Raw genomic sequence first — 271,283 nt, 5'->3', positions numbered from 1 at the left:
GCTTTGGGGAGTGGATGTAGGAGCAGTGGAGGCTCCGAACCACTATAAAAGCCTGTGTTTGCGATTGGTTGTCTTCATTGCTTTATTCTTGCTTTAGCTCTTATATTTGTGTGTTTTACTTTTAGATAGTCAAAAAGTTTTTAAAACACCCAATTCACCCCCCTCTTGGGTGACCATCTCTGGGCAACAAGTGGTATCAGAGCGGGTGCTCTGTGTATTTCTTGAAAGACCTAACCGTCTTAGCCAAAGATCTAGATGGCAACACCCTTTAACAATGTTCCTGCCGAGGGGCAAGCAACCAATAGACCTCCACTCTTCAATGGGACAAATTATACCTATTGGAAGACTAGAATGAGAATCTTCATTCAAGCACAAGACTATGCCTGGTGGAGGGTTATAGTCAAGGGACCACAAGAACCATCACACATGGTTAATGGCATTCGAGTTCCCAAACCTGAAGAGGATTGGGATGAGAATGATGATAGGATGGCTCAACTCAATTCTAGAGCCATGAACTCATTATTTTGTTCTTTAGATGCAAATGAGTTTAATAGAGTCTCCACATGTAGTTCCGCTAAGGAAATATGGGATAGGCTTGAAGTTATCCACGAGGGTACAAATCAAGTCAAGAAGTCCAAAGTGAACATTCTAGTTCACAAATATGAGTTGTTTAAGATGGAACCCAATGAAACCATCACATGCATGTTTACACGCTTTACCGATATAATTAATGGTCTAAAAAGTTTGGGTAAATCTTATACTAACCCGGAACTTGTGAGTAAAATTCTCAGGTCTTTGCCAAAAGCATGGGAAGCAAAGGTCACGGTGATCGTAGAAGCCAAAGACCTCAACACCTTGGGGCTAGAACAACTTTTGGGCTCATTAATGACGCATGAGCTCACGATGAAGCAACATGAAGATGATTTGCCAAAGAAGAAGACAATTGCACTCAAGGCTACTTCGAGTGTGTGTGAAGAAGAAAGTAGTGAGAGTGAGGAAGAAAGTGAGGACGAGGACTTGGGTTTGATAGTTAGGAAGTTTAAAAAATTCATGAGGAAAAAGAAACCCTTCCCTAGGAAAAAGTTTGGAGGGAGAAATGATTGGGAAAAGGAAAAAGAAAAAGAAAGAGACCCAATCATATGCTATGATTGCAAGAGACCGGGACACATTCGTTCCGAATGCCCTCAACAAAAGAAGTACTTTGGAAAGAAGAAGAAGAAGGCATTGAAGGCAATATGGGATGATAGTGACACATCATCCTCCGAGGAAGAGAAGGAAGAGACCGCCAATTTATGCTTCATGGCGTTCGAAGACGACGAGGTATGTCAAAACCCAACTATAAATTTTACTTTAGAAGAATTGTATGAAGCTTTTCAAGAACTTATGGGTGATTGTAGTATGTTAGGAGCAAAGAATAAAGAATTAAAAGTCTCCAATCAAAAACTGAAGGAAGATATTGAGAACCTATTAATTGAAAAAGAGAGCATTAAAAATATTAACACTATTGACCTAGAAATCAAAAATTCAAAACTTAGCATTAAAAATGAAAAGGCAAAAACACTAATTAAGGAATTAAATCTAAAAATAAAATTCCTACTCAATAATAATACCTCACTTGCACAAAATGTTGAATCTCTTAAACAGGATAAGGAAGAACTAGTTAAAGAAAATTTGAATCTTAAGAACGAGGTACATAAGTACAAACCAATTGTTGAAAAATTTACACAAAGTTCTGAAAAACTAAATCTTATTCTTTCAAATCAAAGAGTTGTTTTCAATAAAGCCGGATTAGGATATAAAACTAACAAACAACAAAAGTATCTAAAGAATTTCTTCATAAAAGCACAAGATGTAAAAACTGAAAAACCTACATGCTTTCATTGTGGAAAGAATGGACATAAAGCCTACTCTTGTATTCAAAGAAAGATCCAAACTAACAAGAGTACATTTTTGAAAGCCAAAAACATAACTAAAGTATGGGTGCCTAAGGGAACCAACCACACTAACCACGAAGGACCCAAGAAAACTTGGGTACCTAAGAGCTTCACATGATCATTTTGCAGGTATGCCTTGCAGCCGGAAATAAAAAGAGAATGTGGTATCTTGATAGCGGTTGCTCAAGGCATATGACCGGTGACAAGAGTCTCTTCGTCACCTTGGAATCAAAAGAAGGAGGAGTAGTCACATTTGGAGACAATGCTAAAGGCCGAATCATTGGTGTTGGTAAAATCTCCATATCACCCTCCTCATTTATTGATAATGTATTGTTAGTTAATGGACTAAAACATAATTTATTAAGTATAAGTCAATTTTGTGACAAGGGATTTAAAGTATCATTTGAATCATCACTATGCATAATTAGTAGTCCAATTGATAATGAGATCATACTCACAGGACATAGGCATGGAAATGTTTACATGGTAGATCTTGATGATCTCACCATGAAGGATGGTCAATGTCTTGTAGCCATGAATCCCAAAGTCAATGAGACTAGTTGGTTATGGCATCGTAGGTTAGGGCATGCTAGCATGGATTTAATCTCTAAATTAATTACAAAGGATCTAGTCAAAGGACTACCAAAAATAGACTTTGAAAAGAATAAAATTTGTGCTGCATGTCAATTAGGGAAACAAACAAGAAGTTCTTTCAAGTCTAAGAACATAGTCTCAACATCAAAACCCTTAGAACTAATTCACATGGATTTGTTTGGACCCACTAGAACTGCTAGTCTAGGGGGTAAGAAATTTGGTCTTGTAATCGTTGATGATTTTTCACGTTTTACATGGGTTTCATTTCTTGCACACAAAGATGAGTCCTTTCCCGCTTTTATCAATTTTCATAATAGGGTTTCAAATGAACTCAATCTTAAACTAAAAGCAATTAGGAGTGATCATGGTACCGAGTTTGAAAATCAATATTTTGAAAAATTTTGTGAAGAAAATGGTATCAATCACAACTTCTCGGCACCTAGGACACCCCAACAAAATGGGGTGGTAGAAAGGAAGAATCGCACACTAGCAGATATGGCTCGTACCATGTTGTGCGAATCAGATCTACCAAAGTATTTTTGGGCTGAAGCAATAAATACTTCATGTCATATTTTGAATCGTGCTTTAGTTAGATCCATCTTGAAGAAAACACCTTATGAGCTAATAAAAGGTAAGAAACCAAATATAAGCTATTTTCATGTTTTCGGTTGTCGATGCTTTATTTTAAATAATGGAAAGGACAATCTAAGCAAATTTAGTGCTAAATCAGATGAGGGGATCTTCTTAGGTTATTCCTCATCTAGTAGAGCATACAGGGTATTCAACAAGAGAACTCTCGTTGTTGAAGAATCCATTCATGTTGTTTTTGATGAAGCTAATGGAGATTCTTCTAGAAAAGAAGAAGATGGTGATGCAGGTATACTTGAAGACCGAATGAAGGAATTCTCCATTCAAGACAAACAACATGAGGATGAGATCAAAGAAGATACAAATCAGCAAGGTGAAGAAGATCAACCTCCATCAAGAAATCAAGATCTTCCTAAAGAATGGAGGTATGCACATGGTCATCCAAAGGATCTAATCCTTGGTGATCCTTCACAAGGTATAAGAACTAGATCCTCTCTAAGAAATACTAGTAATTATCTTGCTTTCGTTTCTCAAATAGAGCCTAAATCACTAGAAGAAGCTGAAAAAGATGACAATTGGATGAATGCTATGCAAGAGGAATTAAATCAATTTGAAAGAAATGAAGTTTGGACTCTAATGAAAAGACCCCCTAATGTTTCAATTATAGGCACCAAATGGGTATATAGAAATAAACTAGATGAAGATGGGATAGTAATAAGAAACAAAGCTAGGCTAGTGGCCAAAGGATATAATCAGGAGGAAGGAATAGATTTTGATGAAACTTTTGCTCCTGTTGCTAGATTAGAAGCTATTAGATTACTTTTGGCATATGCATGCTTCATGGATTTTAAACTTTATCAAATGGATGTAAAAAGTGCATTTCTAAATGGTTATATAATGGAGGAAGTTTATGCAGGACAACCTCCAGGTTTTGAAAATCACTTACATCCAGATTATGTGTATAAATTGCATAAAGCATTGTATGGACTTAAGCAAGCTCCTAGGGCATGGTATGAAAGGTTAAGTAATTTCCTAATTGAAAACAAATTTAAGAGAGGAAATGTAGACAAAACCCTCTTTATCAAAAGAAAAGGAAATGACTTATTGCTTGTGCAAATTTATGTGGATGATATAATTTTTGGTGCTACTAATGATAATCTTTGTCAAGAGTTTGCCAAGCTTATGCAGGGAGAATTTGAAATGAGCATGATGGGTGAGCTCAACTTCTTCCTTGGGCTACAAATAAAACAATCAGAGGAAGGCATCTTCATCAGTCAATCCAAATACATCAAGGAAATGTTGGAAAAATTCAAGATGAAGGATGCAAAGGAAATCAGCACACCCATGAGCTCAAGTTGCAAGCTTGACAAAGATGAAAAAGGTAAAAGTATAGACTGCAAATTGTACAGAGGTATGATAGGCTCTTTACTTTACCTTACTGCTAGTAGACCAGATATATTATTCAGTGTTTGTATGTGTGCTAGATACCAAGCATGTCCTAAGGAATCACACTTGCAAGCTGTTAAGAGAATTTTTAGATATCTAGTAGGGACATCTAATGTAGGCTTATGGTATTCTAAACAATCTGACATAAATTTAATTGCTTATTCCGATGCTGATTTTGCCGGGTGCAAACTCGACAGAAAAAGCACAAGTGGCACATGTCAATTCTTGGGTGCTAATTTGGTTTCTTGGTTTAGCAAGAAACAAAATTCAGTTGCCTTGTCCACAGTTGAGGCTGAGTACATAGCAGCTGGAAGCTGTTGTGCCCAAGTTCTTTGGATTAAGCAACAACTTGAAGACTTCGGTATCAAAATGGATAATATACCAATTAAGTGTGATAATACAAGTGCAATTAATTTAACAAAAAATCCTGTTCAATACTCTAAGTCAAAGCATATAGAGATTAGGCATCATTTTATTAGGGATCATGTGCTGAAAAATGATGTGATGATTGAATATGTATGCACTGAAAATCAATTGGCCGATATCTTTACAAAGCCCCTTTGTAAAGATAGATTCAACTTCTTAAGGAATGCTTTGAGCTTGTATGATCCTAGTAAATGAATTGAACTTGTATTGCATTGCTTTGCTACTCAAACTAGTAATCCACCTCAAAGTAAACATAAGTGAAAACATGAATTCATCTAAGCTAAATGACGAACTGTTTGACTTTCCGGAGGATGGTTACCCTCCCTTGGACTCTTCATGGAGATATTTTCAGAGCCTATTTCATAGGTATTCGAAATTTGGTCAAACATTCCTCATTTCAATATTAATAATTAAAAAATCATTATCAAATTATTATAGGATGTATTATTAAGGGGGAGGATCACAAACAAATTCACTCTGAGTTTATCAAAAGAGATCATGTTGATTAGGGTGATTAAACAAAAATTGGGAAAAGATAGAGTTCAGTCTGAAATTTTTTCAGTGCCGGAGACGTCTCTGGCAAATCGCAGAGACGTCCCCCCAGGCGAGACGTCTCGCCTTAGTCGCGGAGACGTCTCGGAGACCGAACTAGGGTTTTTAAAATAAGTGAAACAGCTCGAGCCGACCCGAGCTATCTTCTCTCATTCCCGACCAAAACCAAAAACCCTAGCCTCCGCTTGTTCTCCATCACAAACCCTAGCCTCCTTCTCCACATTTCCTTAGGATTTCCACTCAATGGCACCCAAAAGAGCTAGGACGACCCGTGGAAGGCGACCTAGGGCAGCGGCCGACGGTGAGGAACGGAGGGAAGAACCTTCCGCGCCGTCTCCTCCGGTTGCTCCGCCAACCACAACCATCTCCTGTGCAAATCGCACAGTCACGACCGGTAGGTATATAGATTTTTCATTTTTAGATAATGAGGGGTTCTCTATTGGAGAGAGACTCCGAGCCCAAGGGTGGGAGCACCTTTATACCCTTAATACCTCGACCTACCCCGGCCTAGTTAGAGAACTTTTTAGCAATATGGCCTTAGGGGACCTAGGGTACACTGCATATGTCCGGGGGACATTAGTAGAAGTCAATGAAGATGTCCTATCCACTGTCTTGCAAATCCCTAAGGACGGTGAGGCTCCAACCTCACATCCCCAAAGGGAGTCAGCCCTAAATTTACTTTTAGGACGAGAGGACTGCGGCCCTCTTGATGTTGTCAACTCCCAAGACCTAAACGCCGAAATGAGATTACTTTTAAGTATTGTCAACCGGGTCTTGTTTCCCAAAACCGGTCGCTTCGATTTTGTTTCGGAGCGAGATTTAGTTATAATGCACCATATCCTACTAGGAATTCCTCTAAACCTCCCTAGACTCATGCTAAACCACATTGCCCTATGTCATAGGTATTCTAGGTTTAGTTTACCCTATGGCATGATCTTTACCTTAGTTTTCAAACACTTTAAGGTTCACATTCCCGAAAATGAACCTGCAAAGCCCTTGAGAAACACCGACTACTATAATGAGGGCACAATGAGAAGAATGGAGTTTCATAAGATAGATGGATCTTGGGTCAAGGTTCCAAAAAGAAAAGCACAAACCCTAGATCCTGAGATCCCACATCACGAGTCTGACCATCACTCTCCTCCACCTAGCCACATGGATATCCCTGATATACCCTCCAGCTCAGCTGGACCTTCCACATCCATGCCACCACCTCCTCCAGTCAGTGGGCCTTCCTTCCTATCAGAGGATCAGATGCGCACCTTAGCATCTGTCATTTGCCAGCAGATGAGGGAGGAGATGAGATCCATGATCTCCACTGAGTTGGCCCCCATCAGAGCTTCACATGAAGGGCTTCTACAAGAGCTGAAGGAAGTTAGAGCTCAAATTGAAGCTACAACGCAAGAAATGATTGGTGTGGGTGCCACCCAAACCTGCAAGTCAATTGAGCTCAAGGACAGCTTGAAGACCATTTCCAAGAGTCTCAAAGAGTTGACAAGCCCAGGAGGCAATGTGGGCACTCTAGTTGCCCAACTTAGAGGGAGGATTGAAATGGCAACTGAAGAATTTGAAGCACTTGTGGCAGCCTTCCACAAGTCACAGGGAGATCAATTTAAGACCCTAATGGATTCAATCAATGCTTTTATAGATGCAGCTTGTAGGATTTATGAGCAACGTCGCCGATAAGGGACGTTTTGTAAACATCTAGGGATCTTCTTTTTGTAAATCCTAGGCTATTTTGAAACACTTTTTGTATTAGAAATCAATACTTGTAATGATTTCTTCTTTTGACTATGTACTGACTTCAAAGGTTTACAATGACATATGAATGACATACAATTTCTTTTGAAACCCTGTGTACATTTCTAACTCTGTGTATGTGATTGTGTATGTGATTTTGTGATGTGCCATAAAAATCTTATCACATACCTTGAGTGTTCAAATTTGATACAAAGAAACAATGCATATAAAACAGAGGGAGCACATCTTGTGATAACTATACTAAACAAAAAGATGAGTCTGAAATGAATTCCAAAACAAAGGGGGAGTGATATGAATGACTGAATTCATTAATAGAAATGACTTGGACAGGGGGAGCACAACTTGAATATTCTTAAGTGGTTCATGGAAATATGCTGAATCTTACTAGGAAGTATGCTTTAAGCACCTACAGATAATTTGTCCCCTTCATTGTTGATGACAAAAAGGGGGAGTAGAACCCATAGAACCAATATGGATAAGGGGAGTAGAACCAATATGGATACATTGGAATGCAAAATACAAAATTCATGCTTAAAAGTTGAATTAGAAGAGATAAAATTGAAGAATATTGGCTTTAAGATAATTGCCCTTCTAGAAAAGAAAGGGGGAGTCAAAAAGAACTTAGCTTTCAATTATCTTTAGCATCAATATTTCATTTCACATTGTATCTAGTTCTAATCAAAACATTATACCTGTACATCTGAGCAAATACTGTGTATATGTTTAAATTTCGAATTTTGCATATACTCAGTGTTTTGTCATCATCAAAAAGGGGGAGATTGTTGACCCCCTAATGGATTTTGATGAATACAAAACACTAGAGTATAATTCCATTTATCTTAACAATTTAATTGAGAAATTCATGTGTTTTATTAAGAATATTGTTAAGAAATGTCTAGGCAAGTTCCCATAATTTTTATGAATTTATTGAAGAATTTTTTGAGATGAAAGAAAAAGTTCAGGGACAGCCGAGACGTCTCCTGATAGTCTCAGAGACGTCTCTGGCACAAACAGGAAGAACTGGGACGTCTGGAGACGTCCCCGGCACCTGTCGAGTCGTCCCCGCGATAGCGGAGTCGACTCTCTCAGTAGCGGAGTCGACTCTCTCAGTGGCGGCAGAAAGGCAGTTTTCAAGAGACATGCGCGAGACGTCCCCACCATACGCGGAGTCGTCCCCGCAAGTAAAAAGCAGATCTCCGGAGTCGTCCCCTAGATAGCGGAGATGGCTCTCTCAGGGTTTTCCAGAGAATGATTTTTTCGGTGATAAGGCAGCGGAGACGTCCCCTGAAAGAGCGGAGTCGACTCTCTCAGGGAATTCCAGAAGACATGTTTTTCTGAGATAAAGAAGCGGAGTCGTCCCCGAAAGAGCGGAGTCGACTCTCTCAGGGAATTCCAGAAGACATGTTTTTCTAAGATAAAGAAGCGGAGTCGTCCCCGAGGGAGCGGAGTCGACTCTCTCAGGGAATTCCAGAAGACATGTTTTTCTGAGATAAAGAAGCGGAGTCGTCCCCGAGGGAGCGGAGTCGTCCCCATTCAAAAAGTGCAAACAAGCCGAGACATCCCCATAAAGTGCAGAGACGACCCTCTCAGCAAATCAGAAAGGCAAGGATTCAAACGGTACAATTCCAGAATCGTCCCCGTAAAGAGCCGAGTCGTCCCCAGACAACGTAAAAAGTAAAATCTTGTAGCCGAGACGTCTCTCGTTGAAGCGGAGACGTCCCCGGAACGCCTGGGACGCGACTGACAACTTTTCAGGTTTGGTTTGAATTTCAAATCTCCTTCACTTTATCTCTAACGGCTATATTTGCTTTTTGGGCTATAAAAGGGACCTCTTAAGTGCTTCTAAACAACTCTTCACCAACCCAAAGCAAAATCATTCAAGAGAGAAGAAAGAAAAAGAGGTTCAAGGGAGTTAGTGCATTCAAGTGAAGAAATCAAGTGCTTTCAAGCTTCCCAAGTGATTTCAAGCTCAACTACTCTCTTCCGCTCGTGCATTCAAAGCTCACACTCAAACCTACGCGATCCACATCGGAAGAATCACCATTTCCCACGCTTCCAACGGCAAAAGGATTCTTCCGGGTTCTATTGTTTATCATTGTCATATTTGCTTATTTAGAGCTTTCCAATTGTTTGTAAAACTCTTTTAACATTGTGCTTGTTCCAGTCAAGGGACTTGGAACAAGGGAAAGGCGTCCCAAGCCTAGGTTAAATTGGGGGTTTTAGGGTTTGTTGTGAGCCCGGTGTAAAACAACGAGTTGGGTAGTGAACTCGCAAAACTACCGTACTGTAATCGTGGATTATAGTGGAAATTCCCAAAGATGCTTTGGGGAGTGGATGTAGGAGCAGTGGAGGCTCCGAACCACTATAAAAGCCTGTGTTTGCGATTGGTTGTCTTCATTGCTTTATTCTTGCTTTAGCTCTTATATTTGTGTGTTTTACTTTTAGATAGTCAAAAAGTTTTTAAAACACCCAATTCACCCCCCTCTTGGGTGACCATCTCTGGGCAACAGTAAGGGAGAGTTGCTTAGAGCACTTCGAGATTTGTTATTTTCTAATTTTGTTGCGTATATTCGTACTCGTTATAAAATGCCCGTCTTAAACTAAGTAAATAAATAGATGCACGAATTTTGGAAGGTACCGCATGGGTACACCGCAAGGGTAGATAGAAATATTTTATTTTATTTTTAGTACAGCAGCGACTCACATATTACGGATGTGGATGCGACTAACAAGGTTAAAAATCAAAAAACTACATAAAAGGTTCCCGCACAGATGTACTGTCTAACCAGACAAATTTACTAGAGTGGTGGAGTAGTAGGCTGTAAAGGGGGCAACCCAGCCATGGAAATATTTTGTTTGGTGCCTAGTGGAAGACAAGAGGACATTCCTTGGGTAGGGGCACATTCGCTTGCAAGGGAGCATAATGTGGGGCTGCCATGGTTGGTGCCAACTGGTGGCATGGTTGAGCAGTGAGTCTCTTATCTTTCCACCTATATATGGACTACTTAACCGACCAGGAGCAAGGAGAGGTGATTGTTGGGCAGGATTGCAAACCTAGGGCAAGGAGCTCAACTAAATAAAGGAAAAGGATGTTGTTTTGGGGCTTTTTGATTAGTGCATGAGATAGAGCAAAACTTTTAAAACCTGAATTATTCATCGAACCGGAAAAGATACATGGATTAACCATTAGATATTGTTGGTTTTGTTAAATTAAAGAGGTTTTTGACCACAAAAATTGTGGAGCAATGTTAACACCATGAAAGACTGTTTGAGGAAACTAGATAGCATCATATTAAAGTCCATATTACTTGCTAGCAACAAAATGTTAATTAGAAGTTTTTTTAAAATATTTATTAAATTTATCATTAAGTTATAGATCTAACATTATATATTATAATAACACACCTTGGGAGTTCAAAAGTTAGAAGAGCTTCTCTGATGCTTCTGGCATTTGATTATTTATCAAACATTATGGACCAAACACATCCTTATCTATTATCAATCCAAATCGAGATAAGTAGAGCCCACTCAAATCTTGTAAGATATCTCACCCAACTCAAATTTTTGAGCTTCATCTCGAGCTTTGTATGTTTGGATGACTCCAAGAAATGCAAATTTTATATTTTGTAAAGGAGATATCCGACCGTTACATTTGTAACGTCTAGTAGGCAATAACTATGAAATATACCCAAAATGTTGTTTGCTTCTCATGCTTATTGAAACCATGTGAATAGTAGTATATCACACAAAAGCAAGCTAGGTGGTAAGCATGTGAAAATTAACATGGAGTAGGTTCACAAACATTGATAAATGCAAGATAACAGCTCAATGCTTGAATTATATGGTCCTATATATCCTTAAGGGATGCATAAAATGCAATGCAATTCATGTCAATATCATCTTCCATTAGAATTATATGTGTGTTTATAGTAGTAAAGAAATCTTGGCAAGTTGCTCTAAAATAAATACAGTCCAGCTAACAGCCATGAAGCAAGATTTTGGAGGTGCATAAGAAAATTATTCAATAAAAAAAAATTGTCCTTCTTCATTTTTGACTCATGCAATAAATTAGTCATGTTTAAAAAGAATGTTATGTTCATAGTTTTTTTTTTTTTTAATACATAGCATTGGATTAGGTAGACTATCAAGAAAGATGTATACTAGCATCATATACATCAACTAATTAATTGGAAATATAAATAATATAGCACAATAAACAACTTCATCTAGATCATTATGATAACTTAAATTTTGTTCAAGATAAATTCAAGGTGTCAAATATTCATGATTGATGCTTGATTTAAATTGTGAACAAACACATGATCCATTATACTTTAAAACCTATATTTCTCCACCAGACTTTACATCTGCTTCGCAAGTGCATAATAACATCATCATTTAACTTGCACAAAAGTAATCAATGTACATATGATGATATATTGAAGTTTATTTTATTTCATGATGATCCGTTATTGCTTTCACCCTCCTTTTCCAAGTTATATTTTAAAACCTATATTTCTCTCCTTCATACTCCAGCATATGCTTCACAAGTGTATAATATCATCAACATTTAAATTACACAAATTAACCCATGCATATATAATGATATATTGACATTTATTTTATTTCATGATATATACCTGGATTTAGTTTTGAACTTTTCCTCAGGCTAGTACATCAAATATTTTTCTAATCATCTTTTTTATACCTCCTTAGCAAGCAAACATTTCTTCACTTCACCGTGCCAATTTGTCAAAATGCTAACACAGCTTATATTTCAGAATTAGTCATGCAATTATTCTTATTAAACAATCATTATCCTATCATACTTAATTATTAATATATTGTAACACAATCAGCAAAACATCTCCAAATACATGATTGGTTTTGTTTTTAGCCATCTTAACCCATCTTAAAAACTTTGGTCATTTTAGCATTCCTCCAATACCACATTGACATGAAAAGTTGAATCCACTCTTTATTAATTAATTTTTATTTTTAGTTGACTATAAATGAGAGAGAATTTAAAATTTTTATTTGTTCATTTTTTGGAATGAACATGGTTTTATTTAATGCATGCAAAGATGGAAGTTGCAATGAAATGCTTGTAGTATTATTGTTAAACCATAAATTGATGAGTGGAAATTTTTTTTGCAAAAAGTCCTAGATCGCAATATCATATATTTTGGTGAGTTCTATCATGATGAGTCTCCACTTTAGACTTGCTTTCTATATGTATGTTTTCTATTTTATGTTGATTGTCTAAAAAATTATGAAGAGAAAAAAATAAAAAAAATCCAGTTGAATATAGAAAAATCTGCTTCTTTATTGTTGTGTTTTCTTACCATCTAAATAGCTAGAAAACTCAGTTCTTCCTATAATTTGAGTTCTCCAAAGTCTTTCCCCAGCAGCCAAATATGCCTTAAATACATACAACAAGGGGCTATTATGCTATGGCAATAGCTTTTAAATTTTAAAGGATGTTATGAATGCGAAGAGACAAGTCATGTATGGCTCATCTCTAAATTTACTTGAATGATTTCCAAATTATTCCCCCAAAAAATTAACATTATATCCTTTTTTCATAAAACAAATAATATATAAAATTATTATATCTCTATGTCCAATGATAGCCAGTTATAGCAAAGAGTATGTGCATCCCAAAGATCTATTTTACTACACAGTTTAGTATTACAAATGGGATTTAATATGCTATATATAGAGATATATCTTTTTTGCTAGAAGGGCCGTAGGTAATAAGCTATAAAATCAGAGTTTGGGTTGTATCTTTTAAAGAATGATCCTTTTTTTTTATCCGTAATATGCATCGTTGGATCACACAATAGATGCTATGAATCTATGCATGTAGATGAAATAGAGAGTTTGTAGTGCTTTGAGAGCTGTGCTCTAAAAAATCAATCATTCTTTCATACAATCGTGTGAAAGATATAATCCGAACCCTTCGACCAGATTCTATTTGAGATCACGTTATTCACCTACAAAATGGTTGCAATTAGCTCCATGTTACTTTTTAAGGAAAAAAAATTACTTGCCACCCCACTGTTCACATCTCTACACACAAGTAGCTCCTTGTTACTCAAGAAAGGTTAAAAAAAACGATAAATTACTTTTTCATCCAAGACCCCACTGTAACAGGAAGTCCTGGTTAACCCAAAAAAAAATTTCCGGTCCACCGCTTCATAGATCTTTAATTTAAACAGCGCCCCAGCTTTATTGACGACTTCTGGGTTGGAGTAGCGGAGAGGTTCGAGATCGAGAGAGAGAGATCTGAGAACAAGGGATGGTCAATCCCAGGGCCGCCTCCTCTTTTTCTTCTCCTTCTCCACTTCTCCGATTTCGAATCCACACCTCTTCCTCGATCTCTCGCTGCGTTGCGCTCCTCCTCGCCTTCTCCGCTGTCCTCTTTTTCTTCTCCCACAGACAAATCGCTGAGGTCGACCGCAATCCCCTCTCCTTAGAGGAGTCTTTCTCGGTACTCTTTCCGTCTCCCTAAATCTCTCGGTAAAAAGGGGAAATTTTTTCTTTCCGCGAGTGTTTATGACTGTTGGAAAGAAGAATTCGAGTTAAAAATAGTTTTTTTTTTTTTTCCATTCATCGCCGAATTTCTGGTGAAAATTTGATGGCATGCCAGACCGTACTTATATTTCCTAATTTTGTTTTGATATGCGTATTATGATTCGGTGGGTGTGACTGCCCATGCGGGTTCTGTGGAGGTTTCATTTGTTTAGTGCTTAATCTGAATGGTGCGTTCATCAGTAGTGGAAGTTGGATTGGGTTTGTTGAAAATCAAGGTTCCAAGTTTATATTTCCTCGCTGTGGACTGGTGCTGAGTAGAATGAATTTACGTGAATTAATGCGAATCGACGCATAGCTGTATGTTCATGTTGGAAATCATTATCATGTTACTCATCGGATTATTGTCTGATGATCTATGAGCTGATATTTTTAAACTGGCAGTGACATAATGACATAGCTCTCCAATTGAAGTTTTCTATTCTTTTACTTACTATTTTTTCTAAAGCTTTCCCTCCCTCATCATTTGGAGAGTTAAATGCATTCCTTGAAACTACTGTTGCATGCAATCTTAACATTCAATTTTGCCGTGACATTTCCAGTTCTTATCTTTTTATCTCTTTTTATCTTGTGATAGTTTCTACTGCTTTTGTCACTTGCTTCCTAGATTTTGTCAAATAATGATTTTCATAGCAGATGGTACAAGTTTTAATTATACTTCGTTCGATGGTATATTGCTATCTATACTTCATTATGACATGTCTTAGTTTTTTTTTCTTCCTACAGAGTTTGGCCATTGTATCTGAATTGTGGTTATTGAATGGTGTTCATTTCTATCTACAGGTGTCAGAAGAGCAGCTATGGGGTTCTTCTTTTGGTCATGGCTATTATCCTTGTGTGAAGCCCACCTCTAGATATGCAGGTCTTGTTCTTTTGGCCTTTTCTATTATGTTGTTTTGGATGTATAATCATGCTCTGAATTGTGCACTGCCTTTTCATGCCCTTGCAAGAGTTAGGTTGACAGATTGTGATATCCTTTCTCTTCCGAGTGATAACCGATAAGATGCAAACGAAATTAATTTTGTTTTCATGCAAGGAAATTAAAGTAGGGGAGATGACTAGCGCCATACTTGTTTATTGACTTCTCAATACCCAAATCCTAACATGTTTGTCTTTCTGAATAATTAATTATCTGTTTAAGGTGTCAAATATGTTTGATCTTGCTCTAACACACTACTCTTAAATCATCAGCTTCCGAGAACTGGGATCGCTACTTAACTGTTAGAAGTAATGGAGGACTAAACCAAATGCGCACTGGTGTAAGTTGATATTATTATGTGTTTATTCTCCTTATGGGTGATATCTTCCTTTTTCACCTTTACCACTGACACATGCATGCTTCATCCACACTTCAAAGCCAGTGAACTTCTTAGAAGTTCTCTTGTTAATTTATCGAATAATCTTTTAATGATGACTTTGAAATTGAATGTACAAAGCCAGTCTGACATTGAAACAGTTTGGATGATCAAACATTAAAAACTAAAAAAACATTCATGCGGAAATATATACACATGCTATTTGCAGCTTATCATGAGGGAAAGGTTGCGAAATAAATTTACTCCAAGCTAAAATCTCACATTTTCTCAATGTTAGTAATGCAGTGACCTGATGTGCTCAGAATGTTGATGAAGATGACTGCCATTTAAAGAGAGAGGAGGGAAAAAAGAAAGAAAACCTGAGAGCACCTTATATTGCTCAATTATTCATTGGTTCTATCATAAACTAACTTTTTTGCTGACCTGAAAAATATAGCTTATGGATTCTTGGAAATAGTGTATTATAGAATATGAAGTATGTGGTCAGATTTTATATATTGATGGATTTTATTGCTTGTGAACTTTCAGTTCTATTGGTTTTCAAAATTGAGCTAATCATCCAATGATTATGATTTACAAAAGAAGCATGATTAACATGAACTTTGAATACTTTTTATTCTTCTTAATGATATCACACTTAAAATTTTTAGTTTTTCCAGAAGAATTTCGATATTAAACTGTTTTACAGAAATAGTTTGAATCAATTTGTAGTGTGGCAGCTGCCTTCTCTTTGATGTGGGTTTTCTATATGACCCATGATGCAACCATATAAGTGCTACTAGCTGTCTCTTTATAAAATGGTGCTACAAATTTTGGGTTCCTCCAGAGATACTTGTATAAAGCTGTTTTAGAAAGTAGTTTTTATCAATTGGTGATGTTGAATGCTGGTCTTCTAAATGGGACATGATACAACTTTATTAGTGCTACTGGCTCTCTTTCTTTATGAGAAATAGATCTAGGGATTTCATGTACAAAATTTTTGCTTTATGAGATTAATGGTTTTGGTTAGGTTTTTTCTCTTTACGCATTTGGAATTTTTTCTTTTATTGCTTTTATTCAGACAGTCGTGATCATTCTTCTCTTCCCTTATTAGTGGTAGTGAGCTGTAGTTCTTGGTTATTGCATCTGAATATTTTATCTTTCATTTGGCAAAAAAGAGGAAAGAAAAACTGCTTGATGCCCAAACATCATGTTGAAAACTTGTGCATTATCATCTCATAATTGATATTGATGTGCCATTTTAAATATTAACTGTTCTTCCTAAGTAAGTTAATTCTTGTATAGCTTGTTGAGCCTGATAACTGTTTTTCTGCTTGCAGATATCTGACATGGTAGCTGTGGCTCGTTTAATGAATGCAACACTAGTAATTCCTTGGTTAGACAAGAAATCCTTTTGGCAAGACTCCAGGTTTGCAGTCATATGAAGTTTGGATCTGATATCGGAAAATTACATATTTGCTGATCACTTGTATCTTTACATTGTGGATCTTTGTATAGCACTTTTTCAGACATTTTCGATGAGCTTCATTTTATCAAATCTCTACAAGGAGATGTAAGAATTGTGAAAGAGCTACCCAAGGAGTTGGAGTCAGCTCCAAGGGCCCGCAAGCACTTCACTTCCTGGTCTGGTGTGAGTTATTATGAGGAGATGGCACGACTATGGAAGGATTATCAGGTAGCTATATGATTTATACTTTGTTCAAGTACATATTTGATGAGTTGTTGATCTGGGTTCCCTGGGAGGTTGATAGTGAACTTACCAAATAATGATAAGTTGATATTTTACAGTTTTACCATGTGGAATGAAAATGATTTCCATCTCACTGTAAATTTCATTATTACTTGAAATTTTTAGCGGAGCTGTTAAGCAGTAGCTACAGATAATTAACTAGAACTGGATACTTGTACTTGTTTTTTGCCTTCAAAAGCACAATTAGCAAACACCAAGTATTGAATTTGATTTTCTGCTTTTGGTTCAGTACCAGCTGCTTGCTGAGGGCTTTAAACCAATGAAGTTATATCTATCCTATCTACTATTATATACCTTCAGGGAACCACAAACAAGCCTTTCAGACTTATTCTCCTGAGCTGATGAAACCAAGAGGAGAAGGATCAAAAAACCTTGGCTAAATGCTAATTCATGCATAGGGAACTGAGTGGGGGCTGTTTGCATAAGATGTCAAAACCAAGGGGACAAAAATTCCTTGGCTCATGTTGCTGGCTCCGTTATCCTTTGCTGTCTTACAGGCTCGGTTTAATCAGGCTTTTGGGCACTTCATGTCTTCCAGTCTTGCTTTTGGCCCCTTGTTTTTTAAAATGACTTTCACAGTTCCCATGCTGCGGAGAAGCAGTTCAGCAAATTCAGTGGGAGAGGAAGACTCTTTTTCCTTCATAGAAGTAAAGTCACCCACATTTTTATTTATGAGCGGGGTTAGGGTGCGCATCCCAGTGGCCTGGAAACCCAATACAGGAACAATTAGCGTACGAACAAGGATGAAATGCAGGAAAGCTGGCTGGTGCTAGAGGTCGCTGCTCAGCCTCCTCGAGAAGTGGAACCTGTATCTTATTCAAGTCAACCATGGTCATTGAGAGTGGTCAGTGCACTGCTGGATTTTTTTGGGGTCTGTTTAATGGAATATGTTATCTAAGAGAAAAAAGTTACAGACTCACATGCTACTAAGGTAGTAATTGAGGGCAAGTAAATAGTTGATCAAATTATGCATATGGTAAAAAGGTTCATCTAAAAATCTGAGGATGGAAAAACACTTGCAACTTCCACAAAATGCTTCATTTTGTGACTCCACCGACCTTTTGGGTGATTCTTTACATGTTATTTCTGTTTTGTCTATTTTTTCTCTCATTGATCCAGTTTTCCTCACCCTAGATTGCCCACCATTTGACATCCTAAGATCCCAACAACGATCTCTCTCAGCTCAAAGGACCTTATGCAATCTGCATAGTAAGTGTCTATTGGATCCGTTCCTATTGCTTGGAGGTGCAAAAATTCCCTTGATCTTATTCTACGTCTAATTGCAATCTCATAGTGAATGAATAGGTTCTGAACCATTTTACTATCCTTCGCCCAAATGTCTCATCTATCATCTTTACTCTCTTTCCATTGTTATGACATGCAAGAATTTCTCCTGGGACCACAAGCCACATAGAGACCTGGAATATCCAAGAAATTTTCATGTTGGAGAACAGTGGTTGGACCTTATAACATGTCCCACCATCAATCAAGAGGTATTTGATGACTTAAGCAAGAAGCTTGCATTTGCCTCAGCCTTTTAATTCTGGCATCTCTTAATTTGCTTGTCAAAAGAAAGGCATAGCATTGAATATGATTTAGCATGTACTCCATGCTTGTGGTTTCCTCATTTCATAGATGCCTCCTGATAGTGGTTTAGCATACCGCCTTTACCCATTTTCTCAAAACATCTCTGTGTTTAGGTCATTCTACTAAAAGCAATTAAGAAAAGGATTTGAGAAATGTTCTTCTTACACTTTTCAGTTTTCTTTTGCTAGGTATTTTCATTTCTCATTCTTATTTGACATAAGGTTTGGGTCCTCACGCTTACCGCTTGTAACTGCTCAATAAAGGAATCATATTCATCTTGCTTGTACAACATTTTTCTGGTGATAACTTTATTAAAATGTAGCTGGGTGTTGTGACCCTTTCAATATCTTTTTTTTTTCTTGTTGTTAAAAGGTACATATTTTAAAAGAATATTCCTGTCTAGATCTAGCTGTATGGGATACATGATTACATTATAACAAAGCAAGGAGAATCATTATGATGTGTTTCGTTGACATAGAGAAAGAAGCCTGTCATCTCATCCCTGGACCCCTCTGTATTAGGGTTAAGCTTATACCTATGTGTCTACATGCATCACCAACATTCATGCTTTAGTAGCAGTGCTCTTGATTATGAGTTGTAGTACCAACTTATAAATCCTGTCTCTCGCTACCTTTTTTTTTTTTTTTTGAAAAATGTGATCACCATCTCATTGCTGTTCCAAGTACATATTTTCAGTGATATTTAACTTTTTGTCAGATATTTCTTTGAGAACTTTCACTTAACTAGTGGTAAACATGATATTACCAAAACAATTGTTTACATCAATCTTAGGGCAATGGTGCTTCATGGGGGAGCGAGTTCCTTGATAATGCTAAAATCTGGTATCATGCTAAAAAAAATTTCATACTGACCAAAGCTTCGCACCAGCTCTGATTAGACTGGAAAGCATTTCCAAGGACATGCTGATCCAACTATGGTGCACCTTACACTTTGGATGTACCTTTTGCTTCTGCTGCTGCTTATGACCTGGTCATGCTTGTGTACAATGTACACTTTGTACCTATAAATGAGTGTTGCGTATAATTCAACTTGGTGAGATTTGGCTTCAGATTGTTAGATACCTGAAAGTTATAATTGCCATCATTCCTCGCAGGTAATTCATGTTCCCAAGTCAGATTCAAGGCTAGCTAACAATGGCCTTCCTATTGATATTCAAAAGTTGCGGTGCCGTGCACTATATCATGCACTTCATTTTGCAGTTTCAATTGAGAGCCTTGGAAAGGTCTGAGCTACCACCTTATCACTTTGGTCTAATAGTTGAGAAACATATTGTTCTGATATAGTGCATTTAAGATATATCCTGGGGCATCTTGTAAATTAGGTTCTGAGCATACATCACGCTGACACTACAGAAGCTAGTGGAGCGGTTGCAGTCCCATGGCCGATATATTGCTCTTCATCTGCGTTATGAGAAGGATATGCTGTCATTCACTGGTTGTACTTATGGCCTGAGTGACTTGGAAGCTGAAGAGCTGAGAATTATGAGGTATGAACTGTTACCATAGATTTTTTTTTTTCATCGTAAATGCAATTAATTACTTGTTGTCAATTTTGTTGTAGGGAGAATACAAACCACTGGAAATTGAAGAAGATAAACTCAACAGAACAGAGAATCGGGGGCTATTGCCCTGTAACTCCCAAGGAGGTGGGGATATTTCTGCAAGCTTTGGGATATCCTCCATCCACCTGGATTTACATTGCTGCCGGTGAAATCTATGGTGGTGATACTTACCTCGCAGATTTGAGATCTCGCTTCCCAAACTTGGTCTTCAAGGTTCTCTCAATGAACCTGTAACTTGTGTGATTTGCCTTCTGTAGATAAGCACATCAGGTCAGTCTACTAACATAAAGCTTTTCTTTTTGCAGGAGACACTGGCGACAACAGAAGAGTTGCAGAATTTTGCTAGTCATGCTTCACAGACTGCAGCTCTAGACTACATTATATCAGTTGAAAGTGATGTGTTTGTACCCTCATATACAGGCAACATGGCGAGAGCCGTTGAAGGGCATCGCAGATTTCTAGGGCACCGCAAGACAATCAGCCCAGACAGGTAATTGTTTAGCATAGTCAATTTACATAGTCTAGAACATCCTTGCTCCGATATTCAGATGCTCCAATGTTGGTCTCTTGGTTAGCATGTTAGCTGCTGCATCATGACTTATATGGTTGAGCCTTGAATTTGGGAACTTGATTAAGAATCTGCTAGCATTCTGCCGAGTTTCTGCTCTCCAACCTCATAGAAATAGTGTTTTTGTTCAAGTTGCACAATGATATCATCATGATACCAGAACTTGTTGGAGGCCACTTTTCTATTATCATAGACATTTTGTCAGTTTTTCTTTCTTGTAATATAGCTGAGGGATCACCATGGGTATTCATTCACAAGACATATTAATTGCCATAGTATTTACTTGCAAAATTCACTTACCTTTATGATGTTCGAACTTGTTGATGTCTTTTAAACATTTTTACAAGATCCTCTGCCTTAAGTGATGCATATGTAGTAGTATAGCTATCAATAAACTAGGATATTCAAGAGCTGAATTAATTGCCATATTAGTAAGTGACACAATGTTCTACCTCAGTTTCTGGCCTCTTAAGTCTTAACGTCATATGAGATGATCCTCATACTTGAAGGAGGAATAATGATCTTGAATGATGCACATGGAGATGTTCTATATTTCTTTTCCACATACTTGTCAAAAGCCAGCCATGGTTCTCATGATCCAGCTTTTATAAACAACTAATCTGGGTCTTAGAAAAGGAAGTTTGGATGATTGTTTTGCGGTGTCCTCATAAATGGTTTTTAAGATAAGCCTGCAGAACATAAAAAAGGCATAACTTATATATGAAATATCTTTTTTTTGCCTTTTATCCTTGTTATTTTCTCACGGTTAGTTGTATTATTGCTAATCTTGCTACAACTAAATAGTGTTTTGTTGTTTAATCCTATAATATTAATATTTGTCTTCATCACACCTTAAATTTTGGCTTGAATTGTCCTCCAGAACTTTAAATTGCTTCTGGATCGGGGTTTGTTTTATATAGGCTCTTGGTAGATCATTCTATTTGGGGGGTTCAAATTGGTGGCTAAGAAGACTTCAACAGAGCAGTTGTAGTGGATGAGTTCACAAAATTAAGGGGATAATGTTGATCGCTCTGATGTGACGACTGGTTTTCAGTCCTAGCCTGTGATCACTTGGGAATTGTTGGCAGTATTATAGTTGATGAATCTTTTGTTTTTTCTGAAGTAAAAAGATATCCTGTTAATTCAATTTAATCCTATTATCAGTTTCTCTATCAAAATTTCTTAAATTTCTTTTCCACTCCCACCTGTTTGTAGGAGAGGATTGGTGGAACTTTTTGATAAGATAGAAAGAGGAGAGCTGAAGGAAGGTCGAAAATTATCATCACTTGTTACTGAAATGCACAAATTCAGGTATTTCTGTTTATGTGGCACCATTCATCTTCCTACAAATTGTATTTAGTTTATGAGAGGACCGCTCATGCACGATCATAATTCATAGTTAGATAAGAAGGAATTTTTTTTCTGTTTAATTAATTTACAGACAAGGGGCTCCAAGGAAAAGGTATGGTTCTCTGTCCGGAAGTAAAGGCCGAGCTCGGCTTAGGACTGAAGAATCCTTCTATGAGAACCCATTTCCTGAATGCATCTGCCTCTCTGGAAAGAATTCGCATGTGTATAGGTATGTTCTACACTCATTCCATATTTGTATGCCTAAAGCGAGGAATAATCATCAGATATTACAGGCAACAGTAAAAAGCGAAGGTCTTACACTAAGGATCTGTTTGGTTGCTGAGGAAATGAAAGAAAAGTAAGTCCATGGAAGAAAACAAATATGAGAAAATTTAGAATTATCTTATGTTTGGTTGAACTGAGAAAATTGTGAAAAAGTTGAAAGAGAAGCCAGAAAATGGTTAAGTTGTTTCAAATGATTTGGTTATTATTTTCTCTTAGAGTCACTATTTTTTCGTGGAGAAAAAAATTTAGGCTCGTTGGAGAGAATTTTGGCTTGAAAAAATTCGCTTTGTTTCTCTCCCCCTTTTTTTTTTTTGGGGGGGGGGGGGGGGGGGGTGGGGGTGAGAGAGGGTGGAGAGACCAAACAATGGAAAAGAAGATCCCTGCCTAACCAACTTTCATTTCTTTCACTTTGTCAGCAGCCAGAGAGAGCCTAATTATCTAATCATTGGAGTTACTTTTCCTAGTTTTTTATAGTTGATTGTTTTGGGATGTGTCATTGCATTAGTAGGAGATCCTAAACATTGTAGATAATGCAACCTGAATTGATCTTATTGGCGTTTAAATTTTGGCTATTGAGATAGGTAATTAATATGATATGTAAGTTTTCAATTTTACTAGGATAGTGTAAGGAACAGTATGAGAAAGTGAAACTCAAACCAGACAGGGATTAATAGGGATTTTTGTGATTGCTTTTCATTTGGCTCTTTGGCTTCTGTCCTCTGGAGTGAGATGCAGCTTCCTGTAAAAAAAAAAATGCCATTTTCTCCCTTTGTCTAGACTCTTTCCATGCCTATGGGAATTTTGAAAGGATTAATCCTTGGTTTTATGATTCTAAACCATAACCGATGGTCTCTTTTCCCATTCATCTTGCCTAAATTTTGCATTGGCAAAGAATTTGGACCGATTTCTAGATGAGATGCAAAACTGATGGTCATAGAATCAGCTAATCCTTCCACAAAGCCTTCTCAGTAAGCTCTACAAATTACCTCACGTTTGATGGAAAAAGACTTGGATGATGATGATGTTAAAACTCTCCTTATACTCTCCTTGGCAATGACATTTGCAAGACTGAGTCTGAAAGGCTGTTAGCTGATCTTCTTGCATTTGTATCTTAAACATAATGTGCCAAATAAAAAGGACAAGAACTCGAAGCTTTCAAGCTTCAAATTCCTACCAATTTGCCATTTCTGTTAATAGTGCCATCACCGGCATACATTGAAGAATACCATCTTCACCATAATGCTGGCAATTTTATACTATGCATTGCCTATGACTGTCAAATTCTTCAGGATTGTCCATGTGATTGCTCTATGCCACATATGCCATAGCAGACAGATCCATGTTTACATGCAAAAGTGACATTGAACACTCGTTTGATAACCATATAATTGTGGCTTTGGTTTATCCCTCCTTTTAGTTCTGTTCCCTAATCAGTTAATGACCTGATATGTCTTCTTTCACTCATCTTATGCATTTGCTGATTTTCAGGTAACTCTTGGGGTTGGTGTAAAGATCGGTGGTGCAGTTTCTATATTCTGGGGTTCCAAGATAAAGTTCCGTCTCCCTTCTATTTCCATTCTAGAGCTCCAAGATGGCTTATACATGATTTTTTTTTCTGGAGGGCAAAATGCCCATGCTGTATTATTTTTGTTTTCATTAATGTTTAGCCAGGTTCATTTTTTCAGCATAGCTTATTTCTACAGATCAATTTTGGAGTTTTTTCAGGATTATTTGTATGTTTATTCTTGTTATGAACTTAAGACATTTTGTGCTGGATCTGTTTCTCGTAAGTGTTGAAAATGGCTGTGAAGAAGTGCAGGAACAATCCTGCCTAACTGAGATCAACCTGAACTTGGGATTGCAAATCCAATAAACTGGTATCGAATTGAGGATACAGCAAATCTTTGGTAATCAGATCCATTTTCTGCATTGCTCCCAAGATCAGTGCTTGGTTCCCTTTCTGAGTGTTGTTATCCAAAATTATATGATACATTTCCAAGCGGACTAATCACTTCCATTATTCTTCTTTTTTTTTTTTTATTGGTTGTACCCAAAGTCTGCCCATACCGACGTACCGGTGGGTGTCGGTACCGAACCGGTACCATTAGTTTAAAAAAAAATTGGAACCGGTATGGGCCAGTACAGATTGGTACCAGTTTTTTAACACCGAATCGGATCGGTCAGAGCCAGTATCGATTTGATACGGGCTGAACCAGCTGATGCAGGATGGTTCAGCATGCTATGGTTGTACCTAATGATTACTAGTATCATGTAATAGAGTCTCATAATGTTGTGATAGTGCTGCATAATATTCATTAATTATTAAGAAAACCTGTACATGATATTTCTTGATAATTACATAGGTGACTAAACAAAGTACAGGAAACATCAGGGTATGGTTAGCTGGAAAATGAGGGGAGGATTTTATTGTGAGAAGTAAGGGCTCGTTTGGTACTCCTTTTTTTTTTTTTTGGCTTTTCCCCCTCAACCCAAGAAAAGAAACAAACTCAACAGAACAATATGTTTTGTTTTTGAAATTGTTTGTAAAATCTTTAGCAGCAAAGATCTATTGATTTCAAAACGAGTTAAAATGGAATCATGGAATAGCAATCTGCAAATGCTGTCTTCAACATTAATCTCCACGCGGTATTTCACTAATCTATAGAGGGACAAACACATAGATTTTCCAAATGCTTGGATGGGGTAAACTAGAAGAATGCACCATTAGGGTTTCCAAATTTGAAGGAATTTTGGATTTTGCATTTCAGTCCTCGATTTTAGCTTTCCTTTTTCCAAAGATTTCCTACAACTAAATAGACCTTTAAAAGCAAATAAATTACATAAAACAATGGCCAATCGTACAAGTACAAAACATTTAGTTGTACTGATATTTGGAAGCTGAAAGACTAATAAACTGCTTCACCCAGAAATCTGACCAAAATAGGATCCAGAGCATGCAACTCTCCTGTAGCATCTTCGAAGCTTAAAAAAGATTTGAGGGATCATTTAGTTGCCTGTTCCATGTTGGGATCTTTTGCTCAGGCTGTTCAATGGGTAACATGCGATTGCAATCCACATGTAAGGTACTAGTACTTTAAAAATGGCGGGCTGCATCTCAGGAAAATACCAAATAAGATAAATTCATTAAATTTCAGATGAATGAGGTAATATGAGTATTATATAATTCTGTTTCGAATATGTTATTAGTTATAATATTTTTATTATTCAAACATATTGCTAGAATAAAAATGTTAGTATAATTATTATGATAATATTATATTTATATTATTATACTGGAGACTTATTACTAATACTATGAGATACTATTATATTACTTTTAAATATAAAATTGTTACAGAAGAGTAACGTACTGTTATAATATTGATGTTGATACTATTATATTAATTATTAAAAAAGAGTATAGTATATGTACTTTAATTATATATTTATATATTATATGATGCATATTATATTATGTAGATAATCATTATCATTATATTATGATTAATATTATAATATTGATGATGTAATTATTATTTAGTAATATTTATTTTATCAATATGAATATTTATATATTTATAACTATATATTATATTATATTATATGCTACCGGTTTTGTTTTATTTCCTGTAGATTGACTTGGACTTATCCAAACACATGGATTGAACTAATCAATCTTGACAGTTCCTAGGAATGGATTTTTCACGAATGGGAAGACCATTCTAGTTTCCGTTCCTGACTGAAACATGACCTGTTTTCTAAAGGTTGGACAATTGGCTTGTAGAATGTTCGAATCCTTCACTGATTTACTTTGAACAGTTTTAATTGTAGTATACAGATTCAAATTGATAAAGGCTTGGGGTTCTGAAACTAAATCCAATTAGATGAATTCCTTTTCAGATCAACATTTAAGAAACATTCTGCGCTCTAGATATATCAATTAAAGCACAAACTCCTTTTTTTTGTGAATTTATTTGTAACTGAGCTATCTTTTACTTGCTGAACTTTACCGAGCTATTCCTATTGTTAAGCTGGAAAGACTACGGAAGATCATGAAACCATCATGCCTGTGGTGTTTCAATGGCAGGCATCTAGCTAGTGCCGTTTGTTAGGGATGGTTGGTTGTGTTGGGGTTGAAATTTGGCCTGAGGATGACCACGCTGGAAGAAACCGACCGGGATGAAGAAAGAGGGCCATCTCCTGCGCTCCGGGTACCTGCACAAAGGTTTGGCCAGGGATTTCGGCGAAGGCCCTCCGATGGCTAAGTTAGAGTTGATACAACATTTTCTAGAAAAAAGTCCCCAAGTGTTTTTGATATGGCTTACTTATAGTCCTCACAAGGGTGTCCAGGTGGCTGAGGTATGGTCCATCCTCATCATGGAAGGAGATGGCCTTGGCCAGGTAGCGTGTGGCCAAGGCCAGGGCCGCTTGAGGCACACGGCTTGGGCAATCCTTGTGCATATCATGATGTTAGCCGGTGTGGCAGGATATAGCTCTTGGCATGTGTGCCAGGGTATGGCTCTTGGTAGCAAGCATGGCTGGGATGTTCGGCCACATGTGCGGGAGTGGGCGCGCACGCGGGTTCGACTACAAGATAGATCGAGCAGGCTTGGAGGTCACAGCATGTGCTTGGCAAGGTCGGCTCGGCCTTCCACGGAGGCTGAGGTCGGCCTGGCCTCTGGTCGAGGTCGTCTCGGCCTTCGGCGGGGTTCGAGGTCGGCCTGGCTCTCAGTGGGACTGAGGTCTGGCCTGCTCGGCTCTGAGGTCTGCTCGGCAGCAATTGGGTGGTTCCACGCTAGAGCAAGAAGATCCATTTTACCTCCCATCAGGTTGCATGTCAGGTTCCAAAATATCATCTATGTAAAGGCACACATCTCAATTGTTTCTTCATGCAGGTGGACTCGAAGGGTTTGGTGGCTCTGACCAAGTTTTGTTGCCTGAATTTGCTAAATAGAAGCTTGTGTTGATGTGAGATGAAGATACATGTCGCCGTTTTGTCCAACCCCACCAATTTGTTGCTCCTTCCAAACTAATATGTTGTCTATTTCTGATGAACAATGGATCGACACACCGGCGCACAGGCACTCCATGTACTCTGGTAAAAACTCCTCCTACCAAACTTGAGTATACTATCTCAGATTTATGGATGGATATATCAGTTACCTGCATATTTGGGAAGTAATGAAACTCTGCCAAGCCCTGTAAAGTCACTGCTTTTGAACCAAAAGAAATTATCACAAGGGTTCACCACATCAAAGTTAAGTGCTAGCATTTCTTTAAGATAAATATAATTGTTCATAATGGATGCTGAATTTCTGTGATTGGTATGATCTCAATTTTGACAAATATAAGAACTTCAAACCATGCAATTTTAGATTACGCGAAAAGAATCTGCAATCTGTTTCAAGTCCTTGTAGTGCCTCTTCCATTGAAGACCTGAAAAAAGAGAGAGCTTCATGAGCTCTAAACCCTTAACTTTGTTTTCCTACAAGGTAGGCCAGTCTGAAAATGATGGAAGATTGTATTACCACTTGCAGTTACATTGAACAAGTAGAGCCGGTTTCCAGCAGCAGTTGCTGTGATGAGTACATGGGGAGGTTCCAGTTCATACTGATAATATGTTCTTCCTGAATGCTCTGCTACTTCCATGCTTAGAACTTTCCCTTCTACATTCTCGCCAATAACTTCTGGCCCAAACGCATCGATCACCGTCTCAGGTGGTCCAATTAGTTCAATTCTGGCATTTCCTTCGATATCTAAAATGCAATAAATTTCAAGAATGAGTTACATTGTCGTCGGAATGCATTCTTCAAGTTCTTCCTAAAAGGGAAAGGTAAAAGAAAAGAACCCTAGGGGACTTGGAACTGGCATTCACTTGAGAATTCCCAGTACAAGGTCTGACAAACTGAAGCAACCTATTGGTTTTTGTTATGTGTTTAATTTGCTCAAATTATGAATATCTGTTTGAGGTTAGCGCAAGCAACCATGATTATTAAATGGGTCATATCATTTCATCAAGTTCTTACAGTGTTCTGATCTTGCCAACAAACTATGGATCAATTAATTAGTATTGGTCGGTATTGCTCTATATCAGAGCCCCTCACTTAGTAAGTCATTAAACTGCCACAACAGCAGCAGTCCACCCTAGCTTCTCCAATCTAAGTTTGCTCTATCTGCTGCACTTCACAATCTCATTTAATGATTAGAGATATTCATTTGGAGAACATGGTCCTTACTGTTCGGTTTTAGCAAAATAGTTAGGGCTTGGATTTTTTTTTAATTATTATTACTTCCCAGCAAAGGAGAGCTAAGATTAAGGAAAAGATAGGCTTGGTGTATCACATAAATTGATTTGCTATCCAAGTTTTAACTTAAACCACACTAGCTGATTATCAGAGCTAATATTGTTTATAAAGCAGAGAGAACAGGAGAAGAGGCAGTAGTATTCAAGGTTCACCACCTGCAAATCTCAGAACAGGAGCTACAACAACAAACAAGCGACCTTCTTGCGAGCTTGCAAATCTTAAATCAATCTCTGTACCACCAAGATCTGCAATTGATACAGGAACCTAAGGCAAAGCAATATATTAAATTCTGATATGTAGAAGAAAGTGAGGAGGCAAAAGTTGCCTCTGCGCACCAAAATCCTAGTAGCTGTGCACTTCATGAATTATTCATTAGTATGATCGATTGCACACACAATTGACTGGTAAAGAGAAGATTTTACCTCTTCCCAGCCATCGGGAACTTTGAAGGTGTATGGGATTATTGGGCTCCACCCCACTCCATGTCCTCCAGACTTGTCATCCGGTCTCTGGTATGTCCTCCAACCTGTCTGAGCAATTTCTTTCCTTGTGAAGAGTCATCCATTGATTGAAGAGAAAAAGAGACATAGTTGAAGAATACTGATGCAGATGACTGCACACCATTAGACTTTGATATCATGTTTAAAGAGAGAAGAAACCACAGTTGTTATCTAACATTGGGTATTTGGTGTTGCTATAATTTTTCATAAAAAACATTAAATTAGGTTTTTTTTTTTTTTTTTTTTTTTTTTTTTTTTTTTTTGTGGGGAGAAAAACAGTAGCAGAGCTACCACTCTAATTCTCTCCATATCATTTTATGATTTTTCCCATTTTTGAGCTTTAATTTAACAACTAATACATGGCAGCTAAACAGATCTAAAATTCTCAGGTGTCTAAATTCAATAAATTTGAATGTAAAAGAAGAATAAAATCATGAATTTATACTAAAGACTGCCAAAGACATCTTTCAACTCGATTAGAGCATATAACAAACATTGTTATGAAGAAGAAAAAGAAAAGGTACAACAAAAAACCAACCTTTTTCATCAGGCTCAGATAAGCCAGGAATCCTCCCAGGCAAGAGACCCTGCTTCACTGCCATCCCATCTCTTGGAAAACCAAACACCATTCCAGAAACCAAAGACAACCCAGAAACCAATGCACACCTCCTCCCTAAGAACTCAGCAGGCCCCTCCCTGTCTTCTTCCCCTATCGGGCCACACCCTCTTGTTGCTGCTGCATAGAACCTACTTCTCCCACCACCCTTCTCATGAAGAAATCTCCTCTCACGGATTTGAGCCTTGTGCAGTTGCCTCAAGGACAAGCAGCAGCTGGTGAAGAGGGTGGTGCCCATCTCTCTCTCTCTCTCTCTCTCTCTCTCTCTCTCTCTGTGCTTTTGCGTTTTCTCAAGAATGAACTGGTGGAGTAGTAAGAGTTCTCTCCGACTGATTTTTCTGAATTCAAGTTGTTGGTTTCTTGCTGATTGGTTGCTGCTCTGGCTCTTCTTCCTTCTCTGCTTTCTTTTACTTTTTTTTTAAATTTTCTCTCTGCTTTTTTTAAGGCCACTGAATCAACGGGTGGCATGGATTGAAGACGTGGGGTCCAGGTACACTATTCCACGGGGATAGAATAAGGTAGGTGATTTCCACCGTCTATGGTACAAGCTTATGAGTAGTATCATATGCAGATGCCCCTACGGGACCTAAACTTTTATTCTGATGCTCTCTTCTCCCATTCACATTTTGTATGAAATTGAGCAATTTTTTAATTAATTAGATGGAATTTATTTCTCTTCTAGTATTTGGAAGTCATGCATGAGAATGCATGCACCTGCATAACTAAAATTTCCATGCATTTGCTTATGTAGGACAATTGGCAGTTGAAGCATGACCTTAGTTAATGAACTTGGCTTCAAGATAACATAATTCTTCATGTCATTTTCCACATGCTGCAGTTCCCTACATGATACGATTAATGAATAAGACTTAAGAATTATCGATATGCCGGTCTGGACAAGCAGAGGACCGCCTGAAAATTCAAAGAAATACCATTTTACGACTTGGCCGCTGCAATTATAGACATAGAATTCAGCTTGGAATTAGAATTTAATTGCAGGTGTTCCAGGTCTGAAGCGACATGAACAATGCAAAATTCAGCCTGCCAACCAACTCCTTTGCCTTCCTAGTCAAAACATTGGAAGTCCAGCAAGCATTTTTCGCATCGGATTTCCTTTTCGTCTATTCATCTACTACTAAATATGAATTTTAAGATACATCCCTAGAGTTCCACTAGTCCATGAGGCCTAATTCTGTCTTAAACTCTATGCTATTATATATGCTTCTACATTTCCTTCTCTTTTGTGACTCTGCAATCAACTCTCCCTTAATTACTTGCCAAGCAGGCTAAGCTAAGCTTGTTGGCATCCCTCTTCAGTCTATGATTCAAGTCTTGGTGGAGGTATGTCCCTATACCTTTTCCTTGGTTTCAGATCAGGAGATCCAATTTTTCCAGTGAGTAGCTGCCTATGTATTTGCTAAATAACTTGTAATTTAGTAGGACATGAATCACACAAGTACCTCATGACATCTCTAGCTCAATCCTGAACAGGAGATGGAAAAAAGAATAAAAATTCTCAGTCCCCAGGCAAGGCATGTGCATCCCACATGTGAAATAATGGTCTGATATTAAAGAGAATGGGAAACTTCGTACATATAAGTGGTTCATGGATATCTAGTTTAGACTTTTTAATGGCTCTTGGTAGGGTTTTTATCATGGACCAACTCCAAGTTGGCCAGCCCACAAGGTGGAGACAAGTGGACCGAATTTTTATTAACGAGTGCCTTGTGCACCTAAAATACCTTCGTACAATATTTTGACTATATATATTCCAAACATAATTGACATTTTTCTAATGCATGCATTTGGCAGTCACCGGGTCATCATTTATCTTGAAAGGAACATAGAATGATAACTCAAATCATTTATTTTTAATGGAGGCCTTAAAAGTATGTTATTTTCTCTTTCTTTTTTTCTTTTTTCTTTTTTTCTTGATGGAAAGTAGAGGAAGTGAGAAACTTCCCTCAATTTATTATAAATATATAGAATATAGTCTACAGAGTTGATTCATAAGAGGAGATGGGAGAAAAGGTACATTAGGTGATCTTTTTATAGATAGCTTTTTTTCTTTCAAAATAATAAATATTTACGTAAGATAGTTGCGTATTTATAATGTGAGTGTTTTTTTTTTTTTGATGAAGAGGGAGGCAAAGCCACCCGGGCCTTTATTAGAAAAGTGGAGTCTACAAAACAACATGTTTTTTATTCTGACGGAAATGACTATAACTCGAGCAATCTCTACTACAACCTGTTCACGTTGATAGACTTCGGACTTCTCTAATTCTCACAACACTGAACTCGGCAAAGTAGTTAAGGATACTTTCTCCCATAGTAGCAAATAAAACAAGAGTGCTAAAACACTCCACGATTCATTATATTTAATATTACATTATATTATTCTAGTTAAAACATGCCATTGTACTGCTTTGCCTGAAGCTTGCTGAAGCCTCTCCCACATATTCCAGATCTTCTTAGGCTCAAGAAGGGCTTTTGGATGTTATAGGCCACATTTCCCCTTGGATTTTGATGATTGTAAACTACTAGCTCTCGTTTTATACTTTTACTCCCTTTCATATTCAAAGAAGAGTCCGTTGTACGTAGATAGATTAAAGAGCTCATTAGATTCTGAAAAGGATCAGTTTGGGATCTATGTCTTCCGGAACAGTGCTTGGATGAGGGTGCTCGGGAAGGGAAAGAGCGATGCTTCTTGCACTCTCTAAGTAACTCTCATAGTTTTGAGCAACACTAATTGACTTGAAGCTCTCAGTGCTTGCTCTTGCTGCCTCCAAATTCCCTGCCTTATCTTCCTTTGCAGCAATACCATTCTCTACCAACAAGTCACGCGATGCAAGGGCTAGCTCTTCCTTCATCAGATGATACTTGAACACCCGCTTTCGAAAAGTCCAATCCCCTGTCACCCAATCAAATTGATACAGGGGGAGGAATCGATGACCATACATTGCGATGAACTCGAGTGAAGCAAGGACGAATGCAAACTCTTCTTTGGACATGTAGTATGGGAGGCTAATTCTAGTCCATCCAGGTTTCAATCCACTGTACCCCTGTCCAATACGACAACTAGCATTACTATTTGCAACAAATGTCAAGAGAACCATCTTAGCTATAATCAGCATCACATATGAATAAGTAGGCAAGAAGACTAGGATTAATACCTTCAGGATAGCTGATCGAATGTGAAGAGAAAGTGTCTCATCCACTTCAAGGAGATAGTGGCCATAGGGACCAGCACAAGCACACCCACCACGAGCCTGGATGCCAAAGAGGTCATTAAGTAGCTTGGCAACGAAGCGCCCATGGAGGGGCTTGCCTTTCTTGCTCTCTCCCTCTGCCCACCTAAAAGCTTCTCTGATTGCTCCATTACCAGCTCTAGGACCATATGCCTCATTGGCTGAGGAATTCATGGGAGTGTACACGAGGAAGGAGAAGATAGGGAGTCGGTTGACTTGTTTGTTGCCTAGTACTACAATGTTCTTGTTGGGGAGGAGCCTTCTGAGTGCTGTCTCAGCATAAACTCGCTCTTGGAGATCGATGAAGTCATGACCTATGTACTCTTTCACCCAGAAGGCCAGTGCAGCTCTAACCTTTTGGATGATGGGTGGAGTTCCATTGTCTTCCCGCTCCTCGATATGATCATAGTATAGTGTATCCTACATTAAAATTTTTGCGTCGTCTTAGATGCCAATCCTAGAATCAAGTAAATCTCACCATGAAGTCATCTTAATAATTACCTTCTCATCGAAGCCATTGACATAAGCTACAGTACCACCTCCACAACTTGAAGGTGGGGAAGACCTCAGCTGATAGAGGTCTTTGTTCATCAGAAGGATGCCAGGAGTTCCAGGGCCCCCAACAAACTTATGTGGACTGAGGAAGACCGCATCATATCCTTCTATATCTCCAGATCGCATATCAATTTCCACGTATGGGCCACTGCATAATGAAACATAAGGCCATAAGAGCACCATCATGATGCTAAATCCTTGAACATGTACATGAAGGCCAAGACAAAGTCACAGCTGATGGAGTAGTCCTGGGAGGGGTGGACTTGGGAGAAACCTAACCACAGGTTAAGGATGGTTCAGTTTAGGTCTCTGGATGTTTTTGTTTAATATTAGAGCTTTTGAAGTCATAGAAGTCATAGAAGTTGCTGATGAACCTTATTTGCAGGTGGGCATTTCTTAAAGCTAATAAGTGATCTTTATCAACATAGGAATTCCGGGCAAGGAGTTACCTGCTTGTGGATATTAAAGAAGAACTTATATTTCTTTACGAGACAAAAAAACTGAGGAAAAAGAAAAAAAAAATGCGGGAAGCAAGCAAGCGACATCTCAAGTTGAAGGTAGAAGAAAGGACAACGATGCATTTAGATATTGAGGCTAGCCAAAAATGTATCGATCACAAGGTCAAACCATAATTTTTAATGGACTCCAAGTCTCCTATTCAGGTCCCTAGCTGTCAGCTGATTTGGAATCACGTCTGATACATTCTTAACAAAATAAATTACATCACTTGCTTGATTGAGTATTAGAAAAAGGTATTTGCTGCTAAACTAAAATATAGAGCAAATGATTTGACCAAGTTGAGTGTCAAACCCACCTTGGTCACCCTACATCTTTATTTTTCTTTTCTTCTTAGCCTCTTAGGTGCATGATGCTTTGAATTTTTGAAAACGAGAGCTGCCCAAACCATGACAGAAAACAGTAACAGGCATGACATGAACGCAGCTGAGCACTGTTCTATCAAGGACCCAATCCGGTTCCAATCTCAGCCCATACAATGAGATTGGAAAAAATAGAGGCTACGTCTTACCTTGCAGCAAAGTCGAAGCATGCAAAGGCGCCATGCTGGTGGAGAAGGCGAGCCAAAGCCCGAGTATCGGTAAGGATTCCGGTGACATTGCTGCCGGCCGAGAACGAGCCCAGCAGGGGACGGTTTGCATACTTCGGGGACATGAGCTCAATCTTCAAGGCCTCCATGTCGAGAAGGCCCCTGTCATCCATGCCTATCTCCACCACCTCCGCAAGGCTTTGACGCCATGAGAGGAGGTTGGAGTGATGCTCATATGGCCCTACAAAGACAACCCATCTTTCCTCATCCCTCAGGCAGTTCAGCACCCTCTCTCGCATGATCGAAGGCACTGCAATGCCTATCACCTCTTGGAGGCGCTTGATGGCCGCAGAGGAGCCCGAGCCACAAAATATGAGTGCCTCGTTGGGTCCTCCTCCCATGCATCGCTTAATGTACTCCGCCGCTTTGTGAACCATCCTTGTGGTCTTGCTCCCCACAAAGCTATCATCCGTGTGCGTGTTCCCTATAGGCAGATCAATCCAGATTCATTTCTTCCATCCAATTCAGAAGACAAACTATGAAGTAATAACTAAAATTTACATAATAAATTCTTGTCGAAGACTTCGAAAACTTTAGATGCTTCAAGTTTTTTCTTTGAAAGAAATAGCTTGATGCTTTTAACAAAGAGAGGGGAGGAGTAACTCAAAGAAAGAAGCTAAGGAGGCTAGTAGACTACCATAGACAGGGAGGACTTCTTGGATGATGTAGTTCTCAATGTATTGCAAACACCTCCCTGATGCTGTGTGATCGGCATACGTGAGAAGGCGCTTTCCAAATGGGGTGTTGAACTCCAGGCCTCCTCCGATCAGCTGAGACCGCAGCCATGCGGCCCTCTGTTCTGCTTCTTTGCTTCTCTCCGACTTCGTCCTTAGTAAACCAAATAGCACAGAGTTGTTGTTAGGCAAGTAATCACCGATGTTTGCCGAGCCATGAGCTTGATCGATTTCCATGCTTCTACGAAGGGAAGGAGTGTGTGTGTGTGTGTGTGTGTGTGTCTGAGGAATGATGCTTGTGCTACGCTTGCCGTCAATTTAAAGCTTCATGATAAAATAAATGCAGAGCAATAAATTTCTGAATTCAACTCTACAAGAAATCTAACATTTGCGGTCTGCAAGAGGGCATTGCGACTTGGCCAAAGTACTGTTATTCGCTGAATGTTCAAAGAAAGAACACCAAGGAAAGAACATCCCTCCCACTAGGAAAATAAAATTGTCTAGAGGTATGTAAGCCTGGACTCAGCCTGGGATCAATGGTCAAAACAATTGCATAAGGGGAAAAGCAAATTTCACGAGTTTGATGTTTTCCTGATGGCTAAGGTTTTCTACCAGAGTTCAAGCCACTAGATAGACCGATTACAAGGTTGATGAGTTATTTATTTATTTATTTATTTGCTTCTTATCCATATTCATCTATCTTAATCTTTGCCTGCCTTGCTTGTATGCATTGATTTGCTGAAAAGAACTTTCGTCTTTAAATCGTGGGTCTTCCTTTTTCCCTGCTCTTCTGACCTCAATCTTCTTTGGGGACATCAAGCATGCCAACGTCGCTAAAAAGAAAACCCTCACTTATTCAAATTAAATAGATTATTACGAGGTTGTAATCTGGCTTCTGCACTGACTATTTAGGACATGCTGTAGATATTCCATCAAAAGTAGGAGAAATTCAATGGAAAATCTGACGAGCATTTTTTGACACATAACTACCAGGAATAATTGGCCATGCTTAAATATCGCTTTTGACGGAAATCTACATTTGAATAATTATGAGGCCATTTTTCACAGCATTACCGGTTGTGTCATGCTTGAACCAGTTACTGTTTGAAGGAAAGGAAAGGGATTAAGAAAACGAAGAAAAGAATGTTGACTCTGACATTTTCCTGCAATGTGAAGCTACCTTAGATTTCTCCGGATGCCGGCAAATTTCAGCTGTCATTTTTTTATGCAATCCAAACGCTATTTCAGCAACCCAGATGGTTAGAATAATTCAACGAGAATTAATGTTGTTTTAGACTGCGAGGGCATGCATCACCTGGTTTGCTTGGTTCAATTGTCTTTGGGCTTGTGACCTGGCATCGCAGAGTTCATGGTATTGCATTTTTATGGTTGGGGTGCTGAGTCCAAGGTCTTATGTAATCTATGGACCCTACTGTCGCATTGAATCCTTAAGAATTTTAAGTAACTGGTGTTCGGTAGTCAGATATATTGGTCTGCTCTCATGAATTGCTCGCACCCACCATTTGAACAAAATTCGAAATAAAGAGCATAGAAGACCGTTAACGATCCTTGAGGAAATTTCAGAGTTCTACTACTCCCAATGCAAACCGTTATGGATGTTGACCAAAATAGTTGGATTTTTCCAAGTCTGAAGTTCTTATGTCGGTCTTTTTTATTTTGCCGCATCTTGTTTACTTACACGTTTCAACCTAGTCGGTGTGGTTTGAAAAAAAAGTAACATTTGGAGACGGACGGGCCTAAACCATTCAGTTCTATTTCAACAAGTCAAGTCATAGCAGTGTTAGGTTAGCAGTTAATTCTTTTCTGGAGATGATGTTTTAGGTCAGAATTGCCGGTGGACATTTTATTGATCTTAAATGGTAATATTAATTGAATTTTATTATTATTATTATTATTATTATTATTATTATTATTTTGTAAAAAAACTAGATGTGATATCTCGACTTCGCATGGAGGAAGGACCCCTCTGAAATTATCGATGCATTTTTATTTTTCTAGTTTTCCCAAAATGCCATTCATATAGAAGATAAAACTTGAACTCCCTCCTTAAAGCTGTTGTTGTTAAAAAGCTACATCAAATGCACTTTTCCTAGTATTGCAGGTTTTAGCCAACAACAAGCATTGTGGTTAAGATTTTGGCTTTGCCAGAGAATGTGATCAACAATTAATTGGTAGTGGTTGGGTGGTTGGGCTTGAGTGCAATCATTGTTGGCAATAACTATTTCATCAATATACTCGACCCTTGATAATGTAAGAAGAAGCATGTAGGAGACAAGCATGTGCATGCTATCACACCTTAAATCTGGAACATAATACGGACGTGCTACCATAAGATGTTGCTCATAATAACACAAAACTAATAATATATATATATATATAAATTATACAATAGTAAAATTGGTTTAATATTTTTCTATTTATTAAATAAAGATATGAAAGTGCAGGGCGTCTAAATTCAGAATTTAAATATTTTAAAGCTACATAATCCATAATTTTATGGTCATAAGCTAAATTTATTATTAGCATGTTACTATGCTTCGAGCTTATTATCTCGACCTTCACTTGGCCTATCCCTCCCTGCTTCTAGCAGCTTTATTTATCAGAAAAAAATAAAGAGAAGAATGAGCTTCGCAGCTCCATAAGTAACCATGCACCACAGGATTAAGTATATAGAAAGTAAATTTTTTATTGTACAATAAAGTATTTTGTAGACATAGTAACGAACCATGTCGTAACAATCTAATCATGTAAGGTTAAAACTGGATCGGATACTAATATATTCATATCTATATTTGTTTTCTTTGATGAATACAGATACAGATATGGATGTTAGTTTAATGCAAAAATTCATATCTATATTTGTTTTAAACGAATATGGATACAAATCAGATACCGAAACTATGGGTATAAATACAGGTGTAAATTGGATAATTAAACTTTAGAGTAAATTACAAAAATCTTTCTGAGATTAGGAATAAATTATACTTACACCTAATAGTATGAAAAACCTACGCTTACCCCTTGAGGTTTATTTTTATTCAATATTTTAACCCATAACTTAACAGAATATTAATCAAACCATTAACTTTTAATAGAACCCAAATATCACGTCAGAAAAAATTTAAAAAATAACCAAAATAACCTCACAAAAATCACTCTGAGGTATATGTTTATTATACTTACACCCAAGATTTTGTAAAAACCTACAACACCCATTTAAATTGACAGTGTTAGTAAAATCGTTTATCTATTATAAAAAGTTAAAATTATCTCTATAAGAAAAATAAGGCTCATATTTTACTTTTATGACTCTCGGAACTCTTCGAAGTATTGCATCTTCAAGAGTCTCCTTCTCTTCGAGATTAAGTGTCTAGGGGTTCTTTCCCACTTTGTCACCCCACCACGAGCGTCCCTTCCCGACGAGCAATCAACAAAAAGCTTTCAATTGATATCCGATGGCGAGCATCTTTTTCGAACAACATCCGTCCTTGATCAGGTTTTGTTCTTGCTTTTTCGTCCACCACATCATTGAGATTGAAGATACCGGTGTATTATTAGCTGATTTTGAGTTTTACTTTTCCAATCCTATAGACATGATTCCTTAACATTATCGTTGTGAACGAGGATTTTTTTATCTATATATGGAGCTATAATAGCTTTAGAAGCCTATCATTTAAAGGATCCAAATCAGTACATGCGTGAGAACTCTTCTTTTTAGAGGGTACATCAGTTGCGATTCCATAGTCTAGCTTGGACCATAAACATGCTGGCTCAAGCGATAAAACTCTTGATGTTAGTTTTCTGCAGCAGAAAATTTTAGGGGCATCCTCTTGCTTGGAAGATTTAGATTTCTTTTTCTTTGGCACATGGCACTTTTTTGATAATTCATCAAGATCAAGCTCAGACCTATGGCACTTCACTTCTCCTCTTTGGGTGGATGTTATATAACTTAAGGCTAGTTTGGTCATTTTTTTAATTTTTTTCTGATGTGGCATTTAGGTCCTATTAAAGTTAATAGTTTGGCTAACATTCTGTTAAATTATGGGTTAAAGTGTTGGATAAAAACAAACCTCAGGAGGATAAGCATAGATTTTTCAAACTATTAGATGCAAGTATAATTTATCCCTAATCTTAGAAGACTTTTTGTAATTTACTCATAACTTAGGAGTAATTTTGACTTTTTATATGATAAAATGGATTCAGTGACGCCGTTTATTTAACTAGGTGTAAGTGTAGTTTTACAAACTAATGGTAACGTAAACCTTACGAGGGTTTTTGTAATTTACTCTAAACTTTATGACCATAGAATCAAAAATAGTACTAAGTAAATGGTAAATCAAGTTAGTAGCATATTAATATGGTAATTTATTTTTTCTTAAAAGTTTATGAGTACTATATAAAATTAAATAAGATTATAAATAAAATCGGATATGGATAGAGATCAAATAGTTGTCTATCCAGATCCATATCCATTTTTCTTTGACGGATATGGATGTGGATATAGATACTAGTCAGATGCTCAAATTTCTATCCATATTCGGATAGTTTTAGATGTGAAAATAGATCTAGACAGATATTATCTGATCCACTTTCCCCCTTACAATCATGCATATACAAATTATACAGGTTCGTAAAGTTGAATTCGAGTAAAGTCTAAAATATTTGTAGTCATTATAAATTTAGTATCTAGCCACATTATCAATTAAAATGGTGCTAAGAGTTTTTTCGTACTACGGTCACTATAACCCATGACAGGACTGTTTTTGTAATCAATAAGATATCATAGTTTGTAATCGTTATCAAATTTAACTCGTTAGTAGTAGGTCACTTTCGTTAGATGCTAGTTTTAGGATGTCAATTAGCCCCCATTCTAAGAGGCAGTCATATCTATCTGAGAGCTCGTAAGATATTTTATATTTTTTATAAATCATACCTGTATAAATAGGCTGAAAACATGCTAAATAGCTTCATAAAAATTTAAAAAGCACAATCATGTCATATATATCATTTTCATAGTAACATGCAATTTTTTATAATTTATAGATCATAATTCATGTATAAATCGTTCACAGTAAAGCACAATGTTATTTGATATAAAACATGAATTATTCGTAATATAGATCCTAAACTTTAAGAGAATGCAATGCTAGTTATATCAGTATAATTTATATTTTCATACTTTATATAAATTAAAATTAACCAATAATTTAAAAATTAGTAAAATTTGAGCCATGGTCACTTACCTCGGTTAGCCTATAGATTACTCAGTTTAGATGGGCAAATCGGCTACATTTATCCAAAACCATTTAAGAAGATATATAAATTTACATTCAACTATTTAAAAAAATAAAAAAATAAAAAACTCTAGGAGACCGAATGGAGTTGATCGGGCTTCATACCTAAAATAAAGAAAAGAGGTAGGAAAGATCAGGAAGGCTATTGCATTAGAGTTGATCGAGGACTATCTATAGTGGTCTACTAGGGTACATAGAGAACAAAACAAACAAGAGATGGGATCTATTATTTTATTTTATTTTTTACTATATATTATTATTTTTATTTTCTCTCTCCTCTCTTTTTTCTATTTATTTATTTTTTTTCTTATCTCTCTCCCTTCCTCTATCTCTTTCTTTCTTTTGTTTTTTTTTCCTTCTTTCCGGCAAAATAGGGGCGTGAAACCACCCCTCTCTAGAACAGGGAAGTGGGGAAAAAAGAGCACGATGGCGCAACGGGGTTGTGCCCGAGAAGGGCGCCGGTTATGGGAGCCCGGCAATGGGAAACAACTACCAAAGAAGACGGTGAGGTAGAAGAAAAGAAAAAAGAACGATTAGCAACACAGTGTGTCACTTGGATTCGTTGGCCTCTCGGTATACATAAGTGGCTTGGAAGGATATGAGGTTCTAAGTACTGGAATATAGGACGTGGGTGTCGAATATCAAAGTTCCTAAAGTATCCAACATATTAAACCTAAAAAACTTAGACACGAAGGCAGTTATATTATTTTAATTATTTATATGTATACTATACTGGAAATCTATGTGCAGTAATATGAGGTTATTTATGAGGGCTTCAAAACAGTCGTTGGCCATAATTGCACTAACGGGCCCATCCTAGTTACAAGTGACTTGGTTCAGGGCCCAGAACATCTTTATTTTGTTACGCCCATTGGAATGGTCAGCAGAGGCTGCAGAGCCCACCACCCTCACTCTTTCTTTTCTCTCCTCGATTCCCATTCAACCTGAAACACTAGACCGTGGGCGAGGAGGCAGCAAATTTACTTCAATGCGCATGCTTTTCGCCATCAAGAAGGAATTGAGAGTTCAAAGCATGGGATTTGCTGTCATGGTCTTAGGAGGACGCGACGGAGGTAGAGAGGAAGTAGGTCTCCTCCTCCTCCTAAGTTCTCCTCCTCCTCCTCATCATCTCTCTATCTCTATCTCTATCTCTATCTCTATCTCGAACTGCAAAGCAAGCAAATTCTCAATACACCCACAATTTTGTCACAACTAGATATATTTTTAGAATTACAACAGATTCTCCAATGCTTCACAAAGCAAATGATATATATTTTTGTTTCCTTCAAAAGATCTTTTTCATGAGGACTGCAAGGGGATCTAATCCTACACCCTAACCTACCCTGCCGAGACCTGATCGAGCCTAGCACTTGTAGAACTAGGATGCCAAAAAATAGGAGCTTGAAAGGAAGGCCGATTACCCTTTTTCTTGTACTCTTTACTTTCTTTTTATTTGGTAGGTTGTATCCGCATTAGAACTATATGAAATGCCGTTGTTAATAAGAGGCTGATGCCCTTCGGCATCAAATCCATGCAAACTAAAATATTATAGTTCTTCGAGAAGATTTAATTGCTCCGTTTTCCCTGCTCACAGTGTCAAGACTACTTGGTCCTACCCACTTCTAATGATCTTTGGATACATGCATTCGTCAGTTCACAGTGATATTAATAATGATTAAGCTTGACCTCTTATCCGGGTTTGAGCTTTTCTTCCCACCAGATACGTCTTATAAGTTTGCAATTCAAAGTTTTTTTTTTTTTTGGTTGAAGAAATGCAATTCAAAGTAGATGCCATATGATCTCCAAGATTTCCTTGTTCTTAATTGTTGACCACGAAAAAACGTTTTTGATGCCGCAGATTTCCAAAGAGCGGAATAAGAAGGGTACCAAATTCCCCTTCGATTAAATGACACAAGTTATGTCAAGATGCCAACTAGAAGAAACAATTCAACTAGCTTCAATGGCTGAAAGGAATGCATCCTCTTAAAAGTTTGATGCTGACCTGCCTACAATTTTGCATTTGATTAGTTACAGCCTGCAAGTCTAGGACCTTTTTCCCGATTTAACATAACATAGATTAAAAATAAAATTTAATGTTAAAATTACTTGAATTACTAAAATGAATACATTTTGAAAGTTTGATACTAGTTTATGAACTGTCTAGATTTTTATGTTCGAGGACCTTATTTAGTAACTACAACTTCAGAGTTTAGGATTCTTTTTTTTAAAAAAAAAATAAAGTAAAACATTATAAAAAAAAATAAAATAGAAGGTCCAAATGTGTAAAATTTGGAGAGAAAAGCTCCCAAAGATTTTTTTTTTTTTTTTAACTTTATATTTGAGGATCGAACATTTATCATACAATACTGATGCTCTGCTATTAAGCTATAAGGGAACTTTAAAACCTGTTTAAGGGAAAGTCAAGGAAGGGGTGGGCGTGGAGCATGGAGAATCTAGCACTCTCTCTCTCTCTCTCTAACAAACTGATAAGGCCTCTCCCAGTTTAGTTTGGGTCCCTCTAAATTATGCCTTGAGATTCCAAAAATAATGCTTGCATGGTGAACTATAAATGATTGGAAGGCCCTCATAGAATTTCTTTTAAGAAGAAAAATAAATATCATTACTTTTATCGGAAAAGATTTTTTAGTTTTGCTCTATAATTTGGATTGTGTTGCCTATGGAGAGGGTGAAGTTGATCTTGCATGTCAAATACTATCAAAAATGTTATGTATCTCAAACTAGGATCAAATAAAATTAGTTCTATCTTGGGCTGTGCAAGCGAACAAATCGTGAGACTAACCTAAGTTAGTTATTTTGGTTCTATTTAGGTCGGATTTTTTGATATTCGGTCTGAGATTTAGAAATTAAGTTTAAGAATTGGAAGAAATAGTTCGGTTTGAATTTAACTTTTAAAAAAACCAACTTATACCTAACCAATCCATATATCTATGTGTGTATGGTTTAGGGTTGGTTCAATCACAAATTTCAGCGGTTCAAGCATTCTATAGCTCTAGTTGTTGCCCCCAGTTTCTTTAATGTCTTCGTGCTTTCCTCCCATTCTACTATATGGGATAGCCTTTTGCCCACTCTCCTATACGGGGCCGAGTCTCGAATCTTGATTCACCCACTCTCCCTTTCCTTCCTCCTCCTCCAATGCTCTCTCACATGAAATCCCTCTTCCATCCTCTTCTCTCTTAGGTGAAATCCCTCTCCCATCCTCCTCTTCTATTTTTATCCTCTCGTCTACTCTTCTTTGCTCGTAGAACCATGGATCCATGGAACCATAGACCCACATGCTCCACCATCCTTTTTCGCCACCCCCATCATCTCCGCCCCTGACTCCTCCCTAGCTACTAGACAACTGCTGCCACCACCAATGGCTTGATTATCAGTGGCAATTGAAGCTTCCACCTCCATGCCTATTTCTTTCCTTCTCTTCACCATCAACCTCCAAGTCCTTATGGACTACGAGCACCATAGAGAAATTAGGATCACCGATCCCACCGATCCAACGGCTTAAAGTCCAGATTAGATAGCCACCTATGCCTAGGCCTTGCACCAATGCTTCTGCTTCAATTCGAGAACATGAAATTGTCTTCGCCCCTACTTTCATTTGATCTCATTAGGGGCCTCTCTCTATTTCGCCGACGCCCCCGCTTCAGTCTAGAACTTATTATTAGGCCTTATTTGTGGGAAGCATTTTAGGCCAATTCTATTCGACCCAATAAATCAAGCCGAACCGAACCAAATTTTTCAGATTGGTTTGAGCTGATTTTCACTTAACATTCGTTTGGTTTCAATTTTTGTTTTAGCAAACTGTTTCGATTTGGTTCAATTTCAAAAATAACCCTAAACTGACCCAGCTCGAACTGTGCACACTCCTAATTTTTAACAGTTAGAGGCTTAGAATTTGTTGGCATGATTTTTACTTAGAAATAGAATGAGATTGGTAAAATGAATATCATACGTAAAGCAAAATATTCTATAACCATGTAAAATGTTCATGTCGCACTGAGCCAATGAAACATGGATCTTCCTCTGGATGGTCAGAGTGAAATTACGGCTCGAGCATATAGTTGTCACCTTCTTTATAGAGCTTGTGGTGGAGAGAGGTTTCTTTTCTTTTATTAGGAGGAAGCAGGAGCACATCTGGTGCTATTGAAACAAAAATCTTTTATAGTTTTTAAATAAAATATTTTTTCAAAAAAATAAATATTTAGTACTATCAATTGAGAAATGCTTAAAAAAACTAAATGAGAAAAAAAAGAAGCTGCTTCTCGCCTTCTATGAGATAGCTAGCTCCATAATATATAATTATTAAACATTAATACACTCAAACATATTTCTATTTAAAAACTTAATTAAAAAATGATTTCTAAAAATCTTTAAGAATCGCACTTTCTCTTGCCTCGTTAGCCAGTCAATCAGCTGTACAGTTACCTCCCAGAGAAGAGGAAGAAATGAAAATAAACAAATAAAATAAAATGAGAATAAGGGGAGTAGACAGCATCCAAATCACAGCATTAGAGCAAAATATAAACCTTTTTGCCCTTCAGTGCTTTCTAATTCCATGATCTCCTAACTTCTAGTAGTCCTTGAAAACCCATATTCATAGCTTGCAACCACTTTCACACCTCAGAAGGCCACAGAAAGAGTTCCTTTGTCACACCATACAACAGAGTTCTATAAGAACTGCATATCTTCTTATTCTTCTTCTTCTTCTTCTTCTTCTTCTTTGATGAAGAGGGAGGCTTTCCCGGCCTTTATTAGAAAAATGGAGTTTACAGAAACTATTTATGAGGGATTCTATTAGACCTTGATATCATTCATTTGCAGAGACACATTGCATGCAGAGGCAGAGCATTGCAATGCAATACAACCACTGCACGAGCATCAGTTAAAAGCTGAACATACTTGCCTGATTTCTCCTTCAGTCCCTGTCAGCACACCAATCTTTCCCATTTTCACTATCGACCTAACGAAGTCGGATTCAAAGGATGGCCCGACGATCGAATTCATGGAGTCGAGGTAAGAGTCGATGATCGCCTTCGTCCGGGCATTGTTGTAGAGGTTAGCATCAGATTCTATGACTCCGAACCCCGATTGGATGTTGCTTAGTATCTGCATGTCGAAAACTTTTTCGCTCCCTCGGTCGAGTGGTAATCGAGCATTGGTGCCTCCTCCTTTGGGACACTGGGACTGGAGCTCGGGAAGGAACCGAGGATTTATGGTTGGATCTGATCCACCACCAGGAACAAAATTATAGAGCCGTTTTTCTATGAAGAAGCATGCTGTTGTTCCAATTGTATGCGCCCCTGGAATGCATTTACCAACCTATTTAGTGATGCAACTGAACAAGTAGGATCATCAACTGAAGATAGATTGCATGCTGATGCGAAATTCGATCGACTGCTACGGCAAACTACTTATCATTTGTTCATGAAAGGTAGAGTTACCACTGAGGACCACTAGATCTTTTTCTGAAAGGCCCTTCTGTGCGAATTTTGCTCTGAGCGCTGCTATTGTATCATTGACATCAGGCATGTTTGCTGCATCAGTTTCGTTAGAAACTCGACCATCTCTTCGGCCTGTGGGGACTTTATAATTTGGTCCTTGACTCTGCACCAAATGCTCGGATTATTTCCATGAAGGCAGGGAAAACTCTGTAGATCAGTTAGTGAAAAAACTAGTTATTTTAGTTTCATGGTGCAGATCATTTACCAGAACAACAGAATCGCGAGCTGCGAGGGCTACAATGTCTGCACAGGAGACGACGCCCGGGCATGCAGTTTCCAACTGGGCTTTCGCTCGGTCTATCACATCGAGGCCTCGCAGCCCGGCGTGGCTCTGCGCCTGCTTCTCCGGGCGTTTAGCATCTGTCTTCTCGATCAGTATTGATGCATCGCAACCCTTCATGCAGCAATTCACAGGCTCATGTTATTTACTTCGTAAGATAAACTAATGCAGATAAAGGGGAGGGAAAGAGAGAGGGAGACTTGAACAATGCAGTCATGGTAGTGGAGCCTGAGGAGAGCTGCAGGTACAGTGGGGTCAGAGGAGGCAGCCGCCCTCACAACTGAGCGGACAATGGACTCAGCATTTGGGCATGAATTGGAGTAAAAGCCTACTTGAAGCTTCGCGAGGGAGAGACATTGGAGAGAGGAGAGCAGAGCCATGAGCAAGGCAGTGTGCCACGGCATGACTCTAGATGGTGAAGAAGTGGCCATGAGAGAGGCGGATGAAGAGCTTGGCTAGAGACACAGGAGGAATGATGGCTCCTAGGAGCTCTCATAAAACTTATAGGCCCTGGGGAATTGGAATGGAGAAATTGGCTGGACAAAATCGGCAATGTGTCACATTATGCATGAGGTTAGATTGAGTACAGGGCAAGCGTCAAAAAGCGAAACAGAAGAGTTGGTGGCATGCGTCTCTTCTTCATTTTGTTCATGGGCACATATGGGTTAAAGAGAGACTCCATTGAATTTTAGCAAAAAGGCAAAAGAACAAAAAAATGGAGTTCATTAGGGCTTCTCATAAAGTTACAGTACAAGAACCTGTTCCTAAAAGCTAGCCCCAGATCAGCTGGGAAGTCTTTTAAGTTTTAACCCCTACATGGCACAATTCACCTATTAAATGGTCATGTCATGATTCACCGACAAGCCTACAACCTCTTTAGCTTCTCTGAAATTATGTTTGGACCAGCTATTCATTGTAGGAGCCTATCGCCTTTCAACATTTTAGCTAAACTTTGGCACTTCACCGTTTTAATGGTTGGAATGTTTGTTGGAATTATTTCCTAAAACAACCTTGTAGGCTAGTTGCTCTAATCTTTAGGGCTGCTCCTTATACAATTTGATCCAACCAGGATTCGGAGGATCGTAAGACACTTAGGCAAGATCTAGGCCATGACTAGCACGAGAGTTGGGGTAGCATCTTCTTTCGCATGAGAGAAAGATTCATCTTCCTTCGCATGAATCCACCATGGGACCACGCGCTAATATATCTTAAAGCGCTCCGAACTCCATTCCGTGCATGTGGATAAATGATAGAGTTCCGAGTGCTCAGAGATCTATGTAGTGCGTGACCTAATGGTAGATTCGTATGAATAAAGATAAAAATAGGAGCCCTTTCCCTCACGCAACATCTAATACCATTTATTGCTAAAAATACGTACTACTCTTTTTAACCTTCTAACAGACGCTAGCAATGTATTCCTGGGACCATCCATCTGGTATCAATTGCCATTACTTCCATGGGCCAAGGCTGGTAGGTATGTCTGAGCTGGGATCAAGATAAGACCACATCTTTCCTGAAACTTCATGTAGAGAAATGCTCATTACGGTGCTCAAATAAAGCTCCATATACTATATTGCATGAAGTGATTGGCGTGATTTCCCAGGTTGGCGAGGTACACAATGAGGTTATGGTGGGATGTACCAATCCCAATGTTGGGCCTTGAAGGCCTTTGTTGTCGGTCCATTTATTAAGCATCGGGCTCGTTGTTTCAGTTTGGTTGCCATGGGCCAGAGACTGGACCCACTTAATTAGAGTCCTAGTTGCTCTTCGGTTGGTGGGATGGAAGGTGGAACGGGATGTGATGATGTCTTCTATTTGCTCTAAGGGATGAGAGTTGGGTGAGAGCTGGTCTTGGAAATTGCAAGCACATGTAACAAAATATGATGCAACAAAATATGATGTCATGTATTTATAGCTCTTGGTTCCTGGATGAAGTTGTTTGGAAGTCACCATCAGGGGACTGCAGGTGCAACAAAAGAGCAACTCTCTATGGCTATAATATCTAGTAGAATGTATACACAAGGGCAAAACATTGGCCATCAATAAAAGATCATATAGTGCTCGCATCCTGACTTGGAGTGACCTATAATTGTAAGCTGATTAAAGTGGGTTTACCTAATGGGTTATCATATTTCTTTTTGCTTTCTTATATGGATGGAAAATATGACATGAACAATTAAGTGAGAGTCAGAGGAGTTGGTGGGATAGAAGAGTGATTGAAGAGGCTGCTAATCTTGCAAAGTAGAGATTCGAAGTACAAGGTATTGGGAAAAGCTTACTCCTGCACAAAATCCTCAAACATGTCATCTTGTTTTTCCCCCGTCCAGGGATGGGACATAACTAATGCATCCATTATGAGCCAGTTACACATCTCGTTATGAGGTAAACTAACAAGATAATTAATTTTAATGTTGACTAAAGGCAATTTTGCCCCCAAAAAGAGTACAAATCAGGCAGAAGCGGTTTGTACCACTCTAATTAGGTCAGATCCAAAACAAAGAGTACAATATCATATATTCCACAGTAACAAATCAGGCAGCCATCTGGAAAGAAGCAAAGGAGGTGTACACTGGGACAAGAGCAACTCCAACCAGACAAATAATGGGCCCCGGCTAACGGGTAGCGCATCGGTGAAATGCTTTGGGCCAGGCCGGGTTGCCGACAAATGGCCCAAATACCACATCTGGGTCATAAGTAGGCCCAAGTTCTTCTGGTATGGAACGGGCCCTCTCTGCTCTCGTTTCAGGTTGTACCTTTCATACTGCTGCGTCTGGCCCGTCCTCTAGGTACCTTTGGAAGGCAGGGAGTGTGACAACGTACACCCTTCCTCGGTCCTTCTCATCAGTTGCAGGGTTTGGTGGCCCGAAGTTGACTTGGCTTCGCCAAAAGGCCTCATCTCCAAAGCCCGGCTCGCGAGGCGAATTCACACAAGCGGCAATCATCTGAGCAGAGAATGGAGAAGGGAAATATACGGAGTTCCCTGACGAATGAGAAACCGTTTGGCAAACTTAGAAAAGTATAGTTTACGCTCTGTTGCGACGACAACCATTAGATCGCACAACAGTTACTTCTATATCTATAGAGATGAACAGAGGACAAATATTGGAGTACTTTGAGATCCGTGCAAAATGCAGTTCATATCATGATCCAAGCTTAGAGAGAACCTATAAATTATGACATGAAAAATATGTAAATAAGATTTAAATAACAATATTTCTAAGACCCCTCTTCATGATTACAGCCTTATTGATTCTTAGAACTTTGGGGTTTTGGAATATGAAATTGGTGACATTTTATGCTGCAGCTTGGGAGAGAGCTTAGATTCTGCCCGTGCTGCACCAGTGCTTGTTTAACGTGAGTTGGAGTTGGCCACGTGGAAAGACCACACGATTACTTGGTGGCCAAGAACCAGGAGCCGGGGAGAGTCAAAGTTCGGTGGAAACCTAAGAACGTGTCGTCCACCTGGCAGGCACAAAGACGACCGGGTTAAGAAGTCAGTCAAGTGCTTTGAACCCAATTATGCTCGGATGGAACATTTCCATTTGGCAAGTCCTCCAAAAACCAACACCATTAGTAAAAATATGGAGAGACGATACCAAATTAATACTCCAAAAAATATGGCAAACTGCATAGAGATTAGCGCCATCCAAATTAAAAGATTAAAAAAAATTAAGAGATAGGTAATTGGTTGAATTAGATTTCCATAGAGTCTCCAATTTGCATAAAATAGGTCCAAATTTGTTATGCATACATATTGGATCGTAACGTTGAAGGTGGTCTTAAACAAAAATACTGAATAAACGAAGATCCACAAAGTCATAGTAAATAATTAGAAAAACATCGTATTATTATGATTGTGCTAGGTTCTTTGAAAGCTCGAATTTAGAATTGTAATTTAGTTAAGCTCGAGCCAACTTTGATTTGATGCCAATGAACAGGTCTTCACAGATAGCTTATTCAGCACAAACTTAAGATTTTTCAAAATTTTAATTTCTATGGAAGAGGATAATTATTTTTTATTTAATATAATGATATTTTATTTTATATAAAAATAAAAATAATAGTAAATAAATTTTAAAAATAATTTTATATAAAAATAATAAATATAATAATATATATTTATATTTATATTTATATTTATATTTATATTTCTTAATCGAACCGAGCTCGGGTGAGCTAAGATGGGTGTGCTAGCTCTGTTTGTTGGTTAATCAATTGAACCAAATCTCAAAGTTACACATGAGCTAGCTCACTAATAGCTCTCCTGCAAGGCAACCTTATTGCAAATTCTAATACTATATTTGGAAGTAAAATAGTGCACCAAAGGGAGAGTTTCTCAGGGATAAGTGGCATGCAGAAATCTTTTTGCGAATTAAACCACAGACATATAATTTTTTTATCAAATCATAAATAAACAAGGATAAAAAAATTCTTATTTTATTTCTTTAACAGCTAAAGTAGCAGTAGCAATAATAGAAATAACACTTCGCCATCCATATCCTTTAGCCTCATCCAATCCTTTGGCGTTTCTTGCACGGGTCTTGTACTCCTACGGATTCCTTGTGGACTTCGTAAGAAGTTTAAAGAGATCCGTTCTCTCTCGAATTCCACAGCACAAACGGCAGTCTTTGCCCCGGTGGAGGTTTTTTTTTATCAAAGAAATCATTAAATGTTATCAGCATCAGCCCTTTTCTCTTCTCGTTTTTTTCTCTGAATATATGAACACTTTGTTCGGAAGTAAAGCAGGTGCAGGTGTTTTTTATTTTTTTTGGATGGAAGGCAGCTGCAAGTGTTGAGAATAAGTGCTATGCCTGCCAAATATTTTTCAGAAAGCAGGAATAATGGAAGGGATAGTTATTCCTATTAATCCTGCTTATGCCAGTCATAACTGTTCCAGGGAGGCAGCCAAAATTTATTTTGGTATAATGCTCTTCGTTACTCCTTTCTTTTGGACAAAAACGCTCTCAGCCTGGAGTAATTCCTGTATTCGGCCCATACTAAATCAGGAAGTGGAACAACCATTTCAATTCCATTTTTTATTCCTGGATCAACTGAACGCATTTAGTGAAGTTGCCCCTGTTTTTGTTTAGTCAATGCATTGACCTACTTAATTCTTTCCATAGAAAGGATAGTCATTAGATCATTTCCGGATTGTAAACTGACTTCCATTTAAACTTACTAATCCACATAGTTCTGTCCTGCGGCTCCAAAAGATAATTGAAATCCAGAATTTTAATGGCAATCAGTAATATTAAGGGATCGAAGGGAAAGAATTCTTCCTTTCCTTTTGAGAAAGAGAGAGGGGATACCACCAACATCTCATTGAGATAATGAACAAAGGAATTAGTAACTGAATAGATCGATGAATAAAGATATTTCGATGCAAACAACCAAGCAATTATGTGTCCAAGAAATCCATGTGACAAACACAAAAGCTCGTCTGCTAAGAACCAAACAAGTAATTAAACAGTATGGAATCAGCGGAGGCCGGGTCGAGAGTGGAATGGGAAGTAAGGTGCCGTCGAGGCGGCCTGATCGAGGTTGCTTTTCTTCTTCCTCCCTTGATGCTTCTCTTTGTTGACCTCCTCCTCTTGCTTCTTCCTCTCCTTGCTCTCCTCCTTTACCTTTGGGTTGGAGAAGTGTTCATCCCCTTCTTTCGATGATGGTTTCATGGGGAAAACTTTGGCCAAGACTGGTAGACACGAAAAGCTGAAGGCCATCTCTACTACTCTCTTCTTTCTCAGCTAACCCTGCTCTAAGGCTGTGCTCTGTTCTATCTCAGAGAAGCTAAACCCTGCTCTATGGCTGTGCTCTGTTCTATCTCAGAGAAGCTGGCCTAGAAAGCCTTTTATAGGTGATGCACTAAATATCTCACCCGATAGTTTTCCGAAACCCTAGAAATGCCCTTGGTCTGATGGTGAACAAATTGGAATCCTGGTCAAAGCGCGCAAGCGTTTGTGTTTTTTTTTTTTTGATACAACAGTGCCACATACTGATCAGCCAAGAAAGTTAAAAAAATAAAAAACAAAAACAAAAATTTGTCACGGAGACGAGGCAGCCTCGTGGTTCTTCCAAAGAATCCCACCCGAATGCTGAGCAATGAAGGGGTCGACTTAGTTGATAATCCTGTTCGTCTTCCGATAGGTATAAGCAACCCGGAATATGCCATAACTTTTTGTCCATCACCGATTCTATGTTGAATCTTGATCCACTCAATCACCGTAGCAAAATCTCTTTCAAATTGGATATTGTCCGCTCTCAAGTTCTTTTAGGAAGATGGATGGAACATTATCTTAATTTCTTGGGGGCTAAGCATCAGATGAGCTGAGAATGGTCAAAGACACATGCTTACCACAAGAAGCTATAGTGACAGAGGAAATAGGGGCAGCAGCAGGAGGGGCACCAAGTCTGGAGGAACCCGTCAGGACAGTGATAGCTGAGGTTGGATTCACTGGATCTTTTGTTTGACCTCGTGTTCAGCTCAGCAAGTCCTGCACCTCTTACCCAAGACTTGGCTATGGACGTTGCCCACCAGCCAACCAAAACAGAGGGGATTCATCTGGATCAAAGGAGCAAACCTCTTTTTTACTTGTTTTCTGGTGGAACTCATGCTCGACCTATTTGCCAATCTCAGAACAGAGTGGATTTCGTAGATTTATTTGGACAGGTATAAAGGAACAAGCAGCGCATGAAAATAAATATTATAAAGCTACATAGAAATGTTATGCTAAAAATAAATGATGACATGTAGAGATGGGCACTGGGCCGGGCCGCCCACGGCCCGGCACGGCACGGCACGAAGCGGGCCGTGCCAGAATGTAGAGATGGGCACTGGGCCGGGCCGCCCACGGCTCGGCACGGCACGGCACGAAGCGGGCCGTGCCTGGCACGGCCCGCCAGCTACAGTGCCGGGCCGTGCCTGGCACGGCCCCTTTGATAGGGCCGTGCTGGGCTAGAGGTTCCTGGCCAGCGGGCCGTGCCAGGCACGGCCCGCTTCGGGCCGGGGCCGGCACGGCCCGGTCTAGGCCCGCGGGCCAAGCACGGCACGGCCCGCGGGCCAGCACGGCACGGCCCATAAGGGCCTGGGCCGGGCTGGCACGCGAGCCTGGCACGGTCCGGGCCTGGGCCCGGCTCGGCCCGATAAAATTTTTTTAATAAATTAATAAATATTGAACACTAAGAAATCTTGATTTATGAATATAAAGCCACCTTAATGGTGGGGGGTTTGGCATAGACCCCTACCAGTTTATTAATTTAAATCAAAATGGTACATGAAGGGAGGTTTGGACCTTGGTCTGACCTCTAGATTCTAGAATACAATAAGAAACTAAGAAAGGGCCGAGGTTTGGACCTTGGTCTGACCTCCAGAATACAATAAAAATGTACAATTATAAAAAATTAAGAAATCTTACTAATCATCAGTGATTCAGTGAATCAGTATTCACTCTTCAGTCTTCAGTCTTCAGTTTTCAGTCTTCAGTCTTCAGTTTTCAGTCTTCAGTCTTCAGTCTTCAGTAGTGTTTGTATCATCATCATCAGAGGATGTTGTATTATGTCCACCTTTATCTTGAAGTCTTGCCTCAGCATCCAGCCAATCCTTGAAGCAGAGAAGCATCTCCACCGTTTCGCCCGTCATCCTACTTCTCTTTTCGTCAAGAACACGCCGACCTGCACTAAAAGCGGATTCCGATGCTACCGTGGACATCGGCACAGCTAAAATATCGCGTGCAATTGCAGACATAACAGGATATTGATTTCTAACACTCTTCCACCAAGATAATACATCTAGATTCTCTATTTGATTTTCATCATATGCAGACTGAAGATCATTTCGTAAATAAAATTCTAGTTCACTACTTAAAGATGAAGAAGATGAAGAGGAACTTGAAGCATGTGTGTGTCTTCTCTGTGCAATGAATGAAAAAATAGATGACGAACGAGAACTACTAGAAGGAGGAATAGAGGTTTGTATTTGTGTTCTAGATCCACGAATTTTTTCATCATATATAGCATAAATATCATAAAGAAGTTGTCTTACCTCATCTTTAGCAGATTCAGCATCTTGATTCATATTTTCAGCGTATGCATCAAGTAAAATTAGCACGCCATTTAATTTAACTCTAGGATCAAATACAGCAGCTAAGTTATGCATAGGACATATCCTGTCCCAATACTCATTCCATTTAGATTCCATTAGGTGAATAATAGGCATTAAAACATCATCATATCTATGTTCTGCAAATTTTTGACTAATTATATATGCTTGTTGTAAAAATGAACATGAAGTAGGGTAATAAATACCAGAAAGAACATTGGTAGCATTATAAAAACTAAGCAAAAAATCTTCCAAAATTTTTCCTTTATTCCAATCAGTTTCAGTCAATGTAAATCCTAATCCACGATCATTAATATATGTACTTAATAAATTTTTATATGGGTATGCATCATGTATCATGCTATATGTGGAGTTCCAACGAGTAATTACATCAAGTTTAAATTTTTTAAAACGTTTACCATGATTTATGCATAATTCCTTAAATTCTTGAAGTCTTGATCTAGAAGCATGAATAAAAGAAACTGCATTTCTAATTTTTGAAATCACATCTTGAATCATGCCCATGCCAGCTTGAACAGAAAGATTTAAGATATGACATGCACATCTAATATGCAGTAAATTTCCATCTAATATGGGATGCAATGAGTCTTTTAATAATACAACAGCAGAATTATTATTAGATGCATTATCAAAAGTAATAGACATAATTTTATCATTAATATTATATGAACATGCAGTTTGATAAATTATATTTGAAATTTGTTGCCCAGAATGTGGAAAATCAAAAGCACGAAAAGCAAGAATACGTTTATTTAATTGCCAATCATTATCAATATAATGAGCAGTAATGGCAATAAAATAATTACTACCTACAGATGCTGACCAAATATCAGAAGTTAATGAAATTTTTACATTTAAAGTAGAAAGTGTTTCAATTAAATTTTGTTTCATTGCTAAAAAATTGGTCATAGCTACTCTTCTAAATGTACGCCTACTAGTTCTTTTGTAAGCAGGTTGTAGGTTTAATTGAACATATTCTTCAAAATTAAAAGATTCACATAAACTAAAAGGTAATTCATCCTTAACTATCCATTTTACAAGTGCTTTTCTTTGATTTTCATGATTATATGCAAAATTACCTACAAGTAATCCCCTTGTATATTAAGGCTACTTTGAGTTTGAGCATGAGAATCATGCATCCTATGACTCTCTTGATGTCTTTTTAAATGCCCTGTTCCCCCACTACTACTACAACTATAAAGTTTGGCACATTTTTTACATTTAGCTTTCCAGACTCCCTCAACCATAACTCTATCAAATTCATTCCATACAGTACTAGTCCTCTTACGAGAAGAGGTTTGACCTTCACTCGGTTCACCAGTTCTAGAGGAACTAGGAACAGGGGGTTGGGGATTAGTTTCTTCTCCCTCAGAAACAGGAATGCCAAACTGACTTTCCTCAAAAGATGACATATCTATGATTAATTCAAAAAATAAAAACTAACCGCAAGGAGGAATTGAGTAGAGGGTCGGAGGGCAGAGGCAGAGCCGAGATTCCGAGCTTCCTCTTGTGCTCTCAACAGAAGCGACCTTCTCTTCTCAACAGGAACCTCCTCTTGTGTAGCACTTGAACAAACTAAAAATTAAATTGCTAGAAGAGCACTTTAGAGGAGAGAAATAATAGCAGTAGAGAAGGAGAGAATGAGAGGTTTGGTGTGGTGAGAATGAGGGAGGAATGGGCTATTTATAGAAGCCCAAATTTTTTTTCCCAAAATACCCCTCCATTCAGCCGTTATTGGACTGTTGGGAGGGGTAAAATCGACTTTTTTCCGAAAATAGCCGTTGGAAACGGCTATTTTCCCTCCCCCTCTCCAGACGGGCCGTGCCAGGCACGGCCCGTCTGGAGCCGTTACGGGCCGTGCCAGGCACGGCCCGTTTAGAGACGTTGCGGGCCGTGCCTGGCACGGCCCGTTTGCGCCCGTTACGGGCCGTGCCTGGCACGGCCCGTGCTGTGCCGTGCCCGGCCCGGCCCACCAATAGAGGGGCCGGGGGCCGGGCCGGGCTGGCCTTCCGTGCCTCACGGGCCGTGCCAGGCACGGCCCGCTTAGAATTTGGGCCCGGGGGGCCTGGGCCGGGCCGGCCCGGCACGGCCCGTTGCCCAACTCTAATGACATGTAGCTTTTCTTTTACTATTCTAAATGATTCCCTTTTGGATGATTGATTGTCCCAGTTCATAAAATATTGACAGATTGGTCCCCCCAATATTGAATGGACATAAGTATTGCTATGGAACTTCGAATCAATTTCAACCTGATGCAACAAACTTTGCTGATGCTATCCTTTTATATTTTGTCTGAATTTATTTGGTAGGTGTTATGACCCACCAACTAAAACATAGAATGTCACTCCAGTTGTACATTGCGGGACAAAGGAACAGCTAGACTCTATGTATGATATCATTTAGCATTGTATTCATATGTTTGAAAGAGTACTGAAAAAATTAATTGCACCGTTCTTGCTGTTCTTTGGAATCTTGTCTCCTCAATTAAAGCCATTTTGCGACCCATGAAGAAATAAAGTGTTTTTTCTTTTTTTACAACAATGGGCGACTTACATCATTTTAGTGTGAATACATCGAAAAAAAAACACATCTTAAGGTGCATGGGCAAAAGAGATTTTTTTTTTTAATTTGGATCAGTGGGATGCCACCCAACCCACCTCGAGATGAGCAATGGGGTCTTGAGATGCATGGGTACATCTTTAAGCACTCCTTGCACATATTAAGGTGAGATGGGCGGCATTCATGAATAGTAGAAACTCCCCAATAATCTCTTTGTTTTTTTTTTTAAGAGGGGAAATGGAGGAAGTGAGATACTTCCCCCAAACTTTAAAAAAAATATTTTAGAGAGAACTAGTCACTTAGAAACTCCCTATTCTCACTGGCCAATAAAACAACATTAGTCCTTTCAGATCCTGGAGATTAAGATGTGTGCCGTAGCACCATAACCAATTGTTAAGTTTGGCATACATTTTCAGCTACTAACATAAAATTTCTCTGCACTAGTTAAAATTACTCCCCCTTCCCTTCGAAATAAGATTAATCATGGTTAGGCACGTGAAGTGCATTGATTGGCCAAAAGATAATGTTGTTTGCCTAGTTAAATGGATAAACTGCCATTAACCTCTATTTCACCACATACTAGATAAAAAAGAAATTTTTAGTTAGAGCAGGTCCAATGCTAGACTGCTGAGCTGGTGGACCAATTCAACCACGAACCAACACCCATGAACACACCTATATAGCTCCCTCTTTTCTTTTTGTTTTTATTTGTGCGAGTTGGTTTGTGGTTAGATTGGTCCACCGCTAAGCTGGTTGGACTTAATCTAACCAATAATTTCTTCAGAAGCAGGCTCATAGTTTGATGGTCAACATACACGTGTTTGACGAAATGCTGACTTTTCCTGTGCAATTCTGGTGACCTAGTTTTCTTAGGGAATAAGCATCAAAGGAGGCAAACTACAATGACGATTACCGAGAAAGCCAGGTGGCGACGATAGGAAGAAAACAACAAGTTTAGGAAATTTGGCTGTAGGTGCCTCACCACCAGGCACCAGCCAATAAAAGATGAGAGGAATTCACCTCGGTTACGTCTGTCTTGGATTTAGATGGGAAGAGCAATCTTTTCTACAGATTAGCTACCTTTTGCTCCACAAGTTGGCAGCTCTCTCCTCAGCGCTTGCTTTGCAATGGTGGCATTCCGACTATTATTCTGTTAAAATAAATAAAAAGAAACGTATTTGGGATTGGAGTTCTTATAGTAAGGTAATATGTTATGCTCCAAATCTGGAATGTAATATGGCCATGCTACCTCAGGGGACGTCAAAAATACAGTTCACAAATGTTAAAATATTTGTCATTTAGGCATGTCATAGGTCAAAATACTGCTCACAAATGTTAATACTAAAGTCACCTGATACCTATATAGGATCATAATCGATCAAGTATCATGGTTCATAGTTCTTATGCCAACCTTGTATCTCATGGTAGGGTCTTAATTCATATACCAACTTTATACTCGCTGGCAAGCTATATGGAGCAAGCTCCCGATATAGATCTACCCCACTTTTAGGGGGTTATACATAACTATCTAAGAGCCTCTATAAGAATTTATATTTTATTTAAAAATATACATAAATAAATAGGTTACAAATATTAAGTAACAATATAGAGTCCATAGTTCATAAACAAACTATTTTGAATAAAGCAAATCATGGAACAATTCTTTGCACAATAAAGCATAATTTTTATAAGACATATGCTCAATCCTGCATTTAAGAAAAAAATAAAATCATCAATGTCAAACATCATATTTGTTATAAAGTCACAAGAAATTAAAAAACCAGTAATTCAAAACTTAATAAGAATAAAAATTATTTACAAGTTCAAAAATTAGTAAGAAGTGTGAGAATTACTTACAAATTCAAAACTAACAAAGAATGTAAGGATTACTTACTTTCTTATCTTGGAACATCAAAATTTGATTAAGCGAATCAACGAAACTTATTCAAAGCCATTCAAAGTCCAATCACTTAGTATTCAATAATTTTAATGGTGGTAAAATTTCAAGAGAGAGACAAAGGGCATGATTGGTCAGACGACGGTGTCCGATGGCCCCAAGTATGCCAGATTTAAGTGACTCTACCGGTAGATTATGAAGTAGGAACTCTATGAGGAAAAAGATTGTACAACATGAATCGTCAATGATCGATTTTCAGGATGCTTAATAAAGATCAAGGTGGAGGAAGCACAGGGCCAAATAGATAACAGTGTCCTGACCGAATCACAAATAATAGATAGGCTAAAGTATAGATGGCTCAATAGAATTGATGATGATGAAGTCTAGTGATTTCCCGCGAGGGCTACAGTCTGGTCAATATGCTGCACAGCTATTAAGGCAGTTTAGAATTCCATTATCGAGGGTCATCCAGAGGTCCACAAAAGAGGATGGGACCCTCCACTAAGGGAGGTGATATTTGGCTTAAATTTCGATAATTTCTCAACGGAATCCAGCCGAGGATGGTTTCACAGAGAAGGGGGAAGACCATGAAAGGAAATAGAAAAGGTGGAAATGCTTCATACCTCATCTTCTGTGAGGTTGGGTCGGCGGGGTTCGCTAGATACCACTGTAATTGATTGATTTTTAATATGCCAACACTGCTTTTTCGAGAGCAACATTAAAAAAAAATGTCGTTGCTCTTTTCTTTATAACCTTTCCCTTGATTTTATCTGGTAAGCAGTATGACTCATCAGCAGAACCTGATGTCACCGGAGTTTACCATTGCTAACAATTGGATCCCATGTATAAGATTTCTTAAACAAAATTGCCATAGAAAAAATAACAATCGAAACTAACCCTTCTTCTGTTTATATGATTTTACTATATGTGCATGATTGAAGCCATCGGATTGACCGAATGAGATTTTGTGTGACATATCAAAATTTAAGATGATAACTGATCTAACTTTGACAGTCTTCCCTAAGATTCTTCCCTAAGATTCTTTTAAGAGGTTGGGTTTTAAGCTGACTCCCTAAGCCACGTCCTCTGCGTCCATTGAGAATAGCAGTGAAGTGAACGAGAGAAACCACGTCCTCTGCGTCCACCGGCTCCACCCTCCCCCTCTTGCCACCCGGCGTTCTTCATCCCTGGCATCGCCATGAGAAGTCATTAACAAGAAAGATTTTCCAATTCCATGATTTCATGGATCATATAATCCTTTTCACTCCAAGTTAAACAAAACTGTAGTCAATAAACTCTGCTTCAGTTACAATCTTGCACCATTTCTTTCAAAGAAGATCATTCTTCTCAAGAAACATCTAATAAACAAGTGATTCAGATTTGCATAACTCCCCCCCTTTGGGTGCTAATTAAAAGACTATGATCCCCAGGCAGCAACAAGTCATCCTGATTACCAACAGCAAGTGCGTAGCTTCTCTTCAATTAGCGTCGAATCAACGGAGGCCTGGTCGAGAGTGGAACGGAAAGTACGGGGTCATCGAGGCGGCCATGTCCAGGTTGCTCTTCTTCTTCTGCTGCTGCTTGTTCACCTCCTCCTCTTTCTTCTTCTTCTTCTTCTTCTTCTTATTCTCTTCCTTTAGCTTTGGGTTGGAGGAGGGCTCGTCCTCCTCTTTTGATGATGCTTTTGTGGGGAAGACATGGCCAAGGACTGGCATGCAAGGAAAGCTAAGTTTCATCTCTGTTCTTGCTGCAATCTCTGAACCAACTAGTTCTATTGTTTCAATTTGATTTGGTAGCTGGAAGCCTGGCTGATAGTCTTATATACCAGGTAAGCAAACAATTAGATCATGTAGTTGCAGAAAATCACCAGTATGTCCTCGCTCCTTTTCATCAAAGACCGTGGACTTAGGTGACAGAGTGTTACACCGACTGCATGCATTAACAATTTAAGGATTGCTCCATTGTATTATAGAACAGCTAAATATTAAAAAGAGATTAGATATATGTCATCATCAACAGCCATAACTATTGTAATCTTGAGCTCGCTGCTGAATTATTTTAAGTGTTCACTTTTTTGGGGAGAAGGATTAAAAATGCATATTTTGTTCTAGAAAAAATACATAGAGAAAGACGGAAATGTTTGAGGAAAAACTTGGGTTCTGTTTGGTAGTTTTTCCATATTTTGTGTTTTGTTTTCTTACAAAATGGAAAAGCTCAAAGAAATTTGATGCGAGAGACAACATATGAACAAGACTCTGGCCATTCTGCACTTTTAATTTTGTTTTTTTTAAAAGCAATAAAGTCTTATTGTCGAACACTCTGAAAATTTTATAAATAATTTGAAAAATTAGAAAGTTTCGTGGGTTATGTTTATTCAATTTTATTAAACTTTTTGAATTTTAAAAATAAAAACATAAAACAAAAACAATATCTCAAATATATTTATTTAATTATTAATATTTATCATTTTTATTATTATTGTCTCAGATCTAGATCTCTTCCAAAATAAAGAGGGATGCCAATCCATAACAGTTTTTTTTTTTTGCCGGAGAATAAAGCCATGATTATTTTTTGTTAAAATTCTTTTAGTTTAAAAATACTTGGTTCTAACAGCTAAGTGTGATACCACACTGAAGATGTTTTATAGCTACAATGTTTTCATTGAAACCATGGTAAGAAAAATAGGAGCAAAAGACTACCTTTAGTTGGGTTAGGTGATATTTGCAAAAAAGAGGGGCAATTTCAAAGTGCCAAGCTTCCTTGCATGCCAAGCCTCAGAGAAGAGGGAAATGGTCAAAGGCAGATGCCAACATCGTTGGAACTTCAAAGTGCGTCGGCTAGCGGAAGGTAGAACCCACCAGATTTATAAGATAAAGTTAATTAATTTTCTAAGTCTATCCATCATCGGGGTTTCCTAGGAAATGAAGTGCTCCAACTAGGGGTGGCAATCAAGTCGAGTCAAACTAAATACTAGTTAGGTCGGATACAAGTTAAATAAAAAATCTATCCATCCGAATATGAATTGTTTATTAAATGGATAATCTAGATCCAAGCTTGACTATTTTATTAAACAGGTAACCTAATTCGATCTACAGAAGATTAAATCGAGTTAAATGAGTCAAAAGGTTAAGCGTTGCAAGTCCTAAATCCAACCTTAGATGTTCCATAGGGCTTGGCTTAAGCTTGAAAATTTCTTCTATATTATGATCCAAGCACAAACAGCCCATAACTCAAATGAGCTCGTTTGTTGCTCTATATTGCCGTATGAGGTAAATCAAGCATGCATTTTAGTCACCACGAACTCACTTTAGTACTTAATTAAAGTCAAGCAAGCATAGTAGGATTTCATGTATCCGAAAAAACCAAAAAGCATAGTCGGATTTCTTGTTTTAAATTTGAATCTTGCTTGTTCTATCTCATTATGATCTCTTTTAAACAAAAATGAACATGTAAAGGAACTACTTTGGCATTGGATTTGGACCACCCTTTCTACAATTGTCTCCAATTATCAGAGATTTTGCTTACACTAGCAAACCTGGAGGGTACCAGAAGAATAGCTCAGCAACATATAACAGTCAAAAGAATCAACAAGTAATTTATATAATTTGACAACAATCATCATTTTGCTGAATGAAAATGCAAGAAGACATAACTTTTTGATTATTGATGTAGCCTGATCATCCAATCAACCATAGACTGACATATAGTACCGAATGAAATCTATTTTAGTCAGACTCGTATGCCTAGGCTAATTTAAATTACAATAACAGAAAGTTATCTCTCCATCTAACTTAGCTCTCCATTTAACTGCTCTAAAGTCTGAATGTGATGGGACAAAAAATTTTGGTCTACATAAAGAGACTCAAAGTAGGAGATACAAAACACATAATATATATATATACTCTCCGTTAGGGATCGAAATTAGATTGGATCAGATTAAATAAGGTTCGAATTAAAAATTCATCAATCTAAATCTACTATATTTATTAAACTAGTTAAAATTTTAATCCGAATTCGACATATTTATTAAATAGTTAATCTGACCCGATATATATATCCGACTCATATAACTTATTTATTAAACAGTTTAAATAAATTAGACGAATTTTAAATAGATTAAACTGATTTAAACTGATTAAGCAAGTTAAGCAGATCGGATTAGATAGTTAAAAAATAAATTAAATAGATTTTAAATAAATTAAATAGATCGGATCATAACCAACCCAAATCAAATAGGTTAACGAGTTAAAAGTTTATATTTAACGAGTTAAATAAATTTAGATAAGTTGACCTAAATCGTCCAATCTAAACCTATTTAGAATAAGTCATTCACAGCTCAGATAATAAATTACCACCCCTACTCTCTACCATCTCTTTCTAAATTTTATCTTTCTTCTCCGCTACTGTTCTCCAGAACCTTTTGTTCTCATTTAACTATAGGAAGCCCTTCTATTTCTCTTTCTAAATTTTATCTTTCTTCTCCAATACTGTTCTCCAAAACCTTTTGCTCTCATTTAACTATGTTTTCCAAAGCCTTTTGCTCTCATTTAACTATAGGAAGCCCTCCGGTCAGATCAGCTCCGACAACCTTCGAGGTTTTTTTTTTTTTTTTTTAACCTACGCGCAGATAACGGGTGCAGATTGAAACTTCTTTTTCTCGCACAGGTCCCACCAGCAACCTACCTTCTGGATCGGATTTTCAGCAGCAACAAATGTTTATTTATTTTAATCAATTGTATTAACTTAGGAATTTCATAATTCTTATTTAATAATTTCCACAGCAGTACTTAAGAAATCCATCGACTCAAAATTTCTCAGGCCTCATATAGAGCAAGGGCCGCTCCAAGCTGCAGCCCAGTAGGAAATAGAGCGTTCCACAAAGCCAGAAGTGGGCCGAAACGTCACCAATCATGCCTGTAAGCGTATTAGCTATCTCATTGATGGAGGCTAAGATTACACTTCTGGTCGAAACGAGCAAATACACCTTATGATGTTTCCGTACATGAATTCCACCTGTACTCACTTATCTTCGATACGTTCATGTGTGATGACCTTGGCTCAATAAATTACATACTACTTTCTGTAATCAGATTATTGGATGGAGATTTCTTCTTCTCTAAGCAATCCAAATCACTTCAAACGCCGCTATATTTCATATCAAAAGAGCCTAAAAGCTGAGGTAGAAAATGAGAAAAGAAAACATATCCGGCTTCTTTAATCTCCAGAAGAAGCTTACATCATGCAAGAAACAAAAGACAAGCCCATCACAGACAAAGGGTATGTCACAATTCACAAAAATCTTTTCAACTAGCAGAGAGGATAAGGACTGGGCTCATCTCACAGCCGAACTCAGTTGCCTTATTTTATTAGAACACAAAGTTTAAGATCGATGGGGCATATGACATGCTTTATAGCAATAAGCTTTTCTCTAATCCTCCATGCGGATGATGCACCGAAGACCTTCCCCCTTAAGCATGTACTCGAAGGCCTTGTTGATTTCAGAAAAAGGCACACTGTGGGTGATGAACTTCTCCACTTCTAGCTCCTGCACCATTAGTGCAACATGTATCAGGACAAATATACTTGGATCGAATCTAAGAACAAATTATGATGCTTTGTTAGCTAATCCTACAAACTCTTCTTATCTAATCAATCAGGAGTAAAGCTTTAGCCATCAGCACACAACAAGCAAGAGAAGAACCTGATCACTTTTATTAAGGAAGAGAAATTAGAATACGCTGTTTACCTTGTTCATATACTTCTCAACGACTGAAGGAAGGTCAGAGCGCGGTTTATAGTTCCCAAAGAAGGTTCCCTTAAGAGTCCTTTCATTGAGGAGGTTCATTGGGTGGGTTTTGAACTCGGCGTCCTTGTGAGGCACCCCAACCAGTACAGCAACACCCCAACCCTGAGGCAGATAAGATTTTCAGATTGCTATCTTATAATTAATAGTTTGAACTGCGAGTTTGTAAAGGGAGCAAGAAATTACATCATGAACACATTCAAATGCAGATATCATGGCTTTTATGTTGCCAGTGCATTCGACGCTTCGATCAACGCCACCATTAGTCATCTCAGCAATCACCTGAAAAGTATTCAATCTTTCTACTTAATACATCATGTACATTGTTTGAGACATCACAAGCAGTTGAACTGCTTCCAAATATTATAATTTAACTTCTACAATACATCAGGTGCCATGGAATGAAAGAAGTCCTATATCAGCACACAAGAAGTATTATCATGTCCAAAAACAAACCTACCTCTTGGACTGGTTTCTTATAATCCATTGGATTCAAAAACTCTGTGCAACCGAACTTTTTTGCTGGTACAACAAAAACAAAGAAAATGAGACTTAGTACCATGTTTTAAAACAAATATATCGAGTAGAAACTTAGTTGCTAGATGTGCCAAGAGCAGTTGCAGCAACAGAAGCATATTTTTTAAGAAACACTTGAAGTAAGAAAGCAAGAAGCAGGCACAGTTTTGAGATCCATAGAATTCTCTTTTACAAAGCAGGTATATTACCCTAGATAAATTTCCAGCTACCAAGCGTGGAACCACATAAAAAGAGCAGTCAGGAATAAATATACTTTGTTCTCACATCAGCAGAAGTTAAATTAGCATGCACTAGTTCAATTGATGCAGTAATATGGATTCATTGATGGAGAGGAATGGATAGTTGTTTCACCTTCCTCAAACCTGCTGGCGTTCAGGTCAACACCAATGATCCTCGACGCCCCAGAAACCCTAGCCCCTTCTGCAGCCTGATCATAAACAGATATGAATCAATCAACCAAAAACAACATCAACACAAGTCAAGAAGCAAGATGTAGAAGGCTAGGCCTCAGCAGAATCGGGTGCAGGTGCGGGTGCGGCGAAGCATCAGATTTCATATGAGCGGCATTAGAGTGCTTAGGATGCTGGTGCTGGTTTGCGTTGCTGGACTACTAAGAAAATTATACAAGAAAGATACTCACAGCAAGGCCTACAGCTCCCAAACCGAAAATAGCCACTGTCGATCCCTTCAGTGGTTTTGCAACATTAACAGTCGCACCGAACCCTATCGAAGAGCAATTCAAAAGATAGTAAGCACCTTCCACAATATCCGAACTTGTAAATCTAATGATGTCGACGACAGCCTTGGTGTCTCACCTGTCGAAATGCCGCAGCTAAGAACGCAAACCTTGTCGAGGGGAGCCATGGGGTTGATCTTGGCAAGACAGCCGACATGAATGACGGTGTACTCGCTGAAGGTGGAGGTTCCTACGAAATGGTAAATGGGCTTTCCATTGATACTGAACCTCGTTTTCCCATCATTGATCATCACTCCCCTGTCGGTGTTTATCCTGAGGAGATCACACATGTTGCTCTCCGCGGACTTACAATGAGCACACTCTTTGCATTCTCCAGTGAATACAGGGAGGACGTGGTCTCCTGGTGCAAGATCAGTCACACCCTCCCCAACACTCTCTACAATCCTAAGGGCACCAAAAGAAATAATGCTTTTAATAAAAAAAACACTCAGTACAAATCTTGACCATAAAGTTCAATAAAAACAAACATAGATAACAAAGCTTTCAGCAGACACAAAATTTTCTGTCAGATAGTGGATCTAAACATGGAATTACCAAAATTGTAAATTAACACGAGTGACATTGACAACACCATCAAGGCAAAGGTGTCGTGTATTTAAAGTCAACAGACAAGAGAAGTCCATTTTTTTTTGACCATGTATCTTTTTCAGACCAAGACAAGGGATGCCGCAAATGGTTTCAAGATGTTTAATTATCTAGGAAACATAACTGCCAAACACAATCAACATAGGAATCTCAAACTTCAAATTCTTAAGAAGTTTATAACAAGCAAAATCCAAAAGCAAAGATGGTAGTGGCATTTGATAAGGTTATGAAAGTCATACCCTCCAGCCTCATGGCCAAAGATCCGAGGAAACACAGGAGTCTGGCCCTGGAGAAATTAAACATTAACACCATTTTAATTATCCAAACAAGACAGAATAAACAAACATAAATCGGTTACAAGAAGGAGAAGGAAAAAATAAATCAAATAGAATACCTTGGCTTCCCAGAAGTAGACATCAGTGTGGCAGAGGGAAGTATAAAGGATCTTCACCCGAACCTCCATCGCCTGCGGCGGCGCGACCTCCACCTCCTCGATCACCAGAGGCTTCCCGGCCTCCCACGCGACCGCCGCTGCATGCAAAAGCAAACGAATATATGAACACTTAACATGGATCAGAAAACAAATGATCCTCTCCAACCAATAAAAGTTCAAAACCAACTTCTTTTCCTACTTTATTACATCAGGCTAGCCTAGTAGCCTTAAGATCTATTCGTCTACTAGAAATGGTGCGGATAACATAGAACAAACAAAGATCCGAATCAATAAATATTTCAATATATGATCTGTAACCAAGAACCAAGTAAGAAAAATTCACCACCACCACCCCCTCCTTTTTTTTCAAAAGAACATCTATGAGAACTAGTATTGATTAAAGAAGAAGAAGAAGAAGAAGAGAAGAAAAAAAGTTGTTAAAGTTTTTGATGAACAGAGGAATCAACCAAATCTAGAACAGAACCAAAAACAGAAAGATAAGCATAAAAAGAAAATCAAGCTGCCCCCATTCTATCTAATAGAATATGTTCCCAGAATGAACCCAAAGAAGAAAAAACATTGATGAGTTTAGGTTCAAAGCTACAGACCTTTGCATTTGATTACTTGACCAGCAGTGCCTGCCATCTCCACCACCTCTTAATCTGTCTCTCTCTCTCTCTCAAACTCTTCCTCAAGTGCCCCTTCAAAGATCAAACCTTTTTTTTCTTGACAAGAATCCAAAGATCGCTCCAAAGACGCTACCTTCCACAGCTTCGATTGGCGAGCACCAGGCGCTGAAACAGCTATATATAGGCAATAGATAGAGAGAGGCATTGAAGACTTGCTTTTTCCTTTTTCCTTTTTTTTCCATTCTATCAAAGTCCCCACGGTTTTGCCTCTGTCGCTGGAAAATCCCACACCACGGCGTCAGCACAAAACCGGTTTTCAGTTGCGGTGCTCCTTTTTGATTCTTTTATTAACTGGGACATGCAAATAAAACAAATGAGTTGTTGCATGTTCGTCCAATAATATGCTGACCTTTGATTTGGACCCATCATCGATGAGGGGAATTGGAGTCGAGGCGAGAGAGAGAGAGAGAGATAAGGCTGGAATCTAAAACCATTGTCTGGACCCGGAAACTGACCCTGGTATTCCTAGACGAGCCGGTTCAGCGCCACTTGGTTTAGATCCGCTTGCGCTGGCTGGCTGCACCTCGATCCTCGAGATTGAATTTAGGCTATGTTTGGGGAGCTTTTGCTAAACCCAAAAGTAATTTTAGATAAAAAAATAATATTTGATAAAATTTTCCAAAGCTGTTTCAACTTTTGTAGGAAACAGTTTTTTGGACCAAAATACCCCATTTAAATCACACTTTTTTTCCAAAACCCTCATCCTGCCTCTTCCTCTCTCACCATCCTCTCCCTCTCCCTCTCTATTTTCTTCTTTCTCTCAACGTCGCCGCCTCTGTTCCTTCTTCCTCTTCTTTTCTTTTCTTTTTTTTTTTTGGGAGCTCGTGGCTGCCCATGGTGGCAGCCACCATGCCGGCCACCACCCATGGCCGGCGACCCCTCTATATTTTAATGAAATAAAATAATAAATAAATAAAATAAATAAAAAAATAATAATGAGTGAGTAGCAAATAATCTGATCTAAATAAATAAATAAAATTAAATATTAGTAATTATTTAACTAATTTTATCACCTAGCTAGAAAATTTGTTAGAGAGATAAATGATCATTAGAAGGATGAAAAATTAATTTACACTAATAATTATAATATTTTTTATATTTATTATTGTATTATACTATAAATATAATATTATATTACATTATATCATAATACATTGATATGTTACATTAAATACTTTAATATTATATTAAATTATTATTCTATAATACATAATGTTATAGTATTATATTATAATAATATTATATTACATTACATTAATATAATACTATATCATATATTTATGTATTAATATATATTATATTTTATTATGCTCTGTTATATAATACTGGTAATATCCTTTATGGTCATTTTGTTATACAAAAGTACTTTCTCAGTTTATTTACCAAACACATGTTAAAGTGCCACAGCACTTTAGAAATGTAGTTACAAAACAGCAAACAGCTTTTTATAAACGCTCTACTTTAGACAGCTCTACTTCCAACAGCTCTACTTCCAAAAGCTCTACTACTAACAGCTCCCCCAAACAGGGCCTTAGTTGTTGAGGTTGGAGGGAATGAAGGTTGAGAAAGCGAGAGAGTTCAGGAGAAGAATGGGATAAAGTCTGAAAAAACAGAGTTGTATATCAAGAGATGGTATTAATCCGTTTACAATGCTCTGTTTAAATAGAACAAGAGCAACTCTACTAACTAATCAAACTGAAAAAACTAATTACAGTTTAACTAACTGAAAACTGTTACAACAGCTAATCAAACCGTTAATCTATAACTAATCTCCTTATCCATATTAACAGAAATAACAGAAATTTGTTTGTTCCAGATCAGTTACTGTTTGTGCCAAAGTTACTGTTTGTGCCAAAGTGCTTCAGCTTACTGTTTTGACACTCCCCCTCAAGATGGAGTGTGTATATTATGCACACTCATCTTGGATAGTAATGAATGAAACAAAGGACCACTAACTGCTTTAGTGAAAATGTCAGCCGGTTGATTATGAGAAGATATATGTAAAGTATATAGAATTCCTTCTTGAATTTTGTCTCTGACAAGATAGCAATCCAACTCTATGTGCTTTGTTCTTTCATGAAAAACTGGGTTGGCAGCAATATGTAAAGCGGCCTGATTATCACAAAATAAGATTGCTAGCCTATCATATTTTAATTTCAGATCTGCAAGCAAGTATAACAACCATTGAATTTTATAAGTAGCTGAGGGCATTGCTCTATATTCTACTTCAGCCGATAACCTTGATACTGTGTTTTGTTTCTTGGATTTCCAAGATACCAATGCATTCCCCAAAAATGCACAATACCCTGTTATTGACCTCCTTGTATCTGGACAACTTGCCCAATCTGAATCTGAGAATACTTTTAGATGAAGATCATTGAATGCTGGAAAGAAAATCCCTTGTGCTGGCGTGCCTGTAATATATCTAAGAGTTATGTGAGCTGCATCCCAAGTGAGGCTGCCTTGGTTGATCCAAAAACTGACTTAGGCCCTGTTTGGGGGAGCCGTTGGCAGTAGAGATATTAGAAGTAGAGCTATTGGAAGTAGATCTGTCTGAAGTAGAGCTGTTATAAAAAGCTGTTTGCTGTTTAGTAACTACATTCGTAAAGTGCCGTGGTAGTTTGTTTTGTGTTTGGTAAATAAACTGAGAAAGTACTTTTGTATGACAAAATTACCATAAAGGACATTGCATAGTATTATACAACAGAACATAATAAAATATAACATAAATTAATACATAAATATACGATATAGTATAATATTATTGTAATATAAAATAATATTATGTTAATATAGCATAATAGTAATATAATTATTAGAGTAAATTAATATTTGGTAATATAACATAATATTAAATTATTTAACATAACATATTAATGTATTATGATATAATGTAATATATATTATATTTATAGTATAATACAATAATAAAAGTATAAAATATTATAATTATTAGTATAAATTAATTTCTCATAATATTAAATTATTTAAAAGGGACAAACTATGTAATTATGTTATTTTAATATGAGCATTTTTGTCAAAAATACAGCTTTCCGAAAAAGCTGAAACAGCTTCCTCCCAAAAGCTCCAAATTGGAGCTTCCTCTCAAAAGCTGTTTTCAGCTTTCCGCAAAGCTGAAACAGCTTTTTGAAAAATTTACCAAACACAGTTTTTTATCTAAAAGTACTTTTGAAGGGCCAGAAAGTGCTTTCTGACCCTCCAAAAGCTCCCCCAAACAGGGCCTTAATACTTGAACAGCAAATGACAAGTTAGGTCTAGTGATAGTGAGATAAAGTAATCTCCCAACTAATCTCTAACAGTTCTCCAGAAAATCTGTCAAGCTTCATGTTTTGCTCCATTGGGGTTTTAGCTACTCTTGCACCAATGAAACCAACATCCTCAAGTATTTGTAATGCAAATTTCCTTTGGCAGACTGATATACCTTTTGTAGACCTGGCTACTTCTAAGCCCGAAAAAAATTTCAAAGCCCCTAAATCTTTAATTTTGAATTGATGATCAAGTGCAGACTTAAAAGCTATTGCAAGTGCCAATTTCGAGCTGCAGTTACTGCCAACAAAGTTCTAACTAAAGTAAGTTTAGCTACTGGAGAGAAGGTGTCAAAGTAATCGAACCCTTCCTTTTGAGTGTAACCTTTAGCAACTATACGAGCCTTCAATCTTTCTAGAGTACCATCTGATTTAGGTTTTTTCTTGTAAACCTATTTGCAGTCTATGAGATGTTTCCCGGGTGGTAAAGTGGTGAGAGTCCATGTGTTGTTCTCCTCCAAGGCTTGAATTTTCTTAGCCATAGCCTCACACCATTCAGGCTTCTTAGCAGCTTGTTCGAAAGAGGTAGGTTACTCAATATTGGAGAGACTAAGTGTAGCCAAGAAATTGATAAATATCATGAGGGTTACCTGTGCTGCCGGAAATGATTGGCTTGTAAGACGAGGTGGCTAGTTGACAATGATATTGTTGGAGGTAAGAAAGTTTCTTTCGGATCCTAGTTGACCTTCTAGGAGGAGGAATGGGTGAAACAAGGGGTTGTTCTGTATGGATAATGTTAGGATGGGAACTGTTCTGTATGATAGAATTAATAGGAGAAGAAGAATGTTTGATAGAGGGAGGAACTATCTCAAGAATGGGATTTGGAAAAACAAAATGGTCAGTGTCATCAAAATGAACAAATTTGAAAGGATATACAGTTTCATGAAAAACAACATTACGACTAACGAACACAGAATTAGTCTCAAGAGCAAAGACTTTATACCCTTTAATGGCATAAGGGTAGCCGATAAAGATGCACTTGTGGGCTCTTGAATGAAATTTAGATCTGGCTCGGTTTAATAAAGAGGCAAAGCACAAACAACCGAAAGTTCTAATATGGTTATAATCTGGTTATTGTGAGAATAGAAGCTCAAAAGGTGTTTTGCCTTTGAGTAAAGGGCTTGGAAGTCTATTTATGAGATAGGTAGCTGTAAGGATGCATTCTCCCCAAAATTTGAGAGGTAAACTTGCTTGAAATCGAAGGGCTCTAGCAATATTTAGTTGGTGTTGATGTTTTCTTTCTACAACTCCATTTTGTTGTGGAGTTTCAACATATGTCCTTTGATGGATTACTCCCTTTGAAAGAAAAAAAAATTTAAGGTTAAATTCTGAACCATCATCAGACCTAACACTCTTGATTTTGAGGTTGAATTGGGTTTCAATGAGGGCAAAGAAGAACATAATAGCGGACTATGTTTGTGCTTTGGGTTGCAGCAAATAAACCCAGTAGATCTACTATAGTCATCAACTATAGTTATGAAGTACTTAGAACCATCAAATGTTGGAATATTAAAGGGTCCCCACAAATCACAATGTACCAAATCAAATGGAGACAGATTTTATTGTGCTAGAATTGAAAGGTAGTCTATGCTGTTTTACAAGAGGACAAACATCACATTGATTTATATGGCGTACATCTATTTCAGGTATGTCATTTTGCAGAAAATGTAATCTAGTAGATGAAGGATGACCTAGTTGTGATATTGCTAAGGAAGGAAGCAGAGCAAACCATATGATCTGTGGCCCCTGTGTCTAATACTCAAGTGGATGTGCTATAGTTGAAATTGAAAGAAGCATTACAGGCCATAGAAGTCATACCTGTTAGATTTACTAGGGGCTGATCTTGGGAGCTTGAGGCACTACCCGATTGAAAAATAGGGACTGCTCATTGCCATTGGACCGATGAAAAACAAGGGATTGATGAACATTTCCAGCAGCCGAATCAGCTTGTGGTTGAACTAGAGCAAGGAGCTGCTGATACTGATCTCGAGTGAAGGGAAATTGTGGAGGCTGTGGCACATCAGAACCTCCCTTAACAAAGGTTGCAGCAGTTTGCACTTGATTTGCTGAACTTGGAGGGAATTTTCTTGCCTTTGGCTTGTAACCGGGTGGGTAACCATGAATCTTATAACATCTGTCAACCGTGTGTCCTAAAACACCACAGTGACTGCAAAGAGGTCTTTCCTTCTTATTGAAATTGCAAGATCTATTAAAAACTCTTGCAGATCCATTGTTTGAATGCATAGAAGGATTAAAAGATTTGCCGAGCAAAGCAATAGAATCTGAATTCTGTGTAATTGCAGCAGAGACTTCTCTCTGTTTCTCCTCTTGTAGTATCAATGAAAATACTTTGTTAATTGATGGAAGTGAATCAATTAACAGTATTTGTCCTCTAATATGAGAGAACGATTCATTCAGCCCCATGAGGAACTGAATTACATACTCTTAATGTTGATAATGTGCAAGATTATTTGTGGCTCCACACGAATAAGTGGGCAGTGATCTATAGCTTCCTAATTCATCCCATAGTGATTTAAGTTTTGAAATAGGAACTGACCGAAGCATTGTCTTGATTCAGAGATGAAATGGCTTTCTTCAGCTAGAAGATACGAGGGCCATTTGTTTGAGAGAACTTTTCTTTGAGATCGAGCCAAACACCATGCGCACTGTCAATGTAAAGCACGCTTGCTCCAATTTCTTTGGAAACAGAGTTCAAGATCCATGAACTCACCATGTGGTTGCATCTCTTCCAGGTAGAGTGAAGAGGGTCTTCTGGGCTCGGCATACTCACAGATCCATCTATGAAGCAGATCTTGTTCTTGGCACTGAGTGCCATCTCCATGGATTTGCTCCAAGAGGCATAGTTGTCACCACTTAATGCTTGGAAAACAAGCATAGCACCAGGACTATCTCCATGATGAAGATAGTATGGATTCTCCATAGTTTCCTCTCCAGAATTGAATGGTGGAACAATATTCGAACCATGAGCAGCATCGGAAGCTAGCTCTAATACCATGTTGAAGTTGGAAGGAATGAAGGTTGAGAAAAGGAGAGAGTTCAGGAGAAGAATGGGATAAAGTCTGGAAAAATAGAGTTGTATATCAAGAGATGGTATTGATCCGTTTACAATGCTCTATTTAAATTGAACAAGAGCAACTCTACTAACTGATCAAACTGAAATAACTAATTACAGTTTAACTAACTAAAAACTGTTACAAAAGCTAATCAAACTGTTAATCTATAACTAATCTCCTTATCCATATTAACAGAAATAACAGAAATTTGTTACTGTTTGTACCAAAGTGCTTCAGCTTGCTGTTTTAACATTAGTTGCCACAAAATTATGATCCATGAAACCATCCTGTGGGTATTAAAGGATGGTAAGTCATTAAGCACCCTAATCACGTATTAGCGGATTCATATTCACACGCACAGAGAGATTTATCATGTCTATCCAATGGTGTAAAGCAAAGTTCGTCGGAATGGAAGTTATTAGAAACTTGGCTAAATGCATTGCTTTTCCCTAATTCATGTCTTATCATGTCTTTCCATGAATTGGACCATCCTAGAGTTATCAGCTCGATTTGATTTTTCAACATCTTGGATATGCACCTTGGCATTTCACATGTGATGTTGATCGAGGCAACTCCATCCTAATTTGGCTTAGGTTTATTTTACTAAACGAAAATAATTCGATCCTTAAGCATCTTATTTGTGCCTTTTCTTTGTGGATTTGGTTGATTCTACGTGATGAAGATAATTTAGACTTGTAACATAAAAATAAATCACTTCTGTCTGCTTGGTTCACGATCTGATCTCTAGAGGAGGAGAATATTGAGGAATTTGAGCCATCAACTTGGTCAATTAGACTGAAGAATCGGGTGCAAGTGACATTTCCAATTCGATGACGTTTGGATGGATTCAAGTTCAAAAGACATTTCCAATTCGACGGCAATTCAAAGGACTCAATTGATTGACCATGATATTTCCAACTTCAATCTCCTGCTGGTTGCAACTATTTCCTTGAAGCATATAACAAGAGAATATGGATTCAGATTCAAAAGATATTTCCGACTTTAATCTTCTGCTGGTGGCATTCCGACTATTATTCTGTTAAAATTAAAAAAAAAATACTTATCTGGGATTGGAATTCTTATAGTTAGATAATATTTCATGCTCCAAATCTGGAACATAGTATGGCCATGCTACCTCGGGGGACCGTCCACAGTAACACAAAACCAACTATAGCGACATGTATAAAACCCCATCTCATAAAAATATAACAAAAATGACCAAATTTCCCATCATTTAAATATACAAACAAATTTTTGATATCGAGCTTCTAAATCCTAGAATCTCAAAATTCATAATTCATCAACTACAATTCCATATCATCATAACAAACCAATCAATGAAAAAAATCTGCTACAAAGTCTTCAAAATTGCTAGCACGAATCTCCAAGATCGGATCACTTCTTGCTCTTAGTGATCCTACTCGTTTGAAAAGATTAAAAAAAAATGAACTAGACAACTCAGTAAGTAAACCTCACACTACCTTAGAAGCTTAAAGTATAAGTTTTATATGACTCAATAAATTATTTAGAGATAATAAAGTTCATTCGAACATAGAATATTTCATAGTAATGGCATAATAAAACAAGTAAATAAACCAATCATACTTGAATATATGCACAAGCCACGCAAATTTCATAAAAATGGTTCTAAGTTTAAAATATAATTATAGTCATAAAATATTTGTCATTTAGGCATGTTATAGGTCAAAATACTGCTCACAAATGTTAATACCAAGGTCACCTTATACCCGTATAGGATCATAATCGATAAAGTATCATGATTCATAGTTCTTGTGCCAACCTTGTACCCTCTGGTGGAGTCGTAATTCATGTACCAATTTTATACTCACTAGCGAGCTATATGGAGTAAGCTCCCGATATAAATCTACCCCATTTTTAGGGGGTTATACATAATTATCTAAGAGCCTCTAAAAAATTTATATTTTATTTAAAAATATACATAAATAAATAGGTTACAAATATTAAATAATAATATAGAGTCTATAGTTCATAAACAAACTATTTTCAATAAAGCAAATCATGGAATAATTCTTTTCACAATAAAGCACAATTTTTATAATACATATGCTCAATCCTGCATCTAAGAAAAAAAATAAAATCATTAATGTCAAACATCATATTTGTTATAAAGTCACAAGCAATTAAAAAACCAGTGATTCAAAACTTAATAAGAAGGCTAAAGATTATTTACAAGTTCAAAAATTAGTAAGAAGTGTCAAAATTACTTACAAATTCAAAATTAATAAAGAATATAAGGATTATTTACTTTCTTACCTTGGAACATCAAAATTTAACTAAGCGAATCAACGAAACTTATTCAAAGCCATTCAAAGTCCAATCACTTAGTATTCAATAATTTTAATGGTGGTAAAATTTCAAGAGAGAGACAAAGGGCATGATTGGTCAGGCGACAGTGTCCGATGGTGCCAAATAGGTTAGATTTAAGTGACTCTACCGGTAGATTATGAAGTAGGAACTCTATGAGGAAAAAGATTGTACAACATGAATCGTCAATAATCGATTTTCAGAATGCTTAATAAAGATCAAGGTGGAGGAAGGACAAGGCCAAATAGATAACAGTGTCCAGCAATCCAACTGACCGAATCACAAAATAATAGATAGGCTAAAGTATAGATGGCTCAATAGAATTGATGATGATGAAGTCTAGTGGTTTCCGGCAAAGGCTACAGTCTGGCCAATATGCTTAAGGCAGTTTAGAATTCCATCATCGTGGGTCATCCAGAGGTCCACAAAAGAGGATGGGACCCTCCACTAAGGGAGGTGATATTTGGCTTAAATTCCGATAATTTCTCAACGGAATCCAGCCGAGGATGGTTTCACAGAGAAGGGGGAAGACGAGGAAAGGACATAGAAAAGGTGGAAATGCTTCGTTACCTCATCTTCTGTGAGGTTGGGTCGGTGGGGTTCGCTAGATATCATTGTAATTGATTGATTTTTAATATGCCAACACTGCTTTTCTGAGAGCAACATTAAAAAAAAAATGTCGTTGCTCTTTTCTTTTTAACCTTTCCCTTGATTTTATCTGGTAAGCAGTATGACTCATCAGCTGAACCTTGATGTCACCGGAGTTTACCATTGCTAACAATTGGATCCCATGTATAAGATTTCTTATAAAAAATTGGCATAGAAAAAATTACAACAGAACTAACCCTTCTTACGTTTATTTTATTTTACCATATGTGAATGATTGAAGCCATCGGATTGGCCGAATGAGATTTTGTGTGACATATCAAAATTTAAGATGATAACTGACCTAACTTTTGACAGTCTTCACTAAGATTCTTTTAAGAGGGGATGTTGGGTTTTAAGCTGACTCCCTAAACCACGTCCTCTGCGTCCACCCTCCCCCTCTTGCCACCCGGCGTTCTTCATCCCTGGCATCGCCATGAGAAGCCATTAACAAGAAAGATTTTCCAATTCCATGATTTCATGGATCATATAATCCTTTTCACTCCAAGTTAAACAAAACTGTAGTCAATAAACTCTGCTTCAGTACAAATCTTGCACCATTTCTTTCAAAGAAGATAATTCTTCTCAAGAAACATCTAATAAACAAGTGATTCTGTAATACCCCTAAAAAAAAAAAAAAAAAAAAAAAGATGGACGGGCCGGCCCGAAAAGACCGGGCCCATCCACCCGTTTACAATCGTGCCCTAGGCACGATCGTGGGAGAAAAAAAAAAAAAAAACGAGAAGAGAGGGGAGGGGGGGCGGCGGCGTTAGAGGGGGTGACTCGCCGGAGGAGACCGAGTGCCGGAGAGGCGACGGTTCCGAGATCCGGCTGACCGTGGAGGAAGCCCCAAAGCCCCTTTCCTTCGGTGAAGACCATCCACAAATCGGGAGAAGAGAGGAGTTTGATCCGAGCTCGTTTCCTTTGATTTTCTCGCCGGAAAGGGTCGCCGGAGCACTCCGTCGGACTGAGGTAAGTGTGGTGCCTCTCCTTGCACATCCTTTGCTAGATTTTGGGTTGCGCCGGTTGGGGTTTGGGCGATGAGATCGCCGGAGAAGAGTCCGAAACAGGGAACCCCTGTTTCGGCTTTTCTCCTCCAGATTTTGCCGCCGCCGGCCGCCGGGTTGGCCGGAGCTATGGTCTTGGGGGTTGAATCGGGACTGTGGGTTGGTTGAGAGGGATTTTTAGGGTTTTAGAGGGGATGGGAAGAGGTGGACCGAGATCTCCTTCCTCGTGATTCCACCTCCTTTCCTTCCCCTCGTTGGTTGGTCGCCGGCCGACCACTGTCGCCGGTGGTGCCGCAGTTGATGGCCATCACTGGCCGGCCGTCGTCGCCGAGGATGGGCACCTTGGTGGCTGTGCCATCCTGATCCGAGAAGAGAGGGAGGGACTGGTCCCCCTGTTTTGAGAAGGAGGAAGAGTTTTCTCTCTCCTCTCTTCTCTCTCCTAGGTTCTCTCGCTTGTTTATTAGTTCCTCTCCCTCTACTTGGATTATTTCTCTCTACAGTTTCTCTCTCTAGATTGGAGTTTTCTCTCTCTAGTTTGATAAGAGGAGACCATTGTTTGTACAGACTGCTGGATAGTCGTAGGTCAATGGAGGGTTTTGGGTTGTCAGATACTCCGGATAATTTTTAATATTGTCTTGGTTATATAGGAGAACAATCTGTTAACAAACGAAAGGACGCTGAGCAGGGTTCTGCATATCCGGATTTATAGATGGCTATGAGGGCGGGTGATTAGTCTATCTGAGTTAACAAAGGTAAGAATCCTTGTACGCCAATCCTACATGATATAAATATTTTGCACTATATATATATATGTTTGATATGCTATGATCCAGGCAAAGCAAAATGGTTTTTATATTTAAATTGTATTTTGATCGTCTTTGCTTGTGATTGGTATAATGATAGATGCATGCATGCGCATAACCTACACCTGCAAAATTTGACTGATGGATGTGGTGCTCTAAACTAACCATATGATATTGGTTGCCCCGTCACGGGCTGGAAACGTGACTGTGGTTAGTTTATAGCCGGAAATAAACATAAAGAAAATTGATGTGTAGATGTAAACTGGATTGTATGAAAAGGAACTTTGGATTTATCTTGTTATTATGGCAGGCCCCGTCACAGGCTGAAAATGTGGTATTTTGGTAGGCCCCCTCACAGGCTAGAAATGTGGAACTATAATGTGCAGGCCCCGCCACAGGCTGAAAATGTGATATTTTGGTAGGCCCCCTCACAGGCTAGAAATGTGGAACTATAATGTGCAGGCTCCGCCACAGGCTGAAAATGTGATACTTTGGCAGGCCCCATCACAGGCTAGAAATGTGGAACTATAATGTGCAGGCCCCGCCACAGGCTGAAAATGTGATAATTTGGTTGCCCCACCACAGGCTGAGAAATGTGACCAAGATTTGACCCAAAGTTGGAAAGATAATTAATCTGGATCAAGTTGAAGAAAAGACATTGAAACTATAATACAAGTTTATGAGCTATCATATGCTATATATTTCTTGTGTGGCTGGACTTTTATTGATGTTTGATGTACATACTTGTATCGATTATTTGAGCTTTGATAGCCGGTTTATGACTTCATAATATGTGCTTCGACTTGTCGTGGTTTTCAGATTTTTATTATTATTGTGTTGGTGTGGATGTGTAGGGATTCTTACTGGGCTGTAAAGCTCATTTCCTTTTTTTTTCTTTCATTTTATCAGAGTTGCAGGATGCTTAGATTTGGATGGGATGGGCGCAGAGTGCAAGTATCAGAGTCATTAGCTAGTTAGTTTGTTTATCCTTCTTTGATGTCGATGAACATTTGAAGATTTTGTAATTGAACTAATTTATTTATTTGGACATGTCGGACTGCTCTATTTGAATTACTAGATTAATTGTGGATTTATTGGAATTTTTGGTTAATCATAGGCCTTGCATGATCTTTAGGACACTGCTCTAGGGCTCATGCGGCCGGTCGCGTACCGGACCCGGGTGCTGGGTTCGGGGCGTGACAGAGTGGTATCAGAGCTTAAGGTTAAGATATCCTGAGGTTCAGGTTCAGGTGAGTGTGAGTAGGGAATCATGATTAAAAAAAAAACTATCAGAGACTTGGTTTATAATCACTTAAGATTGTAACAAGAATGATATTATAATCTAATGTTTAAGACCACTAGGGACTGTGGCCTTAGTGGCATCAGAGTTTGAGGTTTAAGATCATTGAAGATTGTGACAAATTGGAATCTGAGCATATATTTAAGATCACTAGGGATTGTGACAGAAATATATCATAGCTTAAGGTTACGATCATTTGGGACATGATAATTAAATTCAGTGCTTAAGGTGTGAGATCACTGGGCATTGTGATAAAATGTATGCATCGGATTTGGTTTTCGATGAGTGTAGAAGGAAAGTATAAATTGTCTGTGATCATGATAAGAGAGGTTAGACCTAAGATAAGTGTAGGAAGGTTAACAATGGCATATCGGTTATACGATGTTTAGATATTATTTAAATGACCTGAAAATTCAAACTTGATATGGGTTTTGATATGATTGTACTTTTGATTTTGCTACTAATTATTAGAGTGAGATTTGTACGTAGATCTTCCATAGTATTGGAGTGAGCTAAGAAGATTTCATAATATTGAAAGGAACGTTCTTCGAAGTTGAAAATGCATGTGGATTATATCTGATATTGGCATGTTGGATATTGCAAATAGGTCTATTTCCTATTGATGTATTTGATTATTTTGAGACCATAGAGTATGCATATTGATGGAGGAATTCTAATTATTTGAATTCTCATATTTGGATTGGGCTACTGAATTTTTCTTATAATTGTTGGAGATTATTGGGTGTGTTAACTTGAAATCTTTGTCATTGTAAAATACAAAATTGAGTAGAAATTTCGATTTTGAGATGCTTATGTGAGTTATTATGTGTAGCATTGATCATAGACACTAAGAATTTTGGTGAAAAAGAATTTGGAGGTTGATAGGGTTAATTCCTACTCATAGTGATATTGGCTCAACAGTTCTAACCCATTGAATTTGAAGTAAATTCTGTTGGAAGGAAAATCAATGTAGATTTTTTGATTAAATTGCTAAGGGAATACAAGAATTACCCCTTTAAATTAAACCTAGATATTTTTGGATTCTAAAAAGGTTGTGGAGATCACGTAGTGATCTTAAACTTGACTAAAAGATTGGGGGTTAGTTATGGTAAGTATACTCTATATAAATCGAGAACAAAAAGATCTAGAGGTTTTGCTCTAGTTCTACTTGAAAATTTAAAATTTGGATTTTCTTAGTCTCGATGCAAAGTGATACCTTGGATAGAAATCATTTTGTGACTTTAGAGAATTTGATGAGTTAGATCAGAGTGCGCAGCGGAAGTGTAGTGGTTTGAGTTATTTTGAAACCGATAAGAAAAAGAAAAAAAAATAATGATGATACCTTGATCTGAAGGGTATTATTATGGAAGACTTGAGTTAGTTTTCTAGTAGAGGGGAATGTGTTGATTCTTTGCCTACTGGAAGTAGTTATGGGCTCTCCTATTTTTGATAATTCTAAGAAAAATTTTGGGGCATCTCAAATTTAACGTTAACGGATTGTTAGCTTTGTGATTAAGCTTGGGCCTGGAATGATTTAACATAGTTCTTCGACTCCTAGCTCTGACTTGTTAATCTATCTATTTGAAAAGGGTTTGCGGTTTTCCTAGGATAAAGGTTGATCATTTAATCACAGGCAAAGTTAAGAAAAGAAAAATGATTATAGAATATTAAGAGCATTTGATACTAAAAATTTTTCCTATTTCTATTAAGCCAATTATGATCTCTATGTAGAATCAAGAGAAATTAATTTCTTTGGGATATAATTATGGCATTTTAATCCAAGGTTGGGAGTTGGAATTCTTTTGAAGGAGATCAAAAGAACTTACTACGTGTGATAAATAGAAAGGATTAAGTTTTGAGATGCTGTAATTTTTGTATGTCAAATCTTGTGGGTAGGTACTCCGAGAGGGAGACTATTTGAAATCTCAGGGATGATATAATGGATGCAATTTTTTTTTAAAAAAAAAAATTTGAGGCTTCAAGTAAGTTAATTTCGAGGACGAAATTTTTTTTTTAAGGGGGAGAGTATGTAATACCCCTAAAAAAAAAAAAAAAAAGATGGACGGGCCGGCCCGAAAAGACCGGGCCCATCCACCCGTTTACAATCGTGCCCTAGGCACGATCGTGGGAGAAAAAAAAAAAACGAGAAGAGAGGGGAGGGGGGGCGGCGGCGTTAGAGGGGGTGACTCGCCGGAGGAGACCGAGTGCCGGAGAGGCGACGGTTCCGAGATCCGGCTGACCGTGGAGGAAGCCCCAAAGCCCCTTTCCTTCGGTGAAGACCATCCACAAATCGGGAGAAGAGAGGAGTTTGATCCGAGCTCGTTTTCTTTGATTTTCTCGCCGGAAAGGGTCGCCGGAGCACTCCGTCGAACTGAGGTAAGTGTGGTGCCTCTCCTTGCACATCCTTTGCTAGATTTTGGGTTGCGCCGGTTGGGGTTTGGGCGATGAGATCGCCGGAGAAGAGTCCGAAGCAGGGAACCCCTGTTTCGGCTTTTCTCCTCCGGATTTTGCCGCCGCCGGCCGCCGGGTTGGCCGGAGCTATGGTCTTGGGGGTTGAATCGGGACTGTGGGTTGGTTGAGAGGGATTTTTAGGGTTTTAGAGGGGATGGGAAGAGGTGGACCGAGATCTCCTTCCTCGTGATTCCACCTCCTTTCCTTCCCCTCGTTGGTTGGTCGCCGGCCGACCACTGTCGCCGGTGGTGCCGCAGTTGATGGCCATCACTGGCCGGCCGTCGTCGCCGAGGATGGGCACCTTGGTGGCTGTGCCATCCTGATCCGAGAAGAGAGGGAGGGACCGGTCCCCCTGTTTTGAGAAGGAGGAAGAGTTTTCTCTCTCCTCTCTTCTCTCTCCTAGGTTCTCTCGCTTGTTTATTAGTTCCTCTCCCTCTACTTGGATTATTTCTCTCTACAGTTTCTCTCTCTAGATTGGAGTTTTCTCTCTCTAGTTTGATAAGAGGAGACCATTGTTTGTACAGACTGCTGGATAGTCGTAGGTCAATGGAGGGTTTTGGGTTGTCAGATACTCCGGATAATTTTTAATATTGTCTTGGTTATATAGGAGAACAATCTGTTAACAGACGAAAGGACGCTGAGCAGGGTTCTGCATATCCGGATTTATAGATGGCCATGAGGGCGGGTGATTATGTTAGATGTATGCCCTAGAAGCCAATTTGGCTGACACATTGTTGATTCTAGGGACATAATTTTGTACTCGACTATTTATTATTGAATAAATAAAAGGCATCTTTTCATTCATATTGTTTATGTGTCTATGAATCGTCCAAGAAATTAATAAGATGATGATACATATTCTCAAGAGTTGAGAATTTGAGCCATGTATCATTGGTGATTAATTTCTAAATGCTCCTGATCAATGGATCATCACGAGGACGGTGATCGATCCGATCAGTGCACAGATCACTTTCCTTCTGGATGGACGAGACTTGAGTCCACAGTGTAGGGACACTGAAGTGATAGTGCAGGTGCTTGTTAGAGAACAAGGGTACTGAGCGTGACCAAGACAAGAAGTCACTTGGATGTCTATCCACTCGTCAGTGACTTGCTTGATGTTGCAGTAGTGTGACTGGTCCTTTGACCTGCGGTGCTTCGGCTACTCACAGTGAGGTTATTGTAGTTTGACTGCACACATACATGGTCTCTAGCCATATGGGTCCATGCAGTGTAGATTGGCTGCAGTAGGTTCACTGTAGGAGTATGGTATGCACCTATAAAGAATCTATCGACCTTGATAGAAAAGGAGTGATCCTATGTGATTTGTTAGACTGAGTTCTAATACCTTGGCCAAGGCAGTAATATAAAGTGAAAAAGAGTTTTCCACTATCGAACTCAAGTCGAACAAATCTTGACATATGACAGACAATGGGGTTTGACGAGTTGTCCATGACCTCCGTCCTGTAGGGATCCACGATAGTAGGACTGTATCACACGTTAACTGCACCTAGAGGTTCATTATTCCATTCTGCTGGGTAGCCACTACATGCTGCTAGGTGTCACTGGTGGATGGTGGGACTCATAGGGATCATCTTGATGATCGATAAACCCTAATGAGTTGAGTTGGAATCGTTCCAACCCATTGAAAGGAGTTTTCAATGATATAGTGATAGAGATCACAATATATCTCACTACCAGTCAGAATAGAACCTATGGGGTCACACACACTAGAAGTATTGACCGATCCGATGGTTGAAATCGTGATTAGGAATCACAAGAAATCAATTTGATTGATAAGAAGTTGAAGAAGGAACAAAGGGAATTAATTAATTGGACTTAAACACAAATCCTACTTCGGGTAGGATTCCTAGAGTCCTAATTGGATTAGGACTGGGAATCCTAGTTGGAGTAGGACTGGGATTCCTATTTGGAATAGGATTCCTACAATCCTAATGAGATTAGGAATTTTGAATTGGATTCCTACTTGGAGTAGGATTCCTAGAAATCCTAATTGGATTAGGACTTCGAATTCAAATAGAGTCCTAATTGGATTAGGACTAAAATTAAAACAAATCCTAATTGGATTAGGATTCCTTAAGTCTAAATTAATTAATAATCTAATAAATCAACATGACTCCTAATTGGATTAGGATTGAAGAGTTCAATTGAGTCATGATTCATTCAAGTCCTAATTGGATTAGGACTAGCATAGATTGAACCCAATTTTGGCTAATCCTAATTGGATTGGGATTAAACCATGAGAGAGGCACCTAATCCTCTTTGGAAGAGGATTAGGTTAACCAAGTAAGAGGGGCATGAGCCCCTCTCATCTTGGATGGTGCGGATTGAAGAAGAGAGGGGCCGGCGCCCCCCTTCTTTCTTTGGAAAACCATCTAGGGCTCCTACTTTGGAGGAGCCCTTGATGGCTATAAAAGGCACCATGAGGCCGGCACCCTAGGGCATTGGAGTCCTCTTCCTCTTGTGCCGTGGCCACCCTCTTCCTCCCTCTTAGTTGCAGCCGCAAGCAAGGGAAGAAACCTCCAAGTGTTGGCGGCCTCCTCCTCTTCCTTTTCTTCATCAAACGCAAGCAACAGAAGAAGGCTGTGCAGGGGCTCATCTTCTTCCTCTTCTTCATCCTTCTTCTTCCTCCTCTCAAGCACTTTCAAGAGTTGAAAGAAAGAGAGGAGATCAGCCATCGAAGGAAGTCTCTGCAAGGGAGCTAGCACCCCGGGGAGATAAGGAAACATTGATCGGTCCTCTACTTCGTGTGGATACCCGTAGAGGCCGGACGTTTGAACGGCTTCAAGCGAACCCTCTTCCAAAACCACGAATTCAGATTTGCGGTGATCATCTACCCGCGCAAGGTGAAGATTTGATCTTCCTAATGGTTTTAAAAGTTTTAATTCTTACCTAATTACGAAAGGTCTCGAAACAACGTTCATGCGATGAACGTCGAACCCGTGCATGCCGATTCCGCTGCCATCTGAAAAATTTTTGAAATATCAGCGGCATGGGCGGGTTCCCAACAGATTAGTCTGTCTGAGTTAACAAAGGTAAGAATCCTTGTACGCCAATCCTACATGATATAAATATTTTGCACTATATATATATGTTTGATATGCTATGATCCAGGCAAAGCAAAATGGTTTTTATATTTAAATTGTATTTTGATCGTCTTTGCTTGTGATTGGTATAATGATAGATGCATGCATGCGCATAACCTACACCTGCAAAATTTGACTGATGGATGTGGTGCTCTAAACTAACCATATGATATTGGTTGCCCCGTCACGGGCTGGAAACGTGACTGTGGTTAGTTTATAGCCGGAAATAAACATAAAGAAAATTGATGTGTAGATGTAAACTGGATTGTATGAAAAGGAACTTTGGGTTTATCTTGTTATTATGGCAGGCCCCGTCACAGGCTGAAAATGTGGTATTTTGGTAGGCCCCCTCACAGGCTAGAAATGTGGAACTATAATGTGCAGGCCCCGCCACAGGCTGAAAATGTGATATTTTGGTAGGCCCCCTCACAGGCTAGAAATGTGGAACTATAATGTGCAGGCCCCGCCACAGGCTGAAAATGTGATACTTTGGCAGGCCCCATCACAGGCTAGAAATGTGGAACTATAATGTGCAGGCCCCGCCACAGGCTGAAAATGTGATAATTTGGTTGCCCCACTACAGGCTGAGAAATGTGACCAAGATTTGACCCAAAGTCGGAAAGATAATTAATCTGGATCAAGTTGAAGAAAAGACATTGAAACTATAATACAAGTTTATGAGCTATCATATGCTATATATTTCTTGTGTGGCTGGACTTTTATTGATGTTTGATGTACATACTTGTATCGATTATTTGAGCTTTGATAGCCGGTTTATGACTTCATAATATGTGCTTCAACTTGTCGTGGTTTTCAGATTTTTATTATTATTGTGTTGGTGTGGATGTGTAGGGATTCTTACTGGGCTGTAAAGCTCATTCCCTTTTTTTTTCTTTCATTTTATCAGAGTTGCAGGATGCTTAGATTTGGATGGGATGGGCGCAGAGTGCAAGTATCAGAGTCATTAGCTAGTTAATTTGTTTATCCTTCTTTGATGTCGATGAACATTTGAAGATTTTGTATTGAACTAATTTGTTTATTTGGACATGTCGGACTGCTCTATTTGAATTACTAGATTAATTGTGGATTTATTGGAATTTTTGGTTAATCATAGGCCTTGCATGATCTTTAGGACACTGCTCTAGGGCTCATGCGGCCAGTCGCGTACCGGACCCGGGTGCTGGGTTCGGGGCGTGACAGATTCAGAATTGCATAACAACTCCACTTTGGGTGCTAAAAGACTATGATCCCCAGGCAGCAACAAGTCATCCTGATTACCAACAGCAAGTGCATAGCTTCTCTTCAATTAGCGTCGAATCAGCGGAGGCCTGGTCGAGAGTGGAACGGAAAGTACGGGGTCATCGAGGCGGCCACGTCCAGGTTGCTCTTCTTCTTCTGCTGCTGCTGCTGCTGCTTGTTCACCTCCTTCTCTTTCTTCTTCTCCTTCTTCTTCTTCTTCTTATTCTCTTCCTTTAGCTTTGGGTTGGAGGAGGGCTCCTCCTCTTTTGATGATGCTTTTGTGGGGAAGACATGGGCAAGGACTGGCATGCAAGGAAAGCTAAGTTTCATCTCTGTTCTTGCTGCAATCTCTGAACCAACTAGTTCTATTGTTTCAATTTGATTTGGTAGCTGGGAGCCTGGCTGATAGTCTTATATACCAGGTAAGCAAACAATTAGATCATGTAGTTGCAGAAAATCACCAGTATGTCCTCGTTCCTTTTTATCAAAGACCGTGGACTTAGGTGACAGAGTGTTACACCGACTGCATGCATTAACAATTTAAGGATTGCTCCATTGTATTATAGAACAGCTAAATATTAAAAAGAGATTAGATATATGTCATCATCAACAGCCATAACTATTGTAATCTTGAGCTCGCTGCTGAATTATTTTAAGTGTTCACTTTTTTAGGGAGAAGGATTAAAAGTGCATATTTTGTTCTAGAAAAAATACATAGAGAAAGATCGAAACGTTTGAGGAAAAACTTGGACTCTGTTTGGTAGTTTTTCCATATTTTGTGTTTTGTTTTCTTACAAAATGAAAAAGCTCAAGGAAGTTTGATGCGAGAGACAACATATGAACAAGACTCTTGTCATTCTGCGCTTTTAATTTTGTCTTTTTTAAAAGCAATAAAGTCTTATTGTCGAACACTCTGAAAATTTTATAAATAATTAGAAAAATTAGAAAGTTTCGTGGGTTATGTTTGTTCAATTTTATTAAATTTTTTGAATTTTGAAAATAAAAACAAAAAACAAAAACAATATCTTGAACATATTTATTTAATTATTAATATTTATCATTTTTATTATTATTGTCTCGGATCTAGATTTCTTCCAAAATAAAGAGGGATGCCAGAGAATAAAGCCATGATTATTTTTTGTTAAAATTCTTTTTAGTTTAAAAATACTTGGTCCTAACAGCTAATCTGACCCGATATATAAACTCATATAACACATTTATTAAATGAATTAGATGGATTTTAAATAGATTAAACTGATTTAAATGGATTAGATGGATTTTAAATAGATTGAACTGATTTAAACAGATAAAACAAGTTAGACGGATCGAATTAAATAGATCAAAAATAAATTAAATAGATTTCAAACAGATTAAATAAATTTTAAATAGATTAAATAGATCCGATCATAACCAATCCAGATCAAAACATGTTAGCGAGTCAGTTTATAGCTAAACCCAACTTGTTTAATAAATAAATTTAGATAGGTCGACCTAAATCCATTTATGTCCAATCTAAATCTCTAAAATAGGTGTTCACAGCGCAGATCATAAATTACCACCCCTACTCTCTACTATTTCTCTTTCTAAATTTCATCTTTCTTCGCCGCTACTGTTCTCCAAAACCTTTTGCTCCCATTAAACTATAGGAAGCCCTCATATTTCTCTTTCTAAATTTTATTTTTCTTCTCCAATACCGTTGTCCAAAACCTTTTGCTCTCATTTAACCATAGAAGGCCTCCGGTCAGATGAGCTCCGACAACCTTCGGGTTTTTTTTTTTTTACCTACGTGCAGATGAACAGATTGAAACTTCTTTTTCTCGCACAGGTCCACCAGCAACCTACCTTCTGGAACAGATTTTCAGCGGCAACAAATGTTTATTCATTTGAATCAATTGTATTAACTTAGGAATTTCATAATTCTTATTTAATAATTTCCACAACAGAACTTAAGAAATCCATCGACTCAAAATTTCTCAGAAATGAGAAAAGAAAACATATCCGGCTTCTTTAATCTCCAGAAGAAGCTTACATCATGCAAGAAACAAAAGACAAGCCCATTACAGACAAAGGGTATGTCACAACTCACAAAAATCTTTTCAACTAGCAGAAAGGATAAGAACTGGGCTCATCTCACAGCCGAACTCAGTTGCCTTATTTTATTAGAACACAAAGTTTAAGATCGATGGGGCATAAGACATGCTTTATAGCAATAAGCTTTTCTCTAATCCTCCATGCGGATGATGCACCGAAGACCTTCCCCCTTAAGCATGTACTCGAAGGCCTTGTTGATTTCAGAAAAAGGCACACTGTGGGTGATGAACTTCTCCACTTCTAGCTCCTGCACCATTAGTGCAACATGTATCAGGACAAATATACTTGGATAGAATCTAAGAACAAATTATTATGCTTTGTTAGCCAATCCTACAAACTCTTATTACCTAATCAATCAGGAGTAAAGCTTTAGCCATCAGCACACAACAAGCAAGAGAAGAACCTGATCACTTTTATTAAGGAAGAGAAATTAGACTACGCTGTTTACCTTGTTCATATACTTCTCAACGACTGAAGGAAGGTCAGAGCGCGGTTTATAGTTCCCAAAGAAGGTTCCCTTAAGAGTCCTTTCATTGAGGAGGTTCATTGGGTGGGTTTTGAACTCGGCGTCCTTGTGAGGCACCCCAACCAGTACAGCAACACCCCAACCCTGAGGCAGATAAGATTTCAGATTGCTATCTTATCATTAATAGTTTGAACTGCGAGTTTGTAAAGGGAGCAAGAAATTACATCATGAACACATTCAAATGCAGATATCATGGCTTTTATGTTGCCAGTGCATTCGACGCTTCGATCAACGCCACCATTAGTCATCTCAGCAATCACCTGAAAAGTATTCAATCTTTCTACTTAATACATCATGTACATTGTTTTTGAGACATCACAAGCAGTTGAACTGCTTCCAAATATTATAATTTAACTTCTACAATACACCAGGTGCCATGGAATGAAAGAAGTCCTATATCAGCACGCAAGAAGTATTATCATGTCCAAAAACAAACCTACCTCTTGGACTGGTTTCTTATAATCCATTGGATTCAAAAACTCTGTGCAACCGAACTTTTTTGCTGGTACAACAAAAACAAAGAAAATGAGACTTAGTACCATGTTTTAAAACAAAAATATCGAGTAGAAACTTAGTTGCTAGATGTGCCAGGAGCAGTTGCAGCAACAGAAGCATATTTTTTAAGAAACACTTGAAGTAAGAAAGCAAGAAGCAGGCACAGTTTTGAGATCCATAGAATTCTCTTTTACAAAGCAGGTATATTACCCTAGATAAATTTCCAGCTACCAAGCGTGGAACCACATAAAAAGAGCAGTCAGGAATAAATATACTTTGTTCTCACATCAGCAGAAGTTAAATTAGCATGCACTAGTTCAATTGATGCAGTAATATAGATTCATTGATGGAGAGGAATGGATAGTTGTTTCACCTTCCTCAAACCTGCTGGCGTTCAGGTCAACACCAATGATCCTCGACGCCCCAGAAACCCTAGCCCCTTCTGCAGCCTGATCATAAACAGATATGAATCAATCAACCAAAACCAACATCAACACAGGTCCAGAAGCAAGATGTAGAAGGCTAGACCTCAGCAGAATCGGGTGCGGGTGCAGCAAAGCATCAGATTTCATATGAGCGGCAATAGAGTTTTTAAGACCCTGGTGCTGGTTTGGGTTTCTGGACTACTAAGAAAATTATACAAGAAAGATACTCACAGCAAGGCCTACAGCTCCCAAACCGAAAATAGCCACTGTCGATCCCTTCAGTGGTTTTGCAACATTAACAGTCGCACCGAACCCTACCGAAGAGCAATTCAAAAGATAGTAAGCACCTTCCACAATATCCGAACTTGTAAATCTTATGATGTCGACGACAGCCTTGGTGTCTCACCTGTCGAAATGCCGCAGCTAAGAACGCAAACCTTGTCGAGGGGAGCCAAGGGGTTGATCTTGGCAAGACAGCCGACATGAATGACGGTGTACTCGCTGAAGGTGGAGGTTCCTACGAAATGGTAAATGGGCTTTCCATTGATACTGAACCTCGTTTTCCCATCATTGATCATCACTCCCCGGTCGGTGTTTATCCTGAGGAGATCACACATGTTGCTCTCCGCAGACTTACAATGAGCACACTCTTTGCATTCTCCAGTGAATACAGGGAGGACGTGGTCTCCTGGTGCAAGATCAGTCACACCCTCCCCAACACTCTCTACAATCCTAAGGGCACCAAAAGAAATAATGCTTTTAAATAAAAAAAAAAACACTCAATACAAATCTTGACTATAAAGTTCAATAAAAACAAACATAGATAACAAAGCTTTCAGCAGATACAAAATTTTCTGTCAGATAGCGGATCTAAACATGGAATTACCAAAATTGTAAATTAACACGAGTGGCATTGACAACACCATCAAGGCAAAGGTGTCGTGTATTTAAAGTCAACAGACAAGAGAAGTCCATTTTTTTTGACCATGTATCTTTTTCAGACCAAGACAAGGGATGCCGCAAATGGTTTCAAGATGTTTAATTATCTAGTAAACATAACTGCCAAACACAATCAACATAGGAATCTCAAACTTCAAATTCTTAAGAAATTTATAACAAGCAAAATCCAAAAGCAAAGATGGTAGTGGCATTTGATAAGGTTATGGAAGTCATACCCTCCAGCCTCATGGCCAAAGATCCGAGGAAACACAGGAGTCTGGCCCTGTAGAAATTAAACATTAACACCATTTTTAATTATCCAAACAAGACAGAATAAACAAACATAAATCGGTTACAAGAACGAGAAGGAAAAAATAAATCAAATAGACTACCTTGGCTTCCCAGAAGTAGACATCAGTGTGGCAGAGGGAAGTATAAAGGATCTTCACCCGAACCTCCATCGCCTGCGGCGGCGCGACCTCCACCTCCTCGATCACCAGAGGCTTCCCGGCCTCCCACGCGACCGCCGCTGAATCCAAAAGCAAACGAATATATGAACACTCAACATGGATCAGAAAACAAATTATTCTCTCCAACAAAAAAAAGTTCATCACCAACTTCTTTTCCTACTTTATTACATCAGGCTAGCCTTAAGATCTATTCGTCTAATAGAAATGATGTGGATAACATAGAACAAACAAAGATCCGAATCAATAAATATTCCAATATATGATCCGTAACCAAGATCATCTATGAGAACTAGTATTGATTAAAAAGAAGAAGACAAGAAGAAAAAAAAGTTGGCAAAGATTTTGTTGAACAGAGGAATCAACCAAATCTAGAACAGAACCAAAAACAGAAAGATAAGCATAAAAAGAAAATCAAGCTGCCCCCATTCTATCTAATAGAATATGTTCTCAGAATGAACCCAAAGAAGAAAAAACATTGATGAGTTTAGGTTCAAAGCTACAGACCTTTGCATTTGATTACTTGACCCGCAGTGCCTGCCATCTCCACCACCTCTTAATCTGTCTCTCTCTCAAACTCTTCCTCAAGCGCCCCTTCAAAGATCAAACCTTTTTTTTCTTGACAAGAATCCAAAGATCGCTCCAAAGACGCTACCTTTCACAACTTCGATTGGAGAGCACCAGGCGCTGAAGCAGCTATATATAGGCAACAGATAGAGAGAGGCACTGAAGACTTGCTTTTTCTTTTTTCCCCAAATTCTATCAAAGTCCCCACGGTTTTGCCTCTGTCGCTGGAAAATCCCTTACCACGGCGTCAGCACAAAACCAGTTTTCAGTTGCGGTGCTCCTTTTTGATTCTTTTATTAACTGGGGCATGCAAATAAAACAAACGGGTTGTTGCATGTTGGTCCAATAATATGCTGACCTTTGATTTGGACTTATCACCGATGAGGGGAATTGGACTCGAGGGGAGGGAGAGAGAGAGAGAGATAAGGCAGGAATCTAAAACCATGGTCTGGACCCGGAAACCGACCCTGGTTTTCCTCGACCAGCCGGTTCAGCGCCACTTGGTTTAGATCCGCGGGCGCTGACTGGCTGCACCTCGGTCCTCGAGATCGAATTTAGTTGCCACAAAATTACGATCCATGAAACCATCCTGCGGGTATTAAAGGATGGTAAGCCATTAAGCACCCTGATCACGTATTAGCGGATTCATATCACACGCACTGAGAGACTTATCATGTCCATCAAATGGTGTAAAGCAAAGCTGGTCGAAATGGAAATTATTAGAAACTTGGCTAAATGCACTGCTTTTCCCTAATTCATGTCTTATAATGTCTTTCTATGAATTGGACCATCCCAGAGTTATCGGCTCGATTTGATTTTTCAACATCTTGGATATGCACCCTGGCATTTCACATGTGATGTTGATCGAGGCAACTCCATCCTAATTTGGCTTAGGTTTATTTTACTAAACCAAAATAATTCGATCCTTAAGCATCTTATTTGTGCCTTTTCTTTGTGGATTTGGTTGTAACATAAAATAAATCACTTATGTCTGCTTGGTTCTGAAAGACGATCTAATCTCTAGAGGAGGAGAATATTGAGGAATTTGAGCCATCTACTTGGTCAATTAGATTGAAGAGTCGGGTGCAAGCGACATTTCCAATTGGACGACATTTGGATGGATTCAAGTTCGAAAGACATTTCCACTTCGACGACAAATCAAAGGACTCAATTGATTGACCATGATATTTCCAACTTCAATCTTCTGCTGGTTGCAACTATTTCCTTGAAGCATATAACAAGAGAATATGGATTCAAATTCAAAAGATATTTCCAAATCGACAATTAAAAGACTCAATTGATTCACAATGATATTTCCGACTTTAATCTTCAGATAAAAAACCATCAAATCTTATACCATGGGTCATTTGAAAGTTAAGTTCTTTTTCGAGCTATGGAGGAAGCTTCGACCATATGAGAAGATGCTTCTATATATTTTAGATCTCTCTTTCCCCCTGATGAAAGAAAATAATCCTCCTCATTGCACTTCAATCCATTTCGATAAGCACCACTTCTTAAATAGAAGGATAAAATGATCTTTTCTACTAACTATTACCGAATAAACAAGCATAGCATAGTTGAACACACAGTGGTTATGAAAGGCATCGGAATTAGACAAGTTGCCACATTGCCATCTGCGAACAAGAACATATGAAATATGCAGTTTGGTGATGACGTTTTCGGGGGTTTTTCAAAGTCAGAAGGTTATTGCAAGACGGTGGAGAATTCACATAGCCTTTCTTCACCTACCAATCATCTGTGATCAGTGTGCGTGTGGCCAGCACAAGAGAACTAATGCTTGATGTTAATTAATTAGCATCAACCGCATTGTATAATATACATGCTTTGCCAAATCTCTCTAATGCCCATATATATATATATATATATATATATATATATATATATATATATATATATATATATATATATATATATATATATATATATATATATATATATATATATATATATATTGTTGTGGGGTTCTCGAATTTAGTCCCACATCGACCGAGTAGCGGAAAGGTATGTACCTTATAATGAGGAGGCTTAAGCCTTTCCTCTCGAGGGTCCTTTTGTGGGACAAAATCGTGAGGGGCGTTGGCGGGTGACCCCTGTGCGAGCTTCGCGCCCACAGACAAGTGCGCCCCCTGCACGAGCTCCGCGCCAGCAGGGCATCCCCAAAGCGGACAATATTTCGGGAGGGACGCAGTCGCTTTCGCTGCTCGAATCGGTGGGGGGTTATGCTGGTGACGATGTGCAAATCCCGCATCAGATGGCGCTAGAGAAAGGGCCTGGCCTTTCGCCTTCCCGGCAAGGAGTCTCTAACCCAGCACAGGACCTTCCCGCTAGGGGGGCTGTGTTGTGGGGGGTTCCCGAATTAATTTAGTCCCACATCGACCAAGTAGCGGAAAGGTCTGTGCCTTATAATGAGGAGGCTTAAGCCTTTCCTCTCAAGGGCCCTTTTCTGGGACAAAACCGTAAGGGGCGTTGGCGGGTGACCCCTGTGCGAGCTTCGCGCCCATAGACAGGTGCGCCCCCTGCGCGAGCTCCGTGCCAGCAGGGCATCCCCAAAGCGGACAATACCTCGAGAGACGCAGTCACTTTCGTTGCTCGTGGGGGGCTATGCTGGTGACAGGGTGCAAATCCCGCATCATACATACACACACCTGCCCATAGGAGAGAGAAAAAAAAAAGCTTAATAATAGAGAGGGTATGAAGGGGGAAGATGCTGCCGCGCATGTGTTCTAGTTGGCAAAATAGCTGGACTAGCAGTACAAGATAACATTGTTTAGAGTAATGCCATGAGGCTCCTTGTCATATGGCATGAATTGGTGCAATTCATTGAATTTGGAGGTATGGTATTAAGTACCAATACCCCACTTGGACATGCAATGCTTTTTTTTCTTTTTTTTCTTTGCAGATAATGGTAGGGATTCAATATTAGAGGTCTAATTCACCGTACCACCGTCTACCATTACATTTGCATCAGAGTTATCAAGAATTCGTTTGGTTTGCAGAAAAAAGAAGATAAAAAATACTGTGAATAGAAAAATAAAAAAATATTTTTTGTTAGATTAGAGTTTTCAAAAAAAAAAGATAAAAAATAGCACTAGAAAAAAAAAATTTATGAAAGATAGAAAACTATTTTTCTACTTATTCAGAATTCCAGTATTTTTTTAAAAAGTATTTTTAATCCATCAAAACTCATTGATAATTTTTTATTAAGAATATAATAATTATTTTATAATTTCTTTAAAAAAAATAGCTGCTCAAACAAATTTAAATCATTCTAAAAATATATTATTTTTTTATTATCAACCAAATATATATATTTTTGAAGCAAATGAGTCGTAAAGAGAAACTTTGGATTGCTGCGAAGAAGCGGAGGGGAGGGTAATACCAGGTGGAAGTTCACGGAAAGATCTGCCTTTTGACTTTGGCAGCTGTCGTGCAAAATTCCGCCCTTCCTGAAACCAGAGTTAGCTTTGTAATGTATGAATTGACCTTGATCTGGGATGGACATCGGGCGAGTCCTTTTGTCGTGGGCTGACGGTAACGGTAACATGGACCATTGAAATTTCTAGAAGTGGTACATGATGGAGGAATGGAGGAAAAAAGATGCGTGTCCATGCATATCAGAACTCAATTGACCGCGTGAGGCTACTTTTTGCTTTCGAGAGCCGATTCACGTGGTGCTTTGTGGCGATAACAACGGCCCCGCTGGCCCCTGGCTTTGTGGCGTGCATCATGTGTGGTCGTCGTAGGCGTGGCTGCTTGTGACTAAAAGAAAGAACGCGACTTTGTTTTCAACGGGGCCATTCCGGTTCGAAATATGCAGATATCGATTAAATATGGAGATTAGGTATTTTCCATTTGATTTATTTGTTGGAAGTGTTACTGGTCCTCTGGTACTGAGGTAATGCTGGAGTGACGTATTTACATGCGGATTTGCCCGTGCTAGTGGAGAGGGTATAAGAAACTTGGAAGGAGGGCCTACTGGAGGCTGCTAAGCCGGTGGAGTTAATTCCCCTCTCCCCTCCTTTTTTTATAGCAAAAAAAAAAAATCTTAAAAAGGGCAATGAGAAAAAATGATTGAAAAAAAGATTTTTTTTTCTTAATTTTTAAATTTTTCTTAAGAAAAAAAGCACTAAAAAAATATTTTGAATATCTTACGTCTTTTTGCTTAAAAAGGGTCTTCGGCTAATAAAATTGCAAGAGTCAAGCAATACATTGCTCAAATTATAATTAATGAGATAACACCTATTTATTATTAATATATATGTATAGAAGCCGGAAAAGAGGCTTTATCGACATCAACATGCTTAGCATGTTGAGGTGAATTTGCATCAAAATATCCAATATTAAGTTTCTTTTTCAGAAAGTTATGGAAGATTTATCGAAAAAATATGCCGGTGCTGATAAAATTTCAATTATTTTGTAAAATGCATTCCACTATTCATAATTCAAGGATTTCCTATTAATTTTTGTCTATTTTTTTTTTTTTAGAAACCAATGCTTAATAACTTAGAGGTCCATTCTAATTTAGGAAACCATTTTTACTATATATTTAATATTTATCTTTTTATTTTCTTCAGAAAAATTTGTATCCAACCAAAAATTGGAAAAACTTGTTAGCCCTATCTAAGTATCCCAATGACAAAGAGGTAGTGCAGGCGCTTCAGCAACGGGAAAGACGTAGCTCTGTCTGCCATCGAGTTATCGGTTTCACAAGAAAACCTAATCTCTGAAAAGAAAAGATGTTTGCGATCCCTTACCTGCTCGATTAAAGAAAGTGGGATCTGTTTTCCCCTCGTCTTTTTTTTTTTATAATGCCCGGCTTGGAAATAAAAAATCAACACGCGGAGCAAAAAATCGCGATTGACCGAATCAAATGCTTTTTGGATGTCTATCTTGGTACTACACAGGTAGGGAAACCAGCTAGCGCAAAGGAAGGGAGACGGGGTCAGATGCAATCATGAAGGGATCTTTGGCCGCTGAAGAGGAAGAACAAGAGTCTGGTTGCGCTATTTCACCGACCGTCACTTCTCCTTTCGGTATCATACATAGCCTGTTCCTGGGCCAATTGATCCAGTTGGAGCTTATCGTTTTCCTATTGAAGAATCGTTTTTTCAGGAGTTTCTGCCTGGCCTTACCCGAGCGCAGAACGGAAGTTAATCGAATTCGACCGGTTCCCCTTATTAGTAAATTCCGCTTTTAACGTATCAGGTGGGAATGGTATCGCCTCTTTTCTTTCCGCAATGGAATCGGCTTAAGCTCGACCTTTTCTTTCATTTCCTATCAGCCGCAAGCAAAGATCATATAGCCTAATTGACTGCAAGTTGAATAAGCTATTCGGGTTCACTAGTTGCCAACAACTTCTAGTTTCATTCTTTTCTTGTACCTCCTGCAACTTCCAATTTCGGTCCAGGCTTGGGGAGGGGAGCGCTAACAGTTGGGCGCTTTAACCATTCAGCCATGGCCTCTGAACCTGAACAATCAAGAAAGACTTTCTTTCGAGTAGATCAAAAATCTCTTGAGAGAGCTGCATCTTTCTGCTAAACAAATTTAACTCCAATTGTTCAGCTAACCACGCGGCGCTATTGTAATCTCACGCCGATCCAAAGGAAAGTTTGAGCCAAAATGGGACCTGGAGTTGGTCAAGGTACTGCTGCAGGCCAAGCTGTAGAAGGTATTGCGAGACAGTCGCCTTGTCTTTGGCCCCCTCCTCCGACCGGCTGCATTTCCGACTATTTTTCCAAACATCTCGAGTTGGAGGGTTTGACGACAAATCTTGACCGGAGGGATGCATGAAATACGAATCTTTTTTTGAAGCGTGGATTTCCTCTATAAAAAACGAGTTAGAAAGTGGGTTAAAGTTTATCCGATTATATCTGCCTTAAAGTCAAACTTTTGATCGGAATCATACCTCCAGCAGGCAAGGTCGGCTTAAGAAGTGGAAGTTGTAGAGACCTTTTGGAGATAGGCCTTACGCTGCTAGGCCTGGACCAGACGGGTTCCCGGCGTCCTTCTACCAACAAATGTGGAGCTTTTTATTCCACCTCTCCTCTCCAATCCTCGATCAAACTTGTTTTCCGCGAAATCTATTTCAGTAGAGCGTATCCGTTCTCTTTTGTCTTGTTGGTCTCGAACATGGCTGTCAGTCTTCAGTGAAACTGACGGGCATGGTTTGAGCCCTGGTGCGGAGCTCGGTAGTAGTCTGACTTCGGGAAGAGAACGGTCGGAAAGCACCAAGCAAGGAAGAAGATAAAGCCCAAAGGGAAAGGCGAAATTGATGCGGAGAAATTCATCCTGCTCTTAATTCCCTCTCCTTCCATTTCCCTGGGAAATAGTGTTGATTTGGTTGACAAGGCTTCGCCGTTTGAGAACCCCTTCTTTCACCTAGTTAATCACTAGAAGCCGGCTTGAGTCCAATGCCAAGTTGAAGTGATAGCATCCTCACAAGCAGCCAAAGATAGGCGAGGAAAAAATTCCTTCGACTTTTTTGACTTTGGTCATGTTAAAACCCCAGACGACGACGGATACTAATACATTGGTACTCGAGGGAAAGAAACCCTCAAAAAAAGCTTGTGGACTGGGGAGAGAGCTGCTCTGCGAAGCTGGGCGTTCGGTCGCCCTGGAATCCGAAATACCGGAAGCAGAATGGAAAAGCAAGGGGCAGGCCCTTTGCTACTTCATCCTGCTCTTAGACTACTACCGAGCTCGATCATTGAAGCCATAATATTTTTTTCTTGAGATTTTTCACATATTAATGAGTTGTGAGAGGCTGCTCGAGAACTCGTGGTGCATGACGGCCTCAAATAGGGAGAAGAATTTGGTAAGAGGATGGGTTTTTCTGCTGAGACTCAATTTAAGACCAAAAATACTAGGATGATAATCTATCAAGAAAAGAAGGTGCAAAGCCTTCTAGCTATCCTTAACTCAAATGTAATACTAATTCCTCGACCTTTAATTCACTTGTTTTAATACTCAGTATTTAGTTTTAATTTTTTTTCTAGTTTACATTTTTTCAGTCTTTAGTTTTTGTTCTGCTAGTTTGATCCTGTAGGGACAAAGAAATCCATAGGGCTTCCCACTCCCATGCACCCAACACATTGGGCATGGTTGGCACGTGCCACCTCCACCTCTCAACATGTAGACTCCTTTTGCTGCCACCACTCCACCTCCTCGGTAACCACAGCACCTTCTGCTTCTATACCCACTAATTCTATTTCCCCTCTTCACCCCTAAGGAACCCTAATTCATTTGCTAAGAAACTACAACCCTAACCATAGATTCCTTGAGATCGACCTCTTCCATCTCCAACTCATAAACCGCCATCTACACCTTGTGATTAGGGCTTAAAATGGGCTCGGGTTGGGTCAACATTGGGTCGGCCTATAGGCTAGGCCCGAAAAATATTGGGTTCGGTTAGGGTTTAATTATAGAGCCTATTTATTTTTTTTTGTACTGGGATTGAGTAGATCATTGGCTTGGCTCGAGCCTGAGCTCGAATATAGGTACGAACCTGACTCGTTTCAATAGTTTAGGCTTGTTCAAAAATGGACCTATATTCAATACTCCATATCGCCAATGGGTTCATTAGGCTTGTGGACTAGTAGGCTTCAGAGTATATTTGATGGTTGGATATTTCATTTGTTTTATAGGATATTAAATTATAACTAATTAATTTTGGGTGTCATTCAAAAGATTTTTTTGGATTTGGTCCAGCTGGATTTTTGGCCCTCACAGGTAGTCAAGGTAGCCTAATTGGGTTTGGGCCGAGGTCGGGCTGAAGTTTTCCAAATATTTTCTAGCCTCAGCCCAGTTCCAAGCCCAAAAATAATTTTCCGCCGGACTCAGGTAGAGGTGTGGGCCAGCCCGGCCCGGCCCGTTTCGGGCCTCCTCATCTCTATTGCCGTCGTCGTGCTCCCCATCCTCGGCCCCCTTTACGAGTTAGACCACACAAACCCCGCAAAAGCCCCTCCGCCAAGCCACCGCCGGCGACGATCCATCTACCAGGATGGTGTCCTCCATCTCCAGATACACGAGGGCAGCTCCACCCGGCACCACCGTTTGCAGGACCCCGACGTCCTCCTCCCCGACCTCGATGACCACCGTCTCTGTTTTCCTCGCCTCTCCTCCCCTAACATTTGACTCTCCTCATACCTCACCGATAAAGGCTTTGCGGTCGTCCTCATCCACAACCCCTTAAAATCAAGGTCCGCTGGAAGCATCAGGTGAGACCCTTCCTCTCCCACGGTCCGTTTAACTTCGAGCAGCCGAGGGCCAAGAATAACGACGGCAAGGACTCGGATTAGCGGTTCCCGGACCACACCGATACTCGCACCCATGGTCCCAAATTAATCCGCTCCAACATCTCCCTCCACAGGGCCGGCTCTGTCCATATCATCCTCGAGGGGAGTTGTTTCTGGATTTGAAGCTTTCTTGCTGATGATTTGGTAAGGGTCGGTGTTTTTTCATAAGAAAGATGGCATTTCTGGATGACGGGGAGGGGTTTTTGGTCATGCTTTCGATTGCCGAACCTTAAAGATCCGATCTTGGTAGTTGATTTCTTGACTATGGAGTCATCCAGGTTGGGCTTCGGAGGTATGAATAGATCAAGCAGGGAGATTGGAAGGAGGCATCACCTCACCAGGCAGCGTAGCTCGGGTGGCAAGGCGATGGGAGTGAGAATTATAAACTTGAGCAAGTTAAAATATATATTTTCTCTTAAAATTAATTTATTTTGGGAAGAAAACCGTTCCCGCCCGCCCAGCAGGAGATGAACACGCAATCTATCAGTTTTGTAAATAAATAAAAATTTTGAAGACATGAATTATCTTTGGGATCAGATTGGTAAAAGATTTGAGCGCCCCTGTTGTCGTAACAGGCTTACTGGGGCGGACGCCCCACTCGCATCCCGCGAGCTTTTACCGCTCATCATCTCCCGTTGACTGCCTGAAGGATCATGGATTTCCCAATCCCGGCGCCGCTCCATTTATAAGCTGCAGCTACACCGCCTGTTCTTTCCTCAGTCGATGTGGGACTAAAAAAAAAAAATCATAATACGAAGGGCGTGCAGCATGAATCATAATCTCAACCTAGGGGGGGCATCAGGCTGGCCTTGGGTAGCACTCAAAATGGGACCAAGACCCATTTAAAGGTTGAAGCCTAGATGTTGACCCAAATGCTGTCCAATTTAAAAGTCGTGTTTAATCTGAATCTATGTAGCCCATAGTTTGATGAACCGGATGCGGGCATGGTCGAGGTCCAACTGAGATTGGATATGTTTTGCAACTTTGACTTGCAACCCAAGCCAAAAGTCTATTGTTCAAGATGTTGGTCCAAATGATGTTTGGGTAGGGTCAAGGTTGGATCTGAGCCTGCAGGTCCGGGTGATAGCCAAATAAGCTGGCACTTGGGAATGGATTACTTACACCGGGCATATTAATGCGATACAACTGTCTCATGATTTCGAAATGTTAATCGTTCCAAGCTTGAAATCTAGGAAGAATCTCTCTATCACTTTCTAGATTATCGACGAAATTTAGTCCTTGGACCTCAAATATAGGCATGTGGGATTGAGATTGAGATTGGACCATGCATGGGTCCATGTAGGAGTTGGCCGAAAATATGTCCATTCAAAAATGGTTCAATCATGATCCAGTTAGGGAAAATTGAGACCCTATCCAAATTTGTATCTGAATCGACATTGACAAGTTATCTATCCAGGTCCAGTTTTAAGAACCAATCAATGCTATGCCCGAACACCACCCGATTCAAATGCAAAATTGCTTGCGATGTATAGATCATGGGCTTTGGTAGAGGTATCTATGTGGGCTTGGAATTTTATTAGAATCAAATAAGGCTGCCAATGGACCTTGGTCTCGAAAAGGCCCGTGAACAAATATTCTATCTAGATATTTACTTTAGATAATTGGATACAGGGAATGTCCACTGCAAAGTGCTCTCAACCCCTCATCCTCTATCTACCTATCTACATGGGCTATGGATGGGAGCGGCTTTCCATCTCTCTATGCTGGGACTTAGCTTGTTAAACTAATTAATATGTTGGAACTAGAGCTGATCATGAGCTGTGTTTGGGACAAAAAAAGATCAATTTTTAAATAAGCCCGGCCCAAAGTTTAATAAAAAAGAATATAATTTAGGCTCAAGGCCCGGCTTATGATCACGAGTTAATATATCACATTTTAATTTCTTTATTATTAAATTTAAGTGCTATGTTTGGTTCACCATAGAGTTACTTTAGTTTATATATATATGTATATATAAAAAAACAATAAATAGGTGTTGCCTCATTAATTATAATTTGAGCTATATATTGCCTGATTCCCGCAATTTTATTAGCCGAAGACCCTTTTTAAGCCAAAAAACATAAGATATTCAAAATATTTTTTTACTACTTTTTTTCTGAAGAAAATTTTAAAATCAAGAAAAAAAATCTTTTTTTCAATCATTTTTTCTCATTGCCCTTTTTAAGATCTTCAGCCTTTGGTAGAGGGATCTATGTGGGCTTGGAATTATATTAGAATCAAACAAGGCTGCCAACGGACCTTGGTCTCGAAAAGGCCCATAAAAAAATATCCTATTCTAGATTTGGCCCTTATCTCATCGAAAAAAGCCAATCCGAAAGTATTATTTAGATTTATTGATTCCGCATAGGTTACCAAGATCTATCTAGTGAATAACTGATATGAGATTAAACACACGTCCGTACGAATCATTATATATTCTCTCTATTTAAGCTCTGGCATCCTTGCCAAGTTAAGGATCCAAATCCATTCAAATTCAATCACAAATACTACAGTCAGTTCTGGTTAGCTCAAATATATTCATGCTGCAGTGTCTCCTATTCCACATAGGTCATGGGCCGAATCCGCTCTGATGCTATTTTGTCGCAATCCAAAATCTTACCTAAAAGTAATAGTCGGAAGGTATTATTTACATTTTTGGATCATAAATATACACTCAAAATTTATTCAGCAAATAACTAATGTAGAACTAAACACATAACCTATATGCCATCACACTAAGGGCCGGCTTTATTGCATGTAGTTAGATATCCGGACTCAGCTCGTCACAGTGGAAACTCACTTCAAGTATTTTGTTGGTCCAAAATGAAGCTAAAGCGGGTTTTTGCAACAACCCAGTTTTGAGCGGATGGTTTAAAAGGGCTACGGTTTAGAGGGAGTACAAAGCCACTTTAATAAAGCGGGCTATCGTTCGGCCCACTTGCACTAAATTCAATAGATTACAGATAAATCTCATGGAGCCGACACTGTGATTAAGTTTGACTTTATTAATAGAAGTAATTACTAATTATTGCAATCTTGTTGATTAAACCTATGCTTCAAACATAAACTTAATTTGAACTTGTCTGAGATAGCTGCCGTCAGCTCATCTGAGTCTTATTCCTGCAAATTGCAATATATTTGATTAATATAAGGATCAGCATTTTGAAAAAGAAAAAAAGAAAAGAAAAGGATAAAAAAGGAACCCACCATAGAGTTGAAAACAAATAATAGAACTTACAGTAAAATAAACAAAATGTTTTGGACAAAATTTAAAATTATCGAATAACATATATACTTATGCATGTCAAAACCAATGAAGGCAAACCACGGATATGTGAAAAAGTTTGTAACTAGTACGAGAAGTCTTTAGTGATTTGAGGAATTCTGCAATTCATCTGACAACTTCCCTGGAATTAACAAAGTGTCATGCAATATAACTAGCATCTTGCTTGACCCAGGAGATGCTTGGAAGCTGCAATTTGTGCTGTAACCCAAGTAGTTTCCCATGCATCTTCATGGTTCCATTGTTGGGAGCTGTTTCTCCACGTCTTCAAATTAATCGCATGCGGCCTAAGTACTTTTCAAGGTCCAATGTCATATTGTGTTGGTCCAGTTCATTAGTCAACCCTACTGAATGTTTTACACAAAGTTCAGAATCATTTGCATCTGCAGCTGGACCTCAGTACAAGACAGGTCATGAAACATCTTTTAATGGAACACAAACCACCACACCACGGCTGTTCTCAAATGAAAATGAGTACTCATCCACCCAATTCTTGGGAGCCCAAGGTTGTACCCCATGAACCAAGGCTTGGAGAGCGCTAGTTCGTCGGACATTGGTCATAATTTTAGAGACAAGGAACTCTTGTTGCCCCCCTCTACTAGTCTCCATCTTGATGACAACTCATTGACTCTTGTGACCACCTTAAGTGAGACATATCACCCTAAAATCAAATTCCTGCGTGCTCTCTCTTTTGCAAATAATAAAGGGTGGAAAAAATGAATTCATTTCTTTTCAGTAGATCACACACCCAACAAACTTTGTCCTGCTCTTCCAAAAAGTCTAAAAGACAACCAAGAAGTGCTCTTTGACCCACCCCAACCAACCAACAAATCCACTCAACACCAAAATCCATTATATTCCCATCAGGCCGGCCATCACGCAAACCTTATCATCTCTATATCCCTACTCAGTCCTTGCAGCAACTATTGGAGTGAGACATGGCTCCCATTTCTTCCTTCATATTCTTCCTCTTCTTTCCTCTCCTCACACTCTCCCTTCCCTCACCTTCGAATTCTCCTCTCATCCAGAAGACTTGTAACGTCACAACAAGCTACAATCTTTGCGTCGCCACCCTCCAATCTGATCCCCGTAGCCTAAAAGCCGATGACGAGAAGGCCTTGTTGACCATCATTATCGGCATCGCGATCTCCGACGCCGCGAACACGTCCTCATATGTCTCTAGCCTGACCAAGAAGAACGCTGGAGCAACACTTAACTCGATCCTACGAGCTTGCGGTGGGACGTACAGAAACGCCGGCGAGGCGCTTCGGTCGGCCGCCGATGCACTGGCCGACGAGAACTACGACTACGCGTACGTGCATGTGAGTGCAGCCAGGGAGTACCCAAGTACATGCAGTAGATTGTTCCGGATGTACCCGAGACTGAAATATCCAACCAAGATTGCTCATAGGGAGGAGGGCTTGGAGCAATTCTGTACCATTGCATTGGATATTGTCTCTCTGCTTGGTTAATATGATGTCTTTTGGAGAACTTCTTCTAGTTTCCAATTCCTTTCTTCTCCTTTAATTAGCAGTGCAAAGTTTTGTGGGTAGTGTCTTGCATTTGATTTTCTCTCTCTCTCTCTCTCTCTCTCGCTCGCTCTCGCTCTCTTGGCTTTGTTAGTGGCGTTTGTTATTTGTGTCTCCCACTAGCTAGGTGTCAATGGCTATGTTTCCAACTGGGATTAAGACTGCAAGTTGGTTCGGCAAGGCCAGGCCTGCCATTAACTGGACCAGATGAGGACGGGTCCTGAATGTATCTTAATCCATGTATTTTACAAGGGACTCTGGATGGATGTTAATTAATAGATTATTTATATGACAATTTATATGCAGTCAAAATAAACCTTCTCAGAGGGGACTCATTGTGGGCAAAATCCAAGACCCTCGGTAGCCAATATAATCCAGTTGCTGCACCAAGGAACCGAGTAATAGTTAGAGCTGATATTTTAAATATATCATATTTATGTGAGATATAAAATCCTTGTTATGAAACCTTATTTCAAGCTAGCTCTAAACAAGTGTTCCAACTACTTTAATACTCTATCTCAATAACCTAAACAAGAGTTAAAAGAGAGAGAGAGAGAGAGAGAGAGAGAGAGAGAGAGAGAACTTTGTCAATCCCAAAGCCCAATCTAAAGCTATCCGTCTTAAGAAAAAAAATATGTTATTATTTTTTACACAAAGTTGTCCGTGCCTCAGGATTTGTCCTGGAAAATGGATGGAGGAAAAGGTATGAATTCTGAAACGCTTTTAGATGCCACCTTGGAGCAGCGGCAGCAGCGGCAGTCTTTCTGCCTGGCTGTCCTCCCTATTGAGAAGCTGCGCGCCTCTCTCCGCGCTCCTTCCCGGAAAGCAAGCCCACGCCCAGGCCATCGCCCATGGCCTTCTCCCCCACGCCACCCTTGAGACCGACCTCCTCCTCATGTACTCCCGCTGCTCCCAACTCTACCTCGCCCGCCAGGTCTTCGACCGAATGCCCCACCGAAACATGCACTCATGGAACATCCTCCTCTCCTCCTACGTCCAGACCTCCCTCTTCCACCACGCCCTCGCTCTCATTCATCCCTTCCTCCAATCCGGCCTTCGCCCCGACCACTTCACCCTCCCTTCCCTTCTCAAGGCAAGCGCCGGCACCGGCACCGGCGATGCTTCTCTCGGGATGGCACTCCACAACTGGGCCATCGTTCTCGGCCTCGAAGACCATGTTGTCGTGCGGGGATCCATACTCGACGTGTATGCGAAATGTGGAAATTTAGTTGGTGCACACTACTTGTTCGAGACTATGCTTAACAGAGATGTGGTGATATGGAATTCCATGATTTCTGGCCTTGCAAGAGCTGGGCATTCCGTTGAGGCACTGCATCTCTTCCGGCGATTGCAATGGGAGGGGGAGGAGATGGATTCAAGGGCTATCCCGAGCATCCTGCATGCCTGTGGTGGAATTGGTGATTTGATTAGAGGGAAAGAAGTTCATGGGAGAGTAATTCGATGTTTAGCATTCAATTCGGATACTGCGATTGGGAATTCTTTGATGGACATGTATGCCAAGTGCGGTTTCCTGGAAGGTTCGCATAAGGTTTTCTTAAGCATGCACGATCGGGATCTTGTGACCTGGTCTACATTGATATCTTGCTATGGTGTTCATGGTAAGGGAAAGGAAGCATTGAGCCTTTACAAGGAGATGATAGCATGCGGACTTGAGCCCAACTGTATCACCTTCACTTCAGTCTTAGCTAGCTGTAGCCACTCTGGCCTAATCGATGAAGGCCGGCAGGTCTTCGATTCGATAGTCAATGTTTTTGAGGTCGAGCCTAGAGTCGAGCACTATGCTTGTATGGTGGATCTTTTGGGTCGCTCAGGGAGTATAACAGAAGCTCTAGCACTGATACGTAAGATGCCGATGGAGCCGGCACCGAGTGTTTGGGGAGCATTGCTGGGTGCTTGTGCTGTCCATAGGAATTTGGAGGTTGGAGAAATTGCTGCATACAAACTATTTGAATTGGAGGCTGGCAATCCTAGCAACTATGTCGCGCTCAATGGCATATATGATGCTGTTGGTCGGTGGGATGGCGTAGCTCAGATGAGATCAAGGATGAGAGAATTTGGCATGGTGAAGACACCAGGGTGTAGTTGGGTTGATGTGAAGGGGAGGTTGCATGCTTTCTACCAGGGGGGTGTTCCGCATCCTTCGGCAAACAGAATTCATGAGCTGTTGGATACATTAACAAAGGTGATGACTAATTTGGATGATGGGCATGGATGAGTTGGATCAGTACTTTGAGCATATGAACTTCTATCTAGTGCATGAGGTGTACGATGAGATCCAGCTCAAGGAGCTTCAATGGTCTCTACACTAAACAGACATCAAATATATGTTCTCAGGGCCTATTAGTGAGCTTCAATCAGGGTTCATGCAATTCTCTATGACCTGACTGACATTGGCTAGGCTCGATTGAGAGCATTGACATCCCTAGCATCCCTCATTTCTCAGTTTGATTCTATTTTTTTCGGAAGTGGGAGGGACTATTTTCCACCTTACCAGGCTCTAGGAGAGACTAAGCCATTGCTCCAAGAACCAAGGACTTGTATATGCATGGGTGGTATGCTTTCAAACATGTAAATTGATTCGATGTGTTCAAATCAAGGTATTTCCTTCAATATCAAAATAGACTGATATGCGTATACTAATGTGGATTATAATTCTGAGTTTTTGCCTATATAATGTTTGCTTCAGTTGTTTGGGCACAAAGCCTCAAAACTATTGGCATCTCCCAAATTCTTTTATTTTATTTGTTTTAAATAGTTTTGAACAGCTCTTGATGTTCTCTAAGAATTCTGCAAAAATGATTATAATCCATGGAAATTCAGATCTCTTCTAATATTGTATAGTAAAAAATGTTTTCTTTTTCAATTACAAACAGATAAATTTCATCCTCTTGTAGTAAGCCAAGAATATCTGTAGCTGAAAGAAAAACCAAACAGGACCAAGTGCCACAAAGAAGATTAAAGATTCAGTCCAAATCCAGGATTGCACTGCTTTTCAGCAATTGGCTAGAAAAACTGAGTAACAATTTATTTATTCAATTAATTATTTCCCCAGTGCAGGAGTAATAGACAAATGCTGGAATTCTGAACTCTAGAAACTGTTGCTTGCTGCCTATGTCTCCAACTTGAGCGAATTATTGAAGGTTATCATCATCAATGGGAGGATATGTTGTGTTTGGCAATCTTTGCCCATTCACAAATGATCTGAAGAGGCGGAGGGCTCTGGCTGGCTGTGCATAGGGTACCATATGAGCAGCACCTCTCACAGTAGCAAACGTCAATAGGTTTCCATACTCCGTTGACCAGCCACCAGCCTTAAGAAAAAGAAATCACATAAAAGAATTCCATAATAGATAAGTTAAATGGCTGAACTTTGATACTAGATGGTCTAATGATATAGAGTGAGAAATGAGTGGAGGTGTCGTAAAATTAGGCAGATTAGGATGAGTAACCTGTAGTGGAGATTAGGAATTGAATACAGAGTGCTAAAGATATGATATAACAAAGTTACAAAGATTTACATCGATATGGCCATGCGGATTCCTTAACAAATAATCTCATATTCATAGTTGATTCAGCATATGCACCCACTAAAAACATTTGAATATTACGATGGTAACTTATTGGAGATTTGCACGTAAACATGAAGTGGATCCATTATATTTTGGAATAAGCATAAACCTGAAGTGCATCCGCTATAGTCGAGAATGGAATAATTGGTGTGAATAGTGTGAAGTGGATAGAGTGCAGTGCAGTTGGTGTCATGGCTCAGCTAGATATTGGATACATATATCTAACTGCCATTGTTATGGAAGCATAACTGGGAGGCCAAACAAGCGCCCAGATTACAACTCACTGGTCTGTGAAGGGACATGAATCTAAAGTAGTAGTTAGTTTACCTGGCCTTTGTAGAACCAAGCACCATAGGGGAGTGTAACTCCAAATTTTAGATCATGGGCGAGTTCTCGCACAAGCGTTCGGCTGCCTAAGAATGGCACTACAGAATCTTGGTCACCACTGTAATACAAGAGAAACGGTCAATTTTCATGATATGAAAACGAAACCGCTAATCTCAGTATGATCTCAAGAACAATTGGTAGATATACTAATGTTCAGAGGGAGGAAAATCTTACCTAAAAATCCATACCGGTATCTGATGCTTAATTATTCTCTTAAGCAAGGGAAGAATGTTGATATTGGGATCTGTGCCACTGTAATTCAGAACACTGACATATACAAATGAAAGCATTGACAACATCAGCTTTTCATTCAAGCTTTACAGTCTAAAAATGTGCTATACATGTAAAATAAATGACGAGGAGGAGGAAAATTAGTTGAAATGGTTTCAAGTGATGGAAGGGACATATGATAAAAGAAATTTTCTTCAACTCAGTGGTTAAAATAATAAGCCTGATTGGACAGAGCTCCTGTAGATGAAGAATGCTACTGAAAAATACAAAGAGATGTCTTAGGCTCTCAGCCACTCTTTATTTGCATGTGGACCAATCTCTTAAATTTCAGATTTCTTGGACCAGGAAGCAAATTATTGACATAATATTTTTGAAGAAAAACTTTTTAACCAAAGAAATTAAAATCCAAATACTGCGGTGGGTGATTTCGAAAATGTTGATGTTTAATGCGAAGAGTTGTGGAGTAAACTCCTGTTCATAACAAGCAACAAGGAAACCAAAACTTAAATTATTTCCAGTAGGTTTGCCTTTGCCTTAGAAACCCTAGGTCAAAATTCTAAAACTAAAGTAGTATGTATGGTACAGACCTTATAGGATAACAAGATCCTTACAGGGTAACAGTCAAATTTATAATGTTCCTCTGTCACATGTTATAGCAAACATTCTAATACATTAAGTAATAATATTATTGATATAAGTTACCAATACATGCATATGACCACACCACTGCAAATGCAAGCTTCAAAATTTCTTGAGGTGCAAAGGATTTAAAATTGTGGAAATATTGAGGGCACTGCTCAAAATTTTATTAAATTCTTATATATTTTAGAGTTCAGTATGCTTGTAACATATGGCTATAATATAGGTTTAAGATGAACACTGTTCCTCAGTTGTAGCATAGCACTTTTATTTTTTTCCCTGAAAATAGTTCAACTGTGAGGTTATGCCCTTTCTTTCTGTAAGAATTGACAAGTCTGAATGATGTCCTCCTTGCCTATATGAATGCAAAACAAGGCAAGGAGAATATCATATCACCTATGGCTTTTGAATTTAGGCTGGCAGAAGTAATCATCATTGGCTTCCATCTTTGAGCCACAAGTTGCATATCAAAAGAGCTAATTCTAATTACTTAGGATATGATTCAGAATGCTTACTCACTGCACATGCTCCAACTATAAGGCAACTTAGTCCTGTTGGCATGAAGAGCATGCTGAACTTCTGGAAGGTTGAAGTAGAAATGTCTTTCGTAAGTCATGCATACATCCACCCCCATACTTATCCTAGTAGCCTGCCATTATGAGACTTGAAAGAGAGAATTAACAAAGAAAGTGACCCATGTATAAAAATCATATATAAAAAGGAAAAAAGATTAAAGACAGCCCCTGAATATCATATGCATAGAGTATCTGGATTTTAGGTTAAATTGAAGGACATACATATTTTCGTAATCTTAACTCCTGCTCTACAATTGCTGGGTAGCAGACGTCAATGAGCACGTCATAATTGTTTATGTATTCTCCAACAACGTCATTTGCCTTTGCAAGAGCATCATTGCAAGATTCACTCATATTGTGGGGGCTCACGAAGGTATAATCTTCAAAATCACATTCATTCATAATGACGAGGCCTATCTCATCAGAGATCATACCGTGTGACCAGAAAAACTCATAAGTCGCTGGAGCATCCCTATCTAGCTTGAGAAGTGGATTCCCAATCTATTTGAGCAGTAAAAACAATGATACAAGTAATGGATTACTAAGAAGTGGCGAAAATGTTTTCAACTACTTACTGCAATCATGTACTGAGTTCGGAATAAATAAAAAAAGAAAACTTTATCAGGAAAAGCCATCTTACAGCGACTCCTTTGATCTTGAACTTGAAACCAGTTGAATGCTTGTTATGATTTAGAAGTACATTGGCCAGCTGTGGTATGTAGTGCCCTGAATCCAGTTGTATGATGTCAATAAGTTGATAGCAAAGATGAAGGAAAGATGTTTACTGAAGCAAATGTTACTACATGTTGACCTGCATAGCTTTCTCCAGTTAGAAATAAGTCCCTGGACTTGAACTCAGGAAACTTGTCATACCACCGCAGCAGGAATACATGCAAGTCATTAGCTTTCATCATCAACAGATGAACATGCAGTCAGTACATAATACACAATGACCTATAAGGGTATGTGAAATCTTATAATAATAGATGATGATGATGATGATGAAGGGGCAAAAAAGAATTTGAAAATATTTCACAGAATCTAGCCTTAAAAGCCACTTCTCAATTCATTAAAATATGTGAGATGCATGGAGGCTTTTAAACGTACCAGCTGACTCATCTCCACAAGTGTAATCAGAAGTTCTATTTGAGTAAGACCATCCAACACCAGCAGGAGATTCAACAAAGAGAAGATTTGATGCTATGGATATAAAGAAAAAATGAAGTCAAGAAAGTTTTGTAGCTGTAGATGGATTAGACTGAGTAGTTTAAAAATGAAGCTACAGTAAGCTATATGTATTATACAAGGATTCAATCAAGTTCTAGAAAGTTTCATTATATTAAATAGTAATCTACGTATTTCCATTTGGTTTAGAAGAAGTTGGAACCTTTATTCCAAGACATTTTGTTCCTTCGAAGGCCCCGACCATCGCCCCTAGGGAAAAATGGACCCAGTTCAGTGAATGCCCCACCTCCAATTGAAGAACAACCTGGGCCTGAAAATTAATCCATCATTAATCTCTGTATCTTGATTATTAATTAAATGAAATTCTCTAGTGAAAACCATGCTCTGAGGAATGATATGTTCAACCTGTATCCCCATGAAGGCTTTAAAACAAAAGAGAAGGAAAAAAATCATCATGAAATATTCTAGGATTGCATCTCAATAGTGGCGTCAAAAAGACTCGCGAAACTGTGAGTCTACACGCTAACTAAGCATAATTCACTCTCCATTCAAAATTTAGTGGGGATCCAAAATTTTTGAACCAGGCTCACAAATTTAAGGTGGATCATGAAACACCTCTATTAAATATATTGAAAGATGCAAATATTTGATGTCAAGAAATACAAACTTTTAAATCACTTATAATTCCTGTATGCTCCATTCAGTGATGATCATGTGGCCTACACCAAAATAAATCTTTGAGACTAAACTTACAGTTCTTGGAATCTCTTTGATCTTACCAAATCTTCAACTCTCAGGATACCATAAGAGGAGACAAAATTGCAAAGTGTTTGATCAAAATTTTGTTATGCTGTCTGATAGTTCAAAAATGATCAGCTCCTCCAGAGAAAGCAAAAAAGAAAAGAAACAAATCTAACCCCAAGCAAAGAAGGTTTTTACTCCCTTAGCAAATCAATCAATTAGCTGCACATCTGAAAAAAAATGTATTAGCTATGCAGTAGAAAAATCTTATGTATGTTTCCTTGAAAAAAAATATCTTAAATATGTTCTATTTCAATATTGTCATGGAGGTATATGAAATTTGTCATTCCAGGACCATTGATATAGCATGTACCAACCTATACATTTCAATAATGATGCCAACTATGTACATAATACACCAAATCAATAAATTAGGTGCACATGTAAAAGAATAATAGCCATGCAGTGAACAAACTTGCAAGTAATAAAACACTGGAGCCCATATAGATTCTGAGTGACAACTAGATTTTGAGTTGGCTTATTTTCAAATAAATAAATAAAATGCTAGGTTCTAGGAATGGGTAAATATAATGTGGTTTCATTAGAAAACTCACTAAAATTGTAAATCTTCACTGGTTACAAGCTAAATAAATTAATAAATTATTTGTCTTCTATAATGGAAGAATTGGAATTCATCATTTCAAGCTCTGGAAGCAACATTTACAACACAAGATAACTGACAAACTGGGTTGCAGCTTGTTCAATCCAAAATATAATTAAACCAAATTTACAGGCAAAGGAAAACCTTTTGACAGCTTTCTATTGCAAAAGAGTGATATATCTATGCAATCCCATTAGTATGTAAATATATCTCACACCCATACCGCCCATCCCCCCCTCCCAAGAAGAAAAAGAAAAAAAAGAAAGGAAACGAAAAAACACCAACGGGAAAAGAAAGAAAAAGGAAAGGAAACAAAAAACAGCCTGATACTAACCTATAAGTAATTAAAGATTCTTTCTAAAGAAACCATAAGCAATCACAGTAGTAAGCACTACGTTGAAGGAAAGGAGGAACTTGAAACATTCATAAGAAGATTCTAGCAGTAATAACAAAATAAATGGAGGGGGGAAAGGATAAAAGGACTTAATACTCATCAGGAAGCCCATAAAGACATTGGATAACATGAGGGGTGAAACCAAACAAAAGAGACAAGAGAAAATAGTAATCATGAGATGTTCCGAACCTTTATATTAACACTTAAGCCAACCAACAAGAAATCATGTACAGATACTTCCAATACTAAACACGAGTAGAATATTTATAACCAACCACAGACATTGGAATTATGAATATGCATAAAACAACCTTCTTATAATAATAATAAAAAAAGGGCTGCTTTGCTTGAAACTTATACAGAACTATCTTACAAAATACCAAATCAAACCTCAGAAAAAAAATTCTCATGGATCCAATAACCATGTTCACTAAAGAAAGGTAAGAGCAAAAAAATAAAATTTGTGGCCTTCAACAGAATCGGCAAATTGAAACAACAAATAACACCTTCAGTAAAACTGCAGTATCATCAACAACAACAAAGTCATCACAAGAGAAAGCAAATAATACGAAAAAAGGAGCAACTTTGATAACAGAGAAGGCCACCAAACACAAACCTCCATTGAGCCAGAGGGTGAGGGGCTTCTTGTCGGCATTGCCGTCGGCCTCTGCGAAGTAGTAGAAGAGACTCCTCCCTGCCTTCTCATCCACATCCACATACCCTGCATACTGCCTGAACCCCACCTTCGGCTGCCGTGGTAGCCCCACCACCAAGTCCTCCTCCGGATACCCCTGTACTCCTCTCCCCATCATCGCCACCACAACCGCCGCCGCTAGAAGCCACCATCTCCACCACTCCATCTCCCGGTTCCCAGAGATATCAACACCAAGGCGCCTCCCTTTTCTCTTCTCCCCTCTCCCTTTCCCTCCTTCCGACTCCTCTCTGCGAGCATACAGAGGGAGAGAGAACAGGGGAGGGAAGAGAGAAAGGGATGGGATAAGTCTAAACTGAATGGAATTCAAATAGTTTAAGAGTTCAGTTAAGATGCACACGTGAAATCTGGGGCGGTGCGGCCCAAAGGTGGCGTTTTTAAAACCGTTCAAAGGCTCCTTCCATGCTATGTTTGGGAAAAATTTGAAGGTGGGTGGTTTCATCCAAAGAGGATATAGGAAAGGGGAGGAGGAAACAAAGAGCCGTTAGATAAAAATTAGGGAGGGTCCTCACCACCTTTTGCCACGTGGCACGGCCGCCCTGCTAAAGTTATAGGGAAGGAGGCTCACGGGGTTGGCTCTATGCGCGATGGGTGGTGTTGCGAATGATGACATAGACCAAAAGGCTTTTCGAAGTTATTCTCCTTTTGGTGATGTAAACTAAGGATTTTGGAAGGTTATCCTTGTTTATAGCCGCATGCTTCATTCTAAGGGTAGGATAGGTGATATCCATCATAAAATATTTAGTCAATTCAGGCGGTCTATTGAGCCAAATTTTCTTATTGATCTTGGCTCTCAGGATTATTTTTTCACTTGTTGGTGCAATAATCATGGTGAGAATAGGTGTGTTTGGTAGGCTATACTCGAGGAGCATCCTTCACAAAAATAGATTTCTTTATCTATTGGCCTTTTCAGTTTTTAAAATGATGGTAGATATTCTGTTTTCTGATTTTATTGGATGTATTCGTACTCATCAGATATGAGTCACCCGTCCTAACTAAAAAAAGAAAAGAAAAGAAGGGACTGATATGTAATGGAACAGTAAGTCAACAAAATTGACGAGGGAATTGGGAGGGATTAATTCGCTGGCTTTTGATGGGTTGGAGGTTGGCAGGGGGTCACATGGAAGGAATCGGAAGAAGATAGGGAGGAGCTTTGCCCAACACAGCAGGATTTTGGGACCACAGGGCAAGTTGGTGAGGAAGTCCAAGCACTACGCTGCACTTTGATTGACAAGGGACCACTTGAGACATGATCTGGTGCTTAAATTAGGACCATTAGGTAGTTGCATTCAATGGTGACTCTACCTAGCTCAAAAAATTATGATGACAACTTTAGATGGTCATAGTGGGGGCACCTTCAGATTCTTTGCTATCAATTCACTATTAGATATATGAAATAAGCACCACAGCATGATACAATGCAGTGAGAGCTTGTGATACTTCCAACATTGAATGGGTTCCAGGAGACTGACCTTAGGTTATCATATTAGGTGAGTACTATAGTAATAATATGAGTGAAGAAAATGCTAGGTCATATGGAGCAGAATTCTAGGGATGATACATAAAAATCGTAGTATTTTGTGATATTTTGTTTTGTTAAATTGAGAAGTTATGATGTTTTCTCGACATTTTGGTGTTTGGTTGTTCAAAAGAATCTTATAAAATCTCTTAAATTAGAGAGCTAGAAAATTTCACTTTCGCAAAAGTTTTTCAGTTACTTGAATTTTCCCTCTGTATTATCTTTAGCTTTCTATTTTTAAGCTTTGTTTTAACAACCAAACTACCAAGGAGAATCTGAAAATACAAAATCTAAAACTTTTGAATTATGAAAATGGATAATGTTATCTAAAAGGATAATATAATAATTTAAAATTTATTTAGTTATTTATTTTGGAGAGAAAGGTAGGAAAATCCACTTGTACTATGATTACTTAGGTTTAGATTTTTAGATATCCACCATCCATCTAAGAATGAAACCTAGAATAACCAGTTGCTAAGTAGAGGGATGTGATTCCAAGAGCAAAATTCCATTCACTTGGAATTTAAACTTCAAACATTAAGAATATCGTATATCATTAAAATGGATTTTTCATCAACTTCGCACAGTTATTGATAATTTTTTTGTTTATAAGTTAGTAAATGACAAAGTACAGCCCATATTTCAAGATATCATTATTCATATCTGTTGAGAAAATAACATATGACATTTTGATATCAATTATAACCTCAATTTATACAAGCTTAGATGAAAACCATGCTGTTAGATAGAGCTTGCCTTAGGTGGAAATTAACTGATATTCATAGATTATTTATAAAAAAAGCATCGTATTGATGGAAACTACATGTTTAAAACCATCTCTTTTTTTTTCACAATTATGACGAGTCCAATCAAATTCAAACATCTAGCATAAAACACCCAGGATTGTGGATAGTGATACAACAAACTATGATGAGTATGTTACAGTAAACATGCTTTCCTATCACACCTCAAGATGCATGGAATATAAAGCATACTACATACATCACCAAAAGCAACATGTCGTTGTTGCTTCAAAAAAAAGGGCAATATGTCGCGAATGTGGTTGATCTATCATCCAACAATTTCACCTAACCTTCTCTTGAACAAATGATTTGTCAAAATATTCAACCCTGCCACAACTACACAACAAGTGTCACAAATTACATAAGGAACAACATTTTGCCCATTGTTCACCACGGTTCACACCACATGGTGCATGAAATAGGCATCCTATGGCCATAGCAAATCACAAGGTGCAAGTTCACAAAGGGTCAATGCATGCAAATCTTCAAGCGGAAAATTGGGTCCTCTCTTCGTACCAAATTTTAATGTCATTATTCCAATCTCAAACTTTTCGTTCTAATTTTGTCTAGAGATGTCAATGGGATGAATTCGGTGCGGTTAGTAAAAAAATTAAAACTGAATTCAAAATCTACCACCGTTTTCTGTAACTGAAACTGGAACTGAACTGGCAATTTTAATGTCATTTTATTTTTTATTAATTTCAAATTTTTCACATATAAATAACTAAATTAAACATATCATCAATAATTTTCATAATATAAATTAAAGATTTGTCAATGCGTGGAATAGAGGATGGTCTAGCTTATTTCATGAAATTCTTAATTTGAATTTATATTAAATACAAAGGATATTAAGGGTATTAACTATCGAGTATTTTCTATTTCGGGTCCGGTTTAGTGTTTGGGCAATTCATCAAAGCTGAAATCAGAACCGAATCCGAATGGTTTTTAATTTTTAAAACCATCACCGAAACTATCCCTATTTAATTTTGGTTAAAACCGCTCTATTCGGTTTAGGGATACATAAAATATCCAGATAGCTGATTCTGTTGATATCCCTAATTTTCCCCCCACTCTATCCAAATATTAAACCAAGCTTTCTTTTGCCAGTCCACCCTAACCCAACTTGAGAGTATATGTTTGGGCCCATGGCTGGGATATCAGACCCATTTGAGTACCATGGATAAGGTCGGGTATGAGCCCGGGCCTACCACCAAGCCGCTCGTAGCCACAAGCAGAGGTGCCACAGCCTTCGGCGGAGGAAGGATTGATTCAGGAATCTATCAGTGCTGGCTGATGGATATTGTCGGAGCTGGCATTGTTCATTGGGTCCTCATGGAGGTCAATCTAAAATATTCTGGTCAAGATCTGTTTTGGATTTATCGCCAGAATGACCTGTACCAAGCTGGGCCTATGGCTTTACTCCAATAAGTTGGGGGTGCTTTCTAAGCAAGTTGCCAAAAGTTTAGCAATGTGATCAGCTTAATTAATGAGAGGTTGAGTAGGAAATTATAGTTTGTTCTTCATGTGGCATGGGTTGCTCAAGTTCCAAAATTTCTAATCTATAGTCCACTTGCAAAGATGGATGAACCCCCCCTTCCTTTTCTTTTTTTTTTAACAACCTTGGGCAGCTGAATTACCTCTTCAATGTACATTAGTTATGAGAAGACATTGCAGTGCTATAACAAGAGGGAGCTAATAGAAACCTCATACATTGGAAGGCAGGTCTCAATTGAATGCATTTGAGAACATCCTTCATGTACATGGGTAGGCAAGGGAAAGCTATTAACATGTAAAGTAACCCCACAGATAATCTCCCCTCTCTCTCTCTCTTTAATGGAACATATCCCCCTCTTTTTTTCCCAAAGTGATCCTAAATCAAATACATATGAAGCATACACGTTAGGAAAGGTTTTGTATGGTTTATTTAAATCAATATTCTTGTGCGGTTCAATTGGCAAGTAGGCAAATGTTGTTGTTTAAGAAATGTCCAGGACTGAAATCCTTGCAGCAGCATCCCACTGTGTTTCTCTAAAGAAATGGAATCAATTGAAATTGTTGGATAGCATAAGTATTGAAAGTACAACAAGAAAAAACATAAATCGGTTGGAGTTTTGACGTAGAAAAAAAAATTAATTTTAAAAAATAAATGTACCAGCTTTATCTCGTAAATTTTAGACGGTTTAAAAATTTTAAAACTCTTATCCTTTTTCTCAAACGCTTCTTTTAGAAGAGTCGCAACTTTTCCGAAAAAAGCGTTGGTTCTAATTGCCGTAGGGATGCGATGTTTCTGACACACTTTAGAAACACCGTATCTTCAGAAATACCGCACCGTATCGTCACCGGATAGAGTCTTTAAATAGGCTCTAGTCCAGTGATTTGAAAAACTCAATCTATACTACTACTTCTCTGCTTCCTAAGATAAAACAGAAAATTCTTCTCTCCTTTTTCTTTTTCTCTTCTTCCAAACCTTTTTCAAGTTTTCCCTTTCAGCTGGGCAACTGAAGTCTCCCTAGCATTCGTGCACATTAGGGAAGGATTGGGCTGAGCTAGATTGTTGTACTTTGGAAAAGAGATTGTCACAAATATGCACATTGGGGGCGAATCACGTTCTTAAGGTAGTATATATAACACGCCTTGATCCAGGCAAGCTCTTTTATTTTAATAGATTATTCTTTTATAATACCTTTATAAAATAAAGATATAGCAATTTCCAGGCAAAATACTATTTTTTCAACAAAATCAAGGTTTAGCACTATAAATACAATCAACAAATACCCTTCCACTTACATTTGGATAGACAATTTGCTAGCCCATCAAAGAGTTGTTACAAAATTTGGTGATCTGTGTTTTTCTTGAAAAATAGAATTTCTTAATTTTCTTACAATTTTTCACTTTTCATAGTTCTAAATAACAATCTAGTTCACTTGATTGGGAAGATTTTATCTAGATTTGTGACCAGATTGTGTCCTCAGGGCGAAAGAAGGATTCACCCTTCCTTCGTGCGAATCCACCGTTGGATCATCAGCTGCTTGCTTTGATATCCATTTTAACATATAAATGATAGAGTTTGAAATGCTTTCAGATGTGTGCGATAGGTGATCCAATGGTGGTTTCTAGCAAAAGATACAACCCATCCCTTTAGATTTTGCATCAATTTATTCTCCATTGGCTGAACTCCTCAAGCAACGTCATTGTCTTCATCTATGGTTCTCCAACATCATTATCTCCAATGGTTGAATTTTCCAAACACTTGTCATATGTGCCAAGGAAAGACCAAGTTTGGTGGTTCAACCACTTGGTGATCATGAAACAACCCTAAAGCACACCACCACTTCATCCACCTCTCAAGGTTTTCATGGATAGTAAAATCAAAGCCTTACAAATTTACTTTATTCTACTTTAAATATACTTTGTTTTTTTCTTTTAAAAAAAAGCAAAAGCCAAGATACCATATCAAAACACAATGATAGCAAATTCCGCAAGTTGGAATCATATCTCAACAATCCAAATATGATCGAACCAGATGCAAGGACTCAAGTGGTGTCTGCAACCACCATTCTCTTTGCTTTCTGCTTGATGGCCTTCCCTTTCCTGCCTGTTTGTATACTGGCATAACTCCAAGTCAAAGGAAATAAGTTGAAGGGCACCATCATTTTCTTGAGGTGAGGTTGTCTCATGTCAGCATCAATACTGGCATACTTCGCATAGATCGGCGCAGGTCTTTGAATCCTTCAAGCTCTTCCGGAGCATGGATAACCCTCTCCACACCATGAGAAGACACCTTAGAAGCATAAGGTTTGAATTAGCTTCAAGTTATTGACACTATCCTATAAGATTTTCTTTGATAATTAGCAAGACCACAAACTGATAGGAAGGAAATGATGTTCCAATGAATACAACCTTGAATTACAACAGCTTAACAATGACTAAATAAAATACCTCAAGTAAATTGTTCTTTGGTACACTTCCAGCAGGCTTAGCTTCATCCAAGCATGACTGGTAAGCAGTCGAAAAGGCCTCGATATCATTCATACTTGGAGAACAGTATCTATAAAAAAGGTGGTTGATTAGAAGAATTTTTCAGCAAAATAACAAGTAGTCAGCAGCCATATCAAGCAGAAGATAAGCTTAGATTGATGCCACATTCCTAAGCAATTTTGATTAGCATAGAAAGGCCAAACTTATTGTACTATAAATCTGATAGTGTAATAAGGCATTCCATAATTTAAATATGGCAGAAGAGCACTGTATAGCAAAGAACACAGTGAATAAAGTTCCATTAATTTTCTAAATAAATCCAATTAAAGGGCCCTACTCTCCAACAAAGACAATTATTTGTCGTATCACAGTTCTGGGGCATAGAATATCCCAACTTTATCATTATATTCTTGCATATTTCTGAACTAATTTTCCTGACTACTTCATTAAATCAAAACGTATGCAGTATGTAATCTTCAAATTTCCCACTTTAGGATCTACGAATGGGAAGAAAAGGCTGCGGATGGTTTGAAATGAACTATTGCCTTGTTAATAAAAAACAACATACTAATAGTTCCTCAAAATTCTACAATAAAATCGGGAAAAGATTCTGCACGATGGATCGAGGATATACTTCATAGCTTTTTACATCGTTTAGTTGTGAATGTGGCTAAATTGTGCTTAACAACAATGTAAATTAGCCAGCCCGTCAGGATCTTATAAATGCTTCTTCAATATTATGCTCTATTGAGGAACCACCCTGCGTGTAAGATGCAAACATTCTTGGTTGTTTTCACAAACAGACTTATCTTTAATGCTAGGTACACTATCACCTCCACACCTTGTTTAAATATGATTACATATGGACACAGCTGCTATTTTCCTCTTTAAAAGTAAGTGGTTTGCATTTTGGATAGTTGCTATACCTTTTTGCAAAATAGTTCAGTCTCCATTTATAGATCTGAGTCCATATCAAACCATTGTTAAGTGCTTCTCTTTGAGAAAAACCACACAAGTAAATATTGACATCTTTAGGTCAGATCATTTGGAGGGAATACCTCACAAGCGATCTCCATCATTACTTGTAGACTGTAACTTGGGACCAGATATTCTACCCAACAGAACAGGCTTGGAAGTTCAGATTGTGGTCCACTCACTTCTCCAAGATATCTAGCTAGATTTCCATATGTCTGATGAAATTCTCCTGGACTCCAATAACAACTGTCATATACAGCTATAAGTCTTATATCAGAAGTTTCTGTTGAATCGCATTGCAAACCTGATGAGTGGTCTATATGCTTCAATACTCCATGACGAAGAACCAAGATCATGACATGACACATCCAAGGGCAAAGAGAATTAGAAATTCCTTAGATTTAATTTTAGTAGTCAATTTTCTGTATTTATCTTTTACTTCTAATTATTTTTAGTTTTTAGTGGGTTTATCAAATTCTGAGAATATAAGATCCCAAGCTTCATTATATAGTTTAAAAAGTTACCGCAGCAATGCTGTTCATGGTATGGTTCATGCTACAATAACCACAAACAGCAATCATGCCTTATTAGAGACAATTATAGGATTTTAAAAGAGAGTTGAATGGCTTCTGTTTTATTTAAAAAAAGGACCCTAGGGTTTGACAACAGGGATTAGATGATTTATTAATGAAGAAAGGAATGAGTCCTTTGGTTTCTCATGTAGTGTGTCTACGCAGTGGAGGTGTGAGGCCTTCAAACCCTAGGTGTGCTTTCTAAGTCCCGAAATGAAACTGTACCATCTTTTATCTTTCCTTTTATTCCTTTCATGATGATCTGTGTTTTCTTTTAGTTCCTTACTTCATTCACATCTATTTCTGTTTTCCCTAGTTTGCTATGGATCCCAAATCGCTTTTCTTGATACCTAAACAGCCATCATCCAGTCATAAATTTACTAAATATATCAGTTGTTTAACAGCTCCTTTCAAGCCCTTTCTCTCTTTGTTCTACATCTTAGTTCATCACTTAAACAATATTGTAGATCCTGAGTCTAGATCCTATTTAATCAACCCTTCTTTTCTATAGAAAACTTACCTTGCTAGTTCATGGAAAACTTGATTTGATTTCTTATGGATAGCAAGGCAGTGTATCTATTCCTAAGCACCTCCAAACCTCCTTGTTCCCTATTTGAGCCTTAGTTTCACATTCCTTAGATTCATCTCAGCATCCACAATCATTTTGGCATCAAAATTCCTATTGTCAACATTAAATTTTAATTACATCTCAGGTCTGAACCCAATTTCCCAGCAACATATATGTTTAGACACCATGCTCAACCCAGAGCCTCGCTTCCATAGACACTATAGAAGTCCACAGAACTGTCTTATAACATCTTTTGTTTTCAAGTACTGAGAAAAGAAGATTAAGGTACATGCTTCGTAGCAAAACTGGCCATTGATGGTTCAATTAGCGACAACAATACATGAATATGTTACTAAGAAGAGAGATGGCGCAGTAATAGTTTTGATCTCCCTAATAGTCACTACTTCAATTGGTATCTCCATTGATCCATACACTTAACAAACATTGCAGAAGCTACTTTATTAGTGGGTGAAATGCTTATAGATACATACTGGAAAGCTTCTCAATGTGCAAAAATGGTCGATTTTGCACTTGTTTTAAAAGCATATAATTTTTAAGTCAACGTAAAATGACACTGAGACCTCTTCTGTAATAAGTAATTCCTTTGTCCCACCATGTACCAACAAGAGAGATACTGTCTCCTCCAGCTCCAGTTCCTACCTTCAGAAGATCCAAATTGATTAGAAGAACATTGCGCCTCCTGAAAATTTATAGAATGTGTGCTTGTTTATGTGCACTTCCATAGACAAGAAGCTTAAATAAAGATTTGCAGCATCCTCTTCAAAGTCGTCTTGAAAGTCCTGGTCATCATCCATTACACACAGTTGAACAAACAGTCAGGCAAATTTTAGGCAGATGGTCCCAAAAAGTGGCTATGTACCAGAGAAACACTATGCTTCTGCTTTGCAAGATGAGCTCAAATAGGACTGTTGAATCAAGAACAGATCTTAAAGATTTTCAATCAGCACAACAGTAGTAATAAGAGCTAACTAATTTAGATAGCACATCATGTTGCTCCAATAAAGTACTATTTTGCATCTCATTGACTTAAACAAGCGACTTCTGATTCTTCACTTCGTAAGGATTGTATTTTACTTACCGTTAGCTGTAGGAATGGGAAAGCAGGTCTTCAAAAAAATTAATAAAAAGTATTTAGGAAGTGGGTGCTGGAACAAGTTTTTGAGGATATTTGGAGCGTCATAGCTCATGACTTATTCAAAAAGGCTAGCTCTTTGGGTTTCTTGGCTCTGCAAAAGTACCCATGATCTACTTAGTGCATGGTTGTTATAAGATTAAACACAAGCCAGCACGGGTCCTCACATGCTTCCTCTGTTTAAACCCTAGTGTCCTCACCAGATTAAGGATCCAAATCTATTTCAAATCAAACCATAAATACCACAAATCCAGTCATAAACACCATAACCAGCCTATGGTCAATTCAAATGGGCTCGTGCTGCAGTCTTCCATTCTCCATAAAGACTATAGGTCGGTTCCACTCTGATATCATTTGCCACAACCCAAGACCTCATCCAAAAAGGCTGGCTAGAAAATATTATTTAAATTTTTTGGCTTCGTATAGGTATTCAAGATCTACTCAGTGCATAGCCGATATGGGACTAAACACACGTCCATGCAAGTCCTCACATGGAAGGGGGTATGCACTCCTAAATGAAAGATTCCTGCTACTAAAGTTTGTGCTTTCCACTTGGTGATCACTTCAGATAATAGTGAATAACTAGAAAGAGCCCCCCTCCACCCCAACCAACACAAAACAAGACAAAAAGCAAGAGATATTGGAGTAGGCAACATGTTGTAATTTAAAAATGTATTTATATCTTCACTTAACACTTGCATGTCTATGGAAAAAGGGAAAAAAAAGCTTTGTGGACCTCATTGCATATGCTTCGGATGTTTCTTTTAAAAGGAAAACCCTGGTTCATCAACAAGCAGTCTAACTTCAGGTTGTTTCTTTTAGCATATCATAAATGAACCAGGGTTAATCCTCACCTCTTTTGAAAGGGAAAAGAAAAACTAGCTTAAGATTTCCCAGATGAATAAAACTTAAATATCGGTTATTCCACTTCTCTCTAAGCCTTTTCATCCAATATTTGATTAATAACACTTACTAAGCAGGAATAATAGGAAGAAGGATTTATCAAGTTGACCCAAAATAAACAGAGAAGGAATGATAATTATAATTCGATAAACAGATAAATAAAACAATTGCCCAACAGTTGGTTTTATTATCATAAAAAGTTTACTGTTTGACTTGATAATTGATTAAGAAAATCAAAAAATACAATGCATTTGAAAAACCTAGTTCTTCAGACCTTGCACCCATCACACGGGCAAAGGAAATGGTCTTCTCTATAACCTGATCCGTTAATGAGAGAATTTCCGGCATGGCTTGATTAATTTATCAAATCATCATGCATTAACCATTAGCTTTCCCTTGAGTCTCAAACTTCAAATTCAATGCCTATTTCAATTTGACTCTCTTTTGTTTCCAATTTGACTCTTAAAGATACAAAATTAAAAAAAAAATGGTACCAAAACACAGCAAATAGAGACCTTTCATCAAACAAAGCGACATGAAACACCAGCTTCCGTGCATCCAACTAATGATAAAACTAGTACCATCTTCAAAAGAAATACAAAAGTAATATAAAATGAAAACATGTAATCATTCAGTGCTTACCATCTTAATCTTCAATAAATTCTTCTTCAACTCTTTTTCTCCTTCCTTTTCATCTCTCCTAGTTTATGTAGGAACTGCTCGAGCATAGGTGTCACTCTTCTTCGCGTGGCTTGTGAGGGAAATATTTGCAGAATAAGGTAAGGGAAAGGGTCATTTCGGGAAGGGCAGGGCATGTGGCGGGCAAGCTTCGAGCTTGGAAAAGTCCAAGGGAGTGAGCAGAGGAGAGAGTCGCTTCCTCTGAAGCACGCTTCTCCTGAACAAAATCCATTTGTCGCAGGGGCGGCGGAGCCATGCGGCGACAGGGATTAACGGCTAATATAGGCGGCAAAGAAGAGTCCCTCGTTCACCCTATCAAGATACCATGAGCTCTTAATCTTATGCGTCGCATACATCCAATACCACAAATATCGGAAGGTTCTATACACTGAATACGCTGAATCATGGGCCATTGGACGAATCATGGTCTGACCAAGTCCGACAAAACCAGTCATATGCTTTTGGAATTAGCGCACACGGCGAGGATGTGATAACAAATTCTTCCCACCACCTTTCGATCGGGATTGTTGGTTGCATTTGTCTCTGACGAGTCTGGGATCCCAATGATATGATCTAAAAGAGTCATCAAATTTAATTGACCTATTGGGCCGAATTTTTGGAAATTATAATTTGGCCATACGATATGTAATTGAGAATATTTTTGTTTGAATCGAGTAACTTTTCTAGGTGCGCCGCTCCCTAAGAAAAACCATGCTCCTAGCGATTAAGCCCATATTCCATTATTTGTATACTAAAATGAGCTGGTCAAGCCAAAAATTTTCTTTTCGAAAAAAATCGACGAGAGAGATAGCTGGCAAAATTGATGTAAAAGTCGAAATTTATCTTCTACAAAATTTTAACTTTTTCGAGTCTTATTAGAACTAAAAAAGAAATCGGATTTGAATTGGGCAAAAACGAACATCATCATTATAAATGAAGGATATGTAACTTAATTTTTGAATTATCAAATGGATCATCAATCATAATAAAGAAGAGGGTGTAAAACTTACTTACCTAATTTTTTTATTTTTGTAAGAGATCCAAGTTGAGCAAAAAAAATTTATTCTGCTTGGTTGGATCATGATGCAATACCAGCCAGCTTGTGTGGATATGGGCTGCCAAGCTAGGACACATTGCGTACACTTATCCAACGAAAGAAAATACATAGATAATATGTATCGAATGCAAGTGCAGACAATGACCGGCCAAATTATATTTTATAAAGAAAAATCTTTTTAGAATTTCATTCCTCGAACGGTGTATGCTATCTTTGCTATATATGTTGCAGAAAAAAAATATTCCATTAATAATATGCCACTCTTCCCATTTTGTGAAAGTTCCTTTGCTATTCAACCTAAGACACATTCCACGAATAATATCTAGAAAGGAAATAGATATCTAGAAAGTTCACTATATTTTGGACCTAAAAAGACATGGAGGTGATGTACATAAGCCAGAAATATCAGCCCGGTCCCGGTCCATGCCCAACCCAAGCCCATTCGCATACGCATCACCATCAGCGCGACTATCAAAGCATTATTTTTTTTTTTTTTTTTGCCAATGGTAGCTCAAATAGCTTTAGTGCGAGTACAGCTAGTAGAATCAAGAAAGAGAAAAAAGCGTAAATATGGAGGGGTAGCTATCTCAATAGTCCACGGGACTGCACTAGAATACCAAGCAACAAAAGGGGCAACCTAGCTGCCCTATTAGCCTTCCTGAAGACATGAACTGCCTGAAAGAAATCCAAGTCTCCCACCAGTTGACGGATGTCATGCAACAACGGGTGCCCACACCCATACTGGTCCTCTCCTCGAATCCAATCAATCACGATAGAAGAGTCCCCCTCAAGATACACCCTATCCGCACCAAGCACCCGCCTCGCAAAGGTGATACCCTCCCAAGCTGCCTGAAGCTCAATCCTAATAGCAGTCATGCCCGAAGAACGTCGTCCCCTTGCTGCAATCAACCTAGATGCATGGTCCTTGATCACAAAACCAGCTCCACCGTTAGCTCCATCGGCAGAGGCACTACCATCAAAATTCACCTTAAAGTAGCCGGGGGGTGGGGGCACCCAAGAGAAGAAGGCAAATCTGGACGCTGCTGCAATAGAGTGGGTGTCCCAGATTTTCCTAGCCATCCCAGATGAATCCACGGTAGTGGGTGTAGAGAGCTCTGCAACATGTCGAAGAACCCTATCCACAATCGGCCTCACATGCATCCATCTATCCTCGAATAGGTGGGCGTTCCTATCCAACCAGATATGGTAGGCTAGGTAAGCACCTTGATGCCTCGCCTTGCAGTACTCGGACTCCGTAGGGAGTCCTTTAGGAAATGAAGAAAAGCCTCAGCTGACATCCCAACACGTTGCACGAGAAAGGAAGCATACCTCCAAATCTGAATAGTTCGGGCACACTCAAAGATGACATGACTGATAGACTCCTCAGCATCCGGGCAAGTCTAGCACATTGGTGAAAATCGGGCCCCTTTCCTAGCCAGCACACTTCGAGTCGGCAAGCAGCCCTAAGCCACCTTCCAAATGAATAAGGCGACTCGTAGGTGGACCCGCAACCTCCATATCCAACCTTCCTCCAACTATCGAACTGACTCTCGATCAGTCAGGGCCTGCAGGTCCCTGGCCCGCACCCTCAATCTCCCTATTGGTGCCCAAACCTATCTATCCGGCCTTGCCCCCACAGGAATGGATAGTGCCAGGATCCTCTTAGCCATCTACACCCCAAAAGTCTTCCGGATCACCACCTCACTCCACTTGCCCTCCCCAGGAATGAACAGGTCACACACTCTGCATCCATCCAGCCTCGCTGAATCGACAAACGTCGGCCAACGATATAATGGAAGCTCGGTCACCCAACTATCTCTCAGCACATCAATGGACCGTCCATCGCCAATAGCCCATCTAATTGCAGGGAGCACCAACGGGCCTAGGCACATATCTCTCTCTCCAAATGAATGAACACCCATGTCCTGCTTGGGTATCTACCATCGATGAGAGAGCCTCCTATTTGGCTCTCATGAGGGAACACCACAAACTGTCAGGCTCCAGAATGAATCTAGCTGCATGTCTCGCCGCCAATGCCTCCCACCTCGCCACCAAGGAATGCACCCCTAAGCCGCCCCGTCTGACTGGTTGACAAATTACCTCCCATGAGATCAGATGAATACCTCCTTTACCCCCACACTTGCCCCAGATTAAACTCCTAAAAAGCTGCTCAAGGGTGCGCATAGGTGCCAACGGCAAAACTGTATTGGATAACAAGAACACCAACATCGAGCTGAGAACCGATCGCACTAGTGTAACCCTACTCATCATAGAGAGAGTATCCACATGCCAACCCTCAAGCCTATGCTTGATACTCAGCTCCAGGGAAGAACAATCACTGCTACGGAGGTGCTGGCCAGTGATCGGGACACCCAAGTATTGCATAGTACCCTCTTGCTCACCCACTCCTAAGATCTTTCTGATGGTGGCCTTCATCTGTGGCTTGGTTCTCGGACTGAAACAAACAACTGACTTAGATAAGTTGATTCGCTGCCCCGACGCAACACAATACTCCCATAGAATCCTCCTCAGTACCAGAGCTGCATGTTTGGATGCCCTAGCTAAAAGCAGACAATCATCAGCAAATAGAAGATGTTAGATCTGGAAGGCATCCGACACAGGCCTGTAAGCCTCCAGGACCTGAGACTCCACTGCCTGTCAAAGGGCTCTAGACAGTGCATCCGAGTAGATAATAAACAATAGAGGAGAGAGTGGGCAACCTTCATGCAAGCTGACCGACGATTGAAAGAACTGAGTCGGCATACCATTCACCAGAATGCCAAAGGATGGGATTCTAATACAACTCATCACCCACCTAATCCAGATTTCATGAAAACCAAAACTCACCAAGAAAGCCGCAAAAAGTCCCAGCCCATCATGCTAAAGGCTCTCTCCATGTGAAGCTTGATTTTCATCAACCAACTCTTCGCCGAAGCTCTCCTAAGATCACACATAAACTCCTGGGCAATAAGGACATTGTCAATAATGCTCCGTCCACCCACAAAGACTTCCTAACTGATAATTCGAGAAAGAATGGCTCTCATCCTAGCCACCAAAACCTTCGTAATCGATCTATAGTGACATAGCTCCGTAGCATTCTGCCTTTCCGAAATCAAAGTAACAAAGGTTCACCACCACTTCGCAGGCATCTCGGCGGTACTAAAGTAAAGTTGAATGGCCTTAGTGGCATCCTGCCTAATAAGCACCAACTTTGATCGTAGCATCAATATAAAAAAAAAATAAAAAAATAAAAAATCCAAGTCCAATAATTAGAATCATCTGAATCTCCACCGTCCCTTTCTCGGACGGTGGCCATTGGCCACGCCCTCCTCCTCCACTGCAACACCCGTGACTCCTCTTTCCCTCTCCACTTGGAGAACAGACAACAGGAAAAGCACCCCCACACTTCTCACACCCTCACCTGTTATAAATCCCAATTCCCGATGAAAAAGCATCCCACGTTCCGCTGTCCCCGCGTCCTCCTCCTCCTCTCCATGGCCACCCTCCTCTCCCTCCTCTTCCTCCTCGTACTCCTCCCGCCCTCCCCTTCCGCCGCCGCCGGCGCTTCCCTCTCCCAGCCGCCGTCTCAAGTCCGCCAGGCCTGCCGCGCCACCCGCTTCCCCTCCTCCTGCGAGTCCACTCTCACCAAGTCCCGCGACCTCACCCCCCTCGGCCTCACCCTCGCCTCCCTCTCCGTCTCCTCCGCCGCCCTCCCCACAGCCAGCTCCCTCGTCCAGTCCATCCTCGCCGCCTCCTCCTCCAACCTTAACCGCTCCAATGCCGCCCGCAACTGCCTCGAGCACCTCTCCCTCTCCGACCGCCGCCTCGCCGCCGCCTCCGCCGCCCTCCCCCGCGGCCGCGCTGCCGACGCCCGTGCCTGGACCAGCGCCGCGCTCCTCTACCAGTACGACTGCAACAACAGCCTCAGCTACGTCAGTGGCACCCGCCTCGTCGCCGATGCCATGGCCTTCCTCTCCTCCCTCTACGACCTCACCAGCAACGCCCTCTCCCTCATCGCCGCCCGCCAGCGCTTCGGCGACGACCTGTCCCTCTGGTCCCCGCCCCAGACCGAGCGCGACGGCTACTGGGGCGATCCCGCCGCAGCGGTGGGTCGCCGATCCGCATCCCGGATCGCCGGATTGCTCTCCGATCTGCAGACAGACGCCACCGTGTGCCGGATCGGCGACTGCAACTACCGGACGGTCCAGGACGCGGTCGCCGCCGCGCCGGACTTCGGAGCCGGCCGGTTCGTGATCCGGATCAAGACCGGAATCTACAAGGAAACCGTTCGGATACCCTTCGAGAAGACCAACGTCGTCCTCATCGGCGACGGCATAGGCGCCACCGTGATCACCGGCGCCCTCAACGTCCAGATGCCGGGCGTCTGGACCTACAACACCGCCACCGTCGGCGTCCTCGGCGACGGCTTCATGGCGCGCGACCTCACCATCGAGAACACCGCCGGCGCGGGGGCGCACCAGGCAGTGGCGCTCCGGTTGGACAGCGACCACTCCGTCCTCGACACCGTCGAGCTCCGCGGCCACCAGGATACTCTCTACGCGCGGTCCCTCCGGCAGCTGTACCGCCGCTGCCGGATCTCCGGCACCGTCGATTTCGTTTTCGGCAACGCCGCCGCCGTGTTCGACGAATGTCTCCTCGAGGTGGTGACGCGGGCGGAGGGGCCAGGGAAGTCCGGTAGCGACGCCGTGACGGCGCAGGGGCGGACGGACCCGGCGCAGGCGACGGGTTTCGTGTTTCGCCGTTGCGCTGTTAACGGGAGCGAGGAGTTCTTGACAGCGTTTAGGAGGAAGCCGAAGGCGAATAGGGTTTATCTGGGGCGGCCGTGGAAGGAGTACGCGAGGGTGGTGTTCATAGAGACTTATTTAGGGGAAGTGGTGAGTCCGGAAGGATGGCTCCGATGGAGAGGGGAGTTCGCGCTTGATACATTATTCTATGGGGAGTATGGGAGCTACGGGCCCGGCGCTAATAATACTTCTAGGGTGAAGTGGAGTTCTCAAATACCAGCAATCCATTTGGTGGTGTACTCGGTGGAGAATTTCATTCAAGGGAATGAGTGGATTCCCTCCGACCAGTAGGATGGTTGCTGATGTCTGAAGAAATGGATTTTTATTTGCATGGTTTGCTTCTTATACTCACTTTGTTGAGGACCTTAGTGGCTGTCTTAGTTTATTTGGCCAGGTGGGTCTGAGTGTGGGGTTGTGGTACGGTGGAGGTTAATTGCTGTACATAACAAATTTGTGTGGTTTTAAGAAGATTTTGTGAGCTTTCCTCATGGATGAAATACTGGTTCATCATAAGTTGAGTTTGTTCTTTTGTTATTGGATTGTTGTTCAGAATAGCAAGATTGCATGGCAGTCCTCACAATGCGGGTCCCCGTTCCCCATTTTTTGATGCTGGGATGCAGAGAAGGTTTTTCATATATAAGAGTGTAATTCTGAGGCCACATTTTATTATAAGTTGAGATGAAAAACAAAGTACATTGTATTCTTTCATATGTTAAAACTTGTAGGTCGATATTTGATGTCCTTCTTAATGGGATTTTTCATTCAACACTTGATCTCTGTGTACCCAAAATATTCACTTTGCATTAAGCCGTTGCAGAAGCGGATCGGTATTTTTCAAGAATTAGTGCATACCATGCTGGATTAGACCATGAAACTCCATTCTAAAAGGAAAAATGCGGCAGTTCCATAGGCCTGTTCCTTTTGGCACTTGCAATCGTTCAGGTTGGAAACATCCTGGAATCGATTAGTAATAACCGATGCTTTATCTTGCAATGGACCTGGCATTTTGATGGTGCACTTCAAACCTGATGATGCGCAAATTGTAACCTCAAATACTGATCGGTATTATGATTTGCAATCAAATGATGCATGGAAATGCATTGGAGCACTTATACCTTGTTCGGTAGTCGAGCTATCAGATTAGTTTTGGAGTTTTGGTAACAACATGAAGGAATTAGACGCCGAAATGATTCGAGTTTGTGAGCTAATATTTAGAGAACTACAAACCATCATATTTTCCAATGACTAGCGTCAGTTTGTCTTGATTCCAGGAGCTCTCACTTGGATTTTGAAACGACCTCTCTGAGTTTGATAAGCTGAAGGTGAGCAAGAACATATTTTACATCACTGCAAGCTAGCATGGCAATCTACCTCTAATCTCCATATTTGCTAAAACATGGCAATTTAAAGAATTAAATTTCAAGTTCCGTTGTTACCTCTAATCATTGCCGACATCAATCACAAAAACCTGGTGTATAGTGAAACATGTTCGACCATGTAGACATTTTTAACTATTTTAATACTGCATGAACCCCTCCCAGTACAAAAAACTAATAGCATACCATGTGTGAAAGTGAAACTTAAGCTGATATCTTAAATCTTAAAAAAATATGTAAAAGAGTAGTCGAAGGGATAATCCTACACAAAGATATAGTCCAAACCACCAGGTTCTGCAGCCTTTTTTCTGTTTGAGATGGATATGAATTTGAGCTATAAAAAATTTGAGTGGGATTCTCACCATGTGTTTCTCCTTTTGGCAGGGTACTAGACCTATTGAAGGTCTCTCCACAGGACAATATCACAAGTATGAGAATACATCAAGCAGATATAAGGCTATGCATGTGCCTTTTACCTTGCCTTCTCCAATATTCATCGGTCCAAGATTTCATGTTTATAAGGTAACCCACATACTATAATTCAAAGAATCACTTGGATACACAAAACGAATCTTTTCACTTCAAATTAAACAATTCAGCTATTGGATGGGTTACTTCAAAGTTATGTAGAAGGTTGTAGGCAAAACTAATGCTCCCCTATGTTCTGATCATCAATAGGGCATTAAACAAACTCCTGTTGGCTCACCATCTTCAAATGCTTATGTCTATCTGTTCAAAGTTTGCGCACACAGCCATGCAGTTCCAAGAATTTTTTGGCCAAGCATCATTTTGCTGACTCATTTATTTACACTGTTATATTTATTTGTTCGAAGTTACCTCGCGTACTGAGCAGTAGCAAAAAGATCTTGCAAAAATTCCCTTTTTCTTTCTAATCTTTTAGCATAACAATTTCAAGTTGAGGGAGATGTTTTAAAATTTTGTTTGCATTTATCAAACTGCAAATTTTAAAATCTATAATGGATCATAAAACATGTAAAGATTCCAATCAGCCTGCCAATTTTAGAAGGTCATTGATCTAAACCAACTTGGTCATGGCCCTTTCATTTGCCATGCATGGTCCTCTCTGAGTGATTTGATAAAGTTGCACTATCGGAACTCCAGTTTCCAAAAAGAAAATAATTATGCAGTTGGTTTAGCAGGAAAATATGGAAGAAGGAATCCAACCCTTTAGACCTGAAGTAAAAGCCAAAAATAAAGGAGTGAGAGTCCAGTCTTTAGTGCTGTATTGTTAATGCTCTTCTCGCCTTCTGGAACAGAACCCATCTCAAAATTAAGAATGGTCATGGCACCTTCTTCTGAAAAGATAGCTGGATCTGCGATGCCTCACTACAATCTATTTTTCCCTTGCTATACAGACTCAGCAGAAGGAAAAATGGCATGTTGCTGACTGCTTCAATGCAAGAACTTCGACCTCGAAGACCAGGAAGCTGGTACGACATTCTATGGATGAATTGGCCCAACTCAATCAATTATCTTCCCTTCTAGCATAAGTTTCATTGAATCAAAATGAGGATCAGCTGGTTTGGAAAATGGAAATGGAAGCTTTCCAACTACCTCCATGCATCAATTTTTGAATACTAATGGACGGAAGCATAGTTCGCCGTACTGGCCTGAAATGAACGGTATAGGGCATACTAATGTTGTACTGGTTCGGTAACAGTATCTAGTATGGAGGTATGCTAAAAAGACTCCATATCATACCGTACCGTACCGATACAGTGCTGGTGTGGCACCAGTATGAAGTCCAGTACCGAGATGGCGAACCTTGGATGGAAGTATAGCTTTGCAGCTTGCCTTTGGATTCTGTTTGTTTCTCTAATAATCAAGTGAATTTTATGGCTATATAGGAGGAAAAAACTCAATCCCAGAGATTTGCTTGGGAAGAAACTTGCAAGGAATCTTGGAGGCTGCATATTGTGCAATTAGGTAGCTGAAACGGTAGATCATTTTTTCTCTAACTGTGTCTTCTCTTCAGCCATCTGGAAGACCATTTGTTCACTGTTAGGTGTGCTACATCCCCAGACCTCTTTCAAGAACTTTTCTCTTTTTTTTTTTCTTTTTTTTTTGCTAATGCGGGTGGACCATACCTGACGGGACCGGATACACCCAATAAGGTCAAAAAATAGGATACCTCGGAGTACCAAAGGCAACTCCCCATCGCCACAAGCGCAGCCCATTTTGCTCATGATACTTTCAGCCATTGCCTGGGCATGTTGGTTGGAAAGAAATTCAAGAATCTTTCTTGACAAACATTCTTCTGTTGCAGATGTGGCTTCATGGGATCTTCATTTCTTTAATGATTGGTCTACCCTTTGCGATTATTGCTTTTGGTGGAATTCGGTTGAAGGTGAAGGAACTTCCTAGTGTGCTTTCAGAAGACTAGATTTCATGCTGCTACCACTCTAAATTTGTGATCTTGCAAGCTTCGCCATTTCCATATTGTTTAGATCCGTGGAAGACCCCAATTTGCAAACTCTTTCATTGCCTCTTTGTTGCTTCAGATTGAATAAAATTTTGACTCCCTACATCCCTCGTTACCAATGTTGGATTAACAACTTCTTGTCGATCTGCTGGTGCTCCACTGTCATTGTTTCAAGTCATGTTTACTCTGTTTTCATTTAGCTCCCTTTGTAACAGAACCTTTTCTCGTATCCTTGCTGCCTCCTCTTGGCAGCTTGTAACATTTGTTTTCTTTTGAGCAATTCAATAAAGAACGGGTAGTTATCTACCTCCCTTTTCATCAAAAAAGAGAGAGTTATATAGAACATTTGCAATACATACTTATGGTATGCAAAGCAATAGACCAATGATACAATTTAAAACCTAAAGCCCATGATACCCAGGATGTGAACAGTATATGTGACCAAATATGTTTAACACTCTAATTATTGGCATTAAATGTATGGAGGGCATCGTTAGTTTAAAATTTAGAAACAGGCTCAAACTCAACATCAGCCATCTTTTTATGAAAAATGAAGGAAAAAAGAGAGAGAGAATGATGATAAGAGCAAGGAGAAAAATTACAAATTACAAGCTACATGCTACGTTGTTTTGCAGTGGCCTTGGATGTGCTAGGGTTGTCATCATAGTTTGGATCACCCCAATGCCACAACATGCTCTCCCAGTAACAGTATTCTTCGAAGCAGATATGTCGTCGAGGATCGCTTATTTTACGTCTCCAGTGGACATCAGAGTAATTTGCCTTCTTTGCCAGCCTCCTATCCCACTCCAAGGAAGCTTTCCTCTTTGTTGATAGAAGACAAAAACTCTGTAAATATTCTGGCATGGTGTCATGCACTTTCCACCACCTTGCATGCGCAACATCACTTGCAAACTCCTGCATTATGTCCAAATTCCAGTTGCAATCATAGTCCCGGAAGCACTGCCATGGCTTCAAGCCCAGGTAGTGAAGAACATAGATAACAGGTGGCTCAGCACCAAATAAACGAGTTTTCATCTCTTTGATCTCCTCTTCATCACCTTCCCAAAAATGTTTCAAGAAGTTCATGTGCTGCGGGATTCGGTGCCACCATGTATATATCTCATTCAAGTAGCCTTGGTCCCCACCGTTGTAGGACTCTATCTCACCGATATGATCCATTAACAACTGAAACGTGCAGTTTGAAGGCTCAATGACCATCACGCCAGAGTTAAAGAGAGTTCCATTGTTGCCTATTGCAGTGATTTCTGGCATTGTGAATAAGAAATCGATGTTTCGTAGGATGAGAAGATCGGCATCAATGAAAATGATTTTATCATAATCTGTGAGCTGCCAGAGCCGGAATTTGCTGTAGTTCCACTCGTTGTAGGATTCGGGTTCAGCCTTCGGATTTCGGATCCTTTGGATCGTTCTGACCTTCCACCCAGCAGCTGCAAGGCCACTTCTGTAATGGTCAGTTATTGTTTCATCAACAAGTATTACTAGGTCTCTCTTCGATCCTGTTAATCTGATGCTTTGTGCTGCAGCTATTGCACCGCAGACATATTCTAGTTCGGAGTGAAGTACGGTGGCATATGCTTCTCGGCGTGGTCCATCTGAGTTTGCATCTGAGTGTGACTGCTCTGTTTGTATAAACAACAGTTGGTGAATCTTTCTGAGACTAGCAATTAGCAACTTGGATTAAAAATTATACTTATGCAGGAATAAAAATGTAAGCATATGCAAATGCATTGCAAGTCAGATCTCGATGTGTGTGTGTCCCAAAAATATATTGATGTTTTGACTGCAGACATCCAATATTTTTGTGATTACTATAGAATGGAAATCAAAATTGTGAATATTGAAATAAAATGAAAATATAATGAAGCCTCTAGTGACAAGGAACAAGTTTTAATCCTTAAGGACTTCATGAGGAGTAAGCTCATACTTCATTGTAAATGGTAGAGGGGATCTAAGGAAATGATTCAATTATGGCCTTTAAAATTTCTAAAACTTCATTGAGATCAAGGTTCTCTCTTTCCAAAGCAGGAGAATTCTTCGAAGTTCGATTGCAGCAAAAAACCTGCCAAAGAAAATGCAGAACAAAGAAAATAATCGAACCGACCTTTTGGTTCGAGTGGGACTGCAAGTGTGCATGAGCCGACAGGAAGCCGCAGCTTTTCCTTTAACACTCTCAAGTCAGGCCTGTACAGCCAAGCATTTCCTTCCCGTGTGACGCGATTCTTGCACATGAAAAGGTTTGGGATTGGAAAACAATTGGTCACCAGAAGCACATGCACTGGGTGGTGGCCTCCCCCAGATTTTGCAGCAACTTTGGCAGCTGCGAGCTGCAAATGCAACCGTGCGACATCTCTTGACCAGTTTGCTGACCTGTTGCAAGGAAGCTTTGCTGCAACAAGGTCAAATTTTAATCCCTTTTGAACCTTAGGCTCTGGAAGTTTTGGACAAGAAGGTACTTCAGATTCTTCTCCCTCGTCAATCCATTCTGGATACAGATCATCCCAAGTGAGATTTCTCTGCGCATGATCCAGATGTATGACAGAAAATTCTGCATCTGGTAGCAGCTGCTGCCAGTGGTTGATCTCAGTGACATTGAAATTCAGTAAGCCAACTTTCATGCTTCCATTTCTGCCATCCAACTTTTCTGTGGCCTTTAAAATCTGAATCCAATCAACATCCAAGGGCGACTCATATTGTAGATTTGGTTTACTTCTCTCCCCCATCCGTCCGACATTTACCAATCTGGACCTGCATGCCCAGCATCTGAATGCATAAGCGGCGGTCGAACTAAAAAGAATTAAAGCTTATGGGCTATCATGATCAGATTTATGATGTATATTTGAAAAGCTATGCTAGAGAAGGCATCAGAATGGATGCTTTGTATTTTGAGAAATGAAACGAGATCGGCAAATTGCACTAGATAGAGGAAGACGTACAGCGAGCTGGAGTGTGAGGAATGCTCATAATGATGAATTGCGGGAGAATGTAGGAGCATCAAAAAACTGCCACATATAATAATTATCAGGACCACCTTCAAAGAACGCAGCTTGCATGTTGAGCTCCTTTCGGGGATCAGAATGCTAACGAACTTGTCGGCTTCTTTAAAATCACTTCCTCTATGGGATCTTCTTTTGCTTGTATCAGCACTGAGTCAGGAAGGCGATCAATTGAACAATTTGGTCAATCAGCCAACAAAATTGAGACAAGTAAGTAATAGATGTATTATTAAGATGTGAAATTAAAAAGGCAGGTGATATCAGAGTATATGTCTGACAAGGCTTACTGTAGCTTCTGAAAGCAAGCATATCCCAAAATTAGAGGTTACTTCCCAAAGCAATGCATTAACATTTTTTCATATACTGACTACCTGCCCAACAAGGCACTTAAGTGCTATTTAAGAACTAACAAGAGCATGGTGTATCACATTTGTTATGCAGGATAAAATGATATCCTATTCGGCAAATCACAGGCCTGTGATGTCATTCATTCAAATGGTATCCAATCCTTCGTTTGCATTAGTTGATCTAAATCTTCTCATATTGTCAGTTCGAGTCTACTTAAGCCATCCCCCTCAAATCCTTCACCTTAGTAACCAGGAAAATTTTTGGCCTTTGCTGCACACGATCTAATTACATCATTCAGACATCATTATACCACTGCAGTCACTCTGTCCTTGATTTCAGAAAAGCACTTGACCATCAAATTATTAATCAACAAGCCTCCCATCTATATAATTTTGCATTATGGATCAACTAATTGTCTGCCAATATTTGATTATGCTTTGCAGTCAGCCATCAACAAGATGTGAGCGTTCTAAAATTGGAGCAGTTCTCATGGCTAGGGCAACTTGTGATACAATAAAACCATGCTAGTACCAGGTCTCCCATCACTTCACCTGTTCTGTCCGTCGATGTGCCAAAGTCTGTGACCTTTTGTTGCTTCCTAGACTCATAGTCCCAAACCCCAGATCCATCTTTCATGTTCCTTATGCTTTAAAATCACCAACAACCAGAGAGACTCCCTCAATGTTTCCTATCGATTGCCGACCCATATTCTCCAATTTCTCCAATGCTCCCTGTTATCCACTCTAATTGGGAGCTATATGCATATTTTTGCATAATAAGAAGCCATAATTTCTCATTAGTAAAAGGCTAAGTCTATGTAGGTTATTGCTCTTCAGCGTACTTAGTTGAAGAATTTTACCCTGCTTACAGATGACAAGATTCTCATTTTGTGCAAGCGAGATTTTTTCAGGCTAAGACAGCTATGCAAATACATATACATATGTATATTGCTGGAACATAATTGCTTGTGCTCTAAATGATTGGTATTAGTAGGTTATTGTTGTGGTTGTAGTCCATCAGTGAATATTATAAGGATAGTATCAACTTAAATGAGTGCCTTTTTTGGAACGATCTATTAGAATATTTGGTGAATACATCATCTCCTCAATTTTTCAGTCAATTCTTGACATTTTTCTTTGAATCAACTATTTCTCCCAAGATAAGCTATGTCGAAATGCTGATCTTCTGACAATAGTATCAGCTTAATGTGAATATTCTTCTTCTTGCACACAATAAAAGAACATGAAGATTCTTCTTGTTTTCTCTCACAAAGCTGTTCTAGATACAGCAAGCAACATACTTTCAGCTTTAGCCTTTTTCATCTGCTCTAATAGAGGTGCTTCTTTAATTGCTATTAATGGTTTCAAGAAATTACCAGCTTGTGAAGTTAAGCCAAGTGGATAAGTTTATGTTTTTTTTGCATAATGAGTATGACCATATCATGTGTATCAACACTTCTAGCCATCAAACCATTCTTTCCTTCTTGCGGAGAACATAGTAATCATTGCCAATGAGTCGCCCTTCATGTTCATTATGTCCATATATCCTATTCAGAAGGTAAAATACTAGACCATTTGTCCTTCTAGCGTATTCTACTAGTAAGCACGGATACTTCAAAGCATATGCCATGTCCATATCAATGCATATTAGATATTCATGCTCGTTAAATACTTTTGGGGCACGTCTATTACCTATGCAAAGTATCTAATTTTCAAAATCTCAAAAACATTCAAGATTCTTCTCATATACACACAAGATACTTCTTCGATACCTCCAAAAAAGTTGGGGGGGGGGGGGGGGGGGGGGAGAGCATTTGTCCTTTTTCCTTTTAAAGTAAACATTTCAATGATGAATGTTCAATTTTTATTGACAATGATGCTAATTTTTAGATATGAATTATTAGGATCAATGGATTTGAAAATGATAAGCTTGTAAGAGTTGATGGTATCATATAAGGTATGTACTATGTTATTTTGATAGCCTATTATACTTCAAGGGTGCTTATATATGCACATCTATATATATATATATTTACAGACACACACACACACGTACATATATGTATATCCTTATAAGAAAATACGTATATGTATATATGTGTGTGTGTACATACATACATACATACATGCATGCATGCATACATGTGTGAGTGTGTGTGTGTACACATGTATATATGTATGCAAATATAAAATCGATATATAGTCATTGAAGTATCCTGGCTATATTATATCCTACATTTTCAAGATTTGTTGTACCAGCATATCTATATCGTGTCATATCCATATCCCATATCTATATCAATGCTTCATAGGAGTTCTATGATACATGTTTGGCTCATAGTAAATGTACATTGTGCTTTGAAGTTTGGTAATATCAGATGAGGACAGGTAGGCATTCTCTTTGAGCACATCCTAAACAGGAAAACAAAAGTAGATGTCTCTTATGATATATAAGGCATTCTATTCCCCCCTGAAAAGATACCCAAGGGAATCTACAGAAGTACAACCTTTGAGGGTTTCTTTTTTCCCCCTCAAATGTTGTATTACATTGAACTCAGTTAATTTCAGCAGTCAACCGATCTATTCTATTGCAGTAAACATGATATCTAATGCAAGATGTTACATATATTAGCTATGATCAAAGTATGGAAACAAGCCAAGACTGCAAACCTGAAAGTCAAAATTCATAGAGGAGGTCACTCAAGAAGAAGAGGAAAACAACCTCAAACAACAACTAACCCGACAAGCGAATAGATATGAGCAACCACTCGATAATTTCTACTTGGGAAAACTCTTCCTCCAGAACTTAAGGTAGTTAACCGAAACAGATGCTTCAATTGTTAATTTCAGACATCATGCTCATAGAAAACATGTTATACTCCTTCAGTTTTGAGCTAAAGTTCGTAATGTATATAGATAAAAAATGAAGTGATGCATTGTTTGCCTTTAAGTTCAATCATGAGTAGTTCTGCAGGAAAATGCAAATCAACAGAAACAGAGTAAAATAGCGGGCTTGACACCCGGAAAATCACATATAACACGCAGTATAGAGTAGTGCTACTTGATATGACAAAAGCCAATATACCAGAAAAAGAGAAGATCAGCATAGAACGGCTAACTTCGCAAAACTAAATTGAGAAAAATGAAAATTGAGGTGATATTTATAAGAAGAAGGCAAGAAACAAGAGGACTGGAGCACAAAGAAACTCACGGAGCCCCAGCTGTTCGGTGTCTGGCATCCACTGGGACAGCGGCAGAACCCATAATTTCTCTCTTTTGGCTTCAGCCACAGCAGGGAAAGGCCTCAGCAAATCTCAATCAAAACATAAGCCTAGTTTCATATGGAAATGTGAACGAGAACAACATCCATGATACCGACAGATCAAAGAAGAATTCAACTGAACAGAAGAATGCACGAATCTTGGAAGTTCAATCATAACACTTCACCAGAACAGAAGAATTGAGAAATGGTCGAGGGATTATATATAGACAGGTAACATAACAGCAGAAGATGAAGAGTCTCCAAAATCAGCTTAAAAGCTAATGCACGAAGGTCAAAAAGCAATTGGATTTGGTAATCTCCACAAGCAATGGTACAAAAGTTGGAGGAATCAATAGCTCAGAAGAGTATATTAAAAGAAACGAAGCAAGCAATGGCCCATATATTGTACAGAAGCAGGTGACATACCAATAGAATATAATCAAAAGCCCAATAAGAGAACCCGGGAATCAATAATAATAAAAAAAAGAAGTTCACAGTAGGTGGGAGTTGCCACAATGAAAAGATGGAAAAAGCCTCAAACCGACCAAAAACAGGGAAGCACCAACGCCAAAAACGCCGGGAGGAATCCGAAAGATACAAAATTTCGAACACCAAAAATCCTGGAGACAGCCTCAAACTGATCGAAAACAATGGAGAGAATGGAAAAGCTGGGATCTTTATAAAGCTACAGGGAAGCACAAGCGCCAAAACACCGGAAAGAATCGAAAAGAAGCCAAATTTCCAAGGCCAAAGATCTTGAACAGCCTCAAACTGGTGAGAAACAACGGAGAGAATTTAAAAAAGATGGGATTCTTTTAAAGCCAGAGGGAAGCGCAAGGGTCCAAATGCTGGAAACGATAAAAAAAAGAAGCAAAAATTGCAAGCGGACAAAGGATCGTCGGAATGGCCGAGGGGGCCCAGAGAGTAGGAGAGCTCGATGGCTGATATCTCCGAGGCACCAAACGATTGCCAGCTAGTGGGGTTTGGCTCCTGCCTGAAGGAGTCGCGGCGAAGCGACTGGTGAAGTGTTACAAATTTCACAGCTTTGTGAGTCACCCATGGAACTGCAGCAGGGAAACAGGAAATAGATTTACAGGAAGAAAAGTCCTGGGCCCAACAAAGTTACCAAATATCCAACTGCAACGTGAGGGCCCCGACCATGAACTGCAACGTTGACTAATCATCTCATGCCATGTGGCACGGAGATCTTGCTTGGTGCTACGGTCGGGACCCGGTGGGTTACTGGGAGGAAGCTTGGAAGTTGGAAAAGCTGCTTGGCGAAAAACCTGGAAGCATGGTCACGGGACTACCATCTAGATCTTGAGTACTATTGAGGCAAAGAGTTGGTATCCATGGGAAATCTAAAAAAAATTTATCAAAAGTTCAGAAAGTACAAATAAAGCATTCCACAAAAAGGAAAACGCACAACATCCCTGCCAATTTTTTGGGTGCAGATTTTGGGTGCAAATCTAAAAAAAAATAATCAAAAGTTTGGAAGGTACAAATAAAGAATACCAAAAAAGGAAAACGCACAGCATCCCTGCCAATTTTTTGGGTGCAGATTGTGGATATAAAATGCACGAACTACTGGATAATTTCGGAAAAGGTCATGAATAGAAATTTTCTTCATTTTCGGAAAAAATGGGAAATTTCTTTTTTTCTATGCTTGCAGCTGCTACGTCGAGTTGTTTTAGACTTTTCTTGTTTCCTGTTCATGATTTGTTTTGCCATCATATTTGCATAAAAAAGCCATGGAATAAACATGCAAGGTTCATGTGTGCTCCAAATGTCATCTCATTTATTTTTCAAACACATGATGTTTGTTCGTCGATGGTATCATGTCAAGGATTACTTTTCCTTTGAGGAGATGTTAACAATGACTATGGAGATTACTTTGAAAGGCAAAAAAGAAACCGGTGATGATTCCGTGCATTAAGGAAGCTTCCTCGTGCGTGTTTAAGACGTTGCAGATATGAATGGAATTTATGTTAATCATGGTAATTGCAAGTGGCAAAGGATTAAAGAGAATTGTTTTATACTGTTGTTTGGTCGAGGCAACCTTTATTGTGAGGATGTTAGTTTAATCTCGCATTGGGAGAGATCTTGCATATTTATATATAACAAAAGTACTCAAAAAATATTTTCCGGCTAGCATTTTTAGATGAGGTCATAGATTGTTATAAATAGTATTAGAGCAGATCTGACTCATGACCCATGCAGACTAAGAAATACTACAGCATGGTCTCATTGAGATTGACCACGGGCCGATCGTGGTGCCTGTGATTAGATTTCAATGAATTTAGACTCTTAGTCTGACGAGGATGTCAGATCTTAAACAAAGAAAGTACGTGAAAACTCATGCGGACATATGTTACATCTCACATCGGTTATTTATCGAAAAAATTTTGGGTATTTATACAGTACTAAGAAATCCACAAAATATCGTTCGGTTAGTTATTTTGGGCGAGGTGTCGGATTATTATACTTGTAAAAATATATAATAGAGATTTATATGTTTAAAAAGTGAGAGTGACATTTCCTTCTTCTTGGAGCAAATTTTATATGACAGTTTTAAGGGAGGGTGAAAGTAACTTATCCATTCTCTTATAATAAAACACCTCACAACTGGATTAGCTTGTTTGGTGGGGTCTGCCAGCAGTTTCTGATGGGTGCCTAAAGATAGATTTGAGAGTGCTTGTTCTTGTCCAACATAGATTGTGGACACACTGCACCTACCAAGAAAGTGGGACAGCTATCCCCCATCTAGATAGCTTTGGTGGCAATCTACTAAACCTAAACCTCTTTGTTTATCATGTCCACTAATTGAAGTCCCAAGAAATGAAAACTGGTTCTTTAAACCTTTTTACATTATTCTATGTGAAGGAACATTTGATCTATGCAGTCATGATTATGCACCAAACATGTGAGTCTTATTGTTAATTAGTTTAACCACACTAGCTTTTGATTTGGCTGCTAAAGTGAGAAGAGTTCTGATGCTATTAATTATGTTGTCACCAGTATTAGTTGTTTGACTGAATTCTATTTTTATTAAAATCTAATAATCAAATGAAAAATTAGAGTTAGTTGACCTAGCATTGTCACTTGCTACTTTGATGTCAATTTTTGTCTTCAGTGGGCATCAGGACCACGGATTGCACAATAGGTCGAACTCTTCTATTGAGTTAAGCTCGGCGCACGACAGCCGGCGTCATCAAACCAGATCGGTACCAGTGGACCATCAATCGGATGACCGAGCCTTGCGAGCTAATCCTCTCCCAACTTTGATCAAGACAATTATTAAGAAGTTTAGCTTGATGATTTGGTGGCGAATAAAAGGTGTAGAAGATTACAGAATTTGATGAGTTCCATCGGTTTTGCTTGTCTTGATCGGTTGTAAGTTTAAACTTCTACATAGATAGCTATGCAATGTCATTATATGAGGAGGTTTCTTTTAGGTGCAATGGACCCAAAGAGGCTCATGATGGTATAGTTTGACCTACCAAGAAATTAGGTAGGGATGGTGGGCATGGAACTAGACATTGCAAACTTAGGTTTTCAGCTCAGTTTCTAGTGTTAAGATCATTCTCTATGAGCAGATGTACTAAGATTGTCTTGGCATGTTAGGTGAGACCCACAAGCGACTTCAAGTAAGCCCATTTTCATTAAAATTTTCCTTTTGCAAGGCTGTCCAGTGTGACCAGAGGATCTCACCTTCTTGGCCAATCCTTGTCCCACAGTCTTTATTAGAATGTTGTATGATTTCTAAATGATTCACAACTGAGTTTCTTCTGGAGGAGAAGTATACTGTAGTAAAAAATAGGAGGGGCATAGTGGAAAAAATTATTTTTTATGTTAAATATGTTGTAACCATATCTATTCACTCCTAAAATTTCAAACCATCATCTCTTTGGGAAAAGGCCAGGGAAAAAGATCCATATTACAACATATTTCGTCTGAAGATTTATCAATAGGAGAAGTCCTTGAAAGTTTCCTTGCAATTTCATGAGGTTATGTTTAGTAGGTAATTTAACAAAGATTTAAAGAGTCTTGGGATCTAAGGATGTAAATGGACCAGCTCATGGGGTAATTTTTTCAGTGATCAAGTCAGTCTTTTACAAATTTTAGATATTCTAGGCTTAGGCTAGGGACACTTGCATCCTCGGGTTAGAATGCAAGTGAATATAAGTTGTGAAAGAAAATTTTAAATTAAATTTTATATATCAACGCTAGGACTTATCCCAGAGGTCAAATCTCTTTGCTTAGCAACCGGAGACTCTGGACTCGAGTTTTGGATAGTGTTTCCAAGTACTAAAGGATATTTATAACATGGGTGTGTGAGGGTATCTCTTTCTCTCAAAAAATAAAAATCTAAAAAAAAATTATATATGATCATGAACACTGCAATTTGAATGTTGAATTGGGTGATCCGATTGGTTCTCCTGAGTTACTCGAACTTCATCCAGATTATCAGCCCCATCCATATGTGCAGCCGAAAAATCAAAGAATAAAATAACAGTAACATTGAAGATATTAGTGTTGCCATGTGAGATAGTAGTTGATATTCTAATGGTGTTAGGCACTTATGATAGATACTAGCTTTAGTACTTATTTCATACAAATTAACGTATCTCAATTTCCTAAAGCTGGCAATAATAGTGGCAGCAAAATTAGCTTTTCAGCAAAAGAAAGGGATACTCACCAAACTTGCTTGGACTTTGTACATCGATTAATTTGAATAGTCCAAACCAATTTGTGGCTAAGGCCGGGCCACCATGTTAAGACCCTCACCTTCAATTAGACCCGCTCGCAAGCCAAGCGGCTTACCTGGCCTACTCAAGCATGAAGGGCTCATATGGTTCGCGAGAAAAGAATGGAGAAAAATGTAGTTAACGGAAAAGTAATGGGATGCCTCTTATTTGGTTGGAGTTTTCAAAGAAGAAAAATGGAAAATTTGTATTCCCATGGAAATATGATTCTCATATTTCATGAAAAAGTCTTTTCCATGAGAAACATGGAAAAATTACTTTTCCATGAGCCGAGAATCACTTCATTTTTATTTTTTTTCCTATAAAGTCCCTTCAGCATTAAAGACCTAATTTTTATTAAAGGTATAATAGGAGTTACATATAACTTTTCCAAAAAAGTGAATGGTCAACCAAACATAAGTACTCTGAAAATCTGTCACTTTTCCATGGTCAACCAAACATGTCAAAAGTACTTTTTCAGGCATCCTCTTCCTAGAAATCTGCTTTTCAGGAATCATATTTCTAGAAAAAAAAAAGCTTCCCACGAACCAAACGAGCCAGGAGTATTTCCAACGAGCTTGAACCTAGATTTGAAGCCTAGCAGGTTGGGTTGAACTTGAAGTATGAGCCTACTTGTTAAATAAACCTAACTCGGTGTTGTGTTAGCCCAACCCAAACTAGGCCCTGCCCAAATCTTATATAGTCTATATCTATATATGTAGGGATCTCGCCTCCTCCAAACCCGCCATCACGATTGCTGACATTGCCATCTCTTCTTGGAAGCCCCACTTATTGTCCAGGTTCAATACCAAGGGAAGGGAGGCAAAGGACCCAGCCACCGAGGCTAAGATGAGGGCCATTGCAGCCAAGGTTCTATATTAGTTGGCCAAGAATAACCTAACCATTTGCAAGAGCATTACCGAGCCATGCACCCTCCTCTACTTTGCTATCCTCCTCGAGTGGGGCTTTAGCGATATGCGCTACACCACTCTGCCATGACCCTCATGGTGAAAGCATATGTTGCCGAGCATAACCCTAATCTTCACTACTCCACCTTCAAGCCTGCCTCATCAGCCATGAAGGCAATCATCGACCAACTCCTCAGGATCACCAACAAGGGTACTTTCAACAAGCTTCTTGTAACAACTCAGGACCTTATCCAAAATGGCTAGTTGGAAGGTATTATTTGGGTTCCTTGATCCTATATAAGTACCCAAGATCTACCCAGCGAATAACCGATGTGGGACTAAATACACGCCCGCACAGGTCCTCACATACTCCCCCCATTCAAGCCATGACGTCCTCGTCAGGCTAAGGGTTCAAATCTATTCAAATCTAATCACAAACACCACGATTGATTCGTGGTCAGCCCCAATGGATCCGTGCTGCAGTGTCTCCTAGTCGACATAGGTTATGGGCCGGGTCGATCATGGGTACTTATACAGGATCAAGGAACCCACATAATACCTTTCGGCTAGCCATTTTGGGTGAGGTCCTGGGTTGTTACACTTCTAATTCTTAGCATCACTGTTCTTGGGTGCTTATCAAGGACCTTCCGGCAATGGAGACAAGGATTGTTGGGCCAAATTCGCATGCAAGGCTAATTTCCTCTTTGTTGAGCATTCCAAGGCCATCATCGATGTTGGAGGGCCACGTACCTCGTCCAACTATTGTTTTTTTTTTTTTTTTTTTTTGGGAGAATAAGATTGAGAAGCCTAAAGCACCAGTAGGTACCAGGCTTGAGTTTGAGAAGGAGACCCGAAGGTCGGGCTAAGCCAGGCTTGAGCCTACCTAATGTTAGTTGTATATTGGGCTGAGCCTGGCCCAAGATGCTCATTGAACATGTCCACCTTCAATGGAGCTTTTGCTGCTGAAGTCTTCCAAATCTCCTTGTGAGGGACAAGCAATGAACTCACCAAGGGAGGCAAGCTTCCTAGTTCTCCTCCAACCAAAAGTCCTCACTTTTTTGAGCCAAAGCAAAGGCAACAACATTTTCTTTCACGAGCTTCTGAAAGTTTTTGTGAACGCCAGCCTCCTTAAGCAACCAAACACTTGCTCTATTGCCTTGATTGCCTTGATGAATGGTAGATATATGTACACCGGCTTTCTCCATTCTCTCCTCATCAGGAGGGGCATCCATAACCTGTTTCCTCACTATATCGAGCTTCACACAAGTTGTAGTACTAGAATTTCCAATTCTCTTGCAGATCAAGCATCTCAAACCATTCTCATACTGATTTATAATATGCAGGATCTCCACATTACATTTAAAGCAACAACCAAGTAGAAAACAAAGCCTTTCTTTTTCCGAAACAACTGAGAAATTTCTTTCCTTATAGAGTTATAGTTGTTCAATCTATCAATCTAGTTTGAGATATTCTCAGTTACCCCTCTTAATGGAGAAATTTTTAGTTGGACCAAGTCCACCGCTGAGTTGGTGGACCGGTCCAACTACAAATCTTCAGACCAATATGGAGAAAGAGGCACCCCAGCTCCTTTTTTTCCTCTTTTTTTTGTTTCTCTGTGTTTGGTCTTCTTCATTTGTGGTTGGATTGGTCCACCAACTCATCGTTGGATCTAGTCCAACCAATAATTTTATCTCCTAACTAGGTACTGATTCCTCTAGCTATTATCTAATTCTCAAATCCTTTGTTCATAGCTCCAATCAGACTCCATATAGATTTCTCTGTAGACAAACCAATTGTTTCCATGACATGCTAAATAATAATTAATAACCTAATATCTTGGTCATGGTATATATAGGTTGAGATTTTATTAGAATGGCTGAAAATCATCAGGTTCAAAATTTAATGAAATTTCTTTATTTTTTAGCAAAAGAATTTAATGAAATTTCAATCTACCTACATATGATTCCCACGCCGATCTCTAAGGTATGAAAAGATAAATACTGCATATGTGATGCACGTAAATATCCAATAGATAATATCCATCATTGCAAATTTCCATGCCCTGGCATGCAAAGGTTTCACATCATAATACTAGATTCCAAGATGTTAGATGCATGTACAAACAAACTAGGTCGTAGAAATCCTAATTAGCCGAGTTTGAGTTACTAAAGAAAGTTTGCCTTTAACATCAGGAGGCACAGTCACTCACGAAGACCAGCAGTTACAACTGAAATTCCTAACTACTAGTCTACCAGTGGCATGGACAAATCTTAGTTCAAATAAAACTTGCTGCTTTGACTTCGCCTGGCAGGCTGGTGAGTCCCTCTCAGATACATATGGTTATTGAACACTAAATGGCATCTAAACGCCGTTTCTGCAGAGTGAACATAATTAATATCTTTTTCAATAAAAAAAAAAAGAGTTTAATGGAATGGCCAAAGGAAGATAGACGATGTAATGGCGATGGCAGTGGCCATAACAGCCATTTTAATGATTTAGTGACTGCTATAACAATTCCAGAGGGAATTCATTACATTATCTCGAGCAATAATATGCACCTAAATAGTGATCATTACTTGCCAATTGCCCTAGAATAATATCAATTACATTAAATAAAATAATACTAGTTTATATTCAAATATATACTATTAGAAATAATTTTATTTAAATAGCAAATTTTTTTCTAATCTACCAATGAGGCTGCGGATTGGGTGGCCAATCATTCTGGAGGTGCCTTGTGGGTTAAAAGTTCCTGACAGGTTTGCAATTGGCTATGGAGAGTCGCTGGTTGTGCCCCTGGGGTGAGGTCAAGCAGCGATACCTAGGACGAGCTGACAGGTACTCCTTATAGTATAGTCACGGGTCAGAACTGGTGTTCTACCTGAATTTGGTTGCCATCCGGTGAATAAGTCTACCTAGAAGGGGGGAAGTGCTTTCTGCGCGGGTGCGTGGGAAGCACTTCATTCTTCAATTTATTCCCCCTGTGAGGGGGGGTAACTCCGGAGTGAAAGAGGTAACTACGTTACCACTTTCACGTAGGAGTGAGAGATATTCAGAAAACCCGATTTCCTGTCCTGTCTTAAGAACCCGACTCAAAAGAAAGAGAAAAAAGAAAACCGGACTAAAAGAGAAACCTCAGACCCGAACCCCCTATGATTGCTTCCACTTGAAGAGACTTACTTGCGCCATAAGTACTAGACTTTGATAAAGGAATGGGGAGGCGGAGATATTTCATACTGGTAGCCAATCCTAAGAAAAGAGGTGAACCTGAGAAGAGCAGTAAGAGTAAGTGTTCAGGTGCTGGTGCTATGACCTAAAAGGTGGAAGATCCTCCCCTGGTTCTAACCACCCTGAATGAAGAGTGGGCGAACAAAATGCAGAACATATAAGAAATGTTGAATTCTAAGCATAGCACAATTCTTCTTGGAGGAAGGTTGGTTTGCCCAGGTGACTGATCCTGCCATAATGTACTCCTACCTATTCTATTGCACCGGCAACCGAAGTCGAACATACATACGACGATCTTCATGCGTGAAGGGACGGGAGGAAAGAAAGGGCGGTAGATGATAATGCGAAAGGGCACCGCGTCTGGACGGGCGGGTGTTTGAGCGAGGTGTCCGAGCGAGTCAGGGAAGGAAATTACTTGTTGTTTATATACGATAAAAGTGGTCTTCCCCGGGGTGAGAAAGAGAAGGATTTCGACCTTTGGAGATGCCCTACTCCTTCTCATCCTATCAGTCCATAGGGAGACTTCCCTTCCCCAAACCAGACCTAGACTTGATCCATAACCCTTGGGCTTTGATGAAACTGTCTGGCATGGTTCTTGATCCTGATCCTAATTTTCACTCTTTGGGCTTCTAGTCTTGGATGCCGATAGGAGGTCGCAGAGAGATACCTAGAGCGTATCTTTTTGGATGCACGCACGTACTAAAATTATATAAATTATTTGTTTTAGCAAAAAAATATAATAATTTTTTATTAACTTATCAATTAAAAGTTGTTGTTTATCACTTGGTTGTTATTATCCATTATAATGATAAATAATGATCATAACAATTATAATGAACAGTTAGAAAGCCAATACCTCAAAGATTTCGAAACAAAGTTTGCGCACGAGTTCGATTTGCGTTTATCATCTGGGATAAAGGCATCCGCGGCTTCGACCAATAGTGTCCTGCCAAGTGTGCTCCATACGTAAATTTTCATATTAGAGAAAGTTACGCCGTTACAGGGTCCTTTTCCGATCTCGCGACGTTTCCTCTATTTTTTTTCCTTTTACGCCTCTGTTTCGGTTTTTGTTTGCCTCGCGATACGAACGCGAAGAAATAAGTGGAAGAAGCGAGGAAAAAAAAAGAGAGAAAAGGGAAAACCCTTCGTGAAAATTTGTCTCGGGCGCTTCTCGTCGATTCCTAGAGGTGAGCCTTCTCTCTCCCTCTATGTCCGCGTTTCCTTCTTTTTATTTCGATCAAAATCCGAACTTTGAGCGGTTCCGTGAAGCGTTTCGGGCGACAAAATCCGCATTAGCGAAAAAAACCCTACATTGTGATCCCCGGATAGATATGAGCTCCCGGGTATTACTTGTTCATGGAATTAGAAGATAGAAAAACCCTAGGTCGACGGAGATTTCTGTTAAAGATCGCTTTTTCTTTTTACCTCTTCTTTTTTTTCCCCCTTCTCTTTCTTCTTAAAGAATTGTATAATAATGAGAAATTAGGGTTCTTTTGGGTACATGCTGTTGTAATGTGCGTTGCAGGGCTCTGAGGTGCCAGTTCTCTTCTTCTCCACTTGTTTAGTCTTGGTGTGTATTTTCCTTAAGATATATTTAACGTTGTTGTAGTACATTCATGATTTGCTTGTTTTTTCAAGTTGAAAAGGTTTTGGACTTTTACTAGTTTTCTGGCAGGTTCAACCAGCGTGGCGATTTGTTTATTGTGATAGATGGACCACCAAGTTCTGCAAAGAATTGTTTATAGTTTTCCAATTACACCGTTTGAATTGTATTCAAATTCTGGTCTTATACTAGCCATCAGTCAGTTGTTTTGGTTGCTGAGGACACGGTATTGTATTGTTTATGATGATTTGTAACCTAAATTTTGACAAGATGGAAGGGTTGTAGAACAATTCTTGGAAAGGAAAGGGTGAAGAGACCGGAGATGACGGACATAGAGCTCTAGGAAGAGGGCTGCTAGGGTTTTTCTCTGAAAAACATTGTGGCTGGCCATGTAGTACGAAAAAAATAGAGGGGGAGGCTTGAGGGATAGGAAGCCTAAAATTTAGTAATTGGTTTTACATGATGGTTAGTGCATCCATGGACTGCCTTAAGTTTGGTGTCACTTTCCGAAAAACCTAATCTATGTTATAAAAATGTTCCCATGACATGAGTGCCCCATGATTCTCTCTAGGTATTTGGACAGCTCCATGAAGTACATCTTAACTCGCTTGGATGGATTTGGGAACTTGGTTGCTTCACATCACAATGAAAGTCTCAACTTCTCATTATTCAGCCGACCCTTAATATAAGAATATATAAATTCTATTGTTTCTGCAATATCTAGTTTTTGAGTTTTTGGAAAAATCAATTTGTTTTGAATTGAAGTGTCATAAATCTTGCTTCAATATGAGATCATCTCTGTCAAAGGTGATGCATAGAGAAGTGTTGTTTATTTAAGTTTGTTTCCCAGTTGAGGAGGAAGGAAAGAAACAAATTTATAAGAAAGGCAAATAAGAATTTTCATCCAATTTATAATATTTTTTTAACTACTTTGTCGAATCATATTTGAAGACACTAAAAGTTTAGTTTGAATATTTGAAGGGTCCAGTGTTCAAATCCTTGGCGTTGCTGAAAAAAATAAAGAGCATAAGACTAGGGCACTCCCTAGCCGATTCAACTCAATTGAATGGCAAATTGTTTTGAACATACAATTTAATAACTTGTTCGTGTGAAATTGTGTTGGATAAAAAAGAACCTTAGGCACTACTGGTGTATTTGGACTTCCCAAGGTGTCCCTAATGTTAAATAAAAAGAGTTCTAAAAAATTGCATTAAACTGTCAACAATTAAACACTTTGGTCATTGTTGTTTCGGATGTTGGGCCAATACACTTGGCTTTGTTAAACGTCATATGCTTTTGCATTACATTGCCCATGCTTCATATGGTGATTTTTGCTGTTTATAGAGACTATTTGCATGGTTTTATCTTCTCTTTGCATGATAGATGGTGTTAAACACTGGCCCTTTCTGTAACTCAGACTTCTGAATTCTGATATTCTTTGTTCTTGTCCTTTAGATCCTTTAATGTTTTTGTTTAGTGGCTCTTTCAGCCTGTGCAGCAATTATTGGCAGATATTCCACTTTTGTTTGATTTGCAGGAATGCATAGTGGTTATTGACTGGAAGGCTACTATCTTTGATTTCCAGGTTTCTTCACGGTCTAAAATTCACTTGCAAGCTGAAGGCCGTTATTCCTATTTTTCTCCAATGTCAAGAAGAATGTTGGTTGGAAAATTGGAGTATTAATCTGCTAGCATAAACTTTACCAGTACTTTCTTTTCTTAGAGTGTGGATCTCTCCAAAAGCTGTTCTGTGGCGTACTTATATTAGACTAACTTTGTCAAGTGGTACTGTTTAGCTTTCAATAGCAGCATATGATTTCAAGACAAATATAGAAGGAAAAGGGAGGGACAGTGCTCATCTTTTTTGGGGCAATACATACTAAAGCTAGCAGTACTAAATATTAGGATTTTGGCTTGGAGAATGCATTATCTGTCTCAAAGATAGTTCTGTCAGAATGATATGGAAGGGAGCTCTGTGTCTATCATTGCTTCTTCTTGTTCAGGCTGTGTCTTCAAGCCGACCAGGGAAAATGCTGATTATGAACTTGAGTGGAGAGGCGAACTTGTTTCGCAGCTGGCCAATTTTGAGTGCAGGTGCATTCGTGGTTATTGCACTTGTGCTGTCCTTTTACCTTATTTTTGAGCACCTTGCTATTTATAATCAGCCTGAGGTATATTCTTCCTATCTTTTCATTAAGCATCAAAAGTAGTTGCTTTTGCATGTGTTCCTGCATGCCTGTGCATGTGCAAGCATGCATATGTGTGCATGTAGTTTTCGATTTTGAAGTTGTCATATTGATAATTCTATGCCCTATCATGCCACCCTCTTGGGCTGATTCATTCTATATTTATTTCAGGAGCAGAAATTTTTGATTGGTCTCATTCTAATGGTTCCTGTATATGCAGTTGAGTCGGTAAGTAGATCGCTCTTCAGATCTTACCATGTCTATACTTGCTTATTTAATTTTATGGATTGTGCTCGACATTCATATCTCCTGTATGCCAGAAATACTAGGTAATATATGGTGCATTTGTTTTGACTAGGTTTATCATTAAGTGAATATGCTGACGGAACAACAAGATATTTGTTTTAGGGGATGTTGATATAGCCTTTTTTTTGTGTGTGTATTCCTTTTCCTTGTGCATATATTCTCTGCTGGTAGACAAATATTTTTGCTGTTAATATAGATCATAAAACTCTCTGCTTTGCTTAATTGCTATTTGTTAGGTATCTAAATACAAAAATAAACTTTTATCAATATTCCTTTTGTTAGAGGATTTTATGGTGATGGAATGCATAAAGGCCCTGTAGTCTGTCAAAATGTTTTGGAAAGAAGTTAGCTATTAGCATAAGAGAGAGCATTATGATGGTAGTATATATAGCAAGAATGATGACATGTATGAGGTAATTGAGGATCTATTGTTCTATATGTTTAGGCATGAGAATATGTCGATTTTGATGCTTAATAGGTCAAAAGTTTGGAATCTATTTGTGAGTGGAAATATGAGCTTGAAACATGCAGAACCAAAAGAGTGTCATGGAGAAGGAAAAATTTTATGCAATGGATGGTTTCTTTTTGTGTTCACCAAGTATTGTGGCATAGTACAACTGATCATGTAGCATGGATTTTTAAGGAATCTTTGTTATTCAGTCTTTAAGGAATGTGAATTAAGGTTGATGAAACTGGTATCTTGACCTCTAGCAGTCAAATACCTATGCATGGTACACATGCTAGTGCCTATCGTGTGCTTGTTCAGACCCCCCCCCTAAAGCACAGAGAAGTTTTTTTTTTTTGAGAGAGGGGGGGGGGGTTTGAAGTGTGGGGGAGGCACTATCCCGGCCTCCTACTGGTACTAGCAAACAAGGTGGAGCCATGGAAGCGGAGGTGGTCGAAGGTAATGGTGGGTCTGGCAAGCTTGTGGTGTGGGCACTGAGGGCGAGGCGATGGAGAACCACAATAGAGATGAGCTCAATGTGGCGATGCTGGGTCCGCGGTGATCGAGGATGATTGGTGGCTTTGGAAGGGATTGGAATCAGCAGAGACAAGACAAAAAAAGAAAGAGAAAGGCAAGGGGGTTGGATCATGATCAAGAGAGAAAGAGAGAAGAGAGTCAGGAACTTGGGATTTTATACAAGACAAGCAGTTTGGCCCAATGCATTGTATCAATAATGCCTAAAACCAAACAAAAATGATCAGTTCAGTTTGGTTTGGTCCGGTTTTGACCGGTTCGTCCCTCCATTTCCAGAGCATGAATCTTCCTGGTTTTTCGGGCCAGTTCGGTTAGTACACCTCAAACTGCCTTGTTCGGGATGATTTGGTAATCCTTGATGAAGATTGTCCCTATGGTTCTCATTGTTAGGAAGGGGACTATTTGTGATAATTGGGAACTTAGCTCCTTCAGGCTTTTCAGTGAATATCACAAGATCAGAAGGAAGTTGCTTGCAAAGTTATTCAGATTGGGCTTGGAAGAATATATTGTTGTTTGTATGTTCACTATGCAGAACAAGGATGACCTTGAGGTGTGCCACATTACACCATTTGTAGTTACAATAAGTGTTTTGGAGAGATTAAGTCACGTAACACACTTTATCAATGCTTCTTCCTGTTTTTGCTTGCACTTTCTCATGGGTGAATAATTGAGTTTGGTTGTTGGAGTCAAGGATTAAAGTGGTAGCCCAGCCAGTCTGTTCCACCCAGCATCTATTGTGCCAATCCTGGATTTGCATGTTGTATTGCTGTGTGCTAATGTATTCATGCAAATGTAAGAACCTCTTCTTCACACATAGCCAATTATATCTATTCCACTTTTGAAATTTACAAAATTCTTGACATCACCACTTGTAACCATTCCAAAATAGCCTTTTTTCTCATATTAATATTTTTTTCTTATCTAATTTAGGAAACTGATTCTTGCCTAGAAAATTCTTACTTTTCCAATTTTACACCTGACCTATTTTATAAGCCTCACACTATTTTCTGTTGTGACAGCAAATGAATCATTATGTATTCGCCTCAGTAAAAATTTGAAAATCAGGCATTCAGCATCTGTCTCACATGGAACACTAAAAGGATTATGCTTCAGATTAATATAGGATAACTCATTAGCTTTATGATGTATTTCTGTATTGTATATACCTTGCTCGAGGTGTAATGTGGGGCAAGTCTCTGATAAATTTTTACATGCATTTGCAAATATGCACTTTAATTTTTCTTTCATTCTTGGGGATTTTGATGTATTATTTTCAAGTGGTGTACCTAGAAAATGGATATTTTTGGCTTTATTTAAACTTCAAACAACCTTCTCTTTTTCACCAATAATCTGGTGAATGTCATGTACTTTGTGTAGGTGCAACCTGTTATATTGACATGTACTGTTCCTTTGACAGTTCTTATCATTGTTGAATTCAGAAGTTGCATTCATCTGCGAAATAATGCGGGACTGTTATGAGGCATTTGCTATGTTCTGCTTTGAGAGATATCTGATAGCATGTTTAGGTATGTTTCTACTGACATTTGTTGGCTGCCTTTTTATTCTAATAATTTTTTTACTAGCATTTTTTATAACATACTATGAAACATATTTTCATTTGGAGAGCATGTATGCATCGAAATATCAATACAGGAGGTAGAGAAACATCATAGAAGAATGAGGGGTAAATCTATTTTTTTTGTTTTTTTAGGTTCTTTTTTCCCTCCGCCTTTTGCATTGCACTAGGATGGTCATGTACTAAGATTCTTTCGTTTGTTTTGTAATAGACAAATAGTATATCAGTTATTTTTATTCTGGCACAATCCTGTCCATATGTTCATCATCCATGCATATTCCATCAAGCATATATTTTATTGGCCAAATGATTCTCCAAAATATTCTTGGTAAGTGATTAAATCGAGAATTGTTCAATTATCCACAATTTATTTACAAATCATAAGACGTATTAATGAAGTATCCATAACTCATCTAAGAAACCTTTGCTATTGGAAGTGGATTATGATATATATAATTTCTAATGTTGCCTTTATTATTGTTTATTGCTCTTTTTCATTCCGTGCTTGCTTATATGTGAATAATTATGTAAACATTTCAATACTCTTACATTCTCTATGTTTGTTATCCCCCCCCCCCCCCCCCCAAATTTTTAGTTATCTGGGTTCTTTCCAAACTTTTGTGAAGTTTTCTGTATTTTATCTGATTTTTGAACCTTTAAGTCTTGTTGAATTGATCTTGAATGCTTAAATTGTGATTATGCTTTTGAGAGCTGGGAATGTTCATTTGAGCTAGCATACAATGAAAACAATCGCGGAAGTCAAATTTAAATAAAGTCTGGCATCTCAGCTCACCCAGCAGACAATTGATTGTCAGTATTCACTTTGGTCAGTAAATAGCTGTGCAGTGAAGCGATTCTTTCTGTCATGCCAGGAATTAATGCCATCTATCTTTTTCAAAAAAATGACTAATTTCTCATATTAAATAGTTCATTAGTTTTTTGATGTTCTCTTTGCCCATCTAGATTATGTCAGATACATAAGGGAGCATTTATTTACTAGGCCTTTGCTCACTCCAATATAGAAAGAACAATTATGATTGTTATGTTGTTTGACTCAAAATTTGTTTGATTCAAGGTGGTGAAGAAAGAACAATTAGACTTATGGAGACTCAATCTCAAATCAGTTCTAGCACAGCGCTTTTGGAACTTGAACATTTTGATGGAGTTGTAAAACATCCATTTCCATTGAATTGCTTCTTGAAGCACTGGTATCTTGGTTCTGACTTCTATTATGCTGTAAAGATTGGAATCGTCCAATATGTATGTATCCTTCTATTGCATGGTATTTTAATTTCTTTGCTTCTTCATTTGGCTTGGCCATAGTGGTCATACTTCCCATTTTTCAGATGATACTGAAGACAATTTGTGCTTTATTAGCAATCCTTTTAGAACTTTTTGGGGTATATGGAGAAGGGAAGTTTGAATGGAATTATGGGTAAGATTATCCTCAATCCTTTTTCTTTTTGTTATTTTTTCTTGATACTTATGTTAGAACACAGATGATATCTTCTAATACATTCTTTGTCTGAAGGAATATTTTTTAGCCGTGTTTAGCAAAAATATCTCCTTAGCTGTATTTATCTGGATTTTCTTCTTGAAATTTAATGGAATCTAAATATGTAAGTGATTGTATAATGAATTTGTTTGCTGTCTCAGGTATCCATATCTAGCAGTTGTTCTGAATTTTAGTCAGACATGGGCTCTGTACTGCCTTATACAGTTCTATTCTGTGACTAAAGAGAAGCTGGAGCCTATTAAGCCGCTGGCTAAATTCCTTGTGTTTAAGTCCATTGTATTTTTAACTTGGTGGCAAGGTGTTGCGGTTAACTTTCTTTTCTCTACCGGAGCCTTTAAAGGCCATTTGGCCCAAGAGCTGAAGACCCGAATCCAAGACTATATAATATGCATTGAGGTATGATATTTTATTTTTTGCATTTAATGTTTTTTATCTGTCATTTGTAGTTGTGCACATTTTGTTGATCCATCCACTCAGATCTGATTTAGAGGATCACCTGTTTTTTAAATCGATCATTATCTGGGGTATTGGTTGACGCATTGCATTATAAATTAGATACAAAGCATTTGTCCTTTGTAATATGAATTTTATTTGTTTCCGTGAAAATAAACTTTATGAAATCTGAAATTTACATATGAATTGAGATCATAATCATGGCGGTTAAGTCCAAAAGTTGGCTAGCAAAACTATATGTTGCATCTTTAGGCATCTACACAACCAAGAAAGGGCAAATGGTATATTGAATTTTTGTGTTATTGTTCATTTGGTTATGTACACATGCATGCATGTGCGGCATCCAAATCATACACTGATCCTCTGAAAATTTATATTAAATTTGCTGCCTAATTTTCAACAATGGAGTAATTATATATAAGTTTTACTTTAACTATACTCAAAATTGGCCAAAACAGCCTTGTTTTTGGTATGACAATACTTTATAATGTCTGGAAAATAAAAAGCACTGAGTGCATTAAAAAACAAAAAAGCTTGTGTGTGCACCTGAATAATTGAACACGTCCATGTCTCTATTAGTTGATGAGACTGGTGGCTATGAAGCTTATACTTGCAAATGTGCTTTCTCTTTGTGCACTACCTTTAATGACAAATTATTGTGTCTAAGGATGTCAATGGGTTGGGTTCAAGGTGGGTTCTGGCAGTATCCTGATCCACCCAAAATAATGTGCCAAACCCAAACCCAAACCCAAATGCAATTTATACAATCAGGTTTCAGGTAGTTATCAGGTAGTTTTTGTGCTAATTTGGGTCCTATCTTGGTCTTGAGGTGGAGTGGAACAGCAAGGCTAGGGGTAGACTGGTGATGGGATGAGGTGAAGAGAGTCGGCACTTACTCTTTTCATCTGTCATATCGATGTTCACCAGCATCACTATCATTGCTGTTGTTATGAGAGGAAGGGAATAAAAACCTTAAAACCCTCTTGATAGGGAAAAGGAAGTGGGAATTGTTTCTCGATTGACAAAAGCAAATGGTGAAAAAATATTAAACAGACCATATATGAAGACACATACACCACATGAATACATGATTGGACTGGGTTTCAGATATGGCCCATGGGTTGGGTAAGAGCTGACCAAATAAGACTTTGGGTATAGTATTGGAACCCCAACCCAATCCAATAGCTTATCAGGTTTGTATTTTGGACCTAAACCCTGTATTCTGGTTTCATTTTGGGACAAGTTAATATGCTATCAGCCCCCATTTAGCTCCTAGTTGTGTCAAGGGCATTCTTACTAGTTATCTCATTTGATAGCAGAATTTCTCCAGATGATCCTTTGACTATGTGGCATAATATAGCATTCCATTCCTTTTCACAATTGTATATTCATACATGGCATTCCTATGAAGTTATCAGTGGTAGTTTTTTCTTTCATACGTGTGATTCCAAATTGTTATTTGACTTGCAGTCTCTGAATTATTAGTACTTATCAATTTGGTAAGATGGGCATCTGGTACCTATAAGATGTGTCTTAAACTGGACTGTTTCTCAAAAGCCTCTGTACTTATTATTCTTTTGTTTCCCTAATTTTTTTGATTGAGCCTTTCTCCTCCTTTAATAATACTTGCTGTCAGTAAACTATATATGCATAGGTGCTTTGAATGACATGTAAATGTTACCGTTACATATACTATGGAGAAATATTCTTTTGTTGATTCATGCTCTATAACCTCTTCAGATTTACTCGCTATTCAGTATTTTCCATCAACCGATTTACTTTTGGAACTCAGCAAAAAACATCACAACTTTGTATCATCATGTCTTTGTTTACTGGAATACTTGCTATGCTCATATTTCTGAAAGGGATTGCTTTAGTAAACCTGAAGAAGCTTGATTTAGTTTCTCCCCCCCTTTCTTAACAATGCAAAACAAATTTCTCTGCATGATCAGACTTTTGTCTTTATAAATTTGTGTTATGGAACCATTGACTAGTGTCTGATCCCAAATAGACATGAAGCCCATGCAATGTATGGTTATATGCATCAGTTACCTTCCTGGTGATTAATCTGGTAGGATCCCTGATCTTGGAATTCTTGCATAACAGATGGGGATCGCTGCAGTGGTGCACTTACATGTATTTCCGGCTAAACCTTATCAACGTGGAGAAAGATGTTTTCGTAATGTTTCTGTGATGGCTGATTATGCATCACTGGGATCACCTCCAGATCCTGAAGAGGTTAGAGAAAGTGGAAGGTTAACAAGGATGCGAATTGGCCGTCCTGATGACAGAGAAAAGCGGTTGACTTTTCCACAAAGTGTCCGTGATGTGGTTTTGGGAAGCGGTGAAATTGTGTGTCCCACTTATATGATAACTAGATTCTTATTTCATTTTTTTTTTACCCAGGTGGTTTATTTCTGTATTATGTATTTGCTCAGGTGGTTGATGATGTGAAGTTTACGGTTTCGCATGTGGTGGAACCAGTGGAGCGTGGTCTTGCAAAGATAAATGAAACATTCCATCAGATATCAGAAAATGTGAAGCAGTATGAAGAGCGAAAAAGAAAAGCCAAGGACGATAGCTATCTTATCCCTATGTCTTCGTGGACGAATGAATTTTCTGATCTGCCTCATTATATTCCAGGAGGAAGCATCAGCGATAGCGGATTAGCAAGGAAAAGACATGCAGCTTCACGGGCCAGGAAATCAGATGCTTCTTATGAACGTGGGTCATTCGAGTTTGGCGGTACCAGATGGTCTTAAATTGGCCCTTTCGTGATTGCTACTAGTTAGGCTGACTTCAGGACTACCACCCACTAAGTCACCATCTTTTCGCTATCAGAGCATCAGGTGGCCAATTTGCAAGTATCTCTTCTCATTGTTTTCTCATCGGCTGGAGAATTGACAATTGGCACTTGTGAATTTCTGTGTAGAGACAATCACGATGGTATTTCTTAAATACCAGATTTATTTGTCGGTTTTCTAGAAAAGGCAGTGCGTGCATAGATTTTACACAGTTGTGGCAGGTAGACTCCCCATCATTGCACTAACTTCAATTTAAAATAATGATGTTCGGCACAGCAGAAATTTAGAATCCAGAATATAATACTCGACAGCTAATATGATTTCTTTTTTGTATATAGAAGCAGATATTTTTTATGGTGAACCCTGTTTCTCATGTTTCTCTACAACATGGTACAATGTTTCATTATGATTTGGAATTTGAACTTTGAAGCTGGGTTCATCTCATCTAATTTTTAAATAAAGCATTATCCTATATCGTAATCTTTTTTTTTGTTGTGTTTTAGTATTTTGTTCTACTGTATTTATTATCAAAACTGCCATATTTTTCTATTCGCTGGCAGTGCCATCTCAGCAAGTAATTTTCGCATGATCCAATTTGCTTGGAGGAACCATTTGACTGTCATGTCCAAAGATATAAACATAAAAATATGCTGAGAGTTAGGTCTAGCATTGCATTCTGCAATCTGTATGAGTGATACATCTGAAACTATTCAGGTTTTATGACTTGAAAATTATACAGCACCAAAATCCTTTATTTTTTAGGAGGAAAAAGGAGTAAATTTACTGGACTTCTTAACTCATCATATAACAACATAAGCCTAAATTATGGCATTACTTTTATGTAAACAGGCTCTCGGTCATGGACATTATTATACTGCACAAATGAACATTACTGTTCCTCTCAAGCCGCGGCACGTGCTGTGCATGTACAACCAGCCTCGCACGTGCAAGTCAGACTGCTGAGTCCATGAAAATTTGTATGAGATGTCTATTATTGGCTGACATAGGGTTGTAAGAACTTAATGAAAATCTCTATGTTATTAACTTGGATGCTTCGAAAAACAAAAGTTACGCATACATATATTTTCTTCTCCGCTAAAAATTCCACTTTTCGTCTCTTGTTTGGGTTGTCGCTAATTTTATAGGACTTGGCTTAATATGTATGACACGAGATATATGTATAGAAAAATACACACGAATACATATAAAGCAGATATAACCATGTGCATCAGATATTAAGGGTCAGAGGAAAAAAAAAACATGGTCAAGGACTCAATAATAAGTTGCTGTGAGAGGTAACCATGGTTAAGGACTAAACATTATATTTTTGTCGGAAATCTAACAATATATTGAGAAGCAGATCTTTAAACTAATGGTGGTGGAAATGGTAATACTACCATCAGTTCGGGAGTCCAAATACAATTATTATCGACGCCGAAAGCAGGCAGTGGAAGGAATCATATGGGAGCTAGAAGGATAAGGAGGAGTTATATGATAGCTACCCATAGAGTAGGAAGGAGTAAACTTGTGATTTTTAAGGAGGCTCCAATCGATATCTAAACTTGGACTTAGAGGGAATTATTCCTCACTTACCAAGGCAAAAATGATATAAAGCTCCAAGCTTTTATTCAAATTATTAAGTCGTTGTCAGATGTAACGTGGTTAAGGACTAAACATTAAATTTCTGTCAGAAATTTAACAATATATTAAGGAACGGATCTTTGCAACTAATGGTGGTGGAAATGGTAATAGTTGAATTGTCAAACACCGTCAAATACAACTATTATCGATGGCCAAAGCAGGCAATGGAAGGAATCATATGGGAGCTAAGAAGATAGGAAGGAGTTACCAAACTAAAACCAGTAGAGTAGGAATGAATAAACCAGTAGATATGATAGCTACCAAACTAAAACCAGTAGAGTAGGAATGAATAAACTTGTTATTCTATAGAGGCTCCAATCCATATCTAAACTTTAGAGGGGATTATTCACCACTTACCAAGACGAAAATGATATGAAGCTCCTAGCTTTCACTCAAATCATTAAGTTGGTGTCAGATGTAATGTGGTTAAGGACTAAACATTAAATTTCTGCCGAAAATCTAACAATATGTTAAGGAACGGATTTTTGAAAGTAATGGTGGTGAAAATGGTAATAGTTAAATTGTGAACCACTATCAGTTCGGGAGAGCAAATACAACTATTATCGACGGCCAAAGCAGGGAGTGGAAGGAATCATATGGTATCTAAGAGAATAGGAAGGAGTTATATGATAGCTCCCAAACTAGAGCCAATAGAGTAGGAAGGAGTAAACTTGTGATTCTTAAGGAGGCTCCAATCCATATCTAAACTTGAACTTAAGAGGGGGTTATTCACCACTTACCAAGGTGAAAACGGCATAAAGCTCCAAGCTTTCATTCAAATTATTAAGTTGTTGTCAGATGTAACATTGTTAAGGACTAAACATTAAATTTCTATCTGAAATCTAACAATATGCTAAGGAACAGATCTTTGAAACTAATGGTAGTGAAAATGGTAATAGTTGAAATACAACTGTTATCGATGGCCAAAGCAGGCAGTGGAAGGAATCATATGGGAGCTAAGAGGATAGGAAGGAGTTATACGATAGCTACCAAACTAAAGCCAATAGAGTAGGAAGGAGAAAACTTGAGATTCTAAAGGAAGCTCCAATCCACATCTAAACTTGGACTTAGAGGGGATTATTCGCCACTTACCAAGGCGAAAACGATGTAAAGCTGCAAGCTTTCAATCAAATTATTAAGTTGGTGCCAGATGTGACGTGGTTAAGGACTGATCTTTGAAACTATTATTGACGGCCAAAGCAAGCACTGGAAGGAGTCATTTGGGAGCTAAGAGCATGGGAAGGAGTTATATAATAGCCACCAAACTAAAGCCAATAGAGTAGGAAGGAGTAAAGTTGTGATTCTTAAGGAGGCTCCAGTCCATATCTAAACTCACTAAGGTGAAAATGATATAAAGCTCCAAGCTTTCGCTCAAACTCCAGGAACTGGCCTTCGTGCAGCAAACAGCGAAATTTTCTGCTTGTGCCATAATTGTTCTTTCAAATTTTGTTTGCACCATTCAAAAACAGGTACACGCCATGCATTTGATTAGATCTGAGATAGTTTGCTGTTGGGATCGAGACGCTCAACAACTTGAACCATGATGTCTGCAGTGACGTATTTGTGCTAGTCATGCTGCACCCCATGTTCAGGAGAGGATTTGGTACAATTCAATTCAAAAAAAAAAAAAAAAGACTTACAAATGATTCATGGACTGGTCGAATCTAATGTGCCTCGGTGCAATTCATAAGAATTAATACAATTCATGAAGAACTAGTCAAAGCACGATAGGCGACATCACTGGGTCGGCTCAACCCTTAGGCGACTGAGACGGTCACCTAAAGCCTGGCCCCCAAATACATTTATTATAGTAAATTACAATGCATTCAGGGATAAATGCATCGAGGCCCCCAAATGCATTTATGTTAGGACGTATAGAAATTTATTATCCCTTTCCTTATTTATGTATTGAAGCTCCCAAATACATTTTGTTGGGGCCTTTGAGTTCACCACCTTAGGCCCTCAAATGCATTGAGCCGCTCCCGTGCAGGAACTGGATTCTGAGTGGGGATTTAAGTGGGCATTCATCACATTTTCCTATATGTATAGGAGTTTAGCTCTTTCATGCAGCCACTCAAAGCAATCATCCGAGCTTAGGAGGGAAGGAGAGCAGAGGATGGCCAGTTCCAAGGGTGGGGAGGGGGATAAATATCGTTCACATATCTATGGGGAAGCTGAGAACAACACCCAATGGAGGTTTGGTGCTCCCCCTAGCTATGATGCGGTCAATAAGCTCTTTGAAGAAGGTAGAACTAAGGTGAATCCCCAACCCCTCTATGCCTGCATGCATCCTTGCACGCATGCATGCGAAATTCATAGAAACTGAAACAGCATGAATCGCCACCTATTCTTTCACGCAAAAAATACATACATAAACTCTTTTTATTACTGGATTATTATATATTACTCTTCCAAAAACCATATGAATGCTTTGAAAAATAAATATATAAATATCTTCCGATACTTTACCCTGGTATTCCCAGCTATCCAAGCAACTAGAGCATTAAACAACGTTATTGTTTTCATTTACTGATCATCATCAAACTGCCATGAAGGAATGGGCATCAGGATCGCTGGAAGAGAGAGTGCAGCATATGGTGAAGACGTGGGAGATGGAAATGTTCCACAAGAGACGGCCTCAAGACTACAAAACCGTGAATCCACAAGTCTACACGTTCAGCCTAAACGGTACAACCTATCCTGAATCACGTTCTTCTGTACCTCAGATACCGACTAGCTACCTCCTAATATATACAGGGTCTTATAAACTCTTCCCCCACCTATAGAAGATCCTTTTAGTAAGTTCAGTTTCGATCATGGTTTAATTAAGTATGCAGACCAATCCAAATAAATGACCTTGGAATAAAAAGTTTGATTGCTTTCATATATGGATCAGATGTAGATCATGATTGGACCTGAAAATAAAAATATTAGCCCCAGCTCTCCTAGAAACTCCAAATTTATGTGATTGACGTGCTGATGATAATAAAGTCTATACAGATTATATCATTTCATTTCATCTCATTATTGATAATCATATGCAGTTAATTGATGTTTTTGAAATGGATTATTGATTACGCAGCTTATAGTTGCGATCTTGCAGCATATTTGAGGCCTGATTCCACCCGAAAACCTGAAGTCAACAAAACAATTCTTGAATCCAATCAGACCCAATTAGAATTTAGGGGATATACATGGTTCGAAATTCTGACCTGATTCAAACACGGAGCAAGTTTGGATGGTGCTAAAATCTGATCAATCCAACTCACCTGCAGCTCTATTGGCTCAGATCTCTCATCTTATCAACTCAGAACTGCTTCACAGATGACTCTCCTGCAACCATTCACATTATATTATCTAATTCATGCATAACTATAACCCCATTCTTTTTATCATTTATATACTGAATCCTCATCTATTCTAATAATAGCCCTATCATTTCCCTTAAACTCCCATTGTTATTGTCTTCTTCCAAGTAAAAGGTTTCCATGAACATCGACATGGCTTCTTCTCACCTTAGTGCTTGTTCAACATGGATATAGTTCACTAACTCTGCAGGGAGGAAACCAATAACACTGGAAGAAAAACGACAACTAGGAGGCGGCTACAATGCTCTGCTACAGACCTCATTGCCGGAAGAGCTTAGGAGCTACAATCCAGCAGAGGAGACAGAAGAATCATCACACAAGGCCTTCACTACGACATTTCCTCGTGGCTTTGCTCTGGAAATCATCCATGTCTACAGTGGACCCCCAACAATAGTTTACAAGTTCAGGCACTGGGGTTTCATGGAGGGCCCTTTTAAAGGGCATGCCCCCACAGGGCAAATGGTGGAATTATATGGGATGGCAATTTTTCAGGTGATCATATATATTACTCTAAAAATAATTATTCCTGTTTCTGCTCAGGCTAAAGTTTCTTATTCCAGACTGGAGTAGCTCTTGGCTGAGGGTTACTTATTTCCTGCCATGTTAAAAAAGGGGAAGAACTAAGGAGGTCTTGATTCCAGGAGTAATTCCCTCATGGCAGCCACTGGAACTGTTGGAATAAACAAGTTTGACAGGATTAGGCCAGGAATAAACCATATTCCTGAACCAAATATTTTTTTTTTATCAACTAATATGGGGGAAGAATGAAGTCTAGAAGACTAGAACTAAGTGAATATCTAGAACCTCGCTAAATATAGTTGTGTATTTACAGGTTGATGACACAATGAAAATCGAGAAAGTGGAGTTCTTCTACGACCGTGGCGAACTGCTAGGTGGCCTCCTAAAGGGAACACAGACAGAGAAGTCCGGGATATCTTCCTCAAGCTGCCCACTCATGAAGAATATATAGAGCAATCTGCATACCTAGAGGATGCACCAGAATAACAGTTCTATTGTGAAGCTTTACATTCATGTGAACTTTCTGTCATTAAGTTTCCAAGACATTGAGGTGCACTGGCATCAGTATGTTTTATTGTGTTTTCCATGGCCGATCATTTGCTGGAAAGAACAAAGATCTCAAATGTCAGTCTTGTTTAAGTAGGCCAATAAGTAAGTCCACATATATAGATCTAACAAAGTTCTAAACATATATAGATCATCCTATATTTAAATGGAACCTACCTGAAATAAGCTCAATAGATTATATACCAGTGGTCACTACAAGTCGGACCACTTTCACGACACTATAACACTTCAAGATGATGACATGCCAAAATTTCAAACCAAAGAAGTAATTGTTTTATATTTCTTAAACTTTTTCTTTCCAGATTTCTAACAGTATCACCATAGTGTATTAGAACTAATCTATATTTATAAGACCTACGGCTTCATCATTCACAAAAAATAATATCTTGAAGGACACAGTCTTGGTCGAATGTGTGCAAATTGGCAACTTTGCTGGCATTTATAACATTTAAATTTTGCATTTTATCCAATCTGCACAGCATCAATTGCCAATGTCGCATCATCCTGACATAAATTCTGGAGGAAGAAAAGGGGTACATTAAGCTACTTAAAGCTTACGACTTATGAAGGTGGAGATATTACCAAAACTTTTACTCTACCATGCTGGTAGGTACAAAAGACGCACATGGATCATTTATGTTGGGAAACAAAACAACACTGAAACTGAACATTAATCTTCAATACATAACTCAATAATGTGAAGCAGCTTAAAAAGAACCACTACGGAAACCTTTTGATTTGTAGCAGGCAAAGGTCACAAGAAACTATCTAAAATCATATTTGGTTAGGTGAAAACTAAAAAAGGCTAATAAGTTTTCTTGCAATTTAGATACACAGGATACTTGCAAGTCGATCGATGTCTGATAAGCTTAACCCCCCCAACCCCAACAAAAAAAAAGAAGAAGATGAAACCTCTTCATCTACCAGCATGAAATCCTAGGTCAGTCCATGCACTTGAATCAAGAGGACATGAATCATAATGTCTGCATGTCTAATATTAGATATTAGCAACTCCGCGAACTAATCATGGTACAAAAATGTACACACATTACAAGGCTCATGTTGAATACACCAACTTGGAAGTTCTTCGCACTAAAGTTATAAAGAACTATAATCTCTCTCAAAAAAAAAAAAAAACTTAGGCCTAGATTTAAAACATTAAAAAAACATAATCTTACACATACTTGCCTCTGTATTTTGGTTTTGAATCTCTGTCAAACTTGGATTTTCCAGACAAAGATATCTGAGGGTCAGCCGGGCTGAACACAGCAGAGTGAAGATTACCATCTTCTAACCATTTGAGATGGTTCTCTTTGAACTCTAGGTGCTTCTTTCTAGCTGATTCTGCGATCTCTTCAGTATATGGGCCTGTCTTTACCATGGTCAACAAATACCGACTATAGCGCAGACTCAGGATCTGCTCACTGGAAGCAACCAGAGTGAAACATGGATGTTCAGGGAGCTCAGCATTAGTAAAGCCATCCTCCCTTACGACAGGGTAAAAGAATACGAGCCTCCCACCCATCACTAGCATCTTGGCAGAAAGGTCAAGAAGATCATGCATGCACTCAGCTAAGCTGTAAGGTGCGGTTGATGGTATGTGGTCAATCCTTTTCTCCTCTGGAACTGTGTAAGGACCAACAATGCCTTTCAATAATTTACGGCCACCGGACTTCCGACCACCAGCACGAACGCCATATGGTGGGTCACAGATTATAGCATCAAATACCTTAAAAACAAGCAGCAGCAAAAAAAAAGGGCATCAGATCCATGATTTAGCATATAGCAGCCACGTTAAAAAAACTGTGAATTGCAATGTTAGTTGTAATTACCATTCAATATAGATATGGTCAATTGGCAACCTCATGGGTGGTTCATCATCAGAATACTCTGATCACAGGTTCTTAACCATACAAAGGTCATCAATGATGACCCTATAAAAATTCTAATGAAGCAAACCACAAAAACTGACTACTGAATCGGTATCTCATGCAGCTAAGTGATTGAAAGATACATATGAATAAGTACATGAATTGTTCTAGAATGCATGAATCGCTTGAACTCATCATTTCATGAACAACAGTGAACAAATTAATTATGTGTATTGAATGCAAACCATCCCCTTGTTTGTGCCTAGAATTTGACCACTCTTAGAAGTCTGATTGAATTAAACAAAAAAAAAGTAGTTTTCTCCATTGAACTCTTTGGAGTGAAAATAAAACACAACTTTAAAGAGATTATTCAGAAGCAGAATATAAGAAGTCATAAGCAGAAAGAACAACAGTTGCCCACATTTTGCTTCAATTTATTCATATGTGTTTAAATATCATGCAGTCTCTGAAGTGTAAATTGGTTCCATGGTGATTTGGCACATCAATACACCAGTTAGACACAAACAAGGTACATGCGAAGCATTCTAAGCCTCTTATTGTTTTTTATTTTACTTTTTTGATAGGAAAGAAGGGAGACCCACCCACAAGATAACTACCCAGACTCAAATACTTGGGATGCACCACCAAGACTCAAACCCAGAACCTCAGGTTGCTAAGCAGAAGGGTGTGACCACGGGAGCAAGCTCCTATCACCCAAGATTCTAAGCCTCCAATGTGAGCTTCCTTCGCTGAATACCCCTTGAGAAGGGGTATTATAAAAATGTAAAAATGGTGTGCAGCACAAATTAGTGCTAACACTGCTCACCATGCCTAGCACACAGGTTCCTACTAAAAGATAGCGTCGATAATAGTTGTGATACAACAAAGTAAATATAATGAATTCTACAAAATTCCTTCTATGCAGATCCGCATTGAAGCATGATTCCATTATATATCTCCGTATGATGGCTGTATAGACTCCAGAATGATGTGTGCACCTGTATGACCAATCAACTCATATGTATGCTTTGATGGAAAAGAAACGAAAGTGCTTAGATTGCAAATAAAGCCATTTAGAAAAGTGATGTATATCATAAAGAACCAAGAGCTTAATTAGGCACAGCAGGAGAGAGTGCTGCAAACACCAAATTCATGAAAACCATCATGTATGGTAACATATATAGAGGACATGAAATCACCTCTCTCAGTCCAGGACGCCAAGGGGGCAGATTATTGTCTGCCCTCAACAAAGATATTGGCATTGGCAAGTTATACTGCAAAGATCATTAGAAAGACAGCCAGTGAGAAACATATTATAATTGACAAAGCAAAAAAAAGAAAAGCCAAGAAAACTGTCAAAAACTGATATCTAGAATTACATAGTAAAATCATACAATGGTACTAGAAAATTTTAATGCTAATATGCAAAGATTTTCACAATGGTGGTGGAGACAAAGGTATCAAGTGTCAATTAAACAGAAAAGATGTATTCAACAAAAAAAAGAAGGGTTTAAAGTAGCACATACTATTTTCTGCATAATGGGTTCATTAGTTTGGTCACCTCAAATTACTTGAAAGCACAAAGGCTCCTAACACCCGAACATCGAAAGCCACCTTGTATCAGGTTTACTTTCTGAGGAATCATCTCATCTGAATCAAGGACTTTTCTATTGGCAAAGATAGCCATAGGAAATATATTCAAAAGGGATCAGGATATTTTAAACCAGAGGTGCAGCCTCCTGAAACACAGGCAATCACAAGGGCATATTGCATACGTATATACTTTGCATGCAACAAACTGGTTGTGATTTTTTTTTCTTCATGGTCCTCTTTTTTTTTGGTTTAGCGAGGTGGGGCAGTAGGGGAGCTGGAGGAGTTGTTTTACGCAATTGTCCAAGCAAAGTGGTTAGCCCTTACATCTCACATCTGGAATTTTCACTATATTCTGTAGTCATAATTGTACTAAGAAAACAAAAGGTTTACTGTTTACATATATCCTGCCCATGTCCTACTCCTATAACAGGTCCTACAAGAAGACTGCCAAAGATTACAGCAGTTTCCACTTATCTTGAATAGACAACAGTTGAATTCTCAAGATTAAATATCAAATAATCTTCAGAGTTCTGAAAGATAAGAAGTGGCAGAAGTGATGGTGGTTGAAAGAGTATACAATGTTCAAAGCAAGTCACTCACCCATTTGTTCTATCCATGGAGGGCCCAGGACAGAAGCATCCAAAAGAACAAGGTAGATCATTTTTTTATCAAAGTTGGAATGGTGTAATTGCAAAGTAAATCCCTTTGAAATTGGATAATAAAAGATGGGAGGCAACTAAGGAATTATAGCTGATGATACCAACTCATACACTAAAGTCCAGTGAGCTTATCCTAGTTTGACAGGTTATGCCCTTTCCCCCTTCCAATATGAAGCAATTTAAACTTTTATATAGGATACATCAGTGTTGCAGTCAATATTAGTACGACTCAGGATGATGCAAGAAAAGAAGTTGGATAGCTGTAGCACCAAATTGATGCAGAAAGGAATTAGAAATGAGTTTTAGAGATTAATGGGGGGTCAGAGATTGAAAATTCCATTCTTTGGATTAAAGTAAATTAGAGAGGGAATTTATATGACACATGCAGGATCTATGAGTAAGGATTCACAAATCTTGAAGAGACTACAACAGTAGTGGACTAAGATGGTTTAAGATATATGGTAGATGTAAGACTATGGAAGTAATTGACTAAAGTGGTGAAGAAGAACAGAAATTCATATTTGAGTAGAAAATAAGATTTAGGTTCAGTGAATTTTGAAGAGACTAGGGCAGCATATTTGGCTTAAATGAAGAAACATATATAGAGAAAAACCTAATGGAGTTGTCTCCACAAAATAAAACATATAATTCTACAACAAGGTCGAAGGCATAACTGACATCCATTCAACAGGAAAATTCCATAGATCCATTGTTTTTACTTATAATCCCATTCAAAAGCATGAAAAGAATACAAAGAATCACCTGTTTAAAATTGCTCCAAACATTACAATCTGGGCCACGCCCATCACGTACTACCCTTATGTCAATATCTGCACCCTGGAAACTTTATATCAGAATTTTCAAGATAACAAAAACCTTCTTGTTCAAACAGGGGATAACAAAAGGCTACTTGCTTAAACAAACACAGACCATTGTCATTGCTCCAAAATGTGCAGCAGCAACCAGAATGCTCCCAGTTCCTACAAAGGGATCATAGACAAGTTTTCCTGGTTGTGCTAACCCTTGATTAGCCATGAGAAAGGCTATTTCAGCATCCATGGCTGTAGGACCTAGGTATTTACGACTTTTCAACTGATAAGTAGGCAAAAGCTTTCTATCTGCAGCTCCAACCTCTCGACCAAAGAAAATTGCCCTCTGGACAATTGGTGGAAGGCCATTATTTGATCCATAATTGTCAGTTTCCATGAGATAGAACTTGTGATCTGGGCTTCGCAAATCAACCCGTCCCTGGAAGGTTACTATCAGAAATTGAACTAGCAACAATGTAAAATTAAATAATCTACCCAACTTCTTGCACCTCAAGCATATATAATACATTACTCAAAAAATGATATATTTACTGATTTAATATTAAAGTTAGATATCTAAGACTTTACATATCCAGGCATGTAAGTTCATTTGCTATAGTTTTAAACACAAATATAAAGAAAGAAATTTACAAAGGAAAATTGAGTGGTTTCTTCAGATGGACAAGAATAAGACAGTGCTCTGATACCCATTACATGCATTTGTAGCTTTTATTATGTGACCTTTGCAGTTTTATTTGCTTCAAGCTATTGTATTGTGTAAATTTCGATCTTGAACATTTCAAAATTATTAATCTGAATAATTTATTAGTCATTCCTCGTGCAAAAAAGAAAAATTTGCATATAACACAAACACAGAACCCTCATTCATACAACTTCGCATCATTATAACATTTTCAGACAACCCATAGTCTCAGAATACAAAACCATTGGTTCTTGAGATGGTTCATCATACATAACGTTAAAATCTCAAAAATAATACTTCTAGGATTCTTCTAATGAGCTAACTGTCCGTAACCAAAAAAAAAAAACCTAAATCCTCTGAACCAATTTTCAAACAACATATTTTTATATTATTTTCCTGCCTCTAAATTGACATATTTAAGAAGCATAAGCATACCTAAGAAACACTCAAAATGCAGTTACGAAATATATATGACCTTGAATTAGGGTCCACATGCATTTAGAGTTTGTTGGAATGATTGTGCACATGGTTTTTTTTTGGTTTTTCTATGTGGGATGGTATTTTTTATGCTAATATTGGCCTCAAAATGTTAAAACTTTTATTGATAATACATGAAACTTTCTTCACAATCCACTTTTAATTTTTGCACATTTTAAAACATTTTTTCACAAGTATTATAATAAGCATAAGAGCGCAAAGTGCAGATATGCACATACAAATATATATACTCATATTGCAAAATAGTACAATTGGACCTTTAATTTGAAGCATTTGACAAAGTATATATTTGAGACAATCATCAGCACAAACATATATGTAACATAGGTTGCAATCAACATAGATTACTTGTCCGATATTTTTCTTCTTATTCAATTGTAAAAACAAGAGAAATTCAGAAAAGCATATTTTGCTGGAGTTTTAAACAGTAACAAAGTATGCAATAGTCACAGAAGAACCTACCTTGAATGGTATGTAACTGAGTCCTTGGATGCGTTCATTTTGTTCCTGAAAGCTAATCACCTTGCCAAAGCTGTCCACGATGATTCGGAATGTGCTTTCTGATGTCAAGTATGGCAATTTCTTTTCATCCGGAAAATCTCTTATAGCCTTTTCCAATTCTTCATAGCTACTCCCCTGTCCCCAAAGTTCATACATTCCCTTGACAAGTATACCTGTAATCATGCAATTGTACCAGCATCCACATATGGACACCACTCTTTATCAAACACCTTTTGCATGTGTTAACATGTTATTACATGTATATGTGTATACATCGAACTATCGCAGTAAAAATAAAAGGTGACATGAAATGAGTTTAAAAACTACAGTGCCACAAATATGAACACATGAACAGGAGTGTTACAACTGCTACCAATGAATATCATGAATATGTTTCCTTAGAACTTGCCTTCTAGCTAAAGCTTCAGCCATCTCAATTTCAAAATGAAAACATGTTTGAAACATAGCAATGGCAGGGTACAATAGGATTAAAGAAGAAATTATCCAATGATAGTAAGAGTGATGAATATCATAATTTCACGAACAAAACAAAGATAAAATTTATTAAAAGAAATGTCTCGGTTCTTTTAAACCTGAATGTGTGTATGAAAATTCTGACATCTCCTAGCTAAAGAAACATTTCTATACTTAGGTGCCAAATTTCTCCAGCTTGACAAAACAACAGTCCTCATGGAGAACTAAAAGATTATTTACGTATCAGATCGAAAGTTGAAACAAAAATAATATGAACATCTAGAATTTTTTTTTCTTTTGAGAATCTACATGTTCATTTTTACAATATTTATTAATTACCATTCAAAGCTTAAATATAGAAACATCCCTTACCTTATATATCTTTCTTAGATAAAAATGTATTTTAAGTTTAAAAGGTAACAGCGTACGCTACTCCCCTCTCTGCTTTGGATATGCATCAAAATTCATTAACCTTATCTTAGTTAAAAATAATAAGAGGAAAGAAAAGGGAAGGAAAAATGGACCACTAAAAAATGACTACACAGTCACGTGTACCATGATAACTGAATCAAAAATGCCAAGAAAGCTTTTTCCCACCCAAACAAGCTCCAAGATTAGAATCTAGAGAAATTAAACAAGACCTAACGATCGATGAATTCATCCACTTCATGATATGAATCAGTAGTCGGATAATAGAAATGCTCACGAACCACCAAAGAGCCAAGAACTCAATCAAAAAGAACCTGCCATCTTGCATTCAATTCCAATCCAAGGCCTACTAGACATCCATAAACCATAGGAAAAAGGCTTCAAAGATTAAAAAAAAGGAAGAAAAGATTACATTTTGATGCCCCCTCTATTCTCCCCAAGGAAGGAGAAGACAAGAAACATTTCTTGAATCATTCAAACACATCAAAAACATCCAAGCAAGAAGATTACATTTTGATGCCTGCTATAAACGCCCACAAGAAGAAAAAGCCAAGAACCATTCTTTCATCCTTAGTACTTCAAGCATCAAACTAATTTAAAACTCCAAGCAAAAAGATAACACGATTGGAAGTGCCACCGGTCCACCAGTAGCAAAAGAAAATAATTTTTCAAAGGGACATAAAGGAAAAGGGAGTTCTCACTTCGCTTGGCGATGTTTCTTGCTATCTCCTCGGAAGGAAGTGAGACGAAATGGAAAGGGGAATCTATGTGGTGATTTTCTGGGAGCCTCCACTCCAGAGACCGCGGCGGAGGGCCTCCTATTCCTTCTCCGGCTGCCTCGAAGGCTCCGAAGAGCTCCGCTAGGGATTCCACCTCCGGCCTCCGGTAGTCCAAGAGCCGGTGGTAGAAGACGCACAGATACCACATCCCTCTCTCTCTTCCGAACCCTAATTTCTTCTTCCTTCCGAACACAAATTTCTTCTTCTCTTCGCCCTCTTTCCGCCGTTGCGACGCCGCGAGGTGGGGAGCAAGGGCCAACGAGAGAAGATAAAAAGAAGAAACCCAAAACCCTGAAATGAACGAAGGGCCGGTTATGATGCCTCGCGTGACAGTTTAAGGGGGTCGACTGGGTCGGAAATCAACGGTCACGATCGGTCTTGCTAACTCCATTCTTTTTACCCGTCAGATACGATAAACGGTCGCACGCATTTCACGCGTCAAAATAACTAACGTTAGGGTCCTATAAATAACTTTACATATTAACCCCTTCGGTGTGAGAATATTACGTAAAGTGCTTATACGTGAAAAAGCTGATAATTCCCGTGCTTTGGCATATAGGACCGCGTGCGACCGTGCAAAAATAACGAATGTTAGGGTCATAAAAATAAATTTACATATTAACCCCTTCAGTGTGCAAATATTACATAAAGTGCTTATGCGTGAACAAGCTGATAGTCCCAGTGTTCTGGCACATAGAACCCTATGAGATACAAGAATCATATAAAGTTCGCTTGAGCGTGACACCTGATCCTATTTTCCAGGCGTGTCATGCAAATGATGCGCTAAATATGACAGGCTAAGTTCCATTAGTGTTGAGCTGGGTCAGAAGTTCGAACATCATGCCTCATCCAAAGATTAGCAATCAAGTGACATATTTTAAAAACCTTTCTTGGTGAAGCCTCACCCAAAGATTAGCTAGGGGCATCCCGTATAAGCTGATTGGGATAATATTTTTCAATCTGAACCTGCAAATTATTGCATATTATTCTAACAGAAAGAAGACTATATACATGCATACGACCGTTTTCGCTAATATTGGAGATCTACAAGACCTTGTAAAATACGTCTATAATAAAATTTTATCGTATAATAATTTCTTGCAGCATGTTGGTAGCAACTGCCTAATTTTCTCCAAGTTGTAATTATTGTGCTAAAAACTCTTGATAAAAGCACGAATCAATCAATCTCTGCCAATCAACTTCCATCATAATGGTGTTTTTGATATTGTATAAACCATTTGATTCTCACCTTCACTAGAGTTTCAGATTTTGAAAATAGAAAAAAAAAATATCGGGTTCATGAATAGGAACTTATGACGATCTGCATGTCTAAAAAGAAGGTGGTCACAGCCATCCCACCAAGTCAGCCCGGATAACCTGCTGATCTAAATTCTGGTTTTAATAAGCAGACTTTATTAATAATAATAATAATAATCGGCTTTCTTTTTGATTCACCAAGCTCTGTCAACCCTCCACTCTTTGATTTGAATAGCTTAAGTATTTGCTTGGTCCTTCCTGATAAACAAACGAGTACATTTCTCCAGCTTATTTTAAAACTTGGTTTGAATATACAAAGGATGTCTGTACAGGAAAGCGAAAAGAAAAAGGGATGTCCATACCAAGCAAGGCACAAGTTGCAATCCAACATCACAGAAAGTTCGATATTTTTCTAACATAAATCTGATCCTTTTTGCGTAAAATCCTGGCTGTAGAACTTCGTTTTCTCATAGTTTAATTACATAATATGCAAAAGGGAAAAGATGAGATGGATTACAGTGAGACTCAAGACCTATGCTGCATCTGACTTTAAGGTTAGGATGTCCAATCTGCATAATTGTGAAGTAGATGAATTCCATTCAACCTTGATCCTACTAAGTCCAAGGAAGCGAGCTTGGATAAGGAACTGGACCGCAATAGCTGAACAAGCCTTTCAGCTCAGGGCATCCATTGGGATAAGGAATAGTCCGATGAAATGGATCCCTCTTAAGCTTCTTAAGATGAAGAGAATCTAAACATCCATATGGGTCTTCTTGGAACTGGATCCTAACAGAAGCTTCACCTTTCTTTGCAGCCTCTTTTGCAGTTGGAGAAGTTAGGGTGCCAAAAAAGAAAAACCTCCCTTCTGGAAACCCAATTGCTGAACGATGTAAATATACAAATCTTTCCTCCTTGTAATCATAGCTTACAACCTGCCACCAACCAAAGAAAGTATACAGTCTGCTCAAGACCCTACTACCATCCATGATAATATAAACAGCGAAGATAATAATGAGATGTCAGAACCAATGCACAAGTTCAACCATTTACACAATGCACTGTACAAGCAAGCATTTGGGCATCCAGTTCAAATCAATAATTAGGCATAAACAACAAGCTCTATCTAATCCAATTGGTTCTCGGAGCATTTTCACAACCTAATGGAGAGCGGACATCACCTTTACTCTTCCGTGCAAAATTCCCAATGAAAATGCATGCTCACAGACACATCTCAGCAAAATTATTTTACATCTGATATTTGGGAGGTTTTTGATTGATCAAACCTCCACCAGCACTAGTTCTTTTGACAACAACTTAAGATATTGCATAAAGGAACAAACAGAGCACACAGGTTCAGAACTACCATATTTGCAAGACTACTGACCACTTGTTTGCTGTCAGAAGGCATGTATGAGCAAAGCCTCCCAGAAATAAACAAGCTCTCCTTTCCGTCCACCAGGTCATTACCAACTAAACATTAGAGTCAGAAAGGAGATCTACAGTATAAAATTAACGGTTAAAAGAACATGTCAATTTCCAGGAGGATATACACATACGCCATAGTATTTTTCGAATTCTTATGTCCAATTTGTAAATGGTTTCATTTCAAAAGGTTCTGAAGACTTAAAGATACAAGCCACATAAATCTTTTGTCTTTTCATTGGAACAAGCAACCCTGGAACAGCCTACCTTCGATTAATAGACTTGCTTATTGCAACTTTTAAATGAATTATATTTGCCAAAGGCTACTGTTGATGGAAAAGCTTAGATCAAAATTTAGATCAATTCAACGAGTTAAAGGTTGTTAATACCATTCTCACACATTGGAGCTTGAGTCAAACCTGAAAAGGGCAACTCTGGAGTGGCAACCCTTCTGCTTGATTAAGAACTTAAAACATTATATCAGAAAGTCTCTTTCATTTTTTTTTCAAAAAGAAAATATCCTAATTTTTTTTAAAAAAAACTTGTTGGCGTGTTTGAAGTTATAAAGAAATAAGATATATTATTCTTCAATATGTCTGGAGAAGCATAGGTAGTGAAAAAGAAATAAGCATCACAAGAAAAAGAGGCAGAAGCTCACAGTAATATTCTGAGGGTAAGCACCAGTAAGTTCTCAAAACCGACAGACACTAAAAAGAAGGTTCTCAAAACTGTCTCTTGCATGTTCCTCTGTGAGTGCTCTGCTCCTCACACCATCTTGTTTCCCTGTACAAAGAGGCAGGAAAAAAGCATCTCAATAGAACATATAAAACAAATCAAGCATTATACAAAGAGTATTCAATCTCTCTAATTTCTGAGGAATAAGTTGTAGGACACTTCCATGTGGTCTGCAAGTCAAATGTCATCGAAGTTTCAAAATATCAATATTTTTAAATTTCCAAAACCAACTTATTTCAGTAGATTGTTTTAAAGGTCCAGTCCTTGGTCTATGGAGTTTGACATATTTCATGTAATCAATACAGAATTAGAAGAAAAGACTTCATACGAACAAACCATTTAATTTAAAAAAAATGTTGACAAAACCAATTTAGTTAATTTGTCGGGCATTAAGAGAAAGGAAAGAGAGATATCTATCAAGATGAGAAAAAAATCTTAGATGAAGTGTATAATAAAATTATAGTTAATATAAGTGTGTAGCAAAAGCTAATAGAAAGACATTAGAACTTGAGTTGTAAAAAGAACGAAAAAAGAAGATTAAAACAAATGTCACCAAGATAAACATGAAATCAAGATAGCAGTTGCAAAGTTCGTCCACTAAAAAAAAGAAAAGAAATCACTCGAGTTGTCAAGTTCGTATCCAAGAATTTAAGCATTCAAAATTATCTTAATTGCCAATACGCAGAACTCACATGCAAACAATTTGGAGGCTTTAACTTTCTTGTGAGGATATTACTTGCTTATTTCAGTAATAGAGATGTGTGCCTGCAAGCTACATAATTATTGATTACTAATTTAGCAAGAGGTCAGAAATCAACCCACGGACCTTAATTTTTTCTTGATGCTGTCTAAAGCATTTTAGTTGATCATAACTTTTGACGAAGCATAAAATTTAAGAAAAAAAAGGGACTCCAAGTTATTGGCCTGGAGAGTTAATTGATCTGGAAACTGCTCTAACTAATTCAGCTTGAACTTTTAAATAAGTCAAGAAGTTGTAAACTAAGTCAAAAGAATGGTCAAGTAACATTAGGTCAAACAGTGGTCCATTCCTAGAGGAAACAGTGGAACAAGATACGTGCCACATTACCGAATATTTCTCATATCTTTGTCCATGAATGTTGGGACATCTTCTACGAGTGTAGCCAAGAGTCATGCTCCAACAGTTTATAGTCATTGAAGCCTTAAAGAATTATGAAAAATCATATACAGATACCATTTAACTGATCTCATCTAGCTTTACTTGTTTCTGCCATAAATATGCATATGCTTTGAAAATGAGGTTGTTTGAAGTACAGGGATAATATATAATGGCATGCACCTTTAAATTTGTAAAAAAGTGTATCAACATATGCATGTCGATGAGTTTAAGCACACAAATACATGGTAAACCTGTATTTAATTGAAAATGAGATGCTACATGTTACAGTCCTAGGAAAATAGACAACAGCAGCAAAGACTTTGTACAATATTGTGATTAATAAAACAAGAAGTATTTCATGGTTTAATTTAAAGAAACCAGCATTTCTAGATGTATGCATAAATTAATAAAGTTTTACAAGTTATATTTGGTCGTAGAGGAGAAGGATTTCAAGTGTGAAGAAGCAGATGCAAGACTTGGCTGCCAGAGAAAACATCAATGCCCTAAAAACCAGTGAAATAAAAGTTATTTGATTAAGAAACTAGCTATGTATGAAATATTGCTAAGTGGAAATTCAGCATGAACAACACTGTAAAGGTACTGACCGTGATCAGAAGATCAACTATAAAGCTTGAAAACAACAAGATCTGAACTCAATGGTTGGAAATAGAGATAATATGCATTCTGCCAGATAACCATGTTATTTATTATACATCCACAATTCTAACTGAAACCAGTTAGACATATTGCTGATGAGGTGGGAAGATATCATGATATCCATATGGTAAAGCAGGTTTTGTATGAAACAGATACCACAAGAGTACAAAAACCTCAAATCACACTGAGCTAATGTATGCAATTGCAGAAGATGGTGGCAATTCTAAAAGATGTTAGTTTAACTAAAAAAGATGAGAAGCTATTACATAAATTAAAAACAGCCTTATCAGCTAGCTTAACAAAATCACAAACAACATTGTATTTGACAAACAGTATAAGCAGTATAAAGCCATTTTAATTCTTCACTGGTAGTGCATATATGCTTATGGATGTAAGGTCGATTTCCTAAGTTTGTCTAATACTTCCTTCCAACCTGAAGTCCAAACCGGCACTGTGATCATAATTATACAATAGAATGAAATAGCATAAGTCAAGAGACAAAGATACACTCAAAAAAAGTCGAGACAAACATTCACAGAGTCAGTGTCCAAGTATCGCCATAAATCGCTTTTGCAAACAAGAAGATCTACGCTACTTTGTTCTTACTCTTTCATAGAATTCTGCAAACGTGCACAATGGTTCCATAAATAGTCAATATCATAATTACCGATCAAGCATAACAAAGATAAAATATCACATCCAAAACAATGAACTGATTTCAGCTCATGACGTCGACTGAAAATTGATAAATCATCACCAAGAGAGAAAGCAAATCAATTACCAGACCAGCCTTTTGATTCTGCAACTGCCCAATAACTCTGCGCTTTACTTCGAGGGCCAGCATCCTTTCGAGTTTCCCCACCACTAAATAAAAGAAGAGCTCCCTCATCCTTAGCTGCAATCTCCACCCCTTCTTTTATATGCGACAAAAATGTAGCAGCTTGACCTGGTTGCTTCTGATACGGCTCCAAAAACCACGAATCCTCACGGTCAATCTTCCCACAACTGCTGCTAGTATAGACTGAATGTCCAGCAACCATGACAAGATTACGGAGATTCGCAAAAGGATAAGAACCCGAACCCACACTCAGATCACCGATCCTTCGGTAACCCATCATTCTAAAACGGCTTTCTTATGCAGATAGAACAATCAGAATGCTTACTCCAAAGGACAATGAGATGAGACAAATTGCAACAGGGTGCAGCTTGTAGAAATAGTAAATGCGATTTCCGATGGATTTAAGCATCTTGAGGGGTTCAGATTGTAAATTTTTGGACGTTCGGACCTTCCAGGAGTTTCCAGATTCTAAGTCAAAGTCCCCCCTAGGGTAAGCAAGGAAGGGCTTGGGACTTCCTGGCCCATGTAACTGGTTATTCATGATGGCATGAAATCGCTCTTAACACAGCAAAGAAGCGAGATCATGAGTACCCATTGGATATTGGCATCAAAACCCCTCAAAAGAAAGAAAGAGATTAAACTATTTTACCCACCAAGATCGAACTTTTGGAGTGGAAACTTGTACAAATTCCGAATTTCTAATCTCGCAGTACAGATCTCTCACCAAAATTAGTGAAAGAAATGAAATTTAAGTAAATTCTTAACGAAGCAAAACAGCAAGGTGGGAACTTTCTCCAAGAAAACCTCTTTTTCATGAATCCATAATTCTATCAGACAAGCCCAGATGAGAATTCAAAGTTATGAATCGATATGACACTAAATTTCTAAACCTGATACACAATCCCTCTTCTAACATCCAGAAAATGGAAAAAATCTAAGCATTCCCAAAGAGACAATGGAAAAATCTAAACAAACTAAAGGTATCAGAAAGCACACTAACTCGGTATGAATCCGCACTCCAGATGGCACGAAAGAAAACTTCAACTCGAGCCGGACGGAAATCTGAAGTGAAAACTGGATGGAACCGTGAATTTCTCTTCCTTATTCAGCGAAATCTCATCATTGGCAGCCCAAGTCGGATTTAAAAGTGGGGGGAAAACAAAGAAAGGATGGCATCCAGCTTAGAGAAATCACAATCAAGAAGAAGATTTTCTTATTTTTAGACGTTCTAGATGGGATTTCTGTGGGAAACAAACAGAAGTAGACGACAGCTCTTATTGTCGGATTGAGATCTTTAGACTAAATTAGAAAGAAAACAGGGAGAGGAGGGAGCAAGAGACGACGGAATGAAAAAAATCTAATGAAGAGCGCCTGCATCATGTTCATATAGAGGGCCCTTTATACGGTGCCACGTAATATATAACACGATTCTCAAAGCAAGGTAAGAAACTACATAGGTTCCTCGAAATCAAATAGATGATACATTTCTAATCCTTCTTTAATGTAAGAATATTTTTTAAAAAAAGTCCAGGATATAGATAAGAATAGGGAAAACTTCTATTCTTATTAACTTGGTGAATATAACCTTATTTTGATGACTAAATTTAAAATAATATATTTGTATGAGATGAGAGGAGTTACAACTTACAATAATAAAGGCAGGTAGAGGTTCACTTTGCGGTTCACCATTTTGAAGAATTTATCTTATAGAATTACGTGTTTGTGCCTTATCTTTTATGCTATCTTTTTTTTTTTAATGATTTTGTTGACTGCACTCACATCCGTCGTGCATGAGTTGCTATTGTACCAAAAAAAAAAAAAAAACATGTAGGGTTACTCCAGTTGAATAAAGTTGATTTCAGAAATTTTAGTTTAATATTATTATTATTTTTTACTGTGCATGGCTGCATGTCAAAATGAATAAGAGAATATGAAGACAGGTAAATGATTTTTCGAAACACTGTGCTAATCTAATAAGAATTTAAGATTGGTTATTCAATTAATAGATTTCATCATATTTATCCTTAGCTTCAAATGCACGTCACCTTTGTTCACTAACATTCCAAATTACACCTTTATCCATCCATCCCTTCGTAATATCTTTTTAACAAATTTATCTGCCCTTGTTTAGATCGTACTCTCTTTCTTTAACACAGAGAAACAATAGGAATGTACTGTGAAAAACTGAAAATATATTAATCCATTCATGTTAGTAATAATAAAATCTTTTATTCAATGGGTTCATGGTCATCTGCCTTGTTCTCATGTGCCTTGGCTGTGGCAAATATTTGAGATTTTCTGCCCTGGATAACAAGCATCGTATTACAACACTCCTAGAAATTCTGATGCAGATGTTTTGTTAGGATTATTATTTGGTTTAGCAGTGCAATAAGGGTAACAAATAATCTATGCTTCCATAAGGAAAACAACTTACCTGCATTATATCAAATTACCAGTTGTTAATTAGTTAACGTTATGTAATGATCTCAAATGATGTATTTCTTAAATGAGATTGAAACTATCCATCCAACACTTCTTTGACATGAATCAGCCGTGCAACATGCAAAAAATTAAAATACTAAACTTTGGATATATAATCTGAATTCTAAGAAATCTCCATATCCATTAAGTATTTAATAGAATTATCTCTCACAGCTACGCACTAAGAAAGAACGTCACGAGAGCGGTATTGCTGTAACAACCCAGAATCTCATCCAAAATAGCTAATCGAAAGATATTATTTAGGTTTCTTAATCATGTATAAGTACCCAAGATCTACCTAACAAATAACCGATGTGGAACTAAACACACGCCCGCAAGGGTCCTCACAATTGCATAAGAAAAAAACTAGCTAAAAGTTATAACTTAGCCTAGTTTGTCCAAGGATTACAACTGGAAAGAAGAATGAGTTGGGTCCAAATAATGCTATAGTCCCATGAGCCCTCCCCAATCAATCAAACCATCTGTGCTTCATTAAAACGTAGAAAAATATCATTTGTGTCACACCAATGCGTATGCTGCTATGGCAAGAGGAAATTTCTGTGTCATTGGGCGGGGGTCCACCTTGGATTACTCATGAAACAATAGATAGAAATTTGTAGCCGTGGGTCGTCGATGACATCCTTGGAGACATTATTTTTTGCTGCAATTTGATCGAATTTGTTCGCATATGCTCTTCACCTGCGTCACCCACTTCATCATGCAAATCTAAAGCCTATCAGTATCTTCCATTGGATAAACGAAGAACTGCGGCACCCACGGGATCTTTGGGATACAACGCTCAGCTTATACAGCATTATATTGTCACGAACTAATTTAAGTAGATCATATTCATCTGCAACCTTTTAACTTTAAAGAAAGTTCTTACAATTGGAGAGGTGCAATTTTTTTTTTATTGGCGATGCACTTCTTAGCCTCATCCAATTTACGAAGGAAGTCAGTCTCGATTTGAATATATATATATAAATATATATATATGCTCCACTAGATCTTTTTCCAGCCAATAAAAATATATCACGCGTCAAACTTGTATAAAGTTTTTGCAATTTGAATGTAAAAGATTTGCAGCTGATCCAAACTAGAGATTACTTGTTCCTAAATCGCAAACAAGCGTCGACATTTTTTTCGAAGCAACTAATGTTTAGCCCCTGGTTTGATCTCTTTGTTTGACTCCATGTCGCTTGTTTCAAACATCTGAAATATGAAACTGATTGCTGCCCTTTGATTTATCTATTTTCCAATGATCAATAGGTGCTGACCAAATGTTTATTCTTTGGTGCTTGCGTGGTCTAGCTAGACTTCGATCTTCATAACTATATTGTAAATACAACATGTAAGCGTGCAAAAAATCAGACAAATCTATGCATACGATATGTCAAAGGGCCGTCATGTAGATCTAAATGGCGATCAAACTGAGGACCGGGAGTTAATTTGCACAATTTATAAATACACATAGCATCCACTCCACAATCTGCCAATCTTTGCTTATACATAGTTTTGCACCCATAACTCCTCCATGGCTGCTAAACCCAATCTCTCGCTACTCTTCCTCCTAGCTCTCATGCCAATGGTGGTGGCCATGGCTCAGCAAAATCGTCGGCAGCAAAATTTGACCCATTTACACTTCTATGTTCATGACACATTGAGTGGCCCGAACCCCACGACTGTTCGGGTTGTGGAGGGGCCGATGAAATTGCCAGAGACAAACTTAAACTTTGGAGATATCTTTGTGTTTGACGATCCACTGACTGAGGGGCCGAACCCGACATCGAAGCTCCTAGGACGGGCCTATGGATCCTACATCTTTGCATCCCAGAGCACGACCAAACCGATGTTGTTATTGACTGTAAATATCGTGCTAATGGATGGACAGTATGATGGCAGCACATTCTCTATAGTGGCAAGTGATGCAAGTTTTGTTCAAGTGGTGGAGATGCCTATAGTCGGAGGGACCGGCCGATTCCGTATGGCTCGAGGGTATGCTCATTCAAAGACCTACTGGTATAATACCACCACCTATGATGGTATCTATGAGGTGGATGCTTACTTATTGCACTTTGTCATATGAGACTTTTAGGTCCCTATTAGTTTTCTTCTTGTAGTTGTCTTTGTTTGGGATTAGTTCTCTCAGGAGTGGATTGCTTTCCTCGTCTCTGTCTTTGATATTTGATCTTTTTGTATATATAAGTGTTGTTTTGTTTTTTTTTTTTCTTAGTTGGATACATAGTGTGCTTGTGATTGTTTGTTCATAAATTTCTACCATCTCTCTATATATATATATCTATATATTAGAAAAAGATTATTGTTTCACTGTCCAGTTTACACGTATTAATTGTCATAACGTGTTCACTAGCACCTGCACAGCTTTGTTTTAGATAATTTATTCTAATAAGCAAAAAAAACAAAAAAGCCTAAAAGAAACTTGAATGGTTGAACTATCGATCGTACCATTCGCAGGGAAAAACGTTTTTTATGAATGAATTCACAAGAGAAACTGAGAGATCGTGTGGGCCCCTCGGCCAGCGCTGCGAAGGGGATCAAGCTCATCAATAGGGGTGGCAAAATATGACCCGACCCGCCAACCCGATCCGTGTTCGACCCGCCATAAACAGGTTTGGGTTTGGCCTAAACAGGTTCGGATCGTAAACAGGTCGACCCGTTTAACCTGTTTATTAATTGGGTCGGATACGGGTTTTAGATGTCTGACCCGTTTAACTGTTGGGCAGGTTAAACAGGTCTAAACAGGTTAAACGGGTTAAACAGGTTAAACGGGTTAAACATGTCTAAACAGGTTAAACGGGTCTAAACAGGTCTAAATAGGTCGGGTTGGGCAGGTTAAATAGGTTAGGTTGGACAGATTAAACAGGTCTAAACAGGTTAAACGGGTCAGGTTGAGCAAACAGGTTAAACAGGTCGGGTCGGGTTGGGTAAACAGGTTACCTGTTTATTAAACAGGTTAAACGGGTCGGGTCGGGTTACCTGTTTAATAAACAGGTCAGGTTCAGGTTTGCAATTCCTGACCCGTTTAATAAACAGGTCGGGTTCAGATTTATAGTTTTCTGACCCAACCTGTATTTGACCCGACATGTTTATGCCTGACCCGACCCGATTGCCACCCCTACTCATCAGGGTCGGGCGTGTATCTTTAGCGCGGAAGGAGGACTCGATTTCCTTCGCACGAATCCACCGTTGCATCATGCACTGGTCGATTGGAGATTTGTGCAAACAGGCAAATAACAAGTTCAGAGAGCTTTGAGAGCTGTGCTAGATATGATCTAACGATGGATTCGCGCGAAGGAAGGCGAATCCTTCTTTCGCTCGAAAGATACAACCCGGTCCCAGCCTATCGCTAAACATTTTCCCTTCACAGCTTCGTTTCCTTGTCTCCGTAGCATGAAGATTTGGGTACCAAACACAACAACACGAATTTCCCAGCGACATGCCAGCTATGAAGAGAAACAGAGTTGGGCCTCATAACATTCGACGTCTAAAATCCAATCCAAACACTTAACCTAGTGGTGTTTGAGGCCCAACTCAGTTACCAAAGGGCCATTGAGGGGGACGTATAAATAATGGTATTATACTTTCAATATTGATAACAATCTTGTCCGTATTCATGGATGATGGAGGACAGCAGGGAAAGAAAAAAAAGAGAGAAAAGAAAGAGAGAAGAAATAAGAAAGAAGGAGAGAGGAGAGAGGAGAGAAAAGGATGAAGAAGAATTAAGCTTCGCATCTAGCTCCACTCAGAGTTTCCCATGCCACATCTTGAAGAAAGAGAATCAATTTTTTATTCATCATAGCATAACCCTAAACGATGTACGGTCCAACATATTTATAGACCCAAAAAATGCAAAAAACCTCCTAAAAGAAACTAGTCTCACAAAAGACCCTCAAAATAACAAAATAACAAAATAAGCCCTAAAGGCTGTCAAATAACAAAATATCCTAATAAGCCCAAATAATATAAAATCACTCCTAAAATAAAATCAAACTACCAGGACCATCCTCTTGAGGCGACTGTAGACCTAAGTGACCGGTGACCTGGCACTAGTGTCCGCGCCAATGGAGGGGAAGCATTATGGTGGTAGTATGCTCTCCATGCTGGGAGCCACCTTGAGACCCACCTTGAGACCATGCTCTCATGAGGAAGACATACTTGTTCGGCACCATTATGGGCAATGCCATTTCTTGCATTACTTAGTATCAAGCTACCCTCATTGCTACTAATTCCTCTTTGTTTTTTTGGTTATTATTTAACTGCATCGCCAGACATGTAGCCCAAGTTCAGCCTAATTGTGGTTAGTCCAAGTCCAACCAATATACTACAAGTGATCTCGGGTCAAGCTAGCCCGAGTTAGTTTGAACAATGCAGGAGAATAATACTCTCTTTTAGCATGATTAGCCGATATAAAAAATTAGTAGATTATCATAAATACTAGATCTTAGGAAACATTTTTTTTAATTAAAAAAATGACAAATCATTGCTTAAATGTTACTTAGATGTTGTATCCATGCCATTATATAAATAAACTATCAAATATATGCATAGTAACATTTCATATAACTTTCTAGCTAGACCAGGTTTGATCATCAGGTTACCAACCACTACCTCCCATATGGGCTAGTTTTAGCTGCAGCTTGAAATTTGTGACCCAAGATTAGCCTGGCCGAACTAAGCAACCCACTTACTTAAAGCACAGATTGGGTAGAGAAGGCACTGGCCAGTGCACAATTAACCAATATTCAATACTCAAATATTATAAGCCTAAGAGAGGAAAACTTAATTTTCCTAGGGTCCTAGGGATGGCCATGACCTTGTTTGCATGAGCAAGCTAGACCAAGCTTAAGCTAGGCCAATTTTGATCATGCATAAAGCATGAGCATTCATCAAAAATGAAGAATTTAATTCCAAACTTCCAATAATGCCTACGGTAATTGAGCTCATAGCCCAGACTACTTGTGCTTTGGATTTTGGAAAGGGAAGTATGATAAATTTTTTTAATATCAAAACTGAAAAAATAAATGAAAGCATGCATGTTATGAAATCACACCTACTCTTCTGCAATAATTTTTGGAAAAATGATTGCCAGTTTCCTCTGACTCCCGAGACGCTGACGATTGCGATGGAAAAGATGAGCTTTTGTGTTGACGATCCGAGCATTTTATGCGTCTTTTTATGGGAGGAGAAGGCCAAGATGATATTTAGACAAAAATAATATGAGACACGCCGCTTACGTCGTTTCGGTTCTTACGAGAATAAAACAACCGCTTAAATAAAGTTAGAGCAAGTGTCCAGGTCTCCTCTCACCTTTTTAAAAGCAAGAAAATTCTATATAACATCACCATATTAGTGAGACATGGATCAGCAAACAGAGTTGCTCGTAAAGAGCTTGGATTCAACTCATCGTCAAGCTTGTCTCAGCTCAAAAGGGAGACAGACAGGCTTGTTACTGATCAAGCTCAGTTGTCTCTTTTATATAACAATCAAGCACAAGCAGTTTACCCAAAATCCTCCCTCTTTTTTCACTGGGAGAATCACTTTCCTTGATTTATTTCTTTTGGCCTCATCTCATTTGCTGGATTCACAAAGGCCATGCGGTCAAGCGGTCGGCCAATGTTCAGCACTTCCTTTTGTTTTTTTTTTTGAGTTAAAATTATGCATGGCACTTGACACCATTCTAAATTCTTGCATCCCAATCCATTAAGGGACAAGAAATACACCTTGAAACAATCTATGGGGTCCTTGCTTTCTCCGGAGTGCATCTCCTCTCAACGGTCAGATATTGAGAACGTTCTAAAACGAGCTTGGATTTGTATGTTCAAACAACGTTGCCTTTAACCGGTTACTGCCTCCTCCAAAATCACTATTTTCGTAGTCTCCAGTACTCATTTCATACAATGCTCCTACGCCTTTTCTTTTCTTCCAACATGCTTCTTCTTGTTCTCCTTTAAAAGTTTCTTAACGACTGGCTCCTCCATGCCATCCATCTTCTAATAGTTGAAGCACTTCTCATCTTCTCTATGGAAGAGGAGCCTCAATTTTTTGCCCATGCCGTCCCAGAGACCGGCCGCCTTCTCCCTTCTGCGAGCCGTTGGAACTCCATTGAGATAGACTTCGGCCTGGTTCCGCCATCATCCAACGAACATGAAGACGTCCCTTCCAAATACTCAAAGTCCTACGACTTTGATCTCAGAATTGCCGATAAAACCCAGTTCAAGCGCTTCATCTATGTCTCCATCTTTCTAATTCTCGCTGCCGCTGCAGCAGCTCTATTAGCATCATTCCTACCTCACAAGCGTCATCACCTCGGCACTTCTAGCAATCTACCACTAGCTCTTGACCATGCTCTCCTGTTCTTTGATGCCCAAAAATGTATCGCACTTGATGCAACCAATCCTGCTGTACATATATTTCTTTGCTTTTACGTGATCAATCACTGGTGATGATTGTTTTGCAGCCGGTGCTCTTCCAGAGAACAACCCAGTGAAGTTTCGGGGTGATTCAGGTCTGCAAGACGGCATTCGGAAACAGATAAATGCTAGTCTTGTGGGAGGATTCTACGATTCTGGCAACAATATCAAGTTCAGCTTCCCCACAGCTTATACCATCACGCTGTTAAGCTGGACCGTGATCGAATATCATCAGAAGTACGCAGAGATTGGTCAGCTCGATCATATCAAGGACATCATCAAGTGGGGCAGTGAATATTTGCTCAAGCTCTATATTCCATCCGGTTCGACATCTAAACAGGCCTTGTTGTTCTCGCAGGCAAGTATAGATGTCCCTCCCCTGAAATCACATACCTCAAGAATTCAACAATTCTCTCCTTTGCGCATCTACTTCTGAGGCTTATGTTCTGTGTGACCCGAAAAATGGCATCAAATTGTGGGACATGCAAAAGATATGATCGAATGATGTGCTTCTTACTAATAACTAGTTGATGAAAATCATGTGAAATTGACACCAAAGTTTCTAAAGTGCCCCTCCTAAATTCTTCTTATTGTACTTGTAGGTTGGAAGTTCAAATAATGATACTACATCAGACAACGATATCACATGTTGGCAAAGGCCTGAAGACATGAACTATAGGAGGCCTGTATCCATTTGTGGAAGCTCTGCCTCAGATCTTGCAGGGGAAATGATAGCAGCAATGGCAGCTGCATCACTGGTTCTCGAAGAAGATGAGGCCTACTCAAGAAGTCTGATTCTAGCCTCAGAAAGTCTGTTTGAGTTAGCTACCAAGAATAAAAACAAGGCCACCTATACTGCGAACAGAGAATGCGGGGGAGAGGCAAGAAGTTTCTACAATTCCACAAGCTACATGGATGAGCTGGTATGGGGAGGAACGTGGCTGTTCTTCGCTACGGGGAAGTTCACCTATCTAAAGTTTGCAACCGATAACTTCGAGTCTGCAGTGATTGAAGAATTACCATCTGACAGGGGGCTTTTCTATTGGAATAACAAGATTGCAGCCACAGCAGTAAGCTTCATAACAATTCAAGACATTCAGACAATGAACCTTTCTGATTCTTTAGTTCTAACAATTACTGCTTGTAGGTCTTGCTGACGAGGTTAAGATATCTCCATGATCCTGGTTATCCGTATGAAGAGACACTGAAGAACTGCTCAGCCATGGCTAACAAGCTTGCGTGTTCCTATTTCCATTTATCTGCTACTTTCAGAGCGACGCCAGGTAAGAGTGTTAGAGCACAGTATCTCTGGGTTGTCCTGAATGATTTTTCTAAATTCATGAGAACCAGGCAGCTGTGTATGGAGGCTAGATGCGTGGCATGTTCAAAAATAAGTTCTCAATAAAATCTGGAAGGAAAACTAAACGTATCTTCCCCCTTCGATGCATACTATGAGTGATGTTCCCTTCATAATGGAATTTGTCTTGCATAGATATAAAGAATTTGATGATAAGACTTCCAAAAAGGATAGAACCCTATTGTTGCTTCTGTGAGGACCCATGCCGGCACGTGTTTAGTCCCACATCAGTTATTCGCTAGATAGATCTTAAGTACTTATACAGAGTTAAGGAACCCAAATAATATCTTTCGGCTAGCCATTTTGGGTAATGTCCTGAGTTGTTACAAATGGTATCGAGGCAGACCCAACTCATAACCTATGTGGACTAGGAGACACTGTAGCACAGATTCATTGGGGCCGACCACGGGCCTAGCCAAATAAGGACATCAGGGTTCAAACGTGGAGAATATGTAAGGAACCCTGCGAGCGTGTGTTTAGTCTCACATCGGTTATTTGCTGGGTAGATCTTGAGAAATACAAATAATATCTTCTAGCTAGCCTTTTTAGGTGAAGTTCTGGATTGTATTATAGGTGATGCAATCATTGGAGTTTTGCAGGTGGGATGCCCCTACCAAGGCCTAACGGTAGTGCGCCACTCCAGTATGCAACAACTGCTGCTTTCTTGAGTAAGATCTACAGTGACTATCTTAACATCATTCAAATCCCTGGTGGAAGTTGCAGCACCTTCTCCTTTTCACTGGACATGCTGCAGGACTTCTCTAGGTTAGAGGTGAGGAGTGCAAGCTCATATTCAGCTAGATGCCCCCCAAAAAAAGGCCTACTTCCTAATTAAAAAAATCTGAATGCACAGATGATGTTAACATTTTCTATTTTTTCCATGTACTTAGGTGAACTATATACTGGGGGACAACCCTCTGAAGATGAGTTACTTGGTAGGCTTCGGAGACAATTTTCCGAAAAAAGTTCACCACAGAGCCGCATCAATCCCTTGGGATGGAAGGAATTATACCTGTGCAGAAGGCAAGAAATGGCAGGAAGCAAAGGAGCCCAATCCAAATGTTCTACTGGGTGCCATGGTGGCTGGTCCAGACAAAGATGGCAGGTTCTTGGATGACAGGGATCGTCCTGAATTCACAGAGCCTACAATATCAGGCAACGCTGGTCTAGTGGCAGCACTCATTGCACTTATAGATCATCCCACCAATTTGGGAATCGACCAAGAAAGGATCTTTACAAAAATTTCCTAGTTCCTTGTATTGATTTCAGTTCCTGGTGATTCTCGAGTAACCATAATGTGTGTTTAGACTCAGAAACACTTGGAAAATCCCATATAAACCTCACTCTAATTGTATCATTTTTCTTTTTTATTTTTCTAGAATAATGGAGAGGAAAGAAGAGTTCCCTCCCACCAGCTATCAGTGACTGTATCATACATCTAAAAAATCCAAATCCTGTTGGTTCTTCTGACTTCACCGAGCCAATTTAGCAATCATTTTATCATTTGAGTTTGTTAGAACTGCAATCAAAGAATATAATGAATTACAGAGACCATGTGTGCTTATTGAATCCATGCAAGTAATCAGTTTGGCCGCAGAGTTACGAGGAAGGTGAAGTGGGAGCTATGCATGTCATGCTCTGTCGGAGGTTTGGATGGAAGGAAACAGAGGAAACCTATTGGATGAGTTCAAATAGTTGGGCAGAATGTAAATGACCAGCTCTTTGATGACTTGGGAGTGAAATGGAAGTATTGGAAGGAAAAGAATAGTTAGGTTTTCAGTTGATCCTGAGTTGGCTATATTCTTCTTCAGTTGCTTTTTTTCTTAATTATAAACTTGTTTTAGCTGAATCTTCAAATATTTTGGTAATCTAGAACAGTCAAATTGTTCAGAATGAGGTCAAGGATTCACAAACTTCCTGAGGTATGGATTTCTTACAAATGAAATCCATGATCAGTGATGTTATTTGTTTTGTTGCTGCTGCAGCAGCTTCCTTTACATGTTATCCTCTGATGTTTTCTTCTGCATTATGCCCTTGATTTTGAAACTTCCCAGCAAATTATCCACACTTCTTACCAAGTCTGCTTGCCTGTTCTTCAACGTTGCCAAATCATTACATAGATGAACATAATGAAACACAGCTCTGGCCATTCAGTCACATATTATACACTGAAAACTACTTTATCTGTTGCTTGTTTATCCGTGCATTGATCAGCTACAGAAATTCCATTCAAATTCTCATTTGAATGTTTGAAATGCTAACTATGACATCATGAACAATATCTACTGGTATAAATTAATGTACATCTAACTTTTAATGTTGGGTAATGTTATATGACTATCACCAAAGCCCAAGGTGATTTGATTTACATAATAAGAAGGATAATTCCAGAGATAAATAAGCTGAAGATAATTTACAAAACGAAGTTGGACTATGTACAATCATAAAAATCACGAGACCTTGCCCTACGTCGATTTCAACCTGTCCAACCCAAACTTTATCTACATTATTTGGGGAAAGAAAGAAATATAATGAACCCATCAGTCAAAGTATTATTCTCTGAAGCAAAGAAAACATGCATCAATAATGGATACTTACCAAAAGGGCATGGCTTTCATTTAAAAGAGGCTGAAGCAACGGGACCAAGTTCTGGATATCAGCTTTCATCATGTTGTAATCTTGCCCTTTGCCCATCAGCAAGCTGATGAATATTTTTCTCTCTGGGATGAGCTTCAGAGCAATCTGTTCATATATAATTTAACTTATTTTTGTGCAATAAAATCAGAGGAGAAACACTAAATCCTTCATAACATGTACTGTATTTCATATCTTATGTTGAGAAAGCTTCAACTCCTACATGCAAAATGAGTAGAAGAACATCTATAAAGCTTTGGAACTTGATTTTTTTTTTATAAGAAGATGTGACTATAAGAATTACAAGACGTCAATCTGCCATCTTGCATTTACATGCATATGCTTTTGCCTGAGACTGATGAATCATAATTAGAGTAGAAGGGTGCTGCGGAAGCTTAAAAATCTTCACTTCAAGTGAAAGAATGGTGTTACTCAAGAAGACAAACAGATCATCCATATGGCCAAAATTCATTCCCTAATGACTGCATTAGAAAGGGACATATTTCTTTTCAACCAGAGTTTTTTACTTGATAAAGCATTTTGAATGGTGGAAAATGAGGTAAAAAGAAAGGGGAAGATCATTTGATGAGCTGTAGTACTAAAAGAAAGTGTAAAAGCTTTATTTTTGCCCCGCAAATCAGTGTACTCTCAGTATGTCTATCCTGGACAGAAAGCTTGCGATGGCAGGAACATGGCTATTTCATTTAACTGAGACCTATCATGGTTATTGTTGGCGTGACCTGAACCAATCAGAATTTACAATATCAATATCTGAAGTCTTCCTGCTAGTTTGGTGCAGCAAAGCTGTTTCAGAGAATTGACTCTACATAAACTTTCTTAATACTAAATATGCAGGCTGAATTGGGATTTGTGTGATAAAATTATTATCTTCTTTTGAATATATTAAAAAAAAAGAGAAATTATTCTGGATACAATTTATCTCTCAGAAAGCTTTCATCTTGAGTGTTTTGACTTGATAATAGGAAACATTGCCAATGTTTGGAAAACTCCTTCCCCATTTCCAAGACAAATGCTTGTTTTTTAATAGTAGTAGCAGTAGCAGTAGTAATAGCAGCAGCAGCAGTATAGTAGTCAGTAAAAAATAAAAAAGAGGAACATTTTCTGATCAAATGCAGATAAATCTTTATAAGTAGTGGACTTCAATAAGAGTGATCTATCATACTTGACGAGTGAAAGGAGTTTAATGATATGAATTTTAATACATTGATACTGCTATCTCTGAGGGGATCATCAATTAGATAGCCAACATAAAGACTCAGCCTTTCTTGTGACAGATAAATATGTAGAAGTAGTGCATTTCAATAAGAGTGGTCTATCAGACATGGCAAGTGAAAGAAGGTTAATGATATGAACTTTAATACATTTATACTGCTTTCTCTGAGGGGCCCATCAATTAGATAGCCAACATAAGGATTCAGCCCTTCTTGTGACATAACTGGTTGATGGTTAAAGTGATTAAAATACTTATTGTAATGGGAAAGAGATGCATTGATATAAATGGGACATTACTTTGTAAGCAGCTGATGATATCCAACCATGCCATGGCTTTAGAGTGTCCTTGTATGCATCTTCCACCACTTGTACAAGGCTCAGTTCAGAATTCTTCTCTAATCTCTCTAATACTGCTATACTGAAATCCATGGACCTGATAATATCAAAAAGAAATCCAAGCATGAGAAGAAGGGGTTTGCAATATAAAGTTACGAATATATGACAGATAAGAGTGCCTACAGACAACTTTGACCCGACTGTTAAAACCTAAAGTAATGTCTGAGATTAATTGTTGGCTGAGGTTTTCAAATATAGTTGTTTATCTGAGATCATGTGATGGAACATTGCCATCAGGACTTGTTCCAGCTGGCTGGCACCCTCTCCTCTTGTAGAGAGGAGCATATACTTATAATTTGATGCAATGGAATTCTTTCATCAATCGTGTAGCCTTACGACTGGGTGGCATTTCAAGGTATTCATTTTATTTCTTGGAAACACAATCATGTTTTTGTGGATTTATTTTTACAAGAATCTAGAGAAGATGTGTAAATATTAGTAATATAAATACGACCTATTCAAAGTTATAGTGATGCCTTATAGTCCATTCAAGGACCTGTAATGTTGAAGAGTGGGAATAGTCTCACATTGGATATGTAAGATACTCTACTCTGTCGTATATATACATGGGCCATCCACCAACTAGCTTAAGCTTCTGGGCAGGATTGCTGCTATGGTATCAGAGCCTGCTGTCCCTTCTCTTTGCCTTCTGATCTGCTTCCATGTTCTTGTTTTTCGACGTCCTTCAAAATGTTATAAATGCTGGAAGCTTGTGATGTATAAACCTTTAGGACTTGAAGCACAAAAAAGCATAAAAAGGCCTCTTCCGTAACCTTACACAAATGTACAGTTTCAGTAGAGGTTCATGAAGGATCTAAAGTGATGAAGCTTTTTTTTCCCCTTAGGGAATGAACGCTTTTTTTTCCCCTTAGGGAATGAACACTTTTTTTCCCCTTAGGGAATGAACAAATGAAGTAGAATGTTACGAAACTGGGAGAGGATTATTACTTTCAGAAGTGAAGAACATCAATGATATGGATGTGGCTATTTTCATATTTACTAACCCTTAGTAAATAGGTTAAGTGAAACAATCAATATGATCAAAAGTAATTTGCTTAAGAAATTTACCCTTACTTACAAAGTCAAAAGACTAACTTAAATAAATTGGCCAAAAAGACGAAGGAAAAGAAAACAGGCAAACTAAATTTACAATAAAATATTCTGTAATACATAATTAAACAATTTTAGCAAAAGCATGAGGATTTGGCTAGCAGGAATGGTAAAAGTTGTCAGTTCTTAGTTTTACCTGGTAAGCCATAGCATAGCTCTAGCATGGCTTTCAGCCTTTCTTGCAGTCCCCTCACTCACCTCTTTCTTCAATATCTCTGCCAAACTTGAATACCTTGATGGATCTGACACGTAAAGCTCTTGCAATCTCTACACATTCAGCAAAATATAGCGTATTAACCTGGTTCTTACATGCATGCATGTTTTGCATCATGGAATGTGGCTGTAAAAGCCTATTTACACAATTACATGACACAATGATTGTTATGGATCCTTTTCTGTTAAATTACCATGATGCATGTTAAACTACACTCATAAAAGTGTTCGGACTTTTGACAAGTGTTAAAGTTCAGAGATATGATGAAATTTCAGCAACATAATTGTTGTCTAGATTATGACTCATGATTATACTTGGTGTGTGTTCTTCGTTAAAGAACATAATGAAAATTGAATGCATTAACTGTATTATTGTACTCCATAAGAGTATAATTTTTAAGATCAATATGGTGATCGGTTGTCCTTCATGCTTAAAATCAATTATTATTTGATTAATACTATTATACGTCATTAACCTGACCTGCAAGCTTCTTTTTGGTTAGGTATCCGTTGTACCTTTCCTTATAAATGATTTGGTACCAGTCAGGCGCTTGTTTTATATGGATGCAGAAATATAACATAGACTAATTGGAACAAGTGAAGAATTATAATCATTGATCATTCATGAGAACAAGTGTAAAAGATTAAAGTATTTATGTGGTGCATAAGCAAATTCTAATTACATGGATAGTACTTAGTCATTGCCTAACATCTTCTATTTGAGAAAAATTAAATTGAAAGTTCAAAAGAGATCGCGTTTCTAATCTGAAGCTTCTTCATTTGTCTCCAAGAACATTTGTACCACATTTTTCTAATCAAATTCTTATAGGATTTGTAGGGTTTGCAGTGTGGTAAGCAGGTTATAGGATCGACACTTGCTAAGGGGGTGACCAGCATACAACCTAACAGGAGGTTTTATTTATTTATTTATTTTACAAATAAGAGATTCATTTTAAATAAAAAGAGAATTCACAAAAAAAAAATCAACAATATGCCCTGGTATAGAAAATTTTTACAACTTGTGCTCCAAAGGTTCTGGATTTTTATCTGAAAATGGTGATGTCATACCATATAACTAGGCTGACGTGTGCAACAAACTTCACTGGATGAGCTGAAAAGAATGAATTATGATGTTCTTGTCATCCCTGATGATCATTTAATCACCCAACAGGCAAAGTTCAGAAAGGCTATGACATCGGCGATCCTAGTTGGTGCTTGATATGAGATGAACCACTATAGGCTAAGATACAAGCTCAAGAAATTCTGAAATGAATAGAATTTTGAGATGAAACATGGTTTTGGGTCTGCTGCAAAACAGAACCAAGTCCACACTAAAAGCCTACTTGCAATTTACAATGGACTTTGATGCTTACGTAGATCTAAAAATCGAACTTTTTGTTGTATTATTAAGTATATGATAGGCGAATATGAATCCCAAAATTTGTGTGTATCACATGCAGGCCTTTGATAGGAACTCAGTTCTGCAACATGACATGTCTACCTTGTGCATGGAAAACCAACATCAAGTTTTACATTTTAGATAACAAAATTTGCATATGTTCATGGAATGAAAGTTAAACAATAAAAACTCTAAAAAAATATTAATATCTCATCGGACGGTATCTAAAAATATATTAGTTTGTAAATTTATATCCACCAACGATAACAATCACATAGAATAAGTTTCGCCGTATCGGCCAGTACCATATCATATTGCATGTATCGTTACGTACTGATATCAAACCAATATGCAGCCTTGTACCATACCAACTTTCAGTATGCTTTGCTATTTCTACCACCTACCGACACTGTAATAAAACAGTATCGGCATACGGTTCGATACTAAGATGACGAACTTTAGTAATATTGCCCTGTACCACATTTACGGGTACATTTTGGCCAAAGAAAAAAAATTTGCTGATGGGAAAGGAGAGGCTAATCAGTAACTGAAGGATAATGATGGGCGATGGATGCTCGTGGAAGACACGAGCACGGCACGAAACCCTTCAAGAAGAAAATGACACAGAAGTAGTGGAGTAGATGAGGCTCCCAGTCCCCCTCTGCCGGTCTAAAAAGAGTCTGATCACCATCCCGTGAACATAACCGATACATAAGAAATATGTGGCACTTAATGCACAACTTATACGACGCCCAAACTCACATCATGTCAAGAGAACTTTAAATTGTTAACCTTTCGCTGAAGGCCTAATTGGGGAGGTGAGAATACAGCAGGTGATTTTAGGCTGATGACATCAAAGCTCCAAACAAAAGCATAGTATAAGGAAAAGAAATGAATGAGGCTACCTCGATATTTCGCTGGATGTCTTGTCTGAGGACTGCCATGGTCGGCCCAATCTTATCTGCAACCAGCCGAAACATAATCAAAAAGGGGTGGTTAGGAAATAGGAAATGATTAAGTTTGATATATAACATCTCAACCACCCTGTGATCTAAGCCAAAATTTCCTAACATGGCATGAAGTTGGCTGTTTAATTCTTCACCAATTTAATAATCCTAGAACTTGATTTTATGCTAAAAAAAAAGTTGTACTTAAGATTGCAAAAGTATTAATTTTCATTTTAGATTTTATGGCCTTGGAAAAGCAACCAAGTACGTGACTTGGGTTTCATATAAATAACAATCCAATATAAAATGATCAACAATTGAATGTTGGTCGAAAGCCAGTTTAGAGTGTGGTCTAAACTGGACTTATTCCAAGGCATTGCGTAGTTTATTATTTTATCATTTTTTTAATGTTCATTTGTCTAAGGGATGAGCCATTCGAGGTCTACTGTGTTCTTGGATTGGCAGAGGCTTTGAAGGTCCCACTATCACTGTCTCACAAGTTCATCGACCGTGTGTGGTTGCGTGCGCACGCTTCTCTGTGTGCGTGCGAGCCTCTGTGTGCGTGTGTGTGTGTGTTTGGGGGGAGAAGGGAGGGAGAGCCAACAGTCGGAAAAAGGTGTATCCATGTAGGAAGGTATTCTCAGAGATGGGAGAGGGAGAAGGAGTATAATTTCAAATCCTTAAGCTGCAAGGAGAAGGCCTTCTTCTCTGGATGAAGAGTTGGGCAAAGAGGAAAAAGAGAGGTTGAAACATGGGAACAGTTAGGAAATAAATCAATGGAGCAATATCCCTTTCTCCCATTCCATGCCAAAACAAACACAATCCAACGTAAGATTTCTTAGTGAATGATGTGAGAAAAAACATAACCTCACCTGAGGTTTCTTAGTGAATTGTGTGTGTGCGTGTGAGTGAGTGAGAGAGAGAGAGAGGGAGAGAACTAACCAAGGACTTGGAGGAGCAAATTGGAGACACTGAGGAAGACAAGGGTGGAGACCACCTTCTCATGCTTCACCAAAGAGAGCTCCTCTACAGCAAGCCTTATCTCTGACCAACCCTTCTTCTCATCCCCCTCTTTCTTCTTTTTGAAGGGTTCTTCCCCTTCTTTCTTCATCCCTTCTTCTATTTTGCTCTCCTACCCCTTAACTTTGGTCTTTTGGTAGACTACTGCTTTCTATTTAGCATCCTTTGGAGACAAAAAGGGACAATTTAAGCCTTCCTCCCATTTGGGTATCCCATTGGAGAAGAAAGAGGCTGAGGTCAACGAAAGCAAATGGCTGCCCCCTTCTTGCATAGCCATTGCGTCATTTGGGCTCTCCTCCCCCACATTCCATAGCTGTTGTATCACCTTCTGTCGTTCAGGGACTACACTTTGCCCCTACGTGTCTGAGTTATTATGCGTCGCAACCTATGGGCATGAATTTTTTATAAGGCGGCACAAGGTGGCCCTTTCCTATACTTTTTCTTTTCTTTTTTCGGTTCATACAAGGCAAAACTAAGGAGAAAAGTCTGCAAACAAGTGTATCAAAACATTGCAGCCTAAAAAAAAAGAGAGCCTATATTGATAAAGAGATTTAAATGAGTTGGCTTATTTACGATTCAAACTCATTTATATCAAATCTAAATTTATTTTAAATGAAACGTTCGCGGACCGGATTAATGAATCGGGTCATAAATTACCATTCTTAATAATAAATTTGTTTGTTTAAATATTTTTGAGCAAATTTTGATGAGTTTTGCTTAAGTTTGCCGGTGTAAAATCAAGGAAAATTTTTGTATCATCTATATTCGTCGTGTGCTCTATAAATACTTTTTTCAAGAGATACTTTTGGTACACCTATTGTGCCTTCTATTTTTGTGTGGAGCGAGATGGGGAGGGAGAATAGATAGCCGATGTATTTGAATTTAATAGCTTATATTAAATTTTTGAACTAACCCCACCTCATTGGATTAATAAGAAAAAATGTACCAATTTAGATATAAATTTTGCTAAATAATTTCTTACTATTATTGCTTTTATATGCATCACAAAAGTTGAGCTAAATCAGGTTCAAGATCAAATTAGAATAATAACATATATAATTTTGATAGACACTCAAACTAGCCAAGTATTATGTTGAAACTCATTGATATACTTGCTAGCGGTTTGATTTCCATGACTCAACCAAACTTTTCTTGACCCATTTTGATTCCACTTGGTGATGAATTTCATCCAGTAGAAACGAAAATCAAAGCACTAAAACAATTAATTTTAACAAAAAATAATTGCCTTTGTGAACCATGCTCCACAATCATGGCTCAAGATTCAACCAACTTGTTTCAAATCAGCATTAACCATTCTTAGAAATGATTTATATGATCATATATTGCAATTTAATTTCGCATCAGCTGGTGGATTCAGGGAGAAGGATGCAGGATGAGATCAACTAGTGTAACAAAAATTATCCCATGTCTTCCCATTTATCATTATTGAGTGATTACAATTGCAAATGCGAAACGAAATGATGCATATTGCAAGATTTGTCATGTATAATATCTTATTACGTGTCATCATCATTTTCAAAGTTTTGCTATCAAATTACATTTTTGAATTAAACAGTTTCGAAAAAAAAAACTTGGAAAAGAAAAAAAAACACCATTTGCCATTTCCCATGTAAATGTACATATTTGCACTTTTACCCATATATCCCATGTAAATATACACGGTGATTCCAATTGATACGTTCTGAAATCTTTTCCGAAATAGACGGGACTAACCAGATCTAGACCTATACGCTGCCACCCTTGATCCTAACTGAATCGCATTTCCACTGTTCCGCCGGAACCGGTTTAGAAACGAGAAAACAGAGCCTCTCCGCCCTCCCGGTTGTTGGGAATCCAGGAGCACGAGGCCCGCCACCGGCCCCCCAAGCCTAACAACCCGTATATAAATCCATATACGGCGTACTACCCACCGTTCGATCAATGAGTCCCACCATTGTCAACCGTCGATCCAATGGGCCCCACTCCGCGGACCCGCACAACTTCACCGACCCTTCCGTAATACCATTAGCCCACGACTCCACGTGACCACGTCTTCTCCCGCTCCCCGCTAAACCGATCCAAAGCTACACGACCTCGTATTGGAGTCACCAACATGATTCCACGCCATGTGGCATAAGATGATTTGTCGAATTCGCCGGAGTAGCGCCAATCATCTTGCGGCATGTGGTAACTAAATTTTTTTTGGTACCACGTTTGGGCTTGAAGTGTTTTTCCCTGTGAATACTTATATATTTCATGCTCCGAAGAAAGCCATATAAAGTGGCAGCGCTCCTTTCCCTCGCTTCCGTCCTCTGAAACCCTTCTCTCTATTCCGTTGAGTCGAGAAGCGGATCAAAACCCTAACGAAACCCTAATTTCTCTCAACGATGCACGGAGGGCAGATGCTGATCGAGGAGCCCTTGCGGCTAGCCTCGGTCCTTGCACCGTCGAAGGAGGTAAGATCGTTTGTCCTTTATCCCTTGCAATTTGGATTCTGATGCGCTAGTTCTGTCGTTCTCCTCGTTTTTTTTTAAATACATTCGTTCTTCTTTTTGTTGTCCAATTTTTCTTTTTGATAGCGATTTGTTTGGGACTGTCACAATTTGGGGTATTTGTGTTTTTGTTGTCGATCTGGGCATATTTGTATGGATTGGTTGGATTCTTTGTTGAGTGGGGTTTTTTCTTGATCTGAATTCACCTTGTTTTGAACTTCTTCGGTTTGATATCAACGATATGGTGTTTTTCACGGTAAATTATCTTTCTTGGTTGAGTTCTTGATTGGATTCCGTGCGATATTATTTTTCTCCACGTTGCTTTTTGGCGGATTCTTTCTTCTCTCTGGTATCCTTTTGGTTCTTTTCCTTTTTAATAATGATTTGATTAATGAGTATCGTGTTTTTGATTTGCTTTTTTTTTTTTTTTTTTGCTTCTGATTTGGGTTATATATGTTATGATTGATTGGATTGTTTGGAGAGCTGGGTTCATTCCTGATGTATGGTCACCCTGTTTTGATCTTGTTTCATTCCGTGTCAATGCCATGATAAATTAGATTTCTTGATTAAGTTCTTCATTATATTCTGTGATACCGTTAAAGGTAGGGTCTCAATTTCACCTTTTCTTTTGCCATGATATTATGTATCTTCTTCTTCATCATCATTTCTCTATCCTATGGGATATGATAGGAAGACAAACCGAAACATAAAGACACAACCTATATCATGCTCGATGGAGAGAAAAATTAATTCCATTTTATGCTCCTATCTTCATTTTACTTAGAAATTTATGAGTTCTGGTCATACAACTTTTTGTTTTTGGTATCTGAATGAGCATCTCTCAGTATATTTATTGTAGATATTATTGTGGTGTATGTGCATACAGAATATGGTGGTATGCCCATGAATGATGTGTAGAATATAATCTATTGTAAGTTTATGTTGGTTCCCAGTTCCTAATTTTCATAATATCTTGATGTCTAACAATTAGCTTCCTTTTTCTTTGCTGTGTTGACTATTTATCATTGTACTTAAATACAATATCCACGGTGTATTTAACAAGTGTGTCTCATGTCCATTGTTGCAATTGTGAATGTTGGGCAATGGTATGAATTTTTGAATTTGTGGATCATGTACAAAATGATTCAAAGTCGCAGCTACCGGTGTCGATGCTTATGTATTTATGCATGTTTGACATGCAGAAGAGTTATAACAATGTTCTATTTGGCTCCACCTTTTAATTTTAGAAGCTTATGAAAGAGTTTTAGGATATTTGGCAATGGAAAAGCATCAAAATATCCGCGTGTCTTTAATACCTGCTTAGGAAGTCGAGCAACGTTGACCTCCAAGCTTTTCTTTTTCCCCACTGGGGATATTTGAGGGTGTGAATATATTTTTTGGAACTTTAACAAAATTGGAAAGAATGATAACTGGTCAAGTAGTGATTAGTTGGAAACTTCAATCTACTTTCATTCGTAACTGCTAGTAACTAACTATCTTCAAAATTGCAGAAATATTTTCCATCACTGACTAAAATTGTTGGAACACTGGGGCCAAAGTCACGTTCTGTTAAAACAATTGAGGCATGCCTAGCAGCCGGGATGTCAGGTTTGTCCTCTGGATGCTTGTACGTCTGCTTTTTAAAAGCTCTCATTTCTTTTGCTCTAATGACTAATCTTCTTATATTTTGTGTCTTGCAGTTGCGCGCTTTGATTTCTCCTGGTTAAATGCTGAATATCATCAGAAGACTCTTGAGAATTTGAGGACAGCTGTGAATAATGTCAAGAAGCTATGTGCTGTAAGTTAGATAGTTTACAATATTTCCTTTCCTTCCTAATCTTAAGATAAGTTTTAATTTTGGAGGTCTAAATCTTTTAAAAAGATAAGAATGCATACATCATGCATTAGTGGGAACAGGAGGAAATAAGTGAAGGTTAATTTGTCATCAAATTTACCATTCTTTGGTACTTTTTAACTGAACCAATTTTTGGAAAAAGTAAGGAGCTAATTGAATTTCCATTTTTCTTTTTTTGAGAATCCTGTTTTATTAGGTTCATATAATAAATTGTATTAAAGTTTGATAGCGTGCATTTAAATTACAGATTTTATTTTTTTCCTAATTCTTGGAAATACATCTATTAGGCATTGACGAACTATTTACTAGGGCTGCAACTTGCGTGGCTTGGTTGGGTTGAGGGCAAACCCTAACCCAATCCAACCTATATATAATATATCTTTCTATTCTAACCTAACCTAACCCAATCTTGGATTAAGGTTTCTCTAACCCAACCCAACCTAACCCCCTCTTAAACTAAATTTAGGATGGGTCAGGTTAGTCGGGTTAAGTTGGGTTAGGACTTGTTAATTGGGTTAGATTGGGTTAAATAAGAAATTTAAAATATGTGAAAGGTTTGGTTTTGGGTTTGTCAATTTAAGTGACAAAGTTACAAGGTTAAGGAAACATATAACCCATATGAAACATAAATATGAATTGAAAACACATGTGAATTATATGTTTGTGGTGTGTGTTTCTGGTTGGGTTTGGGTTTGGTTGAGTCGTGTCTGGTTGGGTTGGGTTGGTGGTCAACCCTAACCCAGCCCAACTAAAGATCGGATTGGGATTTTGAGCCTAAGCTAACCCAAATTTACAAAACCTTAACTGCACCGTACCCAATGAGTGGGTTTTGGGTTTGGGTTGAGCCAAACACAAGTTGCACCCTAGTCCTTAGACCTGTGTCCAATTACAATCTTGTCTGTTTGACTAGATGTTCTTCTGACTTGGAATTTGAGCTGGAAAGATAGATTTCTTGTAAGTGTATATAAATGTATTAACTACACTATGCATGTCAAGGTTGATGGATCTGATTTAGAATTTGTATGGCCCATCATGTGATTAAAAGTTTGATGGCTTTATTACACATGCATATTATCTGGACCTGTAGACATGCACCAATTTAAGTGCCAGTTGGCACAACATAGATAGGATGACATACCATGCCAGTGCCTTGCCGACATGTGGCAGTGCCTCTAATGGCCACATTGTTGCTTGGTACCCTGCCATGCCAGGGGCACCAATCACTGGCATGGCAAGGCATGTATCATGTAACTACTGATCTGACGCACCGGAAGCACTATTTTGTAACTTTAGTTTGTAATCTTGCTTGCCTCAATCTTGTAATTACTCTGGCTACTATCGAGAAATAATATATCTATTTTTAAATCTGGAATGCATTTTGCCCAAATATGGTGTCATATGTTCTGCAACCTTTTAGTTATATATATGTGGTACACCACTAGTTAGTTACATTTGAAAAAAAGAGCTCCATATGAACAGTCTTCTGTAATGATCATAAATCATTTCCTTCAGCATCTCATAAACTATAATCTCAGGTGATGCTAGATACTGTGGGTCCAGAGCTACAAGTTTGCAATACATCTGGGAATCCAATTGAGTTGACTGCTGATAATCACGTTATTATTACTCCTAATCTTTCTAAAGTTCCTTCAGCGGAGATCTTACCCATTAACTATACTGATCTTGCCAAGGTAAGCGTGGTAACCTTCATACTAGAACATACAGCAGTGGTGGCATATTTATGTTTGTGCTAGAGATATAAAAATTTCATAGTTTGCAACTACGCTTTCATCTTACTTTGAATATCCTTCAAATATATTGCATCTTTATGTATGTAAATTTGCACATGTTTATTTCCAGATCTACATTTCTATGCCTGTGATATGTGGTGTTTTGATGTGTATCATGGACTCTTCTATTGATTCCATATGTAACACACTTTTAGTACTTGTTTCATGATGCATTTATATTAGGTGGTTGACTACATCCTGTCGATGACTTAAATGCAGATAAACAAGTTTTAGGACATGATACTTCTAGCACACTAACCTGGTTATTTGTAAAGACTGTGCTCTTACATGATACAGGTGACCCAAAGCCTCAAGTGTGATTCCTGATCCTAGATGGGTCTCATAAATTTTTCTTGATTCAGAATCACTTAAAAGTAGAGGGAGGTTTCTGTTTTATCATTTCTCTTCTTCCCTACCCTTGTCCTATACAATAATGGTCCACAGATTTTCTGCTTTTCTACTATATCTTAGTTTTGCTTTAAATCTTTAGGTTGTATCTTCACTTGCTTGTGATAAATCAAGCTTTGCTATACCCTTTTTATTTCACTTCTTGCTGTCATTCTCCGAAATTTGATGCTACTTATTGCTTTTTGCTAACTCATGTTATTTAGGTTTAGTGGAAGATATGCACATCTGAACTTAAAATTTATTTAATGCATATTAGCAGCCCACATAAAATCAAAAATCATACTCGAGTCCTACCTAAGTTTAAAGCTAATTTGAGCACATGTTAGAATCCAACTTAAGTTTAAAGTTCGTGTTTGCATTAGAAATAAGTTTTAGATCCATGTTTTATCTCATTTAGTTAAGGCATTTGCTAGCATCAATTATCCTATTCTCTTGCATTTGTTGACCTGCCATTGAAGCCTGCAACAAGTGCTGGCAAGATGTTGACTTTGATGACATCCTATGTGGTGGGACAGGATTTGTGAAGTGCACCCCAATGTCTGAGATAAAATTTGTTAGTTGTTATATGTTTTCTAGAAAATTGGTCTAGCCTTGGGTTATTGTTTTTTTAATTGTAAAGGGTTTACTTTGTCACTCCTAGGAATTTGGGATGTCTTTACAATTTATAGAAGGGGTAGCTTTAAGACTTGTAATAGAGCTAACCACTACCATGTGGAGAAGAACTATGCTATCACTATTCTGATAAAAACAGAGGACCATTTATGATTCTTGAATCTTCTTTATTTCTTATTATGGTCTTTTTGCTTGACTTGGGATTGTAGGCAGTTAAAAAAGGCGACACAATTTTTGTTGGGCAGTATCTTTTCACGGGAAGTGAAACAACATCAGTATGGCTTGAGGTGAAGATTTTGATCGGCACTTCTTTGTTATATGTTGAAGGTTTTACGTCCTTGATATTGTGTCAAACTTATATATTCTGCGAAAATCTTTTATCTGCAGGTTTTGGAGACAATTGACCAAGATGTAAAATGCCTTGTCAAGAATAGTGCTATACTTGCTGGCTCCATTTTTACTATGCATGTGTCACAAGTGCAAATCAATTTACCCACTCTGACTAGTGCTGATAAGCAAGTAATTTCTTATTACTCTTGCTGATGTTATTGCATGATTACCAGACATTACTTTCCAAAATGTTCTAAACTTGCATACAATGTGTTACAGGGCTATCTAGATGTTGTTCTAATTGTTGTAGTTTTACATTGGGATTTAGAATATTATTGCCACTTCCTTTGGTTGATTGTCATGTTCATGCAGCTCATTCCAGTAACTGGTTATTATAGACAGGATTATAACCTAATAGTGCTAAATTTATTTATTTTTAAATATATGATAGTTTCATGTGGTACTTGCCTTTGATATATGTGGTATCTAGATCTTTTACCTATCCTGTGAACTACACAACCAGTGAGATTGTAGAACAGATTAATTTAAGCAGCTCATTGTTGAAATATTCCTTTCTGAATTTTGAGCCATATGATTTAACACATGTGAATCCCTGTTTTAATGAGTGTTTATGACTACTATATTAAATACTGGTGTCAATATTCAGAAATTTGCAGTCTGATAAGTTCTTGATGAGAATCTACTTTGAAGTTTAAGTGGTCCATATTTGGAATGGAAGGCCACGTGCCCATGTTGTGGGCCCTTAATGAGCAGAATTTCTATTGTTTGCTGGGGCTTAGCAACAGGAACCTCTGTATTTGCATGGTTATATCAATGTTTCTGACTATAATTGTTCATCTAGTCTAGTGACACTATTTTAGCAGGGCCATCCAAGACATTTACTATATCAACTCATCATATTGCTGAAGTTGATAGCTTGTCATTTCTTAATACTTTAGTTGGGGGGGGGGGGGTCTGAACTCTGATCTAAAGTGGTTGCATTTATTATTTCTTCTTTGTATTCAATGTATTAAGAAAATTAATGAGTTTTTGTATCATTTTGATGCTGGTTAATTTTGTTTTCTTGATATTTTCACAATAGTTTTTTGTTTCACTTCAATGTTAAAATTTATTTCTTTGGTCTGTGATTTTGTTAGGTTATTTCAACTTGGGGGTTGCATAACAATGTTGATCTGGTTTCTCTTTCATACACCCGCCATGCAGAAGATGTCCAGGAGGTGAGTTGTTTTGAGATTTTTTTTTATTTATATGCCTGTATACTGGTATTTTTATTTTTATTTTTATAGAGAATACTTCTAGTGGTTTTCTGGTAATAAATATTGAGCTGAACTATATTATCAACAAAATCTATACTAGTTAAATTTATCTTGCTACTACTATCTTTTTCTTAAATTACAGGTCTGAAAATCCTCTTATTGTAAGTAATCATGAACATACTGGAATATTAGTAATATATGTGAAACTTATTCCTTCTTTTTTTTGCCTTTTTCCAAAACTTAATGTGATATAACTTCCCATCAATTTGGATCAGCCCAGATTATATAAGCAAGACATTTATACAACTTTCACGTGTACCCAGAAGAAAGTCAGATTTTAGGATTATTAAAAGTTGGTCCATCAACCTGTCTTCAATGAGCTACATCTTGCTAGAATTACTGGGCTGAAGCAGAGTATAGCTGTGTCCAAGTGTTTACATGGCAATAGTGTTTTGGATTTTTCCTTGAAACAAGCCAACCATGGTATACCATACTGTACCGAACTAGATGATATGGAGCGTACTATACCATATAGGTTCGGTACCAGTACACGGTACGAGGGGGGGCATACTAACATTTGGTACTTAAAAGCCAAACCGTACCTTGTACTAGGCATATCGACATAGTGACAAGGTGACCCCGGTACCTGGTACTGAAATGGTGTACCTTGAAGCCAACTATTAGTTGCAAATTGCAATTATCTAAGGCCACTTTTGTGGCACTTTGTTGAGTCGCAATTGGAAAACATGCTAAGATGCCACTAGCTTTGCCTCCATAGGTATCTAAATGCTTGAGGTGGTTATCAGGCCATCACTGTGCACTCTTCAAGTACAGCTTATCCACCCCAGGAAAATTTTCATCAATGATAATTTCTAAGGAACCTTCTAGTGAGATGATACACCTTTCGTACATTTCTTGCTTTTGACAAGCAATGATGCCTAAGTGCCGTGAAAAGAGATAATTGAACTTTCTGCTAGTATGATTTCCATGTTGAAGTTCATGAGCTGAGATTTCCTTGATAGCTATGATAATTGTTCTGATCAGGCATGTTCTCTTTTCCTTTAGATCCACATCTCTATGATTTTATACCTCCAGGCAACTGAAGGTTCTTCCTAATGCAACATTTACCAAAATTTGTGGGACATGTACATGTTCTTGTACAAGTTGTAGCAGTTCCTTTTTTTTGTTGTGTGTGTGTGTCTGGGGGGTGGGGGGGTGTATAAGTTGAGTAGTTTTTAGTTTTGTCAATGACGGTCAATTTTGACAGTCCAAACAGGTTCTTCATAATTACAAATATTAAGGGTCTGATTAGATTATTGAGCTTGTGAATTTTATATTCAGTCATTCTTTTTTCTTTTGGAACAAGTTGTGCATGGTTTCTTACCACATGAAAGCTACATTGCTTATCACATGAAAACCATATCTATTTGTTATGTGCAGCTTAGAGCATTCCTCAAAACTCAAAATCTTCTTGAAACTCAGATTTATGCCAAAGTTGAAAATATAGAGGTGAGAGCACTTGTTTAACCTTATTTACTTTGTTATCTCAGCTGTTTTTTTTTTTTTTTGATTTTTATGTCTTCGTCATACTTATAAAATATTATTTTTTAGGGTTTGGAGCATTTTGATGAGATTCTCCAAGAAGCAGATGGCATCATTCTTTCTCGAGGAAATTTGGGAATAGACCTTCCTCCAGAAAAGGTTAGAATTGCTTCCTATACCGTTTTTGTTTTTTTTTTTTGGCGAACCTCCCTATACCTATTCAAAGTACAGATTTTTGATATCTTTGTTACTTATTGTAATTACATGTTATTTCTTGGATGCCACCATCACTACACGCATTTTATCTATTTCACTGTATATATAAAGAAAAGTGTAGGCATCATATTATGTACAATTCTTTTGTGGTGGTGGAGCTTTTGGTGTTTCATTTAGGTTTTTATTTCACTTTAGTCATCCGAAATACAGTTCTTTCATGGCATTAGTTACAATTGTTCTGGGTCAACCTATACAATATTTTACGTACCATGTGTGTACTCAAGGTATGCAGTCCTAAACATTTATCTTTTACCATGTCAAACTACATTGATTACTAAGGCACATCTAGTTGAATAAATGCATGCATAAGGTTTAATGTTGCTTGTTCTCTGATGATGTTGCACCATACTAATGCATGCCTGTACTTGTGGTCTTGCAATGCTGCAGGTCTTTTATTTTCAGAAATCTGCAATTAGTAAATGCAACATGGCTGGAAAACCTGCCATAATCACAAGAGTTGTTGACAGTATGACTGACAATTTGCGTCCAACTCGTGCAGAGGCAACTGATGTAGCAAATGCTGTCCTGGATGGTGTGTAACGGCGTTAGGTTGTTGAAACATAATTTATTAGTTCTATCCTTGGCTTCATGGAAATGACTTTTCTGAATCTGCAGGAACTGATGGTATTTTGTTAGGAGCTGAGACACTTCGTGGCCTCTACCCTGTTGATACAATAAGGACAGTTGGTAGAATCTGTTCTGAAGTAAGTATCTCCGCTTATCCATATGAGAATCTTTAGAATGATGTCACAGATCTCAGTACGATCGTTACTCTGTTACCAAACAAAAGATATTTATCTCCGAAGTATTTGCAGAATATACTGACCAACTCTTGTGCTTTACAGGCAGAGGGTGCTTATAATCAATCTCTTCAATTTAAAAGAATCGTACAACATGCTGGGGAACCAATGTCCCATGCTGAATCTGTTGCTTCCTCTGCGGTAGGTCACTGTTGACTATTAATTTGCAGATTTTCTATCTTTTTCATATGAAATTCTAAATAAAGCTGTTTAATTGTCACTTAAGGTACGTGCTGCAGTCAAAGTCAACGCTGCTGTAATCGTAGTTTTCACTTCATCTGGCAGAGCCGCAAGGTACTCTTTAGTAGCTCCTGCTGTTGAAACTTCTATTGTTCTAGGTTCCTGCATGGTGGCAAATAAGTGGAATGCTTAATGACCAGCTCAATGTTGTCATTATGTATCCATAGGTTGATTGCAAAATATAGGCCTCCAATGCCTGTGTTGGCTGTTATGTTCCCACGGCAGAAAACAGAACCATTGAATTCTAGTTCTTTTGGTACTACACAGGTATGAAAAAAATTAACCATCTCTAACGAACAAATTAGCATACGTGGTGTTTAATTTGGTTATTTCAATAATTTCAACAGTGTATCAGGAGTGATTATAATGATAGTATACTTAATTCTTGTGTGCAGGCTAGGCAATCTCTGGCAGTGAGAGGAATCTATCCAATCTTGGCCAATCCTAGTGTGGTAAGCTATATAATGACTAAAAAATAATATGAACAGCATCTTCAGTGTACTGTTATTTGGACAGAAATCTACTGTAGAATTGTAAAAGTAAAAAGGACAGGAAGAAGATTGAAATAGAGTTTGAGTAGCGGTTAGATTAACTTAGAGCAAAGTATTAAACAATGACTGAGATGGCATGGGCACGTGAAATGAAGTTTTGAGGAGGCTCTTATGAGGAAAGAAGCTTGAATATGTCAAAAGGAGAGAGGTTTAGGAGACTGAGATGATATTGATGGAAGTCATGAGAAAGGATTTGAAGACAGCATTCATTGTTGGTAGTCTGTGCATGCCTTCATTGAAATAATGGTGAAAAAGGATTCAAAATATCTAGGATAACTTGATGCCAAATCCATAAACATAACCATTAAGTCTTGATCCCAACTATTTCAGGTCTGCTTTATGAGTGCTGTGCATTATTATTTAAAGTTGCCTTTGATGTTCTTTTTTAAAGAGGGGATTCCCTAGAACTCATGAAAATCAAACTTGGATTCCACAAGTTTGACATGCTTTTTTTTTTTACTGGCTGCAAACTAATATCAACCCTTCACCCTTTCTGTTGGGGCTTGGAAACTGGCATCAGTGTTGTGAAACTTGATGCCAAAAGATTAGTTTAGTGGTTCATCAGAAGCATAGATTGCAATTTGTTGGAAATTCTGAATAGTACATTGGTGAATTTAGTCAGGTTGCTTCAGTCATGGGTTTACTGCCTAATATAGTGCTTCTGGTGCGGTTAGAAGAGGCATATTCTTGTGTCCAGTTTGCATATTCTAGTTGATTTTAGTAACTGCTAAAGGTGGTTATGGTGGGAATGCAAGACTTTGTAAGGATTTTTATAATCAGCCAACATATGGTTAAAATCAAGACAGACCGTTCATCTTGCTTACATATGATTTCTTCCAATTTTTTGTTTCTTTTCAGCTAGTAATGTGTAACTGAAAAGGATGGCTGTTAATTAAATGAATAGATGTACGTCAAGATCCTAGATATTAAGATGGCAACAGAAGTTCGGGTTTTGTCATTTTTTGGTTATCCTTTTGAAGTTGTGTTTTGCTGTCCTTACTACTAATTACATTGTTGGGTAATTCTGATGTCATAGTTTATTGGCAAAAGAATCCTCAAACATGTGTCAAGTTCATCCTTCTGAATTGTTTAAGAATGTGCTTACGATCCATTTACCAAAAAAAAAGAATGTGCTTATGATCAAATATCACCCACTAGCATATGACAACTCTTTTTTCATTTCATTTCATTTCGTTTGATTTTTTTTCTTTTTCTTTTTTTGTGAGAAAAACAGTTGAGAGCAAGGTCCGCCGAACCGGTACCGGTCGGCGTATCGGTGGCGAGCTGTACCAGTCCGTACCAGCCCTGTACCGATTTCGTACCAGCCTGTACCGGTCCCGTTGAATGGTCGAGTTTTGAAGTTTCACATACCGGTCCCGTATCGATCCGTACCGGTCTTGTACCATCCCATACCGGTTTCGTACCGGTTCCATATCGGTTCTCCAATGATAAGCTTCCGGTACCGGATTCCACGCTTATCTGATACCGGTTCAAGGTAGTACCGGCCCGTATCGGCCATACAGGCCGGTACGGCAGACCTTGGTTGAGAGACTACAACCTATTTATTGATAGTGAAATGATACAAGAAAAGACCTGTTGTAGGGCCAAGGAAGCCACAAGCAGAACTTCAGACACTAAACGAAAACTAATTTCTTAAGACTCTTCAGGTATTAACAATGCAGCACCAATGCAAGAAGGAAAATAAACCAAGAGGCTGGCAAATGCTGAAAACCTAATTTGACAAATCAAGGAGTATTATATGTTCTGACAAACATTCTCAGACAAAAGAAGCAGCATAGCAACACAATGTGCTTGCATGACCGCACATGGAGATTGAATAATCTGAGCTAGAAAGCTAATTATATGGAACGTCTGTTTTTTTATGGGATTGAATAATCAGATAAAAGCAGAAGGCTCCTTTTCCCCCTCCATTGCTTCATTTTTTTTGTCTACAGAAGTGCATTTTGATATATTTTTTTAAATCTATGTAAATCAGTTCTCATATGGTTTCGGCCAAAGATTGGAGTAATTCTTTTCTCAGGTGATATCTGTTTTTGTTTTCTTTTCTCTTAAAAGTTATTCTTTACATGATGGCAGGCTGGTGCAGTCAGTCTGGACGAGGAGTTTGGCTTAAAACTTGCATTATACTATGGTCGATCTGTTGGCATAATAAAGCCTTATGATCGTGCAGTTATCTTCCAGAAGATTGGCGATTCCTCAGTTGTCAAGATTATTGAGTATGAGGATTCTTGATTGTGCGCCATTCTCAAATTTTCAAGAATATGCGCCATTCTCAAATTTAACATCTGGCATTTTGTGAACTCAATTTTTGAGGACTGAGAGTCAAGATGAGCCATTTGATGGATGTTTGTGATGCCATTAAAAACAGAAATGTTTTGATATAAGATTGTTCTGCTACAGTTTTATTTATGTGATTGATATTGATTGATTATTTGATGTTCTGTAAGCACATTTAAAGAGCAGTAGCTTTATATGTACCCCACAACACACAGAAATGCTCGGCACGTTGCTTAACCCGTTGGAATCAAAACTGGGGATCACTTAAGAAAGAGTGTTTGTTCATGGCTGTTTTTCTACCAGCTGGCTCTCTCCTTTCCGTGAGTTGCTTCTTCATTTTGGATTACGGTGATAAAGTAGATGGATTGGAGCATGCTTAGGTGTTTTTATAACCATAGGCTCGTCAAACTTCTTTTTTTTTTTTCGTTCGTAATTCCTATGTTTATTAAGCAGGTCTCTAATAAAAGTCAAGCCATGCATGGCTGGCTTTATGGAATTTCGCTGCAAGGCTCCGAGAGTTTGAGGTCACCTATATCTTGTGAGGGGAATCGAGTTGCCAGTTGAGTGGCGAATCTAGCTCTGTAATGAAACATATGGACACGGTATGATCCTGCCATATCAGCTTTTTGTGGGAGTACCGTGTGTGGTGAATCAATACTCGGAACAGCTTTGATATCCGATTTCTATATCGTGAAAGTTTACCTCATCAATACTGCTCCTTAAAAAAGACCACATATATGAGACAACAGATGGAGAACAATATGATCACTGCATCAATTGTTATGGCTGTCATTGCTTGATCGCTGAGTTTCATATTCTTTCCACCGAGCCGGTCCACCATGTCTGGTACAGATTCATGGTTCCATACATCTTGTTCGTATGGGTCCTCCAGCTTCATCCTCATCCGCTCGGCTCGACGGCTCTCAGCCTCTTGAGCCAATGTCCAGTCATAAAACCTGCGACTATCCTCGTTGCTCAGCACATTGTATGCCTCCCTCAGCTCTATGAACTTCTCAGCGGCTGCTTTTAGAGGGAGAGACGTTGTGTCGGGATGATACTCCTTTGATAATCTTCGGTAAGCTGCTTTTATCTCCTCCATGTCAGCCTTTGCTGATACTCCTAGAAATCTGATTGTAGCCAAAATGTTTAAACTTGGAGTTAGGAGCACTAAGTTACTTCTCAGGCAAAAATTTATTTACAAAAAGTTACTTTAGAAATTAGAACTTATTGTCTGATTATGGATTGAACTTGTAGCTTTAGGCTCGGTTTAACTGCCAAGAAAAGTGGGGAGAAAATTAAATTTAAAAAAAAAAAATTTGGGAGTCCTTTTCATTGTTTGAAACCTAAAAGGAAATATAAGGAGAACCAAAGAGATAATAAATGATTAATTTTTTTTCCTATAAAGCCTAGATTTTGTCTTGCTAGAATATAATGATTTTGAAAGAATGACAGGTAGCCGAGATATTTAAGAAAAGCTAATAATATCTTAATCACTTCCTCAATAATTTTCTTCAATCAAACATGCAGGAAAAGGAAAAGATAAAAAAAAAAACAATATCCTTTCCTTTCCGTATACTCTTCCACTAATTTATAGCTTTTTTGTTTGTTTTTTTTGAAAGAATGTATTCGAGTTATTTCAGAAGAGCAGGACCACTATAATATGCACGCATAAATAGTAGATTTGGATATAAAAGAAAGAGAAGAAGAGAAGCCATGGTCAGCAGCCCAAGGCTCTTAACTGATAGTGCGAAGCAGCTGATTTGTCTATCAGTTCAGCAAACCTCTCTCCCAAAATCTCCTCTTTCTTCTCACTCTGAGTTGTTGGCGTCGTCTTACCCCCAATCCACCCTTCATCAGGATTGGACCAGTGGATCCTTGTATCAACTCGACGCTCTCTCTTTTCACCAGCGGATGAAGATCCTGCAGAAGAATCTGATGCTCTGACATGCATCCGCCAGAGCACAGGATTTTTATACTTCCTACCACGAACGATGATGGGGGAGAGTGAAGGAGAGGCTGCTGTGGCCATGGGAGAGGAATCGCAGTTTTGAGGTTCAAGAAGAGAGCTTCAGTTGGAGAAACAGATGACTGAATGGTGGCAACGAGAGATGGTCTTTTACCTGGTCCCTATTCAAAATGGTCCCATTGGAGTTTGCGTGGCGTATATTCCCCTCTAAAACATTGAACCACCGCCCCAGAACTAATTTGGGTGGTCCCGAGATCCTGAGGAGACAAAATTCAGACACGAGACCTCCCTAAAGGTTCAAACATTCTCTCTCTAGCCCACGTTAGAACATCTTCTGCAGTAAGTTAGGAGGACACAATCTCTTAAACAATGCTCAATATCTGCAATCAATTTCCGCATAAATAATCAGAAACCTATGCAATTGGCAGTTGATATACTCATAAAGATATTGATAAAATTTTTTAACAAAACCCACTTATTTTCATCATTTATGTAAAGTCAAATCCCCCAAAATCTATTTATCCACCAACATTTGACCTGCATAATAAAGGTTTTTCCTCACATGCAGCTACAGTCGTAACCATCAGTTGCCAAGCTATTCTCCCACCATTTGAAAACTAGGAGCATTGCGTGCAACAGACCTGATATCTCAAACATCTTGATGATGATTTTGTTTCATAGTGATCATTTTTCAGGAATTAGCTGTCTGCATGGCGTCTGCCCTCACTTTTCTCGTTCAGAATGAGTTTATATTGTCTATCATGCAACTATATTGTCACTGTTTGCTTAAATTCTTTAAAAATTAATAGCAAATGACCAATTAAAAAGATTAAAATCCTTTCAACGCTTCAAAGTTGATCTATTCTTCTACAAGACTGACTCAAGATGTGATTCTGAAAGACTTGAATGATCTCTTTAAGTACACTGTAGACAGCACAAATTTTCTATTGAAACTGATTAAAGCATTGCTTCCTCAACGCAAATATTTGACATGCCAAGAATTTCAATTTTCAAAGAGGTGTTTTCATCTTTGTATTCAGCTTTTTGCAACAAAAAAAAAGAAGAAAGCTAGTGTACTCTGAAATTCTCACAAGTCTATTTAACCAAAGATAACAGGGAAATTTATCTCCTTGCCCTTTGTTGGACAGGGAATTGTCATATAATCCATGTTGATCTGGCATTTATCTCCCGCTCCTTGTTTTGTAGTTTAATATTTAGCCCCTGCTTTGAAGCAGAGTACCAGCATGTCTTATGTCAATTTTTGCATAATATTGGCCCTTGATAAAATTTCACCCATGCATAGTTAGTTCTCTTTTTGTATATCAAGTGACATCAACGATGTAAGATCACAGAACCATGTATAATTAGGCAAGGTCTTTTATGTCAAAGCACGTGTACTTTCCATTTTTTTATCATTGGGTATAATTTCAGCCATAATATAAACTCTTCTAATGTATAAAGTTAGGACAATCATGTGTAGGATGATAAAACTATGCATAACCTAGCAGGTCCTTCGTGCGCGTATGATTTTGGCCCTCGTTTTTGTAAATTTGACATATAAGTGCATAAGTTACTTGTGTATATTGGTACAGCAATCAGGCACAAGATGCTCAAGCTATGTACAATGGGCATTAAATAAGAGCAAGGGCTAAAGAATAAAAAAACGAAAAGAAAGCAGGGACCAAAAGATAGATCACTGATCAACAAGGATCATATGATGAATCCAGTCTAACCAGAGATTAGGAGGAAAATAGCCCAAGATAAATAATAATTATTTTCCTTTGATGAGGAAAAATATGCACAATAAGTAGAGCTTTCCACTTATTATAATAGCCTTATTAAGTTTCCTGATCAATAACTTTGCTTTTCATCCTAATAGGTGAAGCTTGTCCTTCTTTTATATGTAATCTCACAGTTTTTACCTAGATCTCTCTCCAATTCAAGTTTATTGTTGCCTGATCTTCCCTGAATCTAGCACATAATAGGTAAAGCTGGTCCTTTTATATGTAATCTCATAGTTTTTCCTAGATATCTATCTCCAATTCAAGTTTATGGTTGCCTGATCTTTTCTAGAAAAACTTAGGTCAAACCGGACTAGAACCCGATTCCAACAGTAGTGATATGTGATATAAATGCTTTACTGCAAAATAACCATCCATCTGAAACACCCTAAAGAGTACATGATAATTGACAAATACTACATATTTAACCAAATCCATCAGCAGGGGATATGTTTCAGGACAAACTTAAGCAGGTCATAATTACCGAGATCTCATTAAATTTATGGATGCACCTAATAGACCAGCAAGTAAAAAAGCTTGCAACAGTTCTCCACAAGGCAAGTAATTGCATGATATAAAAGACCCAATAGCATACAGCAAATCATGCTCAATTATTATTAGCTCAGGAAAACCATTAGATTTGGAATTTGCAATACCTATGCATTCAACTTTTAATAATCCCTCGACTTCAAAGAGAAACATAAGCATACACAAAACATGTGCTATTTGATAACAGATAAAATGAGCAAACTGAGGCTTATACAAATGTAATTATAAAGGCTAACTGAAATAAATTATCATGAAGGTTAAGGACTCCATGGTAGCAAATTTGCCAATACAACACAGCAGCAGGAGCAGCAACACAGCGGCAGTAGCAGCTATAGCAGCAGCAGCAGCAGAACAGAAGCACTTGCATTTCAACTGAAGCAATGAAGAAGCATTTTATTGTTAACTCAGTGTCAAAAGTTTCACTTTAATTTGCGAAAGCTGAAGAACTATAATTGGAAATAATTAAAAAAACATTTATGATATTACAGAAGAAATATCAATTGCAAGCAGCAATCGGAAGCAGCAATAGCGGCAGCAGAGCAGCGGCAGCGGCAGCGGCAGCAGAGCGGCGGCAGCGGCAGCAGAACAGTAGCACTTGCAGTTCAACTGAAGCAATGAAGAGGCAACACCTTCTTGTTAACTCAGGCAACAATCAGTGGTTTCACTTTAGTTTAATAAGAAACATTATTGAAAAATATTAAAAAATATCCGCTCATGATGTTGAAGAAGAACATCAATTGCAATAGAAAGGTCACGGTGGAAAAGCTGCCTATGGCCCATCCTCTGTTAAACTTATAAAACTTATAAAACTTATATTTGTAAATTCACTTATGTATGCTGCAGTAATTTATTTTTCTCTAATCGTACTTGAGTGGTGTAACAAATGAAATTTTCAATTAGCTCATTGGTTCTAAATCATCCCCCCTTTTATTTACCAGCATTGTAATAACCACAGCAATCATCATAAAAATTAATAGCATTTAAAGAATTGACCATGTTTTATTAGACAATTATATGCATATTCAAATCTTAAACTAACTGATGAACCACATGCTATGTAGCATACCAGGCTTATCGCCTAGGCAATCCATTTTTGATCTATTCATCAAATGTGCCTCCTAATACAAGCATAACACATCTTTCCATACAACTTCCATCTACCTTTTCATAGTTCTACCCATCATCTAGTCTGACCCTTCCAACATATCCAAGTCTCTCTTCTTACAGCACACCCTAGTGCACACCAGTATACGACATCTCCATCTCATCACTTTCTTTTTTTTTTTTTTGTTAGGACCTGGGGAGCACCACCTTATTGCAGTCAAAGTTGTACACTATTCATGCAACAAGATGAAAAATGTGAAGTACAAAACGCAATTATATGTATCAATTATGAACAAAAACAAAATCTAGAAGATCACACAAAACAGAAATGGAATTCTAAAGGCACAGAAAAAAACCCACAAGCCTGGTCTGCTGAACAACAAATAACAGCCTAGAGAGGCACCCACAAGCCACAGCTGTTGGTCAAGGGAAAAATTTGATAAACCATCTTTATCGCATATCAATCATCCAGGCATAGATCACAAAAGTTGACAAGACCCACTAATCCAACCATCCCAATCTTCCTAAGACTGCAAGGCTCTCAGGAATCAAGGCATCCTAAACCCAATCCACCAAAACACACTGCACAAATATATGGACCAAGCTCAAGTCAACACCCTTGACCCAACATATCTACATATAAATAAAAGCCATACAAAATGGGCGAAATTATAATAGCATAACAAAGACAAGCTCAGAAAGGCATGAAACTTAAGGATACTGAAATAAGCTATCCCAAGTGGCAATCAGGGGTGGAAGAAAATTTGATAAAACTGATTAGACCAATCTTACGCAACTTGCATTAAAGTGGATCTGCATAAGCCAGTAAGACTCCCAGTTCAGGTACAGCAAAACTGTTCTGACTCGCAAACATGTGGGTCAAGTATAGGTAAAAGCGCAGATGATAAAATGAGTGATGACCATGTGTTCAAGAGGTCTGTGAGATGAGAGCTCTGTGCCATGCTATACATCCAGCTATAGGCAGTCTAAATATCAAGAACAAAACATCATTTTGTGAGCTGTGTAATTTGGGAATCAAGATCTCAAAGATCCTTCTGCAAGTGCATGATTGCAAGCATATGCATTAATAATAATGATAGAAACTTAGTAATAATTATAGCCTTCATAAAAGTGATATTCATTGAACACGAACGCCTCCCCTCATTAACATCAATTGTACCAATTCTACTGTATCCCACGTCTCTATTCTTGCCCTCCACTTCCCTCTCTACACTGTACCACATCCATCATGATGCTGTGAGATGACATGCCCTCAAGTTTTCCTTGATACCTTTACTCATACAGAAACTTGGATTTAGCAGGTCATGTGGATTTGAGTATAAAAACATAGATTCCTGAATCCAGGCTCTAGTTATTAGAGGCCAATTCAGACATTGCTACATCATTATTTTGACTAGTCATGCTTCATTGGCATTCAATAATTTAAAGAAGTTCGACTAGTTTTCCTAAACTTATAAGACTGCAAAATATGTTGATAATCTTAGGTAGCAAAACATGTGAATAAGAAGAAATTATTCATTCAAACCTGACAAAGTATATGCATCAGCTATGGACCAGTCTGCTTTGTTTTGCAGCTGCTGGATGATAGAAACGACAGATATTTCGATGGCAAATTCCACGCCGAAAATCACGACAGACTTCAACTTGGTTGTCAATCACCTATTAGAAGCACAAATATTGTGAAAGCGGCCATCAAAACACATTAGCAAAAACTAATGCATATTAAATTCAAAGATCATGACTGCATCCAGAGACAGCATCATTAGATAGTTGTACCTTGGTTTGAGAATCAGGGTGGGCATATTTACATAAATCTCGGTTACACATTTTCTTCAGGAAGTCCTTGCAAACAGGTAGAATTTCCTGATCTACATATTATACAACAAATTATACTAAAAAAGTTATACTAACAATGTACCACAAAAACATGTACACTGAAAAATAACATAGTGTCGTGACTATACCCCAAATCAAAAGACCAAAAAAAAGGGGGGAAGTAAAAAAGATGCAATCACAATTATTATTTCTTGCTTTATATTTTTCTTAAGATACTTTAGCAAGTTTAGCCACCATAAAACTGGAAGGACAGTGCTTAGTTTTGCTCAACCATTTTATAACAGTATAAGTGTTCGCTACTTAGTCAAAAGATACTCCCTCGATTATGCAGAGAGAGAGAGAGAGAGAGTTTTTCTTTCTTGTACGCTCTTAAGAATGTTAAAACTATGGTTTACAGTAATGGTGCAACACCACCCTGCAAAGTGGCCATTTTGTACCATACTAGTAGCGCTTGATACTTGGTATAGGGGGCATAACAAGTATCGATAGGCCAAACCAATACCATACCAGGCGTACCAACATTATACCAACATGGTAGCAGTATAGGATCCGAGACCAAGATTATGAACATTGGTTAAAGTCATATAAATAAAAACATCCTTCCAGATTCAAAAGCCATGAGTGATTTAAAACCTTCAAGGTCATAAAAATCCTTGTCAAGCATTAAGTTTTAGGACCAATTCAAAGGTCAATCAAACTTGAGAATATTGAAAAAATAAGTTGAAACATTTGTTAGGAACACTTGTGATGTTGTAGGCAGTGATAGTGACAGCCATACCCTAAATCAATAATCAAAGTGAAATGATAAGACCTACATCCTATATGATACTGACTAAAGTCAAATAGCTAGGAACAGACGCAAGACAATGAAAATAATTATGAGAGGTGGGATTGGAAACAATGACATGGAGGTGAAGCACTTGGTAGCCCTACTAATCGTGACATGGTGACCATTGGCAATCATATGACCTGATACCATGCAGATTCTAAATATATCTTCAAGAAAATCATCTAAACTATTTGATATGTGAATTTATTCAGTGATTGTTATTTTCCTATACATGCTTGGTGATCTATTCACAAAGCATTTCAGTTTCAAAGAGAACATTGATTGTTATTGCACAAGTGTAGGGATACAAGGACCATCTAATATTCTATTGGTTAGATATACACCTAAAGTGTCTTAGTTTCTTTATTCTGTATTCCTAAAGTCATTGTTATGGACTCATTATCTTTATTTTTGAAAAGGCAAGTGGTATTGCCGTAGCAAAATAACAATTGCCAGAGCTAGTTTTTAATATGCACAAGTTTTCCCTTGATGGTTGTGAGATACGTTACCTAAATTCCAGAAATGTTCCTTTCTGTTGACGACTCTTCCTTGATGAAATGACAGACAGAAATCCATACCATATGTGGCTTCTTCCATCACCTCATTATGCTCTCCTTGGCCCCCCATGTAATTTTTTATTCTTATAATTTCCATCTTCATCCTTTTTATCAAGTCTCACCACCTCTTGTCTCATTCACATCTCATCAAGTGCAATGAGGCAGTGCGATGTGTGCAAGAGTTCATGAGGAAAAAAGGAAGTATAGAGCAAGGGTGTAAGTTGTGGCCGATCTCACTGACACGTCACAACAGGATGTCATTCTTTTTGCAACCAAAGGAGGTGAAGAAGAAGAAGGGAAGATAACAAGGAGTAGCAGCCAGAAGACGAAGAAGAAAATGACCCCATCATTTCTCCCCTTGAATCCAGTCCTCCACAAATGGAAAGTTATCATAGGTAGATTGCTATGATTCAACAGATCTCATCAATTGCAATACTCTTATCAACTATCCCTCACCTTCTACTTCTTTATCAATATCTCTCTTCATTTTTTTCTCCTTTATTTTTTTTTTGTATCCGGGTTACTGCTCCCTCTTTTGCCTCCTCATCTTCCTATCCTATTTTAGCTCTGCTTCCCTTTTGGTTGCAGAAAGAGAGAGAGAGAGAGAGAGAGAGGACTCATCCCCTTATAAATTACGGATCGATAGAGAAGGGAAATTTATGTTCCTTTTAAGGGAAAAACATCTTTCACTAATTCTCTTTAGGAGGGCAGACTTATCAATGTGCAAAAATATGCTCTAGCAGCTGTAACTCCAGCTTTGGCAATACCACTTGCCTCTGCAAAAACCAAACACCTAAGTGGAACTCCAAACTGATATCCATCTAGTTAAAAAGACCAAAGTGCCCAATCTAATGCACCCAAAAAAATTCTCATCTTTTTAGTATTCTGTATTTCCCAAATATAATACACTCTACATTTTTTCAATTCAGGAAACAGTTCTATTCATGACCACCTTAGTTTGATCTTGTCTTACACATGACTAAACGTAAAGAACTTCTTGCAGGCGAGAAAGAAACATTAGGAAAAAAAAATATTGAAAGCTCGCTATCCTCCTAGATGCCTTTGCAAGTTTCATGTATTCATATATTGAACAAACTATGCAAGTGCACCCATAACTATATGCTCATATAGTTTTATAACGAAGTGCACAGCATGTGAAATTTTTCATGATGCCCTAAAGAACCTAAAGTGGGAACTTTCCATTCCATAATTCCAAAGCCATGTCCAAATATCAACAAAACACAAAATTTTTTGATTGATGGAAGTTAATTTATAGGCAATTCAAAAGCACCAAAAAAATACAAGTGACAACGATATATGCTTAAAGTCATACCATTTCCAGTTCGAGAAGGAGAACTAGAAGGCTTCATAGCAGCTCCATGTTGTTGCACATGTACCTTTAATCAGATGGAACAAAATGTTTCTAGTGAGTTATCAATGCTTTGTACCAATCAAGAAGACAATAATTTTGTTTATCTACAGATTTCAATATTATGAGACCACAGAAAAGATTAGGTATCACTATATCATTACAATAAATGGCAATAAAACAACCATAACTGACGTGCATGTGGCAAAATGGGAAAATCCATAGCTAGGTCACATTTTCATAACAGCAATTGCAAAAGTAGCTTTCAAGAGCTTGAGGAACTAAATATTGTCTTTTGTTTATGTATAATAGTGGTTTTGGTAGAATGTAAATAGCCAGAAATGAGCTAGTCCATAAAATGGCATATGCCTTAGCATCCAGCTGTTACCGAATCTAAATTTTTCATCTAGACCTTTACTTGCTACTTCCTCCAATTCTTTTTACTTTAAATAAATTACTATTACCATTCTCGACATGGTACTGAACTATTTGGGCATCTGACACCTACAGCAACATACGCAATGCATGTTGAGATGAAGTTCTTGAGACTTAATTAAGGTGAACATAAACCAAAAACATTGACATTAGAAATGTTATATCTGGCATGTCTGCCAGATCCGTGGCAGCAAAATCACTGAATTCACCCAACTCAACAGTGGACTACTAGCTTCCATGGTATTAGTAGTCCTACTACTGGCGAATCTTGGGTTTCGTTTCTTTCTTGCCAAGTTGGCCTACCTCTCCATCCAGCACGAGTGGTCACTAGCAATTTCTTGATAAACATCATATTGCTGGACCCGTTAATTTTTCTACTTTTCTGTTGTTGTAGGAGACACTATGGAGGAACAAACAACTTGGCTTTTAAGAGTAGCTGTTGCTCGAAACAGAGTTAATAACATTGGCAATACTCATGGATATAGGGATTGGCCAGGACTCTAACACACTTATAAGGCAAACTGTAAAAATTGAAGTTACAAACACAGCAAAAATAATATATCATATAAATAAAGGTTTTGATATATGTAATATTTTAACATACGTAGGGACATTACATATGATAAATAATAATTTTTGCGTGCTAAAAGGTCCATAGTTCTATGTCTCACCACTATGATTCTATAGGATCTCAAATTAGAGCAACGCCCATGATGATGAGGGCCAAAGGAAGTTTTATTGCTACAAATCATGGTCGTCATAGTAACTCATACTGCCTGGTACTAGGCAAACAATACCATACCAATAAGGTATGGCTATAGTACCAAGGTTCAATACAGCACAGGGGCCAAACCGGTCTATACTAGGTGGAACCAACAGGTTTCACTTGGTTTGGTGCTATACATACATGTATTGCCCGCCCTTTTAAGGTAGTATCGTGGCAGTGCATGAGACAAAGATCTCCTAAGCCTACATTTGAATGGGTTTTATATTGTATTGTACTTGATGTACCATATGATACAGTAAGTTACCAATAAAGTACCAGGTACTCATACAACGGACCTTGTTTTAGATGATTGTGATTTCAGATGTTACTTGTGCAATCCAATTCAATTCAACCAAGACCAATTGTTACCCACCCTACCAAAAGTACCCAAGGCATGTTCCCAGTATACATCAAGCATATCCTCGTTCACATGCGAAACCATTTTGTTTTGAAATAAATGGATATTCAAAGGAATTATGTAATACTTAACATGTTTATATTCAAGGTGTTCTGATATAAGTAACAGTATTCTGCATCTACAAATTCACCTTCATCAAATATCATTGTCCAATTAGTCTCCTTTTTTTTTGGCAACCACTTAGAAATGAAAGGGGAAGAAATTACATAATAGAAGGAAGAAAAAGAATGGTCATGAAATACATTTCATATTGCAACAACAAAGCAGTAATAACTTCAATTGTCAAAATGAATATCAAATGCTGAGTGATTAAGGCTTGGGGTGGCAATTTATGACCCACCAGCCAACATGACCCGAAATAAGCAGGTTCAAACTTGGCATAATGGATCAGGATCATAAACAAATCAGCCCAACTTAATCCATTCATTAAACGGTTCAAGTTCAAGTTTAGAGTCCCGACCCATCTAGCCATTTCAATGCATGTTCTGATCCAACCCACATATGACTTGTTTAACTTAAAACCTATTCAACCCATTTAATCTAATCTGAACTATTTAATAAATAGGTTATGCGACATGGGTTGGGTTACATGTCTAATAAAGCAGCTGGATTTGACCTTGGAATTTTGACTCATTTAATAAGTGGGTCAGCATTGGATAGACAAGTATCCAATCCGCCCTGTATCTACATCTGACTTGACCCTACCCATCACCACCCCTAACTGAGGCCCAAACCAACAGAAGAGAACTAATCCAAACAAGCACTATATATATCATTATCCTACAATTACATGCATATATGAAAATAATAAAAATAGTAAAACATGAAAGAGTAGATATGCTAGGAAACATGATGATAAAGTAGTGGAAATATCTCTAACCTGAGCCGTCGCATGAGCTTGAACATGAGAGTACCTACAAGATTTGCGTTCACACTTTCCACGTACAAAATCTTGGCAAACCTTTATTCAAAAATCGAGAACAAAAAAAAGGTTATATTGCAAAACAAAAAAAATGACACAATGCATTAACAAAAAAACGACAAGGAATATGCATGCATATATGTATGCACATTGTGTATACATACATTTGTGAGAGACCAATTGCATGTATTTATATATGTATGCATGCCATCCATACATATGTTTGTAAGAGATCACATGCATGGCTCCTAGCTGACCATGAATTTTTATCAAAAAAATAATCTTGTGATAAAAAAAGAATGGCTCGCTCCATGAGGTTCCTCTCATTGCAGGGTCTGGAAAGGATTAGATGTGCACAGCCTTACACCTGCGTGCTGAGAGGCTATTTCTATGTTTCGAATCTATGATCTCCAGGTCACAATGGAGTAACCTTACGGCTATGCCAAGGCTCACATTCTAAAAAAAATTGTGATATTAGCACAAATTGGTAATAACCATATCAGTGAGTTCAAACTAAACAGCATGGTTTTGCATGAACTATATATATGATTACAACTACACCACTTAGTAGGAAATCTCACGCATCTTTTAAAAAATGCGAAGTTAATACGTATCATCTAAGGGCTTTTTGGTTAACAAGTTTCATTAAAATGAATATACAAAACACTCAAAATGAATGAGTTTTACAAAACTTGTTGTTTAGTTGTTTTCCATAAAACCTATTTTGTCCAAATTGGCAAGTCTTAAAACCTGAAAAGTGAGTTTTATGAAAAATAAGTCTCTCCGTATTTTTTTGTAAAACTAGTTTTTTTTTTTTTTTACATAGAATCATGATTTATGAATATCTATTATAGTGAAACTCAGAGGCAACCAAACAGCCCCTTAAAATGGTAAACATGAGATATTTTGCAATTACATTGCTTAGCAAATGGAAATTCAGTAACTGATTGGAGCAGTATTTTGCACTTTACAGGCTTATTTTCTGCAAGTGGTTCTCCAAACAGCATCTCTTAGCCTGGAAGTTTGGGTGGGTTTTTAACTTACAAACTTCTAAGATTGCCATCTATTCTCTTCTTTTATTATGAAACTGTAGGATTCTTCTTCTTGGGGGATTCCAAGGAAGTACGCGATGGTGCTAACATCACTAAAATTTAATACATGCTTCAATTTAACATGAATGTCCAAAAATTAAAGTGACAGAGAAAGTCCTACATGGGTTTTTGACAAAATCAGATACTTTCAACCAGATTAGACATTGAAAGATTTGAAAAAAATCAAACACATTTTGAAGAAAACAATGAAAGAGTTGCACAAAAGCAATAGCAAACAACTCTCATGTTCAAGAGAGAGAGGTAGCTCAAGCATCCAAGACAGCGAAATCAACTTTAATTTCTGAGAGAGTTTACTACAGATTTGGTGGTGCAAAAGTGTTCTACATGAAGGTTGTTTTAAGGTATCCCAGTTCTGAGCTTAACCAAGAGGAGTTTCACTAAGAATATAGAAGCGAAAATGAATACCACTAACGTGAGCAGAAAAAATACCTAAAAAGGTCTGGGGTAAAAGAAGAAGAAGAAAGGATATCCTGTACAGAGACTTTAAATAAAAGTAGTTCAAAAACAAAAATCTTACCATATGTCTAGGTTGATGCATCCAATGCAACCACGATTCAGTGTCAAGCATTTGAATAGAACAATATTTATATTTGACTTATTAAAGACTAGATTTAAATAAAAACAGAGAAGAATAAGAAAGTACCTAACTGTCTAGACTTACTAAAGTTTAGGTAGAGTAACTTACTATAGCACATTGGTCGATTGACATATGGTGAGCAAAGCGGCATTCCTTTGCAGATCTTAAGCATCGACCCCGCATGAAATCCCTACAAACCTGAAAACAATTATGACAAAAAAATGATAAGGATCCAGAGCACAATCAAGAAGATAGCATACACTATATAAATACATCTCCTTCATAACCTATGACTCTTAAATTAAAAGAACTACTACCCAAACTGAATCAGGTATGCTGGAGGCACTTTCTACATATAATAAAACCCTATGACTTGACAAAAGAAGATGTAGGCCACATACTACAATTGCCAATTGCTGATCTAGAATCTTAAAAATCTACGATTCAACACCAAGTTCTCGTATCAGCATGAACTGGGATTGTGACACATGCACTTCATTACTTTAGTATAAGAAGAGTAATGATCTCATTTTCTTGATAGACATTAAAATGGGAAAAGGAAGTGCACATTGTATGAAAAAGAAGTTTTATCTCACGAAATCTAAAGAAGCATATAGATGAGTATTCACAACATAGTTATAGCTGAAAGTAACTAAAGCAAAGTTTTTATATGAGTAAATTTATTCTGAGGAAGGTTACATGTAAAAATGCTCTGTTTTCTTGGTGATATGTTGCATTGAGAACCACTCTAATTAAGACAAGATGTTGGACATAATTGCTTAGTTCCATTAGACCAAGGTCTGCTGAATCAGCCGGTTCAACACGTAACATACCGGTACCAGCCTCAACTGGTACAGTTCGGCAGTGAAAAACGCATAGTGTATCGGTGCGAACCGGGCCGGTGCAAACATGGTTTCCTCGCGCACGGTTCCTCGAGCTGGGAACTGCGCCCACGCGGGGAATCGCGCTCTTAGCTCGCACCCGCGCGTGGTTCCCCGCGCGAGGCAGCGCGCCCACGTGGGGCAGCCTGCGTAAGCCATTTAATGCCGCAGAGTGGCATTTAATGGATGCCCCGAAAACCTAAGGGTTCCTCCGCAAGGTTCGTCCACGGAGGGTGATGAGTCAGGGCATTCTATGGCATTTAACGCATCCGCGCGTTGTTTTTTTTTCGCGTCCACACGCGCATCTGTTCTGTTGGCCGATTCAGTACCGGTTCCAACCGGTATCGGTGTCCACCAGTACGTCGGTACAGTCGGTATGGCGAACCTTGATTTAGACTCGATTTTCTACCAATGTAAGTGTCAAGGAGGGAAGCAGAGAGATATTAGCTCACACTAAGTATGTTATAGTTTTTTTTTGTAATTTTTACCTATTGCATTTAATAATACAAAAAAAATGCATGGTACAGGAATATAATCCTCAGGATCATTTATTATACAAGACCAAATATAAATAACCAGTGGTGCTCAATAGTACACAACCAAAATAAGACTTCATACAACAACAGAAAAATAAACAAAAGCGAGCTTACCGTCTCCACTTTAGGATCTTGTACACCAATTGCTTTCAGGAGCCACCTAAAGCAAGCACAACCAAGCCATTTAGGCCAACAGCTTATTTCCAAGGCTGCAATATACAAATTTTGCTTCCACAATCAAGTTTCTTCACTTCATTAGGATTCAAAATTTTTTTCTGAACTTCTTTTACAAAACTTTTCAATTCCAACAGCTTAAAGAAGCATCGAGAAAATGTAATTATGCATGGAAACTCAATTCAAAGCACAGTTCAGCGATCTTCTAATTCAGCGATCCAGAATTCATTCAAGAAGGTCCAAAGATGGCGATAGCGCTATTTCTTGAATTCAAGAAAATCAGATGCAGCTAAGGTATCAAGAATTGAATAAAGTGTCAACCCAAAACTAACATAGTTGAAATCGCTAAACCCTAGACAAAAAAAAAAAAAATCCAAGATAGCGCAGAAAGCTATACTCTTGGATGTGAGGAGGAGGATGATAATAGCGGCAAGTCCTCCCGCGGAAGCAATGATTCCGAAGCGAATCTGCGCACGCCGTCACCTTATCCCTACGAGATCAAAAACATTTCATGTAACAACAGCGACAGCCATTTGGAGACTGCAAGAGGGCGGCGAGAGACCCAAGGGGTTTAATTACCGCTCGACGGAGACGGTGGAGTGGGGGTGAGCGAACTTGCAGTCGATCTGGGATCGTCGGCAGACGTGGCGAATGAAGTCCTTGCAGACATCGACGGTGAGGTCGGTCCGCCGCCGCTTGCCGCCGTCGCGGTCGTCTCCATCGTGGTTGTGGTGGCTCCGAGGGCTGAGGCTCCAGGACGGAGATCGATGCCGCTTCCGGGGGGAGGTCGGCGGAGAAGGAGAAGAGGAAGACGGGTTAGGGTTTGCCGAAGCCATTGGGCGGAGAAAGAGGGGCGAGAGGGAGGGTGAGGTTGGGGACGACAAGAGGGGCCGAAAAGGAAATGATAAAGGCGAAAGGGCCTTCGAGGATAAATATTACGGTGGGCGCCGTCCGCATCCCAGCTCTTGGGTAAATGCGGCGTGCGTTGTACGCGGACCGGGAGCCAAAAACATATTTCAAAAACAAAAAAATTGAAATGGAGATGCGGGGGATCGAACCCCGTGCCTCTCGCATGCAAAGCGAGCGCTCTACCATTTGAGCTACATCCCCAGCGTTTTAATCTTGTTTACCGAAATTGTTTGTTCCATATACTTTTAAAGTCTCAACGACGTGGCATTACGGAGCGTGCGGTGATCAGCACGTGTGACTAATTACTTGAATTAGAGAAACACCGTGCTTGTAGTAGAAATAACGACTTGTAGAGCGTAATAGATGTATTAGTTTTCCCATACGCTCGCTTGCATCGTATAGAGATCATTTTCCAAAATACTACTTGCAGAGAGCAATTGTATGAGAAGTGCAGCTATAAATAAAAAAAAAATTTAACATAAGTTTGGTTCGCTATGAGAGAGTGAAGAAAAATTTCTTGTTTAGTTGAAGTTTTTAAATAAAAAAGATAAAAAAGTAGCATTCTAGATTACCATATTTCATTGGAAAGAAAAAATTCATAAGTGACATGAAAAGGCTACTTTTTTGAAAGTTGAGATATTTTTTTCTAAAACTATCCGTAAGCCATCAAAATGTATGGATAAAGCCCTTATCTTTATTAAAAATATAATAGATATTTAATATAACTTTCTAGATGATCAACCACACATAAAGCACTCCGAAATATACCGCTTTTTCATAGTCGATCAAATATGCCAAACGATTTTCTTATGTATCATATTCTCATAAATCAGCTTTTCCAAAAAAAATATTCTAATAAGAAAAAATTCTTTCCATCAACCAAACGTGTGTTTATAGGAAAACAAACTTTTTAGACTACTAAAAGAGACGGCGTAATGGAGGTTTAGTGTGGAAGAAAAGATATATCAAGACTTGATCCCTTGTTTTTGTTTTTGCTTTTTTGTTTTTTTTTTTTTTTTTTTTTTTGATGATGATGATGAAGGGCTGATCCTTATCTTCTAGCCTATACCAATATCACCTCTCAAGAACTGAGACAAACCATAATCAAATCCTTACCTGTTACCCATGAAGCAAGAGCTGGTACCATTCAAAACTAAATGCATACCAATGAGACCAAATGGATAGAACTACACTCTTCTGTTTTGAGATGAACTCCGATTGAAAACTTGAAGAAAAGCAAGAATTCTGAGAGCATCATTTGCCATATAATGTTCCACATAAAGTGTTCTTGTAAGCTATAGAATCATAGGTGTCACTCATAGATTCCACATGTATTTTGTATTGTATAAATCAGTTCCAAGTTACAGACAGATATTGCAAGTAGCAGATGTATCTAGATTGATGCTTTCAAAGAGGATGTATATACACAGAAAGGGAGGAATTATAATATATTATACAGAATAACAAAACATTATGCATGAGAGAGGCGAGAATTGCAATTAGATGAAAAGAATAGATGATTCCGCCGCAGAGTTGAGCTCCAAAAATGAGGCCATGACCAGGTCCTACGTGCGCCAAGAACTGCGATGCTCGTCACCGATCTGACAGGACCGCCTCACTCCATAAGAGCATGAAATCACGTGTGACAGAAGGCAAGTCTGCACAACAGTAACCGAGGGCAAAGGCATTTCAAAGGGTAAGCCACATAGTTTGGATAATGGAGTGCGACTTGAGTTGGAAAGGACTGAAAAAAAGGTGAAGTAGTTGATATGTCACCTCGCAAGACTTCGAAAGCGACTGCAGGCATATCTACATCTTCTTCGACTAATCGATATACATCTACAAGCTACAAAAAGAAACCAAACACATTTCACTAAATCCAGCAACTTTAGTTAAATGAAATAGCTTTAGAATCTATGGCATGATCTCCTTGAATCAAGAATAGAACAGATGATGCAGCTTGATCACCAAGATCAACAGCTGCCATATGCATCCAATATAAAGATTTGAAGTGGATTTATGATCAGATTTCTAGTAAAACTGCAGTTAGGATTTGATTTAATCATCCCTGGTAGCTTCTTCCTGTTTCAGGAAGTCAAGGGTCTTGAATCAATTGTACCAAAGAAATAAAAAGGTTTTGAAGAAGGATAGGAGTTTTTTAGTTTTCTCATACAATCACTTATAGAAGTATCCGTGTGATCTTTAAATTAGACTGACCAATAGCAACCAACAAACAGCGAGCACGTCATCCACTATCTAATTCTTGATTGTACCAGGAATTCAGCCAAATGAAGGGTTTAAGGTGCCAAATACCATAGAGGCTCCAAAGGTGCTGGATGTTTTTAAGTCCTACTTTTGGAGGACTAGCACCTGAATATCCTAATCTAAAAGGGGGAGAAATGTAGCCTGTCCAATCTTAGATAATGCCAAAATCCATCAATTTTCTTGTATAAACATTAAAGATAAACACAGTTTTCCACTTATCAAATTACTAAGGGCGTTCCTTGAATTATCACACAAGATTGTGACAGCAGGCCAATAATGCCAACATAATTCATAAAAGAATTCATGTCAACTAGACAGTAAAGCCAGATAACCTAATCAAATTATTTGTGGAGCCTTTTACTTAGAGTAGTGCTATGTACCCCAGATTTATATTGATCAGAAAAGACTTGAAAATCATTGTTGTTTTATTAATTGGATCCCAACATCAAAAATAGACCTAACTAGTTGCTAGCAAGTTGTGGCTGGATTGGTAATACAAGCCAAATGAAGAGTATAAAGAGGACAAGCATAGAAGCTGAGGGAGATTGTGCGGTAGTATTTGGTGTCCCATTTAAAAGATATTATTGCTGAAAGTACCATTTTGCCGTCTATGCATTATCAGAGTAACTAGGATTGCTCGTTATAATAGTCACATGTCTTTGCATATGGCTTCATAGTGAACTTTGTAGCTTGATTACTGAATGTTGTTGTAATTTAATTCCAAAATGGAGAATTTGTATTTCCTTCTCTATCTTATTCTAACTCATGTTATACTCTTCAAGCACATAATAGAAGTTTCACTATTCTGTTTTATTTTGATTTCTAGATGATAAAGTTAAGCTCTTTAAGGTTCCTAGCTAAAGATAACTCAAACCTCTTGAATGTGAAGCTTGGAGTCTTCAGTTAGAGCCATGATAAGTTGTCTTCGGATCCCAGCATCAATCAGGAACATACGTGCTCCATCCTTTATAGTTTCTGTGAGGTCCAATTTCTTTTCAACTTGCCAATTCCTTGAATTTTGCCTGGAGGAAAGGTTAGCAGTAAGGTTGTGAGGTACCTAGTCAAAATGAAACAGCAAACATGACGAGAAGTTCATGTCACAGACTTGTTTGTCACTTGCAATGCAGGATTCTGGTTCATTTTAGCCACATTTTCCTTCGCAAGAACTATGAGATTTTCAAGCCGTTTCCACTGGAATACTCCGTCTTTAAATAGAACCTGTAACTTAAATGCAATAAAATAAAAAAAGTCTCCATAAGAGTCGTGTCTAGGGATTCACACCCTCTCTTGTGTCATTTTATTTTAATACATCAAGCTCTGCTTTTATGATTTGCTTATGTGAAAATCATAAACAAACTAACACCTTGCAGCTTTCTGAAACTAAACAGGACTTCAAGCAGTAGAAATGGTCAAAGCAAGAGTCAAGATAAAAGCAAAACTATTTTATCTTAAAACAGAATATTGGCATCATAATGTGCAAATACAAAAGTAGGAATAAATTAAAAGGAGAAAAAATTCACATGCAATTAACCTGAATGAGGCGTTCACGGAGAGCAGGGTTCGGGTCTGTCAATAGGCGCTTTGCTACATAAGGATATGCAACCTGGAATTATTTACCACCATGAAACATCTCCAAAGACAAAAATAATTTTAAATTAAAAAAACTGTAAAAAATAAGATCATCAAGACTTACTAACCAAATTTAAACTATCAATAATAGCAATTTATCTTCTTTTTTAAAAACACCCAGTTGGAGATAAGCAAAAGTGCAAGTGAAGGATACCTCAAGAAACTTAAAATCTGGCTGCAGCGTGAAACAGATGCCTTCTTGGGTCAACAAAGAACGAATAACAAGCGAAAACCTCTCTGGGATACGGATAGGGTAATTGTAGACAAGCTGATTGAACTTTCCTGCAATATGTTTGTCAAATACATGATAAAAAAAAAAAACCTTACTCAAGATATGATTAGTATCTTTTTTTGCATTCTTGCTCTAACCAAAAAAATACATTATCATCCAACAAGCCCATGAACATGATAGTGTAAATATTATAGCCCAGTTAAGCAACCATAACTAAATGTATAATCTGGATCCATTAGGTAGCAAGACATGCAAACATGATCCATGAGAACAACATCACCATGAAAGTATTATTTTCATTATATATCCTTTCAAGTCTACCTGTTAATGTTTGGGGAAACACCATTGGACTGATCTGATGGTTGAAAATGACCATTATCATCTAATTGTCACCATGCCATTCACGCATACGGATTTTGATTATCACATACTATATTGTCCAAGATGCCAACACTAAGAGGAACAAAGGATGAACTCACAACACATGAATAAATTTAAAATAGCTGCAGTGCCTTGTAATGTATAAAAAGGTAACATGGCTTTGCATGGGCACCTAGTTCGATGGCTCCTATCCCTCTGCAAAATGTCATGTATTTTTAATGAAAATTAATCATAGTTTGCCCAACTAGATTAAAGGAGGGTGTAAGATAATAACATATTTGCTTCATAGTCAGTGAATACTAGTATAACTTTCAGATATCATTTTATCAAGAGGAATCATATGTTGAATATTCTTTTGTCTTGTCATCTCTAGAGCTTTTTTAGCTTCTTGACTTGTAACAAGCAAGTCTTTCATCAAAATGTATAAAACATGCAAAATGAAAGTGACTTTAACAAAGGAGCTTGCTCACACAAAAGAAAAAGGCCATCCAAATATAGGGCCTGTCTGGATGCCAGCAAAAAGCTATTCAGCAGGTAAAACAACCGACTTGAAGAGAGTCATCCTGGCTAGGAACGGACAAACTGACGTACACAGGGAAGCCACAGTCATAATATCCCAAAAAAAATAGGGATTATGCTTCCGTTTTAAAAGGTGATTTGCAGTATCCCTGTTTTTTGGGCATGTTCATTCCTTGAGTGGCCTAATAACATAAATCTTATTCTCTACACTGCTTACCTTCCTCATGGCTGCCTATATTAGGTTAATCCTAGGGATAACCTATTTGAGTAGTCAAACAGGCCCATAGTATCAAACCTATTTTACAATCAGAAGTTTGATTAGCAACTTCTCATTTCTAATAGCAGTTTTCAGCCAATCTGATATGTTTGAAATGTGTCTACATATTTTAGAAATATAATGTAAATAAAAAAAAAAATCCGCTTGCCCTTGTCTGTAAATTAATGGCCATGAAAAAAGACACCTGAGGAATTTCAATGCTCAACCGGCAAGGAAGAAGCACAGTTACAACTTTGTTTATTGGGCAATCATAAAGAATATAATTTGGCTAAATGCACAATATTCTCCAATAAAAGCATCAAGTCGAAGAAAGTCGAGAAAATGAGAAAAGGAGTAGAATCAGCAGGCTCTACCAGTGACAATCCGAAAATTGAAGTCAGCCAATCCTTTCCCAGCTGAGTTTTGCCAGATTGCCTCTAAAGCAGGAATAATGGGAGAGACATCTGTACCACTAGCAAGGAAGCCAAGCCTGGTGAAGTCATTCGCCATCTCAACATAGTCCTCATTTACAGCATGGACGATAGCATCAATCAGAATTTGTTTATTTTGCTGAAACCAAAAAATTGAATAAACAGCGAGATCTTCCGCAAAATAGATGAGCATAAAGGAGCAGGTCTAACCAAATATTTGCTCAGGAAAAGTTAGTTATTGGAAGTAAGCAACAGAATAGAATTCATTTAAGTCTGAAATAGCATCGTATCTTACACCAACTGTGCATGAGATTCCCAAAAATGCAGACAAGTTATTTCTTGATTTTAATTCCAAATATATACAGATGGCTCCCATTCTCCATGGTAGGCATGCATGGAGGTAATTATCATGTTGCTTTAGATTGTGTTGTATGTTCATACAGTTAACCTTCATAGGACCTTGTTCTAGATACAAATGTTGCAATCAGTAACCAAGGTATCATTGCGGTCAAGGCTGTTGTACAGACCATACGTACTATACTGGTAAGGTATCGATATGGTACTAAGATTTGGTTTGGTATATGAGCCATCATACCGCCAGGTACTGCTCAAAACTGAGGTATGTGCCATACTATACCAACCTGTACCGCCCAGTTTTGGATGGTACCGTGACAAAAAGTGAGAAAAAGGATCAGAAACTGTCTCAGGTGCACGCTATACCATATTGACCCTACCATACCGAACTAGTACCATATTAATATGGTATCCAATACCGAGATTGTGGACTTTGATTGTATTTCCAATGCATTATCAGCATTTATACATATCATGAGATATATCCAATGATTTGCTAAAGTAGATATTAATTATAATCTTATAGAGAAGTCTACCACATGCATAAATGTTCTTCATAATGATTACATATTAAGTATATAAGCATTGCATATGAGATTTGTTTTGGCTATTTGGATACTTAACCAAATCCTTCTTGCCATAACTTCAAATCAAGCACTACTTGTTTATTGCAAAATTGTTCAAGTGCTAGGCTTACAAATATGATCTAGAACTTAGAAACTCCACTAGTCTAACAATTTTATTATTGTCCATATACACCAAGAAAAACTCAATACCTAGAATACCACGAAATGAAGAATGATCATTCTCCTACTCTTGTTGAGACTATTAATACACCCCTCACCCTGCTTACATGTCAGATTTTATGTCAACTCTTCCCAATATAAACTAAAATTACATTTGCCCGACAAGCCACCGAACCCCAACTCAGGTAGTTGTGCAATTATGACACCCAAATGCTCCACACATTCTATGCTAGACACAATATAATGCAAGGATATATGTTTCACATACCATACCAACCGTGCAACATTGGTTGATAAGGATGAATCCCTGCTAAAACAATATACTCCAGTTTTCTTATTACTACACCACAAGAAAGGACAACTTGCACTGACCATTGGTAGATGTGTTAATTGATAATATGGCTGCAAACATGTCATACATCATCAACAAATATCACTAACTTGAATACACAAAAAAGTGGTGGAAAGATTGAAATGCTACTTTGCAGTCCAGATAGTTTGCAGGTTCTGAAACCATATCGAATGCATTCAAGAATTAACACTTTCATACAAGAAAATCTGGGAATACTTGATGAATTAGCCAACCAAATAATAATAATAAATCCCTGATAAGAATGCTTTAGCTCTTAATTCACCTGACTAAGCACAGCCACATTTCCAAAGTCTACATAAGCAATACGACCATCACGCATAGCAAAAATATTTCCAGGATGTGGATCTCCATGAAATAACCCAAATTCTAGCAGCTGCCGCAGTGCAGCACTCACCCCAACTGTCAAAAACCCATTTACATCAATGCCTGCTTCTCTGATGGCCTGTGTTACATGAAGACGAAATAAGTAAGTTTCACTGTGTATACTCCAGAATATAATAAAATAGCAAGCATGCACCAGAACAAATTTCGTTATAGATTCATATGTTATGTTTGACTTCTCTAACAAGAGAATAAGCTAAAACAATAACATCATGACTTAAAGGTTGAGTTCAAACAAATGATACAGAAAAGTTAAAAGGATGCAGCAATATATCGTGGCATTCTAACCTCTGGGTCAGTGCACCGAATACCATCAATCCACTCCATTACTAAAACACGTGGACCAGAAAGCTGCTTATAAGCTCGTGGAATCTTGACGGTTGGATCGTTCTTAAAATTCTCCAAGAAGTCCTCCATATTCCGAGCTTCCTGCAGATATTATTTTGGAAAGAAAAATGAAAGACGGCAATAAATCATGCTTTTCTCTGAATAAAATTATCTGAATATGATGCCTATAATTAAAAGAAAAATTATTGAACTCCATCATTATGTGCATACAAAATTGTCGCAGGCAGATAAATATATTTTTCCCGAAATGAAGACAACAATATTACTGAATATATAATGGTTGCTATGGAAGCAGCTGCTCATGTAAAGCACGAATCAAATGCATTTAGTGCAAATGTAATTTTTAATTTTTCTCATAAGAAAAAAGTTCTATCTCTAGCTAGTCATCATTGTTTGTGATAGCAAGCACTAAACATTAAAAATAAGTAACCGCAGCAGACTAAGGATTGAACAGACTTACAAGAGTGTAGTCAAGTTCTTCCAGAAGTTTTTCACCAAATTCATCTACAATAAGCTCTGCATTGCAACCCAGTTTCTGCAGACTGATACCATTCAAAAAGGAAGCCAGCGTTCGGAACAGAAAAAGATCACGATAGATTATTGGTTCTATCCCAGGTCTTTGTACCTGCATTTAATTGTAGTTAGCACAAAAAATCAGAAACGAAAAATCAAAATTAATTTGTTTTATAGGATTCAAAACTAAGTATTGAAGCAATAGAAGAAAAGGTGACACCAACATACATGTCTGTATATTAAGGAAAGCAAAATGAGTAGCATGATAGATTTCCAAAGCCAAGAACTTAAAGACTATAAAATAGCATCAACAGCTTCCAGCATTCATGCCAAGTTATAGAGAAAAAAATAGTATACACATCAGGAGAAAAAGTTTGATCACATTAAAATCTGTAAGAACTTTCCTAAGGTTAGTTTTTCATATCAATACATGTAAAAAATATCAAATAATGCTTCATGTTTGCATGTTATCTTGATAGGGCAGTTAGGTTCTGTATGAAGCAAACCCAAAAGATGCATTTCAACGAGATCTTAAATTGCAATCGAACAATGAAAGATATTGCTGACTGAGATTATAACGATGACAATCTAATGGAAATGTAACCATAGGGTACATTCACAACCTTTATGGCAACATCTTCCCTTGTCTCCCTTAAAGTGGCCCGGTAAACTTGGCCCAAACTTGCAGCTGCTATTGTCTTGGATGAGATTCTGCTGAATACCTTTTCAAGAGGTTGCCCCAACTCCTCTTCAATTATGGCAAAGGCTTCCTGTATATCCAAAAAATGATTTTTAAAAGAAGGTTTAATTCCACCATATGAAGAATTGCTGTGCTTCAGTACGAAATATCATCACCAAGAAAATAGTTGAAAAATTTGCTAGTGCTGCTAAAATTCAGAATTCAGAAACACTACCTACCTGATTAGGAAAAGGGGGGACATCATCTTGGAGAATGCAGAGCTCATTCATATAATCTTCGCGGATTATATCCGGTCTATTTGCCAGAACCTAAAAAGTTGCAACATGTCAGCTGCTGAGATGGAGGATATTATCAAGAAAAATGCCTTAGGGCTCAACCTTGGTACAAAGGAATAACTAAATAAGGCAAAAAGAAGAAGCTCCACTGCCATGTGGCACAAGAGGATTGGTGCTTGATACCACAACTCTGCTGTTGTCCTGCACTGACCCTGTTTGCATCATTCCCCTTATGCTGTATGCCATGGAGCCTTTTTTCTTCTTGGTTTTTTTTGGGGGTGGGGGTGGGGGGGTTACATGGTTGGGCCCCTATAGCATTAATTCATTATTAATGGAGATCTTTCTCCTCTTTCAAAGAAATAGGACACAAATGAAAAAAATAATAACCTGCCCAGCTTTAATAAAAGATGGTCCCAAATTGCATAATAGGTTTCGAAGCTGGCGAGCACGGTAAGGAACTACTTCCTCATCTCGTCCAACCAAGCAATCATAGGTGAGGGCAGACCAGTAGAGACCCAAGTTCCAGACTATCTCCACCCCTCGACCTATAAGAGATAATATAGCCCCTCTAGATTCCAAAACCTTGTTCCTGACCTAGCAGTCAGAAGACGATTCAGCAAAAGCAAGCACTGGCAGTCCGGCACCATTCATAAAAAAACTGAATTCAATAACAGGAGAGTGGATAAGGTTAATTGCTATTTGCATACTGTCTCTGGGGTATATTTGCGGAATGGTATACAAACGCCACGTTCAATATCAAGCTGCTCCATGGCACTAAACTTCTCCGTCGAACTCTTTTTTGTTATTTTCCCATTCCTGCTTGATGATGGAGCCATCTTTTGAGAAGCAGGTGCAGAACTAGTTGATGCAGCATTTTTGATCCGAAATGACAGGAATTGTTTGCTTCGCCGTACAGGGGGCCTTAATCTTGGATGAGCATAATAGCTCATATTGTTTCTGCACTTAAATACATGGCAGCCCCTCACAGGCAAGAAATGGCGTGATGCATTGGATGAACTTGGTAGACAGGTTGTATAGAACTCCATATATTTGCTCAATCTTAGTTCCTTGTATATATATCTCTGATCTACACCTGGGTTAGAAGCAACTAATAATCTTAATTAAACATTAAATAAAAATGCCAGCAATCTTCAAGACGCAACAAATATGAAAGCATAGTTGATTTTCAATGAAGCAAACTCTTTTTATTGCAGATTAGAAGATATTATCAGGAGAGGGTAGGCATTCAAAAATGAAGCAAAGCCTTCAAGAATCCTCCGTATAAGACTGGAATAAATAATAATTATAAAATACAATAATAGAAGAATACTGAAATTTAAAAATTCCACTCCCTACATATATAACCTTGAGTGCCCCCCACCCCCCTCTCCCCCCTCTCTCTTTCTCAGACACACACACACACACAAAAACCATAAGTACCCACGTAGGCACCTACAGCACAATATTGTTTCTTCTTGAAGATTCTTTTTATCTCTATTTCCCATTACATATCGAAATGTGCAAAACTATTGTTGAAAAAGAAGGGGTTTCCCCATTTCCTTTGCTATTCTTTTGTAATTCAATTTTCATTATAATTTTTTGCGAAAGAAAGTCGGGAAGCTTATTGCCAACATCTGGAGACGACATGTTCTCAAAACTCTAATCTTGCCCACAGGTCTCCAAGGCATTCATAGATCACTGACAACAAGAATTCAGCAATTTGGAGCTCCAAATTCTTAGATTTGGAGTTCACTGCTATATCTATCAGTAGAATCACTCGGATTGCCGGGGCAAACCGCGTAACCTCTCTATCGTTGAATTAAGCCTTTAATTATATGGAATTACGTCCTAAAAATCTATAGAAATGGCATCAGAGCTAGAGAGAGAGAGAGAGAGAGAGAGGAGAGAAAGGGCACCTACCTGATAGTCGTCGGCGGCGTCGGGTGGCCGGCCCGCAGCGGTGGAGGGGACAGAGAGGGAGAGAGGGAGAGCCAAAGTAACTATCGAACGACTTCCCAAATGTCTCATGGTCTGTCCATTGTAGCGCTCATAGCTTCAAGTAAGACAAACATCTATTCCACTAGCAGACGGCTCTTCATTGGGTGGCGGACGGGGGACGTGCCATTGTCGGATCGGATAGAATTTGGTCCATTTCTATTGCCAAAACGAACCCAATCCGTGACGTAATCGAGTTACTAGATTAAGAGGCAACCCATGTCGGATTCGGCTGCTTGGATGAAATCAGATCCATCGACAGATCTAGCTAGCATCATGTTTACACGTGTGCAACGCTGTTACCATATTTTTCAGGGCGAGATGTATGGTGATTAGAAATTTTGCTCCAAAGGACAAACAGAACAAGAATGGCGACTGTGGATAGTGACATCGACCCCGAATGAACACCAAATTTGTCTTTCTTATCGAAGCTACCAAATTGGATTTTCATTCGAAGATCCAAGCTCAAAGCGATCATTCCGCAGCAATAAAACATCCTCCATGTACCGCACCAAAGATTTAATTCGTAATTATTATGTATACATGAGCAGCACTTGAACTTCGTACATAGGAACTGCTCGCACTCGAGAGAGTATCCAAACCTCATAAAGAGGAGATCAGCACCTAGTTGAGGCCGAGGCTGAAAAATCATTGGACTCGTTTGGTTCGCGGGAAGTATTTTCCCTCCTAGGTATATGATTCCTGGGAATCATATTCCTAGGAAGAGGATACCTAGGAAAGTATTTTTGGTATGTTTGGTTAACCATGGGAAAGTGACAAATTTCCAAAGTGCTTATGTTTGGTTGACCATCCACTTTCCTAGGAAAGTTATGTATAATTCCTATTATGCCCTTAATAAAAATTAGTTCTTTAATGCCTCTTTAATGCTTCTTTAATGTTGAAGGGTCTTTTTGGGAAAAAATAAAAAAGGAGTGATTCCCACCTCATGGGAAAGTAACTTTTCCATGTTTCTCATGGGAAAGACTTTCCCATGAAATGTGGGAATCATATTCCCATGGGAATACAACTTTCCCATCTCTCTCCTTTGAAAACTCCAACCAAACAAGAGGCATTTCATTACTTTCCCGTTGACCACACTTTCCCCCCTCCTTTTCCTGCGAACCAAACGAGCCCATTGTGTTTCTCCTCAAAGGTATTATCCACTTTTGGACTCCAGCCATACGTCCAGCGCCACGAGAGGATTTCTTTCTGGCCTATGCATCCAGCACCATGAGGGATATTCGTACGGTTTTACCTTTTAAAAGGCGCCTCTAAAGAAAAAAAAGTCACCCTTCATTTAAGGCACAGCCCTTTTCATCACTCAAGCAGTACGGGGTCCGCTCCCTCCCCAACACACCTCTTTGTGAAAATTTATGTCCCACATCTTAGCTTCATTTCCTAACTGGTTGGTCAGGCTGCTGGATTATTTCCTTCTCTATTTTTATGTCTAGAACTAGTGGCATGATGGGGAAGATACACATACCCTCAATAAATATCCCATACTCGTCCCATGTTTGCTAAACACAATAGAATGGTAGTCTTTGCATACAAGTCTTGTTGAGTTTTAAAAGAACAAAAGCTATGTTACACCTATCCATGTCATTTCATAATTAGCCATCTAAATGTCCACAAAAATAGTAAAAGAGCACACATCCACCTGATCGCCAACAATTCCTATAAGTTGAGTCATTCCAGGTATTATTTCCAATACTCGTCAAAAGATGAAGCATACAGAGCTTGAGTCCTCTTCCATGGAAAAAATAAACTGTGTTTCTAGGAGCTCAAACTGATAACCTTGCCCTTGATGATGCATCCATCAAGACCGACCTCAGCCTTTGGGCTTCGCTAACAATACAAGCACGATCAAATAGAGAAGATACTGCTGCAACACCTTTCAGATTCGGGGCACCAATTTTCATCACTGAATGAGCATTCCCGGGACCGATACCACCAATTGCAACCACTGGCAACTTGGAGGCCAAACAAACAGCCTTCAAGCCATCCAATCCGACAGTAAGATTGTTTTCCTTTGTGGTAGTTGGAAAAACACCACCACAGCCAATGTAGTCCGCACCATCGATCCAGGCCTGTTCAGCTTGAGCTGGGGTCTTGCAGGAGACACCAATGATCTTTCGTGGTCCTAATAACTTGCGAACAACTCGTGCTGGCATGTCAGACTGTCCCACATGCACACCATCAGCATCACAAGCAAGGGCAACATCGACCCGATCATTGATCAGCAGCGGCACACCATGGGACCGGCAAATTTCCATGCACGCCATAGCTGCTTCCACAAAATTTCGTGTTTCAGCATCCTTTTCTCTGAAAGAAAAGCAAATCTCTATTATTTTAATATTAGTTTCTATTTCAACGAGATATCAAGGATGGCAAATCAGCATTGCCCACCAATACAATAACTTGGATAGCCAAAGAAAAACTAACTACCAAGTGACAAAGAACTAAACACAAGGACAGGCACATTGATTGTTCTGAAACAAGACATTGCTGAGGCCATCTCTTGAAAATGATCATATTGTGCAAATTTGAGCTAGAATGAAATTTAACAAACCTTAACTGAATAATCGTGGCACCTCCTTCGATGGAAGCTTTAACAGCATCTGTAATCGAACGATCCCACTTGTTGTTCATTCCAGAATCAGTGACAGCATACAAAAACAGATCATTTGCATCAAATTGTGGTTTCAGGCCTACATTGTCGTTCTGACTCTTAAGCCTGAATAGGTGATCAAAAGGCCCTTGAGGTCCATTCCCAATGACAATATCCTTGCTATAATTAAGAGCACTCTCCACAAAGGCCTTGGCTGTCTGCACAATCAACAGAGAGAAACATAGGTAAAAGCTCATCTGCATAGTTCAGAAAAGTAGCCAGAATTGGAGTTTTCGAAAGATCTTTTTAATAGTGGAGACAAGAGAGCATTACATGCAAAAGTAAACGTGCACACAATCAATATTCCATTTAATAGAATTTGGATTTATGGAGCCAAGACTGGATTGGGAAGCATGCCCCGTCCAAGTCCGCTTCAGTTTCCTCTCCTTGTTTCCAAACCTTCAAACCATATCTAAAACTTCCACTCTCTCGGACCATTTCTAACCTACAGCACAAGTCAACAGAGCATCTCAATAACACTTCATGATATTCCCTATATGGTCAAATGAAATTCTGCTAATAGATCATCTCCTGCTCTTGGAGTCATAAACCACAGAAATACTGCACTTATGGTTACTCCTCCTCTTCTTCTTTCTTTTTTTCTTTGATGTAAAGAGGGGACACCAATCACCATTTAGAATGAAAAGAGAGCACTTATCTTTACAATAGAACTGTTCTTAAGTCTGGCTAGGCTCGGGCTAGGCTTTGCCCCACGTCTACAAAATTTACTTGGGCCCGGGCAACATCCAGTCTGGCCCGGCCTTTGGACCTACCTTCCAAGCCCAAGCCCAGCCTTACTCAGGCTTTAGGCCAAGCCTTGGGCTTCATGATTGTTTTTTTTTTATTTTTTGAAAAAAATACTAAAATTGCTTAAAGTACTTTAAAAAATGCTAAACACGAATAATTAAATATTGCCAACAACATAAAATATGTCTGTTATCCCATTAAGTTCACATATCGACAATAATTATCAATAAAATCTACAAATACATCAAATATAAATAAATAACACAAAAAAATTAAACAAATTCGAGCTGAGCTGGGCCAAGCTTGGGCCAACTTTAATCCCCAATCTCGAGATTGGCCCATTATTAAATGGGCCTATTTTCCAGGCTCGACCCAGGTGCCAGGCCCAAAACCTTTGGTCCAAGATTGCCCAAAAAGCATCGAGCTCGAGCGGGCCGGGTAGTCCTCGCTTGTGAATAAGTCTACTTTGCAATTGTCGCCCTTCTTTTGGAAGACAAATACCTTGAATATTTATCATTTTAAGGTGCCTCAAACATACTTTCGCAGAAACACTGGGTAAGAAGGCCATGAATAGCCCCTACAAGACTTATAGCCATCACACCTGAGAGACTTATACTTTCGTGACCATTTTAATCATTTCATATTAAGTCTCCTAAAGATGAGCTACTATGACCATTTTTAACATTTCATCTTAGTCTCCTAAAGATGAACCACTAAAACTCTGCTTAAAAAGAACACCTGCATTGTCTTATCTTTCATAACTCCATGTAATCTAAAAGACACAAATATCTGCTCTGGAAAATCATGTCTGGTTTCACACCAATTATTTTAATCATTTCATCTCAGCCTCATGGGATAAGCTATTGAAGATATGCTTAAAAAGAAATTTCACTAACAGTTTTTTTATCTTTTGTAACTCCAGTAGATCTAGAAAACAAAATTGTCAGCGCTGGAAAATCACCTGAACAGCATGCAACATTGGAGAACCTTTTGCTAGCTCTGCTGCTATACATGAAGCCAGAGTGCACCCAGTTCCATGAGTGTTGCGAGTCTTTATGCGTGATCCATATAGCTCATGACATTCTTCTCCTAGAGGAACCAATCAGAAAACACATTGAGTTTTAAAAATAAAAATCAATCCTAAGCGACAAACTGCTAAGATAAAAGGAAGCAGACAAAAAATATGGGATGATCTGAGCATGCTAATATAGGATTAAAAACCATACCATCAAAGAATATATCAATGGCATCTGACGAATCTGGTAAATCCCCACCCTTCACAAGCACATATCTGCAAACCACAGAGGCATCACTGAATTTTCCAAATTAAAATAGGAGATTATTTATGTGCTTTATCCAGGATTCAAGATAGATATTAAGTAGACGTAGCACAAACAAGATGTTAAAATTTTATTTGCCACTTCATTGCTATATGTATTGAGAAATAACAAAAAAGAAAAAAAATGGCAATCATGATTGGGTTCTTTACATCTTATTACGAAAAAGTCGTTAAAGTTTCCTACTACAAATCTACTGAAGCTTCCATCAATATAAACTAAAATTTCAGGCTACATCACATAAACTTGAAATCCCTTTTTCTAACATGTGATGACAAACCAAGGAAATGGAAGAAAATAACAGGCAAACATAGTTGTACTATGAATTCGACAGAAATTATGAGAAAATCCAATGCTTATTAGAAAGAAAATTGAAAAAATCAACAAATCAACCCACATAGCATACAGGTTAATCTGTTGATTGGTAGTTCCATGAAGAACCAATAGAGGGTTACCAACAAGTAGACAAGGCAAGGGACAGAACTAGGACAAAGAGGTCTATTTTGTTATCTAAGTTAACCACTCAGCTTTGACCATGACCACATGATCAATTTGAACTTGAGGAATATCCAATGACAAAGATTAGAGAACTTTTAAACATATTTTACTTGAAAATGTCCATGTATTATGACTTCAATTCAGCCCAGGAGAGTGCTGGTCAAGCTAGTAGGCCAACATATATTGAGCCCAAGCTCGCCATCAGCGAAAAGAAGGCAGGTTGATGATTCTAAGAAAGGTCTGCTCAAGACATATACCAAAAACCTCCCCAAAATACAATAGCAAAATTGTATAAGAAAAACAGTTCAAATATCCTTGGAAGAGACAAATGGAACCCAGATTTGTATAATGGTTTTAATTCTATCACCAACTGAAGTTTAACAACCCAAAAATATGCATACACCTATAGGCATGCATTAAAAAATAAACTTGCAGACACCGCTAGTGAGTGAATGGGTTCATATAAGGATTCACTCATGAGAATGGAGATAAAGAGGAGAATGAAAGGTTTAATTTATTCTTCAGAAAAAAGAAACAAAGTTCGAAATCAGGGGATATTAAACAGCATTCTAAGCTTAAAATTGACATTAACTTCTGACGGATCTGCAGATCATACCTAGGACCTAAATTATGTATGGATTTTGCTGCAGAACACATGTCAGCCACTGTTCTCAGAGACACACCCCCAAGTAGAGCTGATGCTTCTTTCAAATTTGGGGTAACAATATCAGCCATCGCAAAAAGCTCGTTCCTGTATTACAGAGTCCATAGAGCAAAATTTGTTATGCTTACCCAGATAAGTGCACTAGACAGGAATTGATAGTTTATCTAAATAAAGCTATTTGTTCTGGTAAATGCAGAGGTACGATCAACATATAAGCTAGGGAAAAGTACATATTCCGTACCGATACCCAGCAAGGTTAGATGGTTCAGAAAGCATATCCCCACTTGTAGATACCATAACTGGGTCCACCACTAAAGCTGCCCTTTGGAGGTAATAGATATATCAATTAAAGTTCCACATGAACAATCAAAGAGTTTAGGACATTACTGCATACCTCGAACAGGGAACTCTTTAAGACTATCACATAAAACTTTAACTACTCCAACCGAAGGAAGCATCCCTGTCTTCACCTGAGAATTTAAAATGAAATTTGTGTTTAAACGCAAAACAAGTGCTAAAGCCTTAAGAAAAATATCGACATTTATAGATTAAGTAGACAAAGTAGGATGAAGATAAATATAGCTTAACCAAGACAGCAGAAAAGTGCAAGAATATTAAAGGAGAAGAAAATTTAGACATGGAGATCAGAAAGCTCAATAGCTACCTAGCTTACCAAAGATGATATTGAACTGATCGGAGTGATCAGACAGTATGCAAAAAACTATGTCCATATATGGTTCGCCAAAAAGCTCTCAAGGTGACCGTATTAGAGATAAGTGCTACGGCGTTCTTCTATAATTTTGGCACATTGAGGAGTTATTGCTACTTCTCTCTTTTGTTGACATAGTCACAAGTTGCAACCATCTCTACCAGCCCAAAATTCTATGCATAACAATGGAACAATATATCAGCTTTGGAACACACCTCATCAACTCTCAGCACCTTTTGTTACTAAACAATCTCATCAGGGCCAATTTTTTCAATATATCATTGCACAACTATCACATCAAACTTTCATCATTCTTTGGTGTTATATTTATTAGCACTTCCCATATAAATAGATTAATATTATGATAAGAAGACCTTTGCTAGATGTTCCTGCTTCCTAACTTTCTAGAGACCGCTACTTTGCACCCATATCCTCACTTACATGATACCCACTTAATCATACTAAGATCTCAGGAAGTTAGAGACCTAAAGTTTCCCTGCCTATGTTCAATCTTCAAGAAATTTGACCAATCTATGTTCGTCTTGCATCAAAATTCTTAATACAAAAGGTTATATGCTTATGCTCAGACCTTATTCACAAGTTTAAAGAAAGAGACGCAGATTTGGAAATACCTGGGCTATGTCACACAAAGTCTAGCAACCACATTGACAGCCAAAATTCCATATTTTTGAAGTTGCTTTTACAAATCAATCTTCAACAATTGACCATTTATTCATTTTAAGGCTGCATAGTCCAGCAATATACACAAAGGAGTTAAGCGCTCATCCTGGGAGGTGTGCCATCCACTGATCAGCATGGAACAAGCCATACCGTGCCAGAATACCCTTTTCTTAATTAAAATATTTAAGAATAAATTAACGGGTGTCTTGTAGACCAGAGTTTGGCATCAATAATAGCCCAGCACAGGACAGCACTTGGTACCTTGTTATGGACTACAGAATCGCATCTCGAGCTCGAATTACAAAACTTATGTCAAATGTCCTCTAGGTAGCCATGTAGACAAATGTTGTCAAACTATATGTCGCATGCTCAGTCCCATTTGCAAAAGAAAAACAAGTACTAAAAAGAAGAAGCAAAAAAGGAATGGTTTACCATAATTACCTCTCACACTACAAGAATGGAGCCAGAAAGGAGCATTATAACAACTAGCAGACAAATAATGCCTTTCATTCCTTTAAAAAAAAGACCTTTAAGTTTGCAATTACAGATACTAGTCTGTAGAAGTCTTAACATGAAAAATCTTGAGAAATGTCATAAATAACATAGAATGTCGCTACAAGACCAAGTTGATTTTTATAAAATCGTGGAGGAAAACAAGAATGTCTTCGACAACATCACTGGCAATGCATACAATCCCTGGGGGAGTAAAAAGAGTAATCTATGAGACTATAGTTCATGTAAGAATCCATGGCCGGACAGACAAGAATACAAATCTATGTCCTCCAGCAATAACAAATCCCAAAGACAAGTAAATTCAAAACCCAAATATATCATTTTCGACATGCCCGACATCTAACACACAAAATAAAGCACTGACCTATGAGACCTATAGCTCATATGGAAAAAAAAATCACATTTTCAAGCTTGAATCATTATAGCTTACTATATCGACTTCCATGTCGGAAAGCACTGATCGCAACTGCTCTGCTACGAACTCCTCCGGAACCGGATGAACTCCCTGACATTATAAAATATAAACTTTTTTAAAAAAATTATAATCTTATGGAGAATTAATTCAAATGAGGTAACCAAAGAGAATGAGGACTGTGACCTGAACGCCGACGGTGTTCTGCGCCGTGACGGCGGTGATAACCGAAGAGCAGTAAACCCCGAGCGCCCCGCACGCCTTGATGTCGGCCTGGACTCCGGCGCCGGCGCCGGAGTCCGAGCCGGCGACCGTAAGAACGTGCGGCATATTCCGCTGTCCCCTCCCTCCGTTCTCAGCGTCCATGGCTTCCGACATCGGTGCGATCATGGGAGCCCTAGCGCTCGCTCTGGCGACGAAGACCCCTCTCCGGCCGGCGTGAACTCGGGCCGTCGGCGGAAAAATCTGGAGAGAGGAAAAAAGATATGTTAGCTTAGACTCTGAGAGCTAAAATTGTTTTTTTTTTTCTTCCAAGAGAGAGAACCGGCGATGACGGCAACGTGAGGAAGACAGCGGCCATTACCAACGGGAGTCTCGTGTTTGGGAGATTGCCCTCGAGTCGGAGACGAGTTAAACGGGTTGGGTACTTGGGTCTTATGTGGATCCGGGTAAAAAACATTAACCTTCAGAAAAATCCAGATCCAATTTAGAGTAGGGGTGAGAATCAATCCCACAAAGCCTATTTTCATATCCGAGCCAATTTGGATATGGATAAAAATTTGAGCATTCGATTAATAGCCATATCTATATTTATATTTATAAAAATATGAATGTAGATAGACAACTATCTAATCTATATATTCATATTTTATATCATTTGTAATTCTATTTAATTTTATATATCACTCATTGAAAATAAATGATAATATTAAATTACTATTAATTTAATTTATTATCTATTTGATAATATTTTATTCTGTGAAAAAAATTAATTATCCAATTTGTATCCATATTTATATTTATACAAAATGTATTTATATTTATATTTATAATATTTAATTTATATCTGTATCCATTTAAAATAAATATATATAAAAAATTTTATATTATCACCTATACCAATATATTCATCGTGGGCATGAAAATGCTAGTATTTAATCTCGCTCTAATTCGGAGTGTCCAGTGGCTCGGTGCAATCGGGTTCGGCCCGAACCCAACAATCTTTTAGGGAAGCAGGACCAAAGAAATCAGAAATAAAATGGAGCACCTCTTTCGAATCCTCCGAGTGAATTCTCGAGCCTTGCGCTTCTTCTTGTCGTGCGAACCACCTCCGCCACTTGCACCTTCATCACCTCTCGCCGGAACCTCCTTTTTTTTTTGGTTGAAAAACGGCAATTCAGAGAAATACACCATCCTAATCCTATTGCTAGTTATAATAATTATAGTATTAAGAGAGAAATGGCTCACACTAGAGCTGTTTGAGCTGCTGTTGTATCAATAAAAAATAAATAAATAAATAAAAGAAGAACAAGAAGAAAAGCATGAGCCTTATCAGAATTATCAGTACTTAGATTCAATTTTTTAGAAATACACCATCTAGGACTCAAATGCAGAAGCTTTGGTTGCTAAGTAAACAAGGTATCCAGGTGCAACCTTTAAATATTGTTTCATCATGGTTGTCTATCAAACCTTTCCCTTTCTTTTTTTTCCCCTCCCTTCTATCTTAAAAATAAAAAAATAAAAAAATATGTTCTTGAATATTGTACATTTTTTGAGCAAATATGATAACAATTATGCGGACAAGTAAACTTATATAATAGCCACTTTGGCATTCCTTTATCTACATCATGTGAAGAAATGATAATTTGAAAATGGAGATTATTTTCTCTAGATTTCATGTGTCATTTTTATATCAAAAATATTCTTTCATTTTTTTTCTAAAATACCTGTGCAATCCTAAATATAAATAAAAAAATTATAATCCCAGTTATAGAAAAAGGAAAATAAATTTGACTACAATCATAGTAGTAAACAAACAGGAAAAAAAACAACAATCTTGGCTATGGACAAATGAGGGTAAATTAAAACTTGGTTAAAAAAAGGGGGAACAAACCTAATTCTTATAATTTAGCAAAGAAAAATGATTTTTCTCTCTCTCCAACATTTTGCAAGAGTTAAAAAGGTAAAATTGAAAATTACTACATTTAAACAAATAAAAGAATCTTAAATAATCTACTTAGATGGAAGGCAAAAAATATGAGAGTAAGCAAATATGGAAAAATAAATAAAAATATCAGCTGCACACAAATAAGGAATAGATCATAAGAAAAATTTGTCAGAGTAAATAAATAAGAAAAAAATGTAAACTTTGTATATATCCCTTTATCCTCAAACATGAATTGCACAGAGGCTATTCGCTATTTTGAAGGGAATCTCCTCATAGGATGCTCAGTCATTAATTATTTGTCTATGTAGTTCACAAGTACAAAAAAATTTCACCATCATGAAGCTCATAAGGAATCAAAAATATAGACAAACAGAACAAATTAGATAGGCAGACAAAAAATATATCTGAAGATCTCAGGTGCTATTGGATGGAGAACATGAAGGTCGCAAAGATTCCAAAAATATAGAAAGGAAAAAAGTGTATTAATACAAGCCGTATAACCAGTAAACATATCACAGATACTAATTCTCTTGCTCGTTTTGGAGGCATTAACAAGTTTAGATGGGGGGAAAAAATGCTTCCAGGAGCTTTTCATTGTCACAGGTTACAACTCTAGAGAGCTGGTTTTTGCAACTAAAACAAACAAATATTGCCCACTGAGAGAGTATTTCCCTTACAGCTCTACATAGTACAAAATCTGTTTATTTAGGTCCTCCTCAACAAAAGAATCCACTTTATAAATAATCTCCAATAACGAATACTAAATGACTTCCTTATGAGTGGCTTGTATAATGTAAGAGCCGCTATTTAGTCTCCTTGATATTGTACAGTAAGTCGTTCCAAACAAGAACTAACCTAGGGCATTTCCCTTTTTGTTAAAATACTCTCCAATGGCACTGTTGAGCTTTTATCCAGATGCTCCTTTCATGAGCAAAAGAATCAGACTGTCAGTACATAGTATAAACATTTCTGACATCAATTCTGCATAAAAATCCTCTAAATTTTTTTAGTACGTCTGAAGAAGTTGGCACAATCTAGATATAATTAAGAATCTTCCTGAATGTGGCATGTTTAACATTGTCCAGGTGTGGCACATTCAATTACCAGTGGTACCTGCAACAACATAAACCACCTCTAAAATGGTGAAACTGAGTCAGACCTCCAAGAACAATCTCCCTCCTTTCATTCTTGCAAACTGTTTCATTGTTGTGGGAGAACCTATAAACACCCTCAAGTTCCTACTTGTCCATTTACAGAACCTTGGAGAAGTTCTTCGAACATCCTCGAAGTTCTTTAACAAACTGGTAGCACCATGAAAGCATATGGCACAACAGAGATTTACTGGCAAAAGCACTTACTGTGGCAGCTCTTATTACCAGTAGTCCCTGCAAGAACACAAACCACCTCTAAAATGATGGAAGCGAATTGGATCTCTGAGGACAATCTCCCTCCTTTCACTCTCTGAGAACAATTTCATTGTTGTATGGCAATCCTGACACACCCTTAAGTTCTTCATCACTCGTATTGGAGCTGCCTCTGGCAGAACAATCATTCCCAGTGCTACCGCCAGCTTCTCACTATGGCAATTCATTAAATTTTGGCTCTCTACTGGACTGGGGTCATTGAACCCCAAAGTCTCAGTCTTAGCATAACCAATCTTGTCTACTTTTGATAGCATTTCCTCTAGTCTTGCATATATTGCATGACTCCAGGGATGGGACTTGTCACCTGCAACAAACGAGTGAATGGATGCCCCTATTTCAATCCAACTAAGACCAGGTTCCTTCTTCACTCCTCGTTCTTTCATCAAATCTCTCATATTTGTTGCCAAAGACTGCCTTCCAGCATCCAAGTACATGTTATACAGAATCACATATGATGCAGAGGCATCAGGCTCCAGTTCCATTATCCGCTTTGCCACACATGCACCTCTCTCTATGTCCCTATGGATCCTGCAAGAGCCCAACAAAGCCCTCCACATAACAGGGTCATAGTCGAAGCCTGAGTTCAATATGAAATCTTCAGCATCAGCCAGCCTCCCAGCCCGACCTAAAAGGTCAACAATGCAAGCACAATGCTTCACGTTTGGATTCAAGCCATAGTCTCTTTTCATGCTTTCAAAGAACCTGCAATAACAGAAAATAAATGTACCTCTATGAGAATCTAATGAGAGAGTAGAAAGTGGCAAAGTTAAGCACTGTGTTTGCTCAATGTTAGATTAATGAGGTATGCTTGAAAAATAAAAGATCGTTTCCCCCAATTTTATCTTCTATCAGGAGAAAAATCCCTGTCAATTAGCTGAAACTATTGCAAATTTCTCCAAATTAACCATATCTTCTTGATAGATTCCACATGAGTGACAACAATTTCCCTTGTAAAATTGATCGTTCTTTTTATGGACGAATATTTATCAGAAATGAATGAAAATAATTGTATGAGTGTAAAAGTTATAGAATTTTGGTTCAAAATTTTATCTAGTAGATAGAAAGTCCTATAAATCACTTGACAAGAATAATGACCGGTGCAAGAAGGCATGGTAGGAAAAAATTATTTACCTAAATCCCTCATCCACCAGTCCTCCATGGCTACAAGCAGTAAGAACGCCGAGGAAAGTGATATGGTTTGGTGCAACCATGCAGTCCTCCATCTCCTTGAAGAGCATCATAGCATCTCTTGCACAACCATGCTGTGCATGCGTTGAGATCATTGCAGACCAGGAAACGACATCTCGATTCTCCATCTCCTGGAATGTCTTCCCAGCAGCATCAACATCCCCTGACCTAGCATACATGAAGATCCTTGAATTACCACAAATGGTGAGCCTATCAAATCCAACTTTTATGGCGTAACTCTGAATCTGCTCCCCAGATCTCACCATAGCCAAATTTGCACAAGCACTCATGACACTTGATATAGTGAACTGATCAGGTTTTCTTCCAATGCTCAATAATTCATGAAACAATCTAAGTGCCTTTTCAAAATGCTCATTCTGAACACAACCCGAAATCATGGATGTCCAAGTAACAATGTCTTGCTTAGGGACAGAGTGGAAGCATCTAAATCCTTCTTCAATAGAACCCGAGTTGGAGTACAAGTCAATGAGTGCACTTCCAATGAACTCATCACTCTGGAGACTGTTTTTAAGCACTTGGCTGTGGATTTGTTTCCCAAACTCAAAAGCATTGGCCAAGTTGCAAGCTCTCAGCACACTCGAGAATGTGAACTTTGAGGGCTTCATTCCTCTCCTTTGCATTTCAGAAAAGAGCCCTAATGCGTCACTTGTGAGCTCATTTTCAATTTCCACTTCCATTCGGCAAAAGCCAGCAATCATAGCATTAAACACAACAACATTCGGATCAGGCATGAGTTTAAAGACCTTGACTGCACTATTCAAGGCACCACTCTTCGCATACAAGTCAATCATCGCACTGCCAACAAATACATCAAAGTCCAACCCAACTTTAACTACACACCCATGAATCATCTCACCCACTTCCTGCGAAATTTTTAAACTCGAACAAGACTTTAGAACACTGCCAAGAGCGAAAGAATTCATCTTCATCCCTAACTGGTGCATCTGACTAAAAATTCTTAATGTATCTTCAGCCAAACCAATCCGAACATAAGCCGAAATCAATGAATTCCATGAAACGTCATCTAGTTCGGCAGCATTATCAAACACACGCCTCGCTTCATCAATCTTCCTGCACTTGGAGTACATGTCAATAAGCGAGTTGGTCAAGAAAGCATGTTGATGAAATCCACCAACTACAACCAACCCATGAATCACCTTTCCCAACTTCAAGTCACCGGAATGAGAACAAATACCTAACACGGTACCATAAGTGAACCGGTCGATCTTAACATTGGCATTTCTTGCTTCCATGAACACGTTCACGGCTCTATCAGTCTGGCCCGTTTGAATATAACCAGAAATAAATGAATTCCATGACACAGTATCTCTCTTAGGCAATCTATCGAACAGTTGGCGGGCAATTGTCATGTCGCCACATTTGCAGTACATGTTCAGAAGATTGTTCTGGAGGAAAAGGCAGGGCTTGGAGTGGGCTCTGATCATGTGGGCATGCACTTCCTTCCCGTGGATAAGAGATTGGGAACTTGTGGCGGACTGGAGGAGTTGCGTGTAGGCCGCGGTGTCCATGGAGCGATCCAAATTGGGTTGGGGATGAAGAAAGGTGGTGAAGTATTTGGGAGTTTTAGAGAAGGAGACACGCTCCGAGGTGCCGATCAGATACCGGAAAAAACACTGCGTTCTCATTGGACCTCACGGAGTTTTGATTACGATAGAAGTGTGGGAGCTACAAAATATAAGGAATAGAAACAAACCACAGAGATGGACTTGGCTTTAGGAGAATTAGAATTTGAACCCGGTTGTTGGTACCAACCTATTTTAGCTCACAATTTGTGACAACCGCAATTATGCAGGAAGTATTCAGATATTAAGGAATCTTGCCGGTATTTTTGAAGATGAAATAATAAGCGAATAGAAATTTATATAATTTTAAATCTATTTGAAATATTTAGCAATTAAAATTTTATTTTTTAAAAAATAATTGATTAGAAAAAACAGACATATTTTGATATTGTCTTGGCTGATATTTTAGGATTTTACTGTCCTATATCCGAGTACCTTGTATATCTAAGTCCATATAAAAAAATTACTAGAATACTAAAATGATATATATATATATATATATATATATATATATATATATATATAAAGATTCACCGTCCAATATCAGATTCTATATTGGTACCATACTGGCATCGATCGTATCGAATACGAGTACCAAATTGATATGGTATACCTCATACCATCCGATTCGAGCCAGTATAGCATACCATGTCCATCATGGTTTAAGCACAACTCAATCCACATCTAGATTGCATTGTTGGGCAAGTAATTCACGGACACTTTAGATCTGCTTTACTACTAAGTGGCTCGTTCAATTAGAGTACAGATAAAGCCTGAACCATGATTCGGGGGTCAGTTAATACACAAGCCTGCACAACTCTATCTCGCACGATAGTCCACTCAGAAAGAGACAAGTCATGAGAATGGGTTTTGGCTTGGCTGGTCCAGGTAGTTCATGGCCGAGCTAGAAGATAAGCCAGCATCGGTTTAAGCTCCAAGTGAACTTGCACACCTTCTAAACAACCAACTCAAGTCCCATCTTATGGTCTGCACAATACTGTCACGTTAAGAATAGAGCTGGATGGCTCACAAAATAGCGGCAACTCAAAACAGAAATCAAATAACTGCGTTAGGGATTACTCATCTTCACTCAAGGAACTAATTCTTTAGTCCCATAAAGCTCATCAGCAGAAACAAAACGTCAAATTTATCACAGTGCTAACCAAAGAAAAACCAGACACAGCTAACAGATTCATATGAGCTCCACTAACAGTTTGCGTCAAAATGGCCATACATTAGCTAGAATGAGCACCCTTAACACAAATTTACAGCGAACTGAGAGCTGCTATGCATCTTCAGGGAGCAATTATGTATTTCATCTGCTTGAATTCCAACTCGTTTCGACACCGGTATGTGAAGGCTGCCCCTGTGTCACGTAATAATGGAATGTTATTTTAAATAAATGAATTTTGGAATTAATCATTTCAACAGAACCCCAGTCATAGTTTGCAGCCATAGATCCAGCATAAGGAATAAAACAAACCAAATATATCAGCCATAGACAATCATATCACATTATTAGACAGATCACAAACTTCTAGGTTAGCAATGAAAAGTTTTAGTATGTTGAAGTTGAGTGTTACCAAAGCTATATTGTTTGACCACCCTGTATAACCGAGATATATCAGGGTCATTTCACAAGAATCTCTCAAAACTGCAGCCACAGATCCACAAGAACCATTTACTTCGGCAGCATGTTAGATTTACAACAAAAAGAAATATTCACAAGTTATAGCATTGGAAGTATAATTAAGCGTGAAAAAAAAGGGATCTATAATCCTATTTTTCTCATAGACAAATTCACAATTCAGCAACACTGTAGCAACTGCAAGCAAAAAATTCATAATCCACACAGTGAATATATTTACAATAGATAGATTCATGCCTACAAGCAATATTGTAGCAGTCCAAAGACAGTATAAAATTTTAGGGCTCTTCTGTGGGGATCTAAGGAATTTCCAATAACTATATGTAATTTAAGCTTTACTGCATCAGTGTATCAGTTCTTTAGCATTCCATATAAAAGCCCATTTAAAACCACATTTCCCAGTCTCATAAGCAATATCCATCATTTACGCAAATGCAGCATGACCTGGTACCTTAAAAATTCGTAAATATATACCAATTCAAAATATGGCATCTTATGTATATCATCAATCTTTAGAACAGTGCAACTTAAAATCTTAAGGTTGGCAAATGAATCATATCAGCATGGCACGCAAGCCACAAAAAAACAAGATTTTTCAACAAGTTTAAATGGATATTATACCTGCCATGACTGAGGTTGTCCTTCTACAGAACCAGAGTGGCTCTGCCCATAACTGGAACCTGGTCCTTGCCTATGATCTGCCCCATATCCAGGTCCTGATCCTTGTCCGTTATCTGTGCCATAACCTTGTCCACTGTAACCAGGACCCGACCCCTGTTTGTAATCTCCACTGTAACCAGGGCCTGGATTTTGCCCATAATTTCCAAAACCAGGGGAGCCACCATATCTATAATCTCTTCCCTGTCCTTGTGGGAAGTTCCTCTGCCCTGGAGGGCCAAAATTACCTCCATATCCTTGGTTAAAATCTCTTTGATACGAAGGCATGGGATCTCTCCGTTCTCCCTGGTAACCATCTCTTACCCCAGCCGATGCATAATCTCTTCGTTCACCTTGCCCAAATTCCCTTCTCTCTCCAGGAGGAAAATCTCTACCTCCAGGTGGACCATAGCCCCTTCCATCTTGTCCACCCTGGCTATAGTTCTGCTGTGGAGCATAATTTCTTCCATCTCCTTGAACATAACCCTGGTTCCCAGGTGGCAGGTTTCCTTGTGGTGGTGGCCTGTTATAATTAGGCCGGTCATACCTGTTTTGGTTTCTCGGTCTTCCTTGCCTGCCATATTGAATTGGAGGAGGTCTTGGAGTGATAACACCATTGTCATATTTGTCTCCTGAAATTTTTCAAGACAAAAGGGAAATGAACATATAATCAACATATAAAAGCTACCAAACTGTCTCATCAATTAAATGTTCTGGCTCACTGAATAAAAATCTACCAACTTCGAATCAAACATTATACATGTTTGACCCATAGTCCACCATATGAGAGGACTCATCAGAATTTGCAAACATGAATAATAAAAATAAAAAATGGAAAGTAGCAAACCTCCATACTCCTTGTTTACTGGATCAATATATGAGTCAGGCAAAATGAAGACAACTCCAGGCAAACCTGATTACAATGATGTAAGTTGTAAGCATTTGAATCCTGAATTCAAGCTTCCCATGAGATGACAGGACTCACCTCGAAATTTTTCAGACATTTCTTCAGTCATTACAGCTTGAAAACCAGTGTAGGTTGTGGTGCTGAGAGCATACATTCTTTTCTTTGCCTCCTCCACACTGCAAACATCAAGAATGGATTAACACTTTCTGAATATCCATGTCCATTATATGATAACCAAAAATATAGTTGAGGTCAGAAGGTAAAACATCAAAGAAGATGCAGCAACAAGAAACAAATCATGTTCTAAAAAAGAGTTATTTCTAAAGTATAAGAGCATTGGATCAAATCATGATGTAAAACAAAGCACTGCTGCTTAAAAATTAATATGCATCTTAATTTATTTTTAAAAAATCGCCAAATACCAAAATCAATTAGTATATTAGCGTACCATATAAATTATACTGGAAGCACACAGAAAAAAAAGATTTCCACTGCTGCATAATCATGAAGTGTAATACATATGAGAGCCCAATCAAAATGACTGCTATAACCATTATAGAACTGATATTGTATTCCTTCATTTCACATAAAACTAGTTTCAAGCTATCCACAATTAATCAGCAAGAAATTTTTATTTACCTTGACTGAGAATATTAAATATCTCCATCCACAATAAAGACTTACAGAACCATGTAGGTCATTTTACATTTTCAACTGAATCAGAAATTAGGTTCTAATTTTGCATTAGTAAGATTTCAAGAATAAATCTGCAGACAAAATAAATTATGGCCTGTTTGGGTATAGTTTTTGTTTTTGTGTTTCTGTTACTCTACAAATTAGTAAAATACCATGTGGAGATTGACGTTAAAGATCATAAAATTTCTGCTATTCCTTCCTGACTTTCTCTATTTTTGAAAACAATGCATCTTTGCTACCACAAGCTAAAAAGAGTTTACAAACAACTTAAAAAACAAAAGAGATTCATCATACATGTTGTGTTCAATATAGTTTATTTTTCTTCTTCGATTTTTCAAACAGAAACAGAAAATTGAAGCAATACCAGACAGATTATTGCATAACACATCAAACATCCATAGCCAAAAAGATACATAAAACCCACACCACTAGTTAGGCTCAAAATGGTGGCTGATACTAAACAGCAACAGGAACTACTATAACTCAGAGGGGAAATATCAAACATTCCAATCCATAAGACAGCATCCCACTGGTATACTCCATGTGATAAATGCAAATATGTATTCAAATTCGACCATCTATCCCATCATTCATATGCGAACCATCGAAACCCTACCAACCAAATTCCAATAATAAGAAACCTACCGTATCCAATTTAGGTGGAAAAGTTTCCATTTTAACCAGCAAATTTGTTTGCTTAGTTCCGTAGCAGAACGAACAAACCAAAATCACTTCATAAAATCCAGAAGAAGAATTAAGGCTTACCTCCCGACCACCTTGGCGAGGGTCTGGATGTAGGTCTCGATCATCTCCTCGCGGGTGGGAGCGGGGTCCTTGGGGAAGTCCATCGTGATGAGCCAATGGTTGTAGTCGCAGCCCTCGAACAAAATCTCGTCCGGCGATATCTTCCTTTCCTCGCCGCCGTCCGCCCGGCGGTCGGAGAGAATCGCCGACGACCGGAACGAGAGAGATTGGATGCGATAATGGGGCCGAATGCTAGGGTTTCCAAGGAGCGCCGGGGCGGCGCGGGGCTGCGAGACAGGGAGAGGAGGGGAAGAAGAAGAGGCGATCGAGGAGAAGGGACGATTTTTGAGGAGGGAGGAGGACAGAGCAAGGGCTCGGCGGAAGCGGAGAGAGAGCGCCATGGCCTGCGGTTTAGGGTTTCAGAGAGCTACTAGGGTTTTAGAGGGGAGAAGGATGGGGGGAACAAGCGCTCGCGTATTATAGAACCCAAGTCTTGGCAATCGGCATACATGATCGCGTTCACTTCACGTGATGAACGGAATAGATGAGAATACGAGCTCCAGCGTATCTGAGACTTAAACAAGGCAAAGAGCTAATGATAATTCGCGAATCCCAACGTTCGTTCATTACTAACTTGTGGAGGAGGTATTTTTGAATCTTTTTTATTTCAAATAAATAGTTTATATTTTTTATTTTATTTAACTTATTTTTAGTATTTTTTAAAAAATAATATATATATATATATAATAAATTTATATTTTTATTACAATTATTAATATCGTCGTCACCACCATTGAGAGTATCGTTGCCACCCCATTTCCATCTTTACTACCACTAATATATCAAGTATGTCACCCTCTTTATTGCCATTATCACTGCCTCTTTACTACACCACCACTACCATTGTAGTCATCTTTGCCGCCGTTATGATCGTCTTAATGCCACTACTATTATATTTATATTTCAAAAATAATTAACTATGTAAAATATATTTATATTTTAAAAAAATATAAAAATAGAAATATAGTTTTTGTTTTTTTTATTTTTGAATGTAGTTCGGGGAATGTTTAAAGTTAGGTAGTCCTTGTTGGATTGCAACTTAAGTTGCAATAATTGTTTTCAAGGAAACTCACTACTAGTGTTAAAAAGAAAAAAAATTACTATAAATATAAACACCAAACATTAGTATTATGGATAGCACCTTACTTAATCTTACTCTTTACACGATGACCGGAGATTTTTTATCTTATTATCTATTTACCAAAGAGGCTCACTTACCAGAATTCTTGCTCCTTGCTCATATTCATATGATAGATATTCCATCAAACATCTGAGAGTCGAAACACTAGATGTACATGAAAATGAGGGTGTTCTAGATGAAGAGATTGATATTGAAACCACCAATGGAGAGGACATGGGTATGGAATTGGATGTTCGTAAGGAGAGAGTGAAAGATATAGCTCTTGAGAATGGTGGAGAAGGTGAAGAAGAGTGGCTAAAGGCAACATACAGTGGCCTTGGGTGGTGGTAGAGGAAGAGTAGGTGAAATGGAGGATAGGAAAATGGATGAAAAATTTTTCTTTTTTTAATTAAGATACTTACTTAAGAGGCTGCAACTTGTTCTATAGCTATTTGACTATAAATTGACCAGCTACATAATAGCTTTAAATTGTGGCCTAATAAGTAACTCAACTTACCACGTAATTTGAGTTGTAGGTATCCGTATGATCGAACCGGACTTGAGCTACATGCAACTTCCCTTGAAGGACTCGAAATTGCCACTAAAGTGAAAGTGATGCCGAAATTTAAATTCTACACGAGGTTTCTGTAATAACCCCAAAATTTTTTTTTTTATATAAAAAGGGATAGAATAGTCCTTTAAAATTAATATAAGGGGTAAAATTGGGAGGAATCAAAAGATAATGGCATAGTTGTAGATAAGTTGAAGTGGTAAGGGTAAAATTGGAAAGGAATCAAAAGTTAATGGCATAACAGTAGATATGTTGAAGTGTTAGGGGCAAAATGGGAATTTAATAATATTAAAAAAAGGGTGAATAGTATCTTGATGTGATTTAATTGGAGGGTTTGAGCTTGCTCACGGGAGTGAAACAGAGAGGAGAGGGGGAGGATTCTCAGACGACACAGAGAGAAAGAAAAAGAGAAGAAGAAGAAGAAAAAGAAGAAGGAAGAGGGATTCGAGGTGGAAGGGAGTCCCGGTTGCACTTCCAGCTGAAGGGAAAAACGTAGATCTCCTTCCCCTCTACGCAAGGACCTCGATTTCCAAAAAGAAAAAGGTAAATATCCGTCCCTATCTAGTCTTTTGATGACATTAGGCTATACAAAGGGTGGATATAGTCTAGAGGGGTCGGATAAGGGTTGTAGAGGCGGTTAAAAGAGGAAGAATCAGATTTTGACAAATTTTTCCGATACTACGGAAAAACTGTGTCGAAGTCCCAACTTCGGCGAATTATTTAGGGGGTCAAACGGCCTCCGATGATGATGCATGTTATCTCTTTGGAATCCTCTATGAGTGTAGAATGTTAGGTAAAAATTTCATCAAATTTGGAGTCTGAAAAGTGGATCAAACCCGGGATGAAGTAACCGGCTGTCGGTCCGGGTTACTGTTCATCCGGGTGGAAAATAGGGGATTTCATGCTATAATAGGGTATTAAGCCTAGATCAAGCTAAAAGGGACCTTGTACTCATGCAAGGGAGTCCCTAATACACATAAATGGTGAGTTAATTAATTAAAAAGAAAAAGAAGAAAGAAAAGAAAAGATTCAGGGAACAGGGGAGTTGAATCAATTAAAGTTCCCTATGTTATAATTGGCACGTAGATTATAGCCCTTGATACAAGACTAAATGTATTGTAAATGCATGTCACAGTTGGGCAAGAAGCTAGAAAACAAGAGGAAGAAGTTCCCCACTGCCTGCTGTAGATTTTTGGAGGCGTATCAGGGCTGTGCCGGATTGACAGGTGAGTGGGAGTCATGTACTTTGCACCATGAGCATCCTTAATTCATTTTCATGAATGTCGCCAAGTGTGAATTGATTCCACTTGAGCATATTGATTGATATTGTAGTAGATTCCTCTATAATTTTGATTCTCCATGCTTGATTATTCTGTACATGCATTTGAGGGAACATTGAGAGGAATTACGAGGGGTTGATGAGTAATCAAATTGATTCCGAATTGTGAAATGATTTCTTTTGTAAATTGATTTCATTTCCTCTATTTTAAAGACTTGTGAGTCGTAGCTTGATTATACTCTTTTATGAGTAATTAAATTGGTTCCAAATTGTGAAATAACTTCTTTTGTAAATTGATTTCATTTCCTCCATTTCAAAGATTTGTAGAGCCTTTTTAGTGGTATATTGAGTTGTATTGCACTTCCTTGACCCTCACTCCTAATCCTGATGTTAGTTTATGATTGGGTCATGATCGAGTGAGTGGTAATCTTGATTATACTCCTTTTTAGTAGAGTATTGGGAGGGTGCATTATGGCATTTATGCATGGCTTGGCAGTATCTGCAGGACACCTATAGTCGATGGGGTTGAACATCGGCCTTTGTGCACATAGTAGCCTTCTGGGTGGGCGGAGCCCAGTCCCTTCCTAGGGGGGGACACGGCCCTAGGCGTAGGATCGGCCGGTCCTACGACTTATATTCTGCTTGCCGCCGGGCATAGTAAGACCCCGCGAGGTGCAGTATGGCTTTCCGCGGATGTAGAATTCCCGCGAGGTGCCGTTTAGTATGTAGATGTGAGATGGATTTCTGTTCTGGATACTGGCCAGCATTTATATGATCAGTGTGGTGTCTTATCCTGCATATGCATGTGACAGTAGGGAGTTGTTGCTGGTTCGCCTGGGGCGTAAAACCCACCTCCCGATAGCTGTCTAGCATTTATGTTATCGGTATGGTGTCTTATCCTGCATATGCATGTGACAGTAGGGAGTTGTTGCTGGTTCGCCTAGGGCGTAAAACCCACCTTCCGACAGCTGTCTAGTGATGATTTACATATTAGTGTGGTGTCATATTCGATGTATGCATATGGCAGTAGGGAGTTGTTGCTGGTTCGCCTGGGGCGTAAAACCCACCTCCCGATAGCTGTCTTGTTGATGATTCAGCCTATTGACACCTGATTTATATGATTCAGTACTATGACCTGTTGAACATATTCATGAGTAGTATATATGTTGACTTGATTATTCCATATATGCTTCAGATGAGTTGATATTGATTGTGGTGATATTGATGATTTACTCCATATTCTTTATGTTGAGTTCATGTTCATCTTGTTATTGATCTTGAGATTTCACCTCGAGCCATGATTATATCTGGTCTCATGTGCATAGTACTCTCTACTCCACTCACTGAGTATTTATATACTCACTCCCCAGTTTGGTGTTTTTGATTGCAGGGCAGGTATTGTATAGAGAGGAGCAGGATTAGTGGTTGCCTGCTAGCTGTGCCGCTCCATAGTATAGTATAGTATAATGTAGATAGAGGTTTATACCTTTTGGTGTATTATAAACCTTCTATTGTATATAGTGCATAGTTACAGTCATAGATCCTGTTGTGGATATGGGTTTGACCATGGATGGATTAGGAAGCAGGTATATATATATGTGTGCAGATGAGTTATATGCCTGAGATGATGTATTGCTATATATTGTCCAGGTTTATTATGTGACAGATTATGTGATTGCTGCTCTGACAGGTAGTGTGTTGTATGTATTGAGATAATCCTGACAGGTCACTATAGAAAAAGTGATCATTTTGTGCATGCATCATGCCAAATTTTTTTCAAGATTTATTGATGATTGATAGGTAGTAGGGTTCTACGCGGTGGCTGGTGGCCTTATGCCTACCCGCACCCTAGGACCGTCGCGGCGGCCCGCCGGGAACGGGGCGGGGGTCGTGACAAAGCTTGGTATCAGAGCAAAGGTTAAGAAGAGTCCTGTCAGAGCAATAGGATGAGTCAGGATTAAGTATAGGATTATACTATGGAGCATAGGATTTTTCTGTATGTTATTTTATGAGTCATTTACAACTCAGTAAAATATATCATGACTCAGTGTATAGCGACCGTCCTCTCTTTTTGACTTTTTTAGAGAGATATAAAGAATACTTCCAAGGAAAATGGAGCCAGATATAGCATTGGATGCGGGTTCCGCCCATGTCGAGCCCCAAAGAGAAAAATCTCCTCCTGCAGACAGGCAGAGAGTTGATGATCTAGGAGAGGTAGGAAGTAGAGATGCATTGATGGAACAGTTACTGGCGGAGAATCAGGCTCTGAGGGAGCAGATTGCTCGGGGAAAATCTCCTGCCCCATCAGTAGTATCCATCTCACCTCCTGTACCTGTGCCAAGAAGTTTGGCCAGGCGGGCTCTAGATGATGAGGGGATTACTGTACAGGAATTTCTTAGGCTCAGAACCCCGGAGTTTAAGGGGAAAGAAGGTGAAGATCCCCAGAGATTCTTGGAGGAGACTTAAAAGATGATACGGAGACTGCCCTGTTCTGATGCAAGAGCTATAGAACTTGTAGGGCTTACAATGAAGGAAGATGCCTGGGACTGGTACCAGAGGCATATGGAGGACAGATTGTACAGTAGGAATCCTCCAACCTGGGAAGAGTTCAGGCAAGCAGTGATGGATGAGTTTTTGTCTCCGGCTGAGAGGCAAAATCGGGCTCTTCAGTTTGAGAGGCTGAAGCAGATGCCCGGAATGAGCGTATTTGAGTACGCTCGTGAGTTCACTAGATTTGGGGAAGTATGCTCCTTACATCATCCCCATTGAAGCTGCCAGGATAGAAAGATTCAGGCGGGGCTTGATTTTCCCGCTTTATAATGCAGTACTGGCAGTAGAGGTCCCCACCTTGTCTAGGCTGATAGATAAAGCAAAACAGTGGGAGACCAGAAACAAAGAAGAAAGAGCTGAAAGAGAATAGAGGAAAATAAGTATGGGGAAAGGGCAAAGCAGCAGAGGTAGATCTGAGGAAGTAGATCTCTCGGAGGGCCCGACGGAGCAGTCTGTACGCTCAGCTCCACCTGCCCCACGTAAGAGGAAATGGAGGGAAAGAGGTCAATCACAAGATACTTTTCTACCATCAGTACCTCGTCCTCCAGTCACTATGGCCAGAACTGAATCTAGGTTCCAATCATGGCCAGTATGTGGCATATGTGGGAAGCAGCACTCTGGTAGATGCAGAATGGGTCAGGGAGTGTGCTACAGATGTGGACAGCCGGGTCATTTTGTTAGAGAATGCTCGCAGGGTGCCACCCAGCAGTTTGTGCCTTTGGCATCCTACCCTTCTATGCAGATGAACAGGCCTAGTAGTAGGGAGCCTGTAGGCAGAGGCAGAGGTCAAGCACAAACATCACAGCAGAGTGCTGGACCATCTCAGTCATCAGCTCCAGTAGGCAGAGGGCAAGGAAGGGTGTTCACGGTAAATCCACAAGAGGCACAGGCATTAAATGTAGCTGTGACAGGTATGCTCCTTATTGATAAGATTAAAACTAGAGTGTTGTTTGATTGTGGAGCTACCCATTCATTTGTGTTCCCTTATTTTGCTAAAAAGTTAGCTAAGGATAAGATATTAATGTATATCCCCTTAGCTATTAGTACACCTGTAGGGGATAGTATAGAAGCGAAGTATGTATATCCTACCTATGTGGTAGAGATAGAAGGTAAAACACTCCTAATTTATTTGATTCCCAATACCACACTGAGCAGAATATGAAGAGCAGATACACTCACCCCTTTGAGTAATCAGGTAATTTACTCTTTTAAATTCGAGGACGAATTTTATATAAGGGGGGGAGGATGTAATAACCCCAAAAATTTTTTTTTTATATAAAAAGGGATAGAATAGTCCTTTAAAATTAATATAAGGGGTAAAATTGGGAGGAATCAAAAGATAATGGCATAGTTGTAGATAAGTTGAAGTGGTAAGGGTAAAATTGGAAAGGAATCAAAAGTTAATGGCATAACAGTAGATATGTTGAAGTGTTAGGGGCAAAATGGGAATTTAATAATATTAAAAAAAGGGTGAATAGTATCTTGATGTGATTTAATTGGAGGGTTTGAGCTGGCTCAC

At 38.5% G+C, this 271,283-nt stretch overlaps 23 protein-coding genes, 1 long non-coding RNA gene, 2 other non-coding genes and 2 pseudogenes across 53 annotated transcripts; 9 read left to right on the top strand and 19 right to left on the bottom strand.

Annotated features, from left to right (window-relative positions):
- Positions 1-13,523: 13,523 nt before the first annotated feature.
- On the top strand, positions 13,524-24,111 carry LOC103704856 (O-fucosyltransferase family protein). Of its 3 annotated transcripts, XR_603689.6 has the most exons (13): positions 13,524-13,794; positions 14,679-14,757; positions 15,087-15,154; positions 16,531-16,619; positions 16,709-16,886; positions 19,663-19,791; positions 19,922-20,055; positions 20,130-20,343; positions 20,436-20,620; positions 21,914-22,009; positions 22,140-22,277; positions 22,342-22,406; positions 23,822-24,111. XR_603689.6 is itself a non-coding variant. In XM_008788331.6 (12 exons), the coding sequence occupies exons 1-12, from the start codon at positions 13,603-13,605 to the stop codon at positions 23,823-23,825; spliced, it is 1,506 nt and encodes a 501-aa protein (XP_008786553.3). In that variant the 5' UTR covers positions 13,524-13,602; the 3' UTR covers positions 23,826-24,111. The 3 variants fall into 3 exon arrangements, 2 of the variants coding, with proteins under 2 accessions (XP_008786553.3, XP_089786382.1); XM_008788331.6 differs by lacking the exon at positions 22,342-22,406; XM_089930256.1 differs by lacking the exon at positions 23,822-24,111 and having other exon boundaries at positions 22,342-22,485.
- A 3,474-nt stretch (positions 24,112-27,585) lies between these two features.
- Positions 27,586-30,169, bottom strand: LOC103704855 (thylakoid lumenal protein (Mog1/PsbP/DUF1795-like photosystem II reaction center PsbP family protein)). Of its 2 annotated transcripts, none has more exons than XM_039133535.3 (5): positions 29,677-30,169; positions 29,061-29,164; positions 28,794-28,902; positions 27,862-28,089; positions 27,586-27,769 (listed from the first exon to the last, which is right to left on the bottom strand). In XM_039133535.3, exons 1-5 carry the CDS (start codon positions 29,990-29,992, stop codon positions 27,705-27,707), a joined length of 822 nt encoding a protein of 273 aa, XP_038989463.3. In that variant the 5' UTR covers positions 29,993-30,169; the 3' UTR covers positions 27,586-27,704. The 2 variants fall into 2 exon arrangements, with proteins under 2 accessions (XP_038989463.3, XP_008786552.3); XM_008788330.5 differs by having other exon boundaries at positions 29,061-29,168; positions 29,677-30,123.
- A 1,885-nt stretch (positions 30,170-32,054) lies between these two features.
- Positions 32,055-35,936, bottom strand: LOC103704882 (uncharacterized). Of its 2 annotated transcripts, XM_088720386.2 has the most exons (6): positions 35,723-35,936; positions 35,300-35,490; positions 34,585-35,086; positions 33,504-33,705; positions 32,928-33,422; positions 32,055-32,816 (listed from the first exon to the last, which is right to left on the bottom strand). In XM_088720386.2, the coding sequence occupies exons 1-6, from the start codon at positions 35,743-35,745 to the stop codon at positions 32,373-32,375; spliced, it is 1,857 nt and encodes a 618-aa protein (XP_088576512.2). In that variant the 5' UTR covers positions 35,746-35,936; the 3' UTR covers positions 32,055-32,372. The 2 variants fall into 2 exon arrangements, with proteins under 2 accessions (XP_088576512.2, XP_008786577.4); XM_008788355.6 differs by lacking the exon at positions 35,723-35,936 and having other exon boundaries at positions 35,300-35,654.
- A 9,177-nt stretch (positions 35,937-45,113) lies between these two features.
- LOC103704847 (peroxidase 43) lies at positions 45,114-46,921 on the bottom strand. The gene is made up of 4 exons (XM_008788323.6): positions 46,648-46,921; positions 46,373-46,561; positions 46,108-46,270; positions 45,114-45,966 (listed from the first exon to the last, which is right to left on the bottom strand). The coding sequence occupies exons 1-4, from the start codon at positions 46,876-46,878 to the stop codon at positions 45,545-45,547; spliced, it is 1,005 nt and encodes a 334-aa protein (XP_008786545.3). The 5' UTR covers positions 46,879-46,921; the 3' UTR covers positions 45,114-45,544.
- A 17,285-nt stretch (positions 46,922-64,206) lies between these two features.
- Positions 64,207-68,040, bottom strand: LOC103704850 (alcohol dehydrogenase 1). Its single transcript, XM_008788324.6, has 10 exons — positions 67,743-68,040; positions 67,096-67,232; positions 66,941-66,987; positions 66,175-66,500; positions 66,000-66,082; positions 65,711-65,786; positions 65,283-65,344; positions 65,009-65,104; positions 64,766-64,927; positions 64,207-64,564 (listed from the first exon to the last, which is right to left on the bottom strand). The coding sequence occupies exons 1-10, from the start codon at positions 67,777-67,779 to the stop codon at positions 64,448-64,450; spliced, it is 1,143 nt and encodes a 380-aa protein (XP_008786546.4). The 5' UTR covers positions 67,780-68,040; the 3' UTR covers positions 64,207-64,447.
- A 21,058-nt stretch (positions 68,041-89,098) lies between these two features.
- On the bottom strand, positions 89,099-92,895 carry LOC103704852 (alcohol dehydrogenase 1). The gene is made up of 10 exons (XM_008788326.6): positions 92,569-92,895; positions 91,987-92,123; positions 91,831-91,877; positions 91,062-91,387; positions 90,887-90,969; positions 90,604-90,679; positions 90,176-90,237; positions 89,900-89,995; positions 89,658-89,819; positions 89,099-89,456 (listed from the first exon to the last, which is right to left on the bottom strand). The coding sequence occupies exons 1-10, from the start codon at positions 92,603-92,605 to the stop codon at positions 89,340-89,342; spliced, it is 1,143 nt and encodes a 380-aa protein (XP_008786548.2). The 5' UTR covers positions 92,606-92,895; the 3' UTR covers positions 89,099-89,339.
- Positions 92,896-101,472: 8,577 nt separating this feature from the next.
- LOC120113190 (small nucleolar RNA Z279/snoR105/snoR108) lies at positions 101,473-101,577 on the bottom strand. Its single transcript, XR_005514994.3, has one exon. It is a non-coding gene; the product is annotated as a small nucleolar RNA Z279/snoR105/snoR108 (small nucleolar RNA).
- Positions 101,578-105,148: 3,571 nt separating this feature from the next.
- LOC103704853 (pentatricopeptide repeat-containing protein At5g04780, mitochondrial) lies at positions 105,149-108,394 on the top strand. The gene has a single exon (XM_008788327.6). It carries the CDS (start codon positions 106,483-106,485, stop codon positions 107,989-107,991), a length of 1,509 nt encoding a protein of 502 aa, XP_008786549.5. The 5' UTR covers positions 105,149-106,482; the 3' UTR covers positions 107,992-108,394.
- Positions 105,165-105,698, top strand: LOC120113130 (pectinesterase inhibitor 28). Its single transcript, XM_039133945.3, has one exon. It carries the CDS (start codon positions 105,165-105,167, stop codon positions 105,696-105,698), a length of 534 nt encoding a protein of 177 aa, XP_038989873.3.
- A 381-nt stretch (positions 108,395-108,775) lies between the features above and the next one.
- Positions 108,776-115,525, bottom strand: LOC103704854 (serine carboxypeptidase-like 42). Its single transcript, XM_008788328.6, has 10 exons — positions 114,775-115,525; positions 112,565-112,672; positions 112,285-112,377; positions 111,989-112,081; positions 111,818-111,903; positions 111,400-111,678; positions 111,118-111,251; positions 109,907-109,999; positions 109,673-109,790; positions 108,776-109,087 (listed from the first exon to the last, which is right to left on the bottom strand). The coding sequence occupies exons 1-10, from the start codon at positions 115,310-115,312 to the stop codon at positions 108,908-108,910; spliced, it is 1,722 nt and encodes a 573-aa protein (XP_008786550.4). The 5' UTR covers positions 115,313-115,525; the 3' UTR covers positions 108,776-108,907.
- A 4,042-nt stretch (positions 115,526-119,567) lies between these two features.
- Positions 119,568-126,313, bottom strand: LOC113462578 (uncharacterized). The gene is made up of 3 exons (XR_003385229.4): positions 125,987-126,313; positions 121,135-124,088; positions 119,568-120,976 (listed from the first exon to the last, which is right to left on the bottom strand). It is a non-coding gene; the product is annotated as an uncharacterized LOC113462578 (long non-coding RNA).
- A 4,061-nt stretch (positions 126,314-130,374) lies between these two features.
- Positions 130,375-132,586, top strand: LOC103704846 (putative pectinesterase/pectinesterase inhibitor 51 pseudogene; annotated as a pseudogene). The gene has a single exon (XR_015977341.2). The product of XR_015977341.2 is annotated as a putative pectinesterase/pectinesterase inhibitor 51 pseudogene (transcript).
- Positions 132,587-136,141: 3,555 nt separating this feature from the next.
- Positions 136,142-143,871, bottom strand: LOC103704845 (putative UDP-glucuronate:xylan alpha-glucuronosyltransferase 3). Its single transcript, XM_008788321.6, has 4 exons — positions 142,276-143,871; positions 138,658-138,867; positions 137,826-138,469; positions 136,142-137,343 (listed from the first exon to the last, which is right to left on the bottom strand). The coding sequence occupies exons 1-4, from the start codon at positions 142,326-142,328 to the stop codon at positions 136,316-136,318; spliced, it is 1,935 nt and encodes a 644-aa protein (XP_008786543.4). The 5' UTR covers positions 142,329-143,871; the 3' UTR covers positions 136,142-136,315.
- Positions 143,872-152,218: 8,347 nt separating this feature from the next.
- On the top strand, positions 152,219-163,110 carry LOC103704844 (organic solute transporter ostalpha protein (DUF300)). Of its 2 annotated transcripts, none has more exons than XM_008788319.5 (9): positions 152,219-152,394; positions 154,396-154,981; positions 155,168-155,224; positions 157,699-157,807; positions 158,933-159,117; positions 159,204-159,292; positions 159,514-159,769; positions 161,933-162,178; positions 162,265-163,110. In XM_008788319.5, the coding sequence occupies exons 2-9, from the start codon at positions 154,766-154,768 to the stop codon at positions 162,586-162,588; spliced, it is 1,482 nt and encodes a 493-aa protein (XP_008786541.4). In that variant the 5' UTR covers positions 152,219-152,394; positions 154,396-154,765; the 3' UTR covers positions 162,589-163,110. The 2 variants fall into 2 exon arrangements, with proteins under 2 accessions (XP_008786541.4, XP_026659553.4); XM_026803752.4 differs by having other exon boundaries at positions 154,348-154,981.
- A 3,092-nt stretch (positions 163,111-166,202) lies between these two features.
- LOC103704843 (pathogen-related protein-like) lies at positions 166,203-168,809 on the top strand. The gene is made up of 4 exons (XM_008788318.5): positions 166,203-166,528; positions 166,827-166,959; positions 167,830-168,131; positions 168,472-168,809. The coding sequence occupies exons 1-4, from the start codon at positions 166,313-166,315 to the stop codon at positions 168,607-168,609; spliced, it is 789 nt and encodes a 262-aa protein (XP_008786540.4). The 5' UTR covers positions 166,203-166,312; the 3' UTR covers positions 168,610-168,809.
- Positions 168,810-169,695: 886 nt separating this feature from the next.
- Positions 169,696-177,345, bottom strand: TRM11 (tRNA modification 11 protein). Its single transcript, XM_026803751.4, has 6 exons — positions 176,964-177,345; positions 175,321-175,532; positions 173,779-174,096; positions 173,611-173,685; positions 171,796-171,870; positions 169,696-170,454 (listed from the first exon to the last, which is right to left on the bottom strand). Exons 1-6 carry the CDS (start codon positions 177,187-177,189, stop codon positions 169,900-169,902), a joined length of 1,461 nt encoding a protein of 486 aa, XP_026659552.4. The 5' UTR covers positions 177,190-177,345; the 3' UTR covers positions 169,696-169,899.
- Positions 177,346-178,705: 1,360 nt separating this feature from the next.
- LOC103704841 (uncharacterized protein C57A10.07-like) lies at positions 178,706-184,481 on the bottom strand (annotated as a pseudogene). Its single transcript, XR_015977340.2, has 3 exons — positions 183,032-184,481; positions 180,379-180,503; positions 178,706-179,230 (listed from the first exon to the last, which is right to left on the bottom strand). The product of XR_015977340.2 is annotated as an uncharacterized protein C57A10.07-like (transcript).
- Positions 184,482-186,935: 2,454 nt separating this feature from the next.
- Positions 186,936-187,916, top strand: LOC103704880 (dirigent protein 2). Its single transcript, XM_008788352.3, has one exon. The coding sequence runs from the start codon at positions 187,104-187,106 to the stop codon at positions 187,653-187,655; it is 552 nt and encodes a 183-aa protein (XP_008786574.3). The 5' UTR covers positions 186,936-187,103; the 3' UTR covers positions 187,656-187,916.
- A 3,068-nt stretch (positions 187,917-190,984) lies between these two features.
- LOC103704840 (endoglucanase 10-like) lies at positions 190,985-195,284 on the top strand. The gene is made up of 6 exons (XM_008788312.5): positions 190,985-191,962; positions 192,048-192,358; positions 192,603-193,070; positions 193,148-193,283; positions 193,957-194,129; positions 194,248-195,284. Exons 1-6 carry the CDS (start codon positions 191,611-191,613, stop codon positions 194,605-194,607), a joined length of 1,800 nt encoding a protein of 599 aa, XP_008786534.4. The 5' UTR covers positions 190,985-191,610; the 3' UTR covers positions 194,608-195,284.
- Positions 195,285-195,500: 216 nt separating this feature from the next.
- LOC103704839 (glycolipid transfer protein 3-like) lies at positions 195,501-202,670 on the bottom strand. Of its 3 annotated transcripts, none has more exons than XM_008788310.5 (6): positions 202,232-202,670; positions 201,248-201,303; positions 198,867-198,997; positions 197,522-197,657; positions 195,956-196,099; positions 195,501-195,838 (listed from the first exon to the last, which is right to left on the bottom strand). In XM_008788310.5, exons 1-6 carry the CDS (start codon positions 202,398-202,400, stop codon positions 195,698-195,700), a joined length of 777 nt encoding a protein of 258 aa, XP_008786532.4. In that variant the 5' UTR covers positions 202,401-202,670; the 3' UTR covers positions 195,501-195,697. The 3 variants fall into 3 exon arrangements, with proteins under 3 accessions (XP_008786532.4, XP_008786533.1, XP_088576508.2); XM_008788311.6 differs by having other exon boundaries at positions 195,501-195,858; positions 202,232-202,667; XM_088720382.2 differs by lacking the exons at positions 201,248-201,303; positions 202,232-202,670 and adding an exon at positions 200,648-201,231.
- A 1,740-nt stretch (positions 202,671-204,410) lies between these two features.
- Positions 204,411-217,052, top strand: LOC103704838 (pyruvate kinase 1, cytosolic-like). The gene is made up of 16 exons (XM_008788309.6): positions 204,411-204,765; positions 206,313-206,409; positions 206,502-206,599; positions 208,192-208,347; positions 209,676-209,753; positions 209,854-209,985; positions 210,954-211,034; positions 212,514-212,582; positions 212,685-212,774; positions 213,279-213,423; positions 213,507-213,595; positions 213,737-213,832; positions 213,918-213,985; positions 214,099-214,198; positions 214,327-214,383; positions 216,580-217,052. The coding sequence occupies exons 1-16, from the start codon at positions 204,697-204,699 to the stop codon at positions 216,733-216,735; spliced, it is 1,581 nt and encodes a 526-aa protein (XP_008786531.4). The 5' UTR covers positions 204,411-204,696; the 3' UTR covers positions 216,736-217,052.
- On the bottom strand, positions 213,903-219,040 carry NDHT (Chaperone DnaJ-domain superfamily protein). Of its 4 annotated transcripts, none has more exons than XM_088720379.2 (3): positions 218,520-218,894; positions 217,483-217,907; positions 213,903-214,033 (listed from the first exon to the last, which is right to left on the bottom strand). In XM_088720379.2, the coding sequence occupies exons 1-2, from the start codon at positions 218,807-218,809 to the stop codon at positions 217,487-217,489; spliced, it is 711 nt and encodes a 236-aa protein (XP_088576505.1). In that variant the 5' UTR covers positions 218,810-218,894; the 3' UTR covers positions 213,903-214,033; positions 217,483-217,486. The 4 variants fall into 4 exon arrangements, with proteins under 4 accessions (XP_088576505.1, XP_088576507.1, XP_026659549.2 ...); XM_088720381.2 differs by lacking the exon at positions 213,903-214,033 and adding an exon at positions 218,901-219,040 and having other exon boundaries at positions 217,423-217,907; positions 218,520-218,799; XM_026803748.4 differs by lacking the exon at positions 213,903-214,033 and adding an exon at positions 218,901-219,040 and having other exon boundaries at positions 217,423-217,907; positions 218,520-218,796.
- Positions 218,992-233,537, bottom strand: LOC103704837 (zinc finger CCCH domain-containing protein 28). Of its 4 annotated transcripts, none has more exons than XM_088720377.2 (9): positions 233,193-233,537; positions 233,011-233,103; positions 232,554-232,599; positions 231,131-231,220; positions 229,292-229,372; positions 226,757-226,820; positions 223,978-224,069; positions 223,727-223,860; positions 218,992-219,126 (listed from the first exon to the last, which is right to left on the bottom strand). In XM_088720377.2, exons 1-8 carry the CDS (start codon positions 233,447-233,449, stop codon positions 223,744-223,746), a joined length of 840 nt encoding a protein of 279 aa, XP_088576503.2. In that variant the 5' UTR covers positions 233,450-233,537; the 3' UTR covers positions 218,992-219,126; positions 223,727-223,743. The 4 variants fall into 4 exon arrangements, 3 of the variants coding, with proteins under 3 accessions (XP_088576503.2, XP_008786525.4, XP_088576504.2); XM_008788303.5 differs by lacking the exon at positions 218,992-219,126 and adding an exon at positions 221,120-221,448; XM_088720378.2 differs by lacking the exon at positions 218,992-219,126 and adding an exon at positions 221,567-221,682.
- Positions 233,538-233,650: 113 nt separating this feature from the next.
- On the bottom strand, positions 233,651-233,723 carry TRNAA-UGC (transfer RNA alanine (anticodon UGC)). The gene has a single exon. It is a non-coding gene; the product is annotated as a tRNA-Ala (tRNA).
- Positions 233,724-234,807: 1,084 nt separating this feature from the next.
- Positions 234,808-244,994, bottom strand: ACDO1 (Protein kinase superfamily protein). Of its 11 annotated transcripts, none has more exons than XR_015977337.2 (15): positions 244,846-244,991; positions 243,633-244,018; positions 243,313-243,519; positions 242,869-242,958; positions 242,574-242,720; positions 241,898-242,062; positions 241,378-241,518; positions 240,971-241,150; positions 239,179-239,374; positions 237,571-237,693; positions 237,319-237,390; positions 236,893-237,011; positions 236,662-236,809; positions 235,299-235,368; positions 234,808-235,180 (listed from the first exon to the last, which is right to left on the bottom strand). XR_015977337.2 is itself a non-coding variant. In XM_039133538.3 (15 exons), the coding sequence occupies exons 2-15, from the start codon at positions 243,969-243,971 to the stop codon at positions 235,116-235,118; spliced, it is 2,061 nt and encodes a 686-aa protein (XP_038989466.2). In that variant the 5' UTR covers positions 243,972-244,018; positions 244,846-244,994; the 3' UTR covers positions 234,808-235,115. The 11 variants fall into 11 exon arrangements, 8 of the variants coding, with proteins under 8 accessions (XP_038989466.2, XP_088576497.2, XP_088576494.2 ...); XR_015977335.2 differs by having other exon boundaries at positions 236,893-237,005; XR_015977336.2 differs by having other exon boundaries at positions 236,893-237,005; positions 243,633-244,033; positions 244,846-244,981.
- Positions 244,995-246,482: 1,488 nt separating this feature from the next.
- TH1 (thiamine biosynthesis protein) lies at positions 246,483-253,770 on the bottom strand. Of its 2 annotated transcripts, none has more exons than XM_008788297.5 (10): positions 253,694-253,770; positions 253,336-253,614; positions 253,168-253,242; positions 251,229-251,304; positions 251,076-251,151; positions 250,787-250,921; positions 249,562-249,626; positions 249,297-249,424; positions 247,490-247,746; positions 246,483-247,242 (listed from the first exon to the last, which is right to left on the bottom strand). In XM_008788297.5, exons 1-10 carry the CDS (start codon positions 253,727-253,729, stop codon positions 246,702-246,704), a joined length of 1,668 nt encoding a protein of 555 aa, XP_008786519.4. In that variant the 5' UTR covers positions 253,730-253,770; the 3' UTR covers positions 246,483-246,701. The 2 variants fall into 2 exon arrangements, with proteins under 2 accessions (XP_008786519.4, XP_017697680.4); XM_017842191.5 differs by having other exon boundaries at positions 247,496-247,746; positions 253,694-253,751.
- Positions 253,771-255,748: 1,978 nt separating this feature from the next.
- LOC103704879 (Tetratricopeptide repeat (TPR)-like superfamily protein) lies at positions 255,749-259,752 on the bottom strand. Its single transcript, XM_008788351.6, has 2 exons — positions 257,872-259,752; positions 255,749-257,442 (listed from the first exon to the last, which is right to left on the bottom strand). Exons 1-2 carry the CDS (start codon positions 259,593-259,595, stop codon positions 256,689-256,691), a joined length of 2,478 nt encoding a protein of 825 aa, XP_008786573.5. The 5' UTR covers positions 259,596-259,752; the 3' UTR covers positions 255,749-256,688.
- Positions 259,753-260,617: 865 nt separating this feature from the next.
- On the bottom strand, positions 260,618-264,778 carry LOC103704833 (uncharacterized). Of its 2 annotated transcripts, none has more exons than XM_008788295.6 (5): positions 264,206-264,778; positions 262,823-262,920; positions 262,685-262,750; positions 261,802-262,469; positions 260,618-260,898 (listed from the first exon to the last, which is right to left on the bottom strand). In XM_008788295.6, exons 1-5 carry the CDS (start codon positions 264,583-264,585, stop codon positions 260,848-260,850), a joined length of 1,263 nt encoding a protein of 420 aa, XP_008786517.3. In that variant the 5' UTR covers positions 264,586-264,778; the 3' UTR covers positions 260,618-260,847. The 2 variants fall into 2 exon arrangements, with proteins under 2 accessions (XP_008786517.3, XP_088576493.2); XM_088720367.2 differs by lacking the exon at positions 260,618-260,898 and adding an exon at positions 261,070-261,186 and having other exon boundaries at positions 264,206-264,697.
- Positions 264,779-271,283: the final 6,505 nt, after the last annotated feature.

Source organism: Phoenix dactylifera, chromosome 4 (genome assembly GCF_051530095.1).
Source record: "Phoenix dactylifera cultivar Ajwa chromosome 4, Ajwa_hap1_PhDact_Kaust_v1.1, whole genome shotgun sequence".
Taxonomy (NCBI): domain Eukaryota; kingdom Viridiplantae; phylum Streptophyta; class Magnoliopsida; order Arecales; family Arecaceae; genus Phoenix; species Phoenix dactylifera.
This window is presented reverse-complemented; position numbering and strand designations above follow the sequence as displayed.

Bases quoted from the DNA above. Each gene is read 5' to 3' on its own strand.
- LOC103704856 (XM_089930256.1), top strand. From the start codon at position 13,603: ATGGTCAATCCCAGGGCCGCCTCCTCTTTTTCTTCTCCTTCTCCACTT. The intron at 16,620-16,708 runs GTTTGCAGTCAT...ATCTTTGTATAG, and splicing joins TCCTTTTGGCAAGACTCCAG to CACTTTTTCAGACATTTTCG. The intron at 20,344-20,435 runs GTTCTCTCAATG...TTCTTTTTGCAG, and splicing joins TCCCAAACTTGGTCTTCAAG to GAGACACTGGCGACAACAGA.
- LOC103704855 (XM_039133535.3), bottom strand. From the start codon at position 29,992: ATGGGCACCACCCTCTTCACCAGCTGCTGCTTGTCCTTGAGGCAACTG. The intron at 29,165-29,676 runs GTTGGTTTTTTG...TTGCTCAGACAG, and splicing joins ATCTGAGCCTGATGAAAAAG to GTTGGAGGACATACCAGAGA. The intron at 28,090-28,793 runs GTGGTGAACCTT...ATTGCATTTTAG, and splicing joins TCCTGTTCTGAGATTTGCAG to ATATCGAAGGAAATGCCAGA.
- LOC103704882 (XM_008788355.6), bottom strand. From the start codon at position 35,573: ATGGAAATCGATCAAGCTCATGGCTCGGCAAACATCGGTGATTACTTG. The intron at 35,087-35,299 runs GTAGTCTACTAG...ATCTGCCTATAG, and splicing joins AGAAGTCCTCCCTGTCTATG to GGAACACGCACACGGATGAT. The intron at 33,423-33,503 runs GTAATTATTAAG...ATTTTAATGTAG, and splicing joins TCAATGGCTTCGATGAGAAG to GATACACTATACTATGATCA.
- LOC103704847 (XM_008788323.6), bottom strand. From the start codon at position 46,878: ATGGCCACTTCTTCACCATCTAGAGTCATGCCGTGGCACACTGCCTTG. The intron at 46,562-46,647 runs GTCTCCCTCTCT...TGCTGCATGAAG, and splicing joins ACCATGACTGCATTGTTCAA to GGTTGCGATGCATCAATACT. The intron at 46,271-46,372 runs GTAAATGATCTG...CATTTGGTGCAG, and splicing joins CTCGCGATTCTGTTGTTCTG to AGTCAAGGACCAAATTATAA.
- LOC103704850 (XM_008788324.6), bottom strand. From the start codon at position 67,779: ATGGCAGGCACTGCTGGTCAAGTAATCAAATGCAAAG. The intron at 66,988-67,095 runs GTATTCTATTTG...TAATTTCTCCAG, and splicing joins TCTACTTCTGGGAAGCCAAG to GGCCAGACTCCTGTGTTTCC. The intron at 65,105-65,282 runs GTAGGTTTGTTT...AATACTTTTCAG, and splicing joins ATAAGAAACCAGTCCAAGAG to GTGATTGCTGAGATGACTAA.
- LOC103704852 (XM_008788326.6), bottom strand. From the start codon at position 92,605: ATGGCAGGCACTGCGGGTCAAGTAATCAAATGCAAAG. The intron at 91,878-91,986 runs GTAGTCTATTTG...TAATTTCTACAG, and splicing joins TCTACTTCTGGGAAGCCAAG to GGCCAGACTCCTGTGTTTCC. The intron at 90,238-90,603 runs GTGAAACAACTA...TTGTTGTACCAG, and splicing joins CGCCAGCAGGTTTGAGGAAG to CAAAAAAGTTCGGTTGCACA.
- LOC120113130 (XM_039133945.3), top strand. From the start codon at position 105,165: ATGGCTCCCATTTCTTCCTTCATATTCTTCCTCTTCTTTCCTCTCCTC.
- LOC103704853 (XM_008788327.6), top strand. From the start codon at position 106,483: ATGCCACCTTGGAGCAGCGGCAGCAGCGGCAGTCTTTCTGCCTGGCTG.
- LOC103704854 (XM_008788328.6), bottom strand. From the start codon at position 115,312: ATGAAACCACCCACCTTCAAATTTTTCCCAAACATAGCATGGAAGGAG. The intron at 112,082-112,284 runs GTACGTTTAAAA...TGATGATGAAAG, and splicing joins TTGTGGAGATGAGTCAGCTG to CTAATGACTTGCATGTATTC. The intron at 109,791-109,906 runs GTAAGATTTTCC...CTTGTATTACAG, and splicing joins ATACCGGTATGGATTTTTAG to TGGTGACCAAGATTCTGTAG.
- LOC103704845 (XM_008788321.6), bottom strand. From the start codon at position 142,328: ATGGGTTCTGCCGCTGTCCCAGTGGATGCCAGACACCGAACAGCTGGG. The intron at 138,868-142,275 runs GTGAGTTTCTTT...TTCCTGACTCAG, and splicing joins CACCGAACAGCTGGGGCTCC to TGCTGATACAAGCAAAAGAA. The intron at 137,344-137,825 runs GTCGGTTCGATT...TTATACAAACAG, and splicing joins AGTCCCACTCGAACCAAAAG to AGCAGTCACACTCAGATGCA.
- LOC103704844 (XM_008788319.5), top strand. From the start codon at position 154,766: ATGATATGGAAGGGAGCTCTGTGTCTATCATTGCTTCTTCTTGTTCAG. The intron at 154,982-155,167 runs GTATATTCTTCC...TATTTATTTCAG, and splicing joins CTATTTATAATCAGCCTGAG to GAGCAGAAATTTTTGATTGG. The intron at 159,118-159,203 runs GTATGTATCCTT...CCCATTTTTCAG, and splicing joins AGATTGGAATCGTCCAATAT to ATGATACTGAAGACAATTTG.
- LOC103704843 (XM_008788318.5), top strand. From the start codon at position 166,313: ATGTATAGGAGTTTAGCTCTTTCATGCAGCCACTCAAAGCAATCATCC. The intron at 166,529-166,826 runs GTGAATCCCCAA...ACTGCCATGAAG, and splicing joins TTGAAGAAGGTAGAACTAAG to GAATGGGCATCAGGATCGCT. The intron at 166,960-167,829 runs GTACAACCTATC...CTAACTCTGCAG, and splicing joins CTACACGTTCAGCCTAAACG to GGAGGAAACCAATAACACTG.
- TRM11 (XM_026803751.4), bottom strand. From the start codon at position 177,189: ATGTGGTATCTGTGCGTCTTCTACCACCGGCTCTTGGACTACCGGAGG. The intron at 175,533-176,963 runs GTGAGAACTCCC...GCATGATTACAG, and splicing joins AAGAAACATCGCCAAGCGAA to GTATACTTGTCAAGGGAATG. The intron at 173,686-173,778 runs GTCTGTGTTTGT...TAAAGTTTCCAG, and splicing joins ATTTTGGAGCAATGACAATG to GGTGCAGATATTGACATAAG.
- LOC103704880 (XM_008788352.3), top strand. From the start codon at position 187,104: ATGGCTGCTAAACCCAATCTCTCGCTACTCTTCCTCCTAGCTCTCATG.
- LOC103704840 (XM_008788312.5), top strand. From the start codon at position 191,611: ATGGAAGAGGAGCCTCAATTTTTTGCCCATGCCGTCCCAGAGACCGGC. The intron at 192,359-192,602 runs GCAAGTATAGAT...TTGTACTTGTAG, and splicing joins AGGCCTTGTTGTTCTCGCAG to GTTGGAAGTTCAAATAATGA. The intron at 193,284-193,956 runs GTAAGAGTGTTA...GGAGTTTTGCAG, and splicing joins TACTTTCAGAGCGACGCCAG to GTGGGATGCCCCTACCAAGG.
- LOC103704839 (XM_008788310.5), bottom strand. From the start codon at position 202,400: ATGAAGAAAGAAGGGGAAGAACCCTTCAAAAAGAAGAAAGAGGGGGAT. The intron at 198,998-201,247 runs GTAGCCTCATTC...CTGAATGTGTAG, and splicing joins ACATCCAGCGAAATATCGAG to AGATTGCAAGAGCTTTACGT. The intron at 196,100-197,521 runs GTAATGTCCCAT...ATATATGAACAG, and splicing joins TATCATCAGCTGCTTACAAA to ATTGCTCTGAAGCTCATCCC.
- LOC103704838 (XM_008788309.6), top strand. From the start codon at position 204,697: ATGCACGGAGGGCAGATGCTGATCGAGGAGCCCTTGCGGCTAGCCTCG. The intron at 212,583-212,684 runs GTGAGAGCACTT...ATTATTTTTTAG, and splicing joins CCAAAGTTGAAAATATAGAG to GGTTTGGAGCATTTTGATGA. The intron at 214,384-216,579 runs GTAAGCTATATA...ACATGATGGCAG, and splicing joins TCTTGGCCAATCCTAGTGTG to GCTGGTGCAGTCAGTCTGGA.
- NDHT (XM_088720379.2), bottom strand. From the start codon at position 218,809: ATGGCCACAGCAGCCTCTCCTTCACTCTCCCCCATCATCGTTCGTGGT. The intron at 217,908-218,519 runs GTTAAGAGCCTT...GGCTACAATCAG, and splicing joins TCAGCTGCTTCGCACTATCA to ATTTCTAGGAGTATCAGCAA.
- LOC103704837 (XM_088720377.2), bottom strand. From the start codon at position 233,449: ATGGCTTCGGCAAACCCTAACCCGTCTTCCTCTTCTCCTTCTCCGCCG. The intron at 231,221-232,553 runs GTAAGCTCGCTT...AATTGTTTTCAG, and splicing joins AAGATCCTAAAGTGGAGACG to GTTTGTAGGGATTTCATGCG. The intron at 226,821-229,291 runs GTTAGAGATATT...ATCTGATTAAAG, and splicing joins AAGCTCATGCGACGGCTCAG to GTACATGTGCAACAACATGG.
- ACDO1 (XM_088720368.2), bottom strand. From the start codon at position 243,971: ATGGAGTTCTATACAACCTGTCTACCAAGTTCATCCAATGCATCACGC. The intron at 243,520-243,632 runs GTATGCAAATAG...TCTGACTGCTAG, and splicing joins GCAAATATACCCCAGAGACA to GTCAGGAACAAGGTTTTGGA. The intron at 237,699-239,178 runs GTAGAGCCTGCT...AACATATTGCAG, and splicing joins CAATTTTCGGATTGTCACTG to GAAAGTTCAATCAGCTTGTC.
- TH1 (XM_008788297.5), bottom strand. From the start codon at position 253,729: ATGGCCGCTGTCTTCCTCACGTTGCCGTCATCGCCG. The intron at 251,305-253,167 runs GTAAGCTATAAT...TTAAATTCTCAG, and splicing joins CCGACATGGAAGTCGATATA to GTGAAGACAGGGATGCTTCC. The intron at 251,152-251,228 runs GTATGCAGTAAT...TCCAAAGGGCAG, and splicing joins TAAAGAGTTCCCTGTTCGAG to CTTTAGTGGTGGACCCAGTT.
- LOC103704879 (XM_008788351.6), bottom strand. From the start codon at position 259,595: ATGAGAACGCAGTGTTTTTTCCGGTATCTGATCGGCACCTCGGAGCGT. The intron at 257,443-257,871 runs GTAAATAATTTT...CTGTTATTGCAG, and splicing joins CTGGTGGATGAGGGATTTAG to GTTCTTTGAAAGCATGAAAA.
- LOC103704833 (XM_008788295.6), bottom strand. From the start codon at position 264,585: ATGGCGCTCTCTCTCCGCTTCCGCCGAGCCCTTGCTCTGTCCTCCTCC. The intron at 262,470-262,684 runs GTTTGCTACTTT...GAAAAATTTCAG, and splicing joins AGTAAACAAGGAGTATGGAG to GAGACAAATATGACAATGGT. The intron at 260,899-261,801 runs GTATAATATCCA...TACGTGACACAG, and splicing joins GACAACCTCAGTCATGGCAG to GGGCAGCCTTCACATACCGG.